Source organism: Dendropsophus ebraccatus, chromosome 10 (genome assembly GCF_027789765.1).
Source record: "Dendropsophus ebraccatus isolate aDenEbr1 chromosome 10, aDenEbr1.pat, whole genome shotgun sequence".
Lineage (NCBI taxonomy): Eukaryota > Metazoa > Chordata > Amphibia > Anura > Hylidae > Dendropsophus > Dendropsophus ebraccatus.
The window spans coordinates 84,557,240-84,845,597 of record NC_091463.1 but is presented as its reverse complement, the minus strand read 5'-3'; the positions used below and the strand labels follow the sequence as shown (position 1 = coordinate 84,845,597).

General features: G+C 42.1%; 1 protein-coding gene across 2 annotated transcripts; it reads right to left on the bottom strand.

The window, feature by feature from the left end:
* Window positions 1-86,594: 86,594 nt before the first annotated feature.
* LRFN1 (leucine rich repeat and fibronectin type III domain containing 1) lies at window positions 86,595-226,514 on the bottom strand. 2 transcript variants are annotated; one of them, XM_069942622.1, is made up of 4 exons: window positions 226,238-226,514; window positions 140,910-140,998; window positions 95,942-97,343; window positions 86,595-88,512 (listed from the first exon to the last, which is right to left on the bottom strand). In XM_069942622.1, exons 3-4 carry the CDS (start codon window positions 97,321-97,323, stop codon window positions 87,669-87,671), a joined length of 2,226 nt encoding a protein of 741 aa, XP_069798723.1. In that variant the 5' UTR covers window positions 97,324-97,343; window positions 140,910-140,998; window positions 226,238-226,514; the 3' UTR covers window positions 86,595-87,668. The 2 variants fall into 2 exon arrangements, with proteins under 2 accessions (XP_069798723.1, XP_069798724.1); XM_069942623.1 differs by lacking the exon at window positions 226,238-226,514 and adding an exon at window positions 148,161-148,243.
* Window positions 226,515-288,358: the final 61,844 nt, after the last annotated feature.

Below are 288,358 nucleotides of genomic sequence, written 5' to 3'. Positions count from 1 at the left end.
TGAGAGACTAAAAAAATAAAAACAAAAAAAGGAGTTTCCTTTCCCCTGCTCCCTGGTGCTGCCCCCCTGAAAGGTGCTGCCCTGGGCACCGGACCACGGGTGCCTAATGGTAAGTACAGTCAGTATCCTCCTCCACTCGAAGGCGGGTAAAACAGGCGCAGGTCCAAGGGGTAATAGTGATATAAAATATCATAAAATTTATTAAGAGACACTTGATAAAGAAATCGGACCAGTCTCGAAATGCGTTGTGTCGCTGGCATAATTCTTTTAATAAATTTTATGATATTTTATATTACTATCACCCCTTGGACCTGCGCCTGTTTTACCCGCCTTGGAGTGGAGGAGGATACTGTCTGTCTTTAAACCCTGTGGGGATTAGTCAGGAGTGGCTGTGCTTCATTCACATGTTATCAATAAGAGTTGTGCCTTACACCAGCACAACCTGCTCAGGTGAGAGTTCTATGTGCTTACTTTTACCACTTCAGCCCTGTCTGAATTACCCTATGGAGCGCTGTCTTATATTTTTTTTCTAATGGTAAATACGGCCCTGCCTCTTGTCAGGTCCATCCATTACACTGAACTGTAGAGAACACATGGCATTACATGGTGACAGGTTCCCTTTAAGGGATTTTTACAAAGGCCAATTATTAGCTCAATTAACAATTGTTGGAAGAGTTTCTTCCCAATTATTGGCCTGTGTAAAAAGCTGATTGATCAAACCATGAACAAGGAAGCGCTTTTTTGTTTGCTGACCCTATCATTTATAAAGGCCTAAAAGTCAAGGTCTCTTGACCCTATAGGTTATTTTGAGCGGGCCCACTGTCAATTTCATTCTTGGCCTGACAAATGTAGCGTTTACCCACATCAAGTTGTTGAAAAAACATTTTGGATTTTTTTTTTTCAATTACCAGAAGTTTCTTTATTCCATCATAACAACGTTTGAGTGCTTATAACAGATGACGTTTTGGACATCAAGTGGCCTCTCTCAAGCTACTTGACAGCTGAAATGCTGCTGCTGTATTCACTCATATGTTGTTATGATGAAATAAAGGAACCATTTATAATTGAATGAAAATAGAGTCTGGTACATTAGCTTTTCTATTTTGTATTATATTCTATAATTACATGTACCAGCTAAGGACCCACAGAAAATATCCAGATGGTGCTGAGGGAGACATTGGACTCCACAGAGTTTACTTAGATCACCCCGGGGACCCTAAAGCCCAGTGGGCCTAAGTGGGCCTGGGGCTTACCACAGTCCTGAGTGCGGGTCAGGGCACTGCTAGGATCTAACAGGATTACTGTACTTCCAAAAACAAAAAAAGAAAATTATCTTCCTATCTATCTATCTATCTATCTATCTATCTATCTATCTATCTATCTAAACAAACACTAGTGATATACATATGCCAAACATATACTGTAGTTACCTCAAAGACCATTACAATCGATAATACAGTACCAGTACAGTACAATACCAGCAGTACTTTGTCACTGTGAGGGTATAATCACACGGTAGACCTTATAGAGGTGATTACAGTACAGTTTAATCCAGTTACATCATCTTGGAGTCATCCCCTTTTCTTCCCTATCTGGCCCAGTCTGCTGTAATGACTTTTTTTTTGGCCATGACTTGTCTCTGCAAGAGTTTGTCCCCTGCCTTAGTCTACCACATTGTAATGCCATGGTCCAGGGTGCTTAGATGGTGTAAAGCAGGTGGGTTCTGGTGTTTTATTTCTAGGGCACTTGTTACGGTGGCCAGCAGTGATGTTACCCACACTGTACACACTACCACTTGTAAGGGTAGCATAATGTGTGGGGGCAGGTGCAGCGGGAAAAAACTAGCACAGAGTCCAGCACTTAACCAGAAGGTGACTTTTACTTTAAGACTTCAGTGCAATACAGGTTAGAGTAGGAAACAGTTTGCTAGGTGCAGATACAGGAAACAGTGGTTCTTGAGGTAGCGACTTGTAGAGAGAAGGTAGAAGAAGTGAAGCTTGACTCCAAAGAGGTATAGGGGCTGTCTTGGGGATCTTGCCTAGGTAGAAGTGTACTCTGTCGGGATAGTGTAGAGCATGACTTATTGTAACTGTAGGGAATCCTCGTACTCATGGTTAGAAGAGAAAGAACTGGCTAGAAGACCGCCTTTTGCCAAACCAGCCCAGAAACTGTCAGGTTCAGTAGCACGAGTCACAGGCTTAAACAACTGGGCGAAGCTAACTCCTCAAGATTACCCAAGAAAGCCAAACAGTTACCAATAGGATACTTCGGCTTAGGCCTTTTGTCCTACTGTGGACCAATCCCTTTACTGTATATTGTCCTGACTTGTTAGAAGGATCCTAGGCAAGGTTAAAACAGGTGACAATTACCCTACCTTTGGGCTTAGCAGTGCATCTGGATTTGTAAGTCTGTCATAGAAGAAAATCTGTAGCTGTAGGTAATGCTGCCTATCTTAGTACCCCTGACGTACTGTGGTAATTATATCATTTTATTTTCCCCAACATACTAATAAAGCCCCCAAAGTGCCCCTACTTAATGATGCCCTTTTGTGCACCTTACTAATAAGACCAAACAAAATGGTGATGGTCAGCTCACCTCCACAGTTGTAACATGAATCTCAGTTTATAGGAGAGGGACGGTGCACGGGTGCGTCGGCCAACGGCCAATTCAGTAATGGAAGAAAGTAGGTGAAACACGTTGCTTCTTTAGCAGTCATGTTATGAGCTTCTTTTAATCTATATTTGATATGCAATAAAGATTTTTTAGGAAATTTTAATCTTGGAGTGCTGGGACCATGACCTACTTTTTCCATTACTAATAAGACCCCCTTAGTGCTCTACACTTGGCAATGATGCCCTCTAAATGCCCTAACTTACTAATTAGGCCCACCTTAGTGCCCTCTTCTTAGCAAATGATGTTGCGTGACAGCTCCCTGTTTTGTATGTAACCGAAGGATACACTTGCAGTAAAACATGATGGTTCCCTGAAGATCTGGGGCACCAGATGCCTGGAGCTAATGATACTCCTGGTGTGAGTGGTGGGTTCTACCTTAATTATATTAACAAGATAGGTGGCATAAATCAAGCTCTTATTTTAGAGAGATTCACATTACACAATAACCCACTGGGCCAATGACCCCAAAACATAAGCAAGTTATGTTCCTCCACCGTGCTGGGAAGACGCAGTAGGATGCCAAGCTCATTCTGGAGTGTAATTTGGATTTCTTCTGACCTCTCATCCACTTAGCTTGTCCTGTAGCAGCGAAGAGAAATGTCTGTGCCCAGAGACGACACCGTGTGAATGTGCTAATTCAAGTGCTTACCTGTGTAAAGCGTCACGACAGTGCAAAACAAATGTGTGACAACAAGAAATGGCATTCATGTCACAGCTTCTTAGCTTCATAAGTGACCTTTTCCATCTCGATGCGGTAGGCTTGACTGCACCCACTTTCCTAGATTCTGACTGAAATGTGCGCCTTAATAGGCTGCTCTTTATAATTTATTAAGCTCTCTGGTTAAATGAGGCCAAGCTTCTATTCCCCGTTACCTCCTGTGTTTTTTCAGCTAGATATTAGAGACAATAACCAAACACATCAGCGGGGAGCTGTTTGGACCCCGGCATCCTCCACAGTAAGTCTACATGAAAGATCTGGGGCACAATCTCCTCGGGCCGGGCCAGTAGAGGCTTCCCTTGAGTGGCAGAGCGTTATCCTTAATAATGAAGTTGTAGATACCTTCACTAAGCTGCAGTCTTTAGCCTCTAGTAAGTTATATGAATTTTTAATCTTGGAGTGTTCTCCATTGGGCTTTGAAATCTCTACGATAGATGATACTAAACCATAATGAATGTGATGGATTATTAGCAAGTTATATATATATATATATATATATATATATATATATATATATATATATATAGTTAGTAACATCTATCTGGGATCATTATCCCCCATCACTCCTGAGTAGAATCCATCAATCTCTAATGGTATGCATAATATTTGATTTCCAATTAGGACGTCTGATGTGAGTATAACTTCCCCCTGAATAGTCAAGTAAACAGAACCAACTAAAGTTTTGTTTAAAGGAGATGTTTCATACCAGGAGCTTAAAGGAGCTGTCTCATACCAGGAGCTTAAAGGGGCTGTCTCATACCAAATAACCAACAGCCTATTCTTACCTTTCCGAGATCGGCCCTGTGTTGGCCACTAATTGGATGAGTGTCCATCACCCCCAGGGGAGTCCAGCTGGGAACTGGAAGTGGGGACCCAAATATGTGGGAGGACACCAGGGGAGCACGGAAAGTTAAGAATAGGCTGTTTGCTGTTTTCTCACAATGGGCAGCTAAATTTCAAAAGAGCTCAACTCTCTTTTTCAAACTCTGAGCGGGAGTGAACCATGCTGCAACGCTGTCTTCTCCCAGCACGTTCTCCTGATCGGTAGGGGTGTGAACACTCAGACCTGGACCGATCAAAACTTTTGACATGTTTCTATGACATATAAAAAAAAAAAGTGCCACAGCAACCCACAGGTGCAAGAGCTTACCGTACATGCTCCCCTCAACGTACACAAACTTGCTCTATAGTAATTAAAAAATGACGATCTTAGCAAACCATTTGATGAAACAGAGTGTACCATGTCATCACGTTAAGGTGTCCACAGAGACATGGTCTTACTCTAGCATTCCCACACTAGCAATGGCCTCTCCTGGGCTAAAAATAAGCCTAAAAACTGGACAGATTGGATCCAACTAATTTCTATTTTAAGCACCCACAGGACATGGGTGGAGTGCAAGCCAACAGGAGGTAGCCACAGTCCCCACATACAACAGAAAAACAAAAATTGGCAGCACCCTCATGACTCTGTTCCCACTGCAGGTTGGACGCCGCATGTGGCTAAAGTACAGAGAAAAAAATAAAAAAGTGCAACAGCAACCTGCACCTTGCACTTTTTTTTTCTCTGTATTTTAGCCACGTGCGTCGTGCAACATACAGTATGAACAGAGGCATTGGAGTGCTGCCAATTTCTGTTTTTTATGTCTCTATGACATGTCAAAAGTTTTTTTTAAAACAACAAGTCAGACACAGCAGGGATAGTGAAGTTACAAAAGGTCAGGAAAGTCAAGTACAGAAAGCCGAGGTCAGATAAATCCAAGGGAAAACACAGGAGATAATGCAGCAAACACCACACTAGGTAAACTAGACTACTGGGGAAGTATTTATAGAAGGTCAGGGGCCTGGTCTAGGATGTAATTTGACCACACATAGAAACAGAAACAGCAAGGGTGAATGGAGAAACAAAATTTTAATCACCTTAGATACAAAGTTAACTGTGAAGTGACCAGAGGGAACTTAGCAGTAAAAAGACGGGTGTGGCAGAGAAATCAATTAGCCGAGCAGAAGCGTAGGAAAGTGTTTATGATAGAGCAAAAGTAACACAGAATGAGAACAATTTTATGGCCAAAAGCGCAGTCTCTGCCATACTCTATGATCCAAGGACCACATTAAGATCCTAACAGGGAGAGTCCTAAGATCCACACTGTAGTATATGTATGTGTACAATGCATTTATATTGTATGTGTGTGCATTGGCTGTGGTTTCTGTGCAGTAAGGCAACATGACAAAGGGGGATTTTGCCATTGTATGCCATTTTTAGGGGTTAGCAGGTGATAACATGAGGAGTCCTGTAGATTGGTGCCTGAGGGAGCATGTGACCAATTTTAGCCTACTGGGCCCATATGTTTGCATAAAACAAGCGTGGTTAATGGTTGAGGAAACTGTTATGAATGAGCAGCCTGAGAGAGCACTGACTGGTGCAGCTGACACAATGGAAACTCTTTAGACTTTTTTTTACATTTTGTTATGCTGCATCCATCAATGAAACTGTGAAAACAGAAATTTAGAAATTATTCTAAAGTATTCAGAGTCTTTACTATGGCACTTCATTTTCAGCTCTGGCTCCTCCCATTTTTCTTGATATCTCTGAGATGTTTCTGCACCTTGACTGAAGTCAGTGGTAAATTAGATAGGATTTGGATAGACTTCGCCCCTGTCTGTACAGGGACTCACAGCTGACAATGCATATGAGAGCAAAAACCTAAGCCATGACCAGGAAATAGTTGCCTGTAGAGCTCAGAGACAGGACTGTGTGGAGGTACAGACTAGAGAAGGAGACAAAAAAAAAAAATCAGCTGCACTTAAAGTGCCTAAGAGCATAGCCGCCTCTATAATTCTTAAAAAAGCACTCTGGAAAAAGTTTGTTTTTGCTTTTATAATGCAGCACAGATTATTATTAGACAACAATGTTAAAGTTTTTGTGTATGACTTTGTGCTTACCAGTTTTAGCTTATGTGGTAGTCATAAGATTTTACTTCATATTTGCCCACTAAAGTTATTTTCTTATGCTGGCTACATTTCCCATGAAGCCGTTGACTTTGCAGAGAGCGAGGGGGGGGGGGGGGGGGGGGAGTCTCGTCACTGTGGTTTCCAATGAGATCACCTGGATCGAGATGGTAGAGTCTAGCCAGATGAGTCTCATACATCTGTTGGTGTCAGTTCACACTATATGCAGTTTTGATAAATTTTCCTATTTAAAGTGTTTTATTTTTTTTTTCTTACAGAAATATTGAGGAAAAAGTTGTATAATCACAATTAAGGTACTTTGTGCTGATTTATAGTCTTCTGGCTGTGCTTACATATTGCATTTTTACTACATTTTGGCAGTTTTTTTTTGCAAATTTCCCAAATCTATTGACCCCTTTTCTATATCCATCATGATTAATATTTTATGAATGGGGTGAATAAGATGCTATACTGTATATTGTGGCATCATACAGTGGTATGCACAAGCCAAAAAGACAGAAATGGCTGCACATCGCACCCATGGCTGACAAGAAAGCTTATTCAGCTACATTTAAAACCAACATCAGAAGTTAGTATATAATTTGGCCAAACCATATTGCCTCATGTACCACGTGCAGGTCTTCTGATACACATCATACAGTGGTATACCAAGACCATGTGGCTTCTATGGGGCTCTTATAGAGAGCAGGGCACAGGGCTTACTCCCCAGCAAGTTCTTATAGAGACCAGGGCACAGGGCTTACTCCCCAGCAAGTTCTGGGGCCCCAGCGCCTCCAGGGGCCCAGAAAGGGAGGGGGGCCCTTTGTTCTGATGTTCAGCCCCCTCACTGTAGTGGGTATTAAGGCTGAACATCAGAAGACAGAGAAAGAGCGGGACCTGTGAGCGTCCTGCAGAGAGAGATAGAGGATGAAGGACCTGATCACATGACACACAGGTCCTCAATACTATAGTGTGGAGATCGGCTGGGCAGAGAGGAAGAGGGAGAAGACTGAGCTGTACAGGCGGTGTGTGTGTGTCAGTCAGTAATGTGTATGCCATTAAGTGTGTGTTTGTGTATGTTAGTGGTGTCTCAAGTCATTGTGCATGATGGATGGATGAGGGCCCCGCTAAGGCTTTGTCGCCCAAGGGCCCTCGAAAACCTGGGTCCCATTCCTTTTGCTAAAGGAATGGGGTACTGATCTAAAACCACAAGGGAAAATTAGATATAAAAGAGGCCTGTAATAGGGACTCCACTTCTATGTACTCCACTATACCAATGATACTGCTGGGGGTGCAAGGGCTTGTTTAGGAGTTCTTATGAAGCCACCGTATCTTGGTCAGGCAATTTAGATACAGAGCTGAGGCAGCAGAGTAAATCATAGTAAGAAATTGGGCTCATTCTGCCGCTCGCACATAGCTCTGCCAAATACATGGTGCCTAACTATGTCTCCAGGTGAAAGAATCAATACCTATAACGGTAATCACTCATGAATGATGTTGATGAACAACGCATGACTCTAGAGAGCGATCATCTCCGATGCATTGCGGAGCTCCATCTTAGGCCATATACTTTATCTCCAGTAAGTGACTGATTTCCAATGAGTTATTGGTTAGGGAGACTGGTCACCGGCCGGTGATTGATCTACACCGCCCCCAGTGATGACTGGTCTCCTATAACTGGCGCGCGTTGTTTGATCTGTGTGTTCCACCAGCACTATCGGCTCCATGACCTGTAAAACAGTTTTTCTGTCTCTCAATTATTCATGGCTCGGGGCGGCTTTGCTTTAAAAATGAATAGATTCCAGTCCTTTGTTTGTCTGTTTTTTTCCGCTGCTCTCTGTTAAATTATTTCGGTGTGAATCAAGCGGCTTATTTAGATTTGCTCCTCTCGTGGGGACGGTTGGCTTTGATCATGGCCCACAGTGACTAAGCTGTGCCAGTTGATAGAGGGAAGGACAGGATTAGAAAACAACTGTGATATTGCTGTCTTCTGACAATGGGAAATTCAGAATTAATGCGGCATGTTTTAGTCGGAGAAGACCCTTTTATACGAGGAGCGCCAACGTTGTCTGCGGCACGGTACAACTTCAGGAGCGGCAGCAGCGGCTAAGATAACGACAAGTGTTAGAACAATACATATTCGCCCCCATTTGTCATTGTAAATAAAACATGCTGGAGATTTGTTTAATAAGTTATTGCTTTCCAAAGCTACAAAAAAAATTGTGTCATTTGTATGATAATTCGAGAACTAGCAGCGCTACCATGGTGGAAGCAGTGGGACTCATTTATAAACAAAGGGGGAAATCGTGAATCCCTGGAGGCCATTTCTGTTCCCTATTGCCTTTTAGACTGTTTTCTATTTGTAAAAAAATCATGAAAACAAACTTTTAACCCATTAACTCCACTAATCTCAAGCTTCACATTAAAACGTGCCTGTCATGATGTGCGTCGACCCATTCTGCCGCTGGAACTTTGAACATCCATGAATGCAACCATGTCTGGTCAGTTCTGGTCAGTGCACAAGCTCTTATTCAGATTTAATAGGGCTCATGCACAGAACTGATTAAACTTGGTCACATCTGAACTTCCGGAGGCAGAATGGGTCAATGTTCATCATGATGGGTATGCTTTAAAGCAGCATGACTTTGAAAATTTGCAAAAACTAGACAAAAAGGGGGGATTTATGAAGGGTACGCCACAGGCATACACCAGGGAGAAGGTGCAGATTTGCCCCTTCTCCCTGGCGTACGCCTCCCGTATGCCCTGCTCGCCCGATGGGCGGGCTGTCGGAGCTTGTGGGGGCGTGATGAGGCGGGGAGGAGGTGTGGCCTTCTGGTGCATTCTTGATCTCAGCCCCCCCCCCCCCATAGTGTACATATGGAGATGGATATAAGTAGCATGCTTGGAATTTGGAAATGATGAAAGTTTATTGTTTGGAGGTATCAGTGTGTAAGGGCCCTATTACCTGAAGCGATTCGGCCGATTATCGCTTAGTGTAATAGAGACAACTATCAGCTGATCGTTGCTTTAGGCCCAAACCTAAAATCCTTGTCCATCAACTGGACATCGCTACAAGTAAAAGTGATGCACGGCCGGCAGCTGACCATTTTGCAAACAGTAGATATTATCTATCTACGCTCCATAATTCCTCCTGTAGTCTCCTTCTTCCTGAGTCCCGCTTGCTGCAGGTTCAGATGTCTGAGCTGACAGGCTGCTCAGCCAATCACTGGCCGCGGCGGTCCTGACCAGTGATTGGCTGAGCAGCCTGTCAGCTCAGACATCTGAACCTGCAGCAAGCGGGACCCAGGAAGAAGGAGACCACAGGAGGAATTATGGAGCGTAGATAGATAATATCTACTGCACTGTTTTGCGGTAAAGATGTCCGTGCAGCCCTTGCTAAATGATTATCGAGCCGTGTAATAGGCCAAGTAAACGAGCAACAATCTAGCAGTTTGGCGCTCGTTTACATTATTGATCGCCCCCCCCCCCCATCCGCCCGTGTAATGGGACCCTAAGGCTTTGCTCAGATCAGACTGTTATTCCCAAGCATTATTTCTTAGAAAGCAATACCACTTGCAAAATTGTCATGAAGGCGCACAGAAGTGTACATTACTGAATACATCTTTAGGCTATGTTCACACAGGGTAATTTTTCTATTAATCACAGCTGGTTGTTGCCAATTTGAAACAACCGCCATGAGTAATAGAAAATTAACATTGTCTATGGACATACACATAGTATACACTCCGGCTGGGATCCCTAGCGGGTGCAACGAGGAGTGTCATGTCAGTTTTGTGTGGCCGCTATTCATTGAATAGCGGCTGCATAAAACTGTCATTTCACCCCGGAGCCGCACTTTCCATTGTGTGCAATGGTGAATTGGAACGTGGGCACTCGCGGATGCACCCACATCCTAGTTCAATAGAAATGAAGATTATCCCGGTACTGTGGTATAAACTTCACTGACACACGGCCAGGTAACAGAACGGCATATGTTGTGTGAACGTGGGCTAGGAATCTATATAAAAAAATATATTGATTTGGGCCATAAAATGTTTTTTTTTCTCTTAAAGATCAGGTCTTTTTAAAATTAACCCACAAGTAAACAAGAAGACAGCAAGAATATCCCATATGTCCTGATTATTATGCACATTGAGACTCTTCTGGCATCACGTATCCCCTATATGACTCATCAGTTCTCGCATTTCGGTGTTTCCGCATTCCATATGATTACATTAGATATAATTCCACCCCCCTGGGACCAGACACAAATGTGACCCTTCGGCTATCATGTTTATTTTGTAGTTTCGGCGCTATCATAAGGAGCAGATTTTTAAAGGGGCAGTAATTTTTCTTAAAATCAACTGGTATCAGAAAGGTATATAGATTTGTAATTTACTTCTATTTAAAAATCTCCAGTCTTCCAGTACTTATCAGCTGCTGCATGTCCTGCAGGAAGTGGTGTATTTATTCCAGTCTGACATAGTGCTCTCTGCTGCCACCTCTGTCCATGTCAGGAACTGTCCAGAGCAGTAGACGTTTTCTATAAGTATTTGCTACGGTTCACACCCATCTGACTATTAACGGAATCCTCATATCACTGTACATGGGAGGGCATGTCTAGAAACTGTAGGCGGTTGTGTAATCAGGGCTATTTCCCTAAGCTTTTTAATGGTAGTAACATTAAGGTAATTTCACGGCACGCTGGTTGAAACAGTGTTCCAATAACTTTATATTCAGGATTTTTTTTATCTGTGCCGTTTCCTAATAAAAACCCTAAAGTGACTCTAAACTGGAGCGTTATGTTATCAGCCAGGACTAAAAATACACATTTGCTGACAGAGTTTCTGCACCTTGGAACATGTTCTTTTTCTGTGTCACCTCAAAGGAACATATTTGATTTTGCCTGACACGAGCATGAAGCATATTGTCGCGGTCCCTTAGTATAAAAGTGCAGCTGTCACCGCAGTAGAACGGAGGCAGCAAATGTCTATGGATATCCTGACAAATGTAGTATAGCCCTTCACTAGGGAACATTCCCAGCGCATTTCTGCACCTGCGACCGGCCGACACCATCCATAGCTGAGGACATTTGGCCTTCTGACCGCCGTATATTGTAGAACAGATTAGAAAAAAAGGAACATTTTAGTATCTGGCGCTAACCAGTAAAAACAAAATCCCTTTAAATTGTTAAGTGTTTTGCTACCTTTACCTTGATGTATAGCTTCCCCTGTAATTGTCCTACATGTGTCCTGTCTATGTAGTTCACCATCATGCTTTCTTTTGTGGTCCTCATATGTCTTTTATGCCTGATCTCTGTACAAGAGAACAGCAGCTGTGGCCTCAATGTGTGAACCAAGCCTTAGAGGGGAGCAAGGGATAACCGTAGAATGGGGCTGGGGCCACACAGAGAGTCAAAGGGAACTACAGTATGTACACTATACGTGGAGAGAGAGACAGTGTCCAGTGAGTGTTCTTACACCCTCCAGGGATAGCTGTGAGGCCTGTGGTTGGGTGACATTTATATCTGCTGTATTATCCATGTTTTGAATTATATATTGTTCTAATCTCATCTTGTACTGTTTTATAATGTTTATGATACTTTTTGTATTTATTTCTGGTACAGCTAGTATATGAATGGTTAGACTGATTAGACTGATGGACAGAACTTTTCTTCGTAGTCTGTAGCAGAGTGTAGAAGTGAGAGAAGTTCCCTAACGTCCCTCCATCTAGTTGTCAATATGAAACCTTAGATAGCTTAGGGTATGAATGCTCCTGTTATAAGTCCTGGCCCCTTTTTTTAGCCTATTCATTGCTTTGAGCAGTGGATGAAGGCAAGGAAAGAGGGTGTCAAATTGTTGTCTGATGTATATGGCAGCATTGGAGGACCACAGTGGGTCTTGGGCCAGTTGGGCCAATGTTGTAGCTGTTGGATGCTACTTACATGCATCTAATTCACATAGAAAAAACTCACCGGCACTACGAGTCACAGGCTGATCTTTGGTCAGTATATGGATACTCACACCACGGTGATCCAGGTGGTGCTCAATTCATAAAGTAGTCCGTATGAATGTAATATAAGAAGAGATCCACGAATGGCACTTCACCTAAAATCTTCACCTTTATTGTATATAGACAGTATAGGACATGGACATCACGGAGGAACTTGCTCCGTGGCTGGGAGCAAGTTCCTCCGTGATGTCCATGTCCTATACTGTCTATATACAATAAAGGTGAAGATTTTAGGTGAAGTGCCATTCGTGGATCTCTTCTTATATTACATTACATGCATCTAATACCTGTAAAGACAGCTGCGATATCCGAGTATAAGTAGAGGTGCCCTAGGGAACACAAAGGACCTTTTCTTGTTGCCCCATAACCATTATTACATTTATCCATCGAGTTCCATTGGAAGCCTATTTTGGATTGACATACCTAATTTTGAGACACCAATTCTGCAATATAGCCAGCCACCAATTTGACACGTCAGGTCACTTGATTATCTGTTATGCTAAAAATACTTGCAGTTACATTTTGTCAGATTATTCTACAATGTATTCTGTAGGCATGCCCTTGTTACTCGTAAGGTCCGCAGATCAAAGGAGAGATTGCTGTTGTGTTGGGTCATAGTTTGCTGCCACTATGACCCACAAATATGCCCAAACATTCAATAGATGCCCAAATGTTTAATAGAATTACATGTCCCCCCAATGTAGCCATATGCGAAGGCTAACACTCTTAGCACTGGCGATTCCATATGGCAGTGGATCGTACCTGTAGTGAACTTTGTCTGGTAACCCTGGGGTACTAGTTTTTACTTGCCAGAGCTGATGTTACGGTACCACTGTGGCACTTGTCACAGGGCTTGGAGTAGTAGTAGTTAAAAGGTTGTCCCTGGTGTTCTCTCTATAGTTTAGAGATACAGTATAGTAAGAATAGTAAAGAATTGACATGTGAATTCTTTGAGCGGAGAGGAGCGGAGAGTGGAGGCGCACAAGCCCTCCCATAGACAGCCTGTATGACACGGAGGCTGGCGGGATTCCACGGTGGAGAGTTCCATAGCAGAATTCCGCCTCTGGTGTAAACCGGCTTTAAGAGCCCCAGGTTTGCATGACTCGGCAGAGTTATCCCATCAACTTATGCCAAAAGAACCAAGCAGGATGCAGGGGGGTACATCAGCTAGGAGCAATTACTCCAACCACTTTTAGACAGTCCTTGTTTAGACTTGCAGGACCTTAAGATAATAGAGAAAGAATATCTCCCACAATGTGATCCCCTTTGCCTGTGGTAGTCACCCCTTTAGAGTACTAGCAGGCCATGACCTGGTTTGCAGAAACTTGTAGAACTAAGCTTAGCAGCATACACTCCTTCACTACTCTGCTAAAACTGAGCCCACGTCTGTCTCCACCAGAGTTATAAGTTTCAGGACTAGATTCCTATTGGTGGAGAGCAGCCTGAGGTACCTCAGTACCTGATTGAAAAAAAAAAACACTTTAGTAGACCTGTGATAGGATCGGAGTTTATGGAGGTGGCCGACAACCTTGCAAACAGCACCTACAAATGTCACATAATCAATTAACCCTTTACATACTTCAGTATGCTTGCTGTAGAAGAAAATAGTGCCACCTTGTGGCCAAAATGCAGATCACACCTTATCCACATTATACCCTAAAATATACATTGACCAGTGCCGACCTATATACATACAGAGACAGCAGGGGAGCATGGGTTCTGGGACACTGCAATTTCAAGTGTGTCTATTAACACCAGTTACAGAGCCGAGTGAGTCCTGGGCACGGCACTTTTAGTGGTTGACGTCCCCAGTCATAGATTGATCTTCTGTGCCATACATTCTTACAGTTAAGAAAATCGACCTTTGATAAAAGCAATAGTGAAGTGAGAACTTTGACAACTCGCTGTGGAGCCTGGTCATCAATGAGTCACCATAACACCTTGTGAGAACTTTTCACAGCCCCTTAACTTCCACTATAAAAAGCCTTTCCTTCCTCCTTCTAACGCAGCCACCATGTTCCTTATATCACAAAAAAGTCCCTGGAGAGGTTTCTTTATAAATCTTTAATGTATTTTCAAAGCTTTTCATTCCTTCTACAAAAACACCATCTCAACAGAATCATATTCAATGTATGTCACCAGAAAGTCTTGGTTTCGAGGTGCATCATGGTAGGCTGGACACTTGGGAAAAGTAATATGTGCCATGGTCATCACTGGAGGCCTCTAACTATCTTATGTGTGAGGGATGTCCTACTTTACCCCAATGGTAACAGCAACAAGAAAAAATCAAGTATACAGTCTATGGGACTATTTTTATGGGGCACTTTGTGTGGTTCTTTATTTTAAAGAGAATGTACCAGTCGTACATTTGCTTTAAGATTTTCACATGGTGCATTTCTATTCCTGGGCACTGGCCGGGGGTGAATCACTGTAGGCGGGCTGGCTCCATTGATTCTCATCGAGCCGCATCATAGAGGGGAAGGGGTTTCCTCCCCCTTGGGGCGGGCTGGCCACCTTCAGTGCTTCACCACCGACTGGTGCCTGGGAATAGAACGGTGCAGTACACGGGAACTGGGCCATGGTTTGAAATAAGGACCGCGGCGCCGGGTTTCCTACGCTGTTGCCGTTCTATTCATGTGAAGATCTTAAAGCGAATGTATTAATGGTACATTTGCTTAAAGTAAAGTTTGTACCCTGAATGAAGTCAGGGAGCATAATGTGCGATACAATTATATTCTTAGACGCAGGGTAGGCAGTATATACAGGGACATAATATGTTGTATGGTATACTTACGCCATTATATTTAGATTTTCCGGGGTAGTTGTCCGTTTAACCTTAACCTTAAACTTAACAGTAATGCATTCACTATATGACCTAAAGCAAGATGATGTGTAGTACATTCCTTTCTTGTGAACCCACTCTAAGGATACTTACAAAGACCATACTAGGAGCTTCTTGCCATACAAACATACAGTATATATGGCTAACCTGATCTAGCAATTGAATCTCTTTACTGAGCTGTAGTAATGATTAGTTAAATGGTGCTTGGACCTGGTGCTGTATATGCTTTATGTACTGAGCTTTGTTCTGGTACTGTATATGCATGCTGTCGATGGTTATGATACTGTATTATGTACCTGAGCTTAATGCTGGCACTCTGTCTTTAAATTTTTCTAGGTTTTGTACAGTTTTTTATTATGTTGGTTTTGTGTATTAAAGGGGTATTCCGTTTAGGTAAAATACATGTTAAATCATCCCCCCTCTTGGAGACTAACAATTCATTCCATACTTGTTATTATCTTTTCAGTCTCTTTCCCCTAGTTCTGAGCTGATGCTTTCTGTGTTTTCATAGTTTTCTGCAGAAAGCAGCAGCTCAAAATTGGGTAAAGGTGACTGACAAGGTAATAACAAGCATGGAACAAATTGTTAGTCTCCATGAGCAAGGATGATTCAATATGCATTTTACTTGCCAGGAATACCCAGAATATCCCTTTTATGTTATTAGCTCTGTTCTGGTGCTGTTTCTATGTTATAAGCTTGGTTCTGTTACTGTAAGTAACTAGTTAGAAGATGTTCATGTATTCAGGCATGTTTTGAGCTTTGTTTAGTGCTAGATCTTTACAATAAACCTGCCTTTTATTTAAATATGCAGTATTTAGGTACTGAGCTTGGTTCTGGTACTTTATTATGTTATGATTGGGGATCAGGCATTGTATTAATGCATTAAAGGGAACCAATCATTACATTTGTACTAACTGGGCTCTTAGAACACCTGCATAGATCTCATAGCTGGGTCTCCTATGGTGTTGGGGGTTTTGGGATTTATAGGCTTCATGTCGGGTAAAATCCTTTTCAATCATGCGAGTGAGGCAGGAGAAGAACCATGAACTGGTTATCTAGGCTGTGACTGTCCTGTCAGCATGCTTTGCAAGGGAATTGACAAGCAAGGAGGCCTGTTAGCAGAACATGAAGCCTGAGGAGCCCGGAACCCCCGACACCGGCTGCAAGGTCTGTGCAGCTGTTCTGGGACCCTAATCAGCACAAATGTGCTGATTGGTCCCCTTTAATGCAGAGATACAATGCCTGATCCACAATCATAACATAATACAGTATCAGAACCAAGCATAGTACTGAAATATATTTAAATAAAAACCAAGCTTATTGTATAGATCTAGCACCAAACCAAGCTCAAAACATAACTGAACACACAAACCGAACCTCATCTAACTAGTTACGTACAGCAACAGAACCAAGCTTATAACGTAGAATCAGCTTAAATAATATTATGCACACTTTTGTACGCACTAATTTTTACACTGGACTTTTATATTTGAGATTTATGTAAAAAAATCTGGACAATGTGGCACTTAGTCCATCTCGCAATGCATAGCATAACAACTAAGTGGGCTGCTCACGTCTCTGGTGGTAAATCCGCACATACTGTATATCCTTCATAAACCAATTTTGCTCATTTTAATTTCCTGCACATTTTTTGTGATTTACTTTGGGCAAATAAAGCATGCATATTTATGCTGGAGTAATACGGGAGGAATAACTACTGTGTATCTAGTGTATAGACAGAGGAAGAGTCAGGCATCTGTAGGAGACATAAGCAGCACTGTACATAGCACCTGTAGAAGCTGTCTATATGGTTTGTATGTCCTTGCTCAAAACCAATTAATTTATACTGCGTGGAGAGATAACAGGAGAGAGTATACGTCCTTGGACAAAACTCACATTATGAGGCCAGGTTCACACACTATGGAAACTGCTGGAGACACCACATTGCATGTAAATTGGAATTATTTTCAGGACCCTATTCACATTCTGCAGCCTGCCCCTAAAGCATCATAAGCATAATAATACAGCAGGTGGCATAATCTACAACATGATAACTAAGCATTAATATCAGGTTATCACCATCACTTACATTTAGAGGGGCACTCCAGAAAAAAAAAATGTTTATTCAACACAACTGGTGTCACAAAGCTATACATATGTGTAAATTACTTCTATTTAAAAATCTCCAGTGTTCCAGTACTTATTAGCTGCTGTATGTCCTGTATTCTTTCCAGTCTGACATAGTGCTCTCTGCTGCCATCTACGTCTGTGTCAGGAACTGTCCAGAGCAGTAACGAATCCCCAAAGAAACCTTCTCCAGTTCCTGTCATGGACAGAGGTGGCAGCAGGGAGCTCTGTGGCACACTGGAAAGAATACACCACTTCCTGCAGGGCATACAGCAGCTGATAAGTACCAGAAGACTTGAGAATTCAAAGTAATTTACAAATGTGTTTATTTTTCTGACACCAGTTGATTGGGAAAAAAAAAAAAATCTTTTTTTGCCAGAGTGCCCCTTTAAGGGGGGGGGGGGTGTTTTTTATGTACTATTAAGGCCATTAGTATCACCTGATTTATGTTCAGTGCAATCCAGAACCTAAAACACCGCCGGATAGAAAGAGGGAATAACGTTTCTTAGTTTCTATCTGTTGTGCTAGAGCAGAGCGCGCTCATTATAATGCCGTATGAGGGAGTCTTGCTCACTTTAAAGGCTGCGGCTCATAGGAATCCAAGAATTTCCCTGTGGACAGACGCACTAATGGTCAATTATAAAATAGCAAACAATGAGGACATGCAGAGTTTTTATGCATTGAAATGCGCCTGCTTTTCCCTTCAGACGGGCATTGATTAAACACGTTTTGAGTTTGGGAACTGACCAAAGGTGCTGCTGCCTCCCACAAGCCATCCCAGCGCCGCTACAGTCACAGCGATCGCTGGGAGGATTTATAGCACTGATTTTTTCTTAAAAATAATGTAAGTTTGATGTAAGTTCTGCTGCCCATAGATACAGGCCTATCCTATTCCATATTAACCAAGCCTATTGTCACGACTGAAGTTGTGGATCCGCTGTACCACTGCTAGTGATGGTGTAAGGTGCACCCACCGCAAGGCAGATGACGCCCAGGTTGCTACCCCTGGTGGGTGAGGTGCAGCTGAAGACAGGTAGGAAGGCAGGAACACAGCAGGGCTCATGGCGGGAACCAGGGCAGCAGATGCAGGCAGGAAGCACAGATAGCAGGCGGGTGAAGGTAGCACAGATAGCATGGAGCAGGTGAAGGTGGTGGCTGGAGCACAGGACACTGTCGCGACTGTAATACCTACTGTGTTATACTCTGCAGAGTCTATGTTTAATTGACTTTTACAGAGAACCTGTAAGTTCTCATGTGATACCCATGGGGATGAAAGGTGGAGTAGTTAGGACAACTACAGGTACAGTCTACAGTCTCTAGGAATAACACGAGTGGCGTTGTTGCTGGCTAACCCCTCATGTGAGTAGAAAATTCTTGACCTGGTGTCTGGGGATGTATCCATATTATTACATGTGCGACTTAACAGTCCAGACACAGGTGGCAAACAGGGGTCCAGATGACTGACAGTCACTGAGTACAGTACTTAAGATGGATGGTTGGATATTGGGCCCAGTTCCTTTTGGCCCTTGCACTTTTTTGTACTGGTTGCTGAATATGCTTTTTGACACTTTAATCACTTTAGTGTTTGCTAGTGAATATATCTGCAGCCAAGTTAGGTGAATATCTGATGTAGATAGGAAGTTTTTCTCACAGTGAGGGATGTGATTCTCTAGTGGCATATGCTGTAGGCCATTGTGACATGAAAGGCATTCAGCACGTACTCTGTCCAGAAGAGAAGTTAAGTGATGGCAGAAGAGTCCTTGCACAGTTAACACCATCTCCTGACTAGATGATTCTTCCTTACAGGATTTCAGAGTTGTGCGCAGAGAGCATGTGCAACTGGAGCATGCTCAAGTCGGAGAGTATGGTATTTGATTGACAAAAGAAGAAGATGGATGAAGCACCTAAGGCTGTCTAGAAAACATGGATGTAGCCATAGGCTATAGGCTGTATCAAATACCAAACGCTCGGACTCGGGCATGCTCCAGTTGGGCTCATCTCTACTTGTTTGCCCTTTCAGTCAAGACTAGAGACAGTCTTGAATAAAACTCTGTGAATCTCCGCACAGTGCTGTGATCACCCCAATATCAACCCAGATCTTACTCAGGCGAACCTTAGCTACTGAAACTGGCCACAGAATCCTAGTTATCTTAGCTTGGTTGGTGACTGGTTACTAATTGTGACCGATCAATTGTCACAGGGCCTAGCATACTGGAGCAGACTAACACATCCCTATTCTTACCCTGGCCTAGTCAGGACTAAGTGAGAGAGAGAGGGTTAGAATTTGTAGGGATTGGTTTTAGCAGGGTTGAAACCCGGGAAACTATAGAACACCCTTTTAACAGAGGCTGTGTGGTGAGGAAAGGTCATGAGCCCAATTTTCCATGCATCTTTAGACTATGTTCACACTACGTAAAATAACGGCCGTTCTTTTCACCGGCCGGACTTTTGCGACCAAAACTACGGCTGTAGAATTACGATTGTACGGGCTAGTCGTGAAACTACGGCCGTTGTTTGATCTTGATTCCTAGCATGTTTATAGTCGGGATGAAACAGGTCATTTACTTTAATAAATACTGCGCCCAGCCCGAGAAACCACTCAGAAAATTTTTCACATTAAAATCAAGTTTAATTCGGCAGATATAAGTTTTACATTCGCGGCCGCATTGAAATCCACGGCCGTTGTTGCAGTATTGCCGGCCGGAAATAATTGACATGTTCATTTTTCATGGGGCCGTATAAACAACGGCAGTTATCTGATACCTAGTGTGAATTCAACGGCCGTAGTTACATTGCATTGCAGTCATTATAGGGCCGTAGACAACGGCCGTCATTTTACATAGTGTAAACATAGCCTTAATAGTGTTGAGCAAACCTGTGAAAATGTTTTCCAAACCCGAAAACTAGGCCTTTGTTTACATGTGGCTGCAGAGGTTGGATGCTGCCCTAGGGATTCCTGGAAAACATGGATACAAAAACAAGTTGTGTCCATCTTTTCCTGGCAGGGCTAGGGCCATGGGGAGTCAAACACTGAGCGTCGGGTTCGGATAACATTGCAGAGCCGGAACATTTTGATAGGTTTGTTCAACCTTAATCCTTGTGTGTAGACGCCGAGACAGTAATGCACATGACCCCCATTATGATCAAATAGGGGTCACATTCATTACAGTCTTGGCTTGTTCATATCCATTGATACCCAAACATCCGGCTGCAGAAAGAAATTCACCATCGTTGGGTCAGCAGACTTTGTGACAGGTACACTTTAACCCATATTATCCACCACTATAAAGAGCATATTTACTTCTTGCACATCTTTAATACCTCACATGGGTAGGCTCGCTCTGGCAGAGCAGATACTCTTTCTTAGCTCGTAGAGATTGTGTTCCAGGTGGAGAACCCTAAACCCTAGTCTGTAGCTCTGACAGACCCAGACCATCCATAGAACAGAATTGTTATATCGATAAACCTTCCTGATGTATAGAATAATATGGTACATTTGACCATACCAGAAGACGTGTTCAAATATGAAGTTGGCTATTTTCTTATTGGATCTGTATCAACATAGACCAGAGATGGCCCCAGATGCTAAATGGCAATTTTGTCTATACAAACATTGATGGTGGGCTTTTATTGTAACTTAAAGGGTAACACATGTATTATATCCATGACAGTTGTATCCCACTATATGTCCTTGGTTTAGAGAACATTAGGAACTTCTTTCTATCCTTGAGAGAGTCCTAACAGTCAGTATCCAAAAGTGTTACAAATGTTGGACATTGCGAAGCCATAACCTGGAAACTTTATTCACTTCTTTCTCACTCTGGAGGACCTGACACCTCTATTCGTTACATAGGCAGCCCATTGGTTTTAATAGGGCTTATGTAATGCCTCATTTTACCTGTGGGAGCGCTGTAGAAAAATTACACACTTCTTGTTAGGTTCCAGCCAAGATTTCAGCTCTGATCATTTTGTCATCGGGACACTCTTCTAACAAAAAACAGATTGACCAAAGTGCAGAAGCCCTCTAACTTACTAAAAAAGTGCAGTAAAACTTAAGATGTAAGAACTCCTCACAGTTTAATGAAAGACACAATAAAAGATATACTGTAAGATTTACCATAATGCAGATCAATGCCAATGATAAAGCCACTCGGAGTCCTTGTGAAGCTGGAATTCATTGGAGGAACACCCACTGGTAAGGGTTACGGAGTAATCAAACGCTCCGAGTCTCGCCTTCAGTATGGAATTACACACCTGGCTGGTTTAATTAGGGAGGAAATTCTCCAGGAGGGGGACAGGGGATTTAATAAAATGGTAAATTTTATAGTGAAAACCGCTGATTGCAATGTAACATTTTATGCGCTTCCCAATGAATTGCTGCAATGTCTCATTCTATGACCCAGACGCAGTGAATAACACTGGTTCTTAAGCCCTCGTCAGACGCAGTGAATTTTCTGGATCCTGTGTGTAGTGGAATAATCACTGATGCGGAAAAAATGGTCGTAATGATGTATCGCTGATTAATTCACAATGGAAGAAGATGCAAGAATCTCTTTATTGGTGAAAGCTGAGCAGCAGTTATGTATCTATGCAACAAAGTAGAAAAGTAGATCAGGCACTCACCATTCAGTAGCCAAGTCCAGTTTATTTTCAATACATATTCGTGAGATGCAGGGAGGGGAGGTGAAGGAGCAGGCACGCTCTCACTGAATGACCATGCAACTTTCACGCTAATCAGCGCATCTTCCGGTCGTCAGCCATGTTATGTATCTGTACAGTATTTTTATAGTTCCGGCCGCACGCTCTATTGTTTGCAGCAGTGAATTGGGATGCATCCAAATTTTTCAGAAATAAAGATTACTGCAGTACAGGCCAGGACGATCTTCAGTAACACCGGCCGTTCTGTGACCCAGGCGGGTCACAAAATGTCAGGTGTTATTCCATGTGTGAATATGGCCATAAGCTATACCCATGTTGTCCTGGCAGCCCTAGGGCTGCATCTAATTTCTCCAGGCAGTGGGAGTCAAATGCAGAATTGTTCGGGTTCAGATAAACCCAAACATTTGGCAAGTTCGCTTATTACTATTATAGATCCATAGACATAGTCCAGAGGCGGGGCACAAATATTATAAGGTAAAATTTTAACTACAGGTACAAGGTCGGGGCTGGCATCAATAGCATGCAAATCTGGCCTAAACTCAAGGTCAAATGGGTCAAATACATAAACATGCTCTAGCAGAGGGTGGGAGAAGGTGGGTAAGGTACCTTTAATAACTCCCTCATCCTCCTGATATACATGAACATTTACTGTCAGAGACATGGGAAAAAGTTTCTGTGTATATTGGGAGGGGTAAGCCTCAGCCAGACTGATCTGGTGTCTGCTTTTCACTTTGAGAGCAAAAGGGTCGGACAGTGATATTTCATCTCGTCTGACCCCCTATCTTTACTGACATCATCTGTCAGTGAGGTCTCTTGAGACCTCCATAGACTCTATACTGATGGCCAAACCCACTGCTAGAAAGAACCTTTAGACTGGGGGCACACAGCGGAGAAAGATACAAGAGGCATGTCTTTCTTGGGGAAAGTTGAGAAGCTTTTATATGTCTATACAGTAGTTTTATAGTTATGGACCCAAAGACATAGTCCAATGGTGGAGCACAAACATGAAATAGTAATAACAGTTATTTATAAGGTACAAGGTCAGGGCTGCCATCAATAGCATGCCAATCTGGGGTAATCACAAAGTCAATTGGAAAGCACATAGTTTCATGCACACTTGTATGATTGTATGTATGTATGATTGCCAAGCAGAAGATGGGTACACACGGGTGCACAGTGGGTAAAGATACAAGATGCTTATTTTTTATGGTGAAAGCTGAGACGCTTTTTTGCATCTACGCTATATTTATATAATTATAGACCCTTAGACATAGTCCAGAGTTAGTGCCCAGATACAGATACAGACACAGATACGGTACAAGGTCAGGGCTAGTGTCAAAACCATGCACATCTGGGCTAAGATGCATCTTTTTGATGGTAAAGGCTAAGATGCGTTTTTGTACCTGTATAGTACACAAGGTCGGGGCTGGCACAACACTGTATTAATATGGCCTAATATCAAGGTCAGCCCGGAGGAAAAGGATGGGTTAGATAGGGGATCCCCTTTTTTGGTCCATAAGAAAGAAATAGAGATGGAGGTAACACAAGCATGCTCAAGTCTGATCATTCGGCTTTTTAATACCAGTGGTTGAAGAAGTTGGATGCAGTCCTTGGGAGTCCGGCAAAACATGGATACAGCCTATGGCCTATGACTGTATCCATGTTTTCCAAGACTCCCAAGAGCTGCATCCAACTTCTTCAGCCACTAGTATTCAAATGCTGAATGATCGGACTCGACCATGCTTGAGTTGCGCTCATGTCTAGAAAAAAAGGGTGCAAAATGGTTGAATTTGTGAAATTAGAACACGAGGAGTAAACCAATGAGCTCCGGCAGCCATTCCAGCACCCTGAAAATGGACATTAAATTATTCATAAATACCATGCCCGATCATGATGCCCTGTTAAGATAATAAGCAATTTTGTTATAACAAATACGTCGCCTTAAGGGCCAAGATTTTAGTCGCTGTACAAAATCATCTCCAAATGTTTACTACCTTTCAGGACATCTATTCAGAGCCGAAGATTTAACTCCTGCGTAAATTTCCTTGAAGGCAACAAAACTAGCAAAATTAATTTGTGTAGCTATTAGGATGTATAATAGGAACAGATGTTGTCTTGTTGAAACTGTGCCCGACATATTAATAAGTTTCGCCTAGTGGAAGAACATTATGGCAATACAGTATGATAGAGGAGGATGAATGTCATGTATAGATTGTTAGGTTGGCTTGTCGGCAATCATGAAGTGTCAAAACACTTTAAACGATGACTAGTTAAATGGCATACATTAGCAAAAACAATCAAACCTATTATAAAGCTAAATGTAACATATACAGGGAAATAATAAAATGCATTATAATGCTCAACCGGCTCGTGAATACCTCTGGGGAGGTTGGATATCATTGAGATTAGATCCACAAGTCATAGCGCCCAAAGTAGTCACCAATTGGCAGCAGATGCACTGTAGTGGAGGTCAGAATGCGACGTGGCATTTAATTAATTTCCTTTGGTCACAGGGTAACAGGGAAAATATAAAATAAAAATAGGCAGAGCAACTTATCAGGTGATACATAAAATACAGCGAAATCCGTAAGTTCTGATAGCAGATTCAGGGCTCACCTGGTTGGGTTGTTCACAAACACAACCACTATAAGGGCAAATAATCACAGGCCACAGCTTCAGAGTCACGAGTCCATATCCATTCGGACCAGTCAAATTCAACATCCATAAAATAGTAACCCTCTGCGCAGGCTGTTTGGGTCAAGGTGCTTTTATTGGTAACATGTCTCAGGACTGTAGCCTCTTCATCAGATTGCAAGGGTGTCCTTGCTACTGCCTCCAAATGCATTATTGTTGGACTTTTATCAATAAAAGCACCTATACGGCCTACACAGAGGGTTACTTTTTAGATTTTAGGTTTAGATTTTTAGGTTTTTAGATATAGTTTTAGATATGAAGCTAGTGTAACGTAGAGTACCAAGAAAGTTCAGAAGAAGCTAAGGCCAAAGAAATCTAACACAAATAAAGAAAGGGACAAAAAACAAAACAGAAAGGCCATACATAACCTGATGCCTAGATGATTTCTGCAAAGTCAGTGGGCCACCTGCGGTGACGTCATTGTGTTAGTTGTTATGTGAACCAAATAGGAAGTGTAGAGCAGACAAACATTATTGGGAAATGGATGCTGGTAAGGTGTACTAAATAGCAATTTAGAGGTGAACGAACCTTGAGCATGCTCAAGTTCATACAAACTCAAAATGTGCTGCATTTGATTATTGATGGCTGAAGAAGTTCGATGCAGCTCTTGGAAGCCATTGGCTGTATCCAAGACATAGGAAAGACATATGACCAATCACAAAAAGCAAAAAGTTTAGGAGATTACGTAAATGGTCTAGAGAGTTATGGTGCCCTGGGACATGATGTTCTAGGCCAGCTCAGGTAGTCAGGCAGACCCTGCTGCATCGCTGACTGGCTGAGCAGTCCCAGAACGTCAAGTCCTAGGTCCTTTTTATAACCAGGAAGTGGCCAGGGACCAGGGACTGGAACAGCGTTATGTGGACACCAGTGCTGGAGCTGGGGAGGTAAGTGCATGTTATTTTTTTCATCCTCCCCCTCGCCCAGACTTTAACACCAGAGCTTGATAGCTCATCCAGCTTCTGTATCTGGTTGAAACAATCTAACCAAATTCGGGCTTAAGAAAGACCCTTATATGTTCAGCAGAAGAATATGAATAATCTTTGGAAAGTGTATAAAAAAGACTGATATCTGGAGTTACTCTTATAGAAGAGGAACAATCCAACCAAGAGCCTCGCTTAATGCAACCGTGTCTGAATTTGATGTTCAAATCCCCAAACATGGGACATAGAGAGTCTTTACATTTAATTTTTCTTTCCTTCATATCATTTCTACAAAGACAGGGAGAACTAAAGAAGTTTCCCAGAGTGAAGACCACGCAAAGAACATTAAATTCCTAAGCTTCCTGGACCCTATAATTGCCACCTGGAGGAGGAGACAGAAATGGGGCCATGTTTAGGACCAGTCACAACTATAAATAAAGCTAGATGTCCACCCAGATATATAACCTGAAGCTTCTGGGCCCCAGTGTAAAATATATTCCTGAATTGTTTGGCTTGGCATAAAATCCCCAGTCAATGTTCTAAGGCTCCTTGACTGAGCGAGACTTGACTTGAAGGGACATCTCTTTGCTCAAGAGGTGTGACAGCTATTTTGCATATCCTTTCTTCCCAGAATTCTCAGTGGAGCAGCAATGGTCTGTAAGTCTCCACACGTCTTTTTGATGGGCACTCCTGAAGCAGAGTCACTACCCCTTTGACCCAGGTCTTCCCTTATAATATATAATACCATTGTTTATTATGTTTTAGAGGAGTCTTTGGGCCCCTTTAAGCACCATAGCCCAGGAATGGCTTCCACCTCTGCTTCATCTATATCCATCATTATGTCGCATAACTTCTAATCTACCCATGGATAATCTCCAGCAGTAATAACCATGGGAAATTCTATAATGTTAGACTTTCTCAGTGCAACATTGTGCACGTGGCCCAACACCTAGTGTGCAGCACTCAGCATAACAGATGGGTTAAATTACTGTGTGTGTTTATCCGAAAAGAAACTTTAGTCTCAGCTCCAAGTTTGACAGCCTATTAGTTGAATCCCAGGGGTATGAGATGCTTGAAGGGTGAGCTATGGAATACATTTATTAGCTAGAATAAGGTAATTGCAATTCCAATTAACACAACCTGCGTCTAAGACAAACTCATTAAATCAACACGTGTCGAGAGTACGTATGTGTGCGCGCTCCCACTCACAGACTGATGATCTATTTGTGATTCAGTCAGATATTGGTTTCTAAATTTTTGAACCTGTAAACTGAAAATGATTTCATTTGGTGCAGAATCACATTCAGAAAATTATTTCTTAATCTGGACGTTTTTTTTTGGCCTCGAAAAAATACAATTCTTGACACCTGAACCCTGCAATAAGGTATTATGATTGCAGCTTAGGATTGCCAGGTGGCATCTGCCAGTACTAAGCAATGAGAGACCTGAAGGTATAAATGGGGGGCATAGCTAGTGGCAGATTGGTGTCGTGAAATGACAAGATTGGTGTCGTGAAATGACAAGATTAGGAAGGGGAAGTTGTCACCAGAAGAGTCGTCCATAAACCAGTTGGGCCACAATGAGCCATATGGCAATGGTATGAGTCAAAACTAGAAGAAGATCTCAAGCCATGTGACAGGACCATAACATGTTCTGCAACCAGGACCAGAAATTCTATGAGAATTTCAAGACTGATCAAAATACAATACAGCAAGCAATGACATGTCAGGTCACTTGTTTCCCTATCCCTCCATACACAAGAGCGTTGGGTTCAGCTGATCATCTTTGGGTCCTGTATGAAGAGAGTCTAGCCACTGCCTACATGGTTCATCCCAACTGGGAAATATTATGCCCAGCTACAACTTTCCCACAGTAGTATCTGATTGTTGAGAATTTAAGGAGCCGGAAATAGGACCAAAGGGGTAATATTTCTTCTTGAGGAGAGTCATAAAAAGACTTACCCAGTTTCTCTGCATGTCCTTTTCCGCCAGAAATTCCAGTGAAGCATGGATAGTTTGTAAGTCTCCGTATGTCTTTATGACTCCCTTCATCAAGGAGACATTAGCTGTTTAGTACTACGACGATAGGCTTTTATGGAGCCAGAGATTTTTCAGTTGATCTACTGTATATCCCCAGTCATGTCCTAAGACTCCTACTATAAAACACTGATTTAAAGGCCAAGCTACCGTGAAAGGGTGGTGTTGGAAAGCTGATTTTTATATCTTTTCTTCCAAGTAGCCAGAAATGTAATGATCCTTTGATCATTATTGTTTTGTTGAAACCACCTCTTTAAAGAGATTGTCCAAAAATGCTAGGTTATTCCCTTTCAACAGGATGGGAGGACAACTAGCTTATCAGTGGGGTCCAACTGCAAGGACGTCCAATGTGGGCAGCACTCCATTCATTCTCTATGTGCCCTCCAAATATAACAAGCTTAGAGCTGCGGATAGGGCATAAACTGAGGTCCTTATGGGGCTAGAACAATTTTTTGGCATTCAAGGTAACAACTTTTGTTGCATCATCACTACTTGCTGTCTCCTGTCAACTGTCACCTGGGATCAACCTTGCCTAAGCCAGGGATAAGAAACTAGTCAGGACAGTTTAGCAAGAAGAGATTGATCTGAAAAAGAGCAAATAGCATTAGCTACTATGACAAGTACCCAAGCAAAACACCAACAAGCTCATGGTTGTTACCACTTAGTTACCCTGGGCCGTGGCACCTTCATCCTCGGCACCCTTTCTGTGCAGTTTGCAGTTTAATCCTAGGTCTAGTAAGGCATGGGACGGGGCCACGGCCACTAGAGCACCAATTCGCCTTACTAGACACAAGGTTGCCCTGAAAACTGTAAGGATAGGGTGCCAAGGATAAAGGTAAGAGATTTACCTTCATCCTCACCGCCTTGTGTGCAATAGGGACACATCAGTAGGTAAGATTCCTCTTACCTGCTGACAGTTTCCCTTTGGGCGCTCATGCACACTGAGCAAAAGACAAGGAATTGAAATTCTTCTTCTATTCTGCTCTGGCAGAATAGGAGCAGAATAGGAGCTGAATTTGAGCGGAAATCGAGTGGAATTCAAGCAAAATGCAAGCGGAATTCAAGCAGAATTTCAAGCAGAATTCAAGGCCAATTGACTTCTATAGGATTCCTCTAGCGGAATCCGCCAAAGTAGTAACGTGTCACTTCTTTGGCCCCATTCACACTGAGCAAGAACGTCGGAATCCCGCAGTGCTCAGTGTACTGCTTTAAGTGAATGAGAGGGCGCACGTGTGTCCGCTGCCCCCGCTCTACGCTCAAGAAAATGACATGTCATTTCTTTGAGCGGAGAGCTGTGGCAGCGGAGGAGCGCACGCCCTCTCATTCACTCAAAGCAGCACACTGAGCGTGGCGGAAAGCTCCGCCGCAGAATTCCGACGATCTTGCTCAGTGTGAACGGGGCCTTTGGGCAGAAAGCAGTTCCGCGAGGGAAATTTATGGACGCAAATTCCGCAAAGCCCATTGAAAACAATGGAAAAAAAGCTTTGCTCAATTTAAACGGGGCGGGTTTCCAAACGGAATTTGCTCGAAAATCCACCTCTATTGCTTGGTGTGCATGAGCCCTAATGGTGGAATGAAGAGATGAAGTCGCACCATGGTCCAGCAAGAGGAATCCAAAATGTGTGCTGGTGCTATCTTCTATGTTTGGTCCTAGTGTTTTCCTTGAAAATTATGATATCAAACACATACTGTAGGTGCAGTCTTTTACACCAAATGCATACAAACACCCTGCAATAGTCAAGGTTACATGTCTAAGTGGAATTTGCTTATAATTCAGGCTGATTTAGTGATAAGGCTTCCAGAGACATGAGATATAACCTTATAATCACACAGACGGGCGGCACCAGCGCTCGGCATTACTCAAGGTGCATTTTGAGCTGTGGGTTATTTCTTCCCCTCCTCGTCGCTGTGTACCCCTTGTCATACTAAACAGCCACAGTGCTGCTTTGTTGCCATAGTAACCACCGGGTGCCAATCAATGCGCTTCAAGGTTTATAGATGGCTGTGACAACCTATTACATTTATGTAATGACATTACTTTGTAATACAATTGTATGTGTTTAGGGACGGGGGAGCCGGGTGGCGCGGTTCACAATCTGATAAGCAGCGTGGTATAAAGTTATAAAAGTCCATTCATTAGCAAAAGAGCAGGTCAGAATTATTCATGGAGGGCAGACTAATACACGGTATTTTTAGATGCAGTGGCTTTGATGTTGTTTGTTATGCCGGGGCACATTATAGTCTCATGTATAATATATTGACATTAGGAAATGTCTTGCAAATCATGAGAAATGTGATGCACAATAGGTGACTGAACCTGACAGGTCTTCTATTTAAAGGGTTTTTTGAGACAGAAAATTTGTCTTTGAAAATAAATTGTAAAGAATATTCCCCTGCCCTGATCCCCACAGCTGTCGCTCCCATGGCTTCCAGTCCTGCAATAGCCCAGGGGAGGTGGTGGAGGCAGAGTGGGATGGCTACTTGTACTATGGGGGTAGTAGTCAGAGTTGTCTAGTTAGTTGTCGTAGTCTGGTTATGGTGGCTGAGGTCTAGCTTTCTATGATTTGGTTCAGTATTATCATGTATAAAGTTATTTAAAGGGTACTCTGGCAAAAATCTTTTTCTTTGAAATCAACTGGTTTCAGAAAGTTATATAGATTTGTAAATTACTTCTATTTAAATTTTACTTCTATTTAAATCTCGTCTTTTTATACTTATCAGCTCCTGTATGTCCTACAGGAAGTTTTCAGTCTGACACCTCTGTTCATATCAGGAACTGTCCAGAGCAGGAGAGGTTTTCTATGAGGATTTGCTGCTGCTCTGGAGAGTTCCTATTATAGACAGAGGTGGCAGCAGAGAGCACTGTGTCAGACTGGAAAGAATACACCACTTCCTGCAGGACATACAGCAGCTATGGGAAGACTTGAGACCTTTAAATAGACGTAAATTACAAATCTATATCCTGTAACTTTCTGAAACCAGTTGATTTAGAAGAAAAAGATTTTCGCCGGATAACCCCTTTAAAGAGCTTAATGGGGCTGCATACAGGCATAGATACCCCAGGATGGGGCACTTCTGACTCAAACTAACCTTATTCAGACCATATAAAACCCAATGACCAGTTGGATCAGTCATATTTAATGTAATATCAGACAATTTGCTCATCTATTAAGGATAGCCAACTAATACATAGTAATATAGAGTAATGTTGAGCGTACTTGAGAAAGCTGTCCACGTTTTTGTAATTTCTCCAAACCTGAATGCTGAGCATTTGATTTCCTGCATCTGGAGAAGTGGAATCCCGCCTTAGGGAGTCCCGGAAAACATGGATACAGCCATAAGGGTCTATCCATGTTTTCATGACAGCCCTAGGGTGGCATCCAACTTCTCAAGATGGGGGGAATCAAACGCTGAGTGTTCAGGTTTGGAGAAATTGCTGAATCTGGACAGTCCGCTCAACATTAGTATTGAACCCTGTGGTAGCCACTATCTCCATTTGCTCTCTAATTTAGAGGACAGTCCTTTATATCTATGACAGCTGGGTGCAGTAACAGGACATATGGACTATCATGGTGTGAAAACAAGATCTGGAGATAATAGTTACGTTTCAGGGCCCATCGTAATGACGGCTCTGATAGATTTCCATTAACTGCTGGGTGCTTCCCTTTATGTGGCTTTTGTAAATCCAAGATCTGTAGCAGCGATGTCTTAATCAACCCGCTGTCTTCTTATAGGATCTGTCTGTTTCGCTTTTAAGGAATTAAGACGGGAATTATTTTGTGTAAAGACACATTTACCAGATAGGAATAATGGAACGAGGCAAGTAAGGCGGGAACAGCTTGTGAGCACTTTGGTCTTAAACCGCGTATTAATATACAGCCTTGTAATAGAAGGTGCTTTAGCTGAATCTTGGTCACAATAAGGGCCCGTTCACACTATGAAATCAGTGCAGAGATTCCGCTTGCCGATAGCAGGCGGGATTCGGCGCAAAGTTTGCGCATGGGGGTTCTAAGCGAATCTCTGCGCTGAATCCCATTTGCTATCTCTTTCTATGGGAGGCCTTGCGAGTGGAATCTTCGAGCCAATTCCATAGTGTGAACAGACCTAAGAAATCTGGATTTTGTTAAGGTAGCCTTCCTTCATACGTTCTGTCCGGTCTTCATACGGTCTGAAAATACAGATGTGCTAAGGAACATGCCTAGATGGAGTTTGGAGCTTCCGGGATGATGATTCATTATGATGCCGGGAGCTTTGAAACTGTTAAAATCTTTGCTTCTGTAATGAGACAGTGTGTCAGTACACTAGCGCGAACATTTAGCTGGGTTCACACTGTGTATATTTCAGTCAGTATTGTGGTCCTCATATTGCAACCAAAACCAGGAGTGGATTGAAAACACAGAAAGGATCTGTTCACACAATGGTGAAATTGAGTGGATGGCCGCCATATAACAGTAAATAACGGCCATTATTTCAATATAACAGCCGTTGTTCTAAAATAACAGCAAATATTTGCCATTAAATGGCGGCTATCCACTCAATTTCACCATTGTGTGAACAGAGCCTTTCTGTGTTTTCAATCCACTCCTGGTTTTGGTTGCAATATGAGGACCACAATACTGACTGAAATATACGTATTGTGAACCCACTGCTCCCAAGGCTTCTTTCTAAAGTTTGCTAGATTACACCGATGGCCCGAAGAATGAGCGGGTTCATTCTTTGGGCAGAGAGCGGAATCTGGCAAACCATAGAATGGAGTCTATGGGAGCAGTAAAGATGCTCATAGCCACCACAGTCCACGAGCTGGTGCGAGTTGCGGATCCGTGACGTGTGTTCTGTCCGGATTCTGTAGTATGCACATACCCTTAAAGGCAATTTCTGGGCAAAACCTACTGATGAGCTATTCACATGACAACATTAGTCACTGGCAGCCCCACCAATCACATGTTCAGCTCCTGCACAACACAGGTATCTAGGGATAGCTCATCAGTCTGATTTGCCCAGGAAACCAGATAAATAGTCTCTCTTTCTCCAATAAAAAGTTTGCAGTAAGGATTCATAGTTGAAAGGCACTACAGGGGATCCAGATTTTAGCAGCCATGACAGGTTGCAATTTAATAAGCTAGAGCAAAGGAGCACCCTGAATTTTGTTAAATATGGGGGTCCCTAAGTTTTTCTCTTGTTTAGGCTATGTTCACACAACGTATCAGCCGCAGAGCTGTGATGCGGGCACATCAGCGTGCGCCCGCATCAGAGCTTCCCATAGCGCACAGTAAAGCGAGCGGCCGGAGCCGCTCGCTTCACTGTGTGAACTGACAGGTCTTTCTGCGGCCGGACTTCACTGAATGTCAGTTATTTGCGGCCCAGGTATGGGATCCCGGCCGGAGCGTATACGATGTGTATACGCTCCGGCCGGGATCCCATATCAGATAAGGTTATGTTGCGCTCCGCAAAAAGTACGACAGTTGTTGCCGATGGCAACAACGGCCGTACTTTTACGTAGTGTGAACATAGAATTAGTCTCTTTTAGAGATGAGCGAGTAGTGAAATGTTCGACTTTCGAGAATTTGAATCGAATAGGCAACGATAATCGACTATTAGAACGAATATTCAATCCCATTATAGTCTATGGGAAAAAAATTTGTGGCACTTGGAAATCCAAATTCGACCACTTGGAGGTCACCCATGAAACCTCCCTAAACAATGCCAACACCTCTGGAATGACGCTGTGACATCAGGGTGAGCATGCCTGGGTGCACCCAACACCCCAAAATCGCAGTATAATACCACTCTCTGAAGTTACAAAGGAAAAATATTTGCGAATGCTTTACGAATGTTTTTGGCAATGTTCACACATTTCCTTCATATTTCGTGCGCAGTGTTACATACATGATTCCAATGTGCGTCCATAGAGCGCCACGTTATTCGCACGTATCACGCATTACGCTATATGAACGCTAGGCTGCAGCAGAGCAGAGATTAGGCAACTGGCACTATAGGTATCACGAGCCTTTTACTGGGCTACTGGCACAAAAGATATCACGTGGCTTTTACTGGGCAACTGGCACAATATGTATAAAGTTTACGTGCCCTTAGTGGGCTAAACCAGGGACACTATAAGTCACTTGTACACACAGGGTACTTGAATAAATACAGCTGCTGATGCTCCTGATGCTGTTATATCATCTATTTCTTAGCACCTGAATCTTAGCTCTGAAAAGGACTTTTGGGTTCAGTAGTAATCCTGCCTAACCAAAACGCTACTAAAACCTATCTCTCGAAGATCTCTCCCTGGCTAGGTTGAAAGTGCATCGGCGGTCGAGAGGCGGAAGTCTATTATGAAATATTCGAGGTCATGTGGTTCAGCCATCCAATGAGGGTAGACGCCATTTTCGCGCTGCATGCGTACTCCCAGGGTCCCTCACAGCCTCCCTGCATGGTGATTGGATTTAAAAAAAGCGCCAAGTTTGATGGGAGGGCTTTCGAATGTTTCCCGCGTATTTGTCACACTACTCGATTGAATTCGAATCTTTCGAATACCGCAATATTTGATCGAATACCATCTCGATTGAATGGTATTCGCTCATCTCTAATCTCTTTTACAAGGGGGTATAGGCTTCTCATTGCTGCTCACTCCTGAAAGAAAGGCCTGGCTCGAAGCCCTAACAGGTCCTGGAATATAGTGAAGTACTTGGACAAGTTATCCTTGCTGACTTAACAGAAGTGATCCACTATATTATATATTATATGATATTTGAAGATTAATGTAGAAACCTCTTGGATATAACTGGGAGGGGGGGGGGGGGATTCCAGGGTATTAGGAGTATTCATTGCATAAGGTACACAAGCAATGCTTTTACCACACTAGTTACTCACAGCTAGTGAACTCCACTTCCTCTATACAGGATATACTGCTCTTTACTAAAAAGGGAAATTAGTTCACTGAGTATCTAAATCTTTAGTGCATTGAATTCACTTGCTCTTGTCATGTCACAAAATAACTATTATGTGTCAGCAAGGTGCATAGTGTAATTTATACATTCAGCATACAGTATATAGCCATTATTAAAAAAAAAAAACAACAAAAAAAACAAACAGGGTTATAAGTATAAATATGTAGAGACGCAATGTGTCTGACAACCCAAAAATTCGTGAAGACTCCACCCAGTGGGACACTGCAGAATCAGAGTTACTAAACATACTTTGTAATTTTTGAAGAGCCCCTTCCTTTGTTATGATCTCTTTGTAGTATGATGACACTTATGATCTGTAAGTATCTATCTTCTATATATTGGAACTGCACCTCCTTATGTTATGTTGGAATTCTTTTGGAAAGATTTTGATACAAAGGGCCCCAGTCCATGGGTTTGTTTAAGGTCAGGACAGTAGAAAGGGACAAACTATGTATCCAACTCACCCGGGGATCACATAGAAGTGGTTTCTATTAGAAAAAAAAAAAATCTTCAGACTTCACGAAGATTCATATTTTTATTTTCAAAAATAAATACATGTTGAAGAAATGTCATGCATGTCAAGAAGAATTAGCTGGGAAAGCGTGCAATTTTACCGAAATCACTGAGCCTCTACAGGTAGCCATTATCGGTAATTTTCCCCTAAGACGTTCTCAACATTGGCACTTACGAGGAGTGAAAATACTGTCAGGCAATACAGAAAAGAATTGTTAGAGGAACCAGGGCAATTTTCCTTAGACCTTCCAGCTGACCCACTAGAATACCGGAGGATCCTCTGAGAATATTAATGGTGTGCGTTTAAGTATTTCATGTACAAGACTGTGTCCTTCTATTTAATGTCACCATATGAGGCAACAAAGTCTATGACATTGTAGAGCCAGTCAACGATGTGGTGACCATTGGGGAGGATGGGATGGCAACTGAGGGTGGTAGAACAACTAGCAAAGTGTGGTAGCTGTATGGTCTGACTGAACCCAGTATATCCTTTTGGGGGTCTGCACACTTATGAATATCCTTGACCTTGTGGTACTCTAGGTGCTGGTGTACCCATCATTGTGGGTGCAAATAACTTGATAAACACCAGGAAGAAATTGAAAACAATCTTTACTGGAGAATCCATTGTGGATGCCAATACAAGTCACGTGCAGGGCAGTGACGTCTTATGGCCCTATTCCACGGGCCGTTTTAGAGGAGCAAACGAGCGCTATTAGCGCTCGTTTGCTCCTCGTTCGCCGCTCGCTGCCGCCGCTATTCAACGCGGCTGCAGCGAGCGGGTGAGTGCGGGTGGGGCGGCGGGGAGCTGCGGGGGGGCTGCTCGGAGGATCGCTGATCGTCCGGGCAGCCCATAGGATATAGCAGCGTCTGCTGCCGATGCTCCTATTCAGCGGAGCGACGGCAGCAGATCGCTGCTATATCAGTCGCTTGTTTTTCAACATGTTGAAAAACAAGCGACTGCAACGATCAGCCGACATGAACGATGTCGGCTGATCGTTGCACTCTATTCCACGGAACGATTATCGTCCGTAGCGGTCGATATCGTCCGAAAATGAACGATAATCGTTCCGTGGAATAGGGCCATTACACAGTTTAAGCTTGATGCATGAAGTTCAGACACAGAGCAGAAATATGGTAGAGAAGTCTTTGGGAACACTCTAAGCCCTTTTAGTGTTGACTGGGAGGAAACAGACTCCAGATAAGATATACTCTACTGAGAAAGGTCTTCAAAGCTCGGGTCACTGTATTGAATGTTTAGTAGACATTTACTTACAGGTAGCTGCATTACGATATAAAGGGTGTAAAGGGAAAAGGCAGTGACTTGTAAGCTATGTGCCAGAAGCCCAACGAAGAGTCCAGTGGTTGTAGAAGAGCACTACCACAGCTTCTTTTCTCTTCTGGCTTGAATTAATTCCCCTCTTGGAGTAGGAACATGAATGTAGAAACGGATAGCTTCTCAGTGTGGTCTGGAGACAGTTCTTGGGTAATACACCTTCTAAATGCCACAAGGTGCCATATATATATATATATATATATATATATATATATATATATATATATATATAGCGGGAGTATTTAACAGTTATTTTACTATCAATGCTCAAAGGAGAAATGCGCTGCCATAAAAAGAATGTAATTCACCCCCTCGTCATTGCCATTCACCACATGGTTATACCTAGAAGGTGGAAGTCACCAAATTCCCCAACAGTCTCTAATTGGTTCAAAGAGGCGTATACACCGCATGGAGGAACGGAAGGGTGAACTACATTCTGTTCCAGCTGATAACCCACTCCTATGGAACTTGTTTCTTCTTTGACTTTCCACTTCTTTGATTTATCGTCTCCTCTAGCAAATGTTTCCACCACATGATCTTTTTTCCTTCCCTCCTCCCCTTCCCACCCCCTTGACCACACTGACTCTTGTTCTACCCCTCTCCCCCTCATTTACTTTGCAACATGCATATTGTTTGCTAAACTATGCCTCTTTGGGACTGGAAATAATTAAGGGGAACTGAGGTAGGTGAGTATTAACTGTTTTATTTTTTTTATTATTATTATTAGTAAATGGAGTTTAATTGCAAACCACACCTGAACTGGAGACAAGAGAGGGGGGAAAGTGGCCATGTTTTTTTTTTGCGCTGGATAACCCCTTAAAATAGGTGAGCACATCTAACTCTAAGTTTAGGGTACGGCAATCCCTTGAAATCCAAATGTCCAATAGGGCGTTGTATTAGAATCCCTAGAGCCTCTACAGTTGCATTAGAGCCCCTAATAGAGAGAATCCACTGGTGGGCCAGTGCAAACCGCTGCTCGTAACCCTTGATCCTTCTAAATGATAACTCTGAGAATTCTCAGCGATTCCTAGAAACCTCCCGTTTGTTTATGGAAGGTTCATTAAAGATAAATGTGATCGTTTCTTCATAATTCTGCAGGTAGTAATGAAGATTAATTATGTTTGGTTTGGGGAGTAAATACAATTGTCTTCCGATAGACATTAAAACCTAAAATATCACATACACTAATACTAATAGTATTCATAATTATATACACATAAATATTTCAGGAGTCGAGTCAATAATCCTGTTGAAAGCTACAGTAGCTCCCCCGCTGCAACCGCCTAGCCATCGTATTTAGTATTACTCACCTGTACGCAATCATACAGAGCGGAATCAGTTCACGCCATGCTGATTCGCTTATCTCTAACAGGGATTTTATGCGAGGTTTGACAATGCCAGAACTTTTTCCAAGGTGGGGGTGTTTTACAGGGTCAAGAGACCACCATACTGGAGATCAGCCATTTATAACGTATCCTGTGAATAGGAGATTTCTTCAACCTGTAAGGGGTTAAACGTATAACACTAGAGTCTGTAAACTGATACCCATGGTGAGATCTAGCGCGTAGATCATTAGCTGCCATCTTCGGTGTGTAGGGACGACTGGCTGCTATGACAGCTACTCGAGGTTCCTGCAGTTTTACAGACTTTGTTATTGACTAGGTGACATCTTGCCCTAAGATCCATTATTTATGAGAAGATAAAATTTCCTTTTCCCGGAAAATATAGTCATATAGTGATATGTCATAGAATCAATGGGAGGATTTGGGAGTCCCCTCTTACACCAGTGCATTGGAGTCAAGGGCACTGAGGGTAATGGGGACCAGTGGTGTTCAATGCAATGGTAGAGAGACGTATTGTTAGATATGGAAGTGGATCCAATGATAAAAGAGAACAGGTAGACAAATAAAGTCATAAGCTTGGAAGAAGCAGGCAGCTGAAAAGTGAGCGATACAACTGACAAGAGAGCGGCGTAGGGAGAAGGAATAAGAGCGCGGGGATTGGAGAGATGAGATAGTAGCTGAGCAGATGTGTGTTCATCACTGCTCATGCTGCGTCTTCCCCAAGAGCCAATAACAAGCCGTGCGCCTCAAGGCTCCGTGTTACACTCCGCACTAGAATAAGTCAATTGTACGCAGCTTAGCAGGTGGCCCCTTTTTTTAGGTGATGACAAAATCTGGATTGAATTTACAGGTGGAAATAAAGAAATCGATACAGAGGTAGAAAATTCGACAGAAGAATCTTAGCTCTGTCCTTTCAGAACGGTGTACAACTTAGATCCAGGGCCACCACTAGGCCAATAAAGTAAAAAGCCTGGGTGGTCAGTGCCAGGATTTCTTTTTTTTGTATAGTAAAGGTCTTCATATATGTTATACATCAGAAGTTGGCTGAGAACCTTCCAGCTCTTCACCCATGAATGATGTTGGAGGAGAGAAGGATTGGGCATATTGGATTTTAGAGAGATAAGCCGCCTCCAGAGCTATATGGCAGCAGTAAACCCCTCTCTATTAAGGATACATGAACATTTAGTCACGTAAAATGTTCTTGTGTATGGAGAGATCCGGAAAGATAGCTGTTGTTCGAAGGAACCGACAGCTTTTGAAGGTGTATGGCCACCTTAGGCAGTGTGTGCAATCAGATCACATCCTACATGGACATCCTCTGCTAGGCTGCCCAGCCCTAGGTCTATCACCAGCATCACAACTAGGTCACATGTGGTACTAATGCTGGCAGGGGCAGGGCACCGGAGAGCCAAAGACCCTCATATCCTGAACGTACCACAAGTCTGTAAATCATTCTGCATAAAACATCAGATTAAGTGGTGATCAGATGTGCGCTTCTTCCGGCTACCTATAGCTATCAGTGGGGGTCTTAACATCGAAACCCTGACCAATTAAAACATCTGTGTATAATGTGTGAAAAGTTTTTCGTTTTTTTTATGACACTAAGAAAACTCGCCCTCACTTAATGGCAAACGACAGACGTCTATTGATAATTATGGCCACAAATAATAATCATCATTATTTTTTGGCTAGATGATGGCTCCTGTCATTGGAACATACCCTTAAAGGGAAACTAACGGCAGGTTAGAAGACTGTGTTCCATAGGAATGGGAATGGTAAGAATGAAAATATTATCTTACCTTCATCCTAAGCGCTATTTTTCTGAGCTCCTGTGTCTTATTAATGATATATATATTAGGTATATTGATGCTCTGGAGACAGGACTACAAACTTTGGTGCACTGATCCACCTACCTACCACTCCTTATTAATAGTCATTCAGGACTTTGCAGACTTGGACAAACCTGAGCGTGCTGGAGGTTCAGTCATCTTTAGTCTTTACATACCTTTAACCCCTGATGACACTTTTAGGAGTAAAACACGTTGTGGAGGTCATTGCGTATATCCCATTTTTCTTTTCTGTGGCCTTATAGATACTTGTTCCATACACAAACAGGAAGGAGTAATGGTACTATTACACGGAAGGATAATCGTTCAAATCGGCCTTATCAGGCAGTTTAACATTCCGTGTAATAAAGATAACGATCAGCCGATGATCGTTGTCATTGGCTGATCATTGATATAGGTTCTGACCTATAATTGTTGGGCGCCGACCACACATCGCCACACATAATAGTGGTGTGCGGCTGGCGCTGGCAATTAGCAAAGAAGAATACATTACCTATACAGGCTGCAGGGCTCCTCTTGCTCTGTGCTTCTCCCCGGGTCCTGCGCGCTCCAGCTTCAGAGCGGCCTGTCTCAGCTCTGGCCGGGACCGCCGCGGAGATAACATAGGAGATAACAGCCGTCCGCTGCCCCCCCCGTTCCCATTACACGGAGCGATAACCAGCAGACCGTTGTCATCATTTCATGTTAACATGTTGAAAGACAAGTATCAGCCGACATCATTCACGTCAGATGATCGTTGCCATATAACAGTAGCTATTACACCAAGCAATTATCGTCCGTAAGGGCCAATAATCGCTTGGTGTAATAGGACCTTTACTTGCTGGGGTGATTAAATATGTCCAATTCCCTTTCCTTTTTTAACTAGAGGGGGTCCTGAGACTTTAGCTCTAGGGGGCACCATATAGGTCTGTATGCAGTATCTGGGCATCTTGACTGTTTGGACCAAAACAAACGACAGTCAGGTGATAAACTACAACCTTAAAGGAACCAACCTGGAAATAACCATCAAAGAGGAGGATTTTATTCATTCACTCACTGTAGTAATTGCCACTTGACCCTTTTATGTCGCTTCTGCCCTCCCGGGTCTAAACCACTTCAGGTAGTCACAGTGGATTTGGGGCATTGCTACTCAGATGGTGTCTTCACCTTCAGAGGGAGGAATCTTGGCGCAGTCACTGCAGATGAAGTAAAAGCGAGAACAAAGTGTAACCAATCAATAAGTGAGGCAGGGGATATACTCGGCTGCGGAGGTCCAGAGACCAGTAGTGGGGAGACAGTTAGACTCTTGATTTCACACTGCAGCTTATTGCACTCTCTTACTATTCTGTAAATTATTTTCCTATTGTTTTTTGCCTTTCTATTTTTCATTTCTTGGTATTATGTTGTATAACCCATCGTCTTCTCCATTTTCCAATATGCTGATTGCAGTTTTTTGGTGATTATCATACTTAGCAATAACGCTTCTATTCTCTTCGATGTCATGAATCACTTACAATTTTTGGGTTGTTGTGGTGAATACAATATAAGGAGGATTCTGCCTGATTATAATGATAGGATATGTGAGGGTGGATAGGTATATTCTGGCAAGTCCTGCCTGATCCCAGTTATATGTATATCCCCTTGTAGCCTTCCACCAGTGTCACTGATATCAATGTACTGTTCGTCCATTTGTATGTTAGTATATTGTAGTCGTCAGTGGTTCTTCTCTTATAGTAGAAGGGGCTATGTGAGCAGAAATGCAAGCGATGATAGGGTTAAAGCTTTAGGTACACTGGTACCTTGCGCACACTCGCATTCATATGAATCCAAACGCTTTACATTTGATTAACGGTGGCTAAACAAGTTGGATGCAGCTATAGAAAGTCCTGGAAAACATAGATACAGCCTATGGCCTATGGTGGTATCCATGTTTTCCAGGCAGCCTTAGAGCTGCATCCAACTTTTTTAGCCACCGGAGTGTTTGATTTTGAACAAACCCAGTTTTTTAGTCTTTACACACCTTTGACCCCTGATGAAAAATTTAGGAGTGAAACACATCGGGGAGCTCATTGTTTATATCCCATTTTTTTGTACTTTGACTTTTCTGTGGCCTTATAGATACTTGTTCTATACGCAAACACACAGTAGTAAGGCAGCATCTCTATAGGGTGAAGGACTCTTGTGGTTCCCCTCAGACCACCAAAGTACATACAAATGTATAGATGAGTCAGCACACTAAAGTGAGTTTCAGTGCTTAATTTTTATTGATCCATATCCATTAACAGAACGGCTGTGTAGTACATTATAATTTCATGGTTGTAGCAATGATTCAGGGTAATTGTACTTCATCAGGCTCCAGTGATTAAAAACAGAGTAAATGGATTCCATATAATGACCTTACCACCCATATCTTATCTCAGCCAGGGGGATTGCTGTGGTGTGTATGTAGAGATATATCCATGTATCCTCCTGTTGGTGCAGGGCTGAAACAAAGTATTTTGGTGTCCTGGACAGATAGGGCAAATGGCGCTCTTGGTAGGTAGGTGCTTCTTTTAAGTATATTCCCCCAGTAGGTAGGTAGATAGATAGATCAGTAGGTAGTGGCCCCAAGTAGGTAGATAGATAGAAGGTAGATATGCAACTAGTGTTTTCAGAATACAGAAAAGACAGAGGTCATGTGACCTCTGTCTCAGAAGGGAGGGGGAGGACAGAGGAGTGGAGACAGAGTGGATCACGAAGGGAGGATGATTTTTCAGCAGCTTCAGAGTATGAGTCAAGATGTGCTGCAGACAAATGGACCAATTCATGTAATACAAACACGCTTAGATTATAAACCACTTCATGCAGGACATACAGCAGCTGATAAGTACTGGACAATTTAATTATTATTATTTTTTTTATAAATTTGTATAATTTTATTGTACCAGTTGGTTTTCAAAACAATCGTTTAATTTCTCTGGAATACCCCTTTAAGCACCGAAGCTATGAAACTCACATCGGTGTGCTGATTCATCTCTAAGTTTGTACATTTTCACTTGTTCCATATGCTTGGAATAACCCTGTTAAGCTTCTTCATTCATATGTCTGACAGCAGGGAGTATGTAAATGCTATCTATTTTAAGATGTCCCCGGTGTACCTCTGTCTTGTACAGTCTCTTCCTAGTTAATTCCATTGTTATCCCTAAATAAAAGCTGACCCCATTATAGTGTGTTACCACCCAGTGTAGAATTGTTTCTCCCTCTATGCTTTCCTATGGGAAGGGGAATTCTCATGACCCAACAGTACGGGGTATGGTACCAGTCATGGCGGACCCTCTCTCCCCAGGGCCCCCTTTGCAGCGGCATCTTCCACCTCAGCTATATATACTCTCTTGCATCCTTTCTTCCACTTTTTTTGCAGTCCTCTGACCTGACCTAAACAGTTGGATAAATTCAGCAATTTTTCAATCTGTCACCCATTGACCTCAATGATAAAAGAAAACTGATCTTGGCGGATCCTGATGATTTTCTGCAACGGCTGGAGTCTCATAGGAATAAATAGGATTTGTTGTGATAATATTGCAGAATGGGTTAAATCTCCAGCCCCTCTCCCTACGCCATGTGTGCCCCTTTGTGGGCCTCCTATCTATATCCTATCCTATCTATACGCAGTCTCTAGCTCATCCCAGCCGTCTTTTTCCTCCTATACTTTTCAATGTCTTCTCCATCTGCTGGTTGTCTTCCCCTCTCTCCCACCTATCTATATCCTATCCTATCTATACGCAGTCTCTAGCTCAACCCAGCTGTCTCTTTCCTCCTATACTTTTCAGTGTCTTCTCCATCTGCTGGCTGTCTTCTCCTCTCTCCCACCTATCTATATCCTATCTATACGCAGTCTCTAGCTCATCCCAGCTGTCTCTTTCATCCTATACTTTTCAATGTCTTCCCCATCTGCTGGCTGTCTTCCCCTCTCTCCCACCTATCTATACACAGTCTCTAGCTCACCCCAGCTGTCTCTTTCCTCCTATACTTTTTAATGTCTTCTTTATCTGCTGGCTGTCTTCTCCTCTCTCCCACCTATCTATATCCTATCCTATCTATACGCAGTCTCTAGCTCAACCCAGCCGTCTCTTTCCTCCTATACTTTTTAATGTCTTCTCCATCTGCTGGCTGTCTTCCCCTCTCTCCCACCTATCTATACACAGTCTCTAGCTCACCCCAGCTGTCTCTTTCCTCCTATACTTTTTAATGTCTTCCCCATCTGCTGGCTGTCTTCTCCTCTCTCCCACCTATCTATATCCTATCCTATCTATACGCAGTCTCTAGCTCATCCCAGCTGTCTCTTTCCTCCTATACTTTTCAATGTCTTCCCCATCTGCTGGCTGTCTTCTCCTCTCTCCCACCTATCTATATCCTATCTATACGCAGTCTCTAGCTCATCCCAGCTGTCTCTTTCCTCCTATACTTTTCAATGTCTTCCCCATCTGCTGGCTGTCTTCCCCTCTCTCCCACCTATCTATACGCAGTCTCTAGCACATCCCAACCGTCTCTTTCCTCCTATACTTTTCAATGTCTTCTCCATCTGCTGGCTGTCTTCCCCTCTCTCCCACCTTCGCTCTCTTCTTCCCTCTCCCTCCTCCATTGCAGTTTACATCAGGATACAGTCACTTCTTCTCCACCATCTGTCTGGGATGTGCGTGCACACGGGGGTACAGCACCGAGCCCCCCTTCTTCTCTGTAGGTTCTGGGTAGAGACAGCTGTTTTAGTCTTCCTTGATACTAAAGCCATTACCGCTATGTTTGGGGACCTATCTATTTTTAGCTGATTTATTATAGACTCTCTCAGGTACCTGTAAATTAACCCCTTCACAGCCAGAAGAGCTATTAATCTGCAATTCAGCATTTAAGGTCTACGACTCTACTGGTACCAGTATAACCTAGTTGCTTCGTATCAATTGGATTGTGATGAATACTGGTATTGGCTAATGGTGCGGCTACATGGACCTTTTGCAATCAGCCAGAAACATTGGGTGACATCAGATAACAAGAGCTCCAGGCGGAATCAATGTCGGTCCTGCACCTGTCAATAAAGAGTGTGATGAAAGCTTCTTTATGGTGCAGGAGAAGGAAGGAGAAACCTATATTTCACCCAAATCTATTTTGGGTCGATCAATAGACATGTCCATCTGTCTCTCTGCAGTCAGACAGGTACTGGGTTGATTTTCGGATTCTACCGCCGAACGCATTGTCTTTCTCTCCTGCCTGGACCGGCTAAAAATAGGTCTGTGTTCGATCCCGAGGTTTTTATAATGTATATGGGTTTTAGCGGCGCAGTGAGAGTGTACTGCGGAAGGTAGAGAGAGCAGTAATACTGACTGTGCAATGCTGCCATCTTGTGGTAAAAGATAATAATGGCACCAGATAAGTAGCTTAAATTTAACACTTTATTATATATGGGCTGGGCACCATTTCTATTAGTAAAATTAGAGAATCACTTACTAAGTGCAATGCTAGTGTGGATCTATAACAGAACTCTCATTAGCTTCGAATGTAACATATACAGAAACAATATCCCATACACAGGAGGTGAGCTCAGGGTTGACAAATGTGCCATGAAGTGCTACCCCCGATTCCTATAGAACCTTTGTGTAATAACCTGCCTAGTCACTGAATGAAATAGACACAGTTACACAGTTAATGCTTTTCTTTCACTGTATTAACGATTTTCACAAACTTAGCAAAAATGTACAGTTTCCATAGATAAATCAAACCTTGTGACAGTAAATAATAGATACCCTGAGTGCGGACACTTTTAAAGTGCTCTTGATATCCAAAGGTCCTTCTGGCAGAGACCTCAGTTGTGAAGGGGAGGCTGGTAGCCTGAGAAAAATATAGTATATTAAGAATATATTTTTTTAAAAAGTAAACACAAAATTACATTTATATTTTTTATTATTTTTTTCATCATCGTATTAAAAAAAATAATAATAATAATTTAAAAAAACTTATTTGCACCTGATTGGGAATTCTTTGCACTTTTACAAGGATGAAAAAAAAGAAATAACTATTTTTCATTTCCATTAGGGGAATTGAACCAAAGAAAACTGTTGCTTTAACTACCCTTTCAAGGAGAAGTCTGGCAAAATTTTTTATTAGTATTAGTATTTTATTGCCCCCCAAAAGTTATACAAATCACCAATATACACTTATTACGGAAAATGCACATAAAGTATTTTTTTTCTCTGCACTTACTACTGCACTAAGGCTTCACTTCCTTGATAAAATGGTGATGTCACTTCCTGGATAACATGGTGATGTCACGACCCGACTACCAGAGCTATGCGGGCTGTGGCTGCGGGAGAGGATGATGGCAGGGGGATGCTCAGTGTCCCTCCAGTGCCCTGTGTCCCTCAGTGTCCCCCTGCCATCATCCTGTCCAGCAGCCACAGCCCGTACAGCTCTGGGAGAAGGGTCGTGACATCACCATGTTATCCAGGAAGTGACATCACCATGTTATCCAGGAAGTGACATCACCATGTTATCCAGGAAGTGAAGCCTTGATGCAGTAGTAAGTGCAGGGAAAAAAAGCACTTTATAACCATTTTCCATAAGTTTATTTTGGTGATTTGTATAACTTTTGGGGGGCAAAACTTGAACAAAAATTTTTGTTGGTCTCCTTTAACTACGCCTAACTCACTCAACCACCCTAACCTACCCCTCACTACCCAAAAAGAGGGTTAGGAGCCTAATTCTGTCTCTCCCCCTGGCCTGCTCTTAACTTGTTGCGTCCATTTATCTTCCCTGTAATGTGACATCCGTGCATTTATTATGCCTGTATTGTGATATCACTTTGTTATCTCTCTATTGTGATCACTGTACTAAAATCATGGGAAAACATGGTTATAGCCTGTCAGGCCTAGGGCTTTGTCCATGTTTTTTTAGGCAGCCTTAGTGCTGAAACCAACTTCTTTAGCGACTGGTAATCAAATGCCGAGCGATCGGGTTTGGATGAACCCGAGCGTGCTCGAGATTCTCTCATCTCTAATGACATCACTGTTAATTATACGTGTACTGTGACATCACTGTATATATTATGCCTGCCCTGTGACATCACTTTATTCTCCTTGTGCTAAGACATCACTGTATGTATTTTCATGGTTACACACCAGGCATAACATTTTGGATTATTACTATAAAGCAGAAGTGATCTATACCATTGTCTTCAGTTGGGGTTGTCTTCTGCTGGCCTTTGTGGATGCCACCATTTTTGTGGCAGACTCTGTTCCACCGGAACCACCTCTAGTCTTCTCATTGTTATCACCCTATTTATATCCATTTTCTCTCCCACCCTTTCACCCACCCCCGTAATCGGGCAATCTGCAGCAAGTGCAGTTTAGGACAGGCAGAGTGATAACAACAAGTGCATTTGTGGGGAACGCATAGATTTCCATTGATTGAAACATTTATTGTAATCAGATCAATAGTTAATTAGAGCGGAATGTTCAGCAGCGGGAAATACTTCTGTGAAAAAGCTAATAAAACTCATCCCGGCCACCAGAGGCAAATTAATCCACATTTATGCCGTGTCCAGGAGAAAATCATTACACAGCATCCTGTGCTCTGACCGGGAGAGGAAGACAAGACATGACCATACCATATGGAGAAAATAAGAGAAAGATGATTGAGATTTGTGTACAGAACGTCCAATGAACGCGAAGAAGAGCTGTATGTAATATATGGTGAATGGTCGTACAAGGAAACGCTACTTGGAGAAGTAACTTGAAGCTCCAGAAGCTTCACCCCCTATAGCTATGCCTCTACCTGTAGTCATTTCTAGTGTTGAGTAGTGTTAAAGGGGTTATACAGCGCTACAAAAACATGACCACTTTCTTCCAAAGACAGCACCACTCTTGTCTCCAGTTTGGGTGGGGTTTCGCAACTTAGTTCCATTGAAATGAATGGAGCTTAATTGTAAACCGCACCTGAACTGGAGACAAGAGTCGTGTTGTTTCTGAAAGAAAGTGGCTATGTTTCTGTAACGCTGGATAACCCCTTCAAGGGTACTTGCCAAACTGTTTGGTTTCGGCAACATTGAGCCCGAACACTTTACATTTGAATCCCGGCAGCTGGAGAAGATGGATGACTCCAAAGGGCTGCAAGGTAAACATGGATACAGCCTATTGCTATAGTCACGTTTTCCACGACTCCCAAGGGTGGCATCTTAGTTCTGCAACCAATATGGAGTCAAATGCCGAAAGTTCAGATAAACAGTGTTGGACTGGCCCACCAAAGTATTGGATCCTTCGGTGGGCCCCCAGCCTTAGAACCTGCACTAACACTGACTGACTTGTTGTTTCTCACTGGTTCTTCATTGGTAGACCCACAGGATAGTTTTCTCCCCAGTCTGACATTGCAGGGAATGTGGCCGAACCCGAAGAGTTTGTCAAGTCTGCTTAACAGTACGCAACACTATAAACAATTAAAGGTAGAGGCAAAGATATAGAAGGTGCATTGAGCCCAAGGAGCTTCAAGTTACTTCATCTTACCCAAACGCTCAGTATTTGACACCCAGCAGCTGGAGAAGTTCGGTGATGCTGTAGGGTTGCCAGGAAAAGATGGATTTTCTCCAGGACTCCCTAGAACTTCTCCAGCCACCAAATCCCAAGCCTTTCAGTTTGAAGAGTGTTGTCGAACCTAAACAATCCGGCAAGTCCACTCATCACTAGTGTTGAGCAGATTTATTCGGTATGAATAGAATTAGTTCAGAATTTTTACAACAAAAAATTAATTGTTGAACCTTGATATTTTTGTGATAAGCTTTGGGTTCACTAAGCAGTCAGGTGTACATTAAGTCCTAGAAAACTGTTGTGTGGCCAAACCCAGACCAGCATCCTCCTTTGTAGCCTCTAGTGATCATTTTTTTTTCCTCTGAAACCTTTGGTGATCAGTGAATGGTAACTAGAGACAGAACAGAGTGAACCCGGTCCTGACCTGATTGGATGTGGAGCATTGATTATATGTATATACACAACACACTGAAAGAGGGGCTGATTCCACTGTCATCCCTTTTTCTGTAGGTAACAATGAGCAACTCAACATTGCTTAGGGTATACAATTCATACAGAACACAACAATCACTGAGCTCAGGGAAATCAGAAAAAATTCAATGAAGTACCCATTCAAGAGTCTCTATTGATACTTTTCCCCCCTAAAAAAAAAAGAACTATTTATTGCATATACAACTAGTGTGAAGCAAGAGAGAAACACATAGAGAACAGGGACTCCTTTCATTTTGACAGAGGTTCTTGCCCATGTACAGTAAACAGCAATGTGCTATGCATCACTGCTTACTGTATAGCCAGTAAGGGACTCTCGCTGGGAAATTTTGCCCAGAGTTGTGATAACGTCGGGAAAATGCCTGTCCTGGCTGATGGACTGTCCTCTCAGCCAGTAAGTGACTGGAGCGGCCTCAGTCACTTACTGGCTGGGCGTTCAGTCTATCAGCCGGGTCATGATTTGGACACCCCGGTGATCTCAGAGCCTGGTGGGGGTCCTGTGGTCGGACCTGCATAGGAAGAAGTAGTTGTTACTTGTACTCAATTTCCCCCTGCCCCTGCAGGCTGCTGAATTTAAAAAAAAATCAACAGACTTCTCTATAGGTATAATGGTGCGTTTACACAGAGAGATTTATCTGATAGAAGCCAAAGCCATGAACAGACCATAAACAGAGAACAAGGAAAGACGGAGGTTTCTCCTCTTTTCAAATTTATTCCTGGCTTTGGCTTCAATAATCTGTCAGATAAATCTCTCTGTGTAAACGCACCATAACTCATCTTAAGTATTTGCTAATCCTAAAACCATACAGGTGTTCTAGATATTTGTCAAAAATCTCATATTTTACCTTCTTCTTTTTTTGAGGCTATGTCTCTCAGAAATATTGATTTCGATTAGAATCCAAGTATGAAAAGAATCCAGTTATTTCCATTTATTTCTTAGTTTATTATTTTCACTGAGGTTTCTCTGTCTTCAGGAACATCTCTGACCGCAACATCCCAATCACATGGGTCGCTGATGAGCGGCGATGCATACTGTATACTGCATGCATCCTCATTTGCTTACGTCCATGGGCACTTTCACTAGCACTACGTCACAGCAGAAGAAAAATGTTCCTTTCAACTCAACTGGTGACAGAAAGTTATATATTAGGAAAGGTTTTCTATGGGGATTTGCTACTGCTCTGCACAGTTCCTGACATGGACAGAGGTGGCAGCAGAGAGCACTGTGTCAGACTGGAGACAATACACTACTTCCTGCATACCATACAACAGCTGATAAGTACTGGAAGACTTGAGATTTTCTAAATATAAGTAATTACAAATCTATATAACTTTCTGACACCAGCCGATCTGAATGAAATTTTTTTTTTGTGCTGGATCTCACCTTTTAAAGGGGTACTCCAGCGAAAATCTTTTTCTTTCAAACAAACTGGTTTCAGAAAGTTGTATAGATTTGTAATTTGTAGGGATGGTCCGAACCGAGTTCGGTTTGAGTTCGTACGAACCCAAACTCTCGGTAATGATTCCCGCTGTCTGCTTGCTCCGTGCAGCGGGCGGATCCAGCGGGAGGACCGCCTGGAAAACTGGGATACAGCCATAGCATAGGCTGTATCCCAGTTTTCTAGGCAGTCCTCCCGCTGTATCCACCCTCTCCACGGAGCGGCAGACAGCGGGAATCTGATGGGTTCATACGAACTCGAACCTCAGAGAGTTCGGACCATCCCTAGTAATTTACTTCTATTTAAAAAATCTCAGGAGAATCCTTAACATGGATACATTCTGTGGAGACTGTATTGAAAGCATCCACTTTATAGACTATTGCCCCTAGCAACCAATCAGATTGCACCTTTCATTTTCCAAAGAGTCTGTAAGGAATGAAAGGTGGAATCTGATTGGTTGCTAGGGGCAACTGAGACAGCTTCACTTTACCATGTTTGATAAATCTCTATGACTTTGCAATCCTGTGTTGTGAAGGGAATTTGTTGTGGACTTCAGTAACTGTAAAGGGGTACTCCAGTATTAGAAAAAAAATGTTTTATTTACATTAAACTATCACCCCAAGTTATTTACCTTACTAATATAATGTTATTACTAATAGTACTGGCATCAGTGGCTTTTCTGTGTTTGAACGGAAAATGAAGAATAGAAAGACTACAAAACTTATATTGACCACAGCTCCTCCCTCTCTCTCATGACAACATGTCATCCTCTGATGTCACAGGAGGCTTGGCTGGATCTTGTCTCCCACCCCTTGAGTGATCGTGATCGCTGCTGCCTGTTATTAAAGGGGTAGTGCGTCGGTAAGCAATTATTTACTAAATAACACACATTACAATGTTATACAACTTTGTAATGTATGTTATGTTAGTGAATGGCCCCCTTCCCCATGTTCTCCCCCACCCATGCTACCCCCGGAAGTGTAGTGCTCGACCCCCGTCCGCCATCTTGTGACAATGATGTCATCTTCGGGTGGCCGGCCGAACCGCTCCGACCCTCCCTCGTGCCGGCCGCCCTCTGCCGCTTCATCAGCTGCTCAGCCACGATTGGCTGAGCATAACTGTGCTCAGCCAATCGCGGCTGAGCAGCTGATGGCGCTGCAGAGGGTGACGTCATTGTTTCAAGATGGCTAACAGGGGTCGACACGAATCAGGTGAGTATAGAGCACTACACTTCCGGGGGTGGCGTGGGTGGGGGAAACACGGGGAAGGGGGCCATTCACTAACATAACATACATTACAAAGTTGTATAACTTTGTAATGTGTGTTATTTAGTGAATAATTGCTTACCGCCGCACTACCCCTTTAAGGGCTCAGCTCCTGAGCTTGCTTCATAGCTCCATAGGAAATACTGGCGTACGGGTATGGCATGGGTCTTCTGGTCACCTGTGCCCATGCCGTAATGCCATACAGTAGGTCGTCTAGGGGTTGTTGCGAAAACATTTCTTAAGGAAATCAACCAAGGTTGTGATCAGTTTTACATTATTCTCTTAATTTTTTTTTTGTTTTCTATGTTTAAATCAATGTTATACATATACTCCCTTTACTGTGCATGTGTACTGCTGCTGCATATCCATATTCAGTAGCAGAGTCTCCTAGGGGTGCTCGCATTGCATGGTCAGCTATCCTGTCACACAGCACCAAAACCTCTGCAACCCCACAGTGACATTATACTGACTCAATTTATATGCAACCTGCACCATGAACAGATGTCTTTCTTTGTGTGAGTGTACAAAGGACTTCCTGTTGTTGGTCTCTTTTGAGCAGAGAGAAGACCAAATATCAGCACAAAGACAGCATGGATCGCATTTGGCTGTATGTAAAACATTGATCTAAACATAGAAAACATAAAAGAAATAAAGCAAGTATATTGCAAAACTGCTTGTGATCACAACTCTTCTTGATTTGTAAAAAAAAAAAAAAAAAAATTGTGAATTGTGAACTTTGACTCATGTTACCTACTTATCTGCATTGTTTATGCTGCCTTAATTGACCTGTCAGAAATGTTGAACAGATTGGTGAATTACTTCCATCATTCTGTTCAGGCGTTCTCCTAATATGCAGGAGAATGGGATCCTTGCCGCACCCCTCACCCCCCCCCCCCTGCCCTTCAGCTGCTGATTGACAGTTGACTGCCTGTACACAGCATGGACACATAACTGCCAATCAGCAGCTGGTGGGCGGAGTTTTCTGTTTCTCATGAATATCCAGGACTACTGGGCTCATGCACATAATGGAGAGAACTACTTATTGTCCATGTTATTCAGTAGAATATTTCTGGATCAGCTGCATAAATCAATGGAAGTGATACATCATTCTGTTCAGCTTCTCTGTCACTAGTTTATGCTACCCTGAGATAGGACACCATAAACCTACTGATAGTGTCTCTTTAAACACTTCTTATAATTGTGCAGGCCCCCAGTTATAAAAGGTTTTATGGGTCCATGTGGGATATACAGGGCCACAAAGCCATCTGTGACCATACTAGAGACTTTTCCAGAGGGACCACTACCGCTGTCCTTGACTGCTTCACCTCTCTTACCCTACTGCACTATGGAGGTGGCTCTCAGGGCTGAATAACGGCAGAAGAAGCACTCAAACCCTTGTTTCACCACTACCAAGGGTTAAACTAGTAAAACCATACAGGTATGCAGATAAACCGCTATACAACCGTAATTGGCAGTAAAGTGCATGCCTCTCTACATAATGGCCGAAATGGACAATTTCTACGGTTCCATCTGTATACAGCTATCCCCTGGTGGTATAATGCTATGGTGATGGTTAAGGGGCCTGAAAGCAAGTGACAGGTTCCCTTTAATCACCGTTTTTATCTGCAGGTACGTGGCTGCCCACTCATGAATTTTCATAGATGCCCGGCAGATGGCTGACTTCATGCAGACAAAAGGTTATTTTAGGAGAAGCCTTACAGCTGAAACCGTCAATAATTAGGATTTATGTTCATCTCTTTGCTGTCTGCTTATAATGTAGTCTATTTGTATCTATTTCTTGTGCACTGGTTTGTACAGTAGGTTTATTGGAAAAACGGGGGGAGGTGGAGGAGAGTTACACAGCAGAACTCGACTTCTGAAAAGAACCTGCCGGGCTCATCGTGCACACTATTGGAATGATGGAATGAAAGATGTCAACAAAATGACATTGTTTTCATTAGTTGTTTTATTAGTTATTTTTTTTTTTTTTTTGCATATTTTTGCGTATTTTTCACTTTATAAGATGCACTTTTTTCTTCCGCACTCTTTTCCCTTCAGAAGCTGAAGTGACCGGCACCCCGCCCCCACCTTTTGATACTTACCACTTTAGTGGCGTCGGCGACCTCACTGTGCCTGCACCGCATCTTCATCTCCTCTGTCAACCCCAGCAATGTGACAAGAAAGGAGTGGATCTCATCAGTGGATGCCGGCATAAAGAGGATGTGGTAAGTATCAAAGAAAGTGGTGCCGGCTGCTTCAACTTCACTGAAATCCATGGCCCTTATGTCGTTGCAGTAGCGCGGGGAGACGATCCCGCTGTGCCACAAGCAACGATTTACATCTTGATTATTGGTGGATAGTGTGTTTGGCCCTTCTACCCTCTCTTTGCCACTGTCCAGCACTGAAATTGACGGCTCTTATGAAGTTGCTGAGGCTGGGGGAGATGATCCAGTGTGTCTTACTGCACAACTGAGACGGAAAACGACAATTGCTGCACATCTGCATGATCTTCCCCAGCCCCAAAAATCTTCTAAGGGCCATAGATTTCAGTGCTAGACAGCACAGAGAGGATGATCTCTAAAGCTGCTTGTTAGCAGTAATAATCATGTGGAGAGAGAATATGACTAAGATAAGTGATTGCAGAGCAGTTATATCCAGTGACTCATAGGGGGCATCTTCTCTGATTGAACTTGCTCGCTTTTCCTCTTCTTCTATATCTGACCTAGTCATCATGAAAACTTTGTCTAGCATGTCACCTGGATTAGGGGCAAGTAAGAGATTGTGGGGGGTTCGACCTTAGTATGGCTCGTGACCTGCAGCTCTATTCATTCTCTATGGAGCTGCCAGAAAGAGCTGAGTGTTGTACTCAGCTCTCTCCGGTGGATCCATAGAGAATGGATAGAGCTGCGGCTCACTTCCTGTACCCTCAACTGGATTTATAACAAAGGAGCCAGGAGCCAAAATAAGGATCACCAGGGGGTATGGAGGTTGGACCCCCTCTGATCTCTTATAATTTTAAGCTTTACCTTGGAATACCCCTTTAATTATTTCTGTAATCCTTTATAAACTTTTATGTACATTAATTGCCATGATGTCACTTAGTTTGCATTGCTATTGCAGTAGTTGTTATGTTCTTAGAAATAAGCTTGGTGTTGGGGGAACTCACTAGGCACTTGTCATAGTATCCAGGAGTGGTATGCCTATTCCCGGGGATACTAAAACTGGCTTTAAGAAAAGTAGAACCAGGTATGTGTTGGTGAAGGTGAAGGTGCAGGTGCGGAGCAAAATGAGTCCAACACTTAGAACACTTCACTTAGAAATCTTCAGTGCAATACAGCTTAATGAGTGAAATGCACAAAAGATAATCACAAAAATAGAAAATGTCCTTTTTTCTTGACGGTCAACAGAGGTATTAACTTTGGTGCTGGTCGTGTTGGTAGTAGGTGTTATTTAGGTGAAGTAAGGTATAGGGGCTGTTTTGGGGCCTTGTCTAGTAGTACAGAACTCTGCCGGCACAACTTGCACTGTGTGTGACTTAAATGTGAACTAAAGAATCTCGTTCTCATGGTTAGTACTGAGAAGAACTACCTTATGCCAGAAGAGCCAATGGAGTGTCAGGTCTGGTAGTAACGACTGGGTGTAGCTAATTTCTCAAGCTTTCCCGACTACATCCAGCAAGAATCAATGGAGTTCGTCAGCTTACAGGCACTTTGCTCCACTGCAGACAAATCCCGTATTGCTTGCATTGTCCTGACTAGGTATACGATGGTTATACCTGGCATAGACAAGGTTTTTTCAGGTGAAAGTTACCCCACCTCTGGGTTTAGCGCTGCATATTTTCGCTCAGAAAAACTCCAACAACTAAAACTCCTTTCTTTTTCTCCCACTAAACTAAATCCAGAACTAAAACGACCCTGCCCCCCACTACCAGGAACTAGATGTCCTAAATAGGGGTGACCGGGACTAACACCCTATTGGTGGGGGAAAGTGCTAGAAAGAAGAAGTGATAGTGTTTGATAGGTAGAGAAGTGCTAGGCACTTATTGGACACTGTGAGTCACTAATTGGACAATAAATCTTAGTACAAAGAACACTTTACATACCTTCAGCTGTGCCACAAGAGTAGGGGAGAGTGAGACACCAAGTGGTGACAGTGCAAATGGCACCCTTCATCCCAGAGTGTGACACCTGACAGAGATACCTTGCAAAAGGTGGAATACAGATGTAGTGGCACACCTGTTCTGGGACACTACACTATCACTAAATTGAATAGATACATGGGTGTCTGCCCCCCCTTTATACATTTGCACTCCTTTGTATTGTTGCCAGTTTTGCTGTTTCAGCTTTTGCTCACCTTTTCTTTCTCTGGATCATAGAGCCTACTTGTTTTTTCTTGTTAGTTAGTCTTGTGTTTCTATAGGGACATAATAGGGACAGTGTGGTTAGTTTGTCTGGAGTTCTTGTATAGGTCTATGATAATATTAGGAACAGTCAAATTGTTTTTTTTCCCCTCATTCCTGACTACCACCATTGCCATCTATTCCAGGCATAATTCATTTCCCTATCGTCAATTCCTCTCATCTATTGGTAAGTTTCTAATTCTGTTCTTGCTACCTGTTAGAGATGAGTGCAACTGGAGCATGCCCGAGTCCAGTCTTTTGGCATTTGACTACCAGTTGCTGAAGAAGTTGGATGCAGCTCTAGGAAGTCTGGGAAAACATGGATACAGCCATAGCTGTATCCATCATCTTAATCCATATTTTCCCAGACTCCCTAGGGCTGCATCCAACTTCTTGGTATTCAAATGCCGAACAATTGGACTAGAGCGGTCCAGTTGCGCTCATCTCTACTATCTGCCAGCATTGTGCTTTTATATGATTTTTCCAACTACTCACTACTTGTCATACAATTCAGCTGTAATATGCAATAGAGTCCATAGAGCCTTATTAAGGAGTCTCTACCAGAAAAAAAACAGATACCCCTCCAGGGACGGAAAACCAAGCAAAAAGGGTGGCTCCTATGAGGAGACCACCAAAACCACCATAATAGACCTTTAGTCAATATTCAACTCAGTTATTAGTTTGATTCTATTACCACTGAAGTTGTGGATTCGCTTTACCACCGCTAGCAATGACAAAGCCACACCCAGGAGCAGAGTCTAAGGGGTCGCTGGTTTTCACCAGTGCCCACCGCAAGATGAGATGGACCCCTGTTGCTACCCCTGGCTTGGCTTGCTACTGGCGGCAGGCGAGATGCAGCTGGTGACTAAGAATGAGCGAACTGGCCGAGGTTCGGGTTCATATGAACCTGAACTATCGGCTTCTGATTCTCGCTGTCTGCCCGCTCCTGCCTGAGGGCTGCCTAGAAAACTTGGATACAGCCTATGGCTATGGCTGTATCCCAGTTTTCCAGGCGGTCCTCAGGCTGTATCCACCCTCTCCACGGAGCGGGCAGACAGCGAGAATCAGAAGCCGATAGTTCAGGTTCATATGAACCCGAACCTCGGCCGGTTCGCTCATCCCTACTGGTGACAAGTAGAACATGTAGGCTGGAACCACAGGCAGCAGGAATCAGGAACAGCAGAAACAGGGAGGAATCACAGATAGCTGGAACCAGGAATGGCAGGTAACATGGGCATGACCACACAATATGGGAAGCATGGAGAGGCTCCATCAGGGAATGACAGGGAAGGTGCAGACTTTTAGGGAAGGTGATTAGGTGCACAACCAATTAGGGATGTACTGTCCCTTTAAATTTTACTGAGCTGACACGTGTGCCAGCGTCAGGGAGGAAGAGCTGTGTGGCTGGGTAAGTTATATTGTGGGGGGGTCAGAGTGCAGTCGGACCCACGTTCCGGCATCAGGGACACAGTGCCCGCCTCAGAGAGAGTAAGAGAGTAGCAGGGGTGGCCGCGGCTTGTGGTACAGGTCACGGCCGCATCTGTGACAAATTCGTTTCTACTGTAAGTACTGTGAATCAAAGTTAGTAACCAGGAAAGGCAACAACTATATGTGAATCCCAGTTTTGCCATCTCTGACCAGTATGAATAGGATAGGTCAGCATGGGATGTATGAAAAGAGAATATAAACTGCAAATTATACAAAACAACTAAGATCCCAAGCAGCTGTGTTGACCTCCAATGAGACATAGGTTGATTAAAAGACAAAGGATCGCTATTGCAAATGTAACCTTTCAACTTCGTAAATAGCACATTGATCATAGCAGAATGGGGCCACTTTACAAGTTTTGCTCTGAGGCCTAATGGTTGCTCCACAGTAATAGGATGGCTTCTGAGCCGCCGGCTTCTGCCTTTAATGATAAGCCTTGCACCAGATGACTGGCTGTTCCCGACTCGTTTCCTGGAGCATATCTATGTAATAGAGACACATCTATTGTATGAAGTGGAGATGCACTTGCTCAGCATATCCAGAATACCTCCTATGGGGTATCTTTGTGCGTTCATCCAACCCTCCATCCATTTGCATATTCATCCAAAAACTGTATTACTCTCCAGTAATTTCCAGCCCCCAAATACCAGATCTGCTATTTTGGAGATGTCTTTTCTCTCTATGTCTACCTAAGCGTATTCCCCATAGCTGGATATGGTCTCACTAAAGCTCAGGATCTATCATTTATTCTGGCAATCCCATTTTCTGACCAGCATGGCATAATTAACCCATCGCATCCACAAACTGCTCTGTTGGGCACCATGCCACTCTAATTATTTTAAGCAATTAAATTAGATGAAGTTTGCCAAAACGGGACGGCACAGTCTCTATGGGAACATACCCCGAGCTATGTTACAAAGCTTGGTTTGTTCAAAACAAATTTTCTCGTCCCTTATCATCTGGGCCCAAAGCTTTCCAATTGCTATATACTGGATGCAAATGATTTAACCCACTGACTGTCAAAGGATCCTGCATACAGTGTTTGCCAGGTAGTGCTGGCAGGCAAAGTGGAACTATCCTACCTGCAGTATATATGTTGTACAGCAGAGGGCAATGAAAGGACAACGTGAAAATCTACTCAGACTTTATATGCCATTCAGGGAAAGAAAGGACATGAAATAATAGAAAAAAGAAAGCAAGAAAACATTGTTTGGCTGACGACGGTTTCTGCTGGCCTTGACCGTCAGGAACATGATGGAAGGCAATGACATGGCAGATCTGCTATCTACACAGTAATGGCATGCTTAACGTATGTATCCCTCTACATATAGTTACATATTTTGGCAGATTTATAATCCAGACATAGAGGGGCATTTACACAAGCTCCAGGTTCTGTTCCGCAGCACAATGTTCATATACAGTATACGGAATGTGTGAATGCCCCTATATTTAGCATCCATATGTTATATGGCATCAACCATTGGGAGGTTTGGATTTTGCAGTTGTTAAAAGGTCCACAAATGATCCCTTTTGATGACAGACGTCTGTTGTTTTTTATATGCACATAAAAGTATGAAAACAAGCAGTGGCTATTAAAAAAAAGTAGCAATCATTTTTGCACTTGGAGAGTGATGAATCAATGGCTTTTTGTAAGCCACCAAAAGACAACAGACCTGGCATGCTAAAAAATTAGCAAAAGTGACAAAAATCCCTCCATGCACTGCGTTTTCACAACAATTAGTGTACCAAAAAATATTGTTTGGTGGTCCTCGTCTTATCCGTGTTGTTCACTAGTCACTGTTTCTCACAGAGATATAGTTTGTATATATCACTTCCTGATTGGCTTGGAGAGCTGTTTGCAATGCATTATGGGCTACCCTGACGATGTATGATATTGCCCCCCTCTCCATTCTGCCACCCGGCTAACTCTATCTTAGGAGGTTTAGCTGAAACGTACAACCTGAGGTTACAATTTGCATAGAACCCAACTTCTGTTAAAGTTTGGACCAAATTTGGGCTCTGCAGGTTCAGTTCGTTCATCTCTAATCTTCTTCTACTACTGTGGGTTTGCAAGAAAAGGGGGCAGGTTTAAAGTATAAAAAATAAATAAATAATAACCCATAGTGGACCTGCCAGCAGTTTTGTTGCTGACTAAAGCAAAGGCTGTGTACTATAGGGCTTCTTACCCTCGATAAGGAGAAATAACTCTTATTTCAATCCATCGCTCTAACGCTGAGATATAAACTTTTAGAATGTTTTATGCATACTAGACCATAGTAGACCAGGGCACTATTTTTTTCCCCACTATGAAGCTATTTGTGTTTAAGTTGCATTGAAACAAACATAAAAATATTGTTGCAAATAGGGACACACCCTTTTAGTGATGCCCATAGAAGATAGCAGTAGCCTGCTGCCACCGCTACCATAACACAGAGCGACAGCAGCAGATCCTTGCTATCTGGATTGTTCGTCTTTAGCGAACCTCAAGCATACTCGAGTCCATCCAAACCTGATCGTTCGGCATTTGATTAGCGGTGGCTGCTGAAGTTGGATAAAGCCCTAAGGCTATGTGGAAAACATGGATATAGTCATTGGCTGTATCCATGTTTTCCAGACAACCTTAGAGCTTTATCCAACTTCAGCAGCCACCGCTAATCACATGCCGAACGATCGGGCTTGCATGGACTCGAGCATGCTCGAGGTTCGCTCATCTCTATTCGTCTTTCAACATGCTGAAAGACTTTGAAAGACAACGATCAGTTGACATCATGCATGTCGGTTGATCGTTACCTTTTATTACACAAAGCAATTGTCGGCCGTAATGGCTTTGTATAATAGGGCTGTAAGGTTGGGTTCACACCTGTGTTAGGTGCCTTTGTTGCAGGATTCATAAAAAATACATGTGACAGATGAGCCAATGCCATTTTTTCCATTGTTCTGATGCAAAAATAGAGCAGAGCAATGGAAACTCAACTAAGTGTGAACCCAGCCTAAGATAAAACACCTTTCATCCAAGACACATAAAAAACTGTAACACCACCGGGTCAGCATACCACAGCTTACTGACAGCTTGGTCTTGGTTCCTATCTGCGGAGTCCTACTTCTAGAGGGCACTTAGACCTCCAGGCATGGCCCAAAGCCAGATCAGTTCATTAGCACTAAGTATAGACATCCACTACCAGTTATAAGAATTCTGTCATCGCCAGCCATTCCAGTCTTTGACACAAAGGGGTTTTACGGCGAGGAGCCCTTTTTTAGAATGCCCGGGAAAGAGGTTGGGTGAAAAAAAAATAACAACCATATTCCGCTGCTCTGTTTCCTGGTGTCAGACCACTTCCTGATATTAAAGGAAAAACTTTTTCTTCAAATCAACTGGTGTCAGAAAGTTATACAGATTCTTAATTTACTTCTATTAAAAAGTCTTTCAGTACTTATTAGCTACTATACTGTATGTCATGCAGGAAATGTTTTATTTTCAGTCTGACACAGACTGACAACTGTGCAGAGCTGGAGAAGTTTTCTATGGGGATTCATAGAAAACCGAGACAGAGTTCCTGTCTTGGCCAGAGATGTCAGCAGAGAGCACCGTGTCAGACTGAAAATAAAACAGCATTTCCTGAAGGACATACAGCAACTGATAAGTATGGGAAGACTTGAGAATTTTTAATAGAAGGGAATTACAAGTCTGTATAACTTTCTGACACCAGTTGAGTTGAAAGAAAAAGATTTTCGCGGGACAACCCCTTTAATATGAGACTTGACATGATGTGGCAGACCCTCTTAGCCATTCGGTAGTAGACATCCTATAGATACCTTCTTTATTTTTGAGTAATCTGCTGTTTTTGGAAAAAAGGGTCTTTATTTCAGGTACCCGTCCCCCTCTCTCTGGCCACCGCTCTATCTTCTGGAAGACCCTGCCTCCTCTAGAACGATTGACATTCGGCTCATTTTTAGCTGTGTGGGATTTCAAAGAGAGCCGGATGTCAATAATTGCGAAGGAGGCAGGGGGTGGCCTGGAGACAGAGCAGCGGCCAGAGAGCAGGGCCTCTGTGACACTGTCAGCCTTAAATAAAGTTTTTGTTTTCCCATCTGAAAATGCTGGATCACGCAAAGAAGAAGAATGCCCATTTAGTAGCTAACGGAACTTAAATTAAATACTAATTAAAAAAAAAAAAAAATGCTAATTTGTGTAATGCAAATGTGATTTATCAGAATCTAAATGTAGCGCCCACCACCTGATCACTTTGCTCCACAAACTCATCACTCAATCCATATTATTACATTCTCGGTAACACCTAGATAATAGACCTATGGATTCGGATGCCCTTCGGACCCCAGCAGACGCCATCACTTTCCATATGTAAGTGAACCCCCCATTGTATTGCTTTGGTTTATCTTCCAGCCATTCATTTATGCACTGGCCTGATGAGAAGCTTCAGAGAGCTGATATATATTCTTTTGGTTAGTAAGTAAAAGTAGCTCTCCCGTAATACTTTTGTCTTTCTTGACACAAGCATATTTAACATCACCTAGAGCATTCAGGATATCAATCAAGTTGCTCATTGTGCGCTGCCTGCTGTAGGCTCATTGCTCATAGCATGCTGCTCCTGAAGTCCATCATTCCAAGTCAGTGACTTCAAGCAATTCCCGATTCCCCATGTTACCAGCAATGGAAGCAATCTCAATCTGTTTACATGTTTTTAGATCAGGCATTAAGAGTCCGACTATTTTCCTTTCCCATTTTAGTCTAAGTTCTGGTGTAACCTTCTCCGCACCCAGCATCTGATATAAGATGTAATACTATATAACACAAGAATACAACACTAATAATAGTATGATACTGTGCTGAATGAGGAGGGGGAGGACGGGGAGGGGGGGGCTTTGGGTGAGTTTGTGCTTAGTGGGAATGGCTTAGACATTGCTTATTGTATGCCATAACATGATGTTAGTGTCCATACTGCTATTATTAAGCTCCTGAAAGCCCCCTCCATGGTATAGCTATTTTGAATTCTCTCCATTTCAGGGGTAGGTTATTTGCCAGTAGTTCTCACACCTACACATCATTTTCCTTGGGCTGTATTTTCTTGATCTGCCCTTTACTAGAAGAGACTGAACCCAATGAAAAACAGTAGAATGCAAGAAAGGGAGATGCCTTGTGGAGCTGTATTTTAGAGGCGTTTTATGGGGTAAAGAGGAAAGGATATGCAATTAGCTCACACACCTCTTGAGCAAAGAGATGCCCCTTCAAGTCAGTCTCACTCAATCTAGGAGTCTTAGAACAGTGACTGGGGATTTTGTACCAAGCTAAAGAATCTCTCCAAAAGAAAGGATTTCCCATCTGCAGACAGCTGTTTCGGGGTTGCTGCCCCTCTTCAGTGCAGAGCAGGGTGGTGGCTGATTTGCTCAAGAGGTGTGAGAGCTTTTTTGCATATCCTTTCTTCCCAGAATTCTCAATGATGCAGCAATGGTCTGTAAGTCTCCATAAATGTATATGAAGAACTGTCCGTAATGAGAGTTATTACCCCTTTGACCCATGGGGTATGGAGATAAGCTGAAATTACAGTTACCATTTAAATACAGCTCCATAAGAATGGAGACCGATATATAGTCACCAATAAACATACTGCGGTGTCATGGCCGTACCTGTTAGGACCTCGGTGGGGTTCTTAGTATATGGTATATGGCCGAGACGGTGCATCTAGTCATGATTTGTTATTTAAATGTTTTATTTGCACCAGTCTGAACACTGTCTGATCACAGCTTCATTCCTTGATTTTCTACCACACCCATCTCTTCCCTGCTGAGTTCCCTCTGCTCATTTACCAGTTAACCTTTGTTTTGCTAGGTGATTGGATTCCTGACTTTCCACTCACCTTTTGCCTTGTTGCTTTGTATTCTGTGTGCCTGGCCCAATCACATGCTGGACTGGGTCACTGGTCTCCTATAAAGTGTTTGGTTGTCCTGTAATCCATGCTAGCTATTAAGTGTCTCTGAGATACTTAAGGGTATGGGATAAGCGTACCCTGTATGTATATCTATATCTCTATACCTGGTTATTCTGATCTCGGCTCTTGCACCTCTGACTACTATTTTGGATTCTTACTTTTTACTGTGTTGTCTGTAAGGTTTGACCCTGACCTGCACAACCAGTTCTTGGTGTTTTGTCCATCTTATGCTTATTTCATTTACACCACTGTCTCAGGTTAGGGATCAAGTTGCCCGCAGTCACCTAGGGCTGTCTTGAAGGACAGCTGAGTGAGACCAGTCTAGGGCAGTTTAGATGACAGTAGAACTTTGATTCCCAACATATTTTAGCTCACAGAAGAAAAAAAAAAAAAAAACTACAACATTTAGAAAGTGATTTTACTTTTTACATTGCCACCCACCATAGTATTTGCCATCTCTGTATATTAGTTTGGGGTAGGGCACACTTAACTCACTTCGAATCCGAGTTCTATACTGTCCTGATACCTGTGCCTGATGTGCTGTGCAAGTGAGATCTTACACCCCTCAATAAATTAAGACCACAGACCGGTTTACCAAAATATTTGAAACTACCTACTAGTCCCAAAAATTAGGGTATGAGCGAATCCCCATGATATAAATCGGATTTGGCTCAAATTTCTAAAATAGTTTGAATATTTTAGAATAGAAACCTTTTCTGATTTGAGATTTGTTTCATCCCTGCTCCTAAACGTTGAGGTAAGTAGTGAATCTATATGTTTCAAAGTTTCCACTCACCAGTTTATGGCTGTAACCATGTTTTCCAAGAATCCAACTTCTTCAGGCACCAATATTCAAATGGCAAATGACTGAATTCGAGCATGCTTAGGTTGTGCTCTTCTCTAGAATCCAACAGTAGTGTTTGCAAGATGCAGAAGAATCATTTACTTTAGCTTGTGGGACTGAGTGGACTTTAGCTCAATGGACTGAATTCCTTAACATGGTGGCACTGCTTGTATAAAAACTGTTTGGCTTAGCTCAGGTTACAAGTTTAAGGGCTCTTGTGGTTCTTTAAGGACCAGTCTCAAATTTCTGGCTAAAGTTAAGTGTGACCCAGCTGCCGGAACTTTCCCAATTCCTGAGGATCCTTACGACCCTTCTGTGAAGCCCTTGAGTTTCCAGAAATCCAGCCGAGAAGCACTGTAGCATCGTAAGGTTTTCACTTAAAATTTCATCCTGCTCTCTATGATTGGTGGAGTGTTCCAGAACCACAACTTTACACGTAAAAGGGTTTAGGGTGGGATAATAAGGAAATGAAAAATACTCACCTGTCACTGATCTCTGACGGAACCTATACTGAAGCCGCCTCATTGCCTAAGACTTCCTGGTCTCTGCTCACCCAATCAAGATCCATAGTGGTGACCCACCAAAACAGGTGATTAGTTGAGCCAGTACTTTCTATGTGTCAGGAGGAAGTCAGAAAGTGCTGACAACAGAGACCAGCAGTGTCGGAATGGGATTGTCAGGGGATCAGTAGCAAGGGAGTACAGTTTCTTTATCATCCCACCTTAAAAAGGAGGATACTAAGGAAGAACAGAGAGGCAAGCATAGCTTCTTTATTGTTTCATATATATACTTGTAATAATATAGATACTATTTTCCATATCCTGATAACTGGAGAGGAGCAAAGGAAAGAAAAGGAAATTTATTTACACGAATTTTCGGTCAAACTCATTAAGATTTGTGAATCAAATCTTAACGAATTTAATTAAAACTGGCAAAAGTATAGTAGCTACAATACTGGGACTATTACAGAGAGGTGAATTTTTTAAAGCATGTAAAAGTGTAAAAAAATCGGAAAATTACAATTACAAGTCAATCATTAAATTTCTGCCATTCCTCTCCTCACTGTCCCTATATCATTCTGTTAGTCTCTCCCTGCTCTGCTTTAACTGCCTGCTGCCATCCGGCTCTCTCCTCCACATACAGCCGACTGGCACCTCCGTTACCGAACCTCCTTATATAGAGGGGGAGGGAAAGGTGCTGACATCACAGCTGATTGGACGGGCGTTAGGAATTATGGGTAATCCCTTTCTCCAACCCAGTGATGCTCCAGACAGCATGTGCGGCCGCCATTTTGTTTTTTTTGAGAATTTCCTTAACGAATCGTCGGGAATTCGCTTTGCAGAACAAATCGAATTGACAGCACAATTTGCAGCAAATCTTGATTCGCCAGATTGGTTTTGCTAATCTCTACTGATAATTCATTAAAATCTGAAGATTTTTTGTTTGGCTGTATTCCTTCCAAGCCCTCTCTCTCATAAACATGTGCAGGTTTTGATTTGGGACTAAGTCAGAAGGCTTACATACTTATATAATAATACTGATTGCTTACTATTCTGCAAACCAGACCACCAATAGTAGCCACCTTCCCATGGTCATACTAATAGCTCCTTAAACTCAGATGCCCCCAGGTCTTCATGGTAAAGCAGGATAGGAAGACACAGCAGTAAACACACAAGAAATACATGGAAAAAGAAATTACAGGATAATTACAGGATAACTACAGGATAAGGAATCCATTCCCTTTGCAAAAACACCAAACCTGCTGTCAGCAACTACTAAAATAAATAGAAGAGGGGATAATGACATGTTGGGAGTTGATCTGCCATGTGTAACAAGGTCCTGTCAACATCGGTGGGCTTGGCTGATTTTTCTCTAATACTGTATGTATAAGGCCCTAACTCATTGACTAGTATTATTGTTTTCTTAGAAGATAATAACTCAGCCCATTAGTGAGTAATTTTATATTACTGTAGGACAATGAAGATAAAGTGATACATTATATGGAGTAAATTAAAGTTGCAAGTTTGCAAGACAGCTCAGGTCTCCTTAGAGTAGAAAAAATGAAAACACATGTAAAAAGAATAGATTCCCACTATAATTATACACCAGGGAGCCCTTCAGGGCCCATAATAAATCATTGTTCTTTGTTAATGGCGGAAAAGGGATTCCATCAGGAGTGGCGGCATCTTCCTGAATATGTTTTACCAGTTTACCAGTCTCCGAAGCAAGTGCACCTGAAGAAGAGACATAAGATCCCTCAAAAGATTGCTTGTTTAACCCTTTAAGAATGCAAACTAGTTTTGGCCTTAAAGGGAACCAATCCACAGGATAGGGGACAAGTAAGGGATCGCAGGGGGTCCAATATTTGACACCTCCCTCCAGCGATCTTCAGATTGACCCCTGGCTCCTTTGTCTTGAATACAGCTGTGGGTACGGCACATGACCCATGGAAAGAGCCGAGCGTTATACCCTGGAACGATGGAGCTAATTCCTTCCAGTCTCCAACGGCTGCTGTTTTCTTGTTGCTTCTGGAGTCTAGAGATGGCGGTAGGGCCTACCTGCTCAGCCAGTCACTGGTCAACATGGGATATCTGTAGTTGCACAGATGCTCTATAGTGCCCAAATGCGGGGTGCAGGAAAACTATTGTAGTCACAGTGATGACTATGGTCCTGTTAACCACAAGAATTATTAACTAAAGGATGGAGGATACTATTCCTAAGGTTGATGTCTATCTAGTGCTTAAACAATTATAATATGCACAGGAGAGGCTGTAGAATGTGTTGTGTGCTGTAGAATGTGTCCTGTGTAACAACATGCATATTAGGCATATTAGATGCAATCTGCACACTCCAGTCTACTGAAGGGTTGGGTAGGCATGACCGGTTCTTTTTTGTGCTGGGAAACCCTACAGAAAGTATTCCATAGAAATCAATGGGCTGTCCATGTAATTTATTAGAGATAGGCGCAACTCGAGCATGCTCAAGTCCAATAGTTTGGCATTTGAATGCTGGGGGCAGAAGAAGTTGAATGTAGCCCTAGAGAGTCCTGGAAAACATGGCTACAACTTATGGCATCCAACTTCTTCATCCATCTGTATTCAAATGCAGAACGATCGGACTCGAACATGCTCAACCCTTCTTTATTTATAGTCGAAACCTAATTCAACCTGTATTCTCTTAATTAAAACTATTCATGATAAGGAATACCATTTATTGAGTAAGAGAGTCTCACTCTGTTAGACAGTTTCTTTCACCAGAGGACTGTCTCTCTCTGTCTTAATGGTTAGATAATGTTTTCATTCATTAAAGCCGAGTCTCAATCTCACTGAATCAAAGGACGCCAATGAGCACGAGATTCATCTGTTTAGGATTCAGATCTTACAGCCGGAGTGTTTGCCTTCCCTGCAGCTGTCAGGAAGTGCGCAGATTTCAGGAGATGGGGCGAGAAGTAATGAAGGTGCTTCCTATCCCTTCTCTCTTTCATCTCCTGTGTTGTTTTCCTTCTCTTCTCTTTATCCTCCTTGTATTTGCCATCCTCTCCATCTCTTCATGACTCAGTTATCATGGCTTGTCTACTGCTGCCTTTGCATTTCTCCAGCTGAGATAGATAAAACTGCATGAGAAATGTTTAGAGATGTTGTAAAAACAAATCCAGACTTACAGGTCAGATTAAGCCGCAATATCAAATGTTTAACACTAAATATAAAAAAAAAGGCAGATGCACCCCCTACAGCTGCTGTTCAGACGCCTCCCGGTCCCCACTGCGGACTGCCGTTTCCAGTGTTCAAGGACATTTCATTTGTGAAGGAACTGCTTGTTCGGCCAATCATAATGCCCCCCCCCCCCCCCCCCCCGGGCCTGTTACTGTGTGAAATGTCATTAGTAGTAGAAATGTCAGTAATGGCTGCAAATTGGGGGTAGAAAGGGGTAGAAGGCTGCAAATGCAACCAAAATGTCGGTTAGAAGAAGGCAATTGCCCTGCCAATAATGAGGTCAGGATAGTATATAAAATAATAAGATAAAATAAATATAAATGATATAAAAGAAGAAAGAAATAAAATTAACTGAATAAATAAATAATATTTAGGCTATGTTCACACTACGTATATATCCGGCCGCATATTTTTCGCGGCCGGACATATACGTGTAAAACTCCGTCCGGGATTTACGCAAGTTGCGGCCGGCTACGTACGGTCCTCGAACTTATGCCCGTAATCTACGTACGCTTCCCGAGCGGCGTACGTAGCGATCTGACAGCGGTCTTGGATATCTTGGATATCTTCGGCTAGCCCCGGACACCCCACAGAACCTTTTGGATCAGCAAATCAAAGTGAAAAAATGAAGAAATCACCACTCCGTACGGAACCGCATGTTACGCTACGGGCGTAAGTTACAGCATTTCCGTCCCGAAACAATGGTCTGGTTCATTTTTTACGGCGCCGCATACGATCCGGGCGTAAGTTCTTACGTAGTGTGTACTGTGCAGCCGTAGATCCTATACTTTCCATTTTACGCAAACGACGTAAATCTCCGGCCACTTATTCACGGAGCGCGCTACGGACGGAAAGGAAACAGCTGTCACATGTCTGTGGAGGGGGTTGGCGTCCTCGCCAGCGAGTGCAGGTTCATGGACTATGGCTGCATGAAATAAGAAATAAGAATAAAGAAGTGAAACTACGGGTGAGTGCCCTCTTCTTGTCTCTTTTCTGAAGTACGTTGGAATTTTATGGCTTATACTGCCCTCATAGAGTGAGCACTCCCGTAAGAACACATAGCATCACCAGATTACGATCACAATATCCACCACCAGAAATACACTAGAGCCAGCAGCTGTGCCGATCGCTGTATCTTCCTAAAGGCTACGGACGGAAACTTACGTAGTGTGAACATAGCCTTAAAGAGGATGCGGATGTCCAGGTGGAGAAGAAGAAAGAGTAGGTGGAGGGGGCAGTGGAAGGTAAAAGCTGAGGATGAGGCAAAAGCCAACACTTCACATTTGCACATAGGCTCTGGGTGTCACCCTGAATAAGCACACCTCCTGCTCCTCCTCCAAAACTGCCCCCTGGCTGGACCGAGGTGTGGATAGGTGGACCAACACGGGCCTTGGACCTTCTTCCTCCCCCTCTTTTACCTCCTGTGCCCCTATGACATCTTCCATCATAGCCTGATGATGGTGTCTTCAGTGCTGACCATTTGTGTGGAGTACTGAAAGCATTTCAAGATAGCACAAATGGTGGCCCACTCTTTTAGCATGAAGTGTTGTTGTTCCTAGCTTGGACTCATCCATGTATGCCACTGCTAAAACTCGACTATGGTCTGCTGCTGCTCACACACTCTTTGTGGGTACATTACATATGCGGCAGTAGGTGGGAAGGCTAAAGCATGGACGGCTGAGAAGCAGCAGGATGAGAGGCCTAAAGTGCGCGTACACAGAATGCACTTTGTGCATTAGATCTGGCACATCGAAGTAATGCATCCAGAAGCTCTGCACTACCAAGTATAGCACATGCGCCAGGCAAGGGATGTGTGCCAAATGGCTATGCCCAGAGCCACTACCAGATTTCAACCCTTATTGCACACGACTTTGCCAGACTTCAGGTTCAGCAGCGTCAATCACTGGTCTGTCTGCTGCCCTATTCCCGCCCACAGCTCCGGCGCAGTGTGAGGGGGTGTCTCCCAGACAGATCAGATTAAGCACAGGCTGCCCCCGATTCCCCCTAGCTAGGCTGTAGTTGGAGGTGTATGGGCTTCAATGGCCAGATACAGAGGTTGCAGAAGAGGAAACTGAGTAGAAAGAGGAGGAAAGAATGGGCAAGGATTGCCCTCAAGCAATCCTGGGTGGTGGAAAGACATGTGTCAGGACCATTCCCTTGTCAGAACTGTTCCCATGTGGACCAAATGTTGTCATTGGCCTCTGACCCTTTTCAATTAGCCCAGTTATGGTTATTCTCATACAGCATAGACTTCTTTTTGCAATACACTTGAGAAGACTTTGCCCCCCTCCTCCTGATGTGTGACTGTTCTGGTGTCTGTTTGTTACTCAATCTACACAACAACCCAGTGATGGTCCAGTAGTGTGGTCCAATCATGTAAACATGTAATGATCATCCAGACCAGGTAAGTAGATAAGAACATTTCTCCTACAGGCAGGTGACCGAAGGTATCTCTAGGAAAGAAACCGTGTCCATGTTAACCGATGTTACGAAGACACAGAGGATCTTCTACTGATCAAGATTTTTTTTTTTTATATTGTAAAAAACACAAAGCATTCGGCTTGAGAGTTATACTACGCCTTCCTCATCAGAAAATTGGTTCACATGGACATGGGTTACCTACTCACCTGGTCCAGGAGATATTGCCATATTGACAGAATATATGACGGAGTTGTCATCTAGCCTAGGTTTTGAACCTTAACATTTCATGCACATTATGGAACCAAGGGAAAGAACACTGTGTATCTGAACAGAGCACAGTCCCTACTCCATATGGTGCCCTTACAAACATCATATTTTCCTTTACAATATTTACATAACATGACATTCAACGGAACAATGTTTTTTTTTTCTGAACAGTCTGGACTGTCTGCATGTAAAATCAGAGGTCCATATGCCATGGATGTTTTATAGGATGTTAGTAATTTAGGACAATGTACTATAATTCCAAAAACCTCAGTGGCCTGCCACAACCCTTCTGCCTGCCTATGCCCATCTTACTAGCTGCCTGCCTACAACCTTGGCCTGGACCTGGACTTGACTCTTCCTGACCCCTCAGTGTGATGCACCAATGTATCCTGGTGCACTAGGCCAGCCTCCACTTACATCACAGACAATCCCTAGCAGTGAGATTAAGATCCCTCTAAAAAGGGTTAAATAACAAAAAATAAGGCTATTAAGTAAAATTCCTCAAGAGTGGCCCAAAACCAAACTGGTTGGGGGGCACAGCGGGTCCGCACCAATTGTCCACAAAATTGTCCAAATGGGCTTATCGTCTCCTGTAACTTGGAGTTCCTATTATAATGGGGTCACACAATTGTTTCAGAGCATGAGCCAACTTGAGGCCCTTTGATACCCCAATTCAAAAGTTTAGGAGAGTTACAGTACAATGTATAACAAAGAATGTGGTGGAATGGATGGAGCAAAACACTAGTTTTGGAAAGTCAATCTCTTCATGTATAGTAGCCTGTTTTCTTTTGGCAATAGTCACTTACCATGAATGTTAATATCTTTACTTATTGTAGCTTGTTTTCTTCAGGAAGGGTCACTTACCTTTCTTTCAAAAAGTCATAAGGGACCTACAGTACATACAATAGGGCATCCATGGCCCTATATCCACCCAGATTCACCATGACAAGCACTTTTCCTCTCTTGCCAATTGCCGTTAGATACTTATTCACACAACAATTTTATGGACGTTCGGCAGGACATCAGTAAGGGATATGAAGCGCTGACAAAAACACAGGAACACAGGATGGGATGAAAAGACATAAGGAACCTGCCTTTGAGGCAAGCTAGGAGATAAGAGAAGATGGGGGATAACAGAAGACTGTGATATATGAAAGGAAGGATAGAGGTGGAGAGGGCAGAAGTTGGTACAGATAAGAAATGGAGGAGTGATATTCTGAGGATGCAGAAATAGAGCAAAGAGACATCAAGGCAGTAAGGAAATGTGATGTGATCTTCTTCTTCTTCAGTGCATTTTATTACATTTCAAAATAAACCATGGATGTGGCAATAATTTGACAAAAAAATTATGGTAAAGCTCAAAAACTCGAATTTGAACAATGGAAACACGTTCTACACATCTACCAGACACTTTTAAAGGGGCTTTAGACTCTTAAAATAAAATCTACTTTAATTAGAATGTAACTTAAAAGCTGAATAATTTTGCAAATACATTGCTTTACCGTTTTTGTATTGATTTTGAGTTAGTTCATGTTGTAATTTAAAAAAAGAAAATTAACCGGTCTACTACACTGTCTGCCCACGACTGTATCAACCATTGCGATGAATCTGTGTCTCATAGTCCAATGGACCAGTCTCCACCAACAAATAAATAAAAAAAAATTAAATGATGTGATAATCAACTACCCCCATCCACTGCATTTGCTGTTCTGATGCCTTAAAGTGACTGTACCACCAGGCAGAAGCACTGGAGGCGGGCTGACCCACCCTTAGTGGGAGGAAACCCTAGCGCCTCTATGATAGGGTTCCATTGATTCTAATGGAGTCACGTCATGGAGGGGCTGGGGTTTATTCCCACTGGGGGTGGGTCAGTCCGCCTCCAGTGCTTCAGCCTTGGCCTGGTGGTACAGTCACTTTAAGTCCTTGCTCCTCTTTGTTTCTTCCTCAGTGATGTGTCATCCCCGCTAGCAGTCACTAGCTGAGAAGGGTCAACGCTGTGGTCAGTGCTTGGCTTGGTGGACCTAACATGTCACAAGAATCAAGAAGAAGCTGTGGCAAGCGGGGAGCAAAAATAATGAAAACACCAACTTTTAGATCAGAGTAGGTTAGTATCTCCAAAATTATCATTGGACAACCCCTTTAAAATTCTAAATCCTTTCTGACTTCATATCTGGCAATCAGGCAATAAAACCTAGATCAGTGACCCTTTTCCAGAATAGCAGTATGTATAACCTGTACTATTATTACACAATGAGTTTCATTGTCTCATTGCTCTTACCTCTATGTTGGTATAGAAACCTTCTTTCCTCTAGATGTAGAGGATGCCCTCTTTTACTGTGCTCAAAGACAAAGAACGAGGCACCATTGAATGATTCCTATTAGATAAGAGGATATACTCCTAAAGGAGATCTCTGCAAGAATCACACTCACCCTGGTTAGTTGCAAGGGCTAGGCACAACACATGTAAAACTCTTTGGAGAAGTAGGAACCCCACATTTTGGGCTTCGGATTCCACAGTGAGGTCAGCAGAAGCTGCACAAGGTATAACCATGGAAGAACCACAGTGCAAACAAAACATTGCGAACATACGCCCGTAGTAGAGTTATGCTTCCCTAGCTTGTTTCGAAGCGATCTGAAACAGGTAATTTACTTGGAAATCTTCGCCCAGCCCAATAAAACTCACAGAACCTTTTGGATCTAAAAATCACTGTCAATTTGGCTGAAATAAGTACTTCGTATGGGACCGCATGGAAATCCACGGCCGTATATCGTATACTTTCAAGCGAACGCATCAACCTCAAAACTACGTGCGTATATTCGCGGTTTGCACTACGGCCGGAAAGATACGTAGTGTGAACATAGCCTCAGCATAGACAAAATATTTCAGAAGAAAAGTTTAAGATTATCTTGGTGCATTACGAGTTAACTGGAGGGGTCCTGACTAGAGATGAGCGATCTGCTCGGACTTTTGGTCCGAAAGCAGTTCACTCTCTCGGCATGCCTTTGATCCCCGCCGCATACTTGCGCTCACGGGAATATGCGGCCAGGATATTCCAGGGAATCCCTGTTGAATTCCCTGGAATACCCTGCCCGCATATTCGCGGGAGTGCAAGTATGCGGCCGGGATCAAAGGCATGCCAAGAGAGCGCCGATGCCGTCGGACCAAAAGTCTGACGGTCCGCTAATCTCTAGTCCTGACTCTCGGGACCTGCCAGTCTGTAGTGAAGGGGCTGCTGTGAGTAACTCATGCTCTATACACATAGTTGTAGATGTTACAGGTACTGTAGTTTTGCCCTGTTCAGCAGGTTAGTGGGAGTCCTTGGAATCGGACCACCACTTATTAAATATTGATGACCTAGTCTAATATCTTTCACCAAAAATTTATACGGCAAACGAACATGTCCCTCATCTCCCTTCTACAAAAGCAAAAAGCTCTCCACAAAGATCTTGCAGAATTTTTAACACCCATGAGACAAATACATTCACAATATGGAATACCCACAAGGCTATTATAAGAGGGATTCTCATCCGTAGCAGCTCCTGCTTTATATGGCAGTGGAATAAAAAGCTGTCTCAGCTGTTGGAACAACTGTAAGCGTTGGAACTACAGAACAAAGCCTTCCCTTCTTCCTTTCTCAGACGCCGCAACAACAGCTGAGGCGCGAAAGAAACTTTGCCAATTTTTGCTCTATAAATATGAACAGAATTTGAGCTAATAAAATTATCATTGTATAATCTAAAGGCAGTGTCCTCATGTGTGGCTCAAGTTCATCTATACGTGTAAATGTGTCTATGTAAACATGGTCAGGAAACGGGGTAAGTGAAGTTGGTAGCCGCCTTGGCCACCATTGGAAGGAAGCAATGCAATTTATGGTTCTTTTCTATCGTATTTATTAGGCCATGTGCTATGATATTTATACCATTATAATAGGAAGAAATTGGCTGGGGAAAAAAAAAACCATGAAACGAGCATCAAAGTTATTTCAAAAACTTTTCAAAGACGTGAATTTTTTTTTTGTAGATCAACCCAGTGGTGACAAGGTGATTTCGCCTTCACTCTATTTCTGGTTGTGAGGACAAAGCTGTGGATATACTGCAGTAGATATACTTTGTACAACAGAGAGCTGCCCCGAGCTTTATCAGTGGTTATAAATTAGGGGGAAACCTTGATTTACCTTTCAGAAACTGTGAAGATCATCTTGAGCTGTCAGGATGGCGCAACTTCAATGTACACAGTCCAGGCTTTCTCTGGCTCTTTCTTCTTCTCCAGCATGTTGTAGCACATGTTAAGCCCCACTCTGGCCTCCTTTAAGTTGTCCTGATCTAGCTGTTACTAGAGACAACAGCAACCATTTAACTTATTAGGGCATTCCCCAGTTTGAACAACTCAGCAGAAATATAAAATTGATTGTTAATGCCAGAACCTCCTTAAAGGGATTATCCAGCGCTACAAATACATGGCCACTTTTCCCCCTCTCTTGTCTCCACTTCAGGTGTGGTTTGCAATTAAGCTCCATTTACTTTAATGGAACTGAGTTCCAAAACCCACCCAATCTGGAGACAAGAGAGGGGGAAAAGTGGCCATGTTTTTGTAGCGCTGGATAACCCCTTTAATTCTTTTACTAAATACTCAAACAGTGAAAAATCCGAAAGTGAAAACATGGACACAGAAGATGACTTACACCGTTCCTTCCCTGAGTAGGAAGAAAAAAAAAAAGTTTACGCATATAGGGTTACTCCTAGTCCTTATGTCAACAGTTCTCGTGTTCCGAATTTTTTTTTTAATTTGTGTTGCGGCACCATGAAATGTTACAGAATTTTCTTATATGAATAGCTGATTCTTTCCGGTTAATATTATGCACAAGAGATAAGAAGCTAATCCACTCAGTCTCTTGTGCACCATATTAACCGAAGAGAACCAGTTATTCTTACATAGTAATATTCTGTAATATTGCTTGTATGGAGGGGATGGGGGTGGATGGGGTTGAGTAGCATGAATTATAAATAAGAATGCTATAGATTAGTGGGGAAAGGACAATTACCTGATATTGTCCACACAACGGCCATTTTACTGAACCTTAGCGCTGACTGATGACAGGGCAGATCCTGAAACTTCTGCCTTAGGCAGCAAAAAATGGTACGGTGGTTTCGTGGTTAACAGTAGGGATGAACAATCAGCGGGAATTTTCAGGTTCGTTCAAACTCGAACCATATTGAATGAAATGGTTTGAGTTCGAACGAACCTGAAAATGCCCGCTGTTCGATCATCTCTAGTTAACAGTGTTGCTTCGGAGTGATAGGGTCCTGGGGTCAAATCCCAATAACTGAGAGGAGTTTGTTCTCCCCTTGTTTGGTTTACATTGATTTCTTTGGGTTCTCTGGTTTTCTCTCAGAATTGGACAATATAATGATGATTTAAATTGTAAGCCCGTGTAACGCCTGGAGTAGTGGATCCACTGGACCGGCACCAGCGATGGCACAAACCTCACCAGGGAGCGGAGTCTAAGGGGCCGCTGGTTTTCACCAGAGCCCGCCGCAAAGCGGGATGGACTTGCTGCGGCAGACGACCCCCAGGTCGCTACCCCTGGCTTGGTTGCTGGTGACGGCAGGCGAGGCGTGGCAGGAGTAGGTACTGACAGTGGCGTGTAGGCGTACCGCAGGTGACAGGCTGAACACAGGGACAGCAGTGAGACTGGAAGCAGGAACCAGGGACTAGGAGTAGGGACTGGGAAGCGGGCAGGAAACAGGAACAAGGACTCGGGACCAGGTAGCGGACAGGTATCAGGAACAACAGGGAGCTGGGCCAAACGCTATGGGAAGCATGTAGAGGCTCCAACACAGGGGACAGGGCATGCTGGGATTTATAGGGAGTGATTGGGTGCAACTACCAATTAGGGACGGACTGGCCCTTTAAATCTGAGACAGCCGGCGCGCGCGCGCCCTAGGAGGCGGGGACGCGCGCGCCAGCCGACACAGACGGAAGGCGGAGCGGGACGAGGTGAGGCGCCCCCCGGGGCCGAACAGACCGCAGCGCCGGGTCCCTGCACCAGGACCCCGGCAGCTGCCTGAGCAGGATGGCGGTCGCGGCGGCGGCCCGGAGCACGGGACGCCGCCGCGGCCATGACAGCCCGATTAGGAAAGGGCTAGTTAATACTGACAATGTTGGGGAATATGTTGGCGATATGTAAATTGTAATCATTTTTGAATTGTTGGCTTCACCTGTAGTCTTTAAAGGATGACCTGAAGAGTAGTAAAGGTCCCACCTGTTATGCCACATGTAGCGTTGACTTGTCGAACATTTTGGGGGAGATTTATCAAAGGGTGTAAAATTTAGACTGGTGCAAACTTCCCACAGCAACCAATCACAGCTCAGCTTTCCTTTCAGCACTGCCTAAAGCTGAGCTGTGATTGGTTGCTGTGGGCAGTTTGCACCAGTCTAAATTTTACACCCTTTGATAAATCTCTCCCTTTGAGTTCTGCAACATTTTCTGACCCAAGACAAGAGAGGGTGCATGTCATATACTTTCGAGATGGCAAGAGAAAAGATTTGGGTCTAGTGTTGAGCAGACTTGCCAAACTGCTCTGCATTTGACCTCTGGCATCTGGAGAAGTTAGATGCCTCTCAAGAGAGTCATAGAAAACATAGATACACCCTTAGGCCATGTTCCTATAACATAAGTTGTGAATTAATGAAGCTGTTGTTGGCGATGCGCAACAACGGCCGTGATTATTACACAACTTATGTGCAGTGCAGTTTGAGGCCGGAGTGTATACACATAGCACATGCTCCGGCCGGGATCGCTAGCAGCATCGCAAAAAACTGACATGTCACTTCACACTGTCAGTTCACCGGTCAGCTGCACGCTACATTGTGTGCAGCGGCAAATTGGGATGCGGGCGCACACGGATGCGCCCGCATCCCAATTAATCAGAAAAAAGATCATCCGGGATGATCTTCTCTAACACTGGCCGTTCTGTGACCTGGCCGGGTCACAGAATGGCTGGTGTCTTACGCTATGTGAACATGGCCTAAGGCTATGTTCCCATTGTATAAAACACCGGCCGTTCTGTGACTGAATAATCTTCATTTCTGGTGAATTCCGATGCGGCATGCCAATTCATCGCTGCACACAATGGAGCGGGTGGCCCATTATGTGAGCTGACTTGTCTGAGCGGTCGCTTTTCAATGAATAGCGGCTGCACAAAACTGACATGTCAGTTTTTCGTGTGGACGGATGGAATCCCGGCCAGAGTGTGTACTATGTGTATATGCTCCGGCCGGGATTCCATTCAATCAAACACAATGTATGTTTAGCATAAATCACGACCGTTATAGCAAATTGCAACAACGGCCGTGATTTATGCTTAACATACGTTGTGTGAACATGGCCTTAAGATGTATCCATGTTTTACTAGTCTCCAGACGCTGGGAGTCAAATGCTGAGTGTTTGAATTCAGAGAACATTGCCAAACTCAAGCAGTTCAGCAAGTCCGCTCCACACTTGCTCCAGGTCCTCCCTCTTGCCTTCTCAGAAGTAAATGACAGGCACCCTCCCTTCCTCTTGTCTCCGATGCTCACAACATGCACCCACTCCCAACTTTTCAGAGGGCCAGTGGGAGTAGGAACGCTAGGGTGTCGAACAGGTAAGATATTTATTTATTCTCCCTGGATAACCCTTCTAAGAAGGTTAACTTTTAATTTTGTGTAATGACCAAGTTAGTGTCCTACAAAAAAATAAATCCCTTTAAGTTGTTGTCCCACATTTGGGACCTCCATGGTCTTGGGAATAGGTCTACTGAGTTTCCAGTTTCGATGTGGGTAGAAGGTAAATGTTACTGGACAACTCTTTCAAACTTTATAAATGTTCTCGTCTAGATGACTATATTACTGAATATTTAAGATCTTCAGTTCCAATATATAATTAAGTAGTTCAATTAGGAGCCTATTCCACTAAGCGATAATCGGCGAATCAGCCCGATACGACCACTTATCGCTCAGTGAAATAGAGAAAACGATCAGCCGATGATCGTGTCATCGGCTGATCGTTTATTTAGGCCCAAACCTAAAATCAGGGCTTCTCCTTCGCTCCGTCTTCCTCCCCGGGTCCTGCAGTGCAACACCGGCTTCGGTGTGGCCTGACTGAGCTGTCAGACCGCTCAGCCAATCACAGGCGGGACCCAGGGAGGAAGACGGAGCGGAGGAGAAGCCCTGCTAGGTAATGTATGCTGCAAGGGCTGCAAGGACATTGGTAACAATGTCCCTGCAGCCCTCGCTAAACAATCATCAGGCCGTGGAATAGGCCCAGTAAACGAGCGCCGATCTACACTGTTGATCGTGTCAGTGGAATAGGGCCCTTAGTCTTCCCTATGTATTGTACTTCTCTCCTATATTTGTGAATTTGTGTTTCTACAAAGACATTCTTGTATAAAAGAGTGGCCCAAAAAATGGTAATGCGTCATGCTATAATCTAAGGCACTGTAGCATTAATACGTGAATGCCTTTTATGACTATCACCCATTCCTCTCTATCCTTATCTTGTAGAGTTTCCAATTGTTACAGAGAAGCTGTCGGTCTCTGTGGGGGTGGGAGTAGCTCAGGGGTTTCCCCTCTATCCTTTAGTAATAGTATAATCACAATGAAATAATAAAATTTGCAAAATATAATAATTCCATGGATGCATCACTGAGTATATTCCTAATGGCAACCATCAAAGTTTCATCATTCGTCATCGAAATATCATTGTGTCACCGGGCTGCAAGGACCATAAATCATGTCTGCTCCTATAAAATCAAGGTATTTGCCCAAAGTAGACCAATAATCCTTCCAAATATTATCTGCAGCCTCTTAAATGACCTTCACTGTATGTTTATATCTATTGATCTGTAAGATTTCTCCTGAGTTCCACGTAGTTACGTCATCATCGGTGTAGTCCAAAACATCAATCGATATCTGCTGGCTGCTCTGGAGTGAATCTCCTGATACAGAATTGTCTTAACGTTGGAGTTCTTTCCAATTCATAATCCATTCTCTGAAGCCTTTCATTCTAAAAATCTAGCAGAGCTGAATTTATAATTCTGCTTTATTTATGTTAAATGATTATCACTAGAGATGAGCGCAACTCAAGCATGTTTTTAACTATGGCTGAATGCAGTCTTAAGGCTGCCTAGAAAACATGTTTTCCCAGACTCCCTAGGGCTGCATCCAACTTCTTCAGCCACCAGTATTAAAATGACGAATTATCAGACTTGAACATACTAGGTTTCGCTTATATCTAATTATCATCTCTGTATTTATTTGGTACCTTGCTCCGAAATGTAAAGTAAAACAGTGTAAAATTCTGGAAAATTACTGTTATTGTTCCCTTCCATTTAGGCTGCGTTCACACTACGTTTTTGGAATCCGTTCTTTTTCATCTGTTTTTGTTTTTTTTTGCAAAAAAAACGGATGGAAAATGGATGGAAAAAAACGGATGCATGTGTGTGCATCAATTTTGATCCGTTTTTTCATTGAGTTCCATTATATAAAAAAAAAAAGGTTCGAAAAGGATCCTTTTTTTTTAACGGACACAAAAATGAGGTCGACTAACTCGCAAAACAAACTCTGTTGTTGGCTAAGACAGAGTTTTTAAAACATTCTCTACCTTTGCTCCCTTAGAATCAGTAAAATAGTAGTCATTTATGAGATCACTCATCCATTTATTGTCTGGGACACCTTTAGCCACCAATACCCTGAGGGAACAACAGAGATCAACAAAATTCCTCACATTTTTGGGGAATTCCAATCATTGTTCATGCAGCATTGTACAAGAGCAGGAACTCCTGTTAAAGGAGGCAGGCGTCCCTGCTCCTGTACACTAAGAGGCTAGTTGCAAATTACCCAGACAATAATTGTAGCAATCGAAAGCTTTCCATCTGTTGCCTTCCATTGGAACTACCGAACCCTATAATGCCATTTTACTCTACTGGAACTAAGGGACCAATCCTTAAAAATCCTTATTAGAGATGAGCGCAACTCGTGCATGCTCGTTTGACTGAAAAAATTCCAGTAGGGGAAAATGGCATGCCCGACTTGTGTTCCTCTCTAATGCTTGTCCTTCTTCTGCCATAATGTACACACGACATATCCAGATAGAAATTATTCCCCAGGCAAACTCATCTTCTTGGCTGCCAGATGGAGAAGCATAATTCATCACTTAACTTGCACGTCCACTGCTCCAGAAGCCAATGGCAGCGTGCTTTATACCAGCTGACACTTGGCATTACGCGTTTGCACATCTGCTCAGCAATGGAAACCCACTTCATGTAGATTCCAAATGAGATCTCTTGTTCTACTTGTGTGGTCTACTGCTTCATGGCTGAGTTGCTGTTATTCCCTGTAGACTGGGGCAGCACATGGTCAGTAGGCATTCTACTGAATGAAATCATTGCCATGATGAAAGTCTTTTCCTTAACACCCCTTCTATTACTTGTGATTGTATTAGTACTGTATAGCTATTTACTAGACTTTATGTACTTTTTAGAGATGAGTACATCTCTAATGGTCAATTATGTATATGGTATACATAATAAGTGTTCCATAGTCTCTTGTTCTGTCCTTTGTACTGAACTTATAAATATCTATACATAAAAGCAATATTCTGTTTGCATGATAGATTGTTCTATTTAATTTAATAAACTGGTATATGCTTTTGCAGCAGCTTATTGGCATTGAGTAAAATCCAACTCCTTTTTTTTGTAATGTTATTTCCAGATATATTTGGGTGGGTGCACACTGAGGAATTCGGACGTCCAAGCCCTCGTGCATCTCCGCCCTTGCCATAGACTCCATTCTATGGTCGGGCGAATTCCGCTGTCCGCCCAAAGAATTATCATGTTTATTTCATGGGCCGGACGTCGGAATCCGCCTGACCATAAAATGGAGTCTATAGCACAGGTGGAGATGCACGTGGGCGAGCGACAGAATCTGAAGCGGGTTATCCGCCCGGATTCCTCAATGTGAACCCACCCTTTCACTGTAAGGTTTGATTTACATGTGGCGGCAATAAAAAATTAAGAAAGCCAAGCTATCACTGTAACATTTATATAATAAATAGGAATGAGCGGATAGAGAAAGGGTAAAGCTCATTATCTCTTCCTCTCAGTGAGAGATAGAGCAGCAGGGAAGAGACATCTGATTTCCTTGGAGCACACAAAACAGCTTGTGCATCACTCAAATAGGAACGCATATGGATGAAACCCCTTCCCATGTGTTTACCAATACCCACGTGCTGTTCCTGTGATTTATCAGCAACCTTTTTTATGTCTATGGGCCCTTGTACACTGATTAAAAGAGGCTGAATTAACGAGCGGAGTCCACACGGCGGATTCCGCTAGAAATTCAGCCTGTCCTATTTCTTCAATGGGGTTTCCCTTGCGCCTCTTCTCTCTGCTTTAAAAATTAATATGTTCATTCTTTAAGCAGAGAGGAGAGGCACAAGAGAAATCCCATTGAAGAAATAGGACAGGCTGAAAATAGGACAGGCTCGTAAAGTCAACCTCTTTTACTCAGTGTGCAAGGGCTCTATGGGTGAAAGCATAAGGGCATGTTTTTGTCTGCATGTAGGAACGTGGCCTAACATTGACTGATAATTAGCCAAACAAATGTTTGTGTGAATGATTTTTGACCAGTGTAAGTTGGCCATTGATTGGCCAACAAGTGGCTGATCGTGTCATTTATGCAGATCTAAAAAGAATGCCTGTAAATAGGGAATGTGTTGCTATGATGAAATTAAAGGGTTGCCCCAATAATCCAGTGATCTCTCATGCGGCTATGGCTGCACGACCATTAAGCCAAGAAAAGGTGCCTTCAAAGAGTGCCAACCTACTAGATTGGTCTGTCCATCTACAGTAAAAGAATGTTAGGGTTAAGTTCTGTACTGTACTTTTCTAGTATGCATGCATCAGTGGTTGGTATTCTGCTGTATACTTTGGCCTTTGACCCATACTGGTAACGTAAAGCCCAAACGTGGTTTGAATTTCTATTGTTTGGCATGGGAATAGAAATATGTACAAAAAAAGCATAAAAACACCTAAAATCTATAGGTAACACCCAACATCTCTGAAAGCACTACATATATGAATGCCTGTAAATGTCTTTGAGCTCATAAGGTAATGGTAGGCACTCTCAAAGATCCCAATGAGTAAGATATTTTTTGAATTTAAAGCTTACATTGCCACTTTTTGCTTTCCTTGATGTAAAAAAAACTTTGCGACTGACAAGAGTTACATGGATTTGACTAGATTTAGAGAAGGCGGAAAGGCGAAGGAGGTAGAAGGCAGTAATGGATGACACCGGCATCGAGGATGGACGTGGAAGATCAGCATCTAGCAGCAGGCAGAGGAAGAGGCTAGGAAGGTATAAGGGGTGAATAGCAGATGAAAGAGGAGAGGAAATAACCATAGAAGAGACTGGGCAGAGTTACAGTCTCAGGTGGCTGTCAGACAGCTGTTTTGTTGGAGAAGTGATTAGTATTAAGCACTCTGCTGGGCTCGGGACATATGGGATGTAAGGAAAGATTTGCTGCCAGTTCTCATTCTAATTATTGGGCTCGGTGAGAACATTATGATGCTGGATAGAACGGAGATCCTAACCCTCCATCCTGCCCACCCCACCTCAGTGATCCCACTCTATGTTCTTACACTGCGGACCCTTCTTGTCACCTTACTTTGTTCTGATACGCTTTTATCCTTGGCACTATCTTATACTAACAACTCTCTCATCTCCTTATTACTGCGCCACATCTCTTGACACTACCCTGCTCTCATACCGCACACTACTTACCACCATATTCTGTATGCATATATTATTCATACTCATAAAAGGATGAAGCAGAAATGAATTTCTTTTGATTTATTTTTTTTCTTGTATGAACTGTGATAATTCGGGTTAAAGGGATTATCCCATCCTTCTTATATTGTCGGTATTGTCAGAGCTGCAGGATGTTTCTGTATGACCATAAAGAAATTGAATAAATGGAAGTCAATTGTGTAACACATCCATCCCTACGCGGGCTTCAGCACCAGCCATAGTCCGTAAAGGGTTTAAAATATAGACTGGTGTAAACTGCCCCTAGCAACGAATCACAGCTCCTCTTTCCAGAGCTGAAAGCTGAGCTGTGATTAATTGCTGCGGGCAGTTTACACCAGTCTATATTTTACACCCTTTGATAAATCTTGCCCCTAGTGTATTTTGTTTTGCTCTAGTCTGAATACTGCTCTTTTTCACTCTTTGCTGTGTTAATTGGATTCCACCACACCCGTCTGTTTCTCCTGCTGACTTTGTTCTGGGCTGCAGACGGTAAAACTAGTTTTGATTGACAGTTCCTTCACCCCTCATATCCTTACCAGTTTGTGATCTCTGTGGTCTGGATCCAATCATGCCTTGGACTGGGACTCTGACATCACATAATAATATCTCTGGCCAGTGTCGGACTGGCCCACCAGAGGACCGGAGAATCATTTCTCATTGGTTCTTCATTGGTGGGCCCCCAGCATCATTTCCTCTGCTGGGCCCTTTATACCCCAGTCCGAAACTATCTCTGGCCCGCTACTAGTGCTTGCTATAAGTCCATTTTGGAGTTGGCTTGCATTTACCTGGATTGCTATTTGGATTTTCTGACACCTTGCTTGCTCTTTTCTGTCCTCCCGTTTTTCTGCTGATTTTTGTACTGCATTTGCTTGTACTGTATTTTTGTGCTGCATTTGTTCTTACCCCTTTCTGTATGATCATTCATTAGTGCCTGTTTGTCTTGTTTTTTCATTATGTTTTGTCTCTGTGTCCACTGTTGTCACCGACTCCCTAGGGCAAGTAGGGAGGGACAGCTGGGGGGGGGGGGGGGGGGCTAGCACTAGGGCACACTATTGTGTCTTCCCTAACTATTCACCCTGGTCATATTTTCCTTACAAACTAGAAGAAAGGTGTCCATAGACAGATACAGCTTATATGAAAAAATAGAGTTCAATTCATTCTCACAAACATTGCAAAGGGGATGAGTATAATCAATACTGCCTTTTCTGGACCACTAGTAATAGTGTCATCTATCTTTAAAGGGGTTTTCAGGGCAAATGTTAAACTTAATTAACCACCTCCCTGTGCATTAATATATTAAAAGAAATAAAAGAATGTATGGTTACCACCCTACTGCTCCCGCTGTTATATCTTCCAGTTCCAGCTTTTCTTCCGTTCTGACAGCTTCTGATCATGTCCCCCTATTCTCTCAGCCAATTACGCAACTGAATGGGAGAGCGGGACAACATTCAAAACTGGCCAAATGGAAAAGAAGCCTGGACTGAAAGATCTCAGAGCAGGAGCAGCAGGGGAGCAAGGGAAGTAAGTATTCATTTTATTGTATTAATGTGCAAGGAAGTGGTTAATTAAGTTTTACATTTGCCCAGAAAACCCTTTCAAATCCCACATCCTCTAAAAATACTGGGATTACTCTGTTGACATAGTTACTGACAAAGTGAGCTACAGAAAACAGAAATTGTCTGCCTATTGTGTCTGCTTTAATGTATAAAAACATGTTTTTTTGTTATATGTAAACAGATAGATAAATAGATAGATTTCTCGTTAAAAGGGGTTATCCGGCGCTACAAAAACATGGCCACTTTCTTCCAGAGACAGCCCCACTCTTGTCTCAAGCTTGGGTGGGGTTTTGCTGCGCAGTATTATTGAAACAAATGGAGTTTAATTGCAAACCTCACCTAAACTGGAGACAGGAGTCGTTTTGTATCTAAAAGAATGCAGCCAAGTTTTTGTAGCACTGGATAACCCCTTAAATAGGAATCATAAGGGAAGTCAATGGTGACTTCTCCCCACCCTACAAGCCTTGATTGAGTAGGCTGATGGGGCAGGAAGGAGCCACTAGGCACCACCCTGATGACTCATGGTTCAGGCAATATAAAAAAGTGAGGAAAGGTTCCCTTTAAATATTATTATTTGCATATAATACAATCCTTTGAATTCCAAACCTGTTGAAAACCATAAATTACAAAAGATCATGTTACTTGGAGGCATAAATATAGCGTTCCAATATTCTTTATTATGGTGCATGGATAAATAAAAAATACTTATCTAGGACATATAAAAATTAAATCTTATCCCATAAAGACTGCTCTAAACTATTATTTTGTTACCACTATAATATTCATATCTTTTTGCTGAGTTTATGATTTTATAGAAAATATTTTAATAATATATTCGTCTGTAGTGTAGAAAAAAACACATAAATACGCATTCCAGGACACCCTAGGGCCACATCTGACCTCTGCAGCCACAAGGGAGTTGGATGCCCAGCATTTGTGTTCAGAGTATGTTGCCAAACCCTAACAGTTTAACTTCTCAACACTACTCTTGGGTACAAGAGCCCAGATACCTCTGCATGCCCTCATAGGTAGAAACACATAAAAACATTTTTTGCAAAAAATGAGAAAATACACAAGCACCATTTAGTCAGCCCATTTTAGTGATTTCCTATTTAGATATGTCCTTTCTTAAAAGGATTCAACGCTACAAAAACATGGCCACTTTCAGATGCAACACCACTCTTGTCTACAGTCCTGGTGTGGTTTGCAATTAAGCTCCATTCACTTCAAAACCTGCCCAAACTGGAGACGAGAGTGATGCTGTCTTTGGAAGAAAGTTGACATGTTTTTGTAGCACTGGATAACCCCTTTAACTTCTCTAAACCTAATATATTCTGAGATGTAAGGTGCGAGCTTGAAAGCATTTCACAACAAAATGATCCACAGAAACTTGATCACTAAGAATTCTTTTACATAGGCTGATTATCAACTACCTGGAACAATCACTGCTGATAATTAACCCATGTAAAAAGGGGTAGTGATCCGCTAATCATTTGTTGGCTGATTACATCTTTTGTATTAAGGGGCCTTTAGTGTATACTCTGTGTTAGTGTATGTGTGTGCATCCCATTTATTGTTATGTAAATTAAGCCCTTTGAGAAGTTTAAATCCTTAACTAAAGGAAAGGTAAGATTGGACACATCTGTACATACAGTAGTAGCACTCTCAGCTTTGCTCTGTAATCATAGATTCATAATCCTTCTATATGCTTTTTGAAATGCGTAGTGCACATGGCTACAACCCCCTGCTGTCCTAATTGACATATTTTCCAGAGAAGAAATAAGCACAAGAGACACACGGAGCAGTCACAGAAAGGACTTTAATTTCCCACTGCACCCAACTGCAATATCTCTCTCTCTCTCTCTCTGCAATGATATATGTGCTGAGGAGAGGGAGGTGACACATGTTTTTAATGTAAAAACTTGTGCTTGTCAATTCCAGATGATATCTCTTCCTGCTAGGTTCCAGAAAGGCTCCTGACTTGAGTTACTCAGAAAGGATCCAGACCAGCTAGATGTACAGAAGGTATATGGTGTCAGGACCCGAACAACATGGTCAACAAATCCCTCTAAGCTTTCCCTCTTTCTACTGCGCAGAAGGCCTTATACAGTAGGTTTGGGTATCGTGTCGTTTGTGCATAAGTCCTGTTTCCCTCTGATGACCCAGCGTGTCCATTCCCCATTTATAGGAAAGGTCACAGAGGGTTCCAGAAAGCTTGTGTGCTGGTCTCTCTCATGGTGTAAGGCACTGCTCCAAAGGGCTCAGCATTCATGTACCACAACCCAAGCAGAACAATATCCCTCTAAATCTCCAAACCAGAGGAGGGAGGGTCTTACAGGAGGGCAAAGATGTGGATCAGTTTTAGTTGGGGCAAGTTGGAGGAGCTTGTCAGAAAAATTCTTGGTTACCTCTTGGTTATCATATGGTGTTTGTCTTATTCTGCATCACACGGCAACATTGGGCTGTGGGGCTCTAGATAGACAACATTTGTGACCCTCAAGAAAGCAGTGCCCATGCTTCTTCCAAAGTAAATGCCTCATATACCAATGTAGAATAAATCTGTACACTTCAAGGAATCAATTAGATGTTCTCGACACAGTACACAACCTATGACAACATGACTAAACGTATCTTGACTGGATAAGAAAACCTGGCATGAACTTGGCTGATTCTCCCGCAACTACCTTGAATCCAATAATTTCTCTCTGCTTGGAAAGTGTACAGAGATATTAAACATAGCTACACAATGCAGAACTTCTGAGGTGCCCCTAACATGATTGCTGAGACATAAGGTGTCATAGGAAGTGTCCCTCCATGTTACCTCCTCCTTCAAAAATTGTGTGAACTACTGTACTCTTCACACGGTGCTCTCTAGCATCCACTCTGTGCTGCTAAATGTGACTCTTCGATGTCCAAGGTCAGCTTCTTGGTTGTGCAACTCCAAGGCGGACATGTGTCTCTTTGTCCGTGCCCTGCGAGGATAACTGTGGCTCTGGAACAGAGTGTAGTCTCCATCGAAGGAGAACCTATGTTGATAAGTCCTGGGAGGAGCTTTGGGTCCCACGTGTGCTTGCCCTTCTGTAATCAGACATAATGAGGTGGTGGAGCCCAATGCGCTGGTCTCTGTCTGGTCTCCTCCAGAAAGAGAAGACAAAAGAGCCACTGTTTGAAGATCACTAGATGTCTTAGTTCTCCTCTTGTCCATTTCCATCAGAGGAGCAGGAATAGGTGTACAAGGCTTGTTCTCCCCTTTACCAGCGTCTTTGCCCTCCATTGGGGTCTCTTTGGAAGATGGGGGCAATGGTTCATAGTTATTTTCTCCCAACTTGGCACAGGAATGAGCACAAGCCATGCCTTGTTGCCCATTTGTCTGGGAATATACATTACTGACCCTGGCTTTCCCTCCTTCCTCCTGGCCACTGTACACTTTATATCGAATCATCAGAATGATAATAAACACCAACACAGAAGCCACAATGATTCCTCCAATAATGATAATCATAGTTCCACCTAGAAACTGGGTGTGGAGTGGTTGACACTGTGCACCTTCTTCTTTCGTGTTGAACTGGACACATCCCACCACCCGAGTAGCAGTGAGTGAAGTCATCCCATCATCATAGACAGCCAGGACACAGAGGTCGTACTCCCGTCCGGGAGCCAAGTCATTAACCAAGAAGCTTCGATTACTCGGAGGGATCATCCTGAATGAAGAAAACAAAGAAAGTTTTCAAAAGTTGAGGACAAACTTGTTCCAAGGCAAGATCACTACAGTAGTAGGTAAGTCATTAAAGCAAAGTTGCCACTTAGAAAAACTTTTGATGCCCTAGAGACTGAACAATTCTTATTGGTCAGGTGAGACACATGCTTATTCCCTCGTCCTGTGTCATAAACCCTGGACAGCTGCATAGACTTGCATTTGGACTTTATCCAGCTCATGTTATAAAGAGCTGGGAGAAAATACACTAAGCATGCATTTCTCCTGATTAGATGGGATCATATGAAATACTTTTCAAATGACATGAACTGTGTGCTTTGAAGAAGTATTCCTGGCGGTAGTTTCTTTTAAAATATACTTGTGAATAGGTAATCTGAAATTAATAAAGTCTACTTATCTCCTTGGCCCCTGCAGTGCCACCACTGATCTGTCCCACAGTCTAGCCACTTCCAGCAAGGCCCACCTAGCCAATCAGTGCAGCGGTGTCCCGCCTCAGTCTCTAATTGGCTGAGTGGGCAAACAGCATCACAGCCCAAGAACCTGGAAGCAGCCGAACAGTGGGGCGGATTGGTAAGATATAAGCAGTGCCAATGAAGCCAGAGAGGTAAGTGTACTTACTAAAATAACTCCTAGTGGGCATCCTCTTATGCAACATTGAGCCACAAAGGTTTAGAAGGAGACAACTTTATTTAGAATTGACTCTAGGGTCCCTTGGGTCTTTTCCATATGGAATTATTCACAACTAACTTTTGATGGTGACCCTATTGATGGTGGACTATTGTAACATGCTCTGTATAGATAGAGGGTAGGTACTCTTGATCATTTTCTTTGATGGATAAAAAGAACATAATAATTAAGAATTTAAAATAGAGGAGGGGAAAGTTAAGCTAGGGAATGTATCCCGCTGGGATACTGATTTTTTTGTTTTTTATTAGTGGCCATGATGAGCTGGAAAACAAAAAAAAAACAGCACTCTCCTGTCACTGCTGTTCAAATTGTGCAAGGTAATTGCCTGGTGTCCTCCTGGCACAAGGAAGTGTCACTCACTGCCCGTGGCGGGACAACCGTCACGCCCAGTGATTGAGCGGGTGCTTGAGTGGAGACATCAACAGGTGGTGGTGGGTGAGCAGCAGGGACCTGGCACCATTGGAACAGAGGATCAGAATTGGTGGACTACTGCTTTAAAATATTGGGGTGTGACTCAAATTTCACACTTTTTCTTCTGTCATAGTATTTGGGCTGTTTATATTTTCAAGAGAGCAAGTGAGGTTTAATGCTTTTTTAAGTAGCTTTCAAGGCTCATTAAGCAGAAGCGATAAATATTTGTGACCAGCTGGGAGTTTTCGGCAGGAAACCAGCAGAAGGACAAAGGATAGAAGAAGATAGAAAACTCTGAACATGGTGATATCCATATGTGCAACACCGATGATTTCTCACATCTTATAAATCACAGTTTTACCTTTTGTTGTTAAATTTTCTGCTTCTAAATACCTCCTTTCTCTAATCGTAAGAAATACAAATAGTATAATAAATTGTACTGTACATAATTGTGGAAGGCAACATAAACCTGTGAAGCACTTGATGCTTGACTTGTAATGGGGGGAAGGGAATGGAGGATAAAAACTAGATAGACGTGCCGGATCAATAAATCACATGGGGTTGAGTTAGTGCAGCGGGCCGGTTAATGCACTCGTTGCAGTCTACAGACAAAGGCGTAATTACGTTCTTTGGGTTTTAAGCTGTGTTAGTTATGCTATTTTTGTTTCTGTGTACTGTATCCTATGAAATGCAGAGTAGGATCTCTGGATATACTGCATTTCTTAATAGATGGTTGATGGAAAAACAGACAGACCGATCATACATATACAGCAAACCATCACCTCATTTCGTCATCCATATACAGAATATAAGGAAAAATGTGTTTATATAGTGTCTGATCACTAACTACATTGCCATCCTGTATGTATACAGTGCAGCAGTGTCAGACTGGCCTAACAGAGGACCGGAGGATCGTCCCTTGGGCCCCCAGCTTTAGAGTCTGCATAAACTGACTGACATATTGTTTTGCACTGGTTCTTTATTGGTGGGCTCCAAGGCTCATTTCCTCATTTCCCCCCAGATACCTAAGTCCGACACTGCAGTGCAGTATAATTTCGTCAATGATAACAAAATAGGCATCATAAATATGTAGGTGGAGTCATCCACCACTCACCACTGTTTGCTGCATAAATGGCCTCCATGCCAAACTATTAAGAAGGCGTTACTGGCGTGGGAATCAGTGTAATATCTGATTTAATTTAAAGGGCACTAGTGATCTCCTCAAAGGGGTTAGCCAGTGTTTGATAACGTTCATAATACTACTGCTGTTAAATAGAAGACAACAAAGAGCCCATGCTTACCTCTCTGCCCTCCCCCTGTGTCCTGCTACGGATCTCCGGTGTTCATTGCTGATCGCAGCCTCCTCCACTTCCGTGACAAACTCTCTCACGAGCGACAGCCCACTCAGCCAATCACTGGCCACAGTGCTGTCCTGTCTCAATCAGTAATTGGCTGTGCTTGCTGTCACTCCTAAGATGATTTGCGAGGTGATTGCGATCAGCAAGGAACTCCGGAAATCAGAAGGAGGACACTGGGGGAGTGCGGAGAGGTGAGCATAGGCTCATTTTTGTTTTCTAAAGCAGCAATATATTAAAAGTTACCTAACATTGGATAACCCCTTTAATAAAACCAGGGGAAATTGACATTCCAGTAGGAGTAATATTGGCTACCTTTGACATTGTTCAGATGGTTTGCTATGTTCAGACGTGGTGAGACACAGGCCGTTCCATGACCCGGTCAGGTCATGGAACCACCCGTGTCAGAAAAGATCATCCCGGGCGGTACTGCAGTACGGCTGGATGATTTTTACCACCACTGAATTCCGGCCGCACGCTCCATTGTAAGCAGTGAGGAATTATAATGTGGGCGCACACGGATGCACCCGTATCAGAATTCCCCACTGCTCACAATGAAGCTTGCAGCCGGAAGGGTTTTCTGCGGCCGCTTTTCAATTACATGTCAGTTTCTCGCTGCGCTGCTAGGGATCCCGGCCCAGAGTGTGTACCATGTGTATACACTCCAAACAGGATTCCATTGAAGGCAGCACTACGTAAGCTACATAGTAATCACGGCCGTTGTTGTAAATCAGCAACAACGGCCATGATTATTATGTAGCTTACGTAATGTTAACATAGCCTTAGCCTGTATCTTTCTACTGCACACAATGCAGGCATGGCAGTGGTTACAAAGGCCAGGGCTAGATAAATCTATTCCTTATTTTTGGTTGACTTACTAGAGTTGGTGTTATCCAACAATAACTTTATGTTTGAGAACATTTTATATATCCAGAAGAAAGGTGTGGCCATGGGCGCCAACTGCCGCCAATATTTATGTTGCTGTGCTGGAGGAACATTACATCTTTGGATCCCACCATTTCAGCCAAGTACTGGGGTGGTGGAGATTCATAGGTGATATCATGTTTGACATTGAATGATGGTGTCTTACATACTGCCCTATTCACAAAAGAGACTTGTCACCCAAGGGCCATGGTGAACAGCTCTCTGCATCGCACAATATCTGCTTTGATTGGCATGTGGGTAGTGTATGAGATATGCGGGCTTAGGGACTGATTGCACTGGCGTCCATTATATATGGTTGACATCATTGTAAGTGCGCTAATCTCTTATGCACTGACACCTATATTGTGAGGGTGCATTTGGGGAAGCTTGCTTATACTATGGTATGTAGAGGGGATGGAGTTCCCTTATTGATTATGCTCCATATATGTGCCGGTTGCAGTAAAGCTCCATTTATATAAGACCACTTAGCTCTTGTTCCTGCCATCATAGCAGCTGTGATGATCGGTGCGTTATTTTTCATAGCTGTTTTTTTTGTTATGTTTAGGCTAGGTTCACACTATGTAAAAATGACGTCCATCTTTCATAATAACGGCCTTCCTGCAGGGTTGACACACTGGAGAAACTAGTAAGTAGCAGGACCTGGCATAATGGGGATTGGGGTAGTTTGACTATGTGGGCATATGACTGTTCGTTTTTAACTTTTGGCGCACCCTTTACTTTTATTAAATGGGTTAGTAATAATATAATGATGCCAAATAAGTATATACAGTAGCTATATCTCTATCTATCTATCTATCTATCTATCTATCTGTCTGTCTGTCTGTCTGTCTGTCTGTCTATCTATCTATCTATCTATCTATCTATCTATCTATCTATCTATCTCCTATCTATCTATCTCCTATCTATCTATCTATCTATCTATCTCTCTGTCTGTCTCTCTAGCTATCTATTTTATAATGTTTCAGTACTTTTCACAATAAAAGCATATTTTCTGGGGGAAAAAAGTCATGTTTTCCTCACTATATTCTATGACTTATAACATATATATTACTCTTGAACATATATTACTATTGATGTAGCCAATACTATACATAGGATTAGGTTTTTTTTTCCAGAAGGTCATGGTTTTTATTAGTGACATATTAGTGCATTTCATTTATTGATTTATTTTTAAAAATCCATTTTTTTGTCATTTCCTTTGCAGTAATAAACAAAAGTCATTATTACTTTGTTAGTACTAATAACTAATCTTTAAAAGGAACTTTTTTTTTTAGTACTGCAATCATTTTTTTTAATCAAATAGAGGATGATTTTCTTTTTTTATTGAGATTATTTTTGTTTTTTTAATAAAATGTATTCAATATCATTTTTGTATTTTTTTTCCTCCTAGTGTTCACTACTACCTATCAGTGTTAGGCTATGTTCCCATTACGTTTCTTTCTCTACGTTTAAGGGAGGAAAAAATTGCTCTTTGGATGTGTCTTTAATTCAAAAGTTCATTGAATTTAATAGTAAAAACGGTGAAAGAACGATGAAAAAAGAAGAACTGTGTGTGAACGGTAAAGTAAAACAGTGTAAGTATAAGTATAAGTTATAAAGTGTAAGTATAAATTAACGTCCAGTGTTTGCAAAAGATGTCCGAAAATAATTGTCATGATCGTTATTTTGACATCTATTGCATTGAAGTCAATTAAATTGCGGAAAAAAATTGACCTATTTTTAAATAGAAAAATATAGTGTGAACATAGCCTTATACTTAGAGTCAACCTATTAGGCTAATACAGTGACATGGCCTAATAGGACAATACAGATGGGAACCTGAGGGGCTTTGTTAGGGTGGTCTACTAGAGTAAGAGAGAATCCTTCTGTGGTCCCAGGTGCTGATGCAGTTATGGATCCAGCAGAAGACAACCCCAATTTGCAGGTGACTTTAGAACCAGTCACTAGGGTATATTCCTCATCAGGATGGTGAACTCTTAAACCTTACTGATGCTAAGTACTGTGTGTACAATGATAGAAGGTGGAAATATACATGTTCTTTAAGTAGTTAACCACAGGAAACCTTGTCCTACACTGTCGGTGTCTGAAAGTGCTACTACACTAATCCAAACCTGATCCACAAATGATGTCCGGGAGGAGTTACCCGAACACATAGGGTGATCCGCTGGTCCTGCCAATATTGGTGGGTTCAACCAATTTTCTCTTATTTCTTTGGTAGCCTTGAGGAGCCCTGTATAGAATGATTTACTGTATGGTCATAGGTTCTGCCAACCCTATGGAGAATATGAGACAAATAGGAACATTCCCACAAAATGTTCTACCTTTTACTAGTTACAGTATCATCAATATATTCTATGCAATATGTTTAGTTAAACTCTGCACGTTAATCTGCCTTGTATCTACATGTTAAGCAGATTTTATTCCTCCATAATGTTTATCTATGGCAAATATTCCCACCCTGTAACGCTCAGCAAGCCTGACTTGTCCCATTATAAACTGTTTGCAGTGTGTGACATTCTCTTTCTTTACACTTAGGGGAATCTCATTATGGTGATGCTGGGCCGATCGTATCTCACCAGTTCTTCCGTAGCGATGGATTCTTTCATGGTAAGAAATATCTGGAGAAATAATGCGAAAGACTCGTAGATGGTATAATACACAGGAACAGAAAAATAGTGTGTTTTTTGGAGCAACCTTCTCGATTACAGTAATATAATTAAGGATACGTTAGGATTCTTACTGAGACTATGAGACTTCCTGTACAGTGTATGTGTATATAACTAGAGACAAACAAACCATTTTCTTAGACTAAACAAAAGGGAAGGATACTTAAATGTTATCCTCTTCCTTTATTCAAAGAATTATATTGCGAGCCTTCTTTCGGTAAAGACCATCCCCACCCAAGCTGCAGCTAAGTCAACCAATCAACATATAACAATGGAAATCAAGCCAACCAATCTCAAAATAGCAGTAGGAATGAGGATCAATGTTCCCACCCCTGAGCTGCATCTGAGTCAATCTATCTACATATAACAATGAGAATCAATATTCCCACCCCTGAGCTGCATCTAAGCCAACCAATCTACATATAACAACGAGAATCAATATTCCCACCCCTGAGCTGCATCTAAGCCAACCAATCTACATATAACAATGAGAATCAATATTCCCCCCCCTGAGCTGCATCTAAACCAACCAATCTAAATATAACAATGAGAATCAATATTCCCGCCCATGAGTTGCATCTAAGCCAACCAATCTAAATATAACAAAGAGAATCAATATACCCGCCCATGAGTTGCATCTAAGCCAACCAATCTACATATAACAATGAGAATGAATATTCCCGCCCATGAGCTGCATCTAAGCCAATCAGTATTCACATACCAATGGGATGGAAGCTATCTTTCTTTTTACACAGCAGAGGGCTCTCCAGACAATAGGGCAGGGCTAAGACTGCGTCCTCTACCCCTTAACACTGTTCTACTTTATGAGCCTCCACCTAAAATGGTATTTTACTACCCTCATAGGAGATACAAACTGGTTACATTCATAGTTGTAATTCAGAATGTACAGTGTTAGTAGTTCTCTATCTTGACTGGTAGTTGTAACATCTAGTGCCATATGTTTGGAAATACCATTTTAAATCCTAAATCAAGTCTCAGCCCAGTTTTGGGGAGTTGTCTAGGAATAGTGTTGGACAGATTTGAGGAAACTATCCTGGTTTAGCAACTTCTCTCGAACGCCCAGCATTTGATTCCTGGCATCTGGAGAAGTTGGATGTCGCCTTAGGGACTTCTGGAAAACATGAATACAGCCTATGGCCTATGGCTGTTTCCATGTTTTCCTGGCAGAAATAGGGCGGCACCCAACTTCCCAAGACACCGGGAATGAAATGCCAACCGTACACATCTCAAGTCCACTCAACAATATTCAGGAATTAATGTCTTTTCATAGAAATTATATGATATCATATACTGACTGACTGCTACTGATATGACCACCAATAATTCTCACCTGTATACTAAAGAGTCATCTAAGGAGCTATTATACTGAATTTGGTACATGCGGATCCCAGGTATATGACGCTCCGATGGCCACTGGATGACAACTGAGGTTGACTTCAACTTGTCCACCACAATCCTCCTGTCTTGTAAATTCTTGGTGTCATTAGATCCAGACTTAGTTGAAGTTGTGATATCAGAAGACCCAGGATCAGGTTCCTTAATATGAGCTGTGTTGTTCACCAGCAATGGAAGGGGTACTATTGCCAATTCCACCGGAGCAGTGGTCTCACCAGCCGCATTAGATGCTATACAAGTAAATATACCACTATCTTTTAGTGTTGTAATGTTAATATCTAGAGTTCCATTGTCATGAGCTACAATCCGTGTTGTATTATGAATAAGTTTTCCATCTGGACCTATCCAGTGGACTGATGGTTCGGGATCGCCTACTGCTTTGCACTTAAGGCTGACGCTTTGTCCTTCCATGACAAATGTTTTGCTGGCATAGTGTTTGGTAATTAGGGGAGGCTCACAGATAAACTCCTCCTCTTGAATTGACCAAAAATACTTGTCGGTTAGTTGTTCCGGGGAGGCACAGGTCTCCAGATCATCCTCCCTTGTCAGTCGTCTCAGCCATAACAGTTCACAATTACAATGTAGGGGATTTCCTCCAAAGCTTATGGCCAAAGATGAAGCACTGTTACCTCTTGAACTTGCCAATACTTGGGACTTTAGAAAGAGGTTATCTGGAGGCAATTTGTGCAAGCGATTAGACGTCATGTCAAGTCTCACAAGCTTTTGCAACATTGTGAATGTTCCTTCTGCAATGTAGTCAATCAAATTATGGTCTAGAGTTAATGAGTTAAGATTCACCATTTGGCCAATGTCTTCCCAGGGCAGTTCTTCAAGGTTATTGTAGGACAAGTCAAGATCCTCCACAGTGGCAAGAAACTCGTGGAATGCCCCAGGCTGTATAGTATTTATCTGGTTGTTACCTAAAATGAGATGACGCAAATTGCCCAAACCGCGAAAGTGCTCATTCCTTAGGGCAGAAAGTCTGTTGCTGTTCATATGCAAGGCTCTTAGAGAACGAAGGTCAGAGAATGCCAATGGTACAATTTGGCTTATAGTGTTCCGTGACAATGTCAAGTGCACTAAATTGGTCATGTTGCTGAAGTCCTTGCGTCGAATGATGGTGATAAAATTATCTGTAAGTCGCAACTCCACTGTCCTGCGATCAATAGCTGGTGGAACGAAGAGAAGTCCTGTCTTGGCACACAGCATGGTGAGAGTTGGAGAGTTGGTCTGACAGATGCAGCGACCGGGGCAATGCTGTGCTCTCCCAAAGTACCCCAGAGCTCCCATCAGCAACAGGCATAGCAACTTCTCCATGGCCCCTTGGCCAAAAGAGTCTTAAGAGAAGAGAAAGAGAGAAAGAAAAGTCCATTAAGTACCTTTTTATAATTACAAATATTAACTATTAACAGATTTGCATAAACAATTCATTTTGTCTTCACCAATTAAGACCCTGGGGCTGCAAATTATCAACTTTTTAATAATTTCTGTAAAAATTTCTAAGAAAAGTATTATGAAACCCTCAAGTCTATCAATCCAGCATACTGGGTAAGTGATTACAGTCAGATGGGGGTTATTTATGAGAACATATTCCTGGGAAAAAGATGATGTTTCTTGAAGAAAATAATCAGATTCTGTCATTTCTGAAGTGCTGCCTAGGGTAATATCTAAGTAGTTGCTATGGGTGGTGTGAACCCTTCCACGGCTTCTCATAGACGTCCCTGAATACTGCAGACAAAGAGATCCCTTTCTGTTCAGTTTAGTGACTGAGACTCCACAAGTGTAAAATAAAATCCACGTATTATAATGAAATTAACAAGAGACATCATAATGGCTTCACTTACAGCATATTTATTTGGCTATTAAGGCGGTATATAGAGCTGATAGAGTGCATGTATGAGAATAACATTGTCAGGAATTGCTAGTATTGTGCTTGCCATGGAAAAAGGAATTATTGACCGGCTTAAAATTATTGCCTACATTTTTTAGAATGAATACTCACATACTCTCTGTACATGCATCGTATACATATTACATATAGTTCTTCAATAATATACAGTAATTATATAGTGTTCTTGTTACATCACCAAACTAGCTGCAAGAAGACAGCTCCATACATTGTATAGTGACTGTGCTGGGTTACTGCAGCTCAAGTCGGGAACAGGAGTGGATGTTGGGCTGCAGTAACCCAGTGTGGCCATTACATAGTCTATAGATTTTTAAACTCTCCCCGTTATTTGTATATATGGGTGCTGCAGTTCTGTCAAACAGATGAACAGTGGGGTAGCTGAATGCCAGAACCCAACTGATTTGATATTGGCCGCCTATTTTGAGAAGAGACCATCAATAAAAACATCCTTTTTTGGGACCTAATGTAATAGGAACTCTTATATACCATGTATTGTTATGTGGTAGGGCTACTTTATCACCTGCCCGGCAATAAGAGGGGTTGTAGTGGCCTCTCCATTAGTACAGGAATAATAACTGTAAGTGCCCAGACCATCAGGACCAGCTGTGCTCTCTTCTGACCACACACATCACTCTCGTAGAGCCAACTCTGGATATGATCCAAATAAACAGTACTAGGGCTGAGTACTTGATAGCACAGGGTGATGTCCAGGAGGCTGTTAACTCCAAATCCAGTCCACACAATGCAAAGAAACCACAAGCTATTGCATAACTATAAGTAAAAAGCCAACTTTACCCTTTGTGCTCGATGACGGATTACAGACCTAGGCAGATCTCCTTCACTCCTCCCCAACTTTACGATCTCCGAGGTCAGGCTGGTGGTAGTTACGCTCGAGTGAAGGAGATCTGCTACATCTTGAATCCATCATCCAGCACAAGGGATGAAGTTGGCCTTGTGCTTGAACTGGGTTTGTACATCTGATGATGTTGAAGTAAATAAGACAAAAGAACACAGTTATGCTGTAGCTCTATGTGTGAGCTCTGGATATAACCCTTTATCCAACACTTGTCTATCATTTTTAAATATATTGGATAGATAGAAAAACACTCAAATTATAAATCCATAGAGACACAAATTATAAATGCATAGATTTACCAACAACATCTGCTGAAAGTTTGTTCCAAGCATCTACTACTCTTTCAGAAAAGTAATATTTTCTTATGTTGCTTCTGATCTTGCCCCAAATTACTTCAGATCTCCCTCTTGAACATTATTTAGCCCTTTTTAAAGGTTTAAAACAAGTCCACCTTTTCCCATTGTTTCTCCAGACTATACAGATTTACATCCTTAAAAGCAAATTCCAGGAAAATTAACTGTGGATAGGGAAAATTTAGGAGATTGCGGGGGGTACAACCTCTGTACCCCCCTACTGATCTCTGTATCGGGCCCCCAGCTTCTGTATTATGAATAGAGCCATGGGTACGGCACTTGACCCATGGCTCTATTCATCCCTATAGAGCGATGGAAAGAGCCAAGTATGCCAGAAAAGGGCCGTACTCAGCTCTTTTTGTTGATTCCATAGGAATAAATAGAGCCGTGGGTCACGGGCCATACCCATGGCTCTATTTATAATACAGAAGCTGGGGGCCTCATACAGAGATCAGTGGGGGGTACAGAGGTTGGAACCCCCACAATCTCTTAATTTTCCCCTATCCCTGGGATAAGGGAAAAGTTATTTGATAATCTGATAGAGGATTCTTCTTTCCCCCAGGTGCATTATTTTACATTTGGAAACCTTGAACTGCAGTTTCCATAGTTTGAACCACTTATTTAGTAAAGCTAAAACCTTTATCCATATTACTGACACCTCCAGGAATATCAATCCTATTGCACACTTTTGTTCCATCAACAAACAGACAAACCTTACCTACCAAACCTTCTCCTATGTCATTTGCCTTACCTACCAAACCTTCTCCTATGTCACTATCCTTACCTACCAAACCTGTCCTATGTCACTAACAAACATATTAAAAAGAAAAGGACCTAGAACGGACCCTGTTCACCATTTGTAAGCAGTTCCTACTCGGAATATACACCATCAATAACAACGCTCTAATATCTATCCTTCAGCCAACAACAAATCCACAAACTATCCAGGGAGTAAGTCCAATTGTCACATCATTTGTGCAAGTAGAGGTAAGGTAATATAGTAGGTACATTACGCTAGTGATATCAGTGAATAAAGTCTTTTTTTATATAATCAAATTACAAGAATATAATAAAACATGATTTGCCTTTTCCATAGAACGTTCCAGCTGCAGATGTAATAATAAAACTTTTCCTGGTTACTCTCATATTTCAAGTGTAAGTAAAAATGTGAAAAACCTGAGTCGGCCATCTGTATGGCAGCTATTGATCTGGGAGGTTGATTGAAAGTATCAGCTGTCACGCTTTGCTTTATAGGACTGAGTTTTCCTGCGTCATTACTAAACCTTAGGCTCCCCGACCTAGTTCATGCTCCGGAGATGACAGATTAGAGAAATAATCAGACTCATTACACGTATGGATTATTTACAGTAATTCAATGATTACAAATCATATGGGATCAATGCAGAATGAAAGGATACACTAAAATCCCATCAGCTTGGTCTCTTTTATATATTTTTCATTTTAACTTTGTCTCCCAATTCTTAACCAGCTACATGCAGTATGGTTCTATTTTTTTGAGCAACGTCTATAAGTGCTGGGCTTGAGCTTCTTATTGTTCTAGGGGTCCAATTTTATTGGGCCCCTACTAGTGATGGATAAATTGATTCATTGCAATTAAATTTGTTCAAAATTTATTTTGGACGAATTGCTTCCAATTGAGGTTTACAGGGTTAGCATTAGGGGTTAGTTAGGGTTAAGTACAGTAAGGGACAGAGTTGGATACAGTCCTAGGAGACCTCAGAGTGTCTTACATGACTTTCTAGGGCAATCGAGGCACTTACAAATTCTAATACAAAGCAAATTCAGTGGCCAATTTGATCAAACCTAAAATTCATCCATGGAAATGGGACTAGTCATTACCATTAGATGTAGATGTTCCATGTACCACCATATGAGACCAACTAGTATTGAGCAGATGAAAAGAGAGGCCAAACTGTTTGGGTTCAGCAACGTTCTCCGGACTCAACGCTTGGCATTTGACTCCCCATGGCTGCAGAAGTTGGATGCCACCCTAGGGAGTCCTGGAAAACACATATACAGCCTTTGGCCAAGATTTTTAAGGACTCCCTAGGATTGCATCGAACCTCCGAAGCTCTGGGAACTCAAATGACGAGCGTTTGGGTTCAGAGAACATTGCCAAACCTAAAAAGTGTGACCTCTCTAGCTCCACACTAGTGCCAACATACAATCGGAGTATTCCAATAGAAATTTCATGCTGGTACTCGCACCAATCACTGAAATGTGTTACTGTTTGGTTACCATTTTTGACATCAAAACTTCCGATATGTCAAAAATTTGTAACGATACATAGTCCTTATCCTATACCCAGATGTTGGCCCTGACACCAAACTCTACACCCATCATCATTTTGGGAGGTGCTGTCTCTTTATATTTTTTATCTAGATTCCATACCTACCTAGGTCTGGTTGGTGAGGCTTGCACCCATTGCATTTTTTTTGTTTTGCATATCTTTTTCTTTTTGCATATTTCTACATCTGTGTTGCTGGACTGTGTTTTTTGTAAACCCCATCACTGCTATTTAACACTAGGCTAAAAGCCAGATGACTTATTTTTTTGCAGTTTAGGCTGGGTTCACACTATGTATATTTCAGTCAGTATTGTGGTCCTCATATTGCAACCAAAACCAGGAGTGGATTAAAAACACAGAAAGGCTCTGTTCACACAATGTTGAAATTGAGTGGATGGCCGCCATTTAATGGCAAATATTTGCTGTTATTTTAAAACAACTGCTGTTGTATTGAAATAATGGCCGTTATTTACTGTTATATGGCGGCCATCCACTCAATTTCAACATTGTGTGAACAGAGCCTTTCTGTGTTTTTAATCCACTCCTGATTTTGATTGCAATACAAGGACCACAATACTGACTGAAATATACGTAGTGTGGACCCAGCCTAATGGTTATTGCGGCTAGAAGTGTATTCAGAAGTGTATGTACGGTAAGTATAGCAGTACTCCCCGCCTCACCCTTTATCACACATAGGAATGAGAGACCTTCTGGACCTCCTTAGGCTCCGTTGCTCAAGTGCAACCTCTACTTCTCCTGTAGCTGTTCCCCTGACTGTAGCTCAATATTACTTGTATTTATAAGTGGCTTCTGACCTACAAAATTTGGAGGACGTTTAGAACAGGCTATTCCACAGGGTAACTGGGAACTGATGATATCCTGGGTAACCAGAATTTGTGAACTATTTAGGTAAAGAAGCACGCACAGCACTATGATAACCCCTTCCCCCCCAATCCCCTAATCATCGTCCTGCAGTATATGCCTATTAGTAGTTTTGGTTCACCCTTTCCATCACCGTCTGCTCGCTGCGTCCTCCTTATACTGTGTTTTCTCTTCATGTATAGATCTCTAAGGTTACTGTTTAACGGGAAATGTATTCCTTAGGGGGAGGAAGAAGCTTTTACTGTCTGAAAATCAATGAGATTAGACTGCTGAGGTTAAAAGCAGATGAGCGTTGGAGATAGAGGGAAAACATGTTCTGGTCAGTGCCGAGATATCCTGCTGCACGCCACCTGATGATCACCCATGAAATCTGCTATTGTTTGCTTATCGACCCCCCTATGGAGTGAGGCTGTGCAATGAAGTCTGGCAGTGACTGGCATATTTACTGTACACAATGGGTATATATAAGCATAGGTTTCTAAGGTAGTAGTGCATTTGATGTATAGAGGTCTGCCGGCAGGTACTGTATATGGAGGAAGCACGTAGTGTACTGTAAGAGACTATTTTCCCTCTACCAGTGCTGGTTATTCAATCATGGTGCATTGCATTGGTTTAGTTCTCCATTGCCTTCTATTTCTGGTCTGAAAGAAGAGAGGAGCAGTAAGGAGCTCATACACTTTATACTAAAAACCAAACCTGCCACTGGCAGCCGGTTCAGCCAACAGTATAAAGAGTATGAGACCCTTACGACATACATATAAGGGTGATAAGAGTTGGACATGATGGCTTCTTATTGCCTTTTCTTTTGTTCTCGGAAGGATAAGCCTAGTTGCAACCTGCACATCCCCTCCTTCGGCCACGCCGAAAATGCATGTGTATGGCCGGGACGGGGGAATCAACTGTCAGCCAAAACATAATTTTTCCTGACATACTTATAGTTTACATTTCCCATAATTTGCCATCATATTTAATAATTCCTAGAAAATGTTGCGGTGTCTCTTGGAATGATAGCCCCACATTAGTTCATAAAGCCCAGAGTCAATGGGGTGGTCCCCAGTAGATTCTTCATGCCCCACCAACTTTGATTGATTGGTCTCTTCATCTTTGGGTATAGAGAAGCCAGGAGAAAGCCACTGGGGACCGCCCTGATGACTCCTGATTGAGGCAGCATGAAAATCATGACAGGTTCCCTTTAAATCAGAAAGGTTGTGTGCTGTCGGCGGTATTGCCATGTCCCTGGGGTTTAAGGATGCCTCATCTCTGCAGTATACTCTGTACCATCACATTCCGCAGCACTGCAGAATTTAAGATCTTTGGCATTGTATATACTATTTTAATATTGCTTTATCCTCCTTATTTTTCTCCTCTCATAAAAGCTTACATGTTGCTCCCCACTGTGTTCTTTAATGAACTTACAGACAGGAATATTGTTCAAAAGAAAAAACTAAAAGAAATCGCTCTACAATCACCGCCTCGGAGCGAATGTTTTGTTCTCGCCCGTTCCTTATGCTCTGTGCCCCTCTTATTACATCTCTTCATGTTCCTCCACATATTTCCATTATTTCTTCTTTATTTTTATATGCATTTATGTTTCTGTTTATGAATTTACTATATATGAGGCTTCATTCAGGGGTCAGGCCTGAGATGTGCATAAAGATACTGGTGTAGCCATGGTGGTCCATTCACTTTATTAGACTAAGCACAGTCAACTGGTGACTATTCTAAGTATACTTTAGTTGACCATGTTTTCGAGTCCTACAAAAAATAGCATACATTGAGGATATAAACTTAAAGGAGGTAATGGCCTATCCCCTGGATAGCTCATCAGAGGTATTTAGAGGACCTGTCAAAATGTTCAGGTTCTGCAACGTTCTTCAAACCTAAACGCTCAGCATCGGACTGCTGGTGGCTAGAGAAGTTGGAGGCCTCCCTTGGGAGTCCTGGAAAACATGAATACAAAAATAGGCTGAATCCTATATGGCGTTAAGTGATCATCCTATAGGGATAATTATAGATTTTGATGTCGGTCACTGGCAGTATACTGTAGGTAATGTTGTGGTGAGAAAATCATGAAATCCAGTTTGGGTTTTATATTAGAGACAGGGCTGGCTCCAGGCTTTTGTGGGCCCTTGGGCCACAAAGCCTAAACAGTCTCATCCACACACTATGCATCCATCATCCACACTATGTACAATCACGTAAGACTCTACCAACATACACAAACATACATTATTGACACAGACACTGACTGACTGACACTGACTGACTGACTGACTCACTGACTGACTGACAAAGACACACTCAGACACTGACACACAGCACTTACAGCTCAGTTTTCTCCATCTTTCTCTTTGTTGGGCTGATCTACATACGGTTGAGGACCTTTAGGTCATGTTATCAGGTCCTTCACTCTTTTCTCTCTCTGTGCAGGTCCTGCTCTGTCTCCTGTGTCTTCTGATGTTCAGTTCTAACCCTGCACTACAGTGAGGGGGCTGAACATCACAAAACCGGGCCCCTCTCCCTCTCTGGGCCCCTAGAGATGCTGTGGGCCCCGGCACTTGCCCAGGTAAGCCTTGTGCTGACGCCGGCCCTGATTACAGAAATGACTATTGTATACCTATACATAAAATTTACTGTAAATATATGGCAATGGATAGATTATACATGAATTCCAGGTCTTTGTTTTATAATTGATAGCCGGTTCAGGTTTTTACAGTCACGAGGAAGAATTCCCAGAGGAGATCAAATTCTGTTTGCTATACAGGAAGTAACCGAGTAAAGCCTCAAAACGCATTGTGCTTTATATACATATATACAGTTTAGTATGGATGCATTGAACGCAACATTGATTGTTTCCACATTCAGAGAATGAATTAATGCTAAGTTTTTTTTTTTTTGCTACTGTAAAGCCAGAGTGTGTGCTCTCAACCACTAAGGTGCATAAACAATTGTGGTCTATTCCAGCTCCCTCTGGACCAGAAGGGTTGGAAGATTAATGGACACTCTGTGCAAAAGCTTAGGAAGAGCCTCTCCACCAAGAGTAGCAAAAATGTGGTTGCCCTCTCCGTGTAGAGAGCTGGGGTAGAAGGGAGTTGAGTAACGTGATGGTCACACACATTGATTAAATTAGTGCTGCTTTTTTTGCTTTATACAATTAAAGGGTAAATAGTGCCTTGTATGCACCTGTGTGAACAATAGACTAAGGGTAGTATTACACAGGCCGATGGGGTTCCGATAATAACTGTAAACGCGCGCCGGTCTGCTAGAAAATCTGCCTTCAGACTGGACCTGGATTTCTGGTAAGTACAGCTTTGTTTTACAGAATGATTCCAACAAAAAAAAAAAAAAAAACACAATAATGAATGTATATTGCAAACTTGCTTTATATCACATCTACTGTTCATTTAGATTTTGAAAAATATAACAACAGTGACACTTTAAATCTTAAAGTACTGCTGTGATTTCTATTTTTCTTTTTTCTTTTTTTTTTTTTTTCAAATCAACTGGTTTTAGGGCTGTCTAGATGTGCCAGCAATCTTAAAGGGGTACTCCAGTGGGATTTTTTATTTTTATTTTCTTTCAAATCAGCTTGTGTCATAAAGTTTTATAGATTTGTAAATTAGGTCTGTTTAAAAATCTCAAGTCTTCCAGTACTTATCAGCTGCAGGACGCAGAAAGTGGTGTATTTTTTCAAGTCTCTGCTGCAACCTCTGTCTGTGAGAGGAACTGTCCAGAGCAGTAGTAGCAAATCCTCATAGAAAACCTCTCATGCAGGACATACAGCAGCTGATAAGTACTGGAAAACTTGAGATTTTTAAATAGAAGTAACTTACAAATCTGAGTCGGTTCACACTACGGAATCTGGGTGGATAAGTTCCGGCGGTTTCTGTTGCTCGTACTCACTTGCGGTGGTGCGCGCCGCCGTCAGTGGGTACGAGCAACGGAATCCTCCGGAACTTATCAGTGCTGATTACGTACTGTGAACCCACCTCTAACTGTCTGACACAAACTGATTTGAAAACGTTTTTCTTTCACCGGGGTACTCCTTTAAGATTGCAGGCACATCTAGATGACCCCAAATAATACTCAGTGAAAGCCGAGCACCAGCAGGAAAGTACAAATAAGTTGTAAGATTGACTTGAAAAGTCCAACTTGGCATCTTGAGGACTGAAGTACGCAAGCGAAACAGATGGGTGAGCCAGCACCGAGGACTGTCACATCTAGTTCTATCCCTATGACTAGATTCACAGCATGACGGAACTGCTGAGACACAGAGTTTACTTGTATATATTACAGATACTTTTACATCTGCTTATGTAGAATTATACAATGTAGAAAAAAAATTTTTTGCTGGATTTCTTTGTCAAATAAAAATAATCTACATATGACAATATTCCATTAAGCTTCACCATCATAACCTAGCGGCGTCAATACATTTTGGATCATTGTTAGTAATATTCAATATATATTACGGCAACCATTGCATAATAATCTGCTCTCAGGGCCCCGGAGCTGATATCTATATTGCATATTTTACCCTTGAACTTATACATAACAGATATGTTTTTAATCATATTCATTGCCCCTTGAAAGTTTAACTTGCAAATCAGGTGCAAGGATTGATGTATATGGGTGAAATGCCATTGTGAATGGAGATGAAGTAGATGTGCTGAAAGCGTACGTGGTTACCATTCTGCATCCACTCTGGGAGGTCAAATAATCTCAACTCTACTCTCTTTCACCCACTGTTTTTTCTCCTTTTTCTTTGAGATATACCCCGTAAGCCTCATATTCACACTCCTATTATCTTGACTCACGTCCCCTTATCTCTGTATACATCACCCCAAACCTTATTCACACCCCCTAAGCGTCATATTCACACCCCTCTAATCTTGAATCACCCTCCTCATCTCTGTATCCACCACCCCAAACCTGATTCATACCCCCTAAGCGTCATGTTCAAACCTATCTAATATTGAATCACCCTCCTCATCACCGTATTCACTGCCCCTGATTCATACCCCCTAAGCGTCATATTCACACCCTTGTAATCTTTAATCACTCCCCTCATCTCTGTATCCACCATCCCAAACCTGATTTATACCCCCTAAGCGTCATATTCACACCCCTCTAATCTTGAATCACCCTCCTCATTACTGTATCCACCACCTCAAACCTGATTCATACCCCTTAAGCGTCATATTCACACCTCTCTAATATTGAATCACCCTCCCTATCACTGTATCCACCATCCCAAACCTGATTTATACCCCCTAAGCGTCATATTCACACCTCTCTAATCTTGAATCACCCTCCCTATCACTGTATCCACCACCCCAAACCTGATTTATACCCCGAGCGTCATATTCACACCCCTCTAATCTTGAATCATGCCCCCTTATCACTGTACCTGATTCATGTCCCATAAACCTCATATTCACACCTCATATTCACACCCTAATCTCGGTATATTCCCCCTTTGAGCTTGAATCATGCCTGCTCATCCTCATCTCTACCAACTCTACCCAATTCATACTCCCTTCAGCCCCATATTCACCCATCTAAGCATGAACCAGGCCTCCTCAGTTCCATATCCACCCCCCAAGTTCTATTAATGTCTCCTCAACCTCAAATGCATCCCCTAAACCTGATTCATACCCCTTCATTTTAACAGTCACCCAGCTTAGCATAAACCAGGCCTCTTCATCTCCATATCCACCCCTCAAACCTGATTCATGCCCCCACAGCTGCATATCCACCCCTGTACTGGATTATATCCTCTCAATCTTCACCAATCTTAGTATGGATCAGGCCCCCTCAGCCATCCTCCACCTGAATCTAATTCCTTCCCCCTCAGACTCATATTTACCCAATCTAGATTGAATAAGGCCCCCTCAACATCATAATTAAAACCCCTTAGCCTTATTTACTCCCCACCCCACCCAGCCTTATATTCGCACACCTCCTCAGCATGAATCATGCTCCAGAACTCATATTAACACCAATCTTAGCATAAATCATGCCCCTAAAATCTCATATCCAATCCTCTTTCCAAACAAAGTTCATGCCTACTATAGAGATGAGCGAACCGGTTCAGCCGGTATGGGATCCGGTTTGGATTTTTCCAAAAGTCCAAGTCCGATCGGATTCGGATTTTTGGAAGTCCGCTCCGATTTTTTTTTCTTGCTTTCTAAAATGGCAGCCACCATTTTAGAAAGCAGGAAGTGTTCCCGGGCGGGAAAAGCTCTTTCCCATGATGCCCGGAACACATCCAATCAGCAGGGATCTTGCACTAGCTCACCCCCTGTGACGTCGGTATTGCTTTAAGAGGAGGGGTCACATGACCGCACAACGTAGTCTGCACAGAGAGAGAGAGAGAGAGGAAGCATACTGTTAGCAGTGCACAGAGCTCGTCATTGACAAAACACTGCTGGTGCTGCTGTACTGACCACTGAGAAGCAATTGTATAAAAGCAAAGACCAAAAGATTAGGAAAGCGGAGAGGAGAAAGATCTAGTGATTGAGAGAGAAATATAGAGAGGGCGAAAGATAGATAGATTAGGCATAGGAGAGCAAAGGGTGGATGGAACAAAAACGTGCAGTACAGATATAGAAGTACTATAATTGGATCCTTGTGATACTGTCTATCACATATGTGTTATCCTGAGAGACAAATATACCTGGTGCACGAGTGTAGCATAAAACTATATATATATATATATATATATATATATATATATATATATATATATATATGCCCTTGCCTCCATGTTGGCTACTGCTGCTCCTGCCTGGCCTCCATGTTGACTACTGCTGCTCCTGTACTGGCCTCAAATGACTACTGCTGCTCCTTCACTGCATTTGTGACCTTTTTCCTGCACAGACCCTGTAATGGTGAGTTTCCTGCATAGACCCTGTAATGGTGAGTTTCCTGCATAAACCCTGTAATGGTGAGTTTCCTGCATAGACCCTGTAATGGTGATTTTCCTGCATAGACCCTGTAATGGGGAATATTGAAGTTTAAAAAAAAAAAAAAATGACTTTGAGATATCGAAAAGATAATTAAGTTACTCACATCATGTAGAGCCCTAAATTCAACCAAATACACTACCCCCATATCATATAGATGCTTTAAACTATGAAATCCGAAGAAATCCGAAATTCGTTTGAACCAAACTTTTCAAAAAAATCCGGAAGTCCGGTCGGAACGAACTTTTGAAAAGTTTGCTCATCTCTAGCCTACTAAGCGAAAGTGTACACGGTCCACCAAACAATAAACTCCCTATATCTGGGAAATGGGGCGGGGACACTGGAATTTTTGAATTTTTTAAAATAAAAAATTATATTAAAATTTAGCTCTTTTAAACTGACCTCAGGTCTTCTTAAATTGTTGCTATAATGCAGCATTATTGAAATAAAAACACTGTTACTACCACATACAGTATGCGTATATTTGGCTCGAAAAGAATCGGCGCCTTTTCCTACTGTATATATTTGAGATTTTTTTTTGTGGATATAAAATCCACCCAGTGCATTCCACACATACACGTCTTTGGTGAGCCTGTTTTTTTTTTTTTTTTTTTTTTTTTTCTGGTACCATGTCAAGAAATTTATGCTAAAAATTCTCAGATGTAAATGTGGCTTGTAATCATAAATCACACTGATTGGCCGCAGTAAACAATGAATCACGAAAAAGCAATAAACCATGATTGCAACCCTGGGTAAAATATCCCCTTGGAGATGCACGTCAAAATTACTCATGTAGAACTCTCTCAGGTTGCTTTCTTATTCCACTATGAATAATCCCTGCCCAAGCAATAGAAATAGGTAGTCTGAGTCATATCAATGCATCTAATCCCTCTGACAAATCCTCGTGGAAGTTTGCATAAATTTTTGTCTAAGGCTACAAGCACATGTTCCAGATCCGTAATTACGGACAAATTTAGGCCCCTTGATTTCTACCGGACTGTTCACACTCTCTGTAGTTTTATGGATCCGCAAAAATTACTGACAAGCTCTAGTACGGACCATAATTGTGGCACGGATTGTCCTATAGAAGTCTAAAGGAATGTCCTTAATGTTTGCCGATAAGTAATTTTTACAGGGGGGGAAAAAAAAAAAGTTTACAGAAAAAAAACAAAAAAACAAAAATAGTAATTATTTTAAACAATTCCCGCGTATTTAACTATCATCTTCCCTTTTTTTTTTACAATCCGCAAAAAATATAGATTAATAGATGCATAACAAATAATTTATGGAAACATTTTTTTACGGATTGCAGACGAAGATTACGGATGATTGCAAACATTATGTATGGTCCTGAAAAACAACTGAACGTGGAAATATAGCCTTAGACATGTTAGATGGAGCTAACTGTAATTGAGGTAGGCAGAATCCTTAACCCTTTGAGGACCAAGCCCAAAATGACCCAGTGGACCGCGTCAATTTTTATTTTTGTGTTTTTGTTTTTTCCTCCTCCCCTTCTAAGAGCTCTAGAACTTCCAGTTTTCTATCTACAGGGCCATGTAAGGGCTTGTTTTTTTTAGAAATAGTTGTACTTTGTAATGGCATCTTTCATTCTACCATAACATGTATGATGGAACCCCAAAATATTATTTATGAAAAGATAAATTGGTAAAATCGTAAAAAAAGAACATTATAACTTTCCTGTGTCTACGTAGTGCACTATATGGTAAAAGTGACATGACGCCATTATTCTATAAGTCAGCCCAAACACAACCATATGCAGGTTTACACAGATTCTCTAATGTTACATGTTTATTTTTTTTTATGGAATCCTTTTTTTTTTTTTTTTTTTGCAATTAATTATTAATAAAATTGTCCTGTTGTGACTCTTATGCCAGTTTTTATTAATGCTATAATTGTGTAGATCGGATGTTTTGATTCATTTTTATTAATTTTTTATATATATATAATGTATCAGAAAATTGGCAATCCTGGCGCTATTTTCCCTCTTTTCATTTATGCCGTTTGTGATAACGATTATGTTTTAATAGATCGGACAATTACACGCGCTACAGTATATAAGATGTTTATTTTTTAAATAATTTTTACATGTTTTATTTATAAAATGGGATAGGGGGCTGATTTTAATTTTTATTGGGGGAGGGGCTTTGGGGTATTTTTAAAAACATATGAACTTTTTTTTATTTTTCACACATTTTAAGTCCCCCTGGTGGAATTTTACATGCAATCATCAGATTGCATACACTGATCATTGCTATGCCACAGGCATAGCATTGATCAGTGTAATAGGCTCTCTGCTCATTGAGCATGCCTGTGACAGTCTCAATTAGCAGAGCGCCGATCAGACCACACGAAGGAAGGTAAGAGACCTCTGGCGGTGCGTGAAAGAGATCAGGACCCCAGCAGTCACACTGTGGGGGTCCCGATCGGTAAGTCACCGGAGCTGCATGATTGCTGCAGCCTGTCATTAAAGGTGACGGCCGGGCTACTGACTGCAGCTGGCCCCCACCTGCTATGATGCTCACTACGCTCCAGAGCACTGTTCAGAGGGAGAAGGTCTATGGGCAAAAGAGGAAAGTTTTATCACAAAAGCCCAATGATATTGTTTTGCCCGTACCTGTCTGGAATTCAGCATGGTCCTCAGCTTGTGATAAATGGCCGAGACGGTGCCTTTAGTCATGTTTTCCATTTGAATTTATGTTTTATTTGCACTAGTCTTAACATAGCTCTACTCCATCTGCTCTGGTGATTGATTTCATACTGCACCCATCTCTTCCCTGCTGAGTTCCTTTTGGCAACCTCTTCTTTACCTAGGTGATTGACATCTTGTTTATCCACTTTACTGTGTCAGTTTGTGTTTTGTGTGTCTGGTCCAATCACATACTGGACCAGGTCTCTGGAACGGCCCTTTGACCTCCTATTTAATGTTCCACAGTTCTTATAAGCCTGTGTCTGTCTTGTCTCTGTTTTCCGTGTTTTCACCATAGCCTCAGCTAAGGGACCATCATCATGGTTGCCCTCAGTCGCCTAGGGCTGTTTGAGACAAGTAGGCAGGATCAGCTGGGTAGGACCAGGCTAGGTCTTTTTGTCTTGTCTGTCAATATCAAGAGTTTGTAACCCAGTTGAGATGTTGTGGTGTGACCCGAAGAGGATTGTCCAAGCAAGGCACCCAAGGGATATTCAAGAACAGAAATTAATTTCAAGCTAGTAGAAGTCCAAAATGCTCAACATCAAAAAAATTCACAGCCACAGGAAATGTTTGGTGTTTACTTCTGACTGATGCTGGGCAGGAATCTACATATTACAAAAGAATTCACCTACTTTCCCCCTCTGCACTGTAGATGTTTACTCAATTCGATCATTTATAGTCCTGAACTGTACAGCTCACCACATTGTGATGTCTATTTGTGACTTTTAAATAATTTCAAAGAGTTTACTTTTTCTTATCTCATCTAACAGATTTGACTGTTGTGGTTACAGATCATATAGGGTCTTGGGAGAGAACAAAGCAGGGAGATTACACCCAAAAGTCCAGAAGCGTACTTGAGCTAGGACATGGAATTTGGATGTTCATAAAGCTGGGGATTAGTTAAATTAGTATTCTGGAATTTTATGAAGGATTGTGCATTTTATAATCTAGGTTACCCAATAGTAAAGTATAAATTTGAACCCATTAAGACACAGTGGAGTCTGTTATTGCGCGGTATGCTCTCACATATTGATACTAGATAACAGGTTGCTCTTGTTTACCGCCAAGCACTCGTTTTACATCTAATTGTTCTTGTACAATAAAGCATTATCATACCCTTCTACAAAGGCATTCAGCTACACAGGCATTTATTCCCCTGAGATTTCCTGCTCCCTGGAGGCCATGTGACGTGTTTGTGATGGGTTACAGGAGGTGACACACTGTTTACTTCTGTTCCCGGGAGAGATCTGTCAGCTGCCTCCGGATAGGGAACATGAGCCTGAATCGGAATGACACACTTGGACAGAACAAGCGTGGACTTTTCACTTTGATTAGACCTTTAAAAAGGACAAGCAGCCTGTTCCAGACTGTGCTGCTGTCATGGTCAGGAAAAAGGGGGTAATCTGAACATCTACGTGTCAGACCAATGTAGTGTCACTGATACAATACACAATGCAACTATTATCTTAATCCTGGTTAATGTGAGAAAAGGACTGCTGCGCTCCACACCATCACCATCTTCTAGACTGTAGATGTTACAAGATTCAAACCATAGGTGTGTTTCATCATAAACCCTAAATAACCTTGTTGGAAAAAAAAGAGGACCTAAGTCTGTCTATACACATGAGATTAAAAGGATATTCTAGTGCATTTGAAAAATTCATATTCTGTTAAGGCCATGTAAAAAAATGTATACTTACCTAGCCCTGGTTCTCCACTGCAGCTACCACTTCAATCTGACTGGTCCCCCAGTCTTCTGTCTTTTTCCTGCTTCTGAGATGAGCACCAATCACTGGCCATCACAAGACACTGCTGTGGACAGTGACTGGTTAAGCCAGCAGGTCCTTCTTTGAGAGCTCATGTTGGATGTAGAAAGAAGACAGAAGATCAGGGGACTGGACTGTGGAGAATGAGTGGGGGACCGGAACTAGGTAATATAGTAAAAATTTTTCAAAAAAGATGGAATATTTCTTTGATTTTGGTTAAACCTAGCAGTTTGGGCAAAATCGGCTTACAGCCTAATGTGTACAGGTTGTTTCTCCTGACTTTTCCTTGGTAGTATGTTGGGAGGAAGAAGGATTGCGTCACTAGAGAAAAGCAGGAGGAATCATAGCTACTTCCCAAACTATATACACAATCAGTAAGGAAGATATGGTAGTCAACCATCCCTGCTTTCTCTCTGGAATAATAACAACAGACACTATATCTAGTCCGCAAGTAGATATAGTGTACCTGTCATCAAAAATACTTTTGATATGTCACAGAAACATATCAAAAGTTTTGATCAATCAGAGTTTAGTGTTCAGACTGACCGATCAGGTGAACGAGCTGGGAGAAGAACACACTTAGCGTGTACTTGGCTCTGTGTTACTTGACCTAGATGGACATCCAATGCAAGACTATTGGGTCATCCAGTGGTAAGAGGACCATGTGGCAGTGCTGTCATCTTCTCACTCGCTTTACTGATCGGTGAGGCTCTGAATACGCTGACTATGACTGATAAAAACTTTTAACACATCATTTAAGTTAGTCCTAACAGTTTTTCTTTTTGGCTAAACCTTTGGTGCCCATTACTTTACCTGGGACCACCACAGGCTCCTATTTATTGGTCATCTCTTACAAATCAAAAGCTCCAAGCCCATCCAGAGCTTGAGTCTTCTTTATTTTTCAGAATAAATGAGACAGCTTAAGAAGTTGTACAATAGTTTTATTTGCTGCTCATGAACACGAGTCCCCCTTGTGCTGATCCAGCATCAGCACAATCCTCTACTTTGCTGCCTTCTCAGTGTTATCCCGCTTTAATCCTCCTTCGGACATGTAGACAACCAATAATTTCGACTGCAAATAATTGACCCTTTGTAAGCTGCACGTTTCCATCTTCATTCCATTCTAACAACTATAGAGGGAGCTGACTCTATATAATCAGTGTCAGCAGGAACTTCTATGCAAGGCCTTGTGAGTCCTTCTACCCTCCTCTACAAATAGTGGTGAGCGCCACTTTGGTAGACGCCTATGGTGCAGGTCTGTATTTAAGAGCAGGTCCTAGACTTGCAGCCACACACTACGTAATGGAGTGGGCTATGAATGGAAATGTAAGGAGCTACAGTACACATTCTGTTCTTTTTTGATAGCACGGCTATACGACTCCTAAGAGCCCATGTTAAGATAAAACATATACCTAACATTGCAGACAGTTTTAATAAAAAATATGCAACTATTAACTTTTGGGGGCACTTACTTTAACGCAAGATATAAGTATTGGATTGCACTGATTCTGAACTAAATGCACCCAAAATTAAAAGCTGTATTTCCTCAGGCTCTAGACGTTTGTTAGAATATCAGATCATTGCTTGTGATGGATATCCAATAATAGGGGGCTTACTTATCTTCACTGCTGTATGTATCCCTTGAAACCACTAGAATATTCATTGGTAGAAATCTCTTTTCACGATGTGTAGGTGGTATGTACACATTCAATGGAATTCGTAATTGCTTCTAAACATGGGCTTTTCCCGTGTAAATAACCAACTAGATGGAATATTTGATAAAACAAGGTGTAAAGCTGGAATAATGCTGCGGAGAATGTTCAATCAAACGGTGCACAGACTTCCAAAACCGCAGATCTGACGTCGAGACCGAAGAACCCGGGATCTGGAACATCAGCAAAAATATTTATCTTACCTGCTGTTCTCAGGGTGCCAAAAGGCTCGCCTGTAATGCATCTTATATAAGGATAACAGCGGGATAGAAAGAAGAGTCTTCCTTTTATGTAATGAGGCACATCCCTGGCTTGAATACAGGATATTTAGCAGCACAAGGTAAGAAGCAGTAATTACTTTGTATCAAGAAACCGTCTCCGTGAACAAAGAGTTGGCTCTAGCAATTACTGAATCCGGTAACTAGGTCATCGATAGTAAAGATGATCCTATTTTTCATAATCTGGATTGCTTACAATTAAAGGGGTATTCTGGCAACACAGAACTTTAAAATTAATTCTGTGTGCTGTAAAATATTAACCCCTAGGCGACCTAGGACGTACCGGTACGTCCTGGAAGTCTGTCCCTAGACGACCCTGGACGTACCGGTGCGTCCTGAGCTATGAAGCGCGCTCCGGAGCGGAGCGCACTTCATAGTAGGTGGGGGCCGGCTGCAATCAGCAGCTGGGACCTCACCGGTAATGACACGTTGTAGCGATCGCGCTGCCGCTTGTCATTAACCCCTTAAACGCCGCGGCGCGGCCGCAGCGTTTAAGTGTAAGTGACAGGGGGAGTCCCCTGTCACTTACCGATCGGGACCCCCTGCAGTAACTGCGGGGGTCCCTATCGGTAAAACGGACCGCCGGAGGTCTCTCACCTTCCTCCATGTGGTCCGATCAGCGATCTGCTACACTAAGCCTGCACAGTCAGGCTCAATGAGCAGATCGCCGATAACACTGATCAATGCTTGGGCATAAAAATTGGTAGAACTCCGCACTCCTTATATGACCTAAACTATCCACCCCTTATAAATAAAATAGAACAAGAACTACATAAATGGCGGTCCCTCCCCCTGTCCCTGTTAGGTAGGATACACCTAGTCAAAATGATGAGCTTCCCAAAATTATTATATCCCCTCCAGACGATCCCCCTCTTACTAAAACACACAGACATTAATAGACTCACGTCCCTCTTTAATAAGTTTATCTGGCAAAATAAAAAAGTACGCATCGCCTATTCCACGCTTTGTCTTCCACCTCATGAAACAGGTGCGAAGGTGCCAAATGTAAGGTTATATAATTTAGCAGCATTATTTCGACATGTGAGGGATTGGACACTGCGTACTAGCTACTTCTCAAATCTACATTTAGAAACTGAATTAGCGGCCCCTTGGGACCTGTCAGCCCTTCTCCATGCCAAATATACTGAGACCCCCTCGCACCTACGTTCCTGCATTCTCCTAAGGGACACTGTGGCAACGTGGAGAGCCATCCGTAAACTCTATCACCTACCATGCTGCCTCTCCAAATACTTCCCTCTCTGGCACAATCCTGCCTTTCCACAAGGAAACTCTAACCCTTTTTTCCGGATATGGAAAACAAAAAATATAACCACACTAGCTGATCTTCTAGATCCGCGGTCAGGGACCTACTTATCCTGGCAGGAACTCTCTAGTAAGCACAACCTACCCCAACAGCAACAATGGCAACATTTACAAATTTGCAGTTATGGCCAAGATAGGGTCCGTGCTTTCCCCCAGATGGAGAAAACGACCCAATTTGACTGCTTGCTGACTCCTACCGACTCTCACCTCTCGTTATCACAAATATATTCGCTACTCACTGAACAGACATCCCAGGGTCTGGTAGATAAAGTTCTGGGTCGCTGGGCTACAACTCTGACTGGTGAAGACCTAAATCTGAAAATTTTAAAAGGTCTGTCCCTGGTGAGGCTTGCCACACCGAACGAGCGACTGCGTGAGTCACACCTGAAGGTGATTCACAAAGCTGTTTATGCTTTTAATCTTCATAATCCATCCCGCTCCACTCCCTATATCTCACACTGCCCGAAATGTAAAACCCCAGCAACAGACTTGTATCACGGTCTATGGACTTGCCTGGAGACCCAGAACTATTGGAGACAGGTTGGGAACTTTATCACCTCCACGTGGCGTATAGACCTGCCTATAGACCCCTTGACCCTCTTATTCCACTACATCCCACACTCTCCTGATAATGAGGCCCCGAGTAGATTGGTGGCAAGTAAAGGGATACACCTTACCCTTCTGCTGGCCTTGCGTAATATCTTACATTATTGGTTACAAGATAAGCTTCCCCCGATAGGAGAACTCACTAGATTGCTCAAAGAAACAATGCACTGGGAATTTATATTCGCTCTAAAAACCAAAGAAACCTCCACGAAAGCATTCATGGGGAAATGGAGGAGATTTATAGAACGTAGTCTTTCTCCGGAGGAGAGAAATCAGCTCATGCAACACTTTAGACTCACTAGCTGGTACTGTAATGAAGACGTTGGGGGCACCCTAGGAGCTCTGAAACTCACGGATCCTGTCACCTAGACTGAAGATAACGGGTTGGGAAGGATTGGTCGGTCTCACCTCTCACCTCACCTCTCACCTCACACATCACACATCACACCTTTCACTCTTCACTTCTCCGACTTCCATTGCCACTGAGAGGTGAACTCTGATGACATACCGGATACTTATGCATAGGAATGGTTGACTTTGTTTTGTTTTGTTAGATAGTTATTTGTTTTTATTCTCTTCTTTTTGTGTTGCTTCTCTCTACTCTGCCTAGTTTCTATGCTAGATATAGATATGGGAGACTATCCCCTCGATGTTACCAGGGGTGAGAGATAGCCAGCTTTGTATCGGGCGATCAGTCTCGCCCCGACCCTGCTTATTCTCCCCATAGAAATAGCCCATGATAAAACAGCTCACTTTTAGCCCTAGCTTTCATGATACTATGCTATGATGACTTGCACATACCTCCGCCTCTTTGCATATGGACACGGACCCTGATTAGATATGTGACATGGCTTACATTGTCTTGTCCTCCCTGATCCACCCTCCGACTGGATCGCTGAGTCTTTTTTTTTGACGACACCTCACTGATGTTCTACTGCTTCAGAAGACTTTGGAGGAGTTGCTCAAGTGACTGGATGACTCTGGAATGGACATGGTGGGAGGTGGGCAAGCCACAGATATCTTTGTATTTTGCTATCCCTATGCATCAAAAAGACATCTGGTACATCTAATGCTTTCTGTATTGTTTTGCAATTAGCTGACATGATGTTATAATAAAATATCTATTTAAAAAAACACTGATCAATGCTATGCCTATGGCATAGCAATCATCAGGGTATGAAATCCAAGTATTGTATGTACAAGTCCCCCAAAGGGACTTAAAATGTATAAAAAAAAAAGTTAAAAACACCAACACACAACCCCAAAACCCCTCCCCCAATAAAAGTTTAAATCACCCCTCATTTCCCATTATACAAATAAAACATATAAAAATAAATAAATAAATAAGCATATAATATACCGTAGCATGTGTAATTGTCCGATCAATTAAACTATAACAAGCGTCATTGCGAACGGCGTACACGAAAAGAGGGGAAAAAGTGCTCGGATTACCGATTTTATGTTACATTATATATATAAAAAAATAATAAAAAGTGATCAAAATGTCCGATTTTCACAAATATGGTATTAATAAAAACTAGAGATCATGGCGGAAAAAATGACACCCCATACAGCCCCATAGGTAAAAAAAATAAAACCATCATAAGCATCACAATAGGCCCATTTTATTAATATTTAATTGCCAAAAAAAAGGATTTCATTAAAAGAAAATATATAACATTAGAAAATCTGTGTAACCTGCATGTGGTTGTGTTCGGACTGACCTATAGAGTAATAGTATCATGTCGCTTTTACCATATAGTGCATTACGTAGACACAGGAAACCCCCAAATGTTACCATATTGCATTCTTTTTTTACGATTTCACCTATTTATATCTTCATAAATAATATATTTGGAATTCCATAATACATGTTATGGTAAAATGAAAGACGCCATTACAAAGTACAACTATTCCTGTAACAAATAAGCCATTACATGGCCTTGTAGATAGAAAACTGAAAGTGCTAGAGCTCTTAGAAGTGGAGGAGGGAAAAACAAAAGCGCAAAGATCAAAATTTGCGCGGTCCACTGGGTCATTTTGGGCCTGGTCCTCAAAAGGTTAATAATAATAATAATAATAATAATAATAATAATAATACTCACCTGGCCTGATCCCCCACTGCTGCTGTCTTGGCAACTTCCGGTCCTTGCTGAACTTGGCTGCTTCCTGGTTCCTGGACAAGTTGCCCCACCAGGACCTGCCCACTTAACCAATCACTGTCTACAGGGCTGACCCATCTCAGCCAGTGACTGACCTTTGCAGGCATTTTCTGACAGGGCAACTTGTCACAGAAACCAGGAAGCAGCCAAGACCAGGAGCCACCAGGATTGTCATGGTGGGATTTGGGACAGGTGAGTATAGTGCTGCTGGACATATCAATTTGATACATTTATGTCAGTTTTAGCGGGGGTCCTAGCAATTGGACCTTCTCCACTCTGAAGAGCAGAGGATTAGGGTTCCTATTCTTAGTGAAGCATTGCCTGCTTTTTTGGTCTCTGTTAAGTCTCTTGGGAACAGCCAAGTTGGTGTTCTCTACTGTTTTGATATCTCTCAGTAGACAAAATGGATTTGTTCTTGGGCCTCTACCAACTAGACCAATTAGACAGATCACTTTCATGATCAGTGTTCATCAGTGGACAATCACTAGCTGAACACTCTCTTCTTTGATTCCATGGATAGTCCTAGTAGTTTTACCACCTTGACCAGACAACCCATTTTTGGGTATCCCTGTGGTACAATCACTACTGATTAGACATGACTTTTTGGTCGTTGATCAGACCACAACCAATTTAACACCCCATTCTTGAATCATTCAGTTTCCCAGGACAACCTTTTAACAACACTTACTGGAGACTATGATCAGAGGAAACATTAGCAATTTGGCCATTACCAACTGGACACCACATTTTTGGGATCAGTGGGGTTTAAGCAGCAGGGCCACCACACATCGGATGCATAATTTTCCTTTGTTGGGGAAAACATCTCTAGAGTCACTTCAATGAGGACAGGGGACTCTACCTAGCATGCATATTATACACAGTATTGGCCATTACAGTCGTTCACTGTAAAAGATATAAACAAAAGACTGTTTGATTATCAGATGAGGTTGCTTAAAATTATTTCTTCAATCGATAAGTTTGTCATTGTTCCTAGTTAGATTTCATCTCCATTGAGACAGGCATTCATATAGCTGAACACTCGTCCAAGCATTACACCTACATCAGAATGGTATAAAACCCTATTATTTTCCATTATCTCTTTGCAAACCCTAATATATATATATATATATATATATATATATATATATATATATATATATATATATATATTATTTATTTATTTATTTATTTTAACCTATACCTCTACTGATCCCATATTTTTGCCCTTTTATATACAGTAGGTCCAGCTCAGATCGGCCATTCACGACTATGCTTTGTGTAAATCTATGTCACTCCACCACAGTGTCACATCCCATATGTATGACATGTCGAATAATATGCACATTACTATCCCTACCATAGACATGAATAGCACTTTCTTCCTTGCGTCTCTGCAACAACTGAAAAGCCCGGAATGCCCCATATGTTATAGGATTGCAGGATGAATGCGATTGAAAACTTAGTTATAAAGAATATATAAAAAGCGTGGTAACCCCCTCCTACCTACTATCTATTCCATAGACAAAGCTCGCCGACATAATTATAGATGTGCATACAGCTCTGGCAGTTATGTAAGCGGATAACATCGCTGAACATTCTGTTCTAGGCCATTTGGATGTATGATCATTCCCTCGCAGCTGATTTCACTCAAACTGACAGCGCTCCAAAAAAAGCTGCTCTCATAAGAACGCTTATCTAATATTGACAGCAATGGGCAGGAGGGAGACAACCTCACGTTCTGAGTGGGTTCTCAGGGTTTAAGGCGGTGTTGGGATGAACAAGTCAGATTATCTTGGACTAAGGAACAATCTATAATATGGCCACACCCCTGTATGATATCAGAGGCCTTAAAGGGGTATTCTCACAAAACTTACCCCTCTCCATGCTCCTTGCCTGCTTTTGCTCCCTGCTTTGGGTGGTGGGCGAGCTTCGTCACAATCATTGGCAGTTCTGGCCAGAAGTGCTGTGCTACTCTGCTCTGCACTCTGCTGTTCTGTGCAGCTCTGCTATTCCAGGTCCCATCCTAAAAGGGTAAAAGGAACCAACTGCAAAGTTTCTTCAACATTTAAGGACCTACTGTTTTAGTTATTGTGATGAGAATACCTCTTTAAGACTCCACAGTTCTATCGAACTGAACTTAGATTCCAATAGATCCCTATAATGACCTACACTTACAGTAGGTTAAGTTCACACATCGTAAATTTTCAATAATTAACGACCGTTGCAACACCGGCCACTATTTATCGAAAATTGTAATAACATTATGTCCTATGGAATCCCAGCCGGAGTTAATATACTCTGTATAGACTCTAGACAGGATTCCATGCGGCCACATAAAAACTGACAGTGCAGACAATGTAAAGTGTGGTTCAGGCTGCACTTTACATTGTTTGCTATGGTTATTTGAAATGTGGGCACACCCAAATGCGCCCACATTCCAATTCAAAAGAAGTGAAGTTAATCCGTACCGGCTGGCGTGAACTTTACTGACAGTGGCCGTTCGGTGACACGGCTGTGTCACATAATGGCCGCTGTCATACCTTGTGTGAACCCGGCCTTATTGTGTATTTACAACTTCAATTTGGACATGAAAATTGGGTGTGCAGGTCCAGGTGCTTCACTGGAATAATGAGTCAGATGCACAAGGCTACATATGCTGTGTCCCATTTATATAAACTGTATACAGCTTTATCAAGTGGTAGGTGGAATTATAATGGAAGTCTGATGACATTTTAAAAAGCTTGTCCAAATGATAGTAGCACTTTGGTAGAACCCAAAAAATCCAAATGTTTTGTAATATACATCTATATTATGACCATGTGACTCCAGACTTTGATACTATTCTGCCTGAGCATCCAAAAGCGACTCCTTCTTATCAGCAGTGCATGACATCATGGTATCCATAATTTACCAAGAGAAAGACGGAAAACTCCAATGCTTGCAATATATAATATATAGATGCCACAAAGGCCTGAAATAGCGTGGTGTCAGCTACTCTGTGTCTCAACAAAAAGTTCTAGATAAATCAACATTTTTCAAGTTGCACTGCAAGCTTTGGTGTTTTCTGTGGATTGCATGGTACCACTTTTTCTCTTCCTGAGTGTCTTCTGCCCTCCCTGGGGGGTGGAGCTTAATCTTGTTTGAATTCTTAGGGCCCTATTACATGGAGCGATCATCTGCATCAAGACAACAATCAGCTGATCACGTCTTTTGGTCCTGCGTAAAAATCATCGTCCGCCAACTCCGTATTGCTACATGTAATAGCAATGCACGGTCAATGGCTGATGAATTTGTTAAAAAAAATAATAATTATGTTTTAACATATCTGTCCACGCTCCCCGGTTTCTTCCTGGCTTCTCTCTGCTGCCTGCAGCTGCTGCGAGAACTGCAGAGCCGGTCTCTACCAGTCGCTAGCCAATCACTGACTAAGACACAACAACGCAGCGGCCAGTGATTTGCTGAGTGGCCTGTCAGTTTAGAGAGCAACTCTGTGGGCAGCAGAGAGAAGCCAGGAAGATACCGGGGAGCTTGAAGAAGCACCAGGAAGTGAGGACAGATATGTATAAACTTCATTATTTTCAGCAACAGTTGGCGAGCGTATCACTATTCCACGTAGTGACGCCAAGTTGGCGATCAATGATTTTTATTATTTTAAACTAAAAGCAAGGGCTGCAATGGATATTGCAATATATATATATATATATATATATATATATATATATATATATATATATACACACACACCTTGCTGCACGATAGTCAGGCCATGTGATAAGCTCAGTAAATGAGCGTCGATCTAGCAGATCCGTACTTATTTATATTGGTGAGCGGGCCGACCTTAGACTTAATAGCAAAGATGACCAATCTCTGGCCACTGCAGTGACATCACACCAGATAAAATGATGTCACCCACTGAAGACAAAATGTGGTTGTGGTTGTATGGTAGTAGGGGAAACAGAAGACATGGCCAAGAAACTAAGAAAAAAATTCGGAAAACTGTAAATTGTATTTATTATTTTTTGGCCCAGAGAAAAGCTATTCAAATTCTTAGAAATGTCTTTTAAGTCATGAGCTGCGCAGTGATGTCTGCCGCCTGCAGCCTTGATGGCATCTCTGTACAAGCGGCATGTGATTCTACCTTAGAGGCGGCATGATTTCACTTGTACTACAATGCCATAGGATATTGAAACAAGGCTGCGAGGCTCCATCATGTCACAGCCAAATCCAAGCTCGCTCGCAGGCAAATAATATGCAGTTTATCTAAAATGCTTTGGATATGACACAATCTGGTGATAACTGCAGTTAACCGGACAACTTCTACTTTTTTTTTTTATTGTGGAATTTCAAGAGTCTTCACTTTTATTATTTTTATGTTGAGGAGAATTTTGGTGATACATACTGTATGGTCCGTTTCTTATTTTTTTTATTTTTATTTTTAGGTGAAGATGAGGAAAAAAAACAGCAATTCTTCCACTTTTTTTTTAGGGTTTTTATGTTTTTCACTGCACTTTAATAGGCTTTATTTTACAGACTAATACAAGTATGGTAAGACCAAATTTTTACTAATTATGGGTTTTTATCTGAATAAGTAAGAGGGGGTACTAAAAAAAAAAAAATCCTTCAAATCAACTGGCACTAGAAAATGCCAGAAATTTCCTTAAATCTCTGTATCTCTGAGCTGCTGTATGTCCTGCAGTAAGTAATGAATTCTTTCCAGTCTGGAGAGCAGGAGAGGTTTTGCTACTGCTGTAGACAGTTCCTGTCTCAGACATAGGCGGCAGCAGAGAGCACTGTGTCAGACTTGAAAAAATACATCACTTCCTGCAGGACATACAGCAGCTGATAAGTACTGAAAGACTGGAGATGTTTATAAAAGTAAATTACAAATCTCTGGCACTTTTGGAAAAGAGTTGATTTGAAAGATTATTTTTTGCTGGAGTATCCCTTTAACTTTTGACCAACTCCACCAAGGCACAAGGCACTTGAGCTTATCCCAGCACTCCAAAAACATGGCCCTGAGGCGTAAGGCTATTTAAATGGGTATGCATGTCTCCAATAATCAATCCCAAGTGTATAGCCAGTGTTCCATTCACTTTCTATGGTGCCCCATAAAGATTAGTAAATTGTTTGTGTTCATTAATAATACACAATTTGTTCTCTGTTCCTTATACTCTGTAGGCATGTGCAGAACTATAGACTGAAATCTACGCAATCTGTACGCAACTGCGTACAAAAATGCGTATGTAAATGCATATTTTACACTGTGTCCCTGACAATCTGTACACATGTGCGTAGATCGTTCATTCGTTATTTGTTCGTGAATGTTTGGCGAACACGAACATGAACTGATAAGGATTTTTTTTTTTTTGTATGTGTTCGGGATTCAAACCAAACATCGGGATGTTCGCTCATTACTACTCGTGGTGCGTTTTGATAGTCTACTCTGGTGATCATGATGTCTCGGTTATTGGACCACCACCTATCAACATGTTTTTCCCTATCCTGTAGATAAGCACTAACTATTAGAAATGGGAAAATAATTTTTATAGACATTGTAAAAAGACATACTTGAGGTTGTTAAAGGGAAAGGATGTGCAGTTTTGCAGCAGTTTTTTAATAGCTACAGGGAAGGATAGTGTAGTTCTCAGTCGTTTACTGTGCATTATTTAAGAAAATGCTGAGTTGGTCATTCACTTGTTTGGATATCATGTAGTAATACATCTTCCCAGCAGTGGCTATTGGATGAGCTTCCTAGTCAATATAGAAACAATAAATCTGAAATTCTTCTTCCATTGTCTTTAGACCCAACCCTTTTGTCACCAGGTGAACACATTCTATAGTTAGATATTATTCTTCTCATGTCCAGACTTATATCATTACCATGGACCCTTCCATTCCACGTCTCACTTATTCTTTGACTAGGTAGGAGGCCATCATTATAATTCCTAAAATCTCTATCTCTCAAATTGACTTGGCACAAGAGTGATCCAGACTTCCCATCACTTCTTCTGTGTTGGCCGTAACCCGATACTACAACCCTGCCCAATGTTATCTGCAATTGAAAGAACTTTTTGTTGTTTTTGTTTATGTTCCCCGCAGCCATAACTTTTTCTTTTATGGTTACATTGACATAATTGTATGAGGTCTTGGTTTATAGAACAGGTTGTATTCTGTTCTTATTTTCAACTACTTTACGGCACATATAACTTTAATGCCCCAACATATATCTATATGCCAGTAGGATATGTTCATAATAGCGTATCTTAAGTATCACTTAACGGGCATTATCACAGGACAAGCCCTTTAAACTCTTACAGAACCCTCATCTCTTTAGGAAAATACACAATTTTACGGCATAGTAATTGCATCAAGCATATGGGTTCACGCACTAAAGAAACACACATAATTCTTACACGTTGGCTTTTTCAACTCTTTAACATCTCCTTGTTTTGTACCGTACTCGAATGGCGCTATGCCACCACAAACACCAGCTCGGGGGCATCTATCATTTGCACTTCTACACTGCCAGCTGGCATCATAGATACCTCCAATCCCATCCAATTATCCCCATATTATTAGTCATTTATGGTGCAAAAATAAAGGGTGAGACGTTCCTGTAAACCTTGGCATCGACAATTAGATTATGTGATAGTTTCAATGACTGGGACCACTGCCAAGCATGCCACCACCAATGAGAACAGGGCAGTCCATCCCTATGTCTTGCCAGGGATACCATTTCACTTTTTGCCTCAAACACTAAAAAAGCTAGACGGTTCTTGGAGCCAAGTGAAAGGAACCCTGAATATGAGATGAAAGAAGATTAGATACTCCATTATGAAGATGACATTCCATCTTCCCCATGTCAATAGATATGCATTATTCAATCTTCATGTTCTGTACTCCCACACCCGACACTCTGTGATGTAAGCATACCAGACATAGCTGTCTCTATTCCTCCCTTCTCATACATATTCTATCTGTTCCATTGACAACAGGCAGCATTATTTTCTGTATTGCATAATATACCACATCTCAAGTTAGCATTGTTGACTACATTCCAGTCTTTCCTATGTCTGCACACTGAATACCAATAAACTGTCTCAGTAGAAAAGCTTCCATTTTTCAAATTCTATCTTTCCTTATTTTTATGGAAACATTTTTCATTTTCCATTGATGGCCATGTCATGAAAACATACACACCATTTGTTTACTGCATAGTATCTTGAGTCCCAAGATGCTTTCAACTCCTAAAAGGCACTTTACAACGTCTTCTTCCCATCCTACCAAAGATGACTAGACATCAGCTAAGTCTTTCATCCTGTGATCTGCAATATCTCGAGACAATATTTTATAGCATTGGTTTATTTCATGGTTCCTTTACAGGGTTTTCAGGGTGTCCGATTTGTTTTTTAACCAACATGGACCCATGGTGTCTAGTGATGAGCGAATAGTGAGATATTCGAATATTCGATATTCGTACAAATATCCCACGAATATTCAAATATTCGATCGAATATTCGATCCCAAGTCTATGGGGACAAGTATTCGATTAGTGAAAAACATCTATTTGACCATTTGGAGGGTGAAACCGGAAGCTGGGGGATTTGAACGCTTATCGAATATTTATCGAATATTCGCGGGATATTCGTACAAATATTGAATAATCGAATATCTCACTATTCAATCGAATATCTATTCGATCGAACAGTATTCGCTCATCACTAATGGTGTCTCCACAGATGACCAATTTGAATGTTTCAAGTCCTTATTCGAGGTAAGCAAGCACCAATATACTGGAATGCTTGTTACTCAAGCACAGTATTTTTCAATTTGAGTAATGAGCCCAATTGAAATAAAAAAGAGACTCCTACTTATTAGTATATTAATTAAAACAGTATATTTTCTGTAGCAAAATTAACATGAAACTATGCTGTAATAACACAAAAGCCTGGAGGACAGAAATGGCTGCACTTCGCACCCATGGCCATTCCTGTTACCCAGGCTTGTGCATATTTTATGTTTTTCTGTCCCTTATTTCTTTGTGGCTAGCACTCCTCCCTTGTAAGACCCATGTGATCCAAATAATCAGGAAGCATCTGTGTACATATGGTAAGTACCTCCTCTTTCTCCCATTCTACCTGCTGGTGCAATGGTGAGTAGTGACACCTTGTTCACACTTGTATTGTTTTGCAACCGCCTTCTCCGCCGGCATCGCCTGCAGGAATTTGGGGGGGCCCTTGGGGTTTGGTCCTATGACAGTGGGGTTGCAGGGCCATTCTGTGGCCCCTCTTCCCTGCTTGCACTTGCTTTGCAGGGTTGGCGTTCGCTGACCGGCACAGTGTTGTTTAGTGTAGGAACTTATGTGTATCAGAAGACCTGCACGTGGTACAGTACATGAGGCAATATGGTTTGATCAAATTATATACCAACTTCTGATGTTTATTTTTAATGTAGCTGAACAAGCTTTCTTATCAACCATGGGTGCGATGTGCAGCCATTTCTGTCCTTCAGGCTTGTGCATATGTTGTAATAAGTTAATATACTGTAAAGAAACTGGTGGCTATAATGCAATAAAAGCAATCCTCTTCCTGTCCATTGCATTATAGTGGCTAGTTTCTTTACTATATATTTACTTAACACGGCATATTTTTATTCTAATTTTGCTATTTTTTGTTCATAAAAGCTAAATTTAAATGAAAATATGCTGTTTTAAGTTCATATACTGTTAAGAAGCTGTTATCTATAATGCAATAGACGCAATCCTTGCAATGGTAAGTATAATCCCCCCCAACAGAGCTCAGTCTGTCCCCCAGGGGGTTAGGTTAACCCCCTGGGGGACAGACTGTCACTCTCAGATTTATCAGGTACTCTTTGATCTGCTGAGCAGGGGGCACCTGGTTACATACCCTAAGGTTCAAAGACTTCTCAGCAGCCTTTCAACATGCTTATTTTTACCGAGCATCCAAGCTGCAGGCAGTACTTGCTTGAGTATCTAGTATATTTGTGTAGCCCGATACTTGAGGGAATACTATACTCGAAGGTGCATGCTAACTCATATCTAGTCCTTATGCTTCCTAACTACCTAAAGTATACCTCCTTGGCAACTGTACCGCCCAGAGCAGAATACGTCTCTTCAGACTGAAGATTGTGTGGGACAAAAACTTTAGTGGTACACTTAAAGGTGGCCATACACATGTAACTACCTTCATTGGGGAATGTACAGATAATAGCAGAGGGGTTAAAAACTTCATTTTTTAAAAACCTGAGGAGAATCCTGCCCTTAGGAATCTTTGGAAATTTATCAGCCATTTACCTAGCATAAAGATTTTTTCCCTGTGATAATAAAGGACCCAATAGTTAAACCATAGTGTAGTGCTACACACTCATGTTATACTATTGGAAAAAAAAAATACTTCCGATAACCCCTAAGTAAAGGAGTAAAACCTACACCATGTTCAAAGCTTAAAAGGGATTCTGTGTGATCGAGCTGATTAAGAGGTGGGAGGAAAAACTATTTGTCATCTTAAAGGTGGTATCTAGAGAGCAGAAAAGGTGCTATCTCTTCTGCTCTCCTGCGCTCCACTTCCATCCTTTGGATCCTTCCGTCTCTGGTGATAACTTCCAAGACGAGAAGAAGTCAGGATCATGATTCAGGCAGTAATCAATAGCTGCCCAATGTTACTGATATCGCAGCGACATCGGGCAGCTATTGGACATTGTGTGAGGGGATGATTTCACCTGCCTCCCTCTCATCTCAGAAGTTATCACCAGAGATAGTCAGAGGGAGGAAATGGAGCGCCAGAGATCAGAATAATCTCTTTATCAATACTACAGAAGTAGAGTTACACATATAAATGGAAATGCTTATTCTGCCGACAACTATTAGTTCTTCTCCCCCTTGTGTCGGCTTGGCTTGCCAAAGTGCTTATCATTGAATGAGGGGGATAAGCTGCTGACAGACTCCTTTAGCAATGGCTTACCTACTCTGAGAACAAAAAAAAATGGTTCTGCCAAAATCCAACTGTCCCATCCTTTTCTCCCCAATACATCTGCATAAAAACAGATAAGATGGTTGGCTGGTCCAGCCAAAACTGGCAGATTTGGCAGACAATGCTCTGCCGTCTATGGCCAGCATTACAGTATTTCCATGTATTGTATTTTCCCGATCCTGGTAATACACCTGATCCTAGTCCTTAATTTCCATGCCAGCTCAATCCTTCAGATATAAAGGGATATTCTGATATTCGAGAATTGTATTTAGATAAAATTACCACCTCAAGCTATATAACTTACTAATATAGTGTAATCACTAATAGTATTTGCTTCAGCATGGTTTTGCAGGATTCCCCCCTGACAGGAAATAAAAAATAGGAGAACTACAAAATGTGTATTGTCTCCAGCTGCCCAGCTCCTACCACTCTCTATAGATAATGCATCATCCTCCGATGTCACAGGAGGTGTGGATGGTTCTTGTCTCTGAGATCTAGCAGGAAGTGATTACAGTTTCTGCCTTGTGATGAGCATTGCCAAGTAGATGTCCTTTAATAGATTTGAGCGGGGAACTGGCGGGGGTCCTTTAAGAGGGGGGGTGGCAGAGTGAGAGGGCAAAGCATTCTGGGAATTGTAGTACTGAGCAACAGCTCAACCAGGAAGTACAACTACAAAATACACAACAAAGACCCCAAAATAACTAAACTTTTGGTAAACGTAAACGTATTGTCCACGTCTATTCTGAGCTTATGCATCATTTCCACTGTCCTTCTTGACATCCTCAGCACCACACTGGTGGATCGGAATAGGAAAGTGCATATCTCCATAAGAAGGAGGGAGGGGAAAGACCTGTCAGACCACAGTGCAAATTTACTAAGTTCCAAACTAGTTGAGCTTTTGGAGTCTCCACTAACTCTTGAGTTACTTAAAAAGAACAGGTGTCCAATCCAAATAAATCTGAGATTTTATCGCTGTGTAGACTCTGGTGCCTTAAATTCAATGGTGTTCTTACTTTCTTGCTATGCTCCCCCAACTGACGTAATATCAGGGTATCAGAGGAATATTGGTCAGATAGGTCCGAACTTTCTTGCTAAGTGGATGTGATAAAAAAGTTAAAAGGGCCTAAATCATGTCCAGAGGGTGAGACTATGAAGCTTCTAATCACACCCCCTGAGCCTAGTATTTACTACCCATTTCGCAATAAATTTCCTGCCTACCTGACTATTAAATTAAAAGTTAAAACCATATAATAAACCCTGTAATATCTCAGGAACTGGGAGGAGAAGCAAGAACACTATTGGAATCTGTTAGGGCTGTGGTGGCGCCCTGTACTCTGGTCTCCAGTCGCACCCGCTCTCCCTGTTCCCCTTGCTATGTGAACACCGATGCTCATGTGCCCGAGGCTTCCCTCACTTTCTCTTTGGCCCCCTGGGGCGATTCTTTGCTCCATGGTCCTGCTCTCCTTCTCCCAGCTGATGCACGCATCTGGCACCAGCTGTCACAGATTAAAAAGACAGTATGTCTCCAATTGGTTATGTGCACTAACGCCTCCCTATAAATTCTTACCCTGACCTGAACCTAGTGTTGGCGCCATGCTTCTCTTATCGTGTGGTTTCAGCAGCCCATGATTCCTGACACCTGTGGTTCCAGTCCGTGACTGCTGTCCTGATTCCAGCCTACCTACCACAGCAAGTCAATCCCACCTTGTGGTTGGTGCTGGTGTTGCTCCCTGGTGTGGCTTGCACCATTGCTGGCAGTGGTACAGCGGATCCACAACTCTAGTTGTTACAGAATCAGGACAATTGGGGCTATAAAGGGATATATAATATGTATTTTTTTTGGATTCCCTTTAATGATTTTTTTATTTCTACTCTATTTTTCTCGAAGTAATTACCCGTAAAGCCCGTTTCCATGTTTTCCTGCATCTTTAGACAACCTTGTCCTGTTACATTCCTTAATATAATGCCATTACCCATGTAGCTTATACAGTCATTATATCTCTGTACTCTAGATTTACTGCATCTACTTTTCAGCTTTCAGCCATTGTCCACAACAGCGTCGCCTTCTCCCCCCTGTTCTCTATCCCTTTCACCAAGGAAAATACTTGGAATTGTATCAGCACATATCTATAAATATAGGATTTGTATCGATCATGTTCTTTGTGTTATTCTGCTATGAGGCAATTATGTTACTCATTGAGATATTTTAAGGCTTATTAAATCCATAAATTTCTGACAAGAAGGAAGCCGAGAAAACGTCTCTCGCTGTTATATCTTCTATGGGACCTCAATCTGCCATTTAACACTATCTCACATTGACCTTTTTGGTAGCTCAGCTGAAATAGCAAATAACCAAGAATTATTAATGTTTTCCATCTTTTCTCACAAAAATTTGCTAAAACAGCACAACTATTTCCAGCGTGAAAAGCTTTTACATCTAGAAATGTTGTCAATACAGTTTACCTTGCGGAAATCATGAAGTGATGCCAACCGGGCATGTACCGTTTTATGAAGAAGTATTTGCTTTTATCCATGTCTCCTATAAATTTTTGATTTATGTCTAAAATTTTAATATTCTTATACTATTGGTTGCATAGAATCGTAATATAGTCCCATGATAAGATATAACATCTCAACGCCTTTTTGTTTGATTGGTCCAAATTTAGATCACAATAGAATTCTAAGGAACTAGGATAATAGTATACTGATAAGGAGCAATTTCCGTTGTCCATTAAAAAAATTTAACTCTTGGAAGTATTCCGAAGAAAAATACACAAAGCCCAAACTCCACCTACCAAAGTAGGTGGATCAGGTAGCCAATGGCTAATTCTACTGGTTCTTATAGGATCGATTACTTCTGTAAAACCCCCTATGACTTTGGGACCCTCCAGTGTCCCCCATTCATTGCAACCTATTTATCACTATGCCTGGACTCTCTCCAAGATGGTCACCTTAAGTACTAAAAATGATATTGAGTGATCAGTGGACAGCATGGTAAAGTCCTGGTCTGGGTGCTAAGATCCCTGCTAATTTTTAAAACAAAGTAGGGGAAGTGTCTACTGTAGGTTCTTATCTCCTTGTCTTTCTCCCTTTGCAGAGGATAGATCTTAAGAGTTTTTATATAATCCATTTCCTGGGGAAATGCATGGGGAGGGAGGTACTTAGCTAAGTACTTCATACCACTTGTTATCGCAATAAGTATTTAGGGTCTTAGCACCAAGACCCTGACCTATTATGATCAAGCTAGAGGAGTGATTTGCTTACAGCCTGCCAAATTGTGAGAAATCATCACAGTGGGGTTATAGGTTGAAATGGATGGACTCATGTTTTTTCCCCAACCTTTTTAACTACATAAATAAATTGAAGAACTTAGGGTGCGTACAGAACACAAGGTCTTCTTAAGAAGTAAAAATTGAAAAAGATATTAAAATCTATCTTCACCTAAATCCCAGGAGCTCCTGATACTCATCAAATCACAGCACATAGAGCTCGCCAAGACCTCAAGATGCCTCTATGAACGCTAGGGATATCTGCAGCATTGCAGACTAAGAAATTAAAGAGATAGTCACAAATTTCCACAATGGAAAGCTCCAGAGATGTCCTTATATAATATAGATTCCTTCACAAGTTTTATTATACTGCTGTTAGGCTGCAGAGAATTGGGTTTGCTGAGTCAGATACTTGTTTCGATGTGTTATCTCCACTGGAGCCTTCTTTTTGCAGTCTAGAGAATCGGGTCTGAAGTTATATTGTTTATTCATTCACATTTTAAGTTTCCTCATTCTCATACCTGTCTTTTGGGAGACAAAATTATGCAGGAAATGTAAAAGAGGTTGTTTTTTCTTAGTCTACTTTTTTGCACCTAGAAAATAATAATTTCACAGAAATCCACTGATACACTTGTGTTAGCTCATGGGATTGGGCTGGTAAATAATTATGTCATAAGGATCCACTGATATACTTGTGTTATGGTGCATTTACACAGACCATAAACAGGGAACGGGTCATAAAGGAAAGACTGAGATTTCTCCTCTTTTCAAATCCATTCCTGGTTTTGGCTTCCAAAAACTGTCAGATAAATCTGCCTGTGTAAACGCACCATTAGCTCATTGGGTGGGCTGGTAAATAATTATGTCATGGGAATCCACTGATATACTTGTGTTAGCTCATTGGGTGGGCTGGTAAATAATTATGTCATGGAAATCCACTGATATACTTGTGTTAGCTCATGGGATTGGGCTGGTAAATAATTATGTCATGGAAATCCACTGATATACTTGTGTTAGCTCATTGGGAAGGTATGGTGTGTGTTCTCTTTCTATGTGTTGTGCAACTGTGGGTCTAACAGAAATGCATTGAAATACTTGACTAAAGACAGATACCCCATTGTACCTGCCAGCTCTGACATTGTATACTGTAAAAGCACTTCTTTTTCTTGAAGGATTGATCTAGTAGCAATGCTACTGACAATCCGATAAAATGGTTATACATGTGTAACTGTTACATTTTCTTTCAAAATGAATAAAACATTTAAAAAAAACCTTGTCATTTAGTTTCACAAAACATGACGGAGTACATACAGTGTGTTTGTGTATACAGATCTTTCCTGGCCAGCTTCTAAGGGACAACAAGTTTCCATATTGATGAGGTTTCCAAGAAGGTTTCCGTTCAGGTTGATCGCTTGGAAGGATGGAAGTACTAGCATCCTTAAGTTCATTAAAAGCTTCTAACCTCTTGCAATTTCCCCAGATTACTCAATTTACATTACTTGAGTGGGTTCAGCCCCTGAATTGTCGCAGTCAGAAACTGACTGATATTCCACCCAAGCAAACAAAAGGAATCCATCCATATATCCAAATGCACATCAGATGCACTGGTTAGATTACTTTAATGCACCTGTTAGGATGGCCCCGTTTTTGTGCTACAGCTTGATCTCCATAGGCCCCCTTTATTTACTTACTGTGGGAAATGTGCAACCGAGAATAATAAAAATTATTTCCTAAATCAGTGTAAAAGCTACTTAAATGAGTGCCCCCCCCCCCCCCGCCGCCACTCCCATTCCTTACCTAGTATCAACCTCACAATGGCACATAGTTTTCTTTTTTCATCTTTTACATATTTGACTAATCGGTAGATTAGCTCTCGAGTTGAGGAGGTTACGCACCCCAGCAGCTTTTATTTGTTACCATGTACTTCCTAGTAGTATAACTGTGGTTGAAAATCGTAATTCTCTTTTCCTTTTAGCTCTATTTCCTCTCTCTCCTCACCAAGACCAGTGGGATCACCTGGAGCAACCTGGTGGCGTCCTTTCTTTTGAGACCTCTCTGGAGGGCAGTGAGTTCACATTTATCCAACGCTATGTGAGTTATTTTCTGCCCTATTATATTGTGGATAATATCACTAAATGTCAAGAGGCTTCACTCAGACATTGAAAAGAGTTTGGCTTTAAGGTAACGTACCCGTATTATAGCAGGTATAGTCTTTCTACAAGAGGTTCATTTCTGGTATTTTTGCTTTTTCAAATTTGCTTATGGTTTGTAATGGGGACTGGGACCCACAAGGACGTTATGTTATAGTCTGTGGAACCATTTATTGGAAACACTCCTATTTCTAACTATAATGCCTTCCATTCTTCTATCCTAAAATGCCTTCAGAGAAGAATGTCAGATACCTTAAACAAACCCTTGGTAAATAAAAACCCTTTGTCTAGCATTACTGTGGCAAATCTTATAAACAGATATTCATTCCGAACTTCAGAATATGCAGTGTTCGGAACGAGTTTGTTAAAATGGTGGCCCTGGTGTCCTCCTCCAGGTCTCCCGTGTCCCCTGCTGATCATAACCTCCTCCAGCCCACTTGACCATTTACTGACCAATACTGGACAGTGCCACAACCAGTGACTGTCTGAGCAGGCTGTTATTCTTGCCCTCAGAGTGACAGCCTGCTGAGCCAATCACTGGCCGTGGTGCTGCCCAATCTCTCTCCCGCTCGGTCAATCACTGACTGCCTAAGACAGGACTTTGCCGCTGCCAGTGATTGGCACTACCAAGACAGGAATGACAGCCCGCTCAGACATTGGCCTTGGCACTGTACCGTCTCAGTCAGTAATTGGTTGAGCAGGCTTTTGGTGGCTGCGGGAGAGACCAGAGAACAGAGAAGGAGGACACCGGGGGAGCGTGAAATGGTAAATATTGATGAGTGAACTTTGGTGGTGCTGTTTTTGCAAATGGCCCTTTTGCGAATAAAATATTTGCATCTGGCCATTTTATGCCACCTTCGCCAGTGGGGAGGGGGTAGAATGGGGAGCACAGACTCAGGGTCCGCTTCATTTATCATTCTTCACAACAAAAAATGATAAGGAAACCTACGCCAGCTCTGAGCTGGCGTAGGTTTCCTGGCGCACACACTGGTGCGCACGGGATTTATGTAAAGGCAGTGTGCCTCTACAAAAATCTCCGTACTGTCGGAGCTGCGGGAACATTTTTACGCCCGGCGCAAAAAAACTCCGGACTTATGTATAAATGTCCCCCAAAGTGATGACAGGTCTCTTTAAAGGGGTTATCCAGCGCTACAAAAACATGGCCCCTTTCTTCCAGAGACAGCCCCACTCTTGTCTTCAGCTTAGGTGTGGTTTTGCTGCTCAATTCCATTGAAGTGAATGGAGCTTAATTGCAAACTGCACCTGAACTGGAGACAAAAGTCGTGTTGTCTCTGAAAGAAAGTGGCCATGTTTTTGTAGCACTGGATAAACCCTTTAAGGATACATTCACATATATCCAATCCACTGTGCATTTCATGCTGCCATTTTTTATGTGGATTTTAGCTATTTATTCTCAATATTTAAATTCCCTGAGGATTAAGTATATATGAATGTATCCTAAGCAAAAAGCTGAACTGCATTATTAAGTCAGCAGCAAATGAAGTATGTGTGAATGTACCCTAAGGGCCACATGTATCATCCGGCGAACGGATGATTTTCGGCGGAAAGTGCCGATTTGCGTATTTTTTTATTCGCAAATGGCCGATTTGCGAATAAAATATTCGCAAATCGGCACTTTCCGCCGAGTACGCCAGGGGGGCGGAAAGGGGGCGTGTAGTGGGCGGAACGGAGGGCGCGGACTCAGAGTCCGCGCGATTTACCATCCGTTCCGCCCAAATGTACGCCGAAAACCTACTCCAGTCCTCAGCTGGCGTAGGTTTTCGGCGGTGCGCACCGACGCGCACGGGATTTATGTAGAGGCAGTCCGCCTCTACATAAATCTCCGTAGCGCCGGAGCTGCGGGAGCATTTATAAGTCCGGCGTAAAAAACGCTGGACTTAATAAATGCCATCCTAAGGGTCCTGCTAAAGACTGGTAGCCTTGTTTATGACCCTGATAAAACTGCTCTGGTGTTCAGGGGGTTTTATACCAAATTTATTATCCAAGAATTGCTTCTAAAGGCAAAAGAACTTACCGGACTATCTAACAGCATTGTCTCATCAGTGAATACTTCAATTTCCGCAAACAAAATATCTAAAAATGTTTGTGCAACATGTCCAATGTACAATTCCTTAAAGGCTTTAACATTTTCTCCTTTAGTCAAGAAACACTGATCCATCCTTGGTTTCAGTCGGCACTCTTTAGTTTTGCTGACTTTGAAGACCCTATAACTCAACATTTACTGCCTAGGTACCTATGCTGCCAGGTGGCTCCTACACTGCATACAGCAGCCAAATCTCTTTGAGGGTATGTTCACATGCTGTGGATTTATTGAAAAGTTTGGCTTCTCAAATTAGGTTAATTAAGACAATCTGCAGCAAATCTGTAACAGGTCTGCAGCATACGGATATTCCATTAAAGCAGGGGTGCACAGCTTGCAGTCCCCCAGCTGTTGCAAAACCTTTGGCTATCCAGGTATCATGGGAATTGTAGTTTTACAACAAATGGAGGGACTGGGGTTGAAACTGATCTATTGGCAAATGCCAAATCTCACAAAGGGCAGGAGATGTGAGAACATAACAATAAAAGAATACTTACCCATCCATGTGCCTCATCAGCGCCATCACTCATGGTCCCCTTCTGATCTTCTCAATGTTGTGGTCCTGCAGCATCATGACCTGGCTCAGGAATGCCTACTCAGCCAGTCAGTGACTGAGGTGGGACACCTTTGCACTGACTGGCTAAGCAGGTAGTTCCTACTAGGTATTGATAACAGAGGAAGGCAGGAAAAACTGGAAATCGTAGGTTGACAGTGAACAGTTGCACTGCGGGTGTATAGGGATGGGTAAGTATCCCTTGGTTTTTATATTCCCACCACCCCCTGCCCTCCATGATATTTTACACTCCATATTCTCCTCAATGGAGTACCCTATTAAAGGCAATATGTCATCAGAGGATTACCTATTGTGTAAAGGGGTTGTTCGGAGTGCAGAAAACAGCTCAAGCCTTTTGCCCCTTGGTGCTTTATCGGGCTCTTACTGTATCTCGGAAGTAGATCTTCTAAGATGAAAGAGGGCAAGTGTATACCCACTTCCTCTCATCTTGGAAGGTAGAGTATACTTCCAAGACGTGGGAAGAACAAAATTAATCATCTAGGAACAGAAACATTGTCCTACTTGGATCCCTGTGGGGCCTGTTGGTTGGGTGTCATTCAGTCAATGCCTTGATACAACACAAGGCTTCGACCAAATGACACCCAACCAACTGGCTGAGTAGGTATGTCCTATTTTTTTTATACGGATTGTACTGTGTTTTCATGTTTTAACTCTGTTTCTTGCTTGTTTGGCTCTAAGCAAAGGGTTTACCTAATTTCTATATGATTATAGTGCTCATAAAGTGCATAAACCACTAGTCCTTGAAATCATGATCATCCATAAGGAGGATGCTCAGTCAGCCATTTAAAAAGTAGAGCTATACATTCATCCTGACTGATTTGATAGAGGTGGGTACTAAGTAGGGAACCCCCCTATAACATACCCCAATGAGGATATAGACACTGGGACTGGGCTGTCCTCTTGACACACACTTTTTCAAGAGGTTCCCAACTTTTTGCGAGACTTCATGCACACAGTTGTGTCCAGTATGTGATAGTGAGCTACAACCTGACACCAATATTGGGTTCTATATCGGGGGTCACCTATGGCGGCCTACGGAGGACCCGTCATACACTATGATCCCTAATTATTAAATAAAATATTACTTTTTAATATAAATCTTATTCTCCTTGATTTTTCAGCTCTCTGCATGTAACCTGCACTAGAGGTTTTATCCAGGTTGTCATGGCTACATCCAGGGACGTGAATATATCTAAAGCCTCATTTCATTTTTTTTTTTTTTTTTTTACTTTTTTTTTTTAAATATTTTTTGAAGCCTAAAATCATTGTCATTCCTAGTAAAGTCCCTGTACTGCTACAGAGGAGGCCGCTATGTGCCGGGAACGTGCACAAGGTATCTTATTAAGGGGGTGGACAAACTGTGAATTCACCAGAGGCATTTATTACACAGCACCCAGTGAGAGCCTCCAGAGCTGAAAGCTGCGGTGCTGCAGCTCTTATCGTTGATGAACAAAGGAGAGTCGCAATCTGGTGACCCAATTCTATCAGCTACAGATGCCCTAGTAGGGCTCCAAATGGAAATAGGTTTTAACCACTTAGCACTGAATACAGGAAAATGCCCTTGACTACTAGCAGGTAGAGAAGAGTAAACTCCAAACTCATATACTCCCCCCAACCCCCCTCCCCCCCCCCCCCAAAAAAAAAAGGAAATGTTCAAAATCTGATTATTACTATTATTTTTGAATTAATTTAGGCAAATCCAATATATAGTAACTCCTTTCCGCCGGATGGTAATGCATTGCCGCTTACACTTACTACATTCAACGGGCATGGCATCCCAATATGTACACCTGTGCTTGCCAGTAGTCCCAGCTCCTGTACAAATTCAAGGTTCACTCTTCAATACTAGCAGGAAGAATGATTGGATCCGCCAGCTTATTCTCTACCATGACCATACCATGACTTTTGCAATTATATGTTGTGATATAAATATTTCTAGGTCCATGCCATTTGGGGTATGCAAAATTGTTAATGGGCTTAAAGTGACACTGTCACCCCCTTTCTGGATGGGGACCTCTCTACATGGCTGTAAAGCCTAAATTCTGCAGTTTTCATACCTTACGTTATTATAAATTTCTTGGTGCTTGGTCCTGTGAAAAATGCTTTTTATCGTTGATGGATTGTGCCCCCATAGGTCCCACCCCATCTGTTATGTCAATGGTATCTAGGACCCACCCCCTCTATGTCGGCAGAGATGGTGGAGCCTAGGTGCAGATGATGTCACAGAGGGGTGGGGCCTACAGCACTAATGTGAGCTGGGCCAAGTGGCAGCAGCAGTCATGAAGCCCCACCCAGGTGGCACAGGTGGCAAAGATAAAAAGCATTTTTCACTGGACCAAGCCCCAAGAAATCTTTTATTAAGTAAGGTATGAAAACAGTAGTAGAGCTAAATTTTTGTAGTTGTTTATTATTTTGGCATCTTATCATAGTGTTAGACGCTGTATGGTCTGGGGAGCATTGATCCTTAATTGGGCAACAAAGGCCCCACCACCAACAACAACAACCTTATTTCACCAGTTACGTTCTATTTTTTTTTTTTACTTTTAAAGGGATCCTGTCTTCACGTTCATGCTTTCTAAACCCCAAGTCATCGGTGTGGTCCCCAACAGCTTCTCCCATCCCATCCGTCATTGCTCTTCTCCTGTTCGGGTATAGGGAGAAATCCAATAAAGGCTGGTGGGGCAGGCAAAATTGGTGGGGACCACAGGCAAGTTATGACAGGTTCCCTATATAATTTTTTAAGGTTTACCCCTTTTGGACATACTCTATTTGTTACAAGGATCATCTAATGGACTCCATTGACTTAGAATAAGACCCACTGGACTTATGTCATCCTAAAGGGAAGAATAATGCTGTATATACTACAGAGTCTATGAACTAGAAGTAGGCATAGTCAAAGGGAGCTATCTCTGTGTTATAACACATTCAGCTCTGCTACGTCTATTATTATTATAATGAATTCCAATATGAAATTAAAAGAATCCACCTACCTCTTACCAGTGCAGGGGTGTTACATCTTGGAGTTAACAAGCCGGAGTCGCCATTCTGTATACATTGCAACAAGGGAGTTTAGTTGGATCTGAAAATCAAACAGACATTTATGAGAGTCATAAAGACGCCCGCGTGTAAATCACTCCGGTCATCGAACAATGAGAACAAATATATCTAATAAACCTTTAAGATCTGCATTTCATTGTTATAAAAGATGACTTTATATTGTGCTAACAAAGTTGGTAATAAAAGCAACATTTTACTGTATACACCTGACAGTTTCCATGATTGAGTCTTAAATCCTACAAGCCCAAGACGAACGGCGAAGCATTCCGGCACAGAAGATCAATACTGCTTCCAAGTTTAAAGAAATAGATTTAAATAAAGATTATGAAGTGATCTACGGGCACCGTGTATCCCGTCCTACTACCAAAGTTTCTATATTCAACTTAATTGCTGAGTGAAATGACCGCAACCAGTAAACCCCAGTAAACCAGAAAACACTTTCCTTATTTCCATCAATTTAAACACGTAGCAAAACAACACTCAATCTATTTACCAGCCTGCACCAGCTCTTTACAAACCTTTGCAAAGAGCAGGGACATTTGTCTTTGACAGGTGTCCCTGCTCCTCTGCATACTCATTCTACAAAGCAAATTCCAGCCAATTTGTTAAGGAAATAATAATAAAAAATGGCGGCCTCACATGCTGTCTGGAGCATCACTGAGTGGGAGAAAGAGATTAACCACAATCCCTAGCCCCGATCCAATCAGCTGCAGCCCCTCTGATTCGAGAAGCTCGTGAAACAAATTTCCGTCTGCTTTGCTCATCTTAAACAAACAAACAAAAAAAAAAATTAAGTAATTCTACCCCATAATGTAAGTGATGGGAACGAAGTTACAATCAGGGTCCTTACTATCTCTATGTGTCTACTTTTGGACATATCTGCCCCTTTATGTATGTAATACACTTTATGTTATTGTTTTTTTTTAAGGTGTTAAAGTTTTATCAATGTATTTGTGCCTGAACATGGTAATTCCTGGAATCTTCTGCATCCTCTGCTGTCTGGTTCTAAAGGTGTAAATTTTTGTCTGGGACTCGAGTCTGTTGGGTGGTAGCTGTCTTTAACCAGGGTATGATGTTAGTTGGCTAGGCAAATGACTAGGAGGACTCTCAGTTGCACCCCTTAACCTACTCAGAGGGTGGATAACATAGTAGCTTCCGGGGTTGACTACTCCTAAATAGCATCTAAAAGGTGTGCCAGATGCCCAGGCATGCCCATTAGACATCATAAAGCTCTTGATGTACCTGGTAGACTATTGGCTCCCTTGGCCACAGCCAAAAATAAAAAAAATTGCTGCAGCAAACTGCAAGTGCCATATAGATTTTTTTTTTCTAAGCTTTCTTAGCAAACCCTTTGATCAAATAGAATGTACCAACTCATCATGTTAAGGTGAACCCCAGATAGTTGGACCTACCCTAGCAATGGCCTCTCTCTGACTATAATGGCCCTTGGCCACAGCACCATGGAGGCAAGCCACTTGAAGCACCCACAGTAGGCCAATACCTGAGAGAATATGTACCATGGCAGCTGTCCGTCAGCAATGTCTGAAACTGTGCAAAACTGTTTCCAAAAAATTATAATAGTTATTAAAATGATCGAAAAACCGACACCATCTTACATGGTGTAAGTAACTGAATATCTTTAGATGTAAACGTGCTGCTGCCTTTGTGCACCATCTGCATCATCTGTTATAAAAATGAACCTCATGCAATATTCAGCTTGGTCAGCATTCAGTGTCTTATCCACCTTTATCCAGGGGGATCTGGGAAAATCAATTGTGGTTGAAAAAGATCAGATTTTATCTTCTTCAGCCAGAAATCATCTTTTCTAGGAGATCACACGACTAACATTTTGGTCTTCAACTTTTCTTTAGGGTACAAACCCACTTGCCGGATCTGCAGCGAGTCCCCTCGCTGCGTTTTTGCTGCGAGACTCGTTGCAGATCCTGGCCCTATACTTTCAATAGCAGAGAAACTCACAGCCGGGCCGGGGGGGGGGGGGTAACGGGGCGGGTGTGGACAAACTCGCAGCAGGGATGTACATCCCTGCTGCGAGTTTCTCTGCTATTGAAAGTATAGGGCCCGGATCTGCAGCGAGTCTTGCTGCAAAAACGCAGCGAGGAGACTCGCTGCAGATCCGGCAAGTGGGTTTGCAGCCTAAAGGAGTTATCCTGTTATGAAGAATTGATGGTTTATTCTCAGGATAGGCCATTAATATCACATTAGTCAGAGTCCAACTCTTGGCACACGTGCCGATCAGCTGTGCGAGGAAGCCAGGAAGCTCCAGCGAGAGCTCTTTTCCCTCCTTCATTTACATGCTATATATCAGGGGTGTGAAGGCCTCCAGCTGTTGCAAAACTACAATTTCTATCATGGCAGTACTTGCCATGCCAAAGATTTAGCTTTACTGACATTGCCCACCACACACACACACATAAACACACACACACACACACACACACACACACACACACTCACCACCATCACCTTTGTACCATTCCATGCCTCTATACCCCTAAGCATGGTCCATGCAAAAAGTTGCAAATTTTTATGCAACCTCTTCAAATCTGCACCTTAAAAATCTAAAATTTTAAAGTGTTTGTGTAATCTCGACAACCCGTGTCTACATGTTCTCTCAGGCCATATGGACATTATAGAGCCACAATTCTATGAGCCAGAAGAGACACATTAATAAAGAATATCTCTCATTCTCTGAATCAGACCCCATCTGTCCATGTATCACATAGCGGGCCGTTTATAAGAAACGTATGTCCAGTGGTAGCTTTCCACTAATCTCGGCTTTTTATGAGGTTGTCTTCAAATGAGAAAGGGGTTATCCTATACAACCTATACAGTAGTTCATGGGATTGACCCATGATGAAGGGGGGGGGGAGGGGTGAAGCCTATGTGAAATACTAAAACTGGACATTGCTAGGAGGTTCCTGGATGTTCCTAGTTGGATCATGACAAAGTTTTAAGTTTAATGGAAGTGTGGGGAGGTATGTTTGTCAGGGGGCGGTGGGGCGGTTTGGGGGGGTCATCATAATACAGACCTCAATCCAATTGAGAATTTGTGGCTGAGAATCAATATAGCTGCTTAGTCACATTACTGATGCAGCCAGATACAGAAGAGTCCCCGGACTAATATGCTTTACTATAGGGTATCCATGGAAATTACTTGTATTATTTGAAGAATATAAAGGTGTAAAAAAATGCATTATCACTGGAAATGTGAGAATTATGCATGCAGTAATTTCACATACACAAAGCTGCTTTATTTTCCTGCTTAGCAACAGCCCTAACCCCACAGTATTTATGTGACATCTGTAGGTTCCAGCTGGCCGTAAAACATCACTATGGCTCAGGCAATGACTAGGGTCCCCAAGCAATCTTATAGCTGTTAATCATGATTCCCATCAACTACATAGAGGCCCTTACTATGTGCTGTGAAGGGTGATCAGCTGGATCATTGGTCAACTGGTCAGTACCATTGACTATTGTGACTGTGATTAAACATTTCATCCTATACTACCTTCTTAGGCATAACACAGTGTATCGCTGTTGTCTAGCATATTCCTTTATATTGTAGCTCCATTCAAATACATTGTATCTGTTCTTTTCTTTTTTTACAGCTTAATTGCAAAAGTAAAGCAACTTTGCCATGAGATTTATATAAAAGAAACTGTGGTTTTATGTCTACAGCTCCTATGCTGACCTATGTGTCTCCGTGGTAACAGACTACAAACACTGTGTAGTCAGATCCTAAATAGAGATGAGAGAACCTCAAGCATGCTCGAGTCCATTCGAACCCGAACTTTCGGCATTTGATTAGCGGTGGCTGCTGAAGTTGGATAAAGCCCTAAGGCTATGTGGAAAACATGGATATAGTCATTGGCTGTATCCATGTTTACCAGACAACCTTAGAGCTTTATCCAACTTTAGCAGCCCCCGCTAATCAAATACCGAACGTTCGGGTTCGGATGGACTCGAGCCCGAACCCGGTTAGCTCATCTCTAATCCTAAAGTCACACTTCCCAAGGATGTATGCACACTCCTAACATACATGGGAGCCAGGAGGATATCACTGCAGACTCAGACTACACATTTTGTAGTCTGTCACCATGGTGACACATAGCTCTACACATAGCTCTACACATAGCTCTCCTATACAATGCTGTACTCATGTGTTGTTATTGTGGTGTAACCTTGTGTTCTATGGAAGTATAGACTTTCTTTTAATAAAGAAAATGAATTTCATAGTTCAATGTTTGTTCTCAGGAACTCATTAGTCATCACTACTGCGATGAGTCACGGATCACATATGTTTGCTTAAATGATGGTGTTACAAAATTTGTTCTAAATCAGGCTCAGCCTATTGACACAATTATTAAATAAGATGCAAAAAGATGAATGGTGTCACCCGCCGGAGAGGAATAACGTGGATAAAATATAGCAAGTAAAGCAAAAATACATAAATTTATAATAATTCCAGAACTTGACTGTGAAACATTATCACAAGCATGCAATACAATAAGATCTAAACTTATCAGACACATTTCCACGACTCCCTTTCTCTCTAAAGACTGTTTGAAAAAGGATCAGCTCCATAGAAGTGTCTGAAAAAAGGATGTGTGTGTGTGTGTGTGTGTGTGGGGGGGGGGGGTTGTGGAGAAAGTGGCATTGGACATGTTATTAGGTTGCTGTAAGTTCTAGTAAGTGTGATGTTTTACTCCAGTGCTGGATTCACAGCATGCACTGCTCACTGCTACTCTATAATGTCCTCTATGCTGCTGCCCTTGAGGATTTGCTTTAAACATCTATGTGAGCAGCATTTCCTCTTTTGTGTTTGCCCTGTATATAGGCGACATCAAGGATGTTAGGATCAGAGATGACCAAATGATAAGGATGGAGCCTGAAGGAGGGAAATTCTAGTGAAAAATGACATAAACAAGATATATAATGGCCAGGAAAAGTTCTACTCCAATGGACCTAATGTACATACAGTATCACAGCTTGGAAGCACAGGTTTGCTTTAAAGGACAGATCTAGCTTGGTTTATCTGTAGTCACTACTTTGGTGCAGTCAGTTGTCACTTCCCTTCCTACTTACAGCCGTATTGAAGAATTATGTAGAAAAGCTTATTTGGAAAACTCATGGCTGGAATATACAAGGGGGAATTTATCATTTGCAGTGTTTCTGACATCTTGTGTATCTGTAGATGTTCCCTCGTGTATTTTTAGATGGTACACCTGATTTATTAAATTGCTGCATGGACTTTGATAAATTAGACCCGTCCTCACAACTGCGCAAAAGTCTGACGTGGTTTCTGACAGCGCACTTGCTCCTCGCCCGCCTCATTGGTCTCTTACTGCATGTATGACGCATGACCGCTGAGGCAATGTACATGATGTCATCACAGTAGAATTGGCTGGGGACACCGGAATGACAGTGGAGTTAGCAGCAGGTATTTTATTTTATTTTTTTAGGTTAGTCTAAGTTTGTACTCATTTTTTTTTATACAAATACTGGGAAAACACTTAATGGGGTATTCCTGTGGGGGGAAAAAGACTATTTTTACATTTGTTTCTAATAAAGCTATGTAATATGTATATATGTGTATATATATATATATATATATATATATATATATATATATATTGTTAGAGGAACTGAAGCCCTGGCCCTGACACAGTTACATATCAAGTCTCCCCTGATGTCTATATAATACATGTTAGCATTTTAATAGCAATTACACTTGGGGAAGCTGACTGTGTCAGTAGTGCAGCACCCTTTGATGGACATTTATCACCACTCCCTCTGCTACAAAGCAGCAGCACTACTGACACACCCAACTTTCCCAACTCTAGCTTTGCATTTATTTTAACATTATATATATATATATATATATATATATATATATCAGACAAGCCTTGACCAATGACAATATTGCAATATTGAAAGGAGCCTGGTGACGAACTCCTTAGTCTCCAAAAGTACAGAGATTGAGGAGAAACCTTTGATCCTTGTAGTTTAACCTCTTAGATGCTGTGGTCAAATTGTGATTGTGACATTTAAGTGGTTTCTGAGCCTCTGTCACCCCATCAGCACCGGGGTGATACAATATCTCGGATGCAGGTGGGTTTCTATGGCAGCAGGAGGTCTAATGAAGGCCCCCAGGTATACTATATATTTGTCCCTACTCGGCTTGCCCCTAAATGTTATGTTTAGGGATGGTCCGAACCTGCCAAGGTTGGGGTTCTTATGAACCCGAACGCTCGGCATCAGATTCCCGCTGTCTGCCCACTCCGTGGAGCGGGTGGATACAGCGGGAGGACCGCCTGAAAAACTGGGATACAGCCTATGGCTATGGCTGTATCCCAGTTTTCCAGGCGGTCCTCCCGCTGGATCCGCCCCCGCTGCACGGAGCGGGCAGACAGCGGTAATCATTACCGAGGGTTTGGGTTCGTACAAACCTGAACAGAACTCGGTTCGGACCATCCCTAGTTATGTTGACAGGATAATACACCACACTATACTGTATAATATGAGCGATCTGAAGATTGCATTTCAAAGTCCCTCTGTGGGATTAATAAAAAGTAAAAAAGTAAAGTTTTAAAAAATATAATTTTATTATATCAAATACTTAAAAAATTCTCCACCCTCTTTCCTAAAAAATACTACTACACAATTATCCCTTACAAAAAATATATATAAAACATAAAAAAAAACACACATATTTGGTATCACCAGATCCGTAAAGACTTGAACTATAATATTTTTTTATTATTTATTCCACCTGGTTAATGCTATATATATATATATATAAAAAAAAAAAAATACAGACTTTCAGTATTTTGTTAATCTGCTTTCAAAAAAGAAAAAAAAAAGTGATATGTACCTTAATATGGTGTCAATAGAAAGTACAATTTGGCCCGCATAAAAAAAAATAAAATAAAAAAAAAAAACAACCGCTCATATAGGTATGTCAACTGAAAAAAAAAATCATCAAGGGGTTAATTTTCAGTCTATCCCCTGATCCTAATGAAGCGATCATTACGTGTTCATGTATGTCTTTACATTCGGAATATTCTTCAATTAACTGTCTTTGCCCCTGAGCGATATTATATGGATTTCCATCACAAATAATTACATGATACACACAAATCTATGTTCTATCGACCTTGTACCTGTCATATGTGTTTGCACTGATAATGTAAGAGAGCTGGTGACTAAGTTCATATATCAGCCAGTATCAGACTTCAGATGTTGACAATTGTCATGTGACATATGGGGTGGGGGGGTGCATAGATTTTCCATCACGGTCCAGAAGCTTCATGCTGCTTCTCTGATAGCCGAGCCTGAATTTACATATGATGGACACTCAATTGAGATAATCTAGTTACTCGACCATTTGTTCTCAATTGGCAAATGTTATTATTATTTCTGGAGATGAGTTGATAAACGTCACAGCCGTTTCTATTCTTCATCTAATGACAGATAAATTATAGACTGAACATTATAATTTTCCGAACGCAAAACAGATTTGTGCCTCTCGTCCCTCACGGACGGAAATTAATGGCTAAAAGTAGAATATGAAGCTTAAAGGAAAACTGTATATAAGTATATAGTCCAAAAGGACCAGAAAAATCTCCATTGCCAACCCCGTATAGCGGTCAGTATGGCATTTCCATGAGTATCCTAACTTTCTGCACCTCCTCTTGCCTGACAAAGCATGGCAGCAAATTTTGAGGTACTTCCCTTTCTAAAGCATTGACTGCTGAGCAATGGAAGTGGTGAATAGTGGTGTACTGTGTTCTGCCATGAGAAATGAGTCTTAGGGGAGATTTATCAAACATGGTGTAAAGTGAATCTGGCTCAGTTGCCCTTAGCAACCAATCAGATTCCACCTTTCATTCCTCACAGAAAATGAAAGGTGGAATCTGATTGGTTGCTAGGGGCAACTGAGCCAGTTTCACTTTACACCATGTTTGATAAATCTCCCCCTTAGTATTCAGACCATAACACAATAGAACAAACGAGGAGGCGACGGCACTGCCGCATGGTCCTCTTTCCGCTTTGTGATCAGTAGACTAAGATGGCCCCATAAACTTGCATTGGAAATCTGTGTAGGTCACATAACAGAGTCAGGAGCTGGCTCGTTCTGCCTCATTCTCCTGATCGGTCACAGTCTCAACAGTCAGACCCCATCTGATCAAAGCTTTTGATATGACTCTCTGACATATAAAAAGAGCCTATATAAGGAACATAACAACACATTGCACAGGTACTTTGACAATGGGGAAAAAAAAGATACTGATGTTTCATGCTCAGGAAAGGTTTCCTTTAGAAAGGGTTGAATACAAGAAATACATGGTCTTTTCTTTCCAAAATCAAGACCTCTCTTGTCTATGGACTGCATCTAGTACAGCAGATCTGCCCTATTTAGGTAAATGGGCCTGAACCTTAAAGGGGTACTCCGGCATGACATCTCAAGGCAGCTCAGCCATTCTGCGTCTGTAGCAAAGTCCCGCCTCGGCCGCTGAATGGCTGAGCTGCATTGAGACGTCACGTCTCATGTGGCAGCTCACACCAGGAAGCGGCCGTGGGACGGGTGTACTGGGCGGCACAATCCAGGACCCGGCGCTGGAACGGGGTAGGTAAGTGACTTCCACCATCTATAACCACCCCCTCCCTGGCCATAACTGAAAAATACCCCTGGGCCGGAGTACCCCTTTAAAATGCACCTGTCATCATAAAAAAAAAAAAAAAAAACTTTTGACGTGTCATAGAGACATGTACAAAGGAGGTCCACCAGCATCCACAGATAAATCTTCAAATTTTAATGAAGGCCAAGCTTACAGATACTTTGTCATAGACCCCAATAGGGGTCGAAACATGGTATCGGTAGGCTTGGCCTTCATTAAAATTTGGCTGTCCAGGCATAATGGGAGTTGTAGTTTTGGAAACAGCTGAAGGGCCAAGGTTCAATAGGAACAAGGAATCAGGAGCCTTACTATTGTAGGTACATTGGTGAGGATAGTCAGGATATTACCGCAACGTATAGCAGGTCCTGCTCAATATGGCTGCCGGGGGTGGTGCAGGTGAGCGAACCCCGCTAAGCAGTTCTTCCTGTACATAACTCGGCTCTTGATCTCCCGATTACTGTTTGCTATTACCCAAGAGACACAGGAAAAACTGCTTTCCGTCAGCAGACGAGTCTCCGAGCCTCTAAATGAGAGTGCTGAATAAATGAAATTCACTGGAGCATAATGGTGAAAATGAAAAGAAGATGTTATAGCCTGAAATGGCTTCCTGTGCATTCTAACATTTCTGCTCAGCGAAAAGTCAGTAATTGTGTATTTATTGTATGTACAGTCAGTCTGGAACAATAAAACCCAGCGCGGAGACAGAGGAAGGCGCTGCCCGTATCATACAGATGTAGCAGAGCTGGGCTTGTTATGTCACATACACTCAGTCGGGCTACTGTGGTACATCTATTCTGTACAGGGTATCAGGCCATGTTCACATCTGCATCATACAGTCCTGTTATTCTTCTTCCCCACTGCCATGTCTGATGAATGCCAAAAACAGCACCCAGACTCCATTAAAGGGGTTGGGCACTTTATAGTAGAATTGCTCAGTGTACAGTATTAGTAAGTGTTCTCACTGTATATACTGACAGCAGCGCCCTGTGTACCTCATAGAGCTAATAACAGACTCCCCTCCTCCAGGCTGTGCTGCCCTGCCCTGTGGTGAGTCTGTCCATAAGATGGCCAACATGGAAGAGCATGTGACCATGCCCCGCCCCCAGTGTCCTCCATAGGCACATACAGGCTCAGTGGTGGACACTGGAAGCAGGGCATGGTCATGTGCTCCTCCATGTTGGCCGTCTTATGGACAGAATCACCACAGAGTAGGGCAGTACAGCCTGGAGGAGGGGAGTCTGATTTTAGCTCTATGAGGTACAAAGGGAGCTGCTATCAGTATATACAGTGAGAACACTTACTAATACTGTACACTGCCCTATTTTACTATAAAGTCACCAACCCCTTTAACTATAAGGAAATCTGTTGGGTTTCCGATATAGTGTCCAGGATTGCGCTGAACACAGAGGGTGTGTATATGATTTTAGATTATGATGAATAGGACTATGTCCTTAGCTCTGTATAGGGTTTTAGCCTGTAAATGTAAACAGGAATGAACACATTCACTGAGAGAAAGCAGATCTCAAAGGAATACTCCAGAATGATAAATTCTTTCAAATTAACTGGTTTCAGCAAGTAATACAGATGTGTAATATACTTAAAAATCTTGAACCTTTCACAACTTATCAGCTGCTGTATGTCCTGCAGGAAGTGGTGCATTATTTCCAGTCTGACACAGTGCTCTCTGTCCATGTCAAGAACTGTCATGAGTAATAGAGGTGTTCTATGAGGTTTTTCTGCTGCTCTGGACAGTTTCTGCCATGGACAGAGGTGGCAGCAGAGAGCACTGTGTCAGACTGGAAAGAATACACCACTTCCTGCAGGACATACAGCAGCTTATAAGTACTAGAAAACTAAAAAGAAGTACATTTCATATCTGTTTAACTTGCTGACACCAGTTGATTTACAAACATCCCCCCTCCGGAGTACTCCTTTAATTGTGAAGTTAAACAACTTTTTTTTTTTTTTTTTTTTTTTACAAACCCCTTTGAATTTTTTTTCATTCTCTCGATTTTTCTCTCACAGGACATACTATATGTGCTATAGCAGTAGTTTTTTCATTTATCATAAAATCACAAGCTGTTGAGCCCCCAGTGACTGGTATGAAATGCTCAGCTCTGCTACATCTATAATTCAACGTGATTTCAAGGGACAGACTGATACTGCAAAAACGGCAGCCACCCTACTTAACTTGAAACGCAAACACCACATTGAATGTGCAAAGCCTATGACATCAAAGACCGTAATAAGAGTGGCTAGAGTTCATGAATATGTACCAACGTAGCAGAAATGAGTTTGTCTTTTAAGTAGATCAAGTGAAGATCAAGAGGAAACTAATGAACATAACATTCAGCATCTGAAGATAAGAAATAGCTTCCATTTTTTTTTTCCGATGGGCTGACCTCAACCAGACGGAGCTAATGCCGATATGCATGAAAGGGGTGACAGCTGGATTATTTAGGGCAGAGAATAATAAAGTTTAGCAATTTCAATGTCTTCTGCATTGCGGACTAGAGGGGGGGGGGCAGATGTTCCAAGTTTTAGGTCCAATTTGGCGAATCTTTCAGTTTTGTTTTGAATTTAGAAGTGCCCAGTCACCGAATGTACAGGAGCAGGGACGACAGGAATATGGAAACAGATCACGAAGTTTGCAAAATTTTGACAAAATTTGATTAGCCGGAAATCAATAGAACAGGGTTGGGGAACCATGGGTCCTCCAGCTGTTGCAAAACTACAATTCCCTTCATGCCTGGACAGCCAAAGCTGATGATGGCATAATGGGAATTATAGTTTTGCAGCAGCTGGAGGGCTGAAGGTTTCCTATGCCTGTGCTATTAATTTCAGACAAAAAAAATGTTGTCAAAATTTTGCAAATTTCGATCTTTACATATATATATGTATATATATATATATATATATATATATATATATATATATCTCCATATTCCTTTTGTCCCTTCTCCAGCACATGTTCTATCCGCCCCACCCTCGCTCCATCCTGGTTAGACACACCCATTTTTTAGGAAACACAGAATAAGCCCCGCCCTAGTGTGGTCCCGCTTGTGGTATAACAAGTGAAAACAAGAATAAAATGCCGCCGAATCCCCAATGTAGATGGAATCCATGAGCGAGGCATTCACATGTAGAACAAGAGAAGCACTTTGCAGTTGTCCATAAAATGTTATTGGGCTCATTTAATAAGGCAATGAAAACGTAAATGTGCAGCTTTGTTGGTAGCAGCTCAACTCCATTCCGTTTTAAGAGCAACATAATTTTATTAAATATCCCCAGCACTTACGCATTGGTTTGTCGAAAACAAGGTTAACCCCGCGTTTCCTTCCTATGAAATGTGTTTCCTATGACTGTAAGTTTTATCTCCAAAAATGAACGTTCTGGAGCTGATTTCTCCCAGGAGGTATCCGCTGCCGAAACGGAAGGAAACCCCGAGAGGACCCGGTTATACTGCTATTCCTGGGGTGGATGTACTGCGGGCTGTCACTATGATGTGACTGTGCGAGTAACATACGCAAGACTGACTCATTCAGAGGGTGGGCAGGAAAGAGACTGTATATAGGTGTATACAAGTGGGCTGGAACCTGGATACATTTACCATCATATGGATGACAGGAAACGTGCCCGTACACATGGCTAAGGGTCCTATCAATATTGAAAACGAGCACTGATCAGCTAGATTGGCGCTTGTTTATTGGGCCTATTACAAGGCCCGATAATCGTTTAGAAAGGGCCGCACGAACATCGTTAGTGATGTCCATGCAGCCTTTGCCCAAACAGTTTACATTACACATCATATCCTGACATTGAGAGGTGTCTCCTGACACTTTCATACACAAGATTATGTGATATGTGGTGGAGCTGAAAAGGAACATCTCGAATATAATGTATGAGTTTTTTGTCTGGTCTAAATTAATTTGGTGGACAGATAACCAAGTCTGACTAAGGGTGGTATTACCCGGGACGGTTAATGTTTGAAAAATCGTTAAATTGTTCGGATTTGAATGATCATCGTTGAGTGTAATAGCAGACAACGATTAAACGAGCAACGAGAAACCGTTGGTCTTTAATAGATTTTGGACCTATTTTTATCGTTCGCAAATCGTTCGCGTGTAATAAGAATTCGTTCGGACGTTCGCAGTAGCGGCAAACATAGTGGGGACAACAGGACAAACGCAATAACGATCATAAGGAACGATCATCGTTCCATGTAATTGGGTGAACGATTTCGGGTTGTTCGCCATAGTCGTTTAAGTTTGTTTATCGTTAATCGTCGAAAAATCGCTTCATGTAATAGTACCCTAAGGCACCAACACAGCTTGTCCCGATTCTGGTTATAGCTGCATACAGTCAATGTCCAGAGCCAGCTAATGTTATATGGATTTATATAGTTGGTATAAAACTCAATGGGGGATGCATTCATCTATATAGGTAGCCAGTATAACAATACATGCAGAGTTCATATACAACACACACTGGGTTATCACCCTCCTCCCCCGCACCCATCACTCATGACTAATAAAGCATCCAATGCTATGTGCACACGCAGCCCAGCCCACATTTATCCAGAGGCCTCTATTTCTTCTTGCAATCTGTGTCTGATGAATGTCCCGTAACTGAACTGAAGTGTAGGCAGATTTCTACTGTCCATGTCAGGAACTGTCCAGAGCAGTAGCAAAACCCCATAGAAAAAGTCTCCTTCCCTAAACAGTTCCTGACATGGACAGAGGTGGCAGCAGAGAGCACTGTATCAGACTGGAAATAATACACCACTTCCTGCAGGACATACAGCAGCTGATAAGTATAGGTAGACTTGAGATTTTTAAATGGAAGTAAATTACAAATCTATATAACTTTCTGAAACCAGTTGATTTGAAAGAAAATGATTTTTGCTGGATAATCCCTTTAAATGTGTTTTCCATGCAAAACAGGATAGTGCATCAGTAACCGATCAGCACCTCTACTGATCAGATGTTTAGCACCTGCACTACACAGTGAATGGGGTTGGAACAGTTTTATCTGTTCACTGTGCAGTGGTGCTGAACTATAACTTCAGCTCAGCTCCTGTTCAAGTGAATGGTAGCTGAGCTGCCAGTTCCGACCATTACACAGTCAACAAACTGCTTCTAGAACGTTTTCATTGTGTATTGCAGTCATCGAAAAGCCAAATGGCAGGGGCCAGGTGCCGGCACTCCACTGATCGGTGACTGATCAGCTAGGATAGCTCATCAATTTCTTTTTTTACCTGGAAAGCCCCTTTAATTGTACAGAGGAAGAGAAGTCTTAAAGGGGTTGTCCAAATCTTTTTCTTTCAAATCAACTGATATCAGAAAGTTATATAGCTTTATAATTTACTTCTATAAAAAAAAAAAAAAAAAAAAAAAAAGTCTTCCCATACTTATTAGCTGTTGTATGTCCTGCAGGAAATGTTGTTTTATTTTCAGGCTGACACAGTGCTCTCTGCTGACATCTCTGGCTGAGAAAGGAACTCTGTCTCAGTTTTCTATGAATCCCCATAGAAAACCTCTCCTGCTCTGGACAGTTCCTGTCTCGGCCAGAGATGTCAGCAGAGAGCACTGTGTCAGACTGAAAATAAAACAACACTTCCTGCAGGACATACAGCAAGTATGGGAAGACTTGAGATTTCTTAATAGAATTAAATTACAAATCTACATAACTTTCAAACGCCAGTTGATTTGAAAGAAAAAGATTTTCGCTGAACAACCTCTTTAATCCTGCACCCATAAACCAACAGTGTGCTGCATACTCAATTTAATCTAATCTTTTTCTTTCTTTCTTTCTCTCTTTCTTTCTTTCTTTCTTTCTTTCTTTCTTTCTTTCTTTCTTTCTTTCTTTCTTTCTTTCTTTCTTTCTTTCTTTCTTTTTTCTTTCTTTCTTTCTTTCTCCTATCTATCTATCTATCTATCTATCTATCTATCTATCTATCATCTATCTTCTATCTATCTATCTATCTATCTATCTATCTATCTATCTATCTCCTATCTATCTATCTATCTATCTATCTATCTATCTCCTATCTATATCTATCTATCTATCTCCTATCTATCTATCTATCTATCTATCTATCTATCTATCTATCTATCTATCTATCTATCTCCTATCTATCTATCTATCTATCTATCTATCTCCTATCAATCAATCTATCTATCTATCTATCTCCTATCTATCTATCTATCTATCTATCTCCTATCTATCTATCTATCTATCTATCTATCTATCTATCTCCTATCTATCTATCTATCTATCTATCTATCTATCTCCTATCTATCTATCTATCTCCTATCTATCTATCTATCTATCTATCTATCTATCTATCTCCTATCTATCTATCTATCTATCTATCTATCTATCTATCTATCTATCTATCTCCTATCTATCTATCTATCTATCTATCTATCTCCTATCTATCTATCTATCTATCTATCTATCTATCTCCTATCTATCTATCTATCTATCTATCTATCTATCTATCTACTATTTATCTATCTATCTATCTATCTATCTATCTATCTATCTATTAGTGATGAGCGAATACTGTTCGATCGAATAGTGAGATATTTGAATATTACGTACGAATAACCCGCGAATATTCGATAAGTGTTCAAATCCCCCAGCTTCCGGTTTCACCCTCCAAATGGTCAAATAGATGTTTTTCACTAATCGAATTATAATATATAATATAATTATTCGAATATTTGTGGGATAGTCTTACAAATATCGAATATTCAAATATCTCACTATTTACTCATCACTACTATCTATCTATCTATCTATCTATCTCCTATCTATCTATCTCCTATCTATCTATCTATCTCCTATCTATCTATCTATCTCCTATCTATCTATCTATCTATCTATCTATCTATCTATCTATCTATCTATCTATCTATCTATCTATCTTTCCTGTATATGTGATATATTTTTAATTATATGTTTTACAGTATCCCCTATAGGATGTCAGTATATTACAGCAGCACATGGGTAGCAGGCAGGGCGTGGCATCACTAGTGGTACGCCATTGCATTGCAACTATATGATATTGGCAACAAACAGTAGCCTTGGTACCATTGCATGCTGGCACAGTGCGTCTCATTGTACCCACATGGAATTGGGTTGTAGATTTTGCTTACTTTATATAAAGCATATGCAGCCAGCCCTAACCTCCAGGTTGTGCTCTAGTATACGAAGGGTTAACAGAATGCATTAATATTGCTTGCAGCGGCCTGCCCAGCCCCATCCTGCTCTATGCATTTACAGAAGAACACATCTTCAGCCTCGCCTGCCACATCCTGAGAGACGACGCTGATTGCTGCGCTTAATTGTGCTCCTGAATGTACAAGTGCACGGAGGAGGCTGCTTAGCGACTATGGCCCACAATCCCCTGTGGTATATCCCACTCTTCGAGAGAGCGAGCTGAGAGCTTGTGCTTTGAAGACAAATTTCAGAATACAATAATGCAGTCTAGAACGAAGCCTCTTTCATCAATCCTTCCCATCTGGCAGATGCTCCGCCGTCCCCACCCCGACTCAAAGGGAGAACAAGGCTGCCAGCAAAGGGAATCTACAGAACGTGACATCAGAAGGGAGAACGCCTAAGTAGAGGACAATGAGCCGGGGCCATATGACGTGCCGTGGCTCCATCTATCACATAGAGACGAATTGCTATTGTGCATCTAGTGGACAATGCGGCGCCATGGTAAGCGCTTCCACTTGGGTTGTGTTTCGGCTCAGTCACCGGATGGTCGTGTATGTTCCAGTCATGATGCTAAGAATGGAGGTTTAACTGAGCTTGAAGCGATGATCAGTGACCCATAGAGGAAATCTGACAGGATCTGTCCAAGAGGGTTGCAGAAAACAGATGGTGGCCAATGACTGCTGCGCAGAAGGTTTCCTCTTCCGTGGTCCATCACCCATTTAACGTAATGACAATTTCTTGGAAGCTTAAAGGTGAACGTCATCTATCATAAATGTAGAAATATAGTGAATTTACAAATCTGTCTGGCTTTAAAAAAAAAATCTAAGAATATGCTGTGATATCTTAAAGGAGTAGTCCTTTTCTTTTAACGTCTATTAAAAAAAAACTGCAGTCTTCTAGTACCTGTGTGTCCTGTATGTTCTGCAGGAAGTAGTGTATTTTTTTCCAGTCTGAGGCTATGTTCACACAATGTAAGTTCAGTAGTAATCACGGCCGTTGTTGACGATTTTCAACAATGGCCGTGGTTACTACTGAACTTACTTTGTGCTGCAGCTGAGGGAATCCCAGCCGAGGTGTATATGTTGCAGTGAAATGATAGAATCCAGGGATTTGATCCCGGGAAGTGATGGAATGAACATGCCGTTGCATCATTTCCCTAGGGAATTGATCAAATCACTGACCACTTTCAGGGAAACGATGGAATGAACGATCAAGGAGTTGCCCAGCTCTATGTTTGGCAGCGGAAGCGGACGGGGGAGCAGAGCGGCACACCTCCCCGGCAGGCATATGGTGGCGGAGGGCCGGACTGGAACTCTCAGAAGGCATACGGCGGCGGAGGAGGACTGGGAGAGCAGAGCGGCACACCTCCCCGGTAGGTATATGGTGGCAGGGAGGCAGACGGGGACTCCCGGCAAACATACAGCTGCAGAGGTGGACGGGGGAGCAGAGCGACACGCCTCCCCGGCAGGCATATGGTGGTGGGGCGGACGTGACTGGGGGCGGACAGGGAGCAGAGACACCACCCGGCAGGCATACGGCGTTAAGGCGGACGGGGAGCAGAGTGGACAGACCGGGCAGGGCGGGAGGCGTGTCACAGAGTGGGGCGGACAGGACCGGAGGCTGACGGGGAACGGAGCAGACAGGCTGGGGGAGCAGGAGGCTGTACCAGGGGGAAAAAGCGGAATGGGGAGCAGAGAGGCAGCGGAGGCGGACGGGAAGCAGAGCGGACAGGCCGGGGGGAGCAGAGAGGCAATACGGTAAGCAAATTCTATGTCGCTGGGGGAGATGAGTTCATTCCATCATTTTCCTGAAAGGGGCCAGTGATTTGATCAATTTCATAGGGAAATGAGGGAACGGCGCGGACATTTCATCATTTCCTGGGATTTCAGATCCCTGATTCTATCATTTCACTAAGACATACACAAAGTATACACTCCATCCGGGATCGCTAGTGGCGCCACAAGAAACTGACATGTCAGAACGGCCGTTGTTTTACAAAATGTGAACATGGCCTAATACAGTGCTTTCTGCTGCCACCTCTCTCCATGTCAGGAACTGTTCAAAGAAGGAGAGGTTTTCTATAAGGATTTTCTACTGCTTTGGACAGTTCCTGACAGAGGTGGCAGCAGAGAGCACTGTGTCAGACCACTTTCTGCAGGAGATACAGCAGCTGATAAATACTTGAAGACTGAAGATTTTCAAAAAGTAATTTACAAATATATATATATATATATATATATATATATATATCTTTCTGAAACCAGTTGATTTACAAGAAAAGAAAAAGAAAACATTTAACTGGAGTACCCCTTTAAGGACCACGGTAGCATAAAGCTCGTCACAGGTTTCCTTTAACTTTACAGCTCTATGACATAAAGCAGATGGTTTGGGGCTATAGGATTTATTATGCTATGGTCCCTGTCTGTCCAAGTAGGTACCATAGACCAAGACCAGCAAAGGTATATTTCAGATGGGGTTTCCTATACCTGACCCAACTGGTGTCCAGACCATTCTCTACATTTGCTGCCTGCCTCGACCTTACGTCTGTTGATGGAATCTCCATCTGCATTGACCACAGCCTCATTGACTCTTAGATCAGATAGTCTGCCATAAGAGACAACCCTGTTGGAGTTATTCTGGGGGTTCACTGGCTCCAGATCTCTGTACATAGTTAAAACCAGAATCTCTGGGGCCCTTTAAACCTTGCTCCTCAGTTAACCTCTATGCCAAATCCAAAGCCAGTGGATTCACGTTGATTTTGTGTCAAATACTCATCCATGACTCTGGATGTTTGAGGGGTTGAGTGATGAGAGTCATAGTAGAGTTGGGCCCCTACCCAGTTCTTAACCCCTTTTGGCTCTATGTGTGCTTCAAATATTCCAGTTTTGTTGAGACTTTGAGGAGTTAAGCGTAAAAAAAAATAAAAAAAAGAGGCCGTTAAGATGGATTTCCCTAGAAATCTCTATTTTCTCCGATGAGGTCCACCACTTAAAGGTTGTCAAGGTCTCGCCACTTACGCCTATTCCTACACACAGTAGTAATTATTGTAAATACCAGGTTCTACGGTATTTCTGGGCCATCTGCCAAAGCGTTTCTCTGAATAAAAGTTCCTCTCCCATTTAATGACATAGACATCTAAACAACCTTTTATTTTGTGTCCTGAGTAATGGGCTTTTACATGGTGATGAAATGTACGCACAACCTTTGCCATTTTACCAAGGAAAACACTTTTTATCTGCTTTAAAAAACATCTAAGAAGATTAATATTTGGTTGATATGTTCAGAGTATTTCACAGCATTGCCTTATATCTGTGGATGGGAATAATAATACCCTGCTGTGATGTCCAACGAGTAGATCAACCTCAATGTACATTGGGATCTGAGTCCTTAAATTTGGCCTTTTTTTTTTTTTACAGTTTTCTCATTCCACGTGTAATACTATGTTACTAAAAAAGGAAAAAGGCAAAGATGTATGTAACATAGAGACCATATAGCTGCAATTGGGCCTTTGGGAACCACCGATGGGTCCTTTGCTCTTTAGTACTTGTGCCGGGTCCAGAGAAGCTACCCATTAGTAAATAAGGAAATGAAGAATTGGTCCATTAGGTACAGACATAGAAGGCGGAAAAAATTACCAGGCCCTATTTTTCTGGCTGCACCAAGATGGCCTAGGTTGGGGATCCCACAATTCTATGTATGTGACTGGTGAGAAAGAGATCATGCAAAGCGATATTTGTAGCCCTATAATAGAATATGAAAAGGAGGTGAACAAGTCCAAGCTTTTGACATTAAGCTAACAATCAATTTTATAGAGGTTTATTGCAGCTACTATACAAAAAAGTAAAAGGATCAAGAGGGCAAATAGGAAAGCAGCAATGATTTTCTCAAAAGGAAGATCCACTTTAACAACCAATGCTAGTTAGACTACAGAACGGCACACAATGTCAGTGAGAATCCTGCTCCACACTGACGAGGGCAAATACCCTGAAACAGCTGTCCGTGGATGGATGCCTGCCTTGGTAAACCCTTGCAATACTCGCAACAGAGTTAGACTTTGACACAAAAGGGGCCACCCTGGTGTTTCCCTATTTATGCTCCAATACTCACAACCGAGTGGGACTTAAAGGGACCAATCAGGGTAGTTTGGTGATCTCCTAATCTGAAGTGTCCCCCCCCCCCAACAGGGTAGGGATATCTGACTACTCCCGTGTTTTGAGACCTGCAACCGCGGCTTCATGGACCCCTTTTTTTTCTATGAGAACAGTGAATCTGTGGAACAGTCACCCTAGGATCTGATCAAAGCAAAAACAGTGGAGGCTTCAAAACAGGCTTAGACAAGTTCCTAGAACGAAATAACATAAATGCATATGTATAGAAACTACCCATCTACCCTCCACTTCCCACCCCACTGAACTTGATGGACATGCATCTTTTTTCAACCATACTAAGTAACTATGTAGCTATGTAATGCATGCCAGGGGGTACTAACCCTCTTAGAGGAGATCATTAGTATAAAGACTTTTTTCCATGCAGTTCTTTGGAGGACAACCAGATTTCCTACAAAAGGAAGCGCTCTCCGGATGGTTAGTCCTTCGCATAATGCTAGAAAGGGGGGAAAAACCCCTACAAAAAGTGGTGATTTTTTTTTAAGTCAACCTCAGCCATTGTAGTCTGATCATGCATTCATCTTCAATTCCATCCGATCTCTTATTCTTACTCATTTACATTTAGTCGATAAGGAAGAAGTAAGGCCAAGGAATGACAGTAAAACTCCAGAATCAGACCACACGTGGTTTGCTTGTAGTCTGTTACCATGGAAACAATTTCTTCGGCATAGAATATGGACACAAAATGATAGAACTTTGTTTTAATTGGTTAGATGTAGTCGAATAATACAAAAATAAGTTTTTAAAGCGACTCTTTACCCACAATCTGCCCCCCCCCCCAATTGCCTGTACCTTCGGATAGCTGCTTTTAATTTAAGATCTGTCCTGGTGTCCGCTCGGCAGGTGATGCAGTTATTGTCCTAAAAAAGTACTTTTAGGGTACAAACCCACTTGCCGGATCTGCAGCGAGTCTCCTTGCTGCGTTTTTGCAGCGAGACTCGCTGCAGATCCCAGCCCTATACTTTCATTATTAGAGAAACTCGCAGCAGGGATGTACATCCCTGCTGCGATTTTGTCTGCAGCCCTCCCCATTAACCCCCTAGCTGCTGGACATTATACATTACCGGGTCCCCGTTCCTGCTTGCTTCGGGGCTCCCGGTGTCTTCACGGCCCGCCCGGCCAATCAGTGCGCTGCAGCAGGGCAGCGCACTGATTGACCGGGCAGAACATGCCGGGAGCCGCCGAAGCAAGCAGGACCTGGTAATGTATATCCTGCCCACCCCCCTCCAGCACCGATCGCCCCCGGCCGCATGATCGCCGCCCGCACCCCCCGGCCGTACGATCGCCCCCCCCAGCCCCCTGCAGCCCCGATCGCCCCCCGCAGCCCCCGGCCGCATGATCGCCCCCCGCACCCGTGCGGCTGGGGGCTGTGTGGGGCGATCGTGCGGCCGGGGGCTGCAGGGGGCTATCGTGCGGCCGGGGGGTGCGGGGGGCGATCATGCGGCCGGGGGCCAACGGGGCTGCAGGGGGGGCGGGCAGGATATACATTACCAGGTCCCCGCTCCTGCTTGCTTCGGCGGCTCCCGGCACATTCCGCCCGGCCAATCAGTGTGCTGCCCCGCCGCAGCGCACTGATTGGCCGGGCGGGCCGTGAAGACACCGGGAGCCCCGAAGCAAGCAGGAACGGGGACCCGGTAATGTATAATGTCCGGCGGCTAGGGGGTTAATGGGGCGGGCTGCAGACAAAATCGCAGCAGGGATGTACATCCCTGCTGCAAGTTTCTCTGCTAATGAAAGTATAGGGCTGGGATCTGCAGCGAGTCTCGCTGCAAAAACGCAGCAAGGAGACTCGATGCAGACCCGCCAAGTGGGTTTGTAGCCGTAAACTGGCAGCCTCGTGCCAAAAGGGCGTGGCCTAGATTGCGTATGCATTATGCTCACACAACCTTTCTGTCCCTCCTCCCCACACTCCTCATCATTAGGAATGCTACAGGCAGATTGTCTCCTATCCAACAGCTGTGTCAGCCAGGCACATGGGCTTAATCGTTAAGCAGCATGCTGAATCGTCAGCATGGAGAAAATGTTCCAGTGGCATTCCTAATGATGAAGAGGGTGGGGAGGAGGGACGGAGGGGTGGTGCAAAGTTAGGGCACAGATACTCCCTTTTGGCAGGGGCTGCAAGTTTAAAAGTTGTCCAAACGGACCCCAGGACAGGTCTTGGATAAAAAGCAGCTATCCAAAGGTACAAGTGGTTTGGGGGGCGTCAGACTGTGGGTACAGAGTCGCTTTAAGCAGTAGTACATGGTCAGATTGGTGATGAACTCCAACCCTAGAAGAAGCCATTTGCAGGCGAAATGTGCGTCGGGTATAGCTGGGGTTTCTCTAAATCTATTTGTTTTACTTTAGTCTACTATATGTGTTGTCTGGCATTGCTGGAATCAAGTGTATTTTTCTGTTCTTACTAGGCTTTACTGTTATTTATGTCTGTTGTGCGGAATATGTGTGTGTGTTTTTTTTTCTTTTTACCAGTCTTGAATAAAATTTTCTATTTTCCTATACATCACTTTTCTTTTTTTGGGTTGTGTGTTTGTTAGATGTGACACTTTTAGTTTTATACTTTTTTGGACCCTATAGGTTTTATTACAGTTCCTCAAGAAGGAGAGAATCCTGTGTCATGCGCCATTCCTTGATTGCCTGCATTAGGCGTAACACAGTGCTATGAATGCTACAAAACTGTGTTTGTTAACCCTGAATGTGTCACTTCCCCCCCTCCATTTCCTTTCAAATGTGGGTGGATAGCGCTAGTGCATCTGTTCCTACACTTACAATGCAAACCCAAGACCCTAGATGAGTTCATTCGACAAATGTTACATTTCAGAACAAAAATAAATAAAAATTTCCAAGTATAATTTGCACAGGAACGACGCGACCCTGACACGATCATTCTGGAAGATCACTTGGAGCCTTTCCAACCCACAGTTCTTCCTCCTATATCCTCTGTACCTACGTCAGCCATTGCTGCCTCCTTGACTGGAGAGCTACAGTATCTCTCTATCTCTTTACAGAATGGTGGGGGTGATCAGGACTATTTCCCACCGAGGTCAGCCCCAGGCCATTAATTATAAGAAAATAACAACCTAACAAGGACTATTTGCCTCTGTTTACAAGTGTACACAGGGCTCTGTTACATTCTCGGTGACAGAAAAGCTGTTCCCTAATTAGATTTTTTTTCAGATAGTCGAGCTGCCCAGCCATGTGCGAAAATGAGGAAATAAATCCATTCTCCCAGGATTTAACAGAGATATATGCTGTGTGTTTTTTTTTTTTTGTCACATGATCTGTGCTGAAATCAGCAAGGGACCCTCGAAGACAAGGGGTGAGACTGAATGTGTATCGCAGAGCACCAAGAAGCCACGACCGCCTTCCCACTTCTACAATATGTGTATGCCAATAAATAGATGAGTCCTGAGCGGAACAAGCCATTTATAGAGATCTGACTAAGGGCAATGACGAGACTGAATTGCGGTCACCGGGAAGTCATGACCGCACTCCCAGCCTATCTCTCCCAAGTCTCCTTGAGAAACTCAAGAGTTAGCGTACGTCTACAATATGCATGTGCCGAAAGATAGATAAGTCCTGAGCGGAACTAGCCATGTAAAATTGGATTAGGCCCATCAAACATCTGTCAGCTGTGTCTGTTGTATTCTCGAGGCTCAGCCATTGATCCTATTCTATATTATTTAGCCATGGCTAATGTCACTTGAGCTTATTCCCTAATGAAACGCAAATAAGCAGTAACCTACAGCAACCAGTCAGACATTCACTTTCATCTGGGTCATTCACATTCGGCAAAGAAATTCTGAGGCTCAGCACATATTTATGCATGAAAATGAGTAATAATCCCAAAGGCACGTGAACAGGTGTACCCATTCCGCTGTTTGATGAGCCGCCATGAAGATGCTTTGCTCAACACTTTGCACTAGAGCGGGCAGAGCTGGCAGAACATGTGCCATAACGTCTTAACAAGCCTCTCGCCCCGTTTTGGTTTTTAGATGCCTCCTTAGGGCGATGTAACTTTTAGCATTGTTCTAAGGAAATATTACTCATTTGAGCTTAACCGTGGCCTTCGAGAAATCATAAAGGGGTTATCTAATTTAGAAAATGCATTCTTAAATACTCAAGATGGAAATAAGATGGTCCTTCATTCATAACCTCCATAAATTAGCAGGAGGGGGAACGTCTAAAGAGAGAGTCTTCCTCCTCGGTGGACCTGGCACATCTGTTAGTTATATGGATAACCCACTGATTTTGATGAACGGATTGTAACGCCAATCCCACTGAATAGTACTGGGGGGTATTGGTGGACAGTAATCTCAGCAAAACTGACCAGTATCAGGAAGCAACGAGTCCCAGGTCTCTTCTCTGGGTGGAGCTGGCTTGTAGAAACCTTTTTCCGAAGCTGAGCATCATGTCAAAGAGAGCGGCTTTCTGGCACTGTGCTCTACTGCAGATCCAGTCTTGAGTTATCAGTAGAGATGCGCGGACCGTCAGACTTTTGGTCTGACGGCATCTGCGCTCGTTCGTGATGCCTGTGATCGTGGGTGCATAGTTGCGATCCCAGGAATATGCAGCCAGGATCTGGAATTCCCTGGAATATCCTGGGCCCATATTCCCGGGATCGCAACTATGCATCCGGGATCACAGGCATCACAATTGAGCGAACTGCTTTCGGACCAAAAGTCCGAATGGTTCGCTCATCTATAGTTATCAGTTCCTTTCTCTAAGGTTGTCGACTGTCCTGTTTTTGCAAGTAAGTCCACGGCATAGGCAAGGGTGAAGACTTTCTTGTCTCCGGTTTCCCTAGGGGTCTGGTATAGCAACCCATAGTGGTTGGGTAGCTATTTGCTGGAGAAAACTATAAACAGGCACTCACTCTCCAGCTAAAAGGGAAGTAGTAACTATAAAAAGGAAGTGTAAGTTTAGCTAGACCAAGTACTCGCTACAGTTGTGCTGTGAGAGTGTGACATCTAGTGGTTGGAGTAAGGAACAGTGGCATCCTGTCCTAACCTGTGAGATTAGAGAGATTCACTTTTACCAAGGTGTAAAAAGAAAAAGAAAACATGTAGTGGGACACAACACACTATTCATACCACATACTGGATACCTGTATATATAAAAAACCTTGCTGAACTGGAGCAGGTGTAGAGGAAGGTGACCCAGGTAAGAAAAGAATTGGTGGGCTGCAGAACCAAGATGTTGGTGGTGAATAATGTACAACAATGTACATTATATAAATGGATGTTTCTACTTTTTTATATTCAGGCCTTTAACTATGACTGGGGTACCCTCTACAACTAGGGGAAAAGAAGGTTTATCCATTACCACAGATGGGCATTCTTTACTGTAAGAGCATTGAGACTATGGAACCCTCTGTGCATGTGATGTTGTCGTGGCTGATTCATTACACATTGGAGGGAGGCCTGGATGCCTTTCCTAGAAATATAGTATTATTAGTTATGACCTTTAGAGACAAGATGTTGATTTATTCTGATTCCTTATTTAGAGTCGAAAAGGAATTTTCTTGACTGGCAATGGAACCTGCTTCATAAGGGTTTATTGCCTTCCTCTGGATCAACCTAGGATTATAGGTTGGACTTGATAGGCCCTTGTTTTTTTTCAACCTTATCAGCTAAGCTGCTTATCTACATAAGGGACCGACGGGATGCTAATTCTCCGAACTATAGACGTTGCCATAAATCTCCTCCATGTTGTATTCCACCTGTTGTGACTCTGTAGGGAAAGTCAACACTTCCTCACAATTACGCTGTATCCATGAATACAGGTAGATCTAGCAATTATAAAGCTACTCTAAGTAGTGCAAAAGGTCCAGCATGAAAGGTTTTAATGATAGACAATGTGGATTCACCAGTCACAGTGAAAGACTAAGCCGCACCAGGGAGAGGAGTGTAAGGGACCACTGGTTTTCACCAGAACCCGTCGCAATGCATGTTGGGTTTGTTGTGGCAGGCGACCCTCCAAGTCACTACACCTGGTTTGGTTTGCTTCTGGTGGAAGGCAAGGTTCAGAAAGAGCAACGTGGACAGACAGTTTTAAACAAATTTTTTCATCTGTTTTTTTTTTTTTTTTTTACAAAAATGGATGGGGAGAAAAAAAAACGATTTAAAAAATGTAGTGTCAACCCAGTCTTACACTGACATTACTTGAAGGGGTATTTCAGATGGGTGGTGTATTTTTTCCAGTCTGACACAGTGCTCTCTGCTGTCCAGAACTGTCCAGAGCAGAAGAGGTTTTTATAGGGATTTGCTACTGATCTGGGCAGTTCCTGACATGGACAGAGGTGGCAACAGAGAGCATTGTGTCAGACTGGAAATAACATACCACTTCCTGCAGAATATACAGCAGCTAATAAGTACTGGAAGACTGGACATTGTGTGCACTAATAGGGTTTTCTGCTGCCGCTATTCAATGAATGAATAGCGGCCGCAGAAAACTGAAAGTTGTTTGCGGCGCCGCTAGGGATCCGGCGGGATCCCGTAGAAAGCAAGGTAACCTATATTTTCGTAATAATCACGGCCGTTGTGTGAACATAGCCTTACTATGTATTCTTGTCTGTAACCATGGGAACACATAGGTTTGCATAGAAGCTGTGAACACACAGTGATAGCCTTAACCTGCCACACAATGTATCTTTCCTACATATCGCCATATATTCTCATAGGCTATGTTCACACAACATATGAGACCGGCCGTTCTGTGACCCCGGCTGTCACGGAACGGCCGGTCTCTGGCTGGTCATCTCGGCTGGTACTTAAGTACCGGGCAGGTGATCTTTCCGGCCGCAGAGCTCTGATGCGGGCGCAAGAGCCCTCGCCCGCATCAGAGCTTACCATAGCACAAAGTGAAGCGAGCGGCCGGAGCCGCTCGCTTCACTGTGTGCACGGACAGGTCTTTCTGCGGCCGGAATTCTCTGAATTCCAACCGCAGAAAACTGACATGTCAGTTATTTGCAGGGCCGCACAGATCCCGGCCGAAGCGTATACGATGTGTGTACGCTCCGGCCAGGATCCCATTGCTTAACAGGCTGTGTTCCGCTGCACAATGGCAACAACGGCCGTAGTTTTACGTAGTGTGAACATAGCCATAGACTGCAATAACAGGAATTCCCTCTGCACACCACATCCACATGGCTTGTCACCATACAAAATCCAGCTCACCTAGCATTGCCGGCACAGGGGGGATTCCTGCTCTAGTAAATGCTTTTCTATTTGCATTTCAAATAAACAATTATAGGAAATGAATGAAAAGTAATTTAATGCTCTATTAATACCGTTCCTATAAATCCAATTATAAAGCGAGTGCTTAAGCTTTAGGCTTAGCACATCAAAATGGTGAAACCGTACATTGCATCTCTCCCAGTAATGCACCTGCACTAAGACTGGGATGAGCTGATGGATCCCGTCCGATAACACACATCTCACCGGTCACAAAGCTTTATATAGGGATAATGGACTGTACAGTGTAAGAATATTAGAGGTGCAGAGCTCCAGGATTATAGTAGAAAGAGGCCCATTATTTAGTAGACATATCTCAGCTGCTGCAGAAGCTCTTTTTACATGATATTGCTCTCTACTTCTGATTGATTGATATGAGACAACCTTGCGAGATAGGGAACGTGTGAAATACTAAGAATATCTGTGCCAAGGATCTGTTGGCGTCATCCAGCATATTCCAGATATTTAGCGGATATAGAACAGATGTCTTGGATTCCTTTATATTAACATATCAGCATTGGCTCAGTAACCTCTGACATGTAGTGAAGGGTGCCAGTCATTCCCGTCAATCAACTTGGGTGATGTCATCTATTGTACATTCTGTACTGTATATGTTGTGTGTAGATAGATAGATACAGTAGATAGATAGATAAATAGATAGATAGATAGATAGACAGACAGATAGATAATATGGAAAAATCCTCAGCACTCCTTAATGCAATTCAAGGTGCGATTTATTGAAAAAGCAAGTGCAGCATACAGACGCAACATTGAAAATGGCGGTGAATAGCTGCACCCGACTTCTACCTCTCTTGAAGTGCTGCTACTATTTTTCTGTGATATAGATAGATAGATAGATAGATAGATAGATAGATAGATAGATAGATGGATGGATGGATGGATGGATGGGTGGGTGGGTGGGTGGATGGATGGGTGGGTGGGTGGGTGGGTGGATAGATAGAAGATAGATAGATAGATAGATAGATAGATAGATAGATAGATAGATAGGAGATAGATAATAGATAGATACAGTAGATAGATAGATAGATAGGAGATAGATAGATAGATAGATAGATAGATAGATAGATAGATAGATAGATAGATAGATAGATAGGAGATAGATAGATAGGAGATAGATAGGAGATAGATAGATAGATAGATAGATAGATAGATAGATAGATAGGAGATAGATAGGAGATAGATAAATAGATAGATAGATAGGAGATAGATAGATAGGAGATAGATAGATAGATAGATAGATAGATAGATAGATAGATAGATAGATAGGAGATAGATAATAGATAGATACAGTAGATAGATAGATAGATAGATAGATAGATTTCCATGTATTATTTACAAGCGTCATTTGCCGGTGGTGGCAGTAAAGAGCAAGTCAGTTGCAATTCACCTTCTAAACTGCTGACGCGGCTAGATAGCTGTTAGGACAAGAAAACACAGGATACCTTTTATACATCCAGCTGTGCTTCCAGAACATAGAAACATGCTTTTATTCTATAGCAGAGAGAGTCAAAGAGGCATTCCCAAGCTCATGTGCAGTAAGCTTTAACAGCTCCTTACTCCCTACTCCCACTTGCTGGCATACCGCCGGAGTTCTAAGGTGTCTTGCAGAAACTTTAAACTTTAAAAAAATTTCATTCTATTTTTTGTAGATTTTGTTTAAACATCCCTTTAAATATATGCAAACATTTTTATACTTTGCCTACTAAATGGATGTAGCCAGACATCTTTCTGTCAGGATGGTATCTCTGCAGAGCATTATGCGCCCCTCGGCTCGTGCTGTTCGGCCGAGAAGGCACTGATTTTCTTGTATCCTGCTTCTGTGTTTTGTTTGCAGTGTGTGAACACTGGTTTATATGCTCACCTTTGTTGGGAGACACACCCGACTTCACCTGCTGAGTTCTGTCTGGCCATGTCATGGTTAATCTGTGTTTGGGTTCTGCTGTGACTGACAGGTCATCCTGCCAGTGGATCTGTCTTGTTCTCAGGTGTCTGTGCTTGGAGATCAGGGGGATGGTTCAATTACGTTCTGGACCAGAATCCTGGCCTCCTATATAACTAACCCAGTCTGTGCTCTCATTGCCGGATATTGAGCTTGTCTCTGCCTGGTTCTGTGTTTGCTTCTCTTGCTCTGTTTATTCTGACCCTGCTTTGCCTTTCTGACCATTCTTGTTTGCTGCCTGCCCCTGACCATACTGCCTGTATATTGACTTTGCCTTCGGATTGTGATTTTGTACTTTTGCTGCCCGTTTGTTGTGACCCGGACTGTTGACCATTCGTTATTGTGTTTTGTCTGTCTGTCTTGTCCTTGTGTCCCACCTAGCCAGCGCAGGGACTGCCGCCCAGTTGCTCGCCGCCATTTTAGGGCGGATTGTGGCAAATAGGTAGAGGACAGTGGGCGGGGCTGAGCTTAGGGCTCACTGTTTGTCTTGTCCTGCTGTCCGGTTCCTAACACTTTCTCTAGAGGAATAAACGGTGGTGAATTGGCTCAAGTGTCTACCCAGTACTTTGATTTTTTTTTGCCAGTTTTATGTAGGTATTCACCTAACTAGACCCACCACTGATTATGAGAAAAAGTGAATGGAGCAGCAGCACACATGCTCACCAACCTCTCCATTTATTCTCTATGAGCCTTCTGCATAATACTGAACACTGAACTCGTCTATTTTCACAAATCCCTTTGAAAGTGAATGGTTCAATGGCCTCTGTTTTCATGATCGCTAGGGGTCAGGCAACTAGGGTACGATGAGAAGGGGATAACTTTAAAGGCGATGTGTCATCAGAAGATTGTCTATTGTTTAAATCAAGTTTTTATATTAAACATATTTTTGAAGAATTTTTGGTAATTTTTTTTCTAATTTTCCATTTTACGATCTATATTATAAAAGGATTTTGAAATCTTGCAGTTATCATTTCCATCACTACGTCTAAAACTAAGCTGAGACTTCTGTTGTGTCTGTGGTGATAAGAGGAGGCTGCTGTAAAGTGAACTGTACACAATTGCAGCATCAGTATTGTTTTATATTCAGGGCCGCTTCTGCCATGAGGTGGAATGAGCATTCTGCGGTCCTGCAGGCGGCATAATGTTCCCCCTGCTGTCATTTTAGTTAAGTTTCACTTAGCAAAAATGACAGCAGCCCTGCATGCGCTCACCTGTCCCGCCACAGCCGCCCACTCTCACGGCTTTCTCCATGCCCCACCAGGCTCCCGCTACGTCCCCCAGCAGCTCTAATTGCCCTCCTGGCTGTGGTAAGTGCCCATGGTCGCGGGGTCGGAGGGGGGTTGCGCTGTGATTGGGTCTCCGGGGTGGGGTTTGTGGGGTTAGGCTTGCTGCTTGGGGTTTAGGCGCTAGTGAGGGGACGGCCGCCTGAGGTTTGCCTCAGGCAGCAGGGACCCCAGAATCGGCCCTGTTTACATTCATCACAAGAGGACAAAATCTGTCTATTGATTATTGCCATAAAGTATGTCACTAAATGTGACAGCTCAGGCAAGATGGCGGCCCCCATAGCAATGTACAACAAAAAAAAAAAAGATTGAAATTTTTTTTGTTTGTTTTTTACTCTAATTAGGACAAGAAAATCTGAGCAACACATTCCCTTTAAGTCTTGTAATAACCCCTTTAAATATGCCCTGCTGTGGAGACATAACTGAATATACAAAGGGTTAAATGGGTCTCCAAATCTACATGTTATTCTGCTTAAAGAGGACCAACCACTCTTTTGACATTGATCCTCATAAAGTAACAATCCATCATCTTGTCCTAAAATTTTGCATAATGCCAACCCTCCAATAATCCTCTTGGAAATTTATGAATCAATTGAAGACTGGGCGTTACCATTCCCTATGTCAATAGGGGGCATCCTTACACAGTGGATAGTGTCAGAGAGTATAGGCACACACCCCACTAAGGCCAGATGATAATATATACTTTGACCCACTTTTTAAATGATATTTTTAAATCCTGTCAAACCTCTTTAAAGGGGTTGTCCACCCCTTGGTAAAATAGTTTTAGTGTGTAGTATAAGTAAGTGTACTCACTGTATATACTGACGGCAGCTCCCTGTGTACCTCATAGAGCTAAAATCAGACTCCCCTCCTCCAGACTGTGTCATGCTACTCTGTGGTGATTATGTCCATAAGATGGCCGACATGGAGGAGCATGTGATTGTGCCCCGCCTCCAGTGTCCTCTGTAGGCATATACAGATTCAGTGATTTACACTGGGGGGCAGGGCATGGTCCTCCATGTCAACCATCTTATGGACAGACTAACCATAGAGCAGCCTGGAGGAGGGGATGGTGATTTTAGCTCTATGAGGTACACAGGGAGCTGCTGCCAGTAAGGGCTGTGAGTACACTTACTAATACTATACACTGAGCAATTTTACTATAAAGTGGCCAACCCCTTTAATAATCATACGGTATTTCCCTGACTGCTGGTGCATAGGAGTCAGTATGGATATAGTAGACCCCTAATTTCCCTTTAACCAGTTAATCTTATTTCTATGGGCTAGTTCAGAGATGGCAGCGTTATCAGTCTGACAGGCTCGGGATGAGCTCTGGGCTCCCCGCTGGTGTAATCACATAAATATTATCCAGAGAGGACTCAGAGGACAAGAGGGACAAGTGCAGGTGAGATAAATATCACGTTCTGCCGGAGAACAAATAACACAGTGTGATGTCATTCGTCTGCGCTCTGTGAGATCTCACTGGTAACCATAGGCTCCTCCGCTATTCTGTGCTGAATCTGGAGTGATTTATGTTGCACACATCTAACATAAGCAATGAAACATCATTAATCATACTCGTAATTAAAAATATTCTCCAGTATTGTCTCCACAGCTCCTACGCAGAGCTATGTGTCTCCACGGCAACAGAATACAAACTGCAGTCATACGCCCATTCATGTGTCCCTTTACTAGCTTACAATTAGTAGAATTACAGGGTCAGACTACACAAGATTTGCTTGTAGTCTGTTACTATGGAGACACACAGATCTGTATAGGAGCATACAGCAGTACTCTACATGCTGAATTATTTGTAATTGATACTAATTTTGTTCTACTTGAGGAATAAAAATGTTTAAACTAGTGTTGATAAATCTTCATCATATCTCATTTTTTTTCTAACATATATATCATTTAGTAACCCCATACACTTATAATGGAGCCACTTGGATGGATATCGTGGATCACTTGATCGCTTGATCGCTGCAGCCTGTCATTAACGGTGAGGGCCAGGCTAATGACTGTAGCTGGCCCCCTCCTGCTATGAAGCACATCAACAACTCAGGACGTACGAGTACCAGGGTCGTCTGGTGACAGGCGTACCAGGGTCCAGGCTCGTCTGGTGACAGCTGACCAGGGCGTACCCGTATGTCCTAGGTCGTCTAGGGGTTAAGCATTAGTTTTATTAGTTGCCATTTTGCCATACAAAATGTGTAAAGTGTTTATATTGTATTAACATAGGTTAAATACAGGGAAAAATGGAAGTGGTGACGCTTTAATTACACTACAAATAATTTGTCCACTGTATTGTACAGGTTGTTATGGTTACGGAGATACGAAAAATATCGGTTATTGTTTTGTTTTTTTAATGTTTGGAATAAAACATATTTTAAAAATAAATATTGTAACAGTTTTTGTTCAGCTATAATTACATTAGATTTTTTTTATACATTCTATGGTGAATTGTTCAGCTAAGTACAAAGAATGTAAGCGGTCATGCGTTCAGTCTCCATCCACATACATCAGGGATGGGGAACCTTCGTCCCTCCAGCTGTTGCAAAACTACAAATTCCATCGTGCCTGGACAGACAAAGCTTTAGCTGTCCAGGCATGATGGGAATTTTAGTTATGCAACAGCTGGAAGGCCGAAAGTCCCCGATCTCTGTTGTATGCTAGGTCTTGCCTTTTAGTGTACAGAAGCAGGGACACCTTTCTTTTAAAAAAGTCCCTGTTCCTGTCAATAAAGCCCAAAAAAGAAAAAAAGAGATTTTTTTAGAATCAGATTTTTGTCCTCAGATTGATTAATAAATGTTGGGTCTACTATGTGCGTGAAGAAGAAGAATACTATTGATGCCCCTAGTAAAGCTGTTTCCCAATTATAGACAGTGCTTCATTTAATGGGCCATATGAATGATTTGGTGATCAATCATTGCATGACCTCCTCCACACAATTGATCGAGTCTCGCGAAAACTCAACAAATTAGCAAATTTACCAATCGGTAAAATCAGCCAATGTAAAAGGGCCGTAAGACTGATGAAAATGTATTGGTCCAGTGCGCCGGCTGGTCCACTGCCTTGAGGATTCCACCATACCAACCAGGTTAATCCCATGTAAAATGCGTATGTCAAAGAGATCCTCTAACCCCTCTCAGCACTGGCTGCTCTTGGCTTGTTCTATAGTTGAGGCTGGCTTTACACTGCCTTAAAATCTCGGAAAAACGACAATAAAAACACCATGACTTTTATTTTATTTTATTTTTTGTAAAAAATATCAGCGGCCAGATGTTAGCCATGATTGGGAGTTTATGATATGCCTTACACACATGGCATTTTTTTTATAAGGCTATGTGTATACGCTCCGGCCGGGACCCCATAGGCAGCAATCGGCAACAACGGTCGTAGAAATACGAAAAAATGTTGTGTGAACGTAGCCTTAATAAGTATAAGGCAATCGAATGAAGATAAGAATTTCTCCTTCATTTAGGGGTTACGTTTTGATCCTCTGCTGGGATCTTCATCAGGCATAAAGGCATATTCCCATGCATAGGGGGTTTATACATACAAGGGATGGCGATCGATGGCCATACATTTAATGTAAGACCAGGATTTATCCAGCACAGCATTTCGAAATTTCTCATTCAAGGGCACAAGAGCCACTTTGTGGGTCGAAAAATCACATCTATTGAGCAAATTGCTGTGGACATAAATAATAGACAGCAGATGCTCAACACATGGGAATCATATTGAAGCTACAAATTATAACATCTCTATCCAGAAGGTTTCAGTAAGGCTTAGAGAGGCTGCTTGGTGACATTGGTCTCAATCCTGGCTCTGGTAATAGTAATAGTAATTGGAAGAAGCTGCTATGAATTCCTGATCTGGTTCCAGCTGTATAATGTAACCACATGGTAATTATCCCTACATTGTTCCCTATTTTATATATTCACTGGAGGCAAGGTCCGCATACATCTTAGTGAAAAGTGTGCATGGGGGCCTCTCAACCTTCCTCTTTAAGAAATTGTTAATGGAAAGAAGGGTCAGGCATGTTGGATTTCTCTTTTCCAACCCTTATGTTTTTGGCGAGATTACTCATTACCTTATTCTTTCCAGTCGGAAGAGCAGGAGAGACTTTCTTTGACGATTAGGGCAGTTCTTGTCATGGACTGAGGTGGCAGCAGAGAGCACTGTGTCAGAATGTAAAAAAATAAACCACTTCCTGCAGGACATACAGCAGCTGATAAGTATGGGAAGACTTGACTTTTTATATAGAAGTAAATGATAAATTAGGAATCCCTGGCACTTTCTGGCACCAGTTGATTTGAAAGTTTTTTTTCTCCCCTTTCGGTGGTGGTGGTGGGGGCCTAACCTACCCTTTTAATATGGGGCACCTCACAGGAAATATTGTGGTGCATGGATAAAAACAAATAAATATTAAAATCTTTGCAATTAAAAAAAAAAAGAGAGTAAAAAAGCACCTATAAAAGAAAATAAAATCAGTATAATAAAAAAAATAATAATTTATATTTGTATTATTTATTTATTTATTTTTAAGTAATTTTTCCAACATAAAATATTCTCTGGCATGTTTCTGGCTATTTTGACAGGTATTTATTATTATTATTATTATTATTATTATTATTATTATTATTATTATTTTACAATTTTCAATAATAAATGTGTGGACACACCCACTTTATTGGTTTAAAAGCACAGTTTTTGGGATTGTATGGGTTTCTTCTTTAAAAAATTTCTAAAATCTTTGGTAATATACATTAAACAATTGGGAATGAAAAAACAAATCTGAGATTAGAGATGAGCGAACCGGGTTCGGGTTCGAGTCGGTCCGAACCCGAATTCGGTATTTGATTAGCGGGGGCTGCAGAAGTTAGATAAAGCTCTAAGGTTGTCTGGAAAACATGGATACAGTCAATGACTATATCCATGTTTTCCACATAGCCTTAGGGCTTTATCCAACTTCAGCAGCCACCGCTAATCAAATGCCGAAAGTTTGGGTTTGGATCGACTCGAGCATGCTCCAGGTTCGCTCATCTCTATCTAAGATATCTTCACATTATATATATTTAATTCTATAGCAGACGTATGATCTCTTCCCCAGCTCCGGCCCGTACATGGCATTTATTTCATCTATTACCAGTATTGTTTATCTGGGCAGCGTTACCTGATGGACTAGACATCCATTTCTTGAAAATCTTTTTGACCTTTTGTACCTTGGTGAGTACAGAGATACACTTTATAGAAATTTATACCGTCTATTATTCTCTTTGTCTTTTTAAACAACTGTGAACTTTACCCACAGGATAAGCAGAAAGCACGAGGATTATTCAGTTCAAGTATCTTCATAGTGCCGCTCATTGCTATGGCAGTCCCTGTTACTGACATAGACTATGTGCACACAACATATATTTTATGACAAGAACAGACGTTGTTTTTGAGTGCCAAACTATGGCCATTGTACGTACCATGTGTGAACACAGCCATAGGGTGAGTTTGAGGCCTTTGTGTCCCAGATGGTGGTGATCCATACCATCCGGTAAGAGCAGAATTGTCTCAGTTTATTAGGTTTGTAAATATATGTATATATATATATATATATATATATATATATATATATATATATATATATATTCTAAAATGTAATGTAACATAATTTTGTATTTTCTTCTGTTCACTTTTATACAACTTTTTTTAAACCTGACACTTTAATATATAAAAAACCCTATTCATGTGGTTATATATTTATGTCTGATGAAGTTAAAAATGTGCTGCCTTTACTTTTTGTGGGATATTTATCAAAATGCACCCCCTGGCTTATGGTATGTGTGCCACTTAGTGAATCCAGCGGGGAGAATGGGTGGTGGGATTTAAATTAAGACTGGCGTACGAGTGCGCCGGTCTTAATAAATGTCCCCATTTGTATGTAAAGGAAACATTTCTTCATTCATTTGTAACTTACTGGACTGGGGAGAGTTGAAGGAGTTACACATTGTACCCATAGATGAGATGAGAATAAGAGAAAAAGCATAGGTTGTATAGTCCTCTGTGTTTGGTCCCTTCCTAGCTGTGGTGGCAGGTGTCCATCTTTTCCTATAGGATGAGGATAGAGGGCCTCAGGTTGGGGTCCAGAGATGGGGTGAGGTTAGGGCAACACTGGTTTGGCTCCAGACATTGGATGAGGATGGGGAACCACAGGTTTGGCTCCAGAGATTAGATGAAGTTGGGGGAACGAAGGTTGGGCTCCAGACATGGGATGAGGATGGGGGACCACAGGTTGGGCTTAAAAGACGGGATCAGGATAGGGGACTACAGGTTGGAGTCCAGAGATGGGATGAGGATGTGGGATCACAGGTTGGTCTCCAGAGATGGGATGAGGATGGGGGGGCACAGACATGGGAGGAGGATGGGAAGCACAGTTTGGGTTCAGACATGGGATGAGGATGGGATTACAGGTTGGCTCAAGAGATGGGATAAGGTTGGGGACCGTATGTTGGGCTCCAGACATGGGATGAGGATGGGGAGCACAGGTTGGGCTCCAGACATTGGATGAGGATGGGGAGCACAGGTTGGGCTCCAGACATTGGATGAGGATGGGGAGCACAGGTTGTGCTTCAGACATGGGATGAGGATGGGGAGCACAGGTTGGGCTTCAGAGATGGGATGAGGATGGAGGACAACAGGTTGGGCTCCAGACATGGGATGAGGATGGGGAGCACAGGTTGGGCTCCAGACATGGAATGAGGATGGGGACCACAAGTTGGGCTCCAAACATGGAATGAGGATGGGGACCACAAGTTGGGCTCCAGACATGGAATGAGGATGGGGACTACAGGTTGGGCTCCAGACATGGAATGAGGATGGGGACTACAGGTTGGGCTCCAGACATGGAATGAGGATGGGGACCACAAGTTGGGCTCCAGACATGGAATGAGGATGGGGACTACAGGTTGGGCTTATGGATGGGACTTGCATCACTGATCAAACAATACAACTAACATTTGATTGTTGGGTGAAGAACATTGAGGCATTGGGTAAACCCGAGTTTCCTGGTTGCCATGGCAGCCAGTGAATTTGCCATTTACTTTCTCTTAGACCGGTGATCTTCAGATCATTTTTTGTATTCAGGATTAAGCCTGATGTCTGTATCAAACATTTCTAAGCTCCCGGGGGAGGGCGGGAGATCTGCGGCTGATAATGAACAGTGAAAAGCGGTGCCAGAGAGCTCACCGTGCATACTATTATTAATGTGCGTGCATGATGGATTAGGAGCTGTATAATTACTAGATTGTGCGTCCATGTGTGCAATGTCATATGTCTCCTCTGCATCCGCCGCGCCTTATGTGTGTGCACGATACCGTGCATTATGTGTGCATTCTTATAGAGAGAAGCCCCTGACTACGCTGTACATCTGGGTATGCAATTTCTGAAGGATAAGCCCTTACTTTATGGAGGTGGGTGGTTTACACAATATCCGCATAGCTCGGCTTACATAATAGCTATGCTGCCTCAGTACACTTTATCCCTGCCATAAATCAGAAATATATATAAATAATATACGTCAATGGACATGGCTGTGAATACAATTCATAGAAACATCCCATTCTGGTGTCAAGTTGTGACGATCAATAGCATTAACAAAGGCGCTGATTATCTCTACCACCAGAAGACGCCTGTCACCCGTATCCTGCAGAGCGTTACTCCTCCTGTGTGACCAGTGACTAACAGGAATAGTGGGAACAGACTGCAGCGTTGCCGAACCTCAGCACACCAGCATAATTAATAACACATGAAAGCTAAAGGGGGGGAGTGGGGGTATCTGGGGCCACCAGAGGAAATGATTCTGGGGGCCCACCAATGAAGAACCAGTGAGACACAACATGTCAGTCAGTTTTTGTGCAGGTTCTAAAGCTGGGGGCCCATCGGAGGCCTCTGGCGGGCCAGTCCATTGCTATTGCCTATCTATCTATCTATCTATCTATCTCCTATCTATCTATCTATCTATCTATCTATCTATCTATCTATCTATCTATCTATCTATCTATCTATGTCTGTCTGTCTGTCTATCTATCTCCTATCTATCTATTTATCTATGTCTATCTATCTATCTATCTATCTATCTCCTATCTATCTATCTATCTATCTATCTATCTATCTATCTATCTATCTATCTCCTATCTATCTATCTATCTATCTATCTATCTATCTATCTCATATCTATCTATCTATCTATCTATCTATCTTTCTATCTAACTTTCAGCATTTGATTAGCGGTGGCTGCTGAAGTTGGATAAAGCCCTAAGGCTATGTGGAAAATATGGATATAGTCATTGGCTGTATCCATGTTTTCCAGACAACTTTAGAGCTTTATCCAAGTTCAGCAGCCCCAGCTAATCAAATACCGAACGATCGGGTTCGGATGGACTCGAACCCAAACCCGGTTCGCTCATCTCTACTATCTATCTATCTATCTATCTATCTATCTATCTATCTATCTATCTATCTATCACATATCTATCTATCTGTTATAATGGATGCTCCTGTACAGTAACTGCAATGTAAAAGCAATCCCTATAATACAGCATCACGTGTGGGCAGTAAGACTCACACTAATTGTATATCCCTGGATCGCTGGATGATTTCTCATGGCATTACCATATATACCTATATAGGAGATGTTGGTGTGTGAGCCCAGCTGCCACAGCAGATGAGTTTCTACATTATATATATCCTTTCCCCCCTCTTCCCCTATGAAATATATATTAATCTGCGGCAGTGTATATTCCCAGGCCTGATGATAATGATTTGTTGTGCATATGTAAAATGTCATCCGACTTCCCCACTTCATAACAAGGTAAGGAGATGTCTAAAGTTCAGGCTTGTCTCGGATACTGATCCTATGCGCTGCCATCTTCCGGCTGACAGTCAATCAGCCGTCCTCTATCCGTCTGCTCACACCATGACACAGGGCGATAAATCTCTCCAAAGATTGTAATACTCTGTGCTGCTGTAAACATTGCCATTATACAGTTCTAGTCTGTGCCCCAATGAAAAGTGTGCCCTTATGATGCCCGATACCGCCAGCTCAGCTCTACTCAATAGTATCTTGAAGTATCTGCTTTTAATCCTTTAATAGTTTACTCTAAATATATCTAAAACTGTCAGCTGAAAATATATGAAATAAACAATTCTATTCTATTTGCCTCCTGTCACCACTAGAGGGAGCTCACCGAAGACAAAGGAGAAAGAGCTTCTCTGCTTTGGATAATCCCTAATTTGATGTCTGATTACTACATTATCCCCTGCGATCAGCTGTTATCTGTGAGAACACGCGGCCGTTAGTGTTCAATTTCCCTGCAGCGCCCCACTGGGCAAATTAAGTATTACACAATGTCTGTGAAAACTCTACAATGATGATAATGATAGGGGATCTCAGTATTAATATAGGAGTGTAGAAGCTGGTAACAGGGGTGCAAACCTGTGGACATTGGGGAAGATAATATAACCAATGAAAATCAATCTGTTTATTATTCTTCTATCCATCCATCTTTCATCTATCTATCTATCTATCTATCTATCTATCTATCTATCTATCTATCTATCTATCTATCTATCTATCTTTCTATCTATCTATATATCTATCTTTCTATCTATCTATCTATCTATCTATCTATCTATCTATCTATCTATCTATCTCCTATCTATCTATCTATCTATCTATCTGCTATCTATCTATCTATCTCCTATCTATCTATCTATCTATCTATCTATCTATCTATCTATCTATCTATCTCCTATCTATCTATCTATCTATCTCATATCTATCTATCTATCTATCTATCTATCTATCTAGATCCTATCTTCTATCCATCTCTATCTAGCAGGATGGTAACCTGTAACAAGTCTTCTGCATGCAGGAACCATATGGTGACTATTATTGTGGTGGATTGGACACGCTGAATATTTAGCTTCTCAGCAGGAGATTACAATGGTGTAGCACAAAGGCACAGAAGGTCAGGCTCCGAGCGCCATGCTCGCAGAACTGAGAGGACCAATCTAGAAATTAGTTGAGCAAGACGGTTTGACGAATTTCAGGGTTACACAGAGGATACTGCGCACCATTCAGGCGAAAAAGGTCACTTAAGGAGATAAAAAAAATTACCGGAGATGGAGGGAAGAACGTCCCAAGACACCTATTATAAATGCCCAGCTAACGGGAGATGACATACATTAATAGAAGAGATTGTTCTGTAATAGGAGGAGGAGAGCGCTTTACAGTGATAAGAGCTATCTATGGTGGGGGGCAAAGGACGCCCACCCCTCCTAATAGGCCGATAATAGCAAATTATGTATAATAACCACCCAGACCCAGTTGTCAGCAGAAGATGGTTGATCCACCGCAAAGGATTCATTTTTTTTGTTAAAAGGGTTTAAAGGGCATCACAGCCTATAATGAAGGGGTGATGAGACATTATACAGCGCCCATATGATCATCCTGTAGGGTTATTATTCTGTTCATAGTCAATGAGGCTGAGTTGCAATACCATCTACAGCCTATGGATAACAGTGGCACTATTTCTGAGTACTCATGAGTACTCTTCCAGTACTCATCAGCTGCTATATGTTCTGCTGGAAGCGGTGTATTCTTCTCAGTCTGACACAGTGCTCTCTGCTGCCACCTCTGTCCATGTCAGGAACTGTCCAGAGCAGCAGCAAATCCCCATAGAAATCCTCTCCTGCTTTGGACAGTTCCTGTCATGGACAGAGGTGGCAGCAGAGAGCACTGCATCAGACTGGAAAGAACACATCACTCCCTGCAGAACATAAAGCAGCTGATAAGTACAGGAAGAATTTAGATATTTAAATGGAAGTAAATTACAAATCTATACAACTTTTTGATTAAAAAAGTAAATGTACATTTTAATAAGCCATTCTGTAATACCCCATTTAACCTGTAGTGGGTGCTGCTATATGGACGGCCACTATAACCCTAACTACAACTAATCAGCTTTTAGACTTTTAAAGTCAATGTCGAGAATAGAATATAAAGGCTCCGTGTGTGGGGGGCGGATTATATAAGGTTATTTTTTATTTTTAGATCTACAATACTTACCTGTGGGAGGCCTCGTTATTTGCAGGACACATTGTACCATTTTAGGTGCCATTTTCTTGCACATATTCTTCAGCATTTAAGTTGTTTCTATTGTTACGAGTGTTAATGACCTTACATCCCATCCATGAACAGAAAGGATGTCAATGATTTATTGTATGAAATCTTACAGTCATGAGGCAGCCTTTTTTTTTAACATTGCTTTCTTTTAATCATTTCACATTTTCAAACCCCATAAGGGAATATGTAAATTGATTTCTTTATTTATGTACTCTCTACGTATATGGTAATAAGCCTGGACTGTGTGCCCATATATGGTATGACCGCTGATTACATCACAGGAAGGAATGCTTTATATGCCCTAATTAGTACTACTGGTAGAGATCACAGACCTGGGTTAGGGCCCTATTGCACGGACCGATTCGGATTATTATCACTCTATGTAATAGAGACAACGATCAGCCAATGGCAACGTTCATCGGCTGATCGTTGGTTTAAGTTTGGACCGAAAATAGCCACGTGTAATAGCGATGCATGGCTGACGTCTTTAGGGCTGCAGCATCTAAGCGGCCTGTTAGCTGACAGGTCGATCAGCCAATCACAGGCCACGGCGGTCCTGGCCTGTGATTGGCTGAGCATCCTGTCAGCTGACAGGCTGCTTAGATGCTGCAGACCAGGAAGTTGCAGAGAACAGGAGAGAAGAACGAGAGCGGGGAGAGGTAAGGTGTCAGGTGTTTGGGCACCTGGACTGAAATAGTTAAACGATTTAACGAAACGGTTCAACAACTTTGGATAATATTAGAAACTCTCAGCGTCTGGAGAAATTGGATACTGCCCTAGGACTGTCAGGAAAACATGGACACAGAATATCACATATGGCGGCACTTATGTTCTCTAAGGATTCCTCGGGCGAAATCCAACTTTTCCAGACGTTGGGAATTGAATGATGAGCCTTCGAATTTGGACACTGAACTGAACCCGGATAATTTCCTTATGTTTGCTCTACACTACTCATCAGTACTTACCTGTCCGTGGACCTCTGGTGACCCCTACTGATCCCAGCTTTCTCTACTTCCTGACTAAGACGAGAATGACAGCCCACTCAGCCAATCACTGGCCGCTGCTCTGTCCTGTGTCAATCAATGATTGGCTGAGGGGGCTGGAGGCAGCTGCGATCAGCAGAGAACACTGGAGACCTGTAGGAGGACACTGGGGAAGCTCAGACAGGTAAGCACACCATTTTTAATGTTTTCTATGTGTATTAAAATGTTAAATTGTCTTCAATTGGATCCGGTTTGTAACCAACTTTACAAAAAGTTTGATTCAGTTCCAAACTGAACTTTTTGCAAAGTTTGTAACAAATCTCAGTTTGTGAAGTTCAGTTTGTTCATCTCTTGTTTTATACTGTAGCAGTACTAGCATACAGACACCCCTTCCTACCTTTATACAGCAAATGTGTAATTGATGAAGTATATGGTCTTAATCACATTGCAGTGTGCTCATATACATTACACTACTGTTCTACTGTTTCGAATTCAAAGATTTAATGATGACCATATATATTAGATACTGTAGCTGTAGGCTGAATGCCTATTCGGGAGACAACTACCTCTCACTTGGCTTCGCACATGTGTTTTTAAGGGGGAAAGGGACCAAATTTTTTACTTTGTCTCCTATAGCGCAAAAGACTTGGACAGTTAAAAACGAGCTGCCTGATCCTTATCTTGTTAGATGTTTAGTCTTTTTGATAAACTTGATACGTTTGGTTAACATTTACCTAAGGTGTATGACCAGCTTAAAGGGGAACTGTCACATTTAAAAGCCATCTGATCTGCCAGCATCATATTATAGAGCAGAAGGAGATGAGAAGATTAATATATAGTTTTGCAGGAAAATATTCAGTATAACTTGTCTTTTAATCATATAAACCTTTGCTCAAAGAGTCCAGTGGGTGGTCCTAACAGGAAGAACAAGGATTTCAATCAAGTTATATGAAATATTTTCCCACAAAACTATATATTAATCTTCTCAGCTCCTCCTGCTCCATAACATGATAGTGATAGATTAACTACATGTTTATAGTGAAAGGTTCCCTTTAAGGATAAGACATGGCCATTAGTCACTGTACTATTCAGATTTAAATTAATCTGCATTAAAAACCCAAACTCCAACAATCTATGAGAACCAACCATGGTGATCCAACATAAGACTAGTCAGTGAGCCCCCTCCGACATCGAGCACTGACCTATGGCTAGCTAATTGAATGATCTTCTATCCTCCAATAGAGATAATACAGGAATAAAATATTTTTACCAAATAATAACTAGCATAGAGAGAGCTGCATACGCCAAAGCCGTAATCTCATGGGGGGGATAACGTATGGACACATCACAGGAAAGATATTCTATCTCTGGGATAAATCTAGATAATTAGAGATCCTCTCACTATGGAATAATTCCCATATGGGAAACTGGAGCTATTTCAACACTTGAAGAAACTCTGGTTACAGATACTAATAGAAAAGCGAGAATTTCCTGAAATTCATATTAGGTCAATACACACGTCTGTCGAATCTGATTTAGATTCAACGACTCACGCGTTCGCTTGGCTGGGTATAGGGGGCGTCATCATCGCTTACCTCTGGGTTGCACAGTTTATAGGTGCAGGGACACCTGTCTTCAATAGGAGTCCCCGCTCCTTTATGCATTTTTTGTGGCGCCTAGAGAACCACAGAAAGGACAGGGACTCCTGTTAACTACTACAACTCATGAATTTCTGAAGCCAGACTTACATTTCATCAGGTAATCACTGGTTGATCAGTTTACAGGAAAATCCCTTTAGTTAGAAATATGAATGATTTGGAATGCTTTCCCACTTGCCGTTTTAAATGCAATTTTATTTTCTGCAGTTTCAAAAGTGGGCTGTATAAAGAGAGAAAGTATTTATAAAAGATTATACTTTTTTTTATTTTATTTTTTTATCTACTTTAGTTCTGGCTTTAAAAACAGCATGAAAAGACACTTGGAAATAATGAAAGCAGAATTAAAGGGGTACTCTAGAGAAAAAAGTTTTTTTTTTTAATAAATATCAGCAGAAAGTGTCCTGCAGAAGTGGTGTATTCTTTGCAGTCTGACACAGTGCTCTCTGCTGCCACCTCTGTCCATGTCAGGAACTTTCCAGAGCAGTAGCAGAGCACTGTCTCAGACCAGAAAGAATACACCACTTCCTGCAGGACATACAGCAGCTGATAAGTACTAAAATACTAGAGATTTTTAAAAGGAAGTACTTTACAAATCTGTAGAACTTTCTGGCACCAGTTGATTTAAAATAGAAAAATGTTCTCTATTGTCTTTACTTGCGGCAGTGTTCTACTATACTTCATAGTTTTGAAAATCCCTGCTTGCAGTCGTTGAATGGAGACCTGTATTACTTACTACATGGCTATGAAGGTCTTTCCTGGCCATTGGATGACCATACTGTGGAAATCTTTGTAGACTGCAGTGTAATAAAATGTGCACCTGACCACAGTGCAGCTACTCACAGGTCCAACAGGTAAGGGAGCCAACTACATGATAAAATTAAAGGGGTTATCCAGGATTAGAAAAAACACAGCTACTTTCTTGCAAAAACAGCAAAACCCCTATCTTCAGGGTGTGTGTGGTTCAGCTCCATTCAGCTTAAAGAGGGCTCAGTTGCCCCTAGCAACCAATCAGATTCCACCTTTCATTCCTCACAGACTCTTTGGAAAATGTAAGGTGGAATCTGATTGGTTGCTAGGGGCAACTGAGCCACGTTACACCATGTTTGATAAATCTCCCCCAATGTTTATAATTGATTGATTTTTTTTTTTTTTTTTTAAGTCAGTGCTGGAGTTGTCCTTTAATAGAACCGAGATGCAAAATTCACACCTAAACTGAGGACAAGAGTGGCACTGTTTCTAGAAAAAAAAGCCATATATATATATATATATATATATATATATATATATATATATATATATATATAATTTGGCTTACCCCTTTAAGGGGTCTACATACTGGTCTTACACAGAGGCCCCATGTTTCCCACGTTTGCCCCTGGACTAATATCTATTACCAGTGTGCAGGGTTGATGTGAGGATCTTTGTAGATGCCAGTAGGGGCCAGAAATAATTCAAGATTGGTTATTTGCCTGAATAAACTGAACCCAAAAATCCGAAACAAAAGCAATTCAGTCAGGATTTTTTTATTTAACTTTCAGCTTCTTAATATTTGGGTCATGAAAATAGAATCCGACAAGAGCAACGGAAAAAACAACCTGATAACGTTTCATGCATCAGTGGTCTGATCAGTTTGGATCAGGTGAAAAAAAAACTTGGTGACGCGAGATATACAAGTGTTCCTAACCTCTGACCTTGTCACATGTGGTCCTGTCCACACCATTATCACCAGTGACTGCCCCCTACAGGATCAGCACACTCTTCTCCTTCTGCTGCAGTCAGTTATATAACCTCAATGGCGGTATCCCTGAGGTCGAGTGGTAAGTCACTGTCAACAGATCAGCATACTTACCTATCTTTACTGTGATTACCCATATTAATGGTCCTATATTCATCTATTTCTTGGCGCCTACCCTGCCACATGCAGCCTTGTACTTAAAGAGGTACTCAGGTATTATTATTATTATTATTATTATTATTATTATTATTATTATTATTATTATTATCATCGTTATCATTATTATTATAAACTGGTTTCAGAAAGTTAGACAGATTTGTAATTTTCTTCTATTTAAAAATCTCAAGTCTTCCAGTACTTATCAGCCGCTGTATGTCCTGTAAGAAGTGGTGTATTCTTTTCAGTCTCACACAGTACTCTCTGCCGCCACCTCTGCAAGAGAGCAGGAGAGGTTTTCTATGAGGATTTGCAGCAGCTCTGGACAGTTCCTGTCATGGACAGGGGTGGCAGCAGAGAGCACTGTGTCAGACTGGAAAGAACACCACTTCTTGCAGGACATACAGCAGTTGAGAACTGGGATCAGCATACACTTCTCCACGTGCTATTATTATTTATTTAATATAATTGGCTGCAAAATGTTCTATATTCAGCTATATTCTATATTCAGTTATGGCCTTATTTTAAGCCTCTCAAAAGAATTAAATACATGGACAAGTTAGTGCCTCCTGCGCGAGCAGCATACTCCTCTTCTCATAGCTCCCAACCGTCCCGGATTCCACGGGACAGTCCCTTTTTCGGGGTGCTGTCCTGCGGTCCCGGAACGGCACCCAGTGTCCCGCATTATATGTGGCCCCACCAAAAAAACAATAAACCAGTAACTCACCTGTCCGCCGGTCCCAGCAGCTCCTCTCCCGGCAGAGTGCGCACTCCCGTCATCCTCCGGGGCGGGCAGCGGGGTATACAGACACTGACTAGAAATGACCTGCAGCCTCTGTCATGAATTACTTCCGGCACAGTCAGTGTCTGTATACCCCGCTGCCCGCCCCAGAGGATGACGGGAGTGCGCACTCTGCCGGGAGAGGAGCTGCTGGGACCAGCGGACAGGTGGTTTACTGGTTTATTGTTTTTCTGGTCGGGCCACACAAATGGGAGGATTGGCTACTATGTGGGGCACTATATGGGGGCATTGGCTACTATGTGGGGCACTATATGGGGGGATTGGATACTATGTGGGGCACTATATGGGGGGATTTGATACTTTGTGGGGCACTATATGGGGGATTGGCTACTATGTGGGGCATATATGGGGGCATTGGCTACTATGTGGGCACTATATGGGGCATTGGCTACTATGTGGGCACTATATGGGGCATTGGCCACTATGTGGGGCACTATATGGGGATTGGCTACTATGTGGGGCACTATATGGGGCATTGGCTACTATGTGGGCACTATATGGGGGCATTGGCTACTATGTGGGCACTATATGGGGCATTGGCTACTATGTGGGCACTATATGGGGCATTGGCTACTATAAGGGGCACTATATGGGGGCATTGGCTACTATGTGGGGCACTATATGGGGGCATTGGCTACTATGTGGGGCACTATATGGGGGGATTGGCTACTATGTGGGGCACTATATGGGGGGATTGGCTACTATGTGGGGCACTATATGGGGGATTGGCTACTATGTGGGGCACTATATGGGGCATTGGCTACTATGTGGGGCACTATATGGGGATTGGCTACTATGTGGGGCACTATATAGGGGTATTTGCTACTATGTGGGGCACTATATGAGGCATTGGATACTATGTGGGGCACTATATGGGGGCATTGGATACTATGTGGGGCACTATATGGGGGCATTGGATACAATGTGTGGCACTATATAGGGGGATTGGATACTATGTGGGGCACTATATAGGGGGATTGGATACTATGTGGGGCACTATATAGGGGGATTGGATACTATGTGGGGCACTATATAGGGGGATTGGATACTATGTGGGGCACTATATAGGGGGATTGGATACTATGTGTGGCACTATATAGGGGGATTGGATACTATGTGGGGCACTATAATGAGGATTGGATACTATATAGGGCATTTTTGGGGGGATTGATACTATATCAGGCACTATTCAGTCAGCAGCATGTGGTGACTGTAGGGGAGTTGCTATGGGGGTGTGGCTATGGAGGGTCACTATGGGGGCGTGGCTATGGAGGGCGTAGCTATGGGGACCGCGGCGCACATGTCCCTCTTTGCTCTTTGCAAAAGTTGGGAGGTATGCTCTTCTTCTGCTATAATTGTTTATAGTGTCTACTAAGTCACACAGCATCCATATCAGCCATGTCTTGTCACATACAGCCTGGTGCTTCCTTACATTCATAGAGGTGGAAAAGTCACTGCCTCCCGCACATTCAGCACACTCTTCTTCTTCTCCTATAATCATGTATATTATCTACTTAGTCACAGAGCATTTATATACTCCACTTTTTGACACTCACCCTGGCCTTGTGCTTTCTATCAAATACTGTACGTAAAAGTCACTGCCTCCTGCACAGTCAGTACATTCCTCTCCTTCTGCTATAATCATTTACTATACATTATTTACTTAGTCATAGACCATCTATATCATCTACTTCCTGACATTGACCCTATTACATATAATGTGATCCTACCTAACATACAGTACAGCTACATGGACAAGTCACTGCCTCCAGCAGGATCAGCACATTCTTCTCCTTATGCTATAGTTATTTATATTATATACTTAGGTGTAGCCCATTTATATCATCTCCTATGGGACTGTCACATACAGCTTGGTACTTCCAAACAATCATATAGGTGGACAAGTCACTTTCTGCAACAGAATCAGTATCCTTCTCTCCACCTACAAATATATATATATATATATATATATATATATATATATATATATATATATATACATATATATATTTATCATCATATACATTGCAGTACATTTATATCATCTACTCTATGATGCTGCCATCTCCTGTGCAGCCTTGTGTTTCCTGACAATCCCATCAGTGGACAGGTCACTGCCTCCCACAACATCAGCACATTTCTCCTCTTCTGTTTCATGCAGCATTATTGATCAGTTGAGTTTACATATCTGAGGCCGTGCCCTATTGAATTCTATGGAGCACTGAAGGGAACGCTGGTTACAGCACATTAAGCATCGGGCATTCCCACCTGGGGTGGCCCCACATCCCCAGATATATGGGAACACTTAAAATGCTATACTACTGTACTGCAGACGTTTGTAACAGATTTCTTCTGCTGTTTCAAACAGTTAAAGGGGTACTCTAGAGAAATTAAATGTTTTTACATCAACTGGTGCAATATGGTTATATAGATTTGTAAATTGTTTCTAGTTAAAAATCTCAAGTCTTCCAGTACTTATCAGCTGCTGTATGTCCTGCAGGAAATGGCATATTCTTTCCAGTCTGACACAGTGCTCTCTGCTGCCGCCTCTGTCCATGTCAGGAACTGTCTAGAGCATCAGCAAATTCCCATAGAAAGCCTCTCCTGCTCATTGTGTGTGTATACAGTATGGTGATTCCATCCATAAACCCCATTTACGTATAAAAGGTTGTGTTGAGCCAGCGCCATATGCTAAAAATTTTTCAAAATAGAAAGATGAGTTTACTGCTGTGATATACACATTTTCTGGAGGGAGGGTACAAGTTTTCCAGTATCTGGCTAACACTATTTTTGCATGTATAAATAGTAGACAAGCCATTTACATTATATTATAATATATTATTTTTCTCTCTTTACCTTGTATATTATCTTTACTGACAAGCCAGTATACTTTACACCAATTTGCTCAGGAGGTGCTACACCTAATATAATTCTACCATGCTGAAAGTATGTTACCACAATTTTATATCTATGTAATATAGCGAATGTTATTACTGTTGTTTCTATATTCTTTGTTAACCCATATGTCAGCTTGTTGTACACAAATGTTAACTTTACTGTTGGCACTAAAATCAGTGCTTATAGATTTTCTCTGTTGTAATTTGTTCTTAAAAAAACCTAATAAAAACATTGTACCAGAAAACCTCTCCTGCTCTGGACAGTACCTGCCATGGACAGAGGTGGCAGCAGCGAGCAATGTGTCACATTGGAAAGAATACACCACTTTCTGCAGGACATATAGCAGCTGATAAGTACTGGAACCACTGAAGATTTTTATTTCTTTTAGAAATAATTTAAAAATGTATACAACTTTCTAACACCAGATTTCCAACCTCTTTTAAACAGAAAGTCATGATATACACCACAGATACTGCAGCAGAACCACATAATACACACCCCAGCTGCTGCAGAACCTCATAACACACACCCCAGCTGCTGCAGAACCTCACAACACACACCCCAGCTGCTGCAGAACCTCATAATACACCTCAGAACCACATACTACACAGTTTAGCTGCTGCAGAACTTCATACTACACACCTTAGCTGCTGCAAAACCTCATTACAAACACATCATTGGCTGACATTCTTTTATTCAAAGATATTTCGCATCAACCCAATAGCGATACAACAGACGCTCCTCTAACTCTTCAAAAAGAATTTCAGCAGAAGCCGTTGTGTATTATAATAGGTAACGTCCCCCCTACCACAAATAATAAGTCATCTCACAGTCCTGTAATCACACACCTCAGTATGCCTCCTGAACTGGTGGCCTTCCAATATTCTAATCTTACAGCAGGGGGCGCTCTCTTATTACTTCCCTCTAATCAGACCACATAGAAAGCCAAAAGCGAACGCATCCCCGACCCCGAGGATTTCCTGATTAACACAGTAATTAAAAACCATCACATGACACATAATAAGCTTAAGCAGGTCACTAATGTGCTGAGCACAATATGACAGAAGTGATCTATTATATCACACACAACCTCCTTTATACCATTAATAACCCAACCAGCAGGCATGGAAGCCGGCAAACATGACTAATAGCGCAAAGTGCTTCACAAACATGGAAAATACTTCATAATGTTGCATGTCGCTCGGCCTGAGTAGTAAGAGATCATCCGCCGTATCATTATAGAACTACAATGTCAATGAGGCTATTAAGTGCCTCTGAATGGCCAAACGGTGACCTTACACTACAGGCCATTTAGCATTTAAACCTATCTGTCATTTCAGGTCACTTCAGGATAGGCCTTGTGTGTATATGAGGAGCAGCAAAAGTTCTCACCGTTGTATAACTTGTATATAGCACTTTTCACCAGTTTTCTCCTCTGTAATTTTCAGTTGTCTCCCAACTAGTGGTTGGAGCTTAGTCTCCCCCCACACTACTCACACAGAAGAGGGGATCCTGTTCTTCTATATTCTTATAGCACACCCTCAGAAGCAGCAGCAGTATAGAGGACATTATACAGCAGTAATGATCAGTCTAAGGTATGAATCGAGAAACGGGGTGAGATAACATTAAACTGTCACTTTAAAAAAACAACAACTTTTGACATGGTATACGGCATGTTAACAGTATTGATTGGTCAGGGTCTTGGTATTTAGTTTCGACTGATCCTGTGTACACAATTAGTAATTGTTGATCCGTGTCAGTCATGTGACACTGATCACATCTAATAATAAGTCAGGACATGAACCAGACAGCGATCAACAGTGTTTATTTAAATGACAGATACACTTTAAGGCTATGTTCACACTACGTAAAACTACGGATGTAGTCCGAACCGCAAAACTACGGCCGTAGTTTTGAGGTTTATGCCTTGGCTGCAATATATACGAACTACGGTCGTACAATGCACACTACGTATCAGACAACGGCCGTTGTTTTCACGGCTCCGTGAAAAATGAACATGTCATTTATTTTCGACCGGTAATGTTCCAACTACGGCCGTGGATTTTAATGCGGCCGTGCATGGAAAACTTATAAATGACCTGTTTCATTCCGCTCAGAAACAAACTAGGAAGCAAAATAATGCAACGGCCGTAGTTTCACAACCAGCCCGTATGAGCGTATTTCTACGATTTATGTAGTGTGAACATAGCCTAATACTCACTATACGTTGCTGCAGTCTCTCCATGTTTCCTCTGTCTATATTTCTCTTACCAGTTACCAGTCCTCCACCCCTCCCCTTTCTATAGACTTTAAAGGGGTACAGAAAGTTATGTAGATTTGTAAATCTATAAAAAAAAAAAATCTCTATTATACCAGGATTTATCATCTGCTGTACATCCTGCAGGAAGTGGTGTATTGTTTCCAGTCTGACATGGTGCTCTCTGCTGCCATCTCTGTCCATTTCAGGAACTGTCCAGAGCAGGAGAGGTTTTCTATGGGAATTTACTACAGCTCTGAAGAGTTTCTTTCAGGGACAGAGGTGATAGCAGAGAGCACTGTGTCAGACTGGAAAGAATACAGCACTTCCTGCAGGATATACAGCAGCTGATAAGTATGGGATAACTTGAGATTTTTAAAATTTGTATATATTTTTGAAACCAGTAGATGTGAAAGAAAATGATTTTTTCCGGAGTACTCCTTTAATGGACAGCTGTAATCTGATATTAGAATGAACTAATATATCGAGCTGATCTATTTCTAATAAGATAGAATTCCCAGTCACTTCGATTCTCTTGTATTATTGATTTATCATAGTTTATTGAAAAGGAGAGAACCTCCCTAGTTTATACAGAGAGGGCAGAGGGCAATGATAGACGTCATGCTCTGCTCTCTCGGGTCTACAATAGTGTATCCATTTCCCCATGACTGTTCCTCTAATGGAGATTTCCAATCTTTACCCGTCATCTGTCATCAGGACATCAGATACTTTCAGTAGGGATGCGTAATCTGGAATCCCCACCAAATCCCAGAGTGAAGTAATGCTTACCGCTCGGTAATGGGACTGGACCCCTCGAGACATGAGACTTCTACCTCTCCCATGATCATATGCATCATGCCACAGGGCAGGAGTCCCTGAACAGGGTCAAGTGTAGCTTTATAAATGGAGATCCTGCATTGTATGGACTTTGTAAGTTGATATACAAATGCTGAAGTGGAACAGGACCACTATTATTTGGTCTGAGACTAGACTAGACAGTCAAAAGATTCAAGAGATTTATCAAACACACTGAGCTACTTCAAGTTTGATGCTCTTTAGGACTGTCTAGTCTATGTTTACATTTTTATTACCTGTGGCCCCCAGCTGTAGCAAAACTGCAATTCTTATCATTCCTGATTTTGGCTGTCCAGTCATGATGGGTAATGCAGTTTTGCAACATCTTCATTTCCCATTCCATTATGGGGTCAGCCCTTCAATGATTTAAAGGGAACAACGACCGTAACCTGCTGAAAGCTTTCTATTGTGCATGGGGCACTGAGGATAAAGGTATGTCTGTTACCTTCATCCTCCGTGCCGTTCCTGTGCCGTTTATTCTAAAATCCTCTGCCTGGTAAGCCATTAGGAGCACAAAGGGCGGGGCACCGATCCAGTCCACCTCTTGCCATCCCACTCCCATGCTTACTCTGGCCTTCACACAGCGTTCTGCCCCATGCTCCCTCCCCCCATGATTATTTCATGGATCCTAACCTCAGTGCCCACTAGGGAGCTATTTGCAGGTTAGATTTGTTTGATGATAGTACTTTAAATTTTTTGCTTATGCAATGGAAGTCCCTCCAAAGTTAATGATCATGTATGATACACCAAGCATTGCTGCCCCTTTGCACTGGGAAAAAGTGGGGTCCCAACCAATGAACCTACAACAACCATGGGGAATTAACCCTTCAAATCGAAAGGGGTACCTGATCTTTCATTGTCAGTGGAGAGATGGCCATAGAGGTATAAGCACTATCAACTAAAGACAATAGAAAACGTACAAGTAGTAGAATGCGTCTCAGTTGCACAGTTGCATGAAGGGGGGGGGGGATTTCTCATATATGTCTCATGCAGAGATAAACAACCCATTCTACAAAAATGTTGACTATATAATTCCACCGCCTTTGTTGGTCCAGAATTTCCATTGCTTTCAAATCTAGTAAATTACTCCGACTTTCACTATTAATTTTGAGTCTCCAGAGGTCCGAATCCCGCATCAAAGGAACCAGAAGCAGAAGGTCAGCAGAAGAAACCATGAAGTCAGCAACGGGAATGACTTCAAATTACCCTTGATAGGACTGAAAATGGTCATAGAGGTACAAGAAAGTCATGACCTGGGTTATTACTAAAACAGCAGAATTTAGGAAAATTGCTAATTCATCATCCCCCAGCCCTGGGCAATCAGTATCATGGTGTACAGTCTTTGTATATACACTCACAGCCTAATGTACCATGTATACAGATCAGCCATGATGCTAAAGCCACTGATCGGACCCTTCTCAAAACCTCCCATAGCGTTCTGTGGTATCTGCAGACTCAGAAAGTCCGGTAAGTTCTTGGCGCATTGATGGTAGGTACTAAACACTGCACACCAGGAACACCCTGCAAGACCGACCATTGTATAAGGCTCTAAACCAGTCATCTAACCATCACCGTCAGTCACTCTCTAGCCATTTTTTCCTGTTTCCAACCCATCAACTTCAAGAACTGACTGTTCACTCACTGCTAATATATGTCACCCCCACCCAACGCCATTGTCACCAGACAGCCCTCTTATTTACTTCACTTGTCAGTGGTTTCAGTCTTCTGGCTGATCGGTATATGGACATATGTCTGCATTGACTTATTGGCTTTTTCTACATCTGCTGCTATAATATTCTAGCTTGTAAGATGTGTTCATTAAAAAAACATATATAAAAAAATGATGAAAGCGTGACACATGCAGTAATTACATAGATTGCTTCACTGAATTGATATTCCATTGTCTAGACAGACCTGAGATTTCTACAGGAAAAAAAAATCAATGGATTGTTATCCTGAATTTTTAAACCAGCTAACTTTAGCTATGTATAAAGAGTGGGCCCAGATCACAATCCTATAGACAGAAAATATCTATCTATCTATCTATCTATCTATCTATCTATCTATCTATCTATCTCCTATCTATCTATCTATCTATCTATCTATCTATCTATCTATCTATCTCCTATCTATCTATCTATCTATCTATCTATCTTTCTATCTCCTATCTATCTATCTATCTATCTATCTATTTATCTATCTATCTATCTTTTATCTATTATCTATATTTCTTGTATATATTATCTATCTATCTATCTATCTATCTATCTATCTATCTATCTATCTATCTATCTCCTATCTATCTATCTATCTATCTATCTATCTCCTATCTATCTATCTATCTATCTATCTATCTATCTATCTATCTATCTATCTATCTTTTATCCATTATCTATATTTCTTGTATATATTATCTATCTATCTATCTATCTATCTATCTATCTATCTATCTATCTATCTATCTCCTATCTATCTATCTATCTATCTATCTATCTATCTATCTATTATCTATCTATCTATCTATCTATCTATCTATCTATCTATATTCTATCTATCTATCTATCTATCTATCTGTCTCATATCCCTCTCTCTATCTCTGGTATGGATTAGGCTCTTACAGGACATATATGTTCTTTGAATTGTGGTTGATCCATGACTTCTCATCTGGCTCATATAGAAGATAAACACATCTTTGCTATATAAAGCGCAGTGCCGACTTGTTGGTGCCGAGCTCCAGGGATGATAGCTTTTAATGTAAATGCAACAAACTCCAGAGAGTCATTCGGTAAATGTTACACTATATATAACACTTCCCCTACTGCTTCCCTCTCTTTCCCATGTTGCACAGACAGTTATGGGTTTTTCACACTGCAGGGTTGTTGTGTTGATCTAAGACCGCTCAGTCCTCGATGCCTGCGCCCACAGTTTTATTGATCTCTGGGTAATGTTACCTGCAGCTCAGTCCTGGAACCGAACAATATGGAACTGGCAGCCACAAGACCCGACTTCCTGTCTAGGCCGCCAGGCTTCTCTGTGCAGAGACCGACATCTTATTCATCACAAAGAGCACAGACTGATTAACCACACAGTGTATGTCATCAATAGCCAGGCCAAAAGTCAGCCATGGGGCACCCACAGACTGCCTGCCACTCAAAGTGTGCCTGTACTGGATGAGACAGTCTTACCAACACGTCTTCTAGGTTGTGTTAAGTCCACTATAAGTTTATAAATTTATAAGGTTGTGTTGAGTCCACTATAAATTGCTTGCAATTTTTAAGAAAAATGGCGGACAATGTCAAAAACATGCCATGTTTTATTTATACAGTTTTTGCAAGTTTAATTTAATATCAAGAACATGTATCTAAAAACTACAGTACATAGCCACACAAATTGTGCTAAACCCAGCAAGTCCTCGACTCACATTCTCTAATAACTGGAAAAAACCCCTGGGGAGGAAACTCTAAGGAACCATGGCTGAAAGATTGCCCATCCCTTGAGCTTAAGGGGTTATACAATACAATGGCAATATCAAGCAAATAACAATGAACAAAATACATGCATCAATTTACAGGCAATAGCTAAACAGTTGCAGAATAAAGATTAAAACAGGAAGGCAGGAGAGAAATGCTTCCTCCAGATACTTCTTTATTTTAAAGCAGGACCACCTATGTTTAAATCTATACCTCTATACCAGAAAGACTACAGGGCTTATAGGTCCCCCTTCCCAAAGTCATGCCCCCCTTCGCTTAGGGCTCCAGAGGTGTCTTTTTCCACCCATGCATTTCTGCTTCTAGTAGAATAATCCATTGGTTACATACTTGCATTGATACAAAGGGAAGTTTAGCCTGGCCTATATACAGCTCTGAAATAAGACTCCTTGGTTTCAAGCAGAGGACCACATTCCAGTTATAAAAGGCAAAAGCATGTCCCCATAGCAAGCCATATTGTCAATGAGGACTTACATGAGCAGGTGAAATAATCCAAACCAGATTTCCATTAAGTAATCACCTCCATTGACAGCTACTACTCAGGAAGTCCTCTACCGGGGGCCATTGGTTATGTGAGGACACACAGAGAGCCCAAGCATGACTAAAGAAACCTGTACTGCTACATACTCATCCAGGTTCTGAATGGTATACGACAATGCTCAGGTTTGAGCGTGGAGCTCTCATGGTGAGTGCTTTAGTCCTGTATTTGTTCTTGTGCTCTGGGACACACTGACCCAACTGCTGGTATAATGATCTAGGTAGCCATTGCATAAAACAGTTATTCACCCCTATGGGGGACAATAACAGCTCTGTGATATGTACAGGACTTCCTGCAGCCACTCGTGTTGCCTCTTTTGGCTTCCGGTTGGTATTTGTCTGCAGGATAATGCTCGCCCATACAGCAAGGGTTTCTCAAGAATGTCTCCACCAGATTGCAACACCTCCTTGGCCTTCCCAGTCACCAGATTTATCACTAATAGGGTATTTATGGTGAGCCAGGATCAGCAACTCATCTGTAAGCAAAGTGTTCCATACAAAACCTGGATCTTCCAAGACCAACCATATCTCATCTTGTATCCAGACTGGAGGTGCCCAACAGGGTCGATTATACAGTTTTCCCCTATAACCCTATTCTTTTGCTTTAATATTGTGATTCCTTATATATACACTATCATCATTGCATTCAATTTCTTCTTGGTGCATATTTATCATGTCATTCAGTGTATCATGTTATACCTGGTGCAAAGCTTAAAGGGGTGGTCCATGGCGCAGAAATGTATTTACATACTGCCCCCTCAGGCCCTGCATTGGGCAGAACATGACGTACAGTATATGTTTATTACTTTAAACAGAAATTGAACTAAAAACCCACCGCAAACCTTCTACAAGGTGCATATTCTAATATTGTAAAATGTCCCCTAGCATGACTAGTCCATGCTTATTGGAGCAGAACAAATGCACGGAAGGTCTGTAACATTGCATTTCAGCGAGAAGTAAAGGAAAGTTGACAACGGAAAAAAAATGTTATGCAGTTTATATTCAACATATCTAATAAAAACAGCTCAGTGCAGGGGAAAACATTGTTCAAAGACATAAGAGACGAAACAAGAAATATATGGGGAGCGGCAAACAACAAGCTATAGACTAGGAGTCTATGAGTCTTTGGGAAGCAGTATGAGTCTGTGTTCCTGTGCATTAGTATGAGGAATGATACATTACTAAGAGCTCTTACGCAGCATAACCCATCCCACAATAACGCTTAATAATCATTCCCTTGGGCAAACACCCACATATCCAACATCATAACTGTAAGAGCGTCAGGATGTATCACGGTGCTTAGAAATCTGTAGAGACGAAATATAGGACAAGGAAAAATTTTTTACAGGTGCTTCAGAGTAAAGAAAGAAGTCATGTGTGCTTCACAGCTAGCCTTAGGAATGACGTGCCGAAGGGGCTTAGAGACTGCTGAATGTGGAAGAATTATATTAATGATAATGGATGAGATCATAATGTTCTGGTGACAATCGGTAATATAGAGGGCTGCATAGATGACAGAATGCCTGTATGATGGGGTACTTTTTGGTGCCAGTTTATGCTTCCAGCTCTACACCTAATGGGGTTCACCCACTGGTCATTGGCTGACCACTACAATCACACTGAAACTATGGCCCCTAATTTACTACATAGATGAGAAAATGCCCCTATAGTGGTATACTTACCAGTTCCAGTTTATGCCTCCCATTCCATACCTTAAATTTCTTTGGCCACTGGAGAGTGGCCGATCACATAGATGACTACATATGGTGATATCCTTATTGGTGACAGTTTATGCCTCCTGTTCTACACCTAATGGGGTTTCTCCACTGGGTGTTGGCTGACCGCTGCAACCCACACCTATCAAGAAAGCTATGGTCCCTACTTTACTACATAAATGAGATAGTGACCCTATGGTGGTATACTTACCAGTTCCAGTTTTTCCCTTTTATTGGCCACCCACCGGGACCCACACTGATCAAGAAAACCATGGTCTTTACTTCAATACAGTGGGCTAGATAGATGAGATAATGCCCCTATGGTGGTATACTTACCAGTGCCAGTTTTTGCCTTCTATTCCATACCTTGAAGTGCTTGGTCCACTTGAGATTGGCTGACCAACGGGACCCACACTGATCAAGAAAACCATGGCCCTTACTTACACTACAGTGGGCTACATACATTAGATGAGATAATGCCCCTATGGTGGAATCCTTATTGGTGCCAGTTTATGCCTCCCGTTCTACACCTAATAGGGTTGATCAAGTGGGCACTGGCTGACCACTGAAATCTACATCAATCAAGAAAACCATGGCCCCTACTTTACTATAGGGACTACCTACAATAAATTAGACAATGCCCATATAGTGGTATACTTACCAGTGCCAGTTAAAACCTCCCATTCTATACCTTAAAGGGCTTTGCCTACTGGAGATTGGCCGACCATTGGGACCATTGGGACTACAGTGGGCTACATAGATGAAATAATGCCCTAATGATGATATCCTTATTGGTGCCAGTTTATGCCTTCCATTCTACACTCAATGGGGTCAATCCACTGGGCACTGGCAAACCAAATCAATCAAGGAAAATACTTAAATACAGAGGGGCTACCTACAGTACAATAGATAAGATAATGCCCCTATAGTGGGATCCTTACCAGTGCCAGCTTATGCCTTCTATTCCATACCTTAAAGGGCTTGGGCCACTGGAGGTTGGTTGACCACTGCGACCCACACTGACCCAGAAAGCAATGGTCCTTGTTTCATTCACTGTCTATTGAATTGACAAGATAACTAAGTGTGATCTCATTCATGGAGAATGGAGAAGGGTTAATGCAAGCGTACTACCATTTCCTTCACAAGGGGAACTCAGGGACCTCCATTTTCTCCACCACTGGGGATTGGATTGACAATGATTGAACATTTATCCTGTGAATAGGTGATAAATGACGTTAGTGGTTCAGCCCCTCGGGGTAGCAGGTGGGTTAGCTTTCATGGGTCTCAGATACTAAAGGTGCCATTTCCATTCAGCGATTAAGCCAGTAATCACGGTGGATGATGGAAGGGGAGAATGGGAAAATGAATAAAAATTACTAAAATACAATGAAAAAGAAGTAGATGCAGTGATGATCTAGGTAACACAAGGGAGCCTAAGCCTACTGTGCTGTACTAGTCCCATCTGGGGTGGGAGACGGTGTTAATGTGCTTGTGTGTGCTTCAGGACATTCACTATCTGACGCCCCCCACCGATCATCTAAAAACATAGCAGGAAGAATATAGCGCTGTACACTGTGTAGTGGCCGCACTTGGTTATTGAAGCTCAGCTCCTATTGAGTATGCAGTATCTAAATTTTGCCTGAAAAACTCACAAGAACAAAAAAAATGTCTAATAAAACTGCTTTTAATTTACTTTAATTTCAAGTCTCCATAATAAAACTTCAGAAATCTGAACTGATGACATCTTTCTTCTAGGAATAAGGGCCGCATTACACGGGACATTTGTTGTGCAGAAAATCGTTATATCGTTCAAATTTAAATGATAATCGTCCTGGGTAAATGCAGGCAATGACCAAGAAATCGTTCATGTGTCGTTGATCGTTGATTTAGATCTGACCCTAGAATTATCGTTAATCATTTGCTAATCATTTGCTGTAATTTCGCATTTCTTTGCTAATCGTATGCTGTAATTTTGCATTTGTTCGCTAGTCGTTCAGTGTAATTCCACATGGTTCATTCTTTTGCTGGGATCAGATGGAGTAAACGATCATTGTAACCCTCATTGTAACGATCGTAACTAACAACAATTGTTCTGTGTAATACAGTGAACGATTTCAGGTTAACGATAGTCGTTAGTCGTTAATCATTAAAAATCTTTTGGTGTAATAGGACACTAAGGCGATGAAGGAGAAGCTATTGTACTGCAGGTTAGAAGAACACGTCCAGAAGGAGGAAGGCGTTATAGTGTTAAATCCATATCTGACCAACATCAATTTGTATAAATCCCTGAACACGCAGAAGGTGAAAGTACAAGCTGCAGCCCTCTTTATAGTAATGCATGGACCTGGAGAGGTGGAAACGGACACTTTTACCTCGGCTGCCAAGACGCACGTTTGACTCTTCGTAGAGATGATTTGCTTACCTACCCTGTATAATGGAGAACACTGTAATAAGGTCTCTTCCTATCATTGTTCTAACCTTAGAGGAGCCCATTTTTTATGTTCCTTTCATCTAAAATCTCTAAAGAGATTTTCTGGGTTTTATGTAAATTGAGCTAAATCACTGTATAACGTTCTTTCTAATAGACTTTGCATTTTAGTTGATCACAAGAAATTAGCAAATCTCTCTCTACTTTTAAAAGGAGTCCCTGCTCCTGTACATACTGCGCCTGGGCAATCCAAAGGAATTTGGGAAACCAAATCCAAATCAGGATAAAAGGTTTGCCGAATCATACCCAAAATGGAGCTGGAATTAGGCAAACCTGTCAGATTTGTTTCCAATTCATATCCCTATTTGAATTTGTAAGTGTTCCAATTGCCCCTTGAGTGCCCAGGCAGAATAGATACAGAAACAGGGATTCTTGTTCCTGCATAGCATACTGAGTGGATGGGCTGCAGACCTTCTCATCCATATAGACCTTATCACCCATGCATACAGCATCACTGCTTACCTCTGGACTGTCCGTGTACAGGAGCAGGGACTTTTATCAAAGTTAGGTGTTCCTGCTCCTGTACAGTACACTTAGGGACTGGGCTGAAGACTGTTTTGCCCAGCAAATGTATAAGCTGCAGTGCATACAGCATCACTGCTTACCTCTGTAAAGCTTAATGTACTGGAACATGGACTCTTTCCAAAGGTTGGTGTCCCTGCTTCTGTACAGTACACTGAGTGGCTGGGCTGAAAAACATCTTGCCCAACAATTATAGCAGCTGCAATGCATACAGCATCATCGCATACCTCTGGACTTTTCAGTGTACAGAAGCAGGGACTCCTATCAAAGGTAGGTGTCCCTGCTCTCACACAGTACACTGAGTGGCTGGGCTGTAGAATGTCTCACCCAGCATATGTAGAAGCTGCAGTACATACAGCATCACCGCTAACCTCTGGACTACTTAGTGTACATGATCAGGGACTCCTATCAAAGGTAGGTGTCCCTGCTCCAACACATAACACTTAGTGGCTGGGCTGAAGAACATCTAGCTAAGCAAATGTAAAGCATACAGCATCACTGTTTACTTCTGGAGCACTCAGTGTACAGGAGCAGGGATTACATGAATCCGAAATGAATCACATTAAGTTTAGATAGTAAAATAAATTGTGAAATTTGAAATAAAACTGATTTAAGCCAAATGTTCTAAAAGGAACATCCCAGGTTATTCATAACGTCCCTTAATCCATTGTCCATGCAGATCTATGAGGAGCAATAAATTACCAAGCTGACATCAGTGGGTAGAAGAGATGGTTAGCACAGATTTATCACACTGGAGATTAGGAGACATGGACATTATATTGAACTGCGAGATTTAATGAAAACATAAATCCCATACTATAAATCATCGTGATTAGAATAAGTGGACAGGTCCCCCTCAAAGAAGGTCTCAAAGTGGATTGGAGCCAATAGAGAAAGGGAACAATGTGAGTCCCTGCTCCTGTGCAGTAAGTACATTGATCGCTAGACCCAGTGAAGGTGGTGGCTAGAGATGATCGAACATCGGAAAAATCTTCTATAAAACTCAAACCTTGTCGAACCTTCCGCATTTTATTCCCGATGCCTTCCTGGTCTGTCGGGAAGGAGGAGACAGCCCGGGTACCAGGTATAGGCTGAATCTTGGAATTCCAGGCGATACCCATCTCCTCCTTCCCCACAGACCAGAAAGGCCTTGGGAATCAAATGCGGAGTTCTATAGAACCTAAGATTTTCTGCTGTTTGGTCACCTCTAGTCGTGACTGCAATGCATACAGCATGATCACTTACCTCCAGCTGCTCAGTGGGTCCTGGGTGGGATGAAACCAGTCCAAAATGAATAACAAAAAGTTCTCATTCTAATGAATCCAAATTTTATAGAAATTCTGACTAAATAAAACTGAATCGATATGCTTATATCTACTCGCTTGTTTCCAAGGTGGCTGCTTGTCTTCAGTAAATATAATCATTATTACATACCTCTTGTGGTAAAAAAAACCTCCTATATAGGTCTCCCAGCTGGAGTTTGTGACACTGTATCAGGGTAAGCTAAACACATGAGCAGCACAAATCCTTTCCCTGTACTGTTTAGCAGCACCCATTTGCAACATTCACCAGGTAATCACTGCTAGATTTTAATTTTCTTACAGAGGTCAAAAATTTGTAATGTTGACTTGACCATTTGGATATGGTTTATACTCTAAGAACATATACAGGTGTAGGTACCACCAACTTTATTGGTTGCCAACAACATCATTCTAAAAGTACGCTATGCCATCAGGGTCCTGTAACACACATTAGACGCTGTATTTGGTATTGGTTTTGGTTTTTGACTCTAGGTACAGGAGCACTTGCAAAAATTACCATGTACAGGTATCTAAGAGCTCCGGATAGCACCTGATGGCAATGGTGCCAAATGGCAAGACAGTTGACATAAGTACTCAGGATCTATTAAGACAATACAATGCATTTTGTGTTGTTTCGGCCACTTCTTCAGGTATGTCTTTACAAGTTTGTATAGACAAATTTGAGGAAGTGGCCAGACTGCCTATGAAACACGTTGTATTGTCTTAAAATATTCTGATCATTAATGCCAACTGTCTTGACCTTTGGCTGCATAGCCATTCGATCTGAGATACCTGTGTCGGGTAATTCTTGCAAGTGTATTTCTCCTAAGTGAAGTGAACAGGTGGAGCAATTGCGACTGAGGTTCCTGGCCCATTCCATGGATTGCTTTAAACAGTGTTGTGAATGAACTGCACAACTACACTGGGTAAGTGGTGCCGATTGGTTTAAAGTTCCCTTACTGAATTTTTACTATCTGCACAATAAAAAGCGCTTCTCTCCCTTCTATGTCTTAAGAACAAGAGTAGGGACAGCTGTCAAAGACAGAAGTCCCTGTTCTTGTATGCACTAAGCAGAGAAGTATACAGTCAATGTCTTTCTGTTCAATGAATATTTACTGGAGTGGTGTAGAGCGCATGATCCTGTGAACGTTCTGAGCACAAGTAGTAAATCCTTTCTTTGACAGGAGTCCCTGCTCTTATAGTTAATATTTTAGCATTTAACAACAATGGGATAGTGTGCCATGGAAAAAAAGAGTGAATATATGTCTGTGTTGGGAACCTAGGACCACTAGAGGATAAGATTAGATTATTGGATTATAAAACAAGGTCCCCCAACCTGTGCCCCCTCCCCCGAGCTGGTACAAAACTACAATTCCCATTATGCCCTGACAGCCTTCGGCTGTCAGGGCATGATGGGTATTGTAGTTTTGAAACAGCTAGGGGGCCACAGGTTAGGGAGCAGTGGTCTAGAGGGACACAGAGAGTTGTCTTGCATATCGTTCAGTCAATCCTTAGTTCCCAGTATAGGATAAAATAGGACAGGTCCCGAAGCATTTCGCAGAGACATAGATAATCCCCATTAGGCTCATTCAAAGAGCATCAACGCAATACTTTACAGACTCATTGTAACGATAGAGAGAACATTCACAGAGCCTCCATGGAATGGTTTATCCCAGTTATATACTTTGGTACCCGTATCCATCCTCACCTAATCACAAATAGGTCTCACGTCACATCAATACCCCATCAAGTGTAATAAAGATTAAAAAGAGATAACCGTGAATGTCAATGTTCTTCACACATGAAGAAAATTGGTTTGTAATGTTCTGTGCCATCTGAGGTATGAGTCATGTATGAACTCTTCTATACATGGGATTTTACCAGGAATATCATGCAGAGCCTGACAGATGTTAGTAAGCACGGTGTACATTAAAGGCTTCCTCCAATTACAAGCAGGGATGTAGCAGAGCTGAATGTCTCACTTACATGCTTGATGGTGCACCCTATTGCTTTACCTGCAGTGCTATGAAAATCTATACACAATATGGGGAATTTAGCAAGGCTTGAATGTGTAAAAAAAAAAAAAAAAAAAAAGTAGCTAATTTTTGCACAAATTTGCAACTTTTCTTACATTTTGTGCAAAAAATTATTATTTTTTTTAATAAATTAATATGTGGGGTCCCCATAGCACAAGACAAACTGAACTCTGCTGCATCAAAACACAATATTTAAAGGTGTTATCCAGAATTTTTAAATACAGCGCCACTCCTATCCTCAGATTGTCTTATTACACCTCCGCTCTATTGACTCCAATGGAACTAAGAAGCAAAGCCACATCTAAACTAAGGACTAGAGTGGTCCTGGCCTGGATAAACCCTTTAAGATACCAAGCTCTGCCAGTGAATAATCCAATATTTCAAACTATCTATACCTGCGATGGATGAGTTAAAGTTCCCGGCTACTCTCTTATTAAAGTTAAATGAAGGCAATGGACCCTCTAAGTATTACTTTTCAAGTGACCCCCTCCCCACCGGTGAATACTCTATTGAAGCATCTTCCTTTCATCATCAGACACATCCACCATCAAAGCACCTACCGCAACTCACCACATGCTGCCGACTCCAAAGAATCGAGCGTAAGGATATATCACATAACAGATTAGAGGAAACCCCAACAACAACATGCGGACCCTTACCACTTTACATGTTTCTGGGATCCGAAAGAACCACGTATCTGTGCCATCAAACAACGAGAGCTCGGGAATGGTAACTTTTAACCCTTAGTTCCACGTGCAGCTGTTAGGCAATACATGTGCTTGTCCTATCTCACTCTAGGTCTGGAGCTTTCCAGCGCGATTGAGTTGTCTCATGAGTAAATGTTATAAATAATCACAAAAATTTACGACCAAATCATGAAAGCTTATTAGACATTACAGCTCATATTATCCCGGTGATAAAATACTTTATGAACCCTTCCCAATAACAGCCTGACTGCTTTGCATATAATAAAGGACGAGTCAGGACCCTTATCACAGTTATCCAAATATAGGAATATCTTGGGAGGTTTAAGGGTCATTTGAGTTGATGGGACAGGGTCAGAAATGGTTCTTCACATCCATAAAAAAAAATAGAGATGAGCGAGTCTCCCAAGATTAATTTGAGGTCTCATCTGGATCTTTACAAAAGTCTGGTTTGGCAGATTAACATACTTTGAAGTAAAGTTTGGGTTTGTCTGAACCGAACCTTATAGAACCACACTAACTACTCACTTGTTTAGACTGTTTGGATTTTCTCTGGTGTTCCCCACAGCCACCAAAAGCCCACTCAGCCAATCACTGGCAGTGGTGCTGTCCTATCTCAGTCAGTGATTTGCTGATTGGGCTGGAAGCAGCTGTGATCAGTGGTGGGACACCAAAGACCTGGAGGAGGACATTGGGGGAGCATGGACAAGTGAACATACCGTTTTTGTTTGTTTGTTTTTTATGTGTATTCAATTGTCTGGCTATCATCTTTACAAACTCAAAACTTTTTGCAAAGTTCAGAACGAATTTCAGTTTGTAAGATTCAGTTCGCTCATTTCTGATCCCTAACCCTATATAGTACACTGAGCTCTGTAATTGGATGTAGAGAGAAGAAGCTGTAATATATTCAACATAGCTATTTACCCCAGGACATTTACTGTATAGGAACAGACATGAAACATCCAAAATGAATGTAAAAAAAATTGACTTCTAACAAATTTGATTTTCTTTTTTTTTTTTTAAATAAAATTGGACCAAATCCAATCAGTGCCAAATTAATTCCCTTATCTGTAAAAGTAGCTCTACAGGTTTCTTTCTTATACCAGACTCTTCAAACCATTGCTCATGCATGACCATGGCAGATCTATGTGGAGCAATAAGTCACCAAGCTGACAGCAGTGGGTAGAAGAGATGGTTAGGACAGATTTATCACAGTTAAGATGAGGAAACATGGACGTTATATTGAACTGCAAGATTTAATGAGAACATAAATCCCATAGTATAAATCATCTGGATTGGGATACATGGATAAGGTGGCTCCATCAAAGAAGAGCTGAACGTGGATAGATATGGCTCTTTCCTTATCTAGGCCCAACAGATAGGGGCAGGTTTCTTTCGGGAAAAAAAATCTGAATTAATGGAAGACAAGGTCCTTACCTAAATGAAGGTTCCTTGCCATATACTATAGGTCAAAGCCTATACACAACCTGCATGTAAAATTGCAACAGAGGTTTCCAAACTTTAAGGAAATTAGGGATCCAAGTCCTTTTTTTAAATGGTTAAAGGGGTTATTCAGCGCTACAAAAACATGGCCACTTCCTTCCAGAGACAGCCCCACTCTTGTCTCCAGCTTGTGTGGGGTTTTGCTGCTCAGTTCCATTGAAGTAAATGAAGCTTAATTGCAAACCGCACCTGAACTGGAGACAAGAGTCGTGTTGTCTCTGAAAGAAAGTGGCCATGTTTTTGTAGCGCTGGATAACCCCTTTATGGTGGAAGCAACTTACATATATGACATTGTGAAGGTCAAAGCAGGCAAATCAAGGTACTCCATGGGATGTCCAGGTCCTACCTTGTCCTATACTTTTTCCATACCATGGTAGGGCATAAAGAAGAAAGGAACACCAGGCCCTTCCATACCAGTTACATCTTTACAATTATGCTCTTTTTTTTTTTTTTTAAGACTGGAGAACCTGTAGAGTTAGAGGTCACATCTTCCATATGTGTTAGTTCAGGCTTATGGGGAATACTATAGGACCAGTTCCTTCTCAGCCTTGTTTATAATCTACTTGCCATCTTTCAAATCTAATAAGTAACATAACAGCAGCTGCAAGGGAACCCATTGGCAAACATTGGAAATTGGCTCATGGCTTCTTCATAGGAAGGTTATTAAGGGACCCAAACACATTTGTTAGCTGTTAACTACCTCTTGATCCCTCTATGTATGTAAAAGTTTGACTTGGCCAAATGTTCATGTGTTTTGGATGAAGAGAGGAGGGGTAATCTGTTGCCAGACTCCTCCTCTGGTGGCTTATGTCTGTGTGAACTAAATACAACATGATCCTTCCAACTTATCCTTCAATCCACCAACATCATCTATTGGGGAACAGTCAGAAGGACTCATACACATGAGACAGTTGGCTGGTGCTGCCAAAATCGGAAAATTCAGATGACTTTTTACTGATGTGTATGGGGCCTCACAGCTTTAACATGGGATGTTTATTCACTATTAGACATTCAAAAAATAAAAGTTTTGCATCAGATTGTTGTCCTTGAAGCCATATCCATATATGTGATCCAATATCTAGTCTTAAGCTGCCCTTACCATCTTACCTTTCCCTACAAAGATCTGTTCTTAAAGGGGTTATTTAGGATTGAAAAAAGCACAGCTACTTTTTTTTTTGCAAACACCTCACCATCCATTGTCTTCAGGTTGTGTTTGGTATTACATTGATGAGCTGCAAACCCCACGCCCAACCTGAAGACAGAAGTGGTCCTGTTTTTGGAATCAGGTGGCCATGTTTTTCTTAGCCTTGATAACTCCTTTTATATGAGTTGTTTAAGTATGTATTTCTCAATGTGGAGGTTACGAAGAATTTATACAAAATGTGTCTGAACCCTTAGGGAAAGAAAAGGTTCAGCATACTGTACAGGATGGCTTCCTCTTGCATTACTTAAATATATGGTACAAGTTTCTCTCAGCAAGTGTCAGTATTAAGATGACATCATGGTTTCAGCCGGCTAAATTGGAAATGACAGGTTTCTCGCGGTAGGGGAGACTATGAAAAATCACCTTATAAAAAGAGGACATGACCAGGACATATGGGCAATGGAATTCTTCATCATACCGTAGCTCGGACTATTTTTGTACAAGCTCTGGGGACATTTTCCGGTTGACCTAGTCACACCACACATTACATCTCCTGCATAGGATGTGTAGATTTATGTACTGTGTATTAGCTATTATCGAAAGTATATTTAGGTTTGCCACCACCTTCTTCAGAACAAAAGATTTCATCTCGAAAAAGAGCAAGCGAGCAAGATGAAGCGGGGACAGATGTTGTGGGAGCTGATAGACAAGAGCAATACAGCAGATGGCTTTGTGTGTTTGGGATATCCATGCGGTACTTAATCTATGGATATGATACAAACTCCATGATCATGGGACATATGCTGAGAGCCCATCTGAGCGCATCCCCTAGTGTTCCCGCATTTGTCACTGCAAATTCACAATGGTTCATAAAATGCCCAATTCCGGCACAAAATGTCAGTAATCTGCATTTTCTTTTCACTCTTGAACATACGTCAGCCGCACTTCCCGCTGTTTGCACAGACAAAACAGTTTTGTCTTGACTTGTTTCTTTATGTGAATATTATTTACCTAGGAAGCAGAATACAGAAGAACGTGTTTACAGATATTTCCAGCCGGAGACATTTTCTGCAACCACAAATATTGTAATTGGCAGCCGAGTCGATAGCCAGACGTGGAGATCTCGAGACGATGGCCTGTCTTAACTTGTCATAAGAAGATGTAAGCAATAGAGGATGTGATGGGCGCAATGAGGTTACCGCACAGGTCTAAGAAGTACAAATCACATACAGCGTACATAGATAAATCACATGGGTCTTATTAATGTTTCTGAAATTAAGTTATAACCTGAGCATGCTCGTGAACGTCAAAAGCCGAGCGTGTATGATTTGATTACCGGTCGCTGAAGAATTTGTATACAGCCCTTAAAATTCATGGAAAACATGAATAGAGCCTATGGCTTATGGCTGTATCCATGTTTTCCAGACATCCTTAGGGCTGCATTCAAATTCTTTAGCCACCGGTAATCAAATGCCCAATTCTTGGGTTTGGATGGCCACAAGCTCAAGTTGCGCTTATCTCTAGTTATATAACTATACTGACAATTTCAATTTTCCACCCTATTCCTGTTACCTTTATTGGTGCTCCCTTAGGCATCAAGCATCGGGGCACATGCCTCTTCATCTGCCCATATTACACTGCTTCAGCCACAAGAGTGGTCCCAAAAGTCATAGGTGTTTGTTTGGACCTCATCCAAATGTGTGTCCATTTCTTGATATGACTATAAATAATTAGGTCATAGCCCAATGCCACACCAATGTTTAGGAACCTTAAGTCAACACAAAGTACCTCAAGATTATAATGTAAAGGAGTATTCCGGTGAAACAAAACTCTTAATATGTTGCTTTCCTTGATGAGAACATAACAAACAGCCTATTCTTAGCTTTCTACGCTCCTGTCCTCCTTCCTCATCTTTGGGTCCGATCCTGCCATCACTTCTGAGCCTTACTTATCTTGGCAGTGAAAGCCCACTCAGCTTATCAATGGCCTACGGCTGGATCGATGTTTTCCAGGATTCCCTAGGGCTGCGTTCAACTTCAGAGAACCAAATGCCAAGTGTTTGGGTTTAGAAAAAAGTTGCCAAACCCCAACAGTTTGACAGGTCCGCTCAACACTAGTGAAGACCACTTCATGCACTTATTCATACATTGGGCGCTGAAACTCATGACAATGATTTATTGCGAACAGGTGGAGGTAGAAAAGTAGATAAAATGCGAATCTGTGAACATATTGGGCAACCAACATGCATGGCTTTATGGCACTTACTAAAAACACATAGAATAGTTAGTCAAAGTGTTTTTAATGGAGCCCAACCACCAGGGCCACCATCGCTCAGTAGGATAAAGAAGCGACACTGCCGTTCAGAACACAAAGCCCATATTCAATGTTTGCCCAGGTCCAATGGTGTAACCATACGTGTGTCCCTGTACATTCCAGCAGCTCAGCCCCATTCAAGTCAATTGTGTTGAGCCACAGTAAATGACCAATAAGCCAATATCAATTTTCTGTACAGAACACAATGATAATAAATTTAGCCATGAAATATTAAAAGACACCAGAGGGCGTCTCGGGGCCTTATAATTCTTAGAAATGTTGTCACATAAAAAGAAAAGCTCTTTAATATCTCTACAATTATAGACTGTGAGCACTACCATGAGAGACTTGTCTTGCGGGACTGTTATTATACCAGAGTCATGGGAGCGGGGCAAGACCCCCTGGCATCGGCAAAGGCTTCTCTGTCATGTCTCAGCATATAATGTCATCCAGATGAAGGAGACAAATAATATAATTAGATGACAATTGGGTCAGTGTGATGAGTGTGACAGGAGATTATGCAGCAGGGATGTAATTGCCACTATCTATTTTTCCTTTACATAGAGAGTCATATCCCGTGGCTCCTTTTCCATTGTAAAAGAGATATATTCCTTGTGTGGTATAACATAAGGAAGGTCAAGTTCTAATATCATATTGCAAAATTTCAGGTCCCAGCATGCCCTGACAGGTGCATGACTAAGATAATAACATGGGGGTGGGGTTTGGGGGTGATGGGTGATTAGGCATTTTCTGGATTATATGTACCGAATGCCTAGTTTTACTATGAATTTAATTTAGTGCAATTGTGAGTTACATGGACGGAAGGTGGACCATGATTACTTACGGTGTATGCAAGTACAACCTGTCCAATAGTACATCCAAAGCCTATGATCAGCCATTTGTGCTATTCTGTTGCGCCCCTTGGTCCGAGCCAGGCAGCCGAGGAGGCGCTGAGTTTGTCTGTTGTTTGCACTGAATTGTGTCTAAATTGTGTTTTACATTTCAGCCACACCTGCCTTGCCTGTCAGACTTTTGGCAGTGCAAGGCTTACTGCACTGCTAGGTCTGTCCAGCTGAACTTGGTGCTGGGATCAGGGCTGCTCCATTCAGCTGCTGGACCTAGTCTCTTATCCTGGATAAAAAGCAGCCAGCTCCTCATTTCCCTGCTGGCTATTAGTTCACACTAGTCCCAGCTCCCCTGCTCCTTTCCCAGTGGTCCCTCCCCTTATACCCTTGCTTTTGCTCTTTTGTTTTGACCTTTTGCTTGACATCTGACTATCTGCTCTCTTTCTGACTATTCTCTATTGTGTTTTTTTTTTGTCCTTCTCCGTTCTGTGTGTTTACCTACTTAGTGTAGGGACCGACTCCGTGGTTGTCCCCCGCCATTTAGGGCCGTGCATGGCAAGTAGGTAGGGACAGTTGGTGGGTTCAGTTTCAGGGCTCACTGTTGTGTCTTGTCCCTACCTTCCCCACCCTGACAATAGCACATAAGAAACACATAAACCCCCCTAAGACATTGTATTGATCAGATGTATCAGGCTTTCCATGGTGGCAGCGCAAATCACTGAGCTCTGGATCTGACCGTGTCCTCTTCTCCTTCCTTACTCTCTACTCTCTCATTACCTTGTCCATTGTATATTACTTTTTTGCCTTTTTCTCACTAAAATATATTCAAAATCATCAGGGAATTTTGGAAAAAGAGGAAACATTTGGCGTACAATGAAGCCCATATTATAACTCTTGGCCCCTTTACTTAAAAGGGATGTCCAGCACTAAGAACTTTTCCCTTTCCAAAGGATAGGGACTAAGTGCATAATTATTGGATTGCTTGGCTTCCTTATAACCTTGACAATGTACTGTAGGTCTGTCTCTCATTGGAATGGAGAGGTGGTAAAGCATTCATTGCCTATGGGGCTGTTGGAGATTTTCAAACTCCTATAGACACTGAATAGAGTGGTAGTACCATTCCAATGGGAGACTTGAGACCCTTGTTCTTGTCATTTGCTGCTCAGATCTCCCTTTGATAATGCTCTTATCTCCTATCATGTGCTATTAAGTCTTAATGGTTGGACAACCCCTTTAAGAACATATCTCTGAAGTGACTTTAAAGGGCCTTCTAAGGCTCGGATCATATTTATGTCATAGCCTCCGCATAAACTGAAATCGCAACAAAGGGCCGGAGCTAGTTGTATGACTTGACTGCCGAAACGGGTTATTATTCTGGGATCCCTCCCCCCCTCCCCTTTTTTCTACAGCAAAAACAGATGCTGCTGCTCTCCCCTCCCCCCCCCCCTCCCCACCTTGAGTTCTCTATTGTATGTATAGACTTAAGCCATGGCTTCCAACTCCGTGTACTGAACGGGCCTTATTGGCATATATTGCAGACATTGAGTTACGGTGAGCTGTCCATAGTGCTATCATAAAAAAATGCATGCTGAGCTGTTTCTCCTATTGTTAAAGTTTACGTCTTTGTGAACAGAGCCTAATGTGTTTGGGCTATGCAGTAGAGGACACCACATGTAATTATCTGTCTGGCTCCTGCATATAAACAACAGAATGGCTACATTTCAGCTAGATCAGGAGCACTCGACAATAGGGCAGCCATTTGTGAAGAAGCAGAGTCAAACAATGTTTATATGCATTTGTTTGTGACTGCTTTTATGGGCATGTTCTCATAAAAAGTGCTCGCTCCCATTAACCAAGCTCATTATCCATACACAAATCTCATATGCATGGTAATTGTGGTTTAAAGGGAGAACTCAAAGGAGCATGTCTGCGAGAGGAACAAGGCTGGGCTTCCTATTACTCCTTTAATGAAATGGAGATTGTGCTGCATTTCTTTCACAGCGGACTCATTTCGGTTTTTGGATCCCCTTAGTTATATATATGGGGTATTAGTGTGAGAATATTTTGGTCCTTTATGCTCTGGGCTGAGGTTGTGCCACCTTTCACATAGACACAATCAGTAGAGTATGATGTTATATGGATTATATTATTACCTACATTTACAATACATCCCTTACTCCTCTCCACCTGTAATATATGTACTGTTCTGCATCCTATCTAGAATACATGCACTCTACTGGATTACTGTTCTGACCCACCATTATGACCCCACTAGGTCCACAGCCTATATTGATCCTATTATGGCTTTTCATGTGGCTGACGTTGACAAACAGGCTACAAAGTCTCTACATTGTACTTACTCCTTATCTGGTACCAAATACTGCCCTATAATGTCATCTGCTCTGCCTCCTTATTGCCATAGTGGCTCAGCATCTATACTATATTGTGCTTTGCCTGTACAGAATGTATTACATTACTCCATACCTGTACTACATGTACTGCACTGATTTCTACCTGAACTATGCTGTTCTATACCTGTACTTCATGAACTATTCTCCCCTCTATATATATATTGCTTTCTGTCAGAGATGTAATATACTGTATTCTACCTTTTCTGTACTGCTTAAAACCTGTACTACACATACTGTATGTACTGCATGCAACCCGTACTACATGTACTATACTGATCTCTCCCTTTTCTACATCTACTGTACTATGTACTACTGCTATCTATCTGTACTACATCTACTGTACTATGTACTACTGCTATCTATCTGTACTACATCTACTGTACTGCTCTCTTTCTGTATTACATGTACTGTACTGCTCTCTAACTGTACTACACATACTGTATGTACTGCATGCAACCCGTACTACATGTACTATACTGATCTCTCCCTGTACTACATCTACTATGTAATACTGCTACCTATCTGTACTACATCTACTGTACTGCTCTCTACCTGTACTGCATGTACTTTACTACATATATGTACTGCATTCTACCTGCACCACATGTACTATACTGATCTCTCCCTGTACTACAGTACATGTACTATACTGCTCCCTAGATGTGATAGATGTACTATACTGTCCTCTATCTATGCTACATGTAATAAATTGTTCTCTACGATACATGTAGTATACTGCTCTCTATGTGTGTATATATACTTTTTGCTCTCTAGCTGTGCTACATTCACAAAACTGTTCCTTCCTGCACCACATGTACTTTAATGCTTTCTATCCACACATTACTGATCTACAATGTACTTTACTTCTCTCTACCTGTGCTACATATACTCTACTGCTCTTTTCTCATGTTACATGTACTCCACTGCTCTCGACCTGTGCTGCATGTACTCTACTGCTCTATACCTGAGCTACATGTACTCTACTGCTGTTTTCTCATGTACTCCACTGCTCTCTACCTGTTCTGCATGTACTCCACTGCTCTATACCTGAGCTACATGTACTCTACTGCTGTTTTCTTATGTTACATGTACTCTTTTGCTCTCTATCTGTGCTACATGTACACTACTGCTCGCTACCTGTGCTACATGTTCTCTACTGCTCCCTTCTCATGTTACTTGTACTCTACCACTCTCTATTTGGGCTACACATACTCTACTGCTCGCTACCTGTGCTACATGTGCTCTACTGCTCTCTACCTGTGCTACATGTACTGTACTCCTTTTCTACCTGTGCTACATGTACTGTACTCCTCTCTACCTGTGCTACAAGGACTGTACACCTTTCTATCTGTGCTACATGTATTCTACTGCTCTCTACCTATGCTACATGTACTGCACTGCTCGCTACCTGTGGTACATGTACCTTACTGCTCTGTACCTGTGCTACATGTTCTTTACTGCTCTCTACCTGTGCTACATGTTCTCTAATGCTCTCTACCTATGCTACATGTACTCTACTGCTTTCTACCTGTGCTACATGTTCTGTACTAATAATACTGTAATATATTAAGTATATATTATTGCATATCTTGCTGTTGCATTTATTTTTATTACAGGTGGTTTGAGTTGTCACATTTATGCACTCTTTTCTGTCTTCTGTTTCTTCTTTTTTGTTTTCTCCTGGGCACTTACAATAGGGGAGGGACTGTCACCATGGTTGGCGCCACCCTGTTAAGAAGGTGGGTTCCCCAGAAGGCAAGGAAGGGGGATATCTGGGTTGAGAGTAGGGGTTTCTAAGTGTCCTACCTGCAGTCCCGCTCATCAGTATCCCTTGATTTATGTGAGACCATTTATCCCCCTAATTACAAGTGCCCATCAGGAAACTACACTGTACATAGAGTACACTACTGGGTGTCTGTGGTTGTATGGACCGTGTTTTTAATGAATTATTAAAAGTTAAGTATTAACTAGTCCCTAAGTGGTCATTGTACGCCGGTGATAATATAGTTTCTTTTGACCACTGGGGCCGATTTCATCAGTGTGAGACGGCACCCCTATCCCCCTTACTTGGATATTTATCCTTTCTATCTGTGCTACATGTATTCTACTGCTCTCTACCTATGCTACATGTACTGTACTGCTCGCTACCTGTGGTACATGTACCCTACTGCTCTGTACCTGTGCTACATGTTCTTTACTGCTCTCTACCTGTGCTACATGTTCTCAACTGCTCTCTACCTATGCTACATGTACTCTACAGCTCTCTACCTGTGCTACATGTTCTGTACTGCTCTTTACCTATGCTACAATTTCTCTACTGCTCTCTACCCGTGTTAAATATACCAGATTGCTCTGTACTTGTCCTCATTGACTTTACAGTTCCTTCTATTTTATGTATTTCTTTAATATTGCTTGTGAATTCTTGTGTCACATTATGGTCCGCCTAAAACAAAGCTGCCAACCAAGGGATCATAACAATTACTTTAATATTGAACAATCTAAACATTTACAGTGATCAGGAAAACCAAGCACTGGGAGGGCTCTGCTATCATACAACTGTATACATCCAGCTAGTAGAATATTAATAATTTACTGGTGACCCATAAATGAATGACGAGAAAGATCTCTGACGTCACCATGAGACTCTAGAAGATGGCTTCTAGCAATACTAATATTACCAAGTACTAGTAGCTGACGAATATCACAAAGACCTCTCCTGATTCCCTCCAGTACATACAGAGAGTTCTCTTCCATTACACCAACAACATTAAAGCAGCATTAGCTAAGTCATATCAGAGATCAGTCCATCACGTGGAGTCCTTTGTATCCGCTTATTGGCACTTACCATTATCAGAAAATTACAGCCTAATAAAATCAGGATCAGAGTTCACGCCTATTACAGATAGAGCTCTATTATCTACTGAGGCTTATCATTAGATACATTACATATAATTCATTGTTTATTGCCTAAATGGATGGCAAATTTACACGACTTTCAAGATAGTGAAGAAACTACAACACCAGAGACGGCACAAGAAGCAATGCACAAGTATCGCCCGTCATTTACAAGCTACTAGAACTTAGTATTAGCGCAGCGTATTGCAACCGGTGGTTCTCCAGTTGTGACAAGGCATGCTGGGAGCTGTCGTTTTGCCAGATCTGGAGACCAATAATTTGAGAAACACTGATTTACAGAAATGTCATCTCAGTGGTGGGATTGGCCAAGTGTCCAATGTGTATGGAGGTCTCTAGACTCTAACAGCTGTCTATGGATAGACCACTTGGTTGTGAGACAAGGGGATTAAGGAGTCAGGAGGGACGACTGTGGGCTTCTATCTCAAGCATACGACTACCTTTAGGCTAAATTGATGGACCTCAATGATACATTGAAATAGTGGAGTCTAAGGATAATTACATTTTAATTCCCTGAACTACATGGAAATAAGTCCCTATTGAGCCTATGTGTTCTAGTTAATCCATGCCGATCAATTATTTTTGCTATTGATTTAAGCCGTCTACCACTAGTGTACTCTATGGCTCATACTACATACAGGATACTGCAACCATTTAATAAATATAATATCTAAGAAATCAAGTGTGTGCAAAGATACCAACGTAAAGAACCTGGTTCTGGGCTAGTCAAATATGAAAGTAGATTGCACGTTTCATCTACAAGACCCTCTATTTCTGGCTACTTTGTGTAGGGTTTCGTTACTCTGTTTGCCCCAGGACTTATTGTTGTTGCTTTTGCAATAGTTGACTCCTTGGATAATTTAGCAGGGATCTGATTAGGAAGACTGTAGAGTAGGAGGTAGTCGCTGAAGGCAATGGGGGTCTTGTGGTTGACTAGCTGGGTCATGATCAAAGGGACACATTCAGCTCCAAAGGATGAAACACAAACTTTTCAATTACAGTAAATGTAGAAGAAAGGTAAAAGTGGAGTGTGGGCCCGACTTAGTGAGTCTGGCGGGATCATTTTGAATTTAAAGTGCCTTGATTAATATATAATTGCCCATACAAAATATGTACTGGTACAGGGACACCTTTCAAAGAAAGGAGTCCCTGCCGAATTCATGTCAAATCTGTTCATTTATTTCTAGAGAAATGTGTCTTTCCTCTCCACTAGTCATGAAAACTGGGGTCCCCTGTGCCCATGTTAAGTGGAGTGCTAGGTGAGTAGTATATGTGCACTGACATGCTATTCTAAGGCTATAGGATGGCTGAAGATTGTGGATCCCTGATTCAAAATTACGGCTCTTCCAGACTCTCAAAATCTGCAATACATTTGGTCTTATGGGTAGTTTTTTTTGGCACGCATTTGCAACCCAACCTATCACGCCACCGATCATGACTCTCTTAGGAAGCTCAGATCACTAACATATAATTTTACCATAGGTAATGTTTGTAACACCATCTCACAGTTCAGCTCATTATGTAAATAAACACTAAACCTAAAAAACAATGCGGGCTACAATAAAAGTACTAATGATGGTAACAAACCCCGAAAGTTGTAAGACTTAATGATGAGAGAAGAGAATGTGTGATCCTAATTAAAGTTTATTCCTTCACTCCAGTTGTAGTAGTAGTTGTACTTGTAGCAGCGATGTAGTGACTACCAATGTAGCAGCCATTGTGGTTATTGGGGTTTCAGGAGGATTTGGGGAGTCACAATCTGCCCGTTGTTGATGATCATCCTCGGCACATGTCCCTGGCAAGTTCCACCTTTAAAAGTGTCACTGTAATTTTTTTTTTTTTTGCAGAAATCAACAGTACAGGCGATTTTAAGAAACTTTGTAATTGGGTTTATTAGGCAAATATGCCATTATCTGCATTTAAAAAGACTTTCCTCAGGTCCCCCCCCCCACTCTCTCTCTCATTCACTGCTCATTATCAGGAAATCTCGACTCTTTTACATCATTTGAGCCCTGTCTAACCTATGGAGAAGGGAGGGGGAGAAGGGAGATTAGTCGCCAGCAGAGAGCAGAGAACAAAGGATTACACAGTGGGAGCTGTATGATTACCGGATGATGTCACTACATACTGTCAGGACACTGACAGCACAGACAGAAACAAGCCGCAGCTCTTTATTGGAATGGGGTTAGGTGAGAATTTTTTATGGTGCAATGGGGAAGTATACAAATGAGGCACTACTACTGTGTAGGGGCAAAAGATGGGAATGTAACTGTTGTACTGTATATTAACAAAGTAATGTGTTACTGTGTGAGGGTGTTATTACCTAGTATTAGACAGAAAAGGGGCCTTATTAATGTGTCTTCCACTAAAAGGTGCTTAGGAGCCTTACTACTATGTGGGACCTAAAGCCACTATTACAATGTGGGGGCTTTAAGCAGCAATTTATTGTGTAGGACCTATAATGTTGACACATATGATTGCTATGTGCACAGACTGTACTGTAATCACTTATATGGTTTTAAAAGCCCATGTACAACTGGTATCTACCACTATATGGTGCTGTATGGGGGTAATATGGGTCTTTATATAATAGCTCATAGAATGGAAGCATTATTTGGTCCTTGTATAGTGCCAGGATGGTAGTAATGGTGTTTTCATAGTGGGATTTGCTCATTGACAGTATTTTGGTACACTATAATGTGATCAGTTTTAATTCTTGCATTGTGGTCTGATAATTTAAGTGTATAGTCTGGAGTCTGATGAGTTACGGATATAGGGACCTAAACATTTAAGGGTTTAGAAATTGATACTTTAGGGATCTAGTTTGGTGCCCATATGAATGTATGGGTCTGGGCTGGGGTAACATAACATAACATTGCTTATCTTCCTCTTCAACCAGGGCTAAACATATGATGTGAAACAGATTGATGATCTCAGGGAGACCCGCCAAACAACAACACTGCCGGCTGCTAGTGAAAGCGCTCAATGCAGTGAAGTCCTAGGTGCATTGCCCCCTTGGAATCACAAATATGCAAAAGAAGAGCCCGTGGAGCCTCATTAAAGAGTCTCAAAACACAGGACTAACCAGATATCCCTCCAGGAAGGACCCAGCCAAGGGGCAGCTCATGTTAGGAAACCACCAAAACCACCATATTAAGTGGCCCCATAAGTCATTGTAATGACAAGGGATAAACCAAGGCTAGGTATCTATCCACATAGAGCTGTTTCAGGGTGTTGGCCCTCATCAGTGTGGAGCAAGATTCTGGCTAGGTGGGAGCAATGCCTAGTAGAACCATAAGAGAAACAGATTGCTGATCTCGTTTGACTGGTCTCCCTGAGATCAGTGATCTGTTTCTCTTATGGCTCTACTAGGCATTGCTCCCTCCTAGCCAGAATCTTGCTCCACACTAATGAGGGGCAACACCCTGAAACAGCTCTATGTGGATAGATACCTAGCCTTGGTTTATCCCTTGTCATTACAATGACTTATGGGGCCACTTAATATGGTGGTTTTGGTGGTTTCCTAACAGGAGCTGCCCCTTGGCTGGGTCCTTCCTGGAGGGATATCTGGTTAGTCCTGTGTTTTGAGACTCTTTAATGAGGCTCCACGGGCTCTTCTTTTGCATATTTGTGTTTCCAAGGGGGCAATGCACCTAGGACTTCACTGCATTGAGCGCTTTCACTAAGAGCCGGCAGTGTTGTTGTTTGGCGGGTCTCCCTGAGATCAGCAATCTGTTTCACATCATATGTTTAGCCCTGGATGAATACCTAGCCTTGGTTTATCCCTTGTCATTACATTGACTTATAGGGCCACTTAATATGGTGGTTTTGGTTGTTTCCTAACAGGAGCTGCCCCACTGACTGGGTCCTTCCCAGAGGGATATCTGGCTAGTCCTGTGTTTTGAGAGAAAGGTGGAGGTGCATACCCATTAGCTACAATTACATTACCACAATATGTTACATTTTATGATACCAACAAGGCACCCCTACTAAATGACAATCTTTTACACTAAAAGTAAAGATACATAGTGACATAGTATGGTTGAAAAAAAGACACGTACATCAAAATCAACCACGTGTCCATTAGGTTCACCTTGGGCATTCCCTTTGGTCTTTCGATGTGTAGCTGCTCCCAGGGTGTCCTGCTACTAGGACCTCCATTGATCATCTGTATTCTGTGGGTGAGTGGGGGGGTTCCAGGTAGTAAATATTCACTTTCCTGCAGCTTCACCACAGGGGAAATGAAGCATTACATGGTGCCCGTTGTAATCACTGAGCTGTCAATGTAATGCATGCATAAGCCAAGTCCTCCAGAGTGAAAGATGCTCTTTGTAGTTGCTCCCTGTTCTGGTTAATGGATGGAGGTCACGAATGAGAGACTCTCTATTTACTCAGAATTCCCTTTTAGGGTTTTTGACAATGATTTTTTTTTTCTAAATCAGCCTCTTTAATCATTAAATATTAAGCCACTTGTGAATAAACCTATTACCTTCAATGAGAAAGACACCTAAACCAATAGGAATCATGTGTTCTGTGCTCTACTGCTGGCTGATAGCATTAGAAATAGGATACTAAGACATTAGCCAGTCATTGCTAATGTATCTTCAGTGCCCGCTAGTAAAAATGTAAGATGTAACAGTCAGTGCCTTGCCCTGGATTCTGCATCTAGTAGCCCAGGTACAACATAATGATAACCAGCCATATAATCTAACATCTGTCCTCGTGACTCACATGCATATCAACAAACATCCATAAACCTGTTCTGTGTACACAAATAAGATCCAGTTTATTAACTTCTCCCAATGTCATTTGTATTAATGACATTTGCAATGAGTTTCTTATGTATTTGCTCACCGGTGATCCTCACATACCTTAATGCACTGCAGACAAGGTATAAGATCTAGGCTGATGTATCACAATCATGAATGCAATCCCATGGAACATCAGAGTGTCATGATATGAAAGGACTTTACAGTGCATTCAAGGAGCTAATGCATATCAAGCCTTCCATGTCTTGGATACATAGCATCATACTGCTTAGTGTTTTTTGTTTTTTTTTTAAGCCTGCACTTTTTTTTTTTACATGCAGCTGATATGTGTCAAAGCTGGAAAGATTTATGCTGGTATCATGTATCAGGGAAGGAAAAAGCATGCTGCTGGGCTATTGGATGTAGAGTGCTGACTAGTGATAAGATGGTGGGATGCATTTTGCTGGCATGTCTCAAGGGGAGCAGCATATATGTGGATGTCACCTCCAAGGGCTGCTGCATGTATGCAAATGATTTTTTATAACTGGATTCAGCCTTACAGCTGCCGTCGGCATTTTAATAATAAGCCTTGGTCTTTTCAATTGTTAGTTGTTTCTGATGTGTTTCCCTGTCTATGTGTTGCTTGTATGTTGTAGGTTGTTAGCACATAGCCTGATGGATTCCTGCTGTTATGAGATGAAACATGGGATGGTATTGACCTGCATTGTGAATATATGATGTGACATACACAATGGCTTTTAGCCTGTGACATAGATGCTAATTTATTGCTGCTAATAGGTATCCAAACAGTTCAGTAACATGGGCAAGGACATGGTAGGTTCATTTTCACAGATTAAACTATTGTAGAAAGGTTTGATTTTTTTTATTCCTTCTTCCAATCACTATGTTCATTATTATAAATAGCAGAAGTAACACCCTACACAGTGATACGCCTAGCAATATGATCAAGGATCAACACCATAAATCAGAGGATGCTTAGGCATGTAAACAGGGATCTACACCAGGTTCAGCAATGGACTATAGGAGATTCAGCACCATGGACAGGGGGAGAGCCAGTAATATAGATTAGAGCAGGTTCAGCACCATAGGCAGGGATAGGTCCAGTAATATAGATTAGAGCAGGTTCAGCACCATGGACAGGGATAGGTCCAGTAATATGAAGTAGAGCAGATTCAGCACCATGGACAGGGATAGGTCCAATAATATGGATTGGAGCAGGTTCAGCACCATGGACAGGGATAGGTCCAATAATATGGATCAGAACAGGTTCAGCACCATAGACAGGGATAGGTCCAGTAATATGAATCAGAGCAGGTTCAGCACCATAGACAGGGATAGGTCCAATAATATGGATCAGAGCAGGTTCAGCACCATAGACAGGGATAGGTCCAATAATATGGATCAGAGCAGGTTCAGCACCATAGACAGGGATAGGTCCAGTAATATGAAGTAGAGCAGATTCAGCACCATGGGCAGGGGCAGGTCCAGAAATATGGATCAGAGCAGATTCAGCACCATGGGCAGGGGCAGGTCCAGTAATATGGATTGGAGCAGGTTCAGCACCATGGACAGGGGCAGGTCCAGTAATATGGATTGGAGCAGGTTCAGCACCATGGACAGGGGCAGGTCCAGTAATATGGATTGGAGCATGTTCAGCACCATGTACAGGGGCAGGTACAGTAATATGAATTGGAGCAGGTTCAGCACCATGGACAGGGGCAGGTCCAGTAATATGGATTGGAGCAGGTTCAGCACCATGGACAGGGGCAGGTCCAGTAATATGGATTGGAGCAGGTTCAGCACCATGGACAGGGGCAGGTCCAGTAATATGGATTGGAGCATGTTCAGCACCATGTACAGGGGCAGGTACAGTAATATGGATTGGAGGAGGTTCAGCACCATGGACAGGGGCAGGTCCAGTAATATGGATTGGAGCAGGTTCAGCACCATGGACAGGGGCAGGTCCAGTAAAATGGATTAGAGGAGGTTCAGCACCATGGACAGGGACACCACTGATAAAATGCACTGGAGTGGGCTCAACACCATGAACAGGGGCAAGTTTAAGGAATATGGACTGGATCAATTTTAGGTCCAAGGGCAAATAACATAAAATAGAGCAAATCTACTTATATGGATAAGAGCAGGTTCTGCACCATGGACAGGGCAGATTTAGGACTAGAAGAGGTCCAGAAGCTGTAACATGCACTTAAGCAGGTTCAGGTGAATTATCATAAACTGGAGAAGGTTAAGCCCCATGGACAGGTTCAGTACTGTGGATTGGATCAGGTTCAGTGCTATGAAAAGCAATAGTTGCAGCAATATACAGTAGAGGAGATTAAGGACAAGGGCAGATGCAGTAATATGGACTGGAGCAGGTTCAGCACCACTGACAGGTCTAGTGATATGGATTAGCTCAGGTTATTATTGTGTGCACCTGATAATGTGGATTAAAGCAGGTTCAAAATCATAGACTGGTTTAGAAATGTGGACTGGAGCAGAATCAGATGCATGATCAGGGGAAGGTTCAGGAATAAGGAATAAGGAGGTTCAGCACTGGGGATAGGGACAGGTCCAGTGATATGGATAGGAGATGGTTCAGCACTATGGACAGGGACAGGTCCAGTAATATGATTAGAGCAGGTTCAGCACTATGGACAGGGACAGGTCCAGTAATATGGATTGGAGAAGGTTCAGCACTATGGACAGGGACAGGTCCAGTAATATGTATTGGAGTAGGTCCAGTAATATGGATTAAAGCAGGTTCAGCACTTTTTACAGGGACAGACGCAGTAATATGGATTAAAGCAGGTTCAGCGACAGGGACAGGTCCAGTAATATGGATTACAGCAGGGTCAGCACTATATACAGGGACAGGTCCAGTTATATGGATTACAGCAGGGTTAGCACTATATACAGGGACAGGTCCAGTAATATGGATTACAGCAGGGTTAGCACTATATACAGGGACAGGTCCAGTAATATGGATTACAGCAGGGTCAGCGCTATATACAGGGACAGGTCTAGTAATATGGATTGGAGCAGGTAAAGCATCATGGACAGAATGGGAACAGGTTCAGATCCATGGTCAGGGATATAAGGAGTCTACAATGCTGACAGAGGAGGCATCATTGGAAAGACATATTTCTAATCACAGTGAGGGGCATCGGAAACAGCCAAACATGGAGTCAGCAAAGCATTGCTTGCAGGGAATGTCAGGGAGAGCAGGCACAGACAACCTGAGACAGTCCCAGAATAGAGCAGAGAGCACAGGAGGCAGGCTCACCATACAAATAGACCGGGAATAGGTATCTGACACCCAAAAGGAGCCAACCCACAGTGATGAAGCTGCAGACAGCCAGGACAAGTAGTGCTGCTGCTGCTGCCATCCTCATCCTCATCATATGAGACACACAGAGAAAGCTGAAGATGTAGCAGAAAATGAGAGCAGGCTGGCACTGCAGTGTGTGGCCACCTACCTTCAGCTGGGCTCTCTCTGCGCCATGCCATCCACCTGGTGCCAGCACTGGCCGCCCCTTCTGCAGCAGCCCCCGCCTCAAGAAAGCAGCTGGCACGAAGGGGGCATTCAGAGGGCACGAGCGGCTCCATCCATAGCGCCAATCCCCGGCTAATTATCCCAGGCCATCCTGCTGCGCCCCGACACTGCGCCCACTCCGGCGGGCCCCCCGAGAGGCAGGAACAGGGCGCACATCCGAGCCCCGGGAGGACCCGAGCGGGAGACACCTCGTCCAATCCGCCGCTCGGTGAGTCTGGGTGTTTGGGGTGGGGGAGGCTGGAGGTGACGGGGAGGGAGGGAGGACGAGGCTGGGAGGGACGGGCCGGGGGGAGGCGGAGCCGGGATCCAGCACTGCACCACAGACACCGGAGACACACCGGGCGGCTACACACACACACACACGGTCACCGTGCACACACAGCGGCTGCGGCCCTCAGGACTACAGGGATGGACAGGGGATAATATCAACCATAATAATAATAATAATGAGAGCAATAATACACAACACATATACACAACTACATAGTATACTAGTAATGATAATACTGAGCACTGGTGTATAGAACACATACAGTATATATACAGTAACATAGTATACTAGTAATGATAATACTGAGCACTGGTATATAGAACACATATATACACAGTAAAAGTATAATAGTAATGATAATACTGAGTACTGGTATATACAACACATATATACAGTAACATAGTATAATAGCAATGATAATACTGAGTACTAGTATATACAACACATACATAACACATATATACAGTAACATAGTATGATTGTAATGATAATACTGAGTACTGGTATATACAACACATATATACAGTAACATAGTATAATAGCAATGATAATACTGAGTACTGGTATATACAACACATATATACAGTAACATAGTATAATAGCAATGATAATACTGAGTACTGGTATATACAACACATACATAACACATATATACAGTAACATAGTATGATAGTAATGATAATACTGAGTACTGGTATATACAACACATATATACAATAACATAGCATAATAGTAATAATAACACTGAGCACCGGTATATAGAACACATACAGAACACATATATACAGTAACAAAGTATAATAGTAATGATAATACTGAGTACTGGTATATACAACACATACAGACACTAACATAGTATAATAGTAATGATAATACTGAGTACTGGTATATACAACACATACATAACACATATATACAGTAACATAGTATAATAGTAATGATAATACTGAGTACTGGTATATACAACACATACATAACACATATATAGTAACATAGTATAATAGTAATGATAATACTGAGCATTGGTATATACAACACATATATACAGTAACATAGCATAATAGTAATGATAATACTGAGTACTGGTATATACAACAGATACAGAACACATATATACAGTAACATAGTATAATAGTAATGATAATACTGAGTACTGGTATATACAACACATATATACAGTAACATAGTATAATAGTAATGATAATACTGAGCACTGGTATATACTACAACTACTTAACACATATACACAGTAAGGCTATGTGCACACTGCGTATGATTCCGTCCGTAGTGCGAACCGCGAATATACGCACGTAGTTTTGAGGTTGATGCGTTTGCTTGAAAGTATACTATATACGCCCGCACAATGCACACTACGTATGAGCTTACGGCCGGATCGTATACGGCGCCGTGAAAAATTAACAAGACCATTGTTTGAGGACGGAAATGTTGAAACTCACGGCCGTGGATTTCCATGCGGTCCCATACGAAGTACTTATTTCAGCCAAATTAAACTTGATTTATCGATCCAAAAGGTTCTGTGTGGTTTACGGGGCTGGGCGAAGATTTCCAAGTAAATGACCTGCCTCAGATCGCTTCGAAACAAGCTAGGGAGGCATAACTCTACTACGGGCGTATGTTTGCGGTTCGTATGCATCCGGCCACATGTCGATTTTTCCCACGCCCGTAGTTTCAGCCGCACGTGTACGGCAGCGTACGATCTACTGACGGAATCATACGCAGTGTGAACATAGCCTTACATAGTATAATAGTAATGATAATACTGAGCACTGGTATATACAACACATATATACAATAACATAGTATAATAGTAATGATAATACTGAGCACTAGTGATGAGCGAATAGTGAAATATTCGAATATTCGATATTCGTACGAATATCTCCCGAATATTCGAAAATTCGATCGAATATTCGATCCTATTGAAGTCTATGGGAACAAGTATTCCATTATTGAAAAACATCTATTCGACCACTTGGAGGTAAAATCCGGAAGCTGGGGGATTTGAACGCTTATCGAATATTTATCTAATATCCGGCGAACTATTTGATAATATTCGATAGATCAAATACCTTACTATTCGATCGAATATCTATTTGCTCAAACAGTATTCACTCATCACTACTGAGCACTGGTATATAGAATACATACATAACACATATATACAGTAACAAAGTATAATAGTAATGATAATGTAATGATAATACGGAGCACTGGTACATAGAAAACATACATAACACATGGGTGATGACAGTAATGACAATACTGAGCTCTGGTAATGTATATAGAACACATACATAACACATAGATGATATCTGGTATATAGAACACATACATAACACATAGATGATATCTAGTATATAGAACACATACATAACACATAGATGATATCTAGTATATAGAACACATACATAACACATAGATGATATCTAGTATATAGAACACATACATAACACATAGATGATATCTAGTATATAGAACACATACATAACACATAGATGATATCTGGTATATAGAACACATACATAACACATAGATGATATCTGGTATATAGAACACATACATAACACATAGATGATATCTGGTATATAGAACACATACATAACACATAGATGATATCTAGTATATAGAACACATACATAACACATAGATATGTATAATACTGATAGTGCTGGTCTATAGTAATAATACTCAGCACTGGTATATAGAACAGATACATAACATAGATAATAATAGTGATAGCATTGATATATAGACCACATAACACATTGATAATAATAGTAGTAGTAAAAATAACAATAATAATAAAAGCAAACAACAATAACAGCGCGTGTATGTAACAATAATCAATATTGATAACATTGATAAAGAACACATACTTATTGTAGTATAGTAGCATCAGTAGTAGTAGTTGTAATCAACAGTTTCACCGCCACCACAATCATCATTAAATATTGATAGTAGTAGTAGTAGTAATAATAATAATAATAATAATAATAATAATAATAATAATAATAATTATAATAATAATAATTATTATTATTATTAGTATTAGTATTATTATTATTATTATTATTATTATTTATGGTAGCACATACTGTACATAACGCAGTAGTAGTAGCAGCATTAGTAATAATCAATATTATCATCATAAAATATTGATAGCAGTGGAATAGATCATATAGTAATAGTTATTGTCGTCATGACCACCATAAAATATTTACATCACTGGTATAGATCACATGGACAAAAGACAATAATAATAATAATAATAATAATAATAATAATAATAATAATATAGATCACCATCATGAAACATAAAGGGTAATGTTTAAACCAGGGGTGGGGAACCTCCGGCCCGCGGGCCGCATCCGGCCCCTGAGACCTCCCGATGCGGCCCGCAGCCGGCAGCTCCCCTGTGATGCGCGCCGCTCTGGAGGAGGAAGGAGCCGGCATACACAGCATCCTCCGGTGTCTGTGACAGCTGCCGGACACAGGAGGATGCTGTCTATGCCGGCTTCTTCCCCAGCAGAGCGGCGCGTGTCTTCAGTCTCCTGCGGGCCCCGCGCAATGACGTCATTTTATCGCGCGCCGCCTGCAGGAGAAAGACCGGCACAGAGGACCTGGGACAGAAGAGGACATGGGCAGCGTGGGAGCGGAGGTAAGGTGAGTGGGATGTTTATTTTTTTTATTTGGGGGTTAACTAGGTCATCAGGGACATGTCTGATGGGGGTTAACTAGGCCACCAGGGATATGCCTGATGGGGGTTAACTAGGCCACCAGGGATATGCCTGATGGGGGTTAACTAGGCCACCAGGGACATGCCTGATGGGGGTTAACTAGGCCACCAGGGACATGCCTGATGGGGGTTAACTAGGCCACCAGGGACATGCCTGATGGGGGTTAACTAGGCCACCAGGGACATGCCTGATGGGGGTTAACTAGGCTACCAGGGACATGCCTGATGGGGGTTAACTAGGCCACAAGGGACATGCCTGATGGGGGTTAACTAGGCCACCAGGGACATGCCTGATGGGGGTTAACTAGGCCACCAGGGACATGCCTGATGGGGGTTAACTAGGCCACCAGGGAAATGCCTGATGGGGGTTAACTAGGCCACCAGGGATATGCCTGATGGAGGGTTAAATAGGCCACCAGGGACATGCCTGATGGGGGTTAACTAGGCCACCAGGGACATGCCTGATGGGGGTTAACTAGGCCACCAGGGACATGCCTGATGGGGGTTAACTAGGCCACCTGGGACATGCCTGATGGGGGTTAACTAGGCCACCAGGGACATGCCTGATGGGGGTTAACTAGGCCACCAGGGACATGCCTGATGGGGGTTAACTAGGCCACCAGGGACATGCCTGATGGGGGTTAACTAGGCCACCAGGGATATGCCTGATGGAGGGTTAAATAGGCCACCAGGGACATGCCTGATGGGGGTTAACTAGGCCACCAGGGACATGCCTGATGGGGGTTAACTAGGCCACCAGGGACATGCCTGATGGGGGTTAACTAGGCCACCAGGGACATGCCTGATGGGGTTTAACTAGGCCACCAGGGACATGCCTGATGGGGGTTAACTAGGCCACCAGGGATATGCCTGATGGAGGGTTAAATAGGCCACCAGGGACATGCCTGATGGGGGTTAACTAGGCCACCAGGGACATGCCTGATGGGGGGTTAACTAGGCCACCAGGGACATGCCTGATGGGGGTTAACTAGGCCACCAGGGACATGCCTGATGGGGGTTAACTAGGCCACCAGGGACATGCCTGATGGGGGTTAACTAGGCCACCTGGGACATGACTGATGGGGGTTAACTAGGCCACCAGGGACATGCCTGATGGGGGTTAACTAGGCCACCTGGGACATGACTGATGGGGGTTAACTAGGCTACCTGGGACATGACTGATGGGGGTTAACTAGGCTACCAGGGACATGACTGATGGGTATTGACTAGGCCTACCAGAGGCATCACTGGGGGGGTTAACTAGGCCACCAGGGACATGCCTGATAAGGGTTAACTAGGCCACCAGGGATATGCCTGATGGAGGGTTAAATAGGCCACCAGGGACATGCCTGATGGGGGTTACCTAGGCCACCAGGGACATGCCTGATGGGGGTTAACTAGGCCACCAGGGACATGCCTGATGGGGGTTAACTAGGCCACCAGGGACATGCCTGATGGAGGTTAACTAGGCCACCAGGGACATGCCTGATGGGGGTTAACTAGGCCAACAGGGACATGCCTGATGGGGGTTAACTAGGCTACCTGGGACATGACTGATGGGGGTTAACTAGGCCACCTGGGACATGACTGATGGGGGTTAACTAGGCCTACCAGAGGCATCACTGGGGGGGTTAACTAGGCCACCAGGGACATGCTTGATGGTGGTTAACTAGGCCACCAGGGATATGCCTGATGGAGGGTTAAAAAGGCCACCAGGGACATGCCTGATGGGGGTTAACTAGGCCACCAGGGACATGCCTGATGGGGGTTAACTAGGCCACCAGGGACATGCCTGATGGGGGTTAACTAGGCCACCAGGGACATGCCTGATGGGGGTTAACTAGGCCACCTGGGACATGACTGATTGGGGTTAACTAGGCTACCAGGGACATGACTGATTGGGGTTAACTAGGCTACCAGGGACATGACTGATTGGGGTTAACTAGGCTACCAGGGACATGACTGATGGGGGTTAACTAGGCTACCAGGGACATGACTGATGGGGGTTAACTAGGCCTACCAGAGGCATCACTGGGGGGGTTAACTAGGCTACCAGGGACATGACTTGGGGGTTAACTAGACTACAAGGGGCATCACTGGGGGGGTTAACTACAACAGCAGGGGCATCACTGGGGATTAACTACAATAGCAGGGGCACTAGGGGAACAATACTTTGCCTTGCCCCGGGTGCTGCAAACCCACGCTACTAACTGCCGCACACGGTATGCGGCCCTCGAATGATTTTATCAATGCCCGACCAGCCCTCGACATGGAAAAGGTTCCCCACCCCTGGTTTAAACAGATATCCGGAACTTTTAATATTGTCCCCTATGCACTGAGCTCAGTCCTTGGTGATGTTCAGAAGCCCCATACAGAATGAAGGGAGAGCTGGCCGTGCACACTCTGTGCTCCATCCATTTGGGGGACAATTTTCCTCCATTCGTAGACCTGGCATGAATCCCAGTCAGACCTGCAACTGATCAGCTTGTTGTAAGTTTGCAAATAAGATATAGCTCTTCAAATGGATGGTCACAGTTATAACGTATATCCCCTATATACAGGGACCCCCCACGATTTGGAGAATGAGGCCTTTGTTTTGAATGGAGTGGTGAGCTGCGAATGCGCTGCTGCTTTGTGCATTGCCTAGGGAGCTGCCAAAGATAGCCAAACATTGTGCTCAGCCACAGTATCTCCAGCTCCCCCATAGACAATGAATGGAGGGGCAACTTGCAAAAAAAGAAATTTGGGATGCCCTCCTGAAGGCCTGTGGATAAGGGATAGGGGACATAACACTGGGACTAGACCTGAAAAATGTTCCACAACATTTGACTTTAAATAGTTTGTATGTAAATACTAGCAATCCATATAGTAAGACACATAGAAAAAAATAAATAAATAATAACAAAAATTTTAAAATTATTACATTATTAAATAAAAATACTACTACTACTACTACTACTACTACTACTACTACTACTACTACTACTACTAATAATAATAATAATAATAATAATAATAATAATAATAATTTGTATATAAATATTAGCAATCAATATTGTAAGACACATAAGAAAAATAAATAAATAAACACTATGAGCAATTTTCTATACAATGTATTCAGCTATAGAGCAGCCTACTCAAGGGTGGTCATACTGAAGGCCAGATGTATAAAATGTTGTGTTTTAGTATGATATGTAGCCCCAGAACAGCTACCATAGAAATAATAAGAAATAATAAGAAACCAACAGCAGTAATAGTAATAATAGTAATAGGCTTTAGAGACCCTGAGGTGGAAATCACATAAACACCATCCACAGAAAGGGCCATAGTAAAAAGTAATGACAAACCTATGACACAACAGGTCAGCAGTGACATGTACATGATGAATAACACACACATAACAATACAACAAATAACGACAAAGGAGCCGGATCCCATCACCTCCAGCACAGGGATCACATACACTTATGGAGTCCACAGCACACATAGAAGTACCCTCATTAACTAAGAACATTAATGTTACAATACACAGAATTGTGCACATATATCATATAGGTATATTATAAAAGGTACAATTGATAAGGAACATGCAAACATATCATTAAACACTCCAGTCAGTAATACATGTGACATAGTTCATACCTAGTCCTGGTATTTGAGGGTTGTTTATATCACAGTGTAATATGTTTATTATAGGAGTCAAGTTTTTATGAAGTTCCCCTTTAAGCACTGTATGCGGCTCAGTCTCTTGCTCTTTAGCAGAGCTGATCTGCAGTAGCACACAGCCAAGGGACAGGTGTGATGCTGTTCCTGGATTAAATCAGTCATGCTTTTCTAATCCTGTAAAGCCACATTATTACTTTTTTATATGGCAACGACATGTTCAGTGATGCTTTATACCGCACATCAGCTATGGTTGTTACATCCTAACAGACACATATATACAACACACTAACAACTACAACATGCAATGCATTCCCTGTGCAGCAACATAAAAACACAACTAGCCAGAGAACCCTGCCCCTATGAGCTGACAATCTATGCTGGGATGTAGAAAAGGCTTCTATACATAGCTGACTTGTGGAGCATGACACAAGAGATTCTGCTGGAAAGTATGCCAAATAATAAGTTAGACTAGACAGGCTAGACTAGACTGTCGAAGAATTAAACAGTATTAGTATATCCCCCCCCCCCTTGTGTGTTCTATTAAACTAGACATAAAAATAGTATCCAGGTTAAAAAAAAAAATCTTTTAAGTAATTTATAATTTTATGATATCACTTTATAATTTAACTTTTTTTTTTTTTACATTGAATGGCAGCAGTATGGAACAGATACTAGGGCAGCATTTGGCTGTGTAAAGAACTGCAGGACTGCTCAAGCCCTGGTCCTGGCACAATTATATATTGTTAGTGCAAGCCAGTAAAGATGAGAATAGGCGGCACTCACCAATTTTTGATTGTTGCTAGAGATGAGCGAACCTTGAGCATGCTCGAGTCGATCCGAACCCGAACTTTCGGCATTTGATTAGCAGTGGCGGCTGAACTTGGATAAAGCCCTAAGGCTATGTGGAAATCATGGATATAGTCATTGGCTGTATCCATGTTATCTAGACAACCTTAGAGCTTTATCCAAGTTCAGCAGCCCCAGCTAATCAAATACCGAACATTCGGGTTCGGATCGACTCGAACCCGAAATCGGTTCGCTCATCTCTAATTGTTGCTCTTTAATGATACAATGTATATTTACATTTCATATAGCGATGGTCTCTGGGCAGGGAGAGTAATGTCAGTCCATGCCGTGCATCCTGGCTACAATCATTTCACCGGTAGTACTAAAAGCAGCAGTAATGGTAGTAATAGAAGTACTCAGGGTAATGGTAGTAGTAGTGGTAGTAGCTTTAATAGCCGCAGCAGTGTTAGTAATAGAAGTAGAAGTACTAAGAGTAGTGGTAGTAATAGTGTCAGTAGCTTTAATAGCTGCAGTAGTGTTAGTAATAGAAGTACTGAAGATACAGTAATTGTAGTCTGTAGTAGAAATAGTTGTAGTAACTAGACATGATCGAACAGCGCTGATGTTCAGGTTTGTACAAACCCGAACCATAGGCATTTCACTCCCGCTGCCTTCCTGTTCCATGGGAAAGGTGAAGACAGCCCAAGTCCTGCCTGGAAAACAGGAATACAACCTATGGCCATAGATTGTATTCCTGTTTTCCAGGCAGGACTCGGGCTGTCTCCACCTTCTTCACGGAACGAGAAAACTGCAGGAGTCAAATACCAATGGTTCGAGTTCGTAAGAACCTGAACCTCAGCGCTGTTCGATCATCTCTAGTAAAAACAGCAAATGTAGAGATTCAAAGTATATAAAATACCCTCCTCCTTATATTTTGAAAATTTCATTAATATGCTATGTTCCTCCACCTTTTTTGGCCATTTTGCAGCTGTTTTCTAGGACAGACGTCATTTTGGTGCCAAAATTATTTGAATTTCCATCTTCTGTCCTAAAAAATTGCTGCGAAATGGCAAAAAAAAATGTTTTGAGAACATAGCTATAAAGTGGTATAACTTTGTATATTGTCGTGGGTATGTATATAACGGACACGTGGCAGCAATAGCGGACAACATAGGGAATGGGGGTATTTTGTATATGTAAATACAGCCACAGGCCATAGGCTGTATCCATGTTTTCCTAGGAGTCGCTGGGGCTGCATCCAACTTCTTCAGCCCCCGGTATACAAATGCTGAACAATCGGAGTCATGGTCGAGTTGCTCTCATCTCTATTACTAATGCTAAACGGTGTCAAGCAAATTTGTTGCCAAATAATTTCCTCTTCTATGAAAGTTTATTCCAGGTTCAGAGCCATAACACATGATTCCCATGAAAGCTCTAACAGCATTACACCGTCACTTCAGTGCACAGACAGTAATCCTGCACCGCAACAGCTATTCTACAATATTTAGCTTCAGAATTTAGGATCCGCTGCTGTATGTAAGCGTCTAGCCGAATTCTACATTGTGGAGACCTTTTTATCATACTAGGAATCCCAGGCAGCTGTTACTAATAGTCCATTCATCATCTGTATTGATATGAGCTGCCGCCACAGGACTGCTAGGGACAAGCCAAATACATGGGGATGTCGATAAATTTTCTTAATGACAGACAATGTGCAGACCTGTTGAAGATCTACAATGTTTCAGGGCAATCCAGGACTTATGGTTCATCTACTGAAGCAAAGCCTGACTACAAAGATGAAAGGCCTATTACACCAGGTGATTTTCGGATAAACAGGCCAAATACTGCCCCATGTCAAAGACCCAACGATCAGCCAAAGAATGAGCACTCAATAGAAAATAGTGATTTGCAAACTCTTGACATTTGATTACCAGTGGTTGAAGAAGTTGGGTGCATCCCTAAGGCTACCTGGAAAACGTGTATACAGCCATAGGTCATAGAGTCAATCCATGTGTTTTTACTATTCCCTAGGGCTGCATCCAACTTCTTTAGCCACCGGTAAATAAATGCAGAGAGTTCCAGTTCAGACAGAAGTTTGTTCATCTCAAGAACTCCCTTATCAGCTGATCGCTTGGTTGGACGGACCTTAGAATCTTTGTTAGTCAACCGTAGATGTCTCTGTGCAAACAGGGGAATAGGGAACATAAGGAGTAATGTAAAAAAAGGGCTGCTCAAAAAATCGAGATATCATTGACTTCATTAAACCCACACCCATCGGATAGATCCTGAGATGACAAAGTCCCTGAGATGCCAGAAATCCCACTGTGTAGGTCTTGCAGAATTCTGAAGACCATTAAGGTTTGGGACTGCTAGAAGGTCTTTGAGGTTTACGTTCAGATGAAGTGATGCTGACTCCATACATCCCCATGTGCTTGTCCTCTCCGGATAGCAATTACCTGTCTAGTTGGGCAGCTATACCTCATGTGTGAGGTTGACGCTACAGCGACCACATGTAGTAGCAGCACAAGAATTTGGCATACAATACAATCCTACTAAATGCATGTACAGTGACTTCAAGTAACTTGATCAAAGTGCAGTTCTATCAGCCTGGCCTTTCACTCAGCCAGGCATCAGAAACACCAAGTGTACTGGCACAACACATTTCAAGCCGTAATACACTGTCTCGCGAAGGCACCATATGGCAGCATATGGAGATCCCACTGTAGGAGTCTGTACCTGACTTTTAAGGATTCTCTGTGCTGTCACACAGGCTCAATGCTCATGGCATCATCACCATATAGAACAGTTGTACTCATTCTCATTGAAAAGGCCCACACAATCATTTTTGAGCAATGCTCCATTGGGGGAAAAATCTGTAAAGTAGCTCCCCTCCAAGCTCCCCTTACCTATATGTTCTTTTCACCCAATTGTTACATATGAGAGGAATTCTATTGCCATGTTACCTTCTGTCTTTTAATCTGAAGTCAATATGGACCCAATATGGGCAAAGGCCTTACCTTTGTTTTGGCCTGACTTGAATGAAGTTCCCACGTTTTGCAGCATATTTAAAGGGTTTGTCCAGAATTAGAAAGAAATGGGCGCTGTCTTCAAGAAACAGCTCCACACCTGTCCACAGGTGATGTGTGGTACTGCAGCTCAGCTCGGTTGTAGTGGACGGAACAAAACTGCCATTTTTCAGGCATGACTTGTAGATGGCGTGGTATTGCAACTGAAATCAGCCATGTTTTTTTAATCATGGACAAGCCCTTTATCTACTGATGAACATCCATTGCAGTTCTTTCTAGCCTGCTTCAAAGGTGTTAGTCCTCTCGACTTTCTGTCTGTTTAATGTTCCTTGCTTTGCAGTTCATGGTATTAGGGGCAGAGTTACTTGCTTGGAGGTAATTTTTCTTGTGAATTTTAAAGCTCATTGAGTTTCGCCAGATCTCCGTGCTCTCAGCTTGTTCCCCTGAGTTAGTGTTGTCCTGCTGCTCTGTTATGTTTTATCCCTGTCTGATGTTTTTCCCTTTATCTACACCATCTTGCAAACCATTACCTTAGGTTACTGTCTACTAATAGTGAATTACCATTTTATCTTTTCGCTTCTGAAATTGTTACATACATGTAAGATTCCCTTGTATAACTTCCAATTACTTTCCATTTTCTGCCCTGCTATAAGTCCTGGGGGGATCTGAGCCCCTGAATGCAGGAAACGCTACTGCTAAAGGTAAAAGCTGTTTTTTCAGCCTAGCACCAGGCAGCATTGTTACACCATCACCATTACAGACCAGAATACATGTTATCTATAGAAATGCTTGATTCCCCAATACTACAATGGTGCTTGAAAGTTTGTATTGGTCAGAAGTTAATTCTTCTTTAACCATTCATTGGCAGAACAACTTATGTGCTTAGAATATAATTCACAATTCATTAGTCTATCATCTATGGCAAACCATCCTGGACCAGAGGACGATCCAGATCATAATACTATCTCAGCCGATACTATGAGGTTTTTATGCTGGAATACTGAAAAAAAAGACAAGTTTGGTCAGCTCTCCTAGAACACCATTCACACTAGGCAGGAGCACGTTGCTATCAAACACACAAAAAGACAGAAAAATGCAACAGCTCACCGCAATGGCAAGATACAGCCTCACTACAGACATGAAAATAGTTAAAAGCAGTTAAAATTCCCACAAAAATAATGAGGCTCTTGGTTACCATTTGCAAACAGTGTAAACTACCCCACCACGTTAAGGTGGCCTCATGCCCGGGTGGACCCTACATTGTACTATGGCCTCTCTATGGCATGTAATACGCCTATGCTCTGAACATGCAAGATCCATCTTATACCGGCAAAATTAATCACACCACCTGGGTGGGATGGGTGGAGTGCACAACCAAGTAGAGGCAACCACAGAAAAAAAGACACATTTGTACTGTAGGTGCCAATGATACACGCCCACCACCGTGTTGTGAAGATCAGACTTTAATAGATCTCTGTTTAAATACAACAGGTCGCCCCCGATTGTCACCCATAGATTGAGAACACCTGACTATAATCTTACTTTTAAATTATCTGCCCATTCGTAAGGCTCACATAATTTTGCCATTTACAGATACTTGAGATTGGATCTATTAGATTTTAAAATGGCCAATTTCCTAAGGACCAGACCTTAGGAATCCAAGAACCTGATTCACTAAACCTTTTGCCTCGAACCATCGTGTATGGTTGGAGAATAACAATCATTCAGGGAAATGAGCATCATGTGATTACGGCTATCCTGCTGGCATGTTCCAGATCCAGAAACAGCCCAGTAAGCGTACACCGTAACCAGCTGAAGTTGTGCTGCTGCAAAGAGTAGCCTTCAGGGGTGACAGTACCAGTGAATCCTCATGAAGCCCCAGAACCTATCCAGAGATGTCCTCTATCCTGTTCCCATATGCTTCTACTTTTTCCCCTGCACAAGAAAAGGTTCCCTACTGTCTTCCAAGAAGCCCAGATCACTGCAACCTTCTCAACGTTCCGGCAGATCTGTATCCCCTTGACTCTGAGACTCCCCAAGAAGATGTACCCCTCAGAAGATCCGAGAGGCCGCCAAAGGGCGACCACCTGCCCGTTACAGGGATCTTGATTATTTATTGTATTCAAACGTAATTTTTGACTTTGATAAACTTGATCGTTAGTTAGATAGTTAGTTGGGAATTGTTTATAAGCCATGGACTAATAGACTTTTATCTCTGAACATCTGTTCATCCAGAGTTACAGCTCCAAAGGTTATTGCATTATGGACGTTTATTGCCTTCTGCACTTAAAAGTATCCCTGTCATATATATATATATATATATATATATATATATATATATAATTTTTTTTTTTTTTTTTTTTTGCAGAAATCAATAGTCCAGGCGATTTTAAGGAACTTTGTAACAGGGTTTATTAGGCAAATATGCCATTATCTGCATTCAAAAAGACTTTTCAGCCCCCCCCCCCCCCCTCACATTCACTGCTCATTATCAGGAAATCTTGACTCTTTTGCATCAGTCGGGCCCTGTGTAACCTATGGAGAGGGGAGGGGGGAGGAGGGAGATTAATTGGCAGCAGAGAGTAGGGAACAAAGGATTACACAGTGAGAGCTGTGTGAAAGCCAGTATTCAGAGGTCAGAGAGGTCAGTGCTGACTTCAGAGGAGATAGCCCCATGATGCTTTAAATTAACTCTTAGTTGTCCTGTTTTGGTGCCTCATCTCCCTACACCCCTTCCCTCTCCATAGAAAACCATGAAGACAGGGGGGGGAGCTTCAAACTTTTGAATAAAAATGCATTTTTCGGCTAATAAACCCAATTACAAAGTTTCTTAACCCCTTCCCGCCAGTAACATGTATATATACATTCCCTGTACTGACGGGGTTATTGATGAGAGCGGGAGCGCTGCAGGGACAGCGATCCGACTCACATCAATGTCCGGGGCCTGGAGGTAATGAGAGTCAGCTGCGATCCCGCAGCCGACTCTCATTAAGCCTTTAAATGCCATAATCTACAGCAATCGCGGCATTTAAGGTGCTCAGTGACAGATCAAGCATCTGTTAGTGAGTGATCGGGACCTCTGCAGCCGTGCTGCGGGGTCCCGATCACATGTGCTGACAGGCAGGGGTAAGCTCCTTACCTCTGTCCTGTTGGTTTGGCGATCTATGGGTAGACCCTGCTCTCAGGCAGGCTCTATGTACAGATCGCCGATCACCCTGATCTATGCTATGCTATGGCATAGCATAGATCAGTATATGCAATCTTATGAGTGCAACTTTTACAGTGTTAAAAGTGTTAAAGACAAATAAAGTGTATTAAAAAAGTTTTTAAAGGTATTAAAAAAACCCTTATAAATCCCCCTCCCAATAAAAGTTTAAAATACCCCCTTGCTCACTATAAAAATATAAATATAAATAAATAAACATATTACATATCGTAACTTGCGGAAACTTCGGATCTATTAAATTATAACATTATTGTTCCTGCACGGTGAACGTCGTAAACGGAAACAAAAAAAAAAAAAAAAAAACGCAGCGGGATTGCTGATTTTATTAAATTATATATCACAAAATAAATTCATAAAGAGCAATCAAAATTTTTCTGTTACACCCATATGACATAAATAAAAACTAGAGATCATGGCGCAAAAAAATGACACCCCAACCGTCCCTGTAGGTGGAAAAATAAAAGCGCTATGGCTCTTAGAAGGCGGGGAGGAACGTTGCGTTAATTTGACCCAGACTTTTGTGGATCAAAGGGCTCTTTCTTGAAGGGGTTAAAATCGCCTGTATTTCTGAAAAAAAAAAAAAATTAAACAACAGTGACACTTTAAAGTTTTATGTTTCTGTACCTTTTATACAACTTAAGGAGATCTTCTCATAAAGTACATGAACTTTTCAGGGGGAACCCATGAATGTCCCACTTGACGCTTATTTCGGATTTGCTCCCCTGGTAGGTGCAGACACTTCTAAAATCTCTTACTTGGAATTCTTCTTCAAGATACTGTGGTGTATGACCACAAATCACTATGGGGCACAGAATACAGAGATGATTTCTATAAAGGAAGACACCAGGAGGACTATTAGACATGCTGCTGGTTCTTCTCCTTACACTGAAGGTATCTAATAAGAAAGGAACCATTATGTGCAGATTGGATTTATGGCTCTGTATCCCCAGCTGTATCCATTCTACTAAACCAGTGAGCACAGGTCTGGTCACAGAATCTCACACAAGCCAATTTCCATGTCTTCACACATAAGTCCTAGGGGGAAGATTAATATCTGCCTCTGGGTCTTGCTCTAGTAGCTCATGAATGCTTCTCGTACTGTATAGTAGAAACAGTATAGACTATTTGCTGCATTGTTTATCATAGTGTAAGGAGAGGATTCACCATGTTCAGTTTTGATTTCCATTTCCTATCATCTATGTAGAAACGACCACTTTGTGCAATGATCTTGCGTGGATCCCATTTTATTCCCTGCATTATACTTCAGAGCTGTATTCATAGTTCTGCTGGTTGTTAGAATTAGCCACCCAGCTTTTTGTCAGGCTTAGATAATCTACTATAATACAGGAGAAGTCAGTTCTTATCAGATTAGTGAACTGTATCTGATGGAAAGATTAATGCTCCCCAACTTTCAAATCAACTGGTTTTAGAAAGTTACATAGATCTGTAATTTAATTCTATTTAAAAATCTCAAGTCTTCCCATACTTATCAGCTGTTGCATGTCCTGCAGGAAGTGGTGTATTCTTTCCAGTCTGACAGTGCTCTCTGCTGCCAGCTCTGTCCGAGACAGGAACTGTCCAGAGCAGTAGCAAATCCCCATAGAAAAACTTTTCTACTCTGGACAGTTGTTGTCTTGGATAGAGGTGGCAGCAGAGAGCACTGTGTCAGTCTGGAGAGAATACACCACTTCCTGCAGTACATACAGCAGCTGATAAGTACTGAAAGACTGGAGATTTTCAAATAGAAGTAAATTACAAATCTATATAACTCTCTGAAACCAGTTGATTTGAAAGACAAAGATTTTCGCTGAATAACCCCTGTAAGCCTACAGAATTGTGAATGCGGCTCTGCAGTATTATACAAGATTTAACTCAGGATTAGTACAGGATCAGTGATGTAATGTATGTACACAGTGACCCCACCAGCAGAATAGTGAGTGCAGCTCTGGAGTATAATACAGGATGTAACTCAGGATCAGTAATGTAATGTATGTACACAGTGACCCCACCAGCAGAATAGTGAGTGCAGCTCTGGAGTATATTACAGGATGTAACTCAGGATCAGTACAGGATCAGTAATGTAATGTCAGTGACCCCACCAGCAGAATAGTCTTTGACCAGTGCTTCATGTTTTTCCAATATCGATCAAATGCTCCAAATATTCATCTATGTGTCGTGAACGCTTCCTGAAACGAGTTGTTTCTTTACTGGTGAAATGTAGAATATTTATTCGGCTTCTTTATTATCTGTCAGCCCTGTGATGAATGGCCGCTGCAATCCGAGTGTGAGGAGATTTATCCAGATTGGTTTGCGTCTGTAAATGGTGTAATGCTCCGTGTGCACGGGCTGTATCATTCCCCATCTCCAATGACTGGCTGGGCCGCTACCTCCCAGGTGCTGAGCATATGTTTCCAGGCATTGCATTGCCAAATACTGCAGCCACACACAGCCAGGAGCTAGATCCCATCGGAGGCCGAACCCCGGCTTACCTCTCCCCATACAGGCAGGAGGAATACGAGGGCAGATAGGTGGACGCTTACAGCATTAGAACCATTAAAGGTCTTGTCAACCCTTCTTACATTAAAGCCACCTCAATAATGAACTGATCCTTAAAGGTTTGACCTCTATATCCCTGGCAATAAACCATCATTGGCAGGAGAAGCTCCACGCAGCCTGAAACATTGCGATGTAGAATTACTGTCCGCGAGAAGTCTGCCATATTGGAAGCCATTCATCGCAGCTGCTCTCTCTTCCCCTGGAGGTTCCAAGAAGTTTACTCTTTCTGATGTCCTAAAATAGGGAGTTGTCCCCAATATAAAGTTTTACGAAATTTCAATTTGTACATTTTAATAGGACCTCAACACCATCGACAGCTATGTGTAGTGCTAATATCTTATGTGACCAGTGGGTGGTCCTTATCAGTAGTATCAGTCGTCTCTGCATGTATGCTCCGCCTACTGGACACCTAAACACAGAAAGATCAAGGATTTCTATCAATAAGTTACCTTTTCCGGCAAATGTGTGTATCAATCAGCTTCTTTTACTTTATAACATAATAGCAGTAGGTTGAAAATGTAGGTTACTTTTAAAGAGGAACTCCAGTTTTCTGGTGTCAGAATTAAAGGGGTACTCCAGAATATATATATATATATATATATATATATATATATATACTGTATATATATATATATATATATATATATATATATATATATATATATATATTTATATATATATATATATATTAATGAAATATTAGCAGAAAGTTCTACAGATTTATAAATTGCTTCTATTTAAAAATCTTCCAGTAGTTATCAGCTGCTGTATGTCCTGCACGAAGTGGTGCATTCTTTCCACTCTGACACAGTGCTCTCTGCTGCCACCTCTGTCCATGTCAGGAACTGTCCGGAGCAGAAGTGAATTCCCATAGAAAACCTTTTCTGCTTTGGACAGTTCCTGACATGGACAGAGGTGGCAGCAGAGAGCACTGTGTCAGATAGGATAGAATAATAGAATACATCACTTCCTGCAGGACATACAGCAGCCGATAAGTGCTGGAAGGATTCTGATTTTTAAATTGATGTAAATGATATATTATTATTATTATTATTATTAGTTGTTGTAGTAGTAGTAGTAGTAGTAGTAGTAGTAGTAGTAGCAGTGTTGCTATTATTATTATTATTATTATTATTATTATTATTATTATAAATATCATATATATAACTTTCTTCAACCAAATGATTTGAAAGATTTTTTTTTTCACTGGAGTACCCCTTTAAGTACCCCTTTTCTAAAAGAATCAACATCATGGTGCTGAACCCAACGACACAGGTTATGTTTGGTATGCCACCTCAGCTCCATTTATTTCAATCAAGAGAAACTGCAATACCAGACACAACCTATGTACAAGTGTGGCGCTGTTTTTCTTATTCTTCTGTCTAGAACTCACACTGTTCCTGGCTTTAGCACTTCAAATGCTGGTGCCTCCCTCCATCCATCTTCACACGGAAAACATTAGATCGCATTCCGACCTTAAAGAAATACACGTAGCCCGTCAGAAAATTACAGATAACACAGTGTAGTATCAGAATGAAATGTATCAAACACAAACTCAGATCTGCTATATTTAACAATATATCACCATTGATATCCCCCCCCCCCCCCCCCCCCTTTGTCAGGATCCTCCTTGGTCTATAGGAGGTGATTGGGTCATGGCTGCCCGCTCTGCTGCATGGTATACCAGGTGTGGCGTAGTTCTTCTTCTCTATACACCAGCGTTTCCAGCCTTTGCGGTTGACTGAATTGTGTCAGATTACTTCAAAATATTTACATGCAGATAATATTATTCTTCTCTTTGCCTTTTGGGAGTTGGATTAAGGAGTGATCTAACAGAGCTGCTGCTTCTGCTGACACAACAAGCCTGCCACATCAAGAGCCAACCTGTCTGCTTCACAACGCTTACCGTACCACCGAAACTGGAACACCGAGAGCCAAATATCACATATCATATGAGCCTCCCAGTTAGAATTAATAGCACATTGTTAATCTGACAGCTGCTCTGCTATAGTAAAGTGATAGCGTGGCGCTCTGCGGCAAACGGTGTGAACCCCAACCATTTTTATTGCTTCACCCTGGCTGAATATGGCCACAAGTGCCCAGCCGTGGACCAGGTCCATATTTATTCTTTTTCCATCAGTATGGTTTTAGGGGCAAAAAGGTGGTGGTTGAGCGAACCTTGAGCACGTTCGGGTTCATCCAAACCCAAACTCTTTGCATTAGATTGCCAGTGGCTGTATCCCGTTTTCCAGGACTCCCTAAGGTTGTATCCAACTTCTTCAGCCATTGGTAAAGAAATGCCGAGAGTTCGGGTTTGGACGAGCCCAAACATGGTCGAGGTTGGCTCATCTCTAATAGCGGACAACAGGGACATCTCAAGATTAGAGATGAGTGAACTTTGAGCATGTTTTATAAGTGGTGGCTGAAGAATGTGGATGCAGCCCTAATTGTCCATTTACGCGGGACAATTATCGTTAATAAATTAGTGATAACGACTGAATCTGCCTGTGTAAATGCTCTTAGCGATCAAACGATGAGCGATAAATTGGTGATCGTGGTCTTTCAGCATGTTCACAAATCATCGTTGATCGTGCCTCGATCGTTCCTAGATCTTTTCATGAAAACGGATTTTCAACCATTCCCCCTGTTGTGTGGGTTGTTTTGCCATCGCAAAGATCACTCTTCCACACGATTCATTGCTTCATCTAAATGCAAATTGTTGAAAAACGACCGCCCATTGAGTATCGTTTAATGATCGATTGAGCGCTTTATCGTCACATGCAAACGGACCATAAGGCAGCCTGTAAAACTTGGATACAACCATAGACCATAGGCTGTATCCATGTTTTCCAGGACTCCTTGGGGTTGCATCCACCTTCTTCAGCCACCGGTAATCAAATGCTACACGCTCTTGTTCGGACGAACCCAAGTGAGCTCTAAGTTCACTTATCTCTATCTAGACTTATTCTACAGTAGCTAATAAAAGGTCTCATACAATATACAAACCTAATATACACATGGATGCCACAAAGACATCATAACTGTGCTATGAGACACTAAACTAATAGTCCAGTAAAATAATTCCACCTAGTTGTCCGTTACTATAAACCTTCAATTAAGGGATAAGCTGATCAATTTGGAATCAATCAATTTGTTCCAAATCTTACAAATAATTCAGCTTGATTACAAGTTTGTGATCCTTTTTAGGATTGTGTTGTTCACTTGGCTGTTCCACCCTGGAGATGTGCTGTAGAAATACAGTACTTACCTGCTCCCTGATCCTGTCTAAGACCAGGCCTATTATTTTCTATCTTCTGTCTTTTTGGCTTGTGCCTATTATTTTCTATGGTTGTCAGTGACCAGTTATCGATGACTGGAGCGCTCTTGGGTTTTCCTCTGCAGCACTCTGGGGAATTCTCACTGGACGCTAGAGGCAGAAGAGAAAGATTTCAGCCTGGGTAAGGACACAGACAGGAACAGGGAGCAGGTGAGTATTCTGTTTCTCCTATATAAGTCTATGGAGACCTAACATATAATTTCTGCTCATTAAAGGGGTTATCCAGCGCTATAAAAACATGTCCACTTTCTTCCAGAGACAGCCCCACTCTCCAGCTTGGGCGGGGTTTTTCCTGCTCAGTTCTATTGAAGTGAATGGAGCTTAATTGCAAAAGGCACCTGAACTGGAGACAAGAGTCGTGTTGTCTCTGAAAGAAAGTGGCCACGTTTTTGCAGCACTGGATAACCCCTTTGTTCGTAGATTGTTGAAAGAGAATGAAAATCATTCCAGCAGATTTCCTAACCCTTATAGATAAAGCTGCAGTTCATAAAGAGAATTCTGTACTTATGTTTTTTTTTTACCTAATTTTTTTTTACCTAAACTTTCTTGATGTTCAACTGAGCATGCTCCCTCAACACTACTAAAGATGAGATTACTTTTATTGAAGAGTATTGTGGGCATACTTTGTGACTTCTGCATAAGTCAATGTGAAGGGATGGGGAAGAGGTAAGCTCTAACCAATGCCTAATCTGAGCATGGGCACTGCTTTCAGGGGTAGCAACTAGGGATGGTCCAAACCTGCCAAACTCTCGGCAGTGATTCCCGCTGTCTGCCCACTCCGTGGAGAGGGTGGATACAGCGGGAGGAAAACTGGGATACAGCCACTGCTGTATCCACCCGCTGCACGGAGCAAGCAGACAGCGGGAATCTGATGCCGAGCGTTCGGGTTCATATGAACCCGAACCTCGGCAGGTTTGGACCATCCTTAGTAGCAACCTAGAACAGGCCAAAAAGAGAAGAAGTCCTGCTAATGGGGGTCACCAGTATTGGGATTCTAGATCTTTGACAGGTGTCCCTGATCCTGTATGCATCTTTTGGAACTATATGTTGTGTTGTGCCACCTGGGGTTAAGTGGTGATGCTCTATGCATTGCTACTTATACTCACTACATCCTGCGGACTAGGTGTACAGCAGAGACTTTTATCTTTTTCTATACTAATGACACATTTGCACTTATTTTTTAGGTATTTTGAACCAAGAACTGAATAAAATGTTTTGGATAAAAAGTTGGAAGACCTTTTACTAGATAGATGCTTTGCTGGCGTCACTCGGATGGCATCTGGACTCAACTTTGGCAAACAAATCTCCAGAATTAACATAGCGTATAAACACGGCTATGGGAATGGGCACTAAACTCAATAAGGCACAAAGGTCCCATGTAAACCACATGTGCAGGTTAGTCGAGCATCCCCTGCCCGTCCACTATGGTCATGTGATTCTGCCTTGTCCGTCTCGATAATAGGCACTTCTCATAATTGCTTTTCTGTATCACCGATAATATTAAGAGCTATTTCAGGATAAAGAGCTGGCTGACCCGGCAGTGCGGTTTGTACACAGCTCGGTGACAGAGCTCTGAAGCAGGATTGATGTATTCAGACTTGGCTGAGGCCGAGCTTGGCTGCCAGCTGAACTCGTGGAAGCTGCAATTCCAGATTTTGTATTTCCTATCAGCGTGACTTAATGTGACTCTCTCATCCCCGTAGTTACCAGGCTGGGAGCAACATCTGCTCCTGTTTTCACGCTGATCTCCATATTCTATGTGTGTTCTCTCCTAGAGGTGCAGAGGTGTCAGCTCGGAGACTAAGGCAGGCAGAAATGTCGGGGAGGGAGATGTACTTGCAAAAGCAGGATGATCCAGAGATGACCTTGATATATATGCACGCCTTGGCAGCTATTCCCGAGCGTCTTGTCAGTCCATTGTAACTACATCTACTGAGAAAGCCATTCTGAGTGTTTCCACCACTACCTTTTTGACAACCACAATATTCTATCTTCACATCAATATATTTTCTCTTTATATCAGGAAAGCAAAGCAGAGGTGAAGGCGCGCCATGACTCTTAGAGTAGATCCCCATCCCCCCCTGAAAATCAGCTCCATACATTTGTGACAGCCACCAATGTTATTGGCATTACTCATTGGTGCCATGCACTATTCTATTGGGTTCTTAAAACTAAGCTCTTGAGAGTAGCTGGCCCACAGAATGGAATATGCGCGGCCTGGTAAATGGACTGTACACATCACCGCTCACATCCCAGCCATCTTCTCTGCTTCCATTCATGTTGGTGGATGCAGCATCTGAATTGGGTTGATTCTGCAGCATAACCATGGATTTCTTCAACACCCATTCAGATAAATGGCATACAGTATTCACATTCATTTCTGAAAAACATCTACCATGTGTAAACCCAGGCTACTCATAGCTTATACCAGTCGAAAACATCATTTAAAATGATCAGTAGGGAAATTCTGACAAAGGTGTTCAAGGCCCAACCTTCTATTAGCCAGAGGACTTGAAAAAGCAACTTTCACCAAGTAGGACGCAGGAAAGGATTTCTATATGTATTTATTAAAGGACTTGGCCATATGTATGTGCATACATATATTAATTATGAGGTTATCATTTTCTATGACTATAAAATTGGGTGACAACATTTCTTGGGATGGTGCACAGACTCTGGTGGGGACTTAGCACCTGGTACATGAGTGGTATAGAGCAAAAAGTGATTTCAGCACTCTGAGATGGCGTCCTGTATAGTGATGAGTGAACATCTTGATATTCAGCTCAGATCTCAAACACAAACATAAAACAAAATTATCATGATCAGTTAGTGTTTGCCGAACATCCATGAGCATTATGCATCTGCGTACAGATTATCAGGTGCAAAGCGTAAAATCTGCAATAGCAAAGCAATCACGTAGCATTAGCCTGTCTTTTATTTGCCTGTGCGTACATGATACACGCAATGACTTATATACTAATATATATATATATATATATATATATATATATATATATATATATATATATATGAATTAGCCCTAAAAAGGACTGTTGGGTTCTTAAGTTGTTTTTTTTACAGAGGACGACTGGTCACTACAGGGTTAAGAAATGAATTCTTATAGTGCTAAAACGCTGGATTCTGTCCCCCTCCCTACACTGACAATTTCCCAACGTTCTAAGCCCTACTCGGTTAGCTCTCCCTCCCTACACTGACTAACTATTAGTGTGAATATTGCTGCCTAACTAACTTCAGATGCTGTCCCTGCTCGTGTCACTCTCCCTACTGAACAGCACAAGAATCAGGAAAGACTGTGCGAAAATTCACCTCAGCGTCACGTTTTACAGCATGTCCATAACATACGTAATGTTGCTAATCGTACAGCTAATAACAGTGATGCCAGTAGTTACCATGGCTACTACATTACCTGATGTGCCCTTCCCCACACGTTCATTGGCTCTTTCAAATTAGTGGGAGGAAACTTACGCAATTGCGTACATTTGCATGTTCGAAAATTTTCTTAAATGACTGTTATAACCATTCCGATCATCGAACAAATTGTTTGTGATCGGCGAACATGAACAATTAGCGGCATGTTCGTACGAACATTTAGGAACATGTTCGCTCATCCCTAGTCCTGTGTTAAAACTCAACTTTTAATACCATACAAGTTAAAAATCTATTGTTGCATATCGGACAAAGAGCTTTGCACAGGTGCACTTAGTAATTTTCTGACCATAATTAAGCGCACCTGGGTGAAATGCGTTGATACAATACCCAACAATGGCTTTTAACTTGCATTGTCTTAAAAGGTAAGTTTGAACATAGGACAACATCTCAAAGGTCTGGATTATCCAGTTTTTTGTTAACAAACATAGTTTTATTGGTCGGTATTTCCAGCCTTTGACAAAAAGGAAAATTTTTTTAATGCCAAAATGAAACAAAATGGCCAAATTTTTATAAGGCTGAAAATACAGCCAGAAATGTGAGTATAGCCTTTATGGGTAATACGCAATTAATTAAACAGGTTTCCAATTCAACATCTATCTAAGTGTGATTACAAAGAGTGTCTCTTGCCCTGGAGGACCTGCCCTGTCCTAAATTACACAAACAACCCATTGATTTGAATAGACACTGTGTAATCTTTCATTTCACCTGTGGTGGTGCTACAGGGAAATTGAACACTTGCTGCCAAATTTTACTGGGAGAACCTGCAGGTGGATACTTTATTTGTTGCTTATTGTCATGAGACTCCTCAAGGTTGTCTATAGCAGGGAACCCCTTTAAATGTACCCCATGATGGTGCTGCAAGGACACTTGTTGCTGCATTCCATAACTTATTACTATGGGCTTAGAGACCCTTCCAAAACAGGCACTGCTGGATTACCATGCCAGACTGGGCTCATGCCATCTGCGCTCATGTACAGATGGAGGGGTAACTTATTTTGATAGTGGTGACCCCACCAAAACCATACTTGTCACATATGGCCAGCTTGGATATTATAAAACATTTATGGCAAAGTTTGAAGCAGCCAGGAGAAATTACAATGCATCTCTGATAAACACAATAATTCAGTCGTTGGCCCAAGGCTCTTCATGACCTTACGAAAAACAAGCCGGTGTAACAGTAGAAAGCTTGTTGTTGAGATGCATAAGCGACACATCAAATATCTGTCACAATTATTCCAGTCCCGTTGTGGAGGGTTAAAGGAACAGAGAGCTCATCTATTTATATGCGCACAATGCATTCAGTTTATGCACAGCAGTCTCCCCCAACATGGGGCTCACCGGCTGTTGCAAAACTACTACTCCCATCATGCCCAGACAGCCGAAGGTTGTGGGGGTGGGGCAGTGCTCCCAGCCAAAGAATATACCAACTAACAGTGTGGGACCGGCACCAAGGAGGAAGGCAAGATACATACCTTCCTGCTCAGCACCCCCAGCACTATAGGGGGCTATCAGCAGATAGAGTCGTCCAACCTGCTGATAGTTCCCCTCTAAACAACAAGGGGAACAATTATTTAAAGCAAATTTATCACTTCAATCAGTAACTAAATATTTTTATTAGGGATGGTCCGAACCTGCCGAGGTTCTGGTTCGTACAAACCCAAACTCTCGGCAATGATTCCCGCTGTCTGCCCGCTCCGTGGAGAGGGTGGATACAGCGGGAGGACCGCCTGGAAAACTGGGATACAGCCATAGCCATAGGCTGTATCCCAGTTTTCCAGGCGGTCCTCCCGCTGTATCCACCCGCTGCACGAAGCAGGCAGACAGCGGGAATCTGATGCCGAGCGTTCGGGTTTCATACGAACCCGAACCTCGGTAGGTCCGGACCATCCTTAATTTTTATATGAGCCACTGGGTACCAATGTGCAATTACGATGGTGCCGTCTGTTTTTGAAACCGCTGTCCGGTTCCCGCGATTAACAGCTTTTTTTCTATATGTAAATGAGGTTTATTGGTGCCCTGGAGGCGGGACCAGTGCCCCAGTGCACAGATATATCCTCCCCTGGGTGATGTGCCACCTTCTAAATCAAGTCCCGCCACGGGAATTAAAAATATACAGCGTCATTAGAATCTCAGCATTGGCGCCCATTAGATTGAACAAAAATATTTAGTTACTTATTGAAGTGGTACATTTGATTTAATGCCCCTTTTTTACTATTATAAGATAGAAGGAGGAAGAAAACAGATAGAAGGCAATGTTGCTATTAAACTAATTCTATGGAGGAAATAGTTGCCCTTCTTGCGGCAGCGCAATGTCCGTGGCGTGGTGGTCTGGCAGCATTGGGCAGAAATATAAGTTTTTCACATTTCCTTAATAAAGTTATAAAGTTTTATAATATAACATTATTAAAGTGAATGTACCATCTGCTGTGGGGAATCAGCTGGTGTGGAGCTTTTTCGATAAGTCGTATGGTTGTCACTATTTTCGCCCTAATTCGATAAGCTAATGAGGTTCCATTGAGCAGTGGAGGCCGGCCCCGCGTGGGCAATTCAAAACTGTAGCAAAGTAGTAAGGCCACGGCACTCTTGAATCATGCAAATGTGATGATTTATTGTACAGTGAATGGATACAGAATTTTTACTCCAACCGATATAGGAAGTACATGAAAATATGAGACCATATGACGTAGCAATGTTCTGGTCCAGCCAGGACCTTCCTAACGCTGTGTTTTCTCTGAATGCAATAAGGAGAGATCCGGTGGAAAACACGGTGCTTCACTTTAAAGAAAATGTGTGTATGTATATATATATATATATATATATATATATATATATATATATATATATGAGGGTACAAACCCACTTGATGTATTTGCTGCGTTAATCAGTCTTAATAATAAGCAGGCAAAACGCAGGTTGGCTTTATACAATTGTTCTGCGTTAAAATACGCAATTGCGTATTTTTGAAGCGTGAAGCTACATGCGTTTTTCGCACAGGTTGTTAACAACTGATGCTTTGCTAACAACAAGCTTCATGCTTCAAAAATAAGCAATTGCGTATTTTAACGCAGAACAATCGTATAAAGCCAACCTGCGTTTTGCCTGTTTATTTTTAAGACTGATTCACGCAGCAAATACGTCAAGTGGGTTTGTACCAATATATATATATATATATATATATATATATATATATATATATATATATATATTGTATTGAGTAGCGTAGCAGCAGTAAGTGAGGATGTAGCCCCTGCTGCACCCAATGGATGTGTTGGGAACTGCAGGGCTGCACAGTTACATATCAACTGCTCTACTGCATATATATATATATTTACAGTACATGTTCTGTTATAAAGTTATAATACAAAGTTAGAAAACTTAAAGGAATGTGAATAAAAAAATATAATAGTTTTCATTCATTGGACTATCCCTTTAAATTGTTCCTGTAGTGGGACTGGGACAGCATTTTTCTAATTTTTTTTAAGAGAACAATAATAGGGACTTCTATGGGGTTACAGTTTGCCATGTGAGACCCCATTTTACCCAAATATAGTTAGTGGGAGTCAATGGTCTCCCGTGCAGCTATGTGAATAGGGCATTACTCATGTTATCCCTGAGCCAACTGAGGCACTGAAAGTGATTATCTGGCTGGAAAAACTGGAAATTCTGAGTAATGGGAAAAGGACCCACTGTCCCACCCTCAGCCTCTAGTAGTCAGTGACTACAAAGAACATCTCACTATGGAGGACACTGCATGTCTATGCATTCTTTGGATAATGCTTTAGTTAAAAGAAGGATTCTCAGTTTGCTTGTTTTTTTCTCATTATTATGCAACTCGGCAGTTAAAGGGGTTGTCCCGCGGAAAAAAAATTCTTTCAAATCAACTGGTGTCAGAAAGTTCTATAGATTTGTAATTTATTAATTAACTTATTGTATATATTCTATTTAAAAATCTCAGGTCTTCCAGTGCTTATTAGATGCTGTATGTCCTGCAGGAAGTGGTGTATTCTTTCTAGTCTGACACAGTGCTCTCTGCTGACATCTCTGTCCATGTCAGGAACTGTCCAGAGCAGCAGCAAATCCCCATAGAAAACCTTTCCTGTCTTGGCCAGAGATGTCAGCAGAGAGCACTGTGTCTGAATGTAAATAAAATAAAACACTTCCTGCAGGGCATATAGTAGCTTATAAGTATGGGAAGATTCTACAAAATAGAAGTAAATTACAAATCTATGTAACTTTCTGACAACAGATGATTTGAAAGAATTCCCCCCCCCCCCCCCCGCTGGATAACCCCTTTAATGTATACAGTAACTCATCTGCTTAGTATTACCTTGGAATAATTGCTTCAGTTGAGTCATGTGATCTCATGTGACCCCCAAGTAATTACATGTGTTTCTGTGCTCTCATTGGGATCACCATCTGAGCAAAGAGAACTTCCGATATGATAATGACGTTGCATGGACTATTCCACACAAGCTCCCATTAGAGTAACTGGCTTCATATAGAATTGATGACAATTATACCTCCATGACTGTAAATAAAGGGGGAGATTTATCAAACATGGTGTAAAGTGAAACTGGCTCAGTTGCCCCTAGAAACCAATCAGATTCCACCTTTCCTTCCTCACAGACTCTTTGGAAAATGAAAGGTGGAATCCGATTGGTTACTAGGGGCAACTGGGCCAGTTTCACTTTACACCAGTTTGATAAATCTCCCCCATAGACTCTTAGCTTATTTAGAGATACCGTAGGTAGAGATAAGGATAAGGCAGACATGATAATGGTTGTAGTTACACATGTTATGCTGTGCTGACAGCAAACTTGAAAGAGGATGCAATCTGTCAATCAATGATCACATGACCCAAATACACTAATGAAATGTATGGATGCAGCAGAACTGGGATGAAACAGATGACACTGCAGGGACAGTGATAGTGAATGCTTCTTTAATAAGAAGGTTAAAAGGGGTTGTCCAGTTTAGAAAGTGTTACCATATATTCCTAGTAAACAGGGGAAGGGAAATAGTGAAGCTTTTCTGAAAGTTGTTCTTAGCAGTTCTTGGTCTGTCTCCACCTTCCCCACGGAACGGAAAGGCAGCGGGAGTCAAATGCCGATGGTTCGAGTTCGTACAAACCTGAACCTCGGCCCTGTTTGATCATCTCTAGTCACAGGGACTTTGTGTTTGTAGCTGTATTGGCTCCGCACTGTCATATACAACATATAGAACCATCTCTGTTTGGTGTTGTTTGATCCAGCTGCTCTCAATACCTTGTCATGTTCGCTGTCATTTAGTTTTGACACAATGTCAATATGATTCATACAATTAAATTAATTGAAGTCCACATTGAATAGATAAGAGCGGGTCAATATTCCCCTGCCATTTGCCACCTCCTTCTGTGTTATATCTTCCTATACTATTCCGATGCCGGCTTTGTGCATAGGCCGCTATAGCTTGGCAGCTGATCTTTGTCTTTTCTGCCGTTCGCGTTTCATTGTCGTCTGTATATCTGTGATTCCACACAGCAAGCATAGGAATGCAACAACCTTGATGCAAGGACATGCAGCGTGGATCCTCCTCACTATCACCACCCATCCAGGAGTGCCCGTCTGCTAATACACAGCGTTGTATCTGTGCGCTGCATATATCATCCCATCATCCTGACACTTCCCAACATCAACATTTCCCTTCCAGTAATGCTCATCCAAGCTGGGACAACAAGGTCCCTGCGTCAGGAACGGAATCTCTGCAGCAGTTAATGGAAAGCAATGAGGGAAGGGGGGGGAGGGGGGATTGTATGAAAGCGGTGTACAGGCGGAACCAGAATGTATTTCCTCAGCCTCATTCAGATCAGCCTGCCAGGCATATTGTGCAGAGACATTATGCCCAAATAGGAAGCACAGGAGCAGAGCACAGGCCAGATGTCTAGTATCGCTATCAGGGAAGATGGAAGAATCCAGGGAGAGAAGTGTTTGTACAAGAAGAAGCATTCTCAGGCTTTGATACTGAATGCACACTTTGCCTAAAATAGCCTAAAGATATCTAAATAAATCAGACTCTCCACCGCTGGGAGAAGCGAGAATTTCAGATTGTATATTGAGCAGAATTCTGCCCGGATCCCAATTAATGCGGAGCAGAGCGCAGTCTCTTTCTGGTAGCACGCAGGGTTAATGCTACAACTGCTGGGGCTCTTCTGCAGGTACAATAAAGGCCACGTTCACACATCGTCTTAGGATGGATCCAGCCTAAACCAAAGCGAAAATCTGGTGTGACATGTGAATTGTTTCGTTGTTGGTTTTGGTGCCAATTTTAACCTCAGATGATACTAATGGCATTAAAGTGAATTCAGTGTAAATCTTCCACCACATGACTCCAATCTGTTAAGGATTTTTTTTTACTCAATGACTGAATGGGGTGACTGGTATAATGTACTTTGTTCCCGCAGGTTTTGCATATTGCTGTATGGCTGCAGCAGGTCTATTGAAGATGTACAGGGTAGTGTTGGATGGCTTCGGCAGTGTAGGGGTAACAGGGGCCAGATCTCACAAAGTTAACTTAAAAAATAAACGTAGAAACATAGAAGATTGTCGGCAGAAAAAGACCACCTGGTCCATCTAGTCGGCCCTTTTAGTATTTCCTTTCATATTATCATAGTATAGATATAGGCTTGTCCCAGGCAGGTTTACATTTAGTTTTTGTAGATTTATGTACCACATCTGCTGGAAGTTTGTTCCAAGCATATATTACTCTTTCTGCAAAGTAATATTTCCTTGTGTTTTTTCTGATCTTCCCCTCAACTAATCTCAAATTGTGTCCCTTTGTTCTTCTGTTCATTTATTATTATTATTATTATTATTATTATTATTATTATTATTATTACTTCCCTTCTAAACCCTATTTAGTCCTTTAACATATATAAAGATTTCCATCATGTCCCCTTTTCACTTCTTTTCTCCAGACTATTCAGGTTTGGATCCTTACAGTGTCAGTGTTGTTATAAGTTTCAATATCTAAATCAACAATAGATGTGATATAAAACAAGTTTGCAATATACATTCATTATTTTTTTTGTTGTTATCATGCTGTAATACAAAGCTGTACTTACCGGAAATCCAGGTCCGGTCTCCTGAAGGCAGATTTTCTGACTTGTGCTGGTTGAAAAAAAAAGACTAAATACAGGAAGCCTGACCAGTACAGAGAGTCACAGCTCAATGTGTCCAACAATCACATGACTGCCTTCTCTCTGTGAGCGCTTAGATGGCCTGGAATAGATAGAACTTCCTATTTTCTGACTGTTTCCTGTTTTTTAAGAAAACAGGAAGTGCCGTGTTTTCCATGATAACTAAATAAATAAATAAATAATGAATGTAAATTGCAAACTTGCTTGATATCACATCTACTGCTGATTTAAATTTTGAAAGTTATAACGAAAAGGATACTTTAAGTCTTTCCTGATATGTTTATGCCTTACACCATCCACCATTTGTGTTGCCCAACTTTGGACCCGTTCTATTTTACCAATATTGTTTGCAGGTGAGGTCTCTATAACAGGACACAGTATTCCAGATGTGATGTCACTAGAGGTCTATACAGTGGGATCACAATCTCCCTCTTCCTACTGGTTATACCTCTAGCTATACAGCCCAGCATACGATTATATATATATATATATATATATATATATATATATATATATATACAGCCCAGCATACCATTATATATACAGCCCAGCATACCTATATATATATATATATATATATATATATATAATTAAATATATATATATATATATATATATACAGCCCAGCATACCATTACATATACAGCCCAGCATACCATTATATATACAGCCCAACATATGATTAGCTTTTCCTTCCACCTGATTGCACTGGTAACAATTACTGTCAGAAATCACTACCCCTAAATCCTTCTCTTCTTAAGTCTTTGCCACCAAAGAACTGTAAATATGATACTCAGATATAGGATTCCTCCTCCCCAAGTATATTATTTTACATTTAGAAACATCAAACTGCAGTTTCTATTGATTTGACCATTTATCTAGTAAAACTAAATTATTTTCCATATTTCTGGCACCTCCAGGAATATCAACTTCTTTGTCATCAGCAAACAGACAAACCTTACCAACAAAACCTTGTCCTATGTCACTTACACACATATTATAAAGAACAGAACCCAGGGATAATAAAGGTTCACAGTGGAAAGACAGTGCATCTGATTATAATTTCAGGAAACATAGCATATACAGTAAGTAGTAGGATAGAGTAAGGGAATACCGTGAGTTTTTGAAGACATGAGATCTCTAGGTTACTCTCCTGCTCAGTCTCTAATAAGTTAATTATAGTCACAGTCCTAAATCTCTCTGACAAACTGCAGACTGCGCTCTGGTTGGCTCTTGATGGATACACCTAAGTCTTCTGGTTACACAGATGCTCTACAGTATCCAACGGCAGAGTGCAGGCAGATAAAGTAAGGTGAGTCCTAAAGGGTCCTTAAATGCAATGAGGCACTTGTTCAACTTATCCTTGCTAACTAGTCAGAACTGGTCCTCTTAATGTTTAGCACTCTTGATAGAGGATAAGCGAATGTACCATTAGGAGTAGTGAATTTTTTTTTCACTACTTTTTTGGTGCCGGAGAAGAGATCTTGGTGGTCCTTTTTTAAAATGCCTACTGGTTCCTGTGAACAAGCATTCGGCCATTGGCTATCTGATGTATATGGCCAATCATCAAAAGAAAATGCACAACCACTTTGTGCTGCTTCAGAGGTATTGCCATTGTTATATTTACTGAGGGATTGAATACAGAATATAATTTAATTCATATGGACTCTCCTAAAAAACAGCTAAATACAGTGTATACATCCATATGAAATTGGTACAAAGCATAAGCACTGTGTACAACAGATCTACTGTATAATGCAGCTATGGGTATAATTGGATCAATTTACTAGCTCTTTATTTTAACATGAGTTACAACAATGGATTCCTGAAAGAACAGGAAGATGCAATGTTATCACCCACATCCCTGAACACAATAGACACTTTGCATAGTTGAAACATCACATAGTAGTACATTTGAAAAGAAAGTTGATGGGGCACTCTAGATTTTTGTTAAATGTACACTCATCTCCACTAGTCCTCCAGTTCCATCTGTTTCATTCCAGCTCTGCTGTATTCATGTAACTTGGTCATGGGATCAGTATTCAGCCCAAGAGCAAATTACATAGGTTTATGTGTTTCAGAAAGTGGTCTGTCCTGTGTCAGCTGTAAACTACAGGATAAAATTACCTATCCAATTCCTCCCCGCTCTAGCTTTATGTTGCTGCTGCTATCTCTTTGGCATCAAGGTACAGTATAAGGCCATGTTCACACAACATAAGTTTCGTACTAATCACGGCAGTTGCAACGGCCGTGATTGGTACGGAACCTACTTTGTGCTGCAGGCCGAGGGAATCCCTAGTGGCACCGTAGAAAACTGACATGTTCGTTTTCTGCGGCCGCTATTCATTGAATAGCAGCCGCACAAAACCCTGTCAGTGCACACTATTGAGCGGGCAGCTCTGACCGCACACTCCATAGTATGCAGTGGGGGGTTCTGATGTGGGCGAACGTGGATGCGCCTGCATCAGAACTCAGCGGCGCTAGACATCATCTGGCCGTACCGGCCGGGATGATCTTTTCTGAGACCAGCCATTCTGTGACCCGGCCGGATCACGGAATGCCCGGTCTCATACTACTTCCCCCGAGGCTGGTTCACACATTGTAATTTTATTGCATTTTTTTATTATTATGTGATAAAAATTTCACAGCAATTGTGCAATCTGCAGTAAAAACATTGCCTCAGAACTGCGTATGAAGTCAATTGACACCAACCCACCTATAAGTCTCAGTAGTCCACCAGGCTGAACTTCAGTAGCCAAACTAGCTGAGCTGTACCAATGAGACTCCACCAACTTGTCTTTGCAAAGCCAGGAGCATCTTGTGAAATATAGTAAGCAATAGGAAATCATTTCGGGGGAAATAGGAATCAACATGGCTGAAAACTCCTGCTTGTCACAGATATACACAAGGCATACACAAGAATTAGTCTACAATAGTAGCTTATGCTGCACTATAGTGGCACAGAAATTTTTCTGCACAGATGAACGACCTGGTCAATTTCTGTTTAGAATCCCATAAAATCAGCTTGAAACCCGAATGTGAAAGACAAAATTAATAGACACACAATGTTCTAGTCCTTAAAACGAGCCGAATATTGAGATTTTAATACAGCACCTGTAATGTGGGACCTTTCAGGGCGGTGGGATCAAACGCACCTTTTCAGATTACCAATCCCTATTAATACAAATACTACAGGCAGCTTTTCATTAACCAACCTGCAGTGATAGTTTCAATATGGAAGATTGAAGATCCAATATCTTGTCTTTTAATTAAATTTATCCCGCTCTCGTAGCTTTGGAATATGATCAAATTTAATTAGTCGGGGCCGATGATTGGCAGCGGGAACCATCGAGCGCAAATTAACAAAGCTGCAATCCTGAGCTTTAATTAGAACGAGCCTGACTCTTATATGATTCCCGCGCTCTCTCATTCCATCTAACGTGGGGGCGCAGGGGTTTAATGGGGACTGATATCTGTAACTCTTCTCCAGGCCGGTGATTAATGGTCTTTGCACGATCCGGACTTCGACAATGACTTCTTGTATCTCAAGGTTGCCACCTTTAGATGCTTTGATCTTAGGTCTAAACAAGAGGGTAGACAATGTATTCGATGTCCCATAATTGTTTATACCCTTATACCCTATAAGCACTCATTTGCATGCACAATGTGAGCAGGTTCATATATATATATATATATATATATATATATATATATATATATATATATATGGGAAGTGCATTTACAGCAATGCCTTACCATATGCCTGTTCATCAAATCACAACAAATGTAAGTAATGGGAGAGAACAAGCATGAAATAAAGAATCGTCCTGGCTCCGTCATCTGTATTATGTAAATGAAGAGAAGATAGGAGCTGGCATGATAGTAGTCAGATGTAACAATCGTCTTTTCTCTCTGTTGGCAGAGTACAGGTGTAAGGGGGGCAATGCGGTGGCTTCGTTTTCAATACGGATTATGGATAATTGTCCTGATTAGTAAACCTGTGATCAATACCTCTTATTAGAGAGTTCTGTTCAGGATCATCATCTCTTGGTGAAAGTGGAGAGAGGTTACAAAAAGCGTCACTCTATCAATCCCCCTTCCAAATACCACCCTATGTCTAATATACATGTATAAACTATCTTGCACCCTTTCCCTGTTTTTTCTTCTCATTCTTATCCGCTCTGGATGTCTAAAATTCTCTACTCTGGGTCCACTCTGACCACAGATCGGCTTTTATAAAAACTTATAACTCAGGAATGGCAGCAGCTAGAAAGAAAGGGGACAGCTATAAATACTCAAAAGACCAGCTAGCATTTAAATGTTTCGTTTTTAGGTGGATAACCCCTTTAGCAGCTCTAATTATTGGCTTTAACCTACTTGGGGAGTGGCCATATTGCTGATGTGTCCTCTACCGATCCCTGCATGGCACTACCTACTTAAAAGGGTTGGCCACTTAAGAGTAAAACTGTTCAGTTTACAGTATTAGTAAGAGTACTCACTGTATATACTGATAGCAGCTCCCTGTGTACCTCATCGAGCTAAAGTCAAACTTCCCTCCTCCAGGCTGTGCTGTCCTGCTTTGTGGTGATTCTGTCCATAATATGACCAACATGCCAACATGGAGGATCTTTCAACTGACACCCCCCCCCCCCAGTGTCCACCACTGAGCCCCTATATTGCTATGGAGAACACAAGGGGAGGGGTGCGGTCACATGCTCCTCCATGCTTGCCCATTTTACGGTAAGAACTATGGTTATTAGCCTACCATCTCTCAGTCAATAGCAATGAATGTAATGGCCATACCAATGATACATCAATCCTTTATGTGGCCCGGCCACATGATTAGTCGTTTCTAGATCTGCTGCAAATGGAGATGGTAGGCTAATAACCATAGTTCTTACCGTAAGATGGGCAAGCATGGAGGAGCATGTGACCGCACCCCTCCCCTTGTGTTCTCCATAGCAATATAGGGGCTCAGTGGTGGACACTGGGGGGGGGGTGTCAGTTAAAAGATCCTCCATGTTGGCATGTTGGTCATATTATGAACAGAATCACCACAAAGCAGGACAGCACAGCCTGGAGGAGGGAAGTTTGACTTTAGCTCGATGAGGTACACAGGGAGCTGCTGTCAGTATATACAGTGAGTACTCTTACTAATACTGTAAACTGAACAGTTTTACTCTTAAGTGGCCAACCCTTTTAAGTAGGTAGTGCCATGCAGGGATCGGTAGAGGACACATCAGCAATATGGCCACTCCCCAAGTAGGTTAAAGCCAATAATTAGAGCTTCTCCCGGGGTCCCGCGCGAGCTCTAGCTTCACAGAGGCCTGGCAGCTGATAGGCCGCTCAGCCAATCACAGGCCGCAGCGGTCCCGGCCTGTGATTGGTTGAGCGGCCTACCAGCTGACAGGCCCCTGTGAAGCTAGAGCGCGCGGGACCCCGGGAGAAGTGGACGGCAGGAGAAGCGGACGGCAGGAGCAACCCTGGAACGTGGATGGGTAATGTATGCCAGTTTAGCAAGGGCTGCAAGGACATCGGTAACGATGTCCTTGCAGCTCTTGTCAAACGATTATCGGGCCGTGTAATAGGCCCAGTAAACGAGCAACGATCTAGCACATCGCTGCTCGTTTACAGGTATTATTGGGCCCTGCTCGGCCCGTGTAATACCACCCTTAGACTGTTGCTAATTCGAGGTAGCAATAGAGGAATCATCCCTGTTATGGTGGTGAGCATTGGGTTCAACACTTTCAACCAATTGGACTGGCCACCTTCTTGAGTATTTCCACTATTAGACTGTGTGTCCTGTAAGCATTTCCATGGACTTTTATGGACTTTTGTGATGACTTTTTATCAAGATTATCAATAAATGAATTTTTTTTTTTACCAGTAAGTGCCGACTGCTACAAGTTCCTTCATTTCCACTATTCTCCTACATTTTTTTTGGCCCCATTTCATTTTCCTTGAGTTTCCACATAAGGGGGGGGGGGGGGGGGGAGGGGTTGGGGGGACACGGGAGCTCAGATATGTAATAAAATGATGATTACAGTCTAAATTATGTTTAATTAAATTTTCATTTTGTCAGATTATTTCTGCTAAATACACAGTGATGTGATTGTGCAATTAGGTTGATTTATTCAGCCGGTTGAGTGGATGAGAGGAGAGATGAATGGGGATGGGGGCTCTGAAAAAAGCTAAATGATGAGGTCTAAGGAAAGAATATCTGCTCTACGTAAGTGACTTCATCATCTGCCTGGAAAGGCATCATTTGAGATGAGTGTGGCTAGGTGCGCACGACATTTGGGTCCTTTATATGACATACAGTAAACACCTGGATTCTCCTGACATATAAACCTAATGTTCTTATAGATCAGGGAGGGGGAACCTTAGGCTCTTCAGCTGTTGCAAAACTACAATTCCCATCATGCCTGGACAGCCAGAGCTTTAGAAGGTTCCCCATCCCCTCTAAAGGGTATCATTAGGCAAATGTAAATAGTTAAAGGAGGACAAATGTAACCTGCTGATAGGTAACTATTGGGCACGAGGATGGTTTGCCTCTGACCTTTATCCTTGGCATTGTTTCTAGGCTGTTTGTAGTAAAACCCTGTGTCTGGTAAGGCCATTTGGAGCATTGGGGGTTGGGCTAAATTGAGTGCCAATCCACCCCTGGACAGCCCACCCCTTTTAATGATTTTCAGCGGAGAGGGCCATCCGGGGCCTGACCAGACAGGTGCTCTGGGGGCGGTAGCCCCATCCCCAGTGCTCCGAATGGTCTTTTTGGATGCAGGATTACACTACAAACCACATGGGAGCGGCACAGAGGATGAAGATAAGAGACATACCTTCATCCTGTGCCGCATGTGCAATAGGGGGCTATCAGCAGGTTAAATTTGTGTAACCTGCTTATAGTTCCCATATAGTTCTGCCACTTACCTCTATGGGTTCATACAGTAAACAGTGATGCATAGTGTATTGTTGTTTTCTATAAAGAAGGAAGGACTTAAAATGATAAGAGTCTCTGCCCTCTATATAAACTATATCCAAAGTTTTATACATAAATATTACTGCGAAATGTAGAGGAGCAGGGACTCCTTTCAAAATCAAAGGAGTCCCTGCTTCTCTGCAGCATGGGAGAATAGCCATCTCCTCCTCACTCTAGTCTGGGGCCAGGCCTGGACCAGTGCCTTCTTCTTGAGCCTGTAGTCAATTACTTTAGTCTCGCTGAGGAAAACTTTGCAGTACTTTATTGATCTCTAAATAGAAGTGAGGAGCAGGTAAGTATTTTTACAGCATGTCTTTGGGGCTGAGCAATTACACATATAGCACATGCCTGGCCACTAAGTAAAATCTAAATAAAAAAAAAAAAATTGCATTCAAACTTCAAAATAAAATAAAAATATGGAATATGGAATAAAATAAATATGGAATCAATCCAATTTCATCCGTATTGATTTATCCCCTCAGTATTGGTATTTCTGTGCCTCTTCCATACGTAAAACAATAACATTTGTCATGTGTCCGTTATTGCCTGGATAGGGATCCTTGGGTCCTCCAGTTGTTAAAAAAAAACTACAATTCCCAACATGCCTGCACAGCCAATGCTTTAGCTTGCTGCATTTGAATACCGGTGCCTTCTTAAGTTGGATGCAGCTGTAGGGAGTCCTGGAAAACATGGATACAACCTATGGATATGACTTTGAGCGTGTTCGAAGTTCGCTCAATTCTATTGGGTACCTTCACGTTTCCCTGCGCCACATTTGGCTTTATAGAAAAGCAATGAAGCTAAGGATATCGGCGTATGAAAATACAGTTTTCGAAAATCAGTTTCCATGAATTGCTTTGTTGTTTCTTTTTACGGCGTGACCGATTTTTTGGCCTTCAGTTTAGATTTCAGGGAATGTTTTTATTTTTACTATCTATTTATCTGCAAACATCTGTGCAGTAAAAAAAAATATTGCTGTAACTTGGCCAATTAACATTTAATGCTCAATTTGCAGAGCGGCGGGTTCTTAAAAGGCAGAAATTTTGGAGTAAATTCTGACAATATTCCAGCCCGCTCGATGTTCATTATGTGTTGATATTGTATCGGTGGGGAAACAATGTATATGTTCTCTTTTAATGAACAAATGGAACAAATGTAGGTGATTTCTGAAGAATGCAGGAGCTTGTAAGGGGAGAACTAAAGCTTGTTTTAAGACCTCAATTACACCAGTGTATAGTGTTTTTGTCTTCTGTCTGTATAATATGGTGCGGAATACAGAGTCGATGTTGTTTTGTGGAGGCAATAGTTTGTACAGGCATTTTGCTTCATAAACTATATACTGTAAATGGAACATGTCTAGAGAGAACAGAATCATAAAGCAATATAATTTACTCTTCTGCACATACAGCAGCATGGCGGTCTTGATAGTTACAGTTCTTGGTACAATGGTACAATGGTGTCTAAAAATTCTAAACTAGTAGAACAATTATAATGTCCATACCCATGCCCGTGCCCTAGCAGCACTGCCCAACCCCCACAGGGCTCCTGGATCTCCTGTTCACCCGGGCTCAGGAACGCTCCCTCAGCCGTTAAAGTCACTGACTAGATGAGAGAACCCTTCCATCGGGTCTAAGGGAGAGACTGGAGCCTGGCGGTGGTCAGTGAGCCTGTGACATGGTGCTGCAGGCATACGGGGACTGGTAAGAAGAAACTCTTTATTATGTTCCCATATTCTTCTGTCTCCTGATGATTTACGTTCCCCTTTACATCTGCCTCAATGACTCCCCTCTGCACTGTCGAAAAGGTAGATTTGTTTCTACAAACCTCGCTTTCAGGGACTTTATTTCTCTACTCTTACCACTATCTACTGATCCAATGCTATTGCTACCAGGTCTGTCCTAACCAGACCACACTATTTAAGCTACTCTAGGCCTAAATATCCAGGCTTCTCTATCGACCTGTAGAGTAATTAAACCTCGGTGTAGCTTCTGATCAGCCTATAAGAGCATGGGTTTCTCTGACCCCCAGACAGGACCCATTACAACTTCCCAATACTTTTAAATGTCGGATTGCTCACTTTCCATTGACAGCCCCAACAGGCTTCTCAGAGCCAAGTCCTTTCAGACTGACAGCACACTCAGCCTATAACACTTCAATGATGACCTGTACCGAGCAGTGCAAGCCACTACCTTCCTAGCCTCAGAACAGTATCTGTCACTTTACCACCTTACCATTTTCCCCATGACGACATAGACCAACATGGCAAAGCAGCTGAACTGCTTCTTCCTCACAGCCATACATAGGCTCACATTTCTTCATGCAAAAGGCAGACTAGCTGGCAACTGGATGCATAGGCCTAAGACTAACCCTTCTTCAACTCTTTCAACACATTTCAAGGTTACTCTCATTCAACATGATGGCACAGTGCACAGGTATCAAAATGTGTGTGCTTCCCCTAGCACTAGGCTCTTCTAGATCCCATGCCAGTTCGCCTTCCCCTGGCACTTGTTTCCTCTAGAACTCATGCCAGTTCTGCACTGGCCTGCACCTTACCTTAGCACCAGACTCCTCCAGAGCCCATGCCAGTGCCTTCATCTTTCCCAGCACTAAGCTGTATCAGAGCCCATGACAGTAGCTGAAACTTATCTTAGCACCAGTTTCCTATTAAACACATACCGGTGCCTGCACCTTCCTGCAGCACCACACTTCTCCGGAGCCCACGGCAGTACCTGCATCCCTCCCACCCCACGCTAGGCTGTTCCAAAGCCCATGCCAGTAGCTCCATCATTCCCTGTCCCCAAGCTATTTCAGAGACCACGCCAGTACCTGCACCTTGTATCAAGGCCACAAGACTACAATTCATATTGCCAGCTACAGTAATCCAAACGTATGATATGTATAGAGCATATACATTTACATATATATAAATGCACAGCTAGAACAAGTACAGGCATCACTAAGCCTCAGATGAAAAGTGTCTATTTAAAGTGAAAGGCAACTATCTACTATGGATACACTTCCCGCAACAGAGTATATTCATCCCATCCCCTTAAAGACTGGTGTGAAGAGACAAATGTAGGCTACTATATCAATATGCCATTCTAAGTGCTCTAAAACCTAACTTGGCAGAGGCGTCCTATCCTTAAGTGTGTTATATCTCTTGTCTTAGGAGATAAGTCTTGTGGAGCTAACAGAGCTTCTGCGTCTGATATAGAGTGATTGTTGCTGTCATAGTGTTTGGATGTGGAGCACTAGGCGGATGTACCCAGAGGTATACACTGAGATTAGAATAAAGGGTCTGCACCACTCGAGTCCATGGGCTGCATATGATAATGCGGCTCAGCACCATGTAATTTATCTTGTCTTGGTCTCTAGGCTTTTCGATGAGGGAAGGGGGGGGGTGATGATTTATGTGGCAGTATCCATCTACTTTATTGCTGGCCATCATGTCTTACTATCGTCTTTCCCCCCCCAAGTTTTAGAATATATCCACAGTAGGTTAAAGCTGCAATTTGCTGATTTAGATTTCAGTGAAGGACTCAGTTTGTTTTGGTCGAGAATCCATTAGTATGTTTTCCTTGCAATCAATGTTGTACTCAGAAGTTGAAAGGCCCCGGTACTTTTTCTTCGTTGCTTTTAATAATCTACCATAACTTGGTATTTACTTTTGAAGAGGTTTTCCGAAGCCTTCATCTTGACTTTTTTTATTGTCAATCAATGGCCAATCTGAGAAGTCTTTACTTACTGAAAGCTTGAGATTCTGATATATTTCTTTGGCCAGCGTTTCAGTATACTTCCCTACTGCACTCTCCTTTTCTCCTTGCTTTTTTCTGTTGGCAATCTAATGTCATGTTGATGTATCTTTAGCAGCCAAAGCCCGGTCAAGACTGTTGAAGGCATCAGAACAAAGGATTTGGTGATATATTCCCCATATTCTGCGGCTAGAAGGCAGCAAGTAGCTCAACAAGTGTTGTCCCGATGTGAACAACATCGGGTTCCCAAAAAAAGTGCTAGGTGAGTGAGTGCTAGGTATTGGGGAACAGGTCAAGTATACATGGCCAGCAAGCCGGGTCATCAGCAGGAGAATCAGCACAGTACTAGGTATAAGAAGGCTATCGCAGTCAGACAGGCGTAGTCAGAAGGGTATCGTAGTCAAAAATGCTTAGGCAAGGGAGGAACAGGTGGAGCTAGTTTGAACAGGTTCAGGAGGGTCTGCATGACCGATGGCAGTAGCAGGTGGAGACAAGTTGCTGCGATAAATCCAAAGCAGTTGGCCACATGCAACGCCTAGTGGCCATAGGCACCACTGCCGCAGGGACCTGAAGGAGGAAGAAGATGCTGAAGGACATGAGGATAAATAGCCCTGGGAGCAGCAGAGGAATGGACAGGAGCCCAGTAGTGGAGAGTGAACAGCGCTGTAGGCGGTAAGTAACAGGACCTATTAGCATTACACTGGGATAGTTTTGGAAGAGCTTGAGCAGATTAGGTGGTGAAGGCTGCTGGGCAACTGCCCCTCTCCTCTTGCTATAACCTGGCCCTCCAGGCATTTGCTATCAACATTGATGACAGTGAATAAAAAAAAGTCTACACACCCCCTGCTAAAAAGCCAGGTACCTGTCATGTAAAATGATCACATCAGATTCATTTATACCTTCAAATGACCCATAATTAGAGATGATGGTATAGCGCTGATGTTCAGGTTCGTAGAAACTCGAACCATCGGTATTTGACTTCCGCAGTCTTGCCGTTCCGTGGGGAAGGTAGAGATAACCCTATGGCCCAGGCTGTATTCCTGTTTTCCAGGCGGGACTCGGGCTGTTCGATTATCTCTACCCATAATCTGTACAAATACATTAAATAAACAAAATGAGATTATTTAAAGGGGTAAATACAAATAAGAAAAATAAAATAATGTATCTACATAAGTGTGAACAACGCCTTATAATTGGTGATGTACTTGAGTTCACAATTAACCAATATCTTTTACACTCATGTTAAATAGTATTCAGCACACGGCCATCACTTAGAGTGATTCTGCTTAACCCCTTAGAAAGTGCAACTGTTCTACTAGGATTTTCATAGTTGCATTTTAAAGCTTAAGCCATGGTCCTTAAACAGCTTAGAAAACATGAAAGGGATCTCATTGCTGAAAGGTATCAGTCAGAAGAAGGGGGAAACAAAGTTTTCCAAGCATTAGATATACCATGGAACACAGTAAAGACGTCATCAAGAAGTGAATAAAATTTGGCACAATAGTGACATTATTAAGAACTGAACACCCATCAAAAACTGATGAAAAATCATGAAGAAGATTGGTCCAGGAGGCTTTCAAGAGCTTTATAGCAGCCTTTAAGGAGCTGCAGGAATTTCTGGCAAGTACTGGTTGTGTACTGCATGTGACAACCATCTCCCATGTTCTTCATATGTCTGGGCTGTGGGGTAAGGTGGCATCTCACTGTGGTAAGCTGGTTACGGACAATGACTTTTGATGTACAATTCTGTGGTACTGTGAAGGTGGTAATAAATCTGAAATAATTTGTCTTAGGCTATGTTCACACTACATAAGTTCCCCATAAGTCATGGCCATTGTTACAACGGCTGTGATTTCTGCGGTACTTACGTACTGCTGCTGGCTGAGGGAATCCCGGCCGGAGTGTACACACATAGTATACACTCCGGCCGGGATCCCTAGTAGCGCAGTGAGAAACTGATATGTCAGATATGTTTTCTGCGGCTGCTATTAAAGAGGATGTACCACCAGGTACATCGTCATACAGGGGAGCACCTCCAGTGCTTGAGCACCGGCCGGTTCCGGTGCATAGAACGGCGCCGTGCACGGGAACCGGGCCTCGGTCCGGAAAACGGACCGCTGCACCGGCTTCCCCGTGCTGGCGCCGTTCGATCCGTGGCTTCAGGTTAAAGAGGATGTAACTGGTGGTCTACCTCTTTAAGTGAATAGCGGCCACAGAAAACTCTGTCAGTGCACACAGTTGAGCATGCAACTGCAGCTGCAAGCTCCATTGTGTGCAGTGGGGAGTTCTAATGCGGGCATGCACGGATGCGCCCGCATCCGATCTCAGTGGCACTAAAGATCATCTTTTAAAGATGATCTTTTCTGAGACTGGCCGTTCCCAGACCCGACCGGGTCACAGAACGGTCGGTATCTTACTATATGTGACCATAGCCTTACTCTGCCTTTTAAGCAATTATGTTTAGACTTTTTATTTCCATTTTATATATTTAATCAACAGTGCAATGACTGTGTCAGGTGCCAATTGGTTGCCATGGTCAAATCATGACTGATACATAATAGCAAAGGATCATCGATAAAGGAGTCCAAGAGGCTGGTGGCAAAATCGACAATTATTGTTATTTTATATGGTTACTGTTGTTTCAAAAAAATTCCCTATAAATCAAATATAAAAGAAATAAAAATACTATATCTTATCAGAGAAAAAATGCCTCTTTTTCCTCTTATTGGGCTTCTTTTCTGCTTGACCAACACATTATTTATTCTGAAAAACAGGTCAAGTCCCTTTTGCCTCTACAAAGCAGACATGCAGCTCACTGTGGTATCAGGTAACATACTGCCCTTTAAAGTCTATAGAGGGGAAGAAAGAAAAGCTGGGCTTAATGTACACTTTAGACTTCTCAGTACTGCCCTATAATGTCCTCCATGCTGCTTTTGCTTTTTAGGGTATGTGTAGGGATATAGGGGAGCTGTATCTTCTCTTCTGTGTGTTTGCATGTGTGTGTGTACAGTATGTGCCTGTGTGTGTTCCTGTGTGTGAGTGTCTGTCTGTGCCTGTGTGTGTCAGCAGTGTATTGTGTGTCTCCACCGACTAGCTCAGGGGACACAAAAATTTAGAAAACTGGTGAAATATGCTCAGTACTGTTCTATAATGTCCCCCATGCTGCTTTTAGGGGTGTACTATAGAGATAGAGCAGATCATGATATTCTCTTCTTTGTGTGTGTGTTGTATTAAAGAACTCATAGCAGCTACAGAAAGCGGTGGCGAGCTTAGGAATCCGTGGCGTGTGATCCGCTCGGTGTCCACATACCCTAACAGTTATATAATGTCCAGAAATTGTGTTGCTCCTCGTGTACACACAGGACCAGTAAAACTATGCTTTAACATTACAGGATCAGAATACTCCTTTTACATTGTGCACCAGTTAACTGAAGACTAAAACGCTCATCTAACTGATGGATATTTCTTAGAATGTCTATTAATTGGATAAAAGGAACAAACGGCGAATTAAAGCTTTCGATTTACTTAGAAACAGCATCAGGGGCGCCATTGTTCTGGGTCCTGTGGGCTCCCTAAGACGTGTTAGAGCCGCCGTTACATTGACATGTGATTACTCGCTACACAACAAATTAGTCGCTGTCTCTAGTCACTTAGCAGCGTGCTGTATCTGGGCAGTACAGTAATGAGCGACCTTTCCTGTTCTTCCAGGTCTCGGGCAGAGATTTTTTTTTTTTTTGGACAGTTGTTTATCTGTCCTATCCAGAATCTGGAGCTGCAGCAATCTGATTAATCCGTAGATTAATGAACCAAGGCGAGATCGGTGACAGGGTAAAGTGTGCCACCTCTGTGACATGGCAAGCGGCACTGAGCCGGGTAATAAAGTGCACATCTAATCATCCAACGGCCTCACAGCCCAGGATCCTGAAATGGTGCCTAGGTCATCAATTACCTGACAGAATGACTGAAAACATTCTCTGGGTTTTTCTGTATACTCATGAACATCAACTAACATAACATAGTGACATTATTAAAGGGACAGTGACACCATTTCTCCATGATGCAATTTTTTTTTTTTTTGCATTTTCATTTTTGTTTCTTGTCCCTGCCTTCTAAGTGCTATAATTTTTTTTTATTGTAATGTGCATAACTCTAGACCGAAGCGTACACAATCTGTACGCAAATTAGGGCAAATCTGTACACGTGCGTAGACTGAAAAGTACGTTTGTGAATGTTCGGCAAGAGCAAACCGATCACAATTCTTTTTTTTTTTTTTTTATGGCCGTGTTCTGGATCAGAATCGAACATCAGAATGTTCGCTCATCACTAGCTGGTTTAAAAAAAAAAAAAAAAAAAAAAAAAAAAAACCTCCATTGAGTCAAAAACACGAAAAAAAGGGCTGAACAAAATGCCATGAACAGAGACACAATGTAGGCATTGCATTTCCCCATTGACTCCAAGTGAACATCTGGCCGCAGCAATTTTTTTGTGTATGTTTTTTGCAACAAAAAAATGGCAAGTGTGATTTGGAAGACTTTTTGATTGCTAGACCCCTAAATAAACACTGGACACTCTCTTGTGTATCTCCCCCAATCCCAGACCTGTCCTCCTCCCCACTCCAGACTGGACACCCTTCCCCCTCCGCCCAAGACTGGGCACCCCTCACCCCCCTCCTCAGACTGGGCATCCTTCACCCTCCTCCCCAGACTGGGCACCCTTCACCCTCCTCCCCACACTGGGCACCCTTCACTCCCTCCCCACACTGGGCACCCTTCACCCTCCTCCCCACACTGGGCACCCTTCACCCCTCTCCCCAGACTGGGCACCCCTCATTGTCCTCCCCTTTCCACACAACTGTATCTTCTTTCTTCCTCCTCCATAGTGCAGTGCAGTGCAGGAGTGCACAGGACCTGCGGTGACATCATAGTCACATGTCAAGTACCTTCACCATCTACACAGTAACTTTGCTGTACTGTCTCCTGGCTGCTGTTTAGCCCTGATTTGCGCAAAATCTAAGTTAAAACGCAGCAATTTTGCGCAAATTAGAGCTAAACAGCAGCCAGGAGACAGTACAGTATGGAAAATACCTCTTTTGATCAAGTAAAAATCATCCCCTGCCTCCTCACACTGACAGAGGGCAGGACGCTTCCAGGCTGCCTCATCCACTGTGATCCTTCTCTCTCTGCTCCCTGTGATGGCGCCCCCCCTGGTCTCTGCACCCGGGGCAATTGCCCCCCCCCCCCTCGCTATGCCCCTGCCCACGCAAACACGGAGAGAACATACAAACTCTTTGCAGGTGTTGCCCTTGGTAAGAATTTGAACCCAGGACCCCAGAGCTGCAAGGCTACAGTGCTAACCACTGGGACACCAAATAGAAAATAACTGATTTCATCGCTGGGATGGGGTGTAAGGGACATGTATTCTCGACAATGGGAATCTCGGCCATGAGTGATGTGCATGAAGCAGTGCTCAAATAGTTCTCCGTTACTGATCCTCCTACCACAACCCCCTTGTTCTGTTCTCTACTTTTCCTTTTGCATACTGTATAAAGCATCCTGCCATTTAAAGTAATATCTCCCTTTTTTAGTTTGAGCATATATAGGGTATAGCTTGTTGGTGATACATTCCTTATTAGGCTGCGTTCACACTACGTATATTTCAGTCAGTATACTGTATGTATATTTCAGTCAGTATATTTCAGTGAGTATTGCAACCAAAACCAGGAGTGGATTAAAAACACAGAAAGGCTCTGTTCACACAATGTTCAAATTGAGTGGATGGCCGTCATTTAATGGCAAATATTTGCTGTTATTTTAGAACAACGGCTGTTATATTGAAATAATGGCAGTTATTTACCATTATATGGAAGCCATCCACTCAATTTCACCATTGTGTGAACAGATCCTTTCTGTGTTTTTAATCCACTCCTGGTTTTGGTTGCAATACTGACTGAAATATACTGACTGAAATATACGTAGTGTGAACCTAGCCTTAATATGTATGATGAATAATGGAAACACCATATGGAGGTAGAAGTGATGCCTACAACACTCTAACACGTGTATGAGTCCAGAATACGTGTATTGTGTAAGTGTATGCATACAGTATAATGGCATAACAGGTGCAGGATATGAAAACAGCCAGCTTTTTGCTATTTAGTGAGCTATTATTCACTGAATGTTAATATGTATGATAATGTTTGTGAAACTCCTAAAAACAAGTTGATGGTATTTCATACACACAGCTGTATTTTTGTTTCTATATTTGTAAAGCCCGTCCTGTCCTATATTTGGAGGGCGGCGTTCTCCCCATTGAAGTCTCTGAAGACTGAAGTAAGAACGTTGTTTGATCATTGTGTAGCGGGGCTAATTGCTCAGGCAATATCCAAAAATGTGCCTAAACCTTCTATAGAAATGCTGCGTATAAATCATATATTTATTGTACAGAAGAGAAAAGAAAACAATAAAATTGGGACAATTCCGCAGATTTAATATACACAGTGGAGAAAACGTTTCTAACATTACTTGTGGCTTATGCTATAGCTAAACTAGAACGCCCATTCTATACTAGGTCAGCCGTCTCCAAACTGTGGCTCTCTAGCTGCTGCAAAACTGCAACTCCCAGCATGCTCGGAGAATCATATACAGTACACTGTCCTAACCTAGTGGTACACTGTCCTAACCTCATGATCCACCAAGTGCAGGAGGGAGAGATATCAGGAGCAGTGGATATATACCACAGAGGTGATGCTCTGTGATCCAATGCCGGATGTGTGTATGCGAGGCTCCTGTGATCGCATATATGTCTGCATATATGATACATGCATATCTGTGCTGTCAGTTTCCCCTTAACATTACTCCTCCTCAATTACTGGCCTCATGTTAATCATTAGTGCATTAGTGTCCCAACTCACTACATAATAGATGGAGTATCTGTCATTAGAAAAAAAAGTTTTCACAAGTCAGAGTCACATCAAAATTTTTGATCGGCCGGGGTTGGAATATCCACACTGCGACCAATCAGTATAAGCAGCTGGGAGAAGTTTGCAAGCAGCACATTGCCTCCCATTCCTCTACCGATTCTGTGCTTTAGCATCAAAGTCTAACTTAGTTGCGAGTAGGGATGGTCCGAACTCTCCGAGGTTCGGGTTCGTATGAACCCGAACACTCGGCATCAGATTCCCGCTGTCTGCCCGATCCGAGAGTTCGGGTTCGTACAACCTGAGCCGAAGTTGGTTCGGACCATCCCTAGTTGCGAGCAGAGATGAGAAAATCTACAGTAGGAACAAAGCAAAATGCTTCAAACCTATCGAGAATCTGCTTATCAGATGCAGGCTTTGAAGTCTAAAAAAAGATAGATCCAGTCCTGGGAACCTGGGAGAAGTTTCCCAGGACTGGGTCCATCTTTTCTCAGCACCCGGGGAGGAGCAGCGCAGACTTCAAAGCCCACAGTCCCATGAGCAGAATACAGATAGTAACATAGCGATTCACTCGTCTCAAGTTTTGAGTATTGCAACATGACAAGGGAGATACCAAAGCCAGGCTTCCTCCCACAGACAGCTTCCTCACACATCAGTGTGAAGTAATATTCTGGCTATCAGGGAAATGAGTAGTAGACCAGCAAAACAGGACAATCCCTCAAGGAGATCAGCAAAAAAAAAAAAAATGAAGACTCATTGGATTTTTTTTTTTTTTTGCTGATGTCCTTGAGCTCAGGGAATGTTGTGTTTTTCTGGTCTACTATTCATTGCCCCCAATAGTCAGAATCCTGTTCCACGCTGATGAGGGGCAATACCCCAAAACAGCTGTCTGTGGAGGGAAGCCAGGCTTTGGTTTCACAATACTCGCAACTGAGTTAGACTTCGACACTAAAGGGGCCAACTTGTTATTTCCCTATTTGTGTCCTAATTCTCACAACCAAATGAGACCTAAGGGGCTGCATGTCAGGTTGGTTTTATGATCTCCCCACAGGAAGGCACCCATTAGCAATGGGTTTCTTTCTCCAGAGCGATATCTGGCTATTCTTGTATTTTGAGACACTCAAGGTAACCATGGCTAGATCTGTATAAGAACTATGCCTCCATCTTGTATCATGGGGTTATGTAAGTACTGGAGGTGTTCCTTCCAGCAGGGATGGCTATCGCTCCCTGTACTGCTGCCTAGATTGCACACATGTCACCCAATCTGCAATAGATAAACAGGTACTATATCATCTCGTTGCAGCAAGCCATCCTAAAAGAGATACTATTAAATAAATTCAGCTTGGATATCTGTGGTATTCCCAAAGCATTATCTTAGCTGACACACGGCACAGCTCAATGACAAATTCAGCTCTGCTACATATGTACTTTTCCTACGCATTCAAGCACAGCCCGTAAGCTAAAAGAGAACGTGCCCTAGCTGATTGAACTGTCTCTCGTGTGCACAGTGGTTTTTCATTAGGTTTACATGCAGTCCCATAGAAAACCACAGATAGCACAGTATGATAAAATGACTAACTCAGCTGTACTGCATCTCGCAAACTCAGCTTTAATGCATCCACATACTAACACCTTGAAGCAATTTTCCATACTATTAATTAAAATATCTAGCCAGGGGGAAAGGGGTCCCAGGACATAAAGATGGTCTAGTGGATCAAGTGAGGGTACCATGGAGATGATATTAGGCTGGTTATTTACATGTATGGAGAGATGATTGCCGGAAGATCCCCCCCATGAGGACAGTACAATGTGTATGTATAATTAACTTGACACAAGTTCAGGGCCCATGAGTGTTGTCTTGTCACTGAACCAGAATAAAGTGAAATTCCGTTATTCCTCTTAGTCCTGGCCTCTTGTTCCCAATGACGTGTTGCCTTCACTCGTAAAGCTGTACTAGCTCTCTTGTTTACCCCCATTGGGGATGAAAGTAAAATAAAGGACAGGGAAATGGAGGCAGGAAAAGTTGAGAGCCTCCTACAAAATAATTTGTGTTGGTCATTCTTGTACCATGCAGTCCTGACATGGGACATGTGCAGACTTGCAAGGACATCAGGACGGGTCTTAAAATGTTGGACTGTCCCACTGGTCTGGGGTGGTTTATAGGTACTAGAGATGAGCGAAGCAAATCTGATGAATCAAAATTTGCTGCGAATTTCGATGTCAATATGCTTCGTTCAGCGAAGCCAATTCCTGCTGATTCCTTTAGGAAATCGGCAAAAAACAAAGTGCTGTCACTGGGCGGGAGATAAGGATTAACCATACTCCCTAGTGCCCGTCCAATCAGCTGCAGGCCCCTCTGTGATGTCAGCACTCCCCCCTCTATATAAGACAATTCTGTTACAGAGGTGGACAGTCGGCTATGTGTGAAGGAGAGAGCAGGATGGCAGCAGGCAGTTAGAGCAGAGCAGGGAGAGACTAACAGAGGGATATAGGGATAGAGAGTAGAGGAATGGTGGAAATTGGATGGTTGACTGTATTGACTTTTTTTTTTTTAATTGTGATTTTCCGATTTTTGACACTTTTACAACAACATGCTTTAACAAATTTATCCTTCTGTAATAGTCCCAGTATTGTAGCTACTATAGTTCTGGCTGTTTTAATAAAATTCATCAAGATTCGATTTGCAAATCTTAACAAGATTGACTGAAAATTTGCGAAGCTCGCGAAACAAATGTACGGCTGCTTCGCTCATTTCTAGTAGGTACCATACACTCTGACTCACCATGACTCTCAGCTATCAGCAGCAGATGTGTCTGGTAAACCTTAGCCTCAGTCATTAGATCCCATATAAATACATTTTCTGGCAAACAAATAAAACAAAACAAATAAATGCGCACATCAATACAAAGGAAATCCGTCCTCAGTTTTTTCATATATTCAGAACTTTATTCCAGTACATTCCAGAGTTTGAGGTCTATATTCTGGAGGCCACAGTAGGATATTCTGAGTACAATACTTAGCACACACCTGTAGAGGGAAGAAGAGAAAGGGAAAAAAAAGAGAGGAGAAGAAAGAGGAAACCCGGGCAAAACACCGACCAATAGAAAAGAGGGCTCTTCCGTCCTTTTATAGTACGGTAATAGTAAACTTATTCATACTGTTTGGTCTCTGTGACTACGTTTTCCCATTTATTAATCGAGGGAGCTTCATGATTGAGCTATGCCCTCTTCAGAGTAACCTGGGCTAGCTGCAACAGTTATGTACTTATAAGTAGAGATGAGCAAACCTGCCGAGGTTCGGGTTCGTATGAACCTGAATTCTCGGCTTCTGACTGCTGCTGTCTGCCTGCTCCGTGAAGAGGGTGGATACAGCCGGAGGACCGCCTGGAAAACTGGGATACAGCCATAGTCATAGGCTGTATCCCAGTTTTCCAGGCGGACCTCCCGCTGTATCCACCCTCTCCACAGAGCAGGCAGACAGTGGCAGTCAAAAGCCGAGAGTTCAGGTTCATACGAACCCGAACCTTGGCAGGTTCGCTCATCTCTACTGATAAGTTTCTGACTAGGTATACTGAGTGAGAAACCAAGACCTAAACATACAAAAGTGAAAGGAGCAATAACCCCCAACCTCTGCTCCAGAATTTCCATTATGACATTTCAATAACCCTGTATATAAGAGTAACTCCACAACATGTGCACATGATCTGCCTTTTCCATACCGCCTATATATATATATAGCCTCAGTCATAAGATTATCTTATAATAAATTTTCTGGCAAGCAAATAAAACAAAACAAATACGCACATCAATACAAAGGAAATCCGCCCTCAGTTTTTGCATCTATTCAGATCTTTATTCCAGTACATTCCAGAGTTTGAGGTCTATATTCTGGAGGCCACAGTAGGATATTCTGAGCACAATACTTAGCATACACATACATTTTTTAACAATGTTCCCTTCAATGTTTATGGGGGAAGTAGAACAAAAACTCCAGACAAGGATAAATTCTCATCACCGCACAGTAAACAAAAGAAAATTAGAAGCACCGGTTTGCAGAACACTTTTGCGGCTTAGATCACAGTCACACAGACATGAAAGTTCAAGTACTCAAGGGAAATTTAACATTTTAGAGGAAGAAAATGATCTGGGAATATACACTTATGATAGGCTTTGATATACAAAAACAGGCAGGAATCTGAGCTTTGGATTCACGTCATTTTACGAAATCTGTTGACGCGAAGCTTGTAGGGTCATGACTAGTGATGAGCGAATAGTGAGATATTCGATTATTCGATATTCGTACGAATATCCTGCGAATATTTGAATATTCGATGGAATATTCGATCCCATTAAAGTCTATGGGAACAAGTATTCGATTTGTGAAAAACATCTATTTGACCATTTGGAGGGTGAAACTGGAAGCTGGGGGATTTGAACGCTTATCGCATATTTATTGAATATTCACGGGATATTCGTACGAATATCGAATATTCGAATATCTCACTATTTGATCGAATATCTTTTCGATCGAACAATATTCGCTCATCACTAGTCATGACCTTTCTTGATCACATTCTAATCTCTGGCCACCATTTTGAATAATTTGGTGCACCATAAATAATTCCAATTTTTTTTTCTCAAATTTTTTTGTAAATTAGAGATGCAGAACCGGAAGGAAAAAAGTGGCAATTTCTCAGGGGGGCCTCTACCTGGCTATCTCCAGAACGTCCCGTAGAGAATGAATAGAACAGCAAAGTGTCTGAGCTTCTTGAGGTTTTGGGGGTCCCAGCAGTTGACCCCTTTGTGATGTTCTCTGCTTTATTAAAGGAAAGGGGATAACACGTAATCATGGGACAAGACAAGACAGTAGTAGTGGTAGTCTTAGTATTAGTTGTAGTAGTTTATGTCAACATCTGATTCTTTACAATGTTAACTAGTAGAAACCTAATGGCCGAGTTGGCATATTTGTTGTCCCAGACATCATTGTGGTAGTGGGTAACTAGCTTCAGTGGTCATATAGTTTGAGGATGGCAAGGAAGAGGAGAAGGAAAGGACACGCAGGGACAGAGATAGAATTCACGGGACCTCTGATATGTCCTCTACGATGATTTATATAGTGTCAGACTGTTAGACTTAGACATCAGATATTGTACAAGAGCCTCACAGCTCCACACTAGGAGCCTCAGGCTTCAGGACAGGCCTAGGGCAGTTGCAAAGTATCAGGCAGGCTATCTTTCAGATCACCTACCTGCAACTGGGAATTGTCACACAAAAATGTGTGCACTCAATAGCCAGGATCGCACTGTGAATAAAACAGGTTTATACATTTACAAAAAAAAAAAAAAAAAAAGCAAAGCCTGCCTGAAAGCTTCACCTTTATTTTAAATGTGGAATTGTTCTCTATTTTTGCAAGTTACATGGCATCTCTGGCTTTTATTTGAATACTAGAACCAAGGACACACCAGTCTATTTAATCCAGGAGAAAAATACACACACAAGTATTGCCCCAGGGGATTACTGCTATCATAATCCTAAGTGTAACCACCTTGTAACTGCACCAGCCAACAGAATGTGGGTAATATGAAGGGCAATTCTTCAGCCTTGGCTCCTTAGAGGTTTCCTCCACAAGGAGTTTTCCTCTCCAGGCACATTTTATTAATTGTCCATCAGAAGTCAGATGGAAGTTGCAGGCAATTTATGGTGGACTTATTTTAACTTATAGAGGGGGGTAAACCTCATGGTGTTGAATGGGCTGAGCCTTGGAAGTGACCAGCATTAAGGATGTCATAATGGTAATGTCTTCCAGGGGTGAGCATGGTGGTTAGGCACAGGAGTGAAGATCTTCAGTGCGGTCATTGGTGCCCTTAGGCCGGGTTCACACAACGTACAGATTGCAACACCGGCCGCTATTTATTGAAAAAATACGTTGCATTTTTTTCTATGGAATCCCAGATGGAGTGTATACACACTGTGTACACTCCAGCCAGGATTCCATGCAGCCACACAGAAAACTGACAATGCAAAGTCCGGACAAACTTTACATTGTCTGCAATGGCTAATTGGAACGTGGGCACACCCGAATGTGTCCACATTCCAATTAGAAAGAAATTAAGTTCATCTGGCTGGCACTGCAGGGTTGAACTTTGCAGCTTTTCTTGGACATGGCCGTGTCACAGAACGGCCACTGTCATACAATGTGTGAACTTAACCTTAAAGTGTACTGGTTCAGCTAAAATGGCGAAGCCAAAATATGTTGCCCTCTTTTTTGCAGACTAGCCAGGTGCTGTATGTCTGCTTGGGATCTCACAGTATTCATGAGTCCCAGCATACTAAGTCCTCTGATTGGTTTAATCCTCTGACTTAAATAAAGATGTGGCCATTTTAACACCAAAAAGTGTGTTTTGTGAATTCATTTCATAGTCTGTATTTGTTAAGGTGGAGCTGTGAGGGTCCATCCCATATCCAAAAGTCATGTGAGCAGACTGTGACAACTCTCCTCATTTATCTTCCCACCAGCTCCTTTGTTACTAATGAACTCCCCCTGGGCAATTCCATTTTGACTGCATACCATAACTAACAAAGCAAATGTAACAAGAAAATGGTACAACATTCATTAGAGAGGTAGTAGGGTCCCAAAAGCTAATGGCTTAACTGGCTCTTCTTTTTGACCAGCCAAGTTTAGTGATTTCAGAGAATTCGAGCACTATAAAGCAATGAGCCATGAGTCAGGAGTAATATGACAGTCACTGATGGGGCAGAATGACGAGTGATTACCTTACAATATTTAAGTAAGGGTCCTATTACACAGACCGATGATCTGGCAAATGAACATTTCTACGAACATCTGTCCTCGATCGTCGCCCAAAGTACACATCAACCAACAAAATGCGATTAATCGACAAAAAAAGCAAGTGAGCCTTTGTTGGCTGATCACATCTTATGTTGACATTCAAGTCATCATCTGCCGGAAGTACTGTACGTCTCCCGTATAAACAGGGATTGTGCTGCCAACAGTATTTGTCAATTACGAGAATAATTTTTCTTTCTCAACTCCACGATTGTGTGAAACATAAGTAACAAACATTGTGCAACTTCCGGTATCAATCAACGCTTTTTCCAGCCTATTGAAACAATTTTCCCTTTTAAAAGCACAAACATTTGGGGAGTTTTTTTGCAAAATTTTATTAAAAACACACCATATACATATTTACTGAGCATATGAAGTTTATTCATCTAAGGGTATATGAACACTAGGGAAATCACACGGATAACTTGCTGCGGATTCCGCTGCTTGTCCCCACGAGCTTCTGCTTCACTCAGTCACCACCCATCCCATAGAATCCATTCTATGGTCAGGCAGATTCCACTGTCCTCCCAAAGAATTGACATGACAATTCTTTGGGCGGACGGCGGAATCTGCCTGTGCATATAATGGAGCCTATGACACCGGCTGAACTTCAAGCTTCAAGCTGATTTCCATAGTGTGCATATACCCTAAGTTTGCATTGCCTAAAAAGTAGACACTTTTAGTAAATCTGGCCCTGTGTCTATAAAAAAAATCCTTAGTCACACATTATACAATGCTCTTATTTGCCCTAGGCTATCCACCAGCCTTGATCCGGTCCTGAATGGTAGAATATAGAATGTCCAGACATATACATCAAATAATGTATAAAAAAAACACTTTTCCTGTCACGTACATCCCAATAGGGGGCATCATGTCTAGTTCTTCAGTAAGCCAGTAAATCATATTTATGACACTTCCGATACTGACTTTCCCAGTCTGAGAACGAGATTCTTCTTGACATTTCTGAATTCATTTGTCAGCCCTTAAAAGTTTCTACCTTAATCCCAGGCTGCCTCATTATTAGGGATTCAATAAGCAATAACCATGCCCTCTAGCAAATGTTTGAAGGATCCCTGTAGACCACTGCTACATCCACAACAAAAATATGCAGATGAAAAGCAGGATGTCATGCATGTCCCAAGAACCTCCTGCTATTTATCTGAGCTGCAAAGACGAATGTCGATCCGAATGCCTGACAGAGCCGTACAAGAGTGGTTTTATGCAAAAAATAGCTTGGGAACATCACATGAGTCAACACTTTCCAAGACCAGGGCTAGTGACTCATCTCCATAAAGTCATTAGGTTTAAGGGGAACTTATCGCTTCCATTTGGCTAAATAATTGAATATCATAAAAGTATGCCCCATAACTTCTAAAATCCTGGCAAATGTTTCTTATGCAAAATCAAAATGACTTAATAAGAGTTTACTGAGCGTTCCAGCATTAGGAAGAGTCCAGCATATTCATGATCTTGGCCTGTCTGTCCATCTGACAATTCTGGTAACTGCCAGGTGGGTTGGTGTCTGAAATATATTACTCTCTTCTTAAGCATAGATGACCCCTGCTTCACTGATGGACCCTATACTTATTACTGGATTAGGTTACAACTAGAGATCAGTAAACCTCCATAGATAAACCTTGTTTCACTGCAGGACCCTACACTTATTACTAGGTTAGGGCCCTTGCATACTTGCCATAGATTCCGTCAGTCGCATAATTTTGCATTAGCATATAATTTGCATTATCATTTTTTCCTTATTGACATTTATTATTTTATGTTGATTGTTTATTTTGTTCATAGACAGCTCTTGGTTACTCCATCTTTGTTTTGGGGGGGGTGCATGGTTGCACACTGAGCCTTATTTGGCAATGTGCTTGATTTGCACATGGTTTTTAGTGTTTTTAAATGTTTGTACTAATTGGTTGTGTTTAATAAAAGTTATTGATATTTTGTTTACTATATATTGAGGAACAGCCTGCTTTTACATACTTATTCCCTTGTTTCTTGCAACCAGGTAAGGAAATCACAACAGTGGGCCCTAGTGCAAGGACCCCCAACTGTCCCTACCTACTTGTCCCTACTCATGGACAACTGGTCCAAGGTCCCTTCCTAAGCCAAAGTGCACACTGAGACAAGATAAAAAAAAAAAAAAAAACAGTAAAGAATAGTCGCACAGAAATCAGTCAGAAAACCAAGCAAGCAAATACAGTACCAAATCAGCAGAGGAATGAGAGGTCAGAAAATCCAAAATAGAAATCTAGATAAACGCCAGCCAAATCCAAAAAAGACTTTTAGCAAGCACAAGTAGAGGGACAGAAGTATTCTTATGTGATCTCCTGGTCCAGGGCATGATTAGACTAATCTTCTGACAACCAGACCTCACATATTACAGATTGGTGAGAAAGAAGTATGAGGGGGTGAAGGAACTGTCAATCACAACTGGCTTAACCATCTGCAGCCCAGAACAAGGAGAAACAAATAGGTGTGGTAGAATCTAAATAATACAGCAAAGAGTGAAAAAGAATATTGTCCAGACCAGTGCCAGACAAAATACAATATATATACACTGTCACTTGAATGGGGTTGCATACTTACAGCTGGAGTATGTAAATGCCGGCCCCCTTAAACTGTTGCCTGGAGCATACTTTACCTGGTCCACGCTCTGGCTGCATCTGAAGCCCATGGCTCCTGGAAGTCCCACCAAGCCCATCAGTGCACGGCCCAACCATAGTCACTGATTGGTTGGGCGGGACCTCCAGGAGCTGGGAGCCTCAGATGCAGCCGGAGCGTGGACCAGGTAAAGTATGCTCCGGGCAGCAGTGGATTAAGGGTGGCGGCATTTACATACTCGCAGCGAGATGACAATCCCGATGCGAGTATGTAATGTCATTAAAGTGACAGGAAAGGTATGCCCAGCAGATTTTGCTGCAAACTCGCAGCATGAAATCCGCTGCAGATACAGTATGTGTGAAACCAACCTTAAAAAGTTTTTCTGGGGTCATAAAATGTTTGATATACTGTATGTCTGGTAAAAATAAAAATAAAAAGGTGATACTCACCTACCTCAGTCCCTTGCAGCTCTTGTTCTAGTACCTTCCTGTTGCATACCCATCACTGCATATTTCTGTTCAGTAGGACCTGCCAGCTCAGCCAATCACTGGCCACAGCAGCAAATGTCTTGTCTGGCAAGCCGAAACAAAGGGTAAAAAGTGGAGGACCAGTAGGTGCAGTGTGATGGACGGAATATATTGATGGTCGTTGGCTGCTTCTATGGGGGAGTTTAAGGTCCCTTGGGCACTCGTTACAGTAGCCTGGAGTGGTAATAGACCCACCCCGAGTAGTTGGTACCGCCACTCACAGAAAGGGGATATAACCCAAACATAGTATCGTGTGTAGGTGCAGGTGCTAACAGACCAGACCAGTGTCCCGTGTGTCTTGATAAAAAATATAAAACTTTAATGTAGAGTAACTCAGGATTAACAGTACACTTGATGAAAATGTGATGATATATACATTGGTGATGGTAGAACCAGTGCTTGAAGTAGTAGGTGCTTTGTAGAGAGAGAGGGAAGAGAAGAAGTGCCAAAGGAGCCCTGCCCAAAGTAGTAAATGTGCTCTACAAGAACAGTTGTATAGATAGAAGAGATACTCATACTCATGGATAATACCCATCCTATTTGGGTAATGCAAGCCCGAGTCGTCGGTTATCTGTATGAAGCAGACTCCCGAGGTTTTCCAGTCGTCTTGCACTGCCCAGTAACATACGTAGACCATTTCACGGTAGCTTTGTCCTACTGGGGTCAGTTCCTATTGCTTCAGGTAACTGCCCTGCACCTTTTAGAGAGGTTCCTAATGTATGAAAGGGGTTTCCTATGTGGCTTCTCTCTTCCTATTAGAGCTTAGCACTGCATAGTTATCTTAGTGCTTAGTGGAAGAGCTTTGTAACTCAGTAGGGTCTTACACATGCGTCCGCTAGGACCTCCAAACACTAACTCCTCCTACAGTGGCTAAACTAAGCCCTCCTGTAAGTGGTGGGGCTGAGAGGGGGTGTGAGAGAGAAGAGATAGGATAGAAGAGAACCAGCATCTGGGATTGGTCAGCACATAACATGTGGTACAAACAATTTAACCCTTCTACTCCTTCAGCTGTGCAATTGGTTAACTAGAAAAAGTAGTGACACCTAGTGGGGAAAACACAATACTACATCTCCTACTCTTGTGAACCTGAGGGAGTGAATTACCCCTGCAGCTCCAGTTACTGCTGTGGTGTCCTACCACTGGTGCTGTCTAAGGCACCTTAATAAGTCACTTAGGTGCCTTACAATAGATAGATTGATAGATAGATAGATAGATAGATAGATAGATAGATATTTTCTTTTTTACAAAACCGCTAGACATATATTAAAAGGTATGTAAATGCTCACTCTTTATTTAATTCAGCGGCTATTTTTGTTTTGTTCACTAATAGTAAACTGGCCACAACACATTTGCATCCCCTGAACTTGCACAAGATAAACTACTGCTAATTCCCCAGGCAGTCACACACTGTTTCTCGACTCTTCCTTCCCTAGTTCGTAAACCTCGCTGTCAGAGAGAAGATATTAAACCATCGCCCTCGCCTTAATTATTCTTCAATATGGAAAGTGCGCCAGCAGCGTGTTAATGACTACAGCCAAGGAGATAAGGTAGAACTCTATCCACTGGCACAGGGACCTGACAGCTTTTGTTTCTGACTCATTTAGTATGTGGTTAATTAACAGCCTTTTCAATGCCCGCTAAGAGCTATTCACTCCTATGTTCCTCAGGTTATTGCAGGGGTTGGTGCATCCCATTGCGGCTTGTGCCAAAATGTTAATGCCCTGAGTCTACTTCCAGGATCTTTAAAAATGTTTTCTTCGTACTTCTGGATGGAGATCTCTAGGCCATCTGGAGAGAGGACGATGCCACCTGGAGGGAGGGCTGGCTGCAAATGTATTTATAAACTGATGTCTCCAAGGCTTTGGTGAACAAGCAAGTGTGAAGATGAATTTTGTGAACGCTGAGAACACTCCAGATTACACGAGTCGGGCCTGCCTCCCAATTATCTCCACATCTGTTACACCTTGGAGGTAGGAAGGAAGAAGCCTCAGAAAATCAATGGAAATAGACAACCCTGAGACAGGGCTAATGATCGGGATCTCGTGATCATCCATTCACTCCTACTATCGCGTGCTTAGCTTGACAATCACATTCAGGTGCTCTCGAAAATTAAAAATTGATATTAATTGGCAATATAATACAGTAACAGCTGCTAGGTGACAGTATGCTTTATGTAGTTTATGGAGAATTGGGATATAGTTAAAGGAATTATTCAGGCTTGCAAAATTAATGGCTTATCCAACTCTCAGCGCCCCATCCGTTGTGGAAATGAGTGAATTGATTTGGAATGAATTTTGGATCTAGATTCATTCAAATCTGATTTTTTTTTCAGGAAAATCGATACTGTAGCGGGGACTCGTGTCTATTGTACTTGCTAAGAAGCTACACAGGGATACATTGTACTGTATGTTTCACTGTTCAGTTCACATTTACTAAGCTCAGCATCTGGCCCAGTTAATGTCTGCTGCCTGGAAGAAGCCACTTGACCATCAGTTAATCCGGAGTAATGTAGCTGCGTTTGATCAATGGAGCTTGGGAAAGCGGAAATCTTCAATGTCCGTTGATTCATTCCCCATTCTGTGGACCAAGGCTTACAGCATATGCCTCACTACTTAATACCTAGCTTCCATGGTGCACTAGAATTCATATCCATGGATTACTGTCCCAGCTCCCATACAGTAAACAGCAATGCACTATGCATCACTGCTCACTGTATGGACCTTGAAGGTCAGTAGCAATGATGTGCATCAAGTCCTAACTCCTTATACTCTCTGTGGGAGGCACTCGGCATCTGGGGCGGTGAGTGGACTTCTGAATTTGAAATGGCCGTTGAATCTAATTTGATGGCCATTTTGAGTGAAACCTCCCAAAATTCCCAGTTATGCTTCCTAGGGTATTGATGGGATTTTTTCTTTCTTTTTCATTGGCTTCTCTGGGAGAATATAGAATAACATTAGACCCATACAAATCAAACAATCAAATCCCTTCCAGCCTGTTTGTGGCAGGAGGTCGGGTAGCCGAAAACTTGACTTGAATGAAAGTGTGCAAATCGTCTAGCCCTATGCTACACCATTTGTGCAATTTGAACTCAATGCTTCGACTGTTTTCAGCTTCTTGACCACCTCCAGCAGTAACAAACAGGCTGAAAGGGTTTGAAAGCCATCT

What these genes read in the sequence shown, in the direction of transcription:
- LRFN1 (XM_069942622.1), bottom strand. Translation starts at nt 97,323, where the DNA reads ATGGAGAAGTTGCTATGCCTGTTGCTGATGGGAGCTCTGGGGTACTTT. An exon ending in GATGACTCTTTAGTATACAG is followed by an intron (nt 88,513 to 95,941) that starts GTGAGAATTATT and finishes TTCTTCATTCAG; the next exon opens with GATGATCCCTCCGAGTAATC.